This window comes from Coturnix japonica, chromosome 19 (genome assembly GCF_001577835.2).
Source record: "Coturnix japonica isolate 7356 chromosome 19, Coturnix japonica 2.1, whole genome shotgun sequence".
NCBI classification, from domain to species: Eukaryota; Metazoa; Chordata; class Aves; order Galliformes; family Phasianidae; genus Coturnix; species Coturnix japonica.
Genome location: NC_029534.1, coordinates 7,864,461 through 8,135,153, shown reverse-complemented (window position 1 = coordinate 8,135,153; position 270,693 = coordinate 7,864,461). Strand labels below are relative to the sequence as shown.

Sequence of the window (270,693 nt, the reverse complement as noted above, 5' to 3'; positions counted from 1 at the left end):
GGCTGGGTTGTGGCTGCCGATCAGAGCCGGGCAGGTGCGTGTGCTGCTGCCATCAGAACCGGCAGTGGCGTGTGTGCATTGAAATTTGTCTGCCGATCGGTATGGATGCGACTCGTGGGCACGCTGCTGTCTTTGTGCTCCATCATGAGCCGGGGACAGTGCAGTGTGCTCTTTGTGACGGTGTCTTCACCTTGTTTGCAAAGGGAGCAGCAGGCAGAGATTGCCACAGCTTGCACAGTGTTTGTGTCCTGGACACAGACTGCTGACAGGCACCCTGATCCCTCCGAGGAGGGGCTAGTGGCCCACTGCCTTGTTGCCAGTGAAGTCGGACACAGAAGGCAGCGGTGTCAGGTTTTGGCTAAAGCTATTGAAATAAACCCTCCAGCTCAAAGGAGATCAATATTTGAAGCACCAAAGGCCTCACTGGCAGCTTGTCAGCAGCCTGAGGGCTGCACCTGTTTCACAGGGACATTTACATACATATTTCTGATCAGCAGTGCACGCGTGTAACCTTACTTTGCTGTGCTCTCAAGTTGCTCAGTGAATGGGAATGATGTGTGGTAGGAGTTTCACTACTGCTCTGCATTGCTAGCAGCACCAGGGCAGCTCCAGGCTGTCCTGCAGCTCCTGTGCAGTGCTGCAGGGATGGAGAAGTGTACGTTGGGATGTCACAGCCCTGGAGCAGTGCTGGGGGTTTCTGTGCCTCCCTGGGCTATACTGCTCCTTGCTCAGCCTGTGCCATCATGGCTTTTCCCAAAGCATTTCTGTATTGCTGTAAGGAGGTCCCAGCTTGAAGTGGCTGTGGCTGTGCTGTTCTTGCAGCTCTGTGCAGTGCCTGGAGCAGCACCCAGTGAGCTCCTTGGGCAGCATTGGAGCTGTTTGTTGGAGGCCGTGTCTGGGTGCCGGTGCCCCTGGCGCCATGGAACTTGGGTAAATAAATGTAATTGGTGCCATGTTCACATGATTAGGGCCGGAGACCCGGATCAAGTTTAATGAGGTTTATTTTGCTAGTTGGGCCACATAGATTGCTTTTAATTTGTCGGGTGTTCTAAAAACATACAGGAACACATGTACATAAGGGTGAGTTTTTGGAGCTTGAGTAAAGTAACAGCAGCAGTGTGAGGTCAGTGTGAATCCAGTTGGGTTGGGATTTGGCAGCACCAAACAGAGCTGCTTAACCCTGTCTGGGATGGCTGCAGCCCCTCAGCCACTGTGTTTGCCCTGGCTGCTGCATGTGGCAGAGCGTGGGCAGCAAAAGCAGCACCTGGGGTGGCCATGCAGAGCGAGGGGTTGGTGTGGGCTTTGGACACGGCGTGACCTTGGCTTTGGTCCTAAGGCCTCTGGAAGTGCAGACGGTGCCCTGCTGGCTTGCTAAGGGCTGTGGGTGGGAGACACAGGGGAGCCCAGTTAATGACTGTCTTTTGGTTTGTCTTTCAGAAGAAGATGAGAAGCACGAGAAGCTCCGCCTGGAGCGTGAGCAGGAGCAGCGCAAGGCCAGTGTGCCGCGGGCCAACCATGCCGTCCCTCCGGAGGAGCCACGGGCTGAGCTGCTGGTGCCCATCTCGCCGCCCGCCCCGGCCCCTCAGCCACCCCCGCCGCTGGCGGCCCCCATCTCCGTCATCCCCATCCCGGTGGTTACCAGCCCTCCGCAGCCCACCGCCCAGGCCGCCCTGTCCCCTCCGCTGGCTCAGCGCCACCCGCCCCTCGTGAGCACTCCCGGCATCGCCAAGGAGCCGTCCTCTGTGGCCCCGGTCATCCAGCGGCCGCCGGGTGCGCTGCTGCCGGACGGGAAGGCGGGCACGCCGCCAGCGGGCAGCCCGAAGCAGCTGCAGCACTACACGGCGCCCGTCCTGGCCATCTCGCAGCACCACGTTGTCCCGCAGCCCATCCAGCCCCAGCCCGTGCCGCACCCGGCACCGCCGCTCGGTGCCCTGAAGCTGGCGCCGGCAGAGGACGTGAAACCCAGCGAGCAGAAGAAGAGGCCGGGAGGGTGAGTGAGTTCAGTTCCTGAATGCTGCATCAACCCTGAGCAGCTGCTGCTCGGTTGAGTTTCGGATCAGAAATGATCCGATAAAATTATCAGATCGGTGGATGTTTGGACATCTGGGTTGCTTTGTTTTTTGATGGCAGGATTTCTCAGCTTGATGCTTTTCATTTTTTGCCCCTGACCACAGAATACAGATTTGTTTTTCCATGTCAGAGCAGCGTTAGGAAGCAAGTCCCACACTGGCTGTCTGACCCCAGGCAGCACCTGGTGTTATGTCTGGGCAGAAGATCCCTGTGTACAGTGTTCAGGGGGATCATGCAGCAGGTCTGGGGCCTGGAAGCAGCATTGAGTTATGGGCAGTTCTGTCTCCCAGGACAGGGCTCCCTGTGGGTGCTGTTCACTGTTAGCACTAAGGTCATCCAGAGCATCTGGGGCCAGAGGGGATGCACAGCTGCTGAATATGTCCCTGCCTGGGACGGGCCTCTTGGCTGGACCAATTCTGGTCAGTGTTTGTCTCGTTGTTATGGACTTGGGTTGGCCGATGCTCCTTAGGGGATCCAGAGTACAGTATCCCAGTACATAGCCTGGTGTTATTTCTTGTGCTGTTTCTTATGGACTGCAAGAACAAGAGGTTCCCTTTGCCTTTGCAGCAGCCTCTCACCTGTTACCATGCTCCTGCATTACTCCTTTCTGCAGGACAGCTGATAGGGCTCTGCTCAGTCCTTCATCCACGTTACCACTCCCTTGACCATTCCATCACTTCCTGCACTGATGGATGTTTCTGTGAGTCCCAGAATGACTGTGCCCACCCATGGGGTCTCAGGGTGCCATGCACCATTGATGGGAGCCTGCAGCAAGGTAGCAAAGCAGAGGTGCTGGGGCCATGTGCTGCTGGTGCTACTTACTGGCTCACAGTACTGCTCTGTGCCTCCATACCGCAGCTGGTGGCAGTGGGAGCCGTGTTGGGCTCCAAGGCGCTGTGTGGGAGCAGCACAGAGCATTGGGTCCCCTGCTGCCCTGAGCAGTGCTGAGCTCAGGAGGTGGACGATGCTGTGGGCAAGGACAGGGTTTGTGGTGTCCTCGGGGGCACAGAGATCCCAGTGTGCATAGAGGGAACTCTGGAAGATAAGTGGAAATTGTGTAGATAAGAGTTTGTGACGGTGAAAACCTTTGCAAAGAGCTGATACAATTCCTCATAGGTAGACTGTGATCCTGGGAGCTCACTCTGCCGCAGATAGGTGTGTAGGTGTGTGGGCTTTTCCTGGCTGCCAGGTGGGCCCAGAGTAGGTTTTGGTGGCACAGGGTCCAGGGTGCATTGCTTGTGTTCAGTGGGTGTAAGAACAGAAGGGATGCTTTTTCCAGCATGTGAATGTTTGGTGGGAAAAGGCTGTCAGATATTTATTTTTAAACGCCTGAATGTTTATTAAATATTTACCCATCTCCTTCAGTGCTCGCCTCACTGTTGGTGTGTTGTCGACCACTTCACACTCGGTATGGAAGGTATTCAGTGCCTGTTGCTTTATCGCCATTGTAGCTGAAAACTTACGGTTGCGAGAATTCATTTGGCTTTTCCTAAAAGTTTTCCTGTGGTCTGTGAGGTGGGGAGACAACCCAGATCCCCCCAGCAGAGCCTGACCCTGGCTTTCCCGTGAGCAATGGCTGCAGGATTCCTGGATTACTTCACTCCATATTTATGTTGGGCTGTGTTATTTCAGGCACAGCAGAAATGAAAGAGGTTTGAAGTATGTCTGCCAAGTCCTGTAAACTTTAATTTGCGACTGCATAAATCTCACCCCGCTGGAGTGTAGGCGTGGATCAGAAATGGGTCAGAACCTGGGCTGCCAGATGTGAATACACCATGCACACCCGGTGTCCCCTCCTCGTGCTGGGAGCAGCCCTGTGCTGCTTACGTGGTCACATCATGCTATTAGTACTTGGATCCAGCGTGCAGTGCGTGGGTAATGCTCATCCCATCACTAGTGTGTGTGAAATAGGGATTTTACCTCAATACAGTGTAGGGAGAAATATACGTGCAAGTAGTTCCAAACCAGCGATACCTCAACAATGCTGTTCTCTCATATTTACCTCTGTGTCCCAGACACACGCACACACTGCTGAAAGTACAGGCTGAATGGCAATAGTTTTAAACCTGACACTGAGTTTATCTTTGTTCTGTTTGGGTTACAGGGTTGGGACCAGGGAAGTACATAATAAATTGGAGAAAAACAGGTGCGTAGAAAGCCAGGGTTTTGCTTTTTTTTTCCTTTTTTTCCCGATTTTAATTCTGTTTCGCAGTTTGGTTTTTGTTTTTTTTGGCCTGTAGTCTGTCAATATTTGTTTGCCTTGGGCTTGTTTTTTGTTTTTTAACAAATGACTTGGACAAAATTCTTAGTTCCATTTAACGAACCTTGCAATATTGCTTTGCTTTCTTATGGCTCGATTCTGCATCTCTTGCTTCCTGGTACGTTTTATTTATCTGCATAATTGCATTGCAATAACCTTGCAAAGCCCTGATCCTGCAAAGTAAATCCCCACGTGCATAACGGTGTAACTTATTAAAGTAACGAAGAGCAGAGCCCAGCATGCACTGAGAGTACGGAGTGGAGGTTCCTGATCTGACACTTGTAGCCCAAGTAGCCAAATCAGAAACACAGTGAAACCAAGAGTGCAGGGAGGTGTGATGTGTCATTTACACAATTTCCTACCAAGGTAGGGCTGGAATCGGAGCCGTATAATCAGTCTGCCTGCTGGAGTGGTATGGTTTGGTTTGAAGTTTGCAGGTAGTCCCAGTGACTGCTATGCACATGTGCAAGTGCTTTGCTGGATTAAGGCTCAAACTAAGCTTCAGCCCTCTGTTAAATTGATTTCTGGTGTGTGCTGACACAAGCTGACAAACCACCTGTGTTTTCTTTAGACGTGCACATTTGAAAGAATGCTTTGAGACATTAAAACGCAACATCCCCAACGTAGACGACAAGAAGACCTCAAACCTCAGCGTCCTAAGGAGTGCCTTGCGATACATCCAGGTACGGTGGCGGTCGGGTCCCTGCTAGTGGCCGTTGCACAGCACTGTGCCTGCTGGAACAGGGAGCAGTGCTGGCTTTGCTCAAACCAAGTACAACTTCTGCTCTGGATTGAAAAGGGAAAGAGGAACCCACCCTCGTCAGTCCCGTTTGGATATCGTCACTTCTGAGCTTCACATTTCCAGGCCTTCTAGATCGTCTAGGAGAGCTGGCCTCTTGCAGCCTCCTTACCCTAGATATTCCTTAGGTTGCTGTAAGCCATCTGTACCAGTGATGGTGATCAACTTCAGGTGGCTTTCACTGTAGTGCAAATAAGCCACATGGTCTGAAAAAGGGACCTGCTGCCTAAATAAAGGCATGATATAGGACTGCTTTTTGGACTAAGGGGAATTTTCATCCATATGTTTTGGGAGGTCTTTGTTTGCTTAACCAAGATGTGTAGGCCTTGAATTTCTCAACTTTTTGATGAGAAGATGCGTAGGTCATTTATGTTGAGGTAGGGAAGGCTGGAATTTAGGGTTGCAACGTGAAGCTCCAGGTTGATGGGGTACCAAGGAAGAGTCTGGAAAAAAAATAAAGATCAGATTGTATTGTGGTGATTGCAGGTTGAGTGAAATAAGCATCACTGTTTGCTTGTTGTTGTCATACCTGGCACTGTCAGCAGTTTTGTCAACTGAGTTGCAAATTGAGTTGTTCTCATGCTGAGGTGTTTTGCACACCTGATATTTGTAAGTGGTGGTTAATTGTAACACAAAAGTGGTCCTTAAGAAGTGTCCTCTGTGGTGGTGATATCAAAAGCATGTAGCACAAGTAAAATCTGTATAGAAAATGGAAGCCAAATTCATAACGCTGTCTTGCAAGTGAAGAGAGCCAATAGACCTCATATGTTTTGGCTGAGATAAAGAGCGCTGAGCTTTTCACGTGTTGTCAATTTCGCTCTGTTTCTTTCTGTATTTCTGTGCCTCTCAAGTACTGCGTTATTCTTCTGTTCAGAGGAACTGGACGTTCCTTGCCAGCACTGTGTGCTCTTACCTTTCAGAATTAGATCAGTTCAGCTCTCCTGTGTGGCCTTGACCAGTGACATCCCTTGCAGAGCCTTTAGTTGGGACCTGGAAACCAGACAAACTGTAACAGTGCCCAGCTACTAGGGAGGGGCAAGTGAAAAAGACACATGTTGCTTCAAAAGGTCACTTGTGGCTAAAAGGCATCAGAAGTTGAAGCATTTAATTGGGCTTCAGACTGGTGTCAGTATGGAGCTGGGTTTCCATTAGCATTGGTGGGGATGCAGTGATCACATCACCTGCTGGTGCACCAGGAGCTGAGTCCAGAGTCCCAGTGTCCTGAGCAGCACTGCTTGCTATGAATGCTGCTGTGAGTGCTGGTTTGTCTGCCAGCGTGCTGCTCTCTGAGAGTTTGTATTCTGTGCTTCTGGAGGGCAGCTTGCAATTCTCTGTGAGGATGTCAGTGGGGATGGCCAGCTCTTTCTCCCCTCACTAGACCAGTTGTGAAATGCACTGGCCCGTTTGGAAATGCATTGAGTTGGAGGCTGCACGAGCAGGCAGCTCTGGGTGGGTGGGATCTGGGGCCATGTGAACGTGCTGCAGCCATGATGGGACCAGCTGCAGAACCGGGTCAGGGCCGCACAGGGGAGGTGGGCGGCGGAGCGCAGCAGTGGTGGCGAAGGTCACGGTGACCCCATCCAGCCCTGCACAGCCTCCTTCCTGCCGGAGCTCCATGGCCGCATCCACGGCCACGTGCGCAGTGAGCACGTGGCACAGCTGAGGCCTGGCTGGCTGCCCGCAGTGCCTCTGGGCATGGCACGGCCTGCACTGCTGTCAGGGCCGTGCTGGCGGCCGCCCCGTGCAGGCTGGGGCAGAGTGCCCAGAGCCGTGCTCCCCTCGGCAGGGTTCTGCTGAGGGCAACAGATGTGAGTGCTGTGACTGTTGGCCTGAAAGAATCAAATTGCTGAATTTCCTGATTTGAAAAGAAATATATGGCGTTTGTTTTGTTTTGAATTTGGCTTGGATTTAGCTCCATTCTATTTCACCAAAATAACGTGCACAGAGTTCAGGCTGTAGATGGGTCCAGGATGAGCCCCTTGCAGGTGCTGCCTGCAGTGTGTTGGTGGAGCTCATCCTGGTCAGCAGGTGGGAGCACGGGGCTGTTCAAAGGGCTGCCTGCACCTCAGTGTGCTCCAGCTCTCTGCTTGCTGGGTGCCTCTGCCTTGCAAAGACAATGAGGGAGTACAGAAGAGCTCTAAAATGTAACACTCCTTCTTTCAGCACGGCAAAGTAGTTTCTTATGAAAAGAAAAAACAAAACAACAACCAAGCGAGACTTGCATGGGAGAAGTGCAATGCACAGCCCCAAGGTGCTGCTGGGCTGATGCTCTGCCACAAGGGACATGGCAGCAGTGGTTGCTGCAGCTGCTCTGCCTGCAAAATCCTTTTTCCCTCTTCCAGCTGGAACTTCTCACAAATGAGCTGCTTGTCTCCTTGGCTGGATTTGAATATTTGTATCTGCATCAAATCAGATAAGTCACAAAGTTGAATTCCAAACTTCCCGTGGAGCTGTCATTCTAATTTATCCTTAGAGTCGGGCCTGTGCTCTAAGAAAGTAAATAAATAATCTCTGCAATTAAGCGCATTGTTGCACAAAGGAAATCAGGCTGAATGCAGCTGGAAGTTGAAGTTAATAATCCTTTTAAATGGCGATTTGGCTCCAGGCAGTGGAGTGAGGGAATCATCCCCTGTGCGTTTCAGTGCCGTGTGCTTCAGTCCCTGCATGTGTTGCCACCCACTGCCCTCCCTGCAGAACTCAGTGGCAGCCCTGCAGGATGCTGGCAGCAACCTGGGTGTCTCCTTCTACACAGAGAAATGCAGTGGGAGGGAAATGTGGGGATCTGCCTGGGGAAGGTGTGCCTGAGTGCCCCGGGGCTGGGCAGCCCTGGTACAGGGCAGGGTGGGTCTGGCACCAACCCAGGCAGCAGAAGCTGTGCCGCAGTGCTGGGGAAGGTGCTGCTGGTGCTGAGCAGTGGAACACGGGGCAGTGGGCTGCAGACAGTTCATGGCGAGAACTCCGCACAGCTGGGTGTTTTGATTTAATTCCCTTTGAAGGGTTCCTTGCCCCCTAGGAAATGTTGTAATCATCTTAGTTGGAAGCTAATTGAAGCCCTTAAGCAAGACTGTTTTCTCTTCTGTGTTCTCAGACTGTGCCTGTCGCTATGGTACACTTTCCAGTTTCAGGGGTTATTTCCCATTGCATATTTGGTGTGACACCACATCCAGCCCATTAGCTCACCGGGTGACACCAGGACAGCCAAAACAAGCAGCTCACAATGCATGGAGCTGCAGCTGACGGACCAGGGTTGCTGCAGGCCCTGGCTGGCAGAGTTTCTCACTAAGAGCAGAGCCAAGTGCTGATCGAACATTAACATGCTTAGAAAATACTGGTCAGAACTGCCCAGACCCTGTGAGGGACAAAGAGCAGGATCCTTTGAAGTCTGCAGAGTGGGACACGCTGTGATCCATGCTGCTGTGCACTGCTCAGTACAGTGTTTGGAAAGGTATTGGGGGGAGGAAGGTGCTGTGATAACTGCACACGGCTTGAGTTGTGCCAGAGGAGCATTTGTTGTGCATAAGAAATGCTCACAAGTTCGTACAGCTCACCTGGCAGTTGTATTTGCTGCTTGTGGGATTAGGCATAGAAAATAGCTATGAAATGAATTGGGGATTTATATAATGTCCGCTGTGTCGTCTGTTGCCAGGAATAGAGGCAGGAGGGGTATGGTTTTTCCTACCTCATGAGCTGGAGTTTACATTCGATGGTTGGACTAAATGATCTTGTAGGTCCTTTCCAACCTTGTGATTCAATGATTCTATGATTCCATACTCTGCACCCACTGACCGAACAGTGCTGCAGCAAAGCCACTAACACCATCAGGGACCTCAGCTCGTGGTGTGTGCCTCAGTCTTCCCTGTAATCACCAGGAATTTTGGTAGCAAAATAGTCCAGTGTTTTCTGTTTATGTGCACTTAAAAAGATGTGTAAATGAGTGGCACTGTCACACAGGTGCTGTGTGACCAGGTGGCAGCCCCTTGCTGTCTTGAGGTGCAGACCCGCCAGCCAAAGGAGGTACCAAAACCCAGCTTCACAGTGGACATCTGTCCTTGTCCAACTGCTGGGAGTAAAGTACTATAGCAGCTGTGTGTGCTGTTAGAGAGGTGAAGCCTTCCTCAGGAGCTGAGTTCAGGCTAAAAGAAATGAAGTGGTAGTGCACTGGGCTCAAGGTAATCGACATCTCTTTGGATTCCCAAATAAATTGCTGCATTGCTCACATTGAGGGAATGGTGCCCAATTTCCTCTTCTGATTACAAAGGCAGGCTTCCTCATCATATCCCCGCCGTGTCCTTAGCTGTCTGCTGGCAGGGCGCCGTTCCACTTTGTCAGGTGTAACTGCTTTGGGCTGGAGTTAAAACAAGGGCAGATAGCTGAATGTGCCAAGGGAAGGAGGTATTTGGCCAGCTCAGACCAGTGGGCATGGGTGTGAAATAGGGATAAAGTGATTATCCCAGGCAGGAAAATGGCTTCTGTCCATTGTTAAACAAAACCCAGTAATACACTGATGCAGGGAGGTGCCATGCCACAGGCAGAACTGATGTATCCGGTGCTAGAGTGTGGTCTCTACTCCTGTATGAAAACCAGAGCTCATCTGCACACAGTGCAGGCTGGAGTACTGATCAAAATTCATAAAGCCAAACTGCAGTGTTGAATCTCATTAAGTTCCTCACCTTGAAAATATGATCGTAACTGGTGGTTCTGGTTGAAGTAACAAAAAACAACCAACCAACAAGTGGCAGCAACCAGCAGAGAGATGTATCTGTGAATCCGGACGGAAAGAGCCTGAGTCAGTCTGCAGTATCAGTGCCTCCCTCATGTGAGCAGTGCTCACATGCAGCAGAGCTCCTTTATGTTGTTTGCCTGACCCGATCAATTGATTCTATCTTGTCTAATTAGCTTGAATTTCATTGCAATAGTGTCTTCCAGCAACAGTCACACCACAGGGGTATGGTATGATCTGTACATTTCAGAAAGAGGTGAGAGATATGATCTTAAAAACTGATGCTTAGTAAAATACAGCAGGTTGGAGCCTGCATTAAAATGTGAAAGGTAAGAATTAGGGCACGGGGCTGCTGTGCCACGGGAGTCAGTGGGTGTCACACCTGCACAGGGAGCACAGGTCCAGTTCCTGTTACTTGTGGAGCTGTGGGAGTGTTGATTTGGCCCAGTGGTATCGTGTTGGGTCCTAGCACTGTGGGGGCTGCAGGCCTGGGGAGCACCTTGTGAAGCATTCCAGGTTGTAAGACTAAAAACGGGGCCGGGAAGGGATGGTGTGTGTGCTCACGGGGGCAGTGGTGTGATGTCAGTAGGGTGGGAGCAGAGGAAGCACACATGGTGTGGCGAGAGCAGCAGCATCACAGCCTGATGGCAGGGCTTTGTTTGATGTGCAGTGCTGTACAACTCACCTGCCTTCAAAATAAGGCCCAAACCCTCAAATAAAGCCACAGAAAGTCCACAAACAAAGTAACTGTTGGCTTTGTCTGTGATTCTGCTTTTTATGGAGGCAGCTGGCAGCTCTGTGGCTTGTGGATGGAGAGCATGAGTTCCCATTGTTGTTACAGGTGGTGAGGTATGTGCTGATCCTCCCCAAATTGTTGTGAAGTAGTTGGTGACCCAATAAAATTACACACCAGTGATTAGAACAAAATGGTAATTAGTGTGCTCGGTCCATGTTGTGCAGTGCCATGAAGTCACATGGGCAGCAGCTGTCTTACCAGACATTGTCAACTGTGAAACAGCAAATGAGGGGGATTTCAAAACCATAACACAGCAGCCGGAAATTGGTATCAGCCCAATCTCCTCTTGCCATGTTGGTGTCACAGCACTGTGATAGAAATGCTGATAAAAGTTATGCTGGAGAATGTGGAAATCAGGGCACAGTTTTACAGCAGTCAGTTTGCAGTGTGGTGTGCAGTGTTGGGGTGGGCTGCTGTTCTGCTGCACCAAGGTTTTCTGGGGCTTTTCCAGCCAGGAGGATGAGAAACAGTGAGGAGTGCAGGAGCACGGGGGGTGCCTGGCCCAGGGCCATTCTCACAGCCCCAAACACTCGTATGAAAGCAGTTTTCCATTTGCACACATGGATTTGGCTTGTAGCCTTATGCAGGCACAGGCAGTTGTTTGCATGAACCCCTGGGCTCTGTGTGCTGCCCTGAGCCCTCCTCCTGCTCCCTCTGTGGTGCCAAGGGCAGGAGGTGGACAGAAATCTGCCAGTGACCCAGATCTGATCTGCAGGCTGGAGGTGGAGCTGCCTGGACACCGCAGTGGGGAAACTGGGAGGGAGGAGTGGTGTGGGGGAGCGGGGCAGAGCACCAGGGCTGTTCTGAGCCCTGAAGGTTTGGGCTGGAAGCGTCTTGCCTTGCATTTGCCTCAGGACACATGCAGCCCCTGCTTTGTCTCACAGCATCTTGGTGGGATGCCTCCAAGAAAATACCAGAGCCCTGCAGCAAGTAGTTGCAGTGCTCGCATGTCCCCACGCTGATCCCTTCCCATCCCTAAGGAACGTGGCTGTGCTGCAGTGTGGCTGCGTGCTGCCTCCCAGAGCTGCCAGCTGTGTGTCCATGCACAGGCTCAGACAGGCTTAGAGTCCCCAGTGCAGTGAGTTTGTCATCAGTAACAATCGCTACCTGCAATGCAGTGCTGTTTGTTTTAGCTTGCAGGTTATCGTTAGAGTTATACCACAGATACATTTGCCTCAAGAGCCAAATTAAAGCAGTTTGTTTTGGATAGTCTTCTAAATAACTGTCATCACAGCATTTCGAGGTATTTTGGGAATCCGTATCTATTATTATTATTGAAAATGTCTTGTAATTCCTGAATTACAGAAATGATTAAAAAAAAATACAAAACCCACAACCAGATGTAACGCCTCGTCATTGCAAACAATACTCCAGTGTTTTTTTTAATGCTGGATTTCTCTTAGCTGTGAAAGTTCTGTCCAGGAGCAGGGTACTGGTGGAGGCCAGTACAGTCCTAGTGGTTGGTGCTGGGAGCAGCCCTGCCTCTGCTTGGGCTCTGTCTGTGCTCTGTGTTCTAGCTCTGAATTTATTCTTTATCTTCCTGATTCGGATCCTCCCTGCCTTCTGCCCCAGTAACTCTCTGTGCTTCCTTCTGAGCTATGCTTATAGGAGCTGGATCCTTCAGGCCTGTTGATAGCCTTGTTTCAAGTACAGTTGTGTTCCAGAGGTTGTGGCCCAATGTGTTTTTTATCAGGAGTCCTAAGTGCTAACAATGTGCAAACTCTGCGTCTTCTCATTCCTCATGATTCTCTGCTCCAGACAGATTTCTGGTTCTGTGAAGTGTTTCTGTGTGGATATTTCTCTGTTCTGTGAACTGGAGAGAGCAGAGCAGGGTGCACAGAACTGCCATGGGCAGCCGACCCCTTGCCAGCACAGTTCTTGTCCTTTGCAGACAAGCCAAGGCAGCTCTTGCTGCAAACAGCGTGCTCATTTCCTGAAATCACAGTGCTCACTGCATGCATGTGAGGGTGAAATCACATCCTAGAATATAACCGCTCGTTGGCTGCCTTCCTTGTCTGGGGTTAAACAAATGGAAAAGCTGGGCCACGAGCTGCTGGCAAATGGCCCATCAGGTCCTGCAGTCTGGGGACAGAGCGCACTGTGCTGCAGGCTGCTGCATCTGGCAGGAGGTGTCTGCAGGGCAGGGCTGTGTGTGGGGCTGGGCTGGGGCTGGGAGTGGAGCAGCATGCAGTGCTCATCTCCCAAGTCTGATTCTGGTCTCAGCGCTTGTGGGAAGCATTAGTTTTGAGATCTTAGGAGGCTGAAAATAATGCAAAACCAGAGGTAAGCAGCCTGAAATTCTGCAGCTCATTCCTCTCCTCCCTCCACAAGCAGGCTTCCTTGTAGGGTGCAGGCAGACAGTGGCTCTTGATAGCCATGAATGCAGATGTTATTTTTTGCATGAACTGAGGTGTCACACGAGTGCTGTGTCTGTCAGTGCTTTCAGTGGTGCTGGATTGCTGCTGCAGCTGCAGACCATACGTTCCTTAGGAGCGATGCTGTGTGCAGCCCAGAGCAGGTGGATCCGCGTGGTAATGGCCCGGAGCTCTGTGTGGAGCACAACACAGTGCCACCAGTCCTGGAGCGTTGGGACCATAGCGCTGTGTCGTACAGGTGAAGCCATGGAGCACACTGCAGCCTGCAAGGCCACAGCTGTAAGAGCCAGCCAGTGCTGCAGCTGCCATAGAAACAGAGGATTTTGTTCCCATGGCAACCAGCTGGGGCTTTCCCAAGAGCAGAGTGAGAGCTCTTGGAGAAGGAGCAGGATGGTGCCCTGCTGTGGGGCCTGGTCCTGCTCGGTGCTGCTCCCCACACTGGGGCTGTGGTGCTCTGCAGCTCCATGTGTGGCTCTGGCTGTGCTGCTGCTGTTGCTGCCTGTGCATACAGGGATGGGTGCTGGTGTTCAGGTGTGTTTGGGCTCTGCTCTGTCGCTGCAGGCTGTGCTTTGTTGGCCAAGGAGTCACTTTGGTGCTGTGTTTTAAAGAAGCTGCTTTTTGCACCCAAAGAGCTTCATAGAAGACATGGCAGGATTAAAGCAGGAATATCTGGGGTTGATATGATGAGTGCAGAGCCCTAAAGGCCCACAGGTGAGCGCAGCACAGAGGTGTGTGGCAACAGGGCAGTCCTTGTGAGAAAGATCCTTCCCGTAGGTCTGAGCTCCATTCATTGCATACAGCAGTCAGTGTCATGGGGCAGCCCATGCTGACCAACACTTGGCAGTGTCATGTGTGGGTGCTGCACTGGGGCAGCATCGCAGGGAGCTCCCACAGCCATGAGCTCGAGATCCGCTCCAGTGGCTGCAGAGAGCGAAGGAATCTGGTTCAGAATTACAAATCACTTCCATGATTGCTCATTGATGGGGAATTTTTAATCAGTGGATGCAGTGTAGTAGAGCACAACAGCTGAAATATGCTTTTGGAAAAGCTCATAATTGAAAGTGAGTTTTTAAATTGCTAATGTAATGCCTATAAGGGGAGCTTTTTAATAAGGCCTCTTAAACCTCGCTGATTCCTGCACAGGGTTAGCATTATTCCTGAGGCAGGCATAGAGAAAGTAGTGGGAGCATTATTCTCGATCTTGACATAAGAATAAGCAATTTAATTACAGCCAGCTATAAAATGGAAAATTCTTTACAGTGACAAATGACCACTGCGGTGGGGTGACAACAGCACTTTGGTTCTGGTTTGTTTACCAAGTGGCGGCAGCGGGATGCATACGAGGACCACGAAACGGCTCCAAATTGGGGAGAAGAGTGGGCACAAAGCGCATTGCAGCTCATACTGTGGCTCTTGGCTTCCTCTGCGATTGTGTTGGGCTTACTGTAGTAATCCGTGTGGGAAAGGGCTGCTCTGGAGCTGAGAGCTACGTGCAATGGAGGAAAATCCCATTCCATGCGTAGCAAAGGCAAATACAGCTTCCAGGCAGGCACGTCTCCCTGGGGCTGCTCTGTGCTGTGTGTGGAGCCCTGCTGGCGTGCACAGCTGAGTCACTCATGGGCACAGCCGTCACTTTCAGAATTGTCCTTCCCTTCTGGGAAATGGAAATGAAAGAGATACTCACGCCTGCAGCAGAGTGTTCCTGCATGCCCTGCGTGGACTCTGCTCCGGATTTCAGGCAGGAGCTAAACTGCACAAACTGTTGGGAGTGAAATCATCAGCTCCTTTTTAGCAGAGCTGGCAGCTTTGTGCAGAACATCCCTACAGCAAACCCCAGCCTGTGCTGCAGGATGCAGCCCTGCTGCAGGGGCACAGCCCTAGCAGAGGCAGGGCTCAGGAGTAAGGGTTGGAGCCCACAGGGTGGGCATCCTGTATCACAGCAGCTTCGTCCCTGTCGTGGTGGTGAGGCTTCATCAGAACCCTCAGCACAGCCACTGCTGCTGCTCCCAGTGGGAGCAGTGGCTCAGATGGCAGCTGTAGACCCTCAGCCGTCCCAGATGCAGGTGCCTCTGCTTTGTGGCATTCCAGACCTGCAGAGACAGGTGGTTGGCCACTTGGATGAATTTCTTTATTGAAGTTTTGTTCCTAATTTTGTTTGATGTAGTTCTGGTGGTCTCCTCTGCACATTCCACCTGTAGGTTCCAATTCTGTTGGCAGATCCCAAAGACAGTATGATTGCTGCTTATTTTAAAGATAAATGTAACTACTGTGACAGTGGGTTGGTTTGGGGTTTTTTTTGCATAGAGTTGTTCTGTTGTGATACGACTGCTGTTGTAAGAAATTCTTGTGCTTTGCATTGTAACAGCCCTTGGAACAAGTGTGAGGGTCTGGCTTCAGCCATGAGTATGTCCAGGAGCCTTTATCACCACATACACGTGTGGAACAATCACTTCCTATAAGTGTCAGATTTCTGTCTCTTCCTGACTTATGTGCTGACCAACTTGAGCTTACAGAAATGCACTGTCATCACATGTAGACCTTTTTGAGTTTGTGTCCCAGAAGCTTGTCATTTGTTCCTAACTGCTGTTAGTTGGTTTAGTAAAAGATGCTATCTGTTCCTCTGCACTTTGTCTTTGAAGTACTTCAATTTGTCTGTGGTTTTGTCATCCCACATAAGAGCCGAGTTTTCTGCACTGCGCTTCTTTCTCATTGCAAGGATGTGGGGGATTCTCACCTTTCTCAAGCACTGGGCCAGCAGTTAGCTGCTCTGCAGGAGCACTGATCTGTGTACGTGCTTGCTTTCCTTAAGCACTCTTGGAAATAGATGTATGTGGTAGAAGCACATTCTCTCACCTGGCGATGAGGAGAAAGCTGCACCCATTGTGCTTCCTTCACACCTCTCCAGCAGTCTGCAGTAAGCCTTAATTCCCTTTACATTTCATGAGACAGGTGAGGTCAGGCTGATGTTCAGAACTGGTGCTAATCGCTGTCACTGTCGGCTGATGGTGAAGTTCTGCAGTTTTCCCGAGGTGTTCTGCACTGCTCCCCCTGGAGCTGAAGTGACTCACACCTGACCTGGTTAATCATTTCAGTTTTGAAGACTCAATAGTTTTCCTTCAGAAAGCAGAAAGCAGTTGGCCAAGGCAACTCTATAGGTTTTCATGACCAGCTCCTTTTCTTCCTGTGTGAACTTGGAAGTGATAACTATACCTGAACCCAGCATAACTAATAATAAAAGAAAACCGGCAACGAATGTGGCAATGACCAGGTTAGAATAGATTACATTTGGGTTTTTTTTCCTCCTTAGATTGTTTTTCTTTCCTTTGTTCTGCCTTTAGACTTTAAAGAGAAAGGAAAAAGAATATGAGCATGAGATGGAGCGGCTGGCGAGGGAAAAGATCGCTACCCAGCAGCGGCTGGCAGAACTGAAGAACGAGCTGAGCCAATGGATGGACATCATGGAGATCGACAGAATTGTTCGACAGACAGTTCAGCCAGAGGATGACCAGGCATCTACCTCCACAGCGTCAGGTACCCGCCATTTCTCTCTTCTTGTAACCATCATTGTGCACCATTGTAGTAGAGATGGCTGGTGGGGATATTCATTTAGACCATCACAGTTGCTTTGCATTCAGAATTAAGTAAAAGGATTTCAAGGATTTGTAGTTGGTGATGGTGGCCTAATAATATACTTGTGCAAAGTGCACTGGAAATCATGTATCAACCATGTTACATAAACACAAGGTGCAGTTTTGCACATTCGTTCTGGTGGTATCTTGCATGAAGCTCCTTGCTTTCAGAATGTAGTTTCCCTCCTGCACAGCTACACAGCCCTGCTCATGAAAACTGGTTGGTGTGTAAGTGTCCTAATGTATTTGTGCATGGAGGTAAGAAGGTGTTCAGCCACACAGAGAAGAAGGAATTGGTGCAGGAGTGTACATCTCGTACACTGCACAAGAAAGATTCACAGTGAAGATAAGCAATGCTAATGAAAATCAAGCATGCTATTGCAGTGAGAAGTTTTTGTGAGGTAGGAGGTACCAGTGACCTGCAGCAGGAAGAACAGGCAGTCATGGATGGACAGCACTGTACTTTCCAGAGATCAGAAGGCTGTAGCAGTTCCCAACTATTTGCAGCAGTTCCTTATAATAGCAGTGGCATTTGCTTGTGGTGCTCCAGGCAGATGGCACAGCAGGAACCCAGAAAGGGAAAACCTGAGCTTTCTGGTTCATTCAGATTCCTGTACTGGGCTCATCACCTTTGAACGTGCTCCAGACCATCTCCAAGCATAAGCTGGTGGAAGCTGAGAGTTGAGAGCCTTTGTAAATTGAGGCATCAAGCTGTTCACTTCTCCAGCTGCCTCTGCTGAAAATGATCTCTTCAAGCTACTACTGACCATGGGGCTTGCAAAAGGGAAGTGTCTTTCTTAGTTTTTTCTTCCTTCTGAGTTTTTTAATCTCTACTGTGTGCCTAGCGTTAGAGCAGGCAGAGCAGAGTGCCCTGCTGATGATCCTAATCTCCTTAAGGTCAGCATTGCCTCATTAATTTGTAGGCTCAATGGAGACTTTTTTTTCCAGAGCCAGACCAGTAAACTTGCTGCCACAGTTCTTCATCACTGTTTCCTTCCTGCTCTGGGAGCAGGAGTAGTTCCAGCTGACAGAACAACTTACCAGGAAAAGAAATCCTTCTCTCTGTGCAGAGGGTGCTTCTCAGTCCAGCTTCTGTCTGTCTGCCTCAGTTCAAGTTGCTTCTGTTGCCTGCCAAGTGGGATCTCCCAGTTTTTTGCGAGCACTTTGAGCTGAGCTGAATGGAGCCTGCTGTGCTGTGCTGTGCTGCTCTCACTCAGCTCAGTGACTCCTCCTGCTGTCCTCTCTGCTGCTTGTGCTGCCTTGCGGGAGTGGTCAGGTAGCCCAGGTTTTTTGTGTTTTTTTGTTTTTTTTTTTTAATGGGAGTTTCTTCATTTCATTCTTTTTCCAGAGGGTGAAGACAACATGGATGAAGACATGGAAGATGACAGGCCTGTAAACTCATTACCAAAACTAGCCCAGCGCCAGCACCCAGAGCTCCTGAAAGCCGTCCCTTCAAACACTGCTTCCCATCACCTGGCGGTTTTGCCTCAGCACCTGTCTATCCAGCAGAAACAACCCCCAGCCCACGCACAGCCTTCCATCCAGACACAAGCACTGGTTCAGCCGCAGGCGATTGTCCCAGCACAGACTCACATCGTGGCGGCTTCGACAGTGCAATCGACTGTTATTGCCCACACGGCCACTACCCACGCTTCGGTCATTCAGACTGTCAACCACGTCATTCAGGGTCCACAGACCAAGCACATTGCTCACATTGCACCTTCCACGTCCAGCCCTGTGCAACTTACCACTGCTGCTCAGCCTATCGGCCACATCACTGTGCACCCAGCCACCATCAACCACATGGCCCACCTCGGTCAGCAGCTGCCCATCTACCCTCAGCCCATGGCCGTCAGCCAGCCCGTGGTGAGCCACATCGCTCACACGATCTCTCACCAGCAAGTGAATGGAACCACAAGTCTTGGCCAGCAAGCGGTGATGGCCAAACCGGCCGTAGGAACCCAAGTTGTCCATCACCCGCAGTTAGTTGGACAGACAGTCCTAAACCCAGTAACTATGGTAACCATGCCATCATTCCCAGTGAGCACACTGAAGCTGGCCTAGAGAGAATCGTCCGAAGGTGAAGTCTTTGTTGGGAACCTTTCCTAAACTCCATACATTCCAACCACGCCTGACTCCACGGGAGGGAGGCGCAGAGCGGCAGGGCAGGGGGTGGGCCAGTCTGACCACCCAGCAGCCAGCCTGGCTATGGCCAGAGGGGGCCTCTCTGCGCTCGAGTTTTGTTAATCTGAGAAAACTTCAAAGACAGTTGTTCATGGTGATTTTTTTTCCTTTTATGTGTAATTGGTGAAATATGGTTATGATGTTCTTCAGACTTTAATTTTCCCCTTTTATGTGTTGCTTCTTTGTAGAATAAATCTGCTGATCTCTTTATTGAGATGTTGCGTAGAATGGGAAAAACAAAATCATAAAAGTCTATATTTATATATATGTGTGTATGTGTGTGTATATATATGTATATACATATATATATAAATATAACATTTGAAGAAGGCCTTTTGTAAGGGTGATTATTTTGCAGGATTATTAGTCAAAATTCAGTTTCGGAGGAAGAAGACACAGTGTCCTCTCTAAACAAGAAACTCAAAGTTAGATGGTTTGGTGGACCAGGGTACACATACAGTGACAAAAAAAAAGCAAATTGAACGTTTGAGGTATTTCCCATCAGTATATTACATTTCAAAAAACCATCTAAAATCACTGTGACTTGTTATGGCATTTTAAGGAAGTTCTCTGTCCTGTTTAATAAAAGGAAAAAGAATACACAACCGGACTTCATTTGTTGCAGTTTTATAAATGACTTGGTTTTTATAGCTATGTCAGAAAGGAAAAAAAGAGGAGTATTGTTTTTTGTTATTTTAATGGATGACAGTGTTCTGTTTGGATGCTTTGGGGGGGGTTTATTGTTTGGTTTGGTTTTGCTGATGCAATAATTGATTTTGCAGAACTGTTTCAGGATCCCTCGTGCCAGTCCCACGCCTTAGATTTTTCTGGGTTGTTTTTTGTTCTTGCAAAAGCAGATACTTTGTGCTGGCGACTTACAGTGCTTTTATGTGGCCTGATAACAGTGGAACTTGGGGCAAGAAGACCAATAGAAATCAAGTTGATCTGCTGCATGGTTTGCTTTTCTTTGTTAGTTTGTTCCTGAACAGACCACGTTTTAGTGTGGAAGTCACAGGATTAGAGAAGTGATAAACGTGCATGTGTTATCTTCCAAAGTGCAAGCAGTTTTTATACCTTATCTTTTTTGGGGAAAAAAATGTAGTCTTTTGTAGGAGAACAGTGTGAGCACTGATGGTGCTCACCTGATGGTATGTCTTACAGACTGCAGTGGGACACGCACCAAAGCAACTCCACATCTTAAGTAACAATCTTGTTCCATCTCTTCTGGTAGTGAAGTCAGATCTTGTTGCAGTTAATGACAAACTCCCACTGAATCACGAGGTGGGAGGTACTGACTGTGTGCTGGTCCCTGCTGGGGAGTTGGCTTTGGATGTGTTTTATTGCTGTCTGCATATTCTGCTCTGAGCAACATTTAGTCTATAGCACTACTGGTAAAGATCTTTATGTTCCTTGCACCATTTTGCATGTAGTACTACTCTTAATGATCTCTTCTCCATCTTCCTCTTTCTAAAAACAAAAGCCCTGCAGTCCTCAATGCAGGTACAATCCCCACTGTAGCCAGTGGACGTTCTTGAGGCAGCATGAGGGGACGCTCCCTGCCAGCATCCAACCCGCGTTGGAAATGACACCCATTCAGAGGAGGAGATAAGACAGGCTTCAGCAGCATGAGACTGCTTCAGTGTGCCAGCCAGCCAACTGTTCTGTGCTGAGATCTTCCATAGGAAAACTTGGTCTGTAGTGCCCAGCACGCCTGTAGGCTCCAGCAGGACTTTGGCCTGGCTGTGGGTGCTGTACCTGGTGGCAGGGGTATGATGAAAAAATCTTGTCAGTTCTGTACTGCCCGTGCTATCGCTGAAACTGCTGGAGGCAGCTGGCATTACTACGTACAGAAATAAGTGTGGTTGTGCCTTCTGAGTAGATGTGGCTGAGAATTGCATCAAATCTGTATTTATTAAGCCCTGAGTTGCTCAGTAGTTAATACTGTTGGTTTTTTGTTTGTTTTCTTGCATCCTCAAGTCAAGGAAGCTCTTCTCTGTGCTGTTAGCACAGTTCCTACGGCAGAAGGACTGAATCTTTATGATTTCCTTATCTCAATCATGTTTCAATAGGTTGTTCTTTCTCGCTTCCAGAGCACCATTAATGCTGCATGGAAATGAGTCACCATGTCTTTCCTGTCTGCCTTGTACATTCAGGTGCTTGGCCAAGAGAGCCGTGTTCTGTGTGTTGGTTGGACCTTCCGCTGGTATTTCTAGAGGTGGTCGTTAGATACCGGACAGTCTCTTCACAGAGAATACTGGAAAATGAACACTTGTAACAGGGTTGTCTCCTTTCTTGGGCATGGCTTTGTCTTCTGCAGCTGTTTGGAGGAGGAGGAAGCAGCCTCTGCCATTCTTTGCAGTTCCAACTCTCAGAGCCATGCAAAGCAACAGAATGGAGGTAGGAAGCTTCATTGCTGGCCAACAGTGGCTGAGCTTTTGAAGGAGGAAAAGCCCAGATTGGGAACTCAGCAGCGCGTGGCTGCTGTGAGCACAACAGCAAAGGAGAACCAGGAGAAGCCTCTTCAGTGCCTGGAGGTGGATCCCATTCTGCAGGTGTTGGCAGGGAGGCACAGGAGCAGCACGCACAGGAGAATTCCTGCTCTTGTTACATGCAGTTCTGCATGACGGCTTACTTCTTGTATTGAAAACCTTCACTCCCACCTTAATTCCATCGGCTTCTTGTTGCAGGGAGCTGATGTGCTCACTGGCAGTGGCACAGCCATACTAAATTGTGTAGATTGAGAGAAGGGTTCCTGTTCTCTTTGATTCGGACAGATGAGCTTTCTGGTGGGTTATGAACGGCCTTTACCCCGTGGTCCCGCTGCCTTCCTCCCTCCCCCCGCCGTGCCGTGTCCCTTTGCTCTGCTCTGCTGCGCTCTCTCCTTTTCCCGCACCAAGTCTCTCTCTCGTGCTGATGTCGCGGCCGGCGCTGCTCTTCTTTGCCTTCTCCGTGGCTGCGAGAAGCCTTCCTTTGTTTTGCTCTGTTTTAAAGCTGGCCAACTTCTGTTCTGTGGGGACACGACGAGGCGCAGCCCTTCCCCCACGGCTGCCATTTCTGCTCAGAAACTGCAGATTTGTGCTGATGCTCTTAGAAATGTTCGGTACTGTATAACAAGGGGCACTTTAGAAATGTCTCTCCTCCTTTGATATATGTGTTTTCCCTATGGAGAAAGCGATATACAAATAAATATATGTGTACACTTGGGGATTCAGAAGATCTCATTTGTCCCCTCCCCCCAACCCCCCCTTGCCCCACAAAAAAAAAAAAGAAAAAAGAAAAAAAAAAAAACCATAAGAAAACAAAACAAAACAAAAAAACCCAAACAATAAATACGAAGTTTACAAGAAATCTCTTCTGTTGTTGAATAATCTTAGTTACTGGTAACCGTGCCACGTTAAATAGAGAACGGGGGTTTCTCCCGAACAGCTCTGAATCTCCGGCCGTCCCCGCACGCCGCGTTGCTCTCCCGTTATCTCCCGTTGCTGCCGGCCCCGGGCGGTGCGGGGAGCGTCGCGTTCTGCACACGGAGCGCGCGGGGCCGGGACCGCAACAGCATCGGTTCGGTTCTAACCGAGAGCAGCGCTCTGGGTACGGGAACGACGGGGAGAGGACGTGAGACGGGCCGACAGCCGTGAGCTCGGACAGACGTGCGTCAGAGTGAACGGCCGCGTTACGAGGCGTGGAGCGGGTCCGGCTGCGGGAAGAGCCGGGTTGTGTGCGGGAGGGGGCGGGGCGGAGCGGCGGGAGGGCGGCGTGGAGCCGCGCGGGTCGGACCCGCAGCGCAGCGCTGAGCGCAGCCCGAGGGAACGTGTCTGATCGGGCGGGATCGGCGCGTACGGCGCGGAGCGGCAAAGTACCGCCCGGAGGAACCGCAGCCGCTGAGCGGGACGGGCTGAGCGGGACGGGATGTGCGGGACGGGATGTGCGGGACGGGATGTGCGCGGCGGGGACGCGCGGTGGCTGCGCTGCCGTTTCCCCTCCCGTGAGCGGCGGTTCTGCTGACCCCGTAAGTTGGGAAAACTGTGCAGCTGCGTCCCCCAACGTGCGAGCGTTTGGAAACCGGCTGCAGGACTCTGGTTTATTCTCTTTTCGTTGCACATCTCGGTTAGGAGCAGCTCTTCCACGTTGAGGGAAACCCGCTGTGTAACCAGCCGAGGCGTCTTCCCGATACATGGAGCCTGAAGGCGATAATCCCGCACCTGAGTGACCGCAGCGCAGCTCGGACGCAGCTCCGCAGGACGCGATGTTCGGGGCCAACGGCGGCGCTGCCGGCAGCCCGTCCCGCAGGGCGCCGCTTGCAGGAGGCGTTACAGGTTCTTTGCAGTTTAGTTGCAGAGCGCTGCGTGCTGTCAGTGCCGGAGGCCGCTGTCCGCGCCACCCATAGGACGCCGTTTCGCCCCGTCGGGGCACCGCGTGGTTCTGCTGTAGAACAGAACGAGCCCGTTTGTTTGACCCGTTCCTTGATGCTCAGAGCGCAGATGAGTCCTGCAGGAGCAAGGCGCTGCTGGCCGCGCTCTGTTGGCTGCGCAGTGCCAGCCGCTCCCCTGTTCTGTGTTCTGTCCCTGCGTTCTGTGTTTCCTGCTCTGTCGGCTCTGTCCGTGCGGGGCGAGCAGTCAGAGCCGCCATCAGTCACGCAGCTCTCTGCACTTTGGTAGGGAAAGCTGAACCGATGCCTGCAGACACACATTGAGTCAGATCCAATGGAGAGTCTCTTCATGGAGTAAGAAGTGCAGTGTTAATGGAATGCACCGACACTCATTTGCTTCAGGCTGAGGACAGGCCTCGGCGTTTTGCCAGCTGGGGACGGCAGCAAAGCACGGAGCACTCCCGGCCCCACTGCCAGCACTCCGTGCTGACGGAATCCCTGCTCTGTCGTGGCTCATCCTCAGCCTTTGGCCGTTTACCTCCAGCCCTGCCGAGTTCTTTGCATTACAGACGTTGCAGTGTCGATACCGGCTGTAAGTGCAGAATCACATCCAACGCTCCTCACTGATTCAGAGTCCCACAATCCTCTTTTCGCTGCACTGCACCTCAGGAAAGCCAGAAAAGGGTCAGCAGCCACAGCGGGCAAATGTGCCTGTGCTTATGGCGAGGACCATCACTGCTCCATCAGTGTATTGAGACAGGAAATACTGAAAAGCTGTAAAGACTTTTGTACATTTGGGTACATCTGCTGTGTGAAAAAACGAACTTTGTAATATTGTATTTTTACTATTCAGCTGTGTTACATGAATGCTGTAGAATCTGGGTATCCAACATGAATGATATCCATGTAATGAGCACTTGCCTGAAATAAAACAAAAAATGAAATAAATGGGCTGCAGTCTGACCCAGGATCTGTGCTTCATCCTCGCACTTTCCACGCAGATGTTGCCCTTCCTTTGGCACTGTCTGGTCACACAGACTGTTTCTCTCTGATCTTTCTCTCCAAACGTGCTGTTGTCATCAGCTCCTGAGCCGCCCCCAGACTGAGCCCAGGTCTATTGAATGGGGAAGGTTGGCCAACAATGCCATCAGTGCTGTGACTGCGTGTGCCAAGTGAGGCTTTGGCGGCCGGGGATGGTGCCATGCACCATTGGTGGGACTGGGGGTGCTCCTGGGCATGCTCTGGGAGGGGGGATCTGCAGCATCCATGCCTGTGAAATGAGGAACTGGAAATGCAGCCTGGATAAATGTGCTTCACCTAACTCAGATCTGAATGCTCTCTTCTGCAGATCACAAAGTTGAATGTCTGAGGTTTTGAGAAAAGCCTCCTGGGTCCCTTGCGTTTGGAAATTGGTAATCACAGCCTGAACCTCTGATTAATCAGCTGAGGTGAGTGTTGGGTCAGCTGTGGGAGCACAGGTGAAGGTAATTCAGCTGTGCTCCTGGAAGGGGTGGAGCTTGACTCCACCTCCTCTAGACCTCATTTAAGGGCTTACCACCACTAAGGTGACTTCTCTTTGAGATTGCTCCTCAGTGGAGATTGCTGCAGCATTTCCCAATGAAGGCATCCCTATTGGTGAGTTTTTCCTCATAAATAACTTTCTGAATATCTGTTACCGTCTTTGTATCATTCCACCTTACAAACATGAACTGAGCCAGGTCACAGCACAGTGCTCCAGCAGGGGGTTAGGTGTGCTTTGTCCCCAGCTGGGACTGGGCTGCTAAAACAAACTCAGTTGTGTAATTGCTGCAGCTGTGCCTTCAGCTTTCCCTGCTCTTTTAGGAGTCGGTGGAGAAGGGCTTCATTCTACAAATCAGGCTGTGGCTGAAGGATGGAGGACTGCAGGGGCACATCAGAACTGGTGCTTTTTTCCCTTTCCTTTTCGTGCACCTGAGTGAGTTGCTGTGCTGTGGCCATGTCCGTGGCTTAGCCCTGAACAGCTGGAGAGTGCTGGAGCCAACATCAGGCCTCAGTGCACAGCTGCCAGTGTGGTTAGTGCATCCAAGCCTCTGTGTTTGTATCTGGGAAGGTATTCAGAGGTGCTTTGCTCTTTGTATCTCCAGGTTGATATAGAGGCACAGCCTCATTCCCTGCAGAGCTACCCCTTGTTTTTAGTAGACTATAAGGAATGTGCAGCCCTGCTTGCCCATTTCTGAAGCTTTTAATTATACCCAAATTGATTTCTGAACTGCTCATAATGGTCTTTAGCTCAAACATCATCGTGCTGTTTTTCAGCCTGCCTCATAGACCCAGGAGGTGCCAACACTGAGTTTGATAATTAGGTGCTATTGGATAGTCTTATGGGTATGGAAATGGCCTATCCGCTCTCTTGTCTACATACTTTATGTGCAGGATCTCAGATCATCTCAGTGCTTAGAACTGGTTCTCTGGTCAGACCTGACAGTAGATACAACTAAAACATTCTGAAAAGGGAAACAATGGCTTTTTGGGCTGCAAAATGAAATACAATGGGATTTGCATGGAGCCTATGGGAAGGAAGTGAAGCTGAGGGAGCCCAGCTGTGCCAGGCAGCTCATCCAAAGGTGGCTGTGGTGTTACATGGCCTTTGGGAGCTGAAGGAAGTTTTGCTGTTTTATCACTTTGGGATTTTTGCTTGTGTCTTAATTTTGCTTCTGAAACTGTACAGCATTTCTAGACAGGGTAGAGCTTCTGAAGGCGGAAGGCAGACCTGGGGCTGACTTAATAGGCTGCTGTGAGATGTGACAGTGAACTGTGAGGGCCCAAGTTGCTGTTTGGCAAAGTGAGTGGTAGACTGGAGACAGCACACGAAACCTAACTGAGCTGCTTGGGCTGAGGCTGGGTTACAGGAAAGGGAGCAGAAAGCAGGGGAGATGATTTGCTTTTTATGTGGTTTTTTTCCTGCTGGCAGTGGGCAGCAGTGAGAATTTCAGTGTGGTGAAACTTCACTGGGATGCTGCGTGTTGTGAAATGAATTCCTGCTGCTGTGGGGACTCTGCAGCTTTGGGGGACGGCTGAGTCAGAATATTCAGCTCAGAAGCTTCTGAGAGCTTGTGGGAAAGAAGAGTGCATGGGGTGCGGGAGGGGGATGCTGGTACTAAAGAAGGCCGCGCTGAAAAGAAAGCAAAAAAAACCAAGATGAAGGTGAAGGGCACAAGCACTGGAAGATCATTTAAGCCAACGTGTCCCCAGATACATTTCATAAAGAGCTTATGCTCTTGAATAAGGATAAATACATGATTAACAGCTCCAACAATCGCGAGTGATGGCTGAGGGGCTGCTGCACACACTGCAGCACAGAGGGGTGTTGGTACTTCTGGATTCTGACAGTCATGGATTGGGAAAACTCTCCTTTGCTCCTCGGGAACCTCCAGCAGAAACACAGATGAGGGCTGCCTGAACGCGTGGAAGAGCGATCTCTGCAAAACCTGATGGCAGCAGATGAGCAGCAAGGCAGCAAGGTTGGGGAGAGGGAGTCACTGCTCCAGGACAGGAACTGCAGGAGGAGTCTGCTGGAGGCTTTGGAGGACAAACAGGGAGTGATGGAGGAGGATCTATCCTGGAAGCTCAGCTGTGCTGTTAGTTTTTTTTTTAATGTTAGCTGCAGCACGATCAGGCCCTACACTGTAGGCTGGAACTTGTATTTTTTAGCACCTGTCATAGGCCTTACTTCTATCCACACTCCCCCAGGGCTGTGCTGGTGCAGGCTCAGCGTGTGCTGGGCTCTGTGTGTAGCTGACATCTGTGCTGGAGGTCACATCAGGACCATGATCAGTCTGCTCAGCAGTGACCTATTTACTTCAGAAATAGTGCTCAGTGCAAAGCCTTTCTGTATTCATCGTAGAAACATTAATTATGCACCCCCCCCCCCTCTTTCCAGACAGCCTCACAGCTCCTGCTCTGTCTCTGAAGGTACCTTCAGGGCTGAGAATTGTTTCCGAAGATCTCCATAGATTGCCTTCACAGTAAGTATTTATTTATATGTTACACTGAAATGGAACTGAGCAATAAAGAGAATAGTTTGCTCTTGACAAAAATAAGTTAATACACAATATTCATAAAATACTATTAGACGGAACATTATAGCAAATACAACAAATTTTGCAGAGTATTTTTTTAAATAGATTTGTATAGTACATTCCCGACAAAGAAAAATAGTGCAGTTTTATTTCTTACATCACCTCCTCAGGCTCTGTATATTGGAGAGCTGTTTTGCTCATAGTTTTTGTTAATACTTCACTCTTCAGACAACAGGCAGACACAAACTGAAGCGCTTTCAGGCCTTCCAGCAGCCATGCTCTGCCCTATGGTTAGTGTGGTGTGCAGCTGTAAGCGATGGTGAGGTCAGAGTGTGCACAGGCTGCAGTACAACTTCTTGGCTTCTCATCCTGAGCACATCCTAACCATTGGACGTGTGGTGGGTGAGGAGTACAGCATATCAATCACAGCCTCCCTCCTCCTGTCATTCCCACTGTTACTATTTTAGCACTGTTAGCACAGTGAGGGGGGTTTCCTTCTAACCCTCCTCCTCCTCTGCACCTTTTTTCAGAGTTCTGTAGGCTCATCCGTTCTCATTCCTGCACTGTGACTGTGGCACTATGGAGCGTGCAGAGCTGCAGGTTTGTTCTGCTGCAGTGAGGGGGGACCCACACGGCGCTGCCTGCACAGCTGGTGTCACAGTCTGGCTCAGCACCTGAGTGACACCCATGAGCAGGAAAATGAGGGTAGGGACAAACTGGTGTTGTTGCTTTACCCTCCCATCTAACATTCAGAGACTGCTTTAGCAGCTCAGTTATTGAATAAAAAAAGCATGCTGCTTTTTATTATTATTTTTTAATACCTCCTTCTGGAATACTTCTTGTTGTTTTTATTTTACTTCAATCATAGAGAACTAAGCACAGATGACACTTGTAGAATCAAATCTTGCTCTTGCTTGTGCAAGTCATGCTCAGCTCATTAGGACCCAAAGGCGTTACGCATCTATTGCAAAAGCAAGAGAAGCTGCTCACTACCTGTGTGGTACCAGGAGGGAGCTACCAGCCAGCACTGAAGGCTTTGGACAGAGTAATTTGGTTCCCTCTGCCTGCTTTGCTACAATCTGATTTTAGAAGCTCATCTGAGTTGACAGCTGCTTTTGGGAGGCTCAATGGAAACAAAGCTTTGTAACCCAGCCTGCTCTGCATGGTTTTGAAAAGAAAAATACTTCAAACTTTATCGCTGAGGTTCAGTAGCAAAGGGAGGAGTCCTTGAAATGCAGACACCCAGTCACTGAGTTTTCTGGGAGTGCAGGTCACACCAATCCTGAAATCTACAGTTAATCCCATTAGTAAAAAGCTGCTCCCTTCCTCTCGCTAGCTGACACAAAGATACACTTAAAAACAACACATGCTGGGAAAGCAGTAGGAATATAGGTGATAAATTTTATATAGTGTGATGAAGTGCTGGGATAGCAACAGACAGCTCTATCGCTGAGCCCCAGCTAACTATAAGTCACTTTTGCTCTCTACAGAAGATGGGTTAAAATAGATGTTTCTGAAAGCATGCAGCCAAGCACAAAAGGAAGAGGCACAGAACTGTCATGGTGTGTGCAAGGACGGCTCTACAAACCAGCACAACATGACAGCAAAATGGATCCTGTGCAACAATTTAAACTGCTTAATCGGGCAAGTACCAAGACTTGCTTGAGTTAATAAATGCCTGGTTTGTGTTTGCAGGATCCTGACGGAAGTCCTCCCAGAAGGCTGTGCAGTGTCTGCTCTGTAAGTAGGATCTGAACTTTATGGGACTCTGCACAGATGCAAAGAGCGTGGGATTTGCAAACATGAGTAAGGAAACTGTTTCTATATGCTTAAACTGTGTTAACCTGAACTATCTTAGGCAGATTTGTCATCTGGGAGTACTTGCCAAGTAAATTTGCAAAGTAAAACAAGGGCAAGTTTGTGGCATATGTAGGCCATGAACACTCAACAGCATGAGCTAGGCAGCAACGGCTAACCAGTGACTCTAGCCAGCATTGCCAGATCTTCACTGCTCATCTAAACCATGTTACTTACTGTAAGGCTATTCTCCCAGGTGTTAATCTTATTTTACTTGCTAAATATTCTGAATGTAAGTATGAATGTTTTAGCAACAGCATCTACATGTGCATTTCTCTTCCATGTTCAAGACTGTGAACTGAGCCCACAAAAGTTCAATGCTTGCCCCACTTCAGTATTGGATCAGGCCTTACCTCCTGAAAAATTCTGGCAGAGCACAAAATGTGCCAGTAAAGTCAGAATATAAATGTTCTAATATGTCAAATACCCCCTTTTTAAATCTCAGTTATGTAAGCAGACAGTCTTCTAGAGAGAGAGGGAAATAAAAGAATGCAAAAAGTTTCTGTTCTGAAATACAAAGTTGAGTGTAACAAGGACTATCAAACACAAACCCTATTTGGTGAAGGAAAAGTTCATTTTTAAAAGTATTACAAATCTGGTTATTTATTACATTACATGGAAGATGCAATTAAAACACCATTTTGAAGTTACAGTGCAAGAAATGCTCCATCCAGTAGCTCACAGCACAGCCCATGACGGTCTGCTCGTTATCACTTATTTTCAATCAATGTCTGCACTTTGTAGACAAGGTCTCTTGCTATCCTCAGTATTTCCTGGGCATTGTGATGTTCTGCCATTTCTAAAAGACACAGACAAGCATTTTTAACTGTCCACAGCAGGAACATTTCTTTTCTAGCATTGATATTGTTGTCATGTTAGCACTCATTAATTAGCGTAACATAACACCAGAACAAAAGTATTGGCAGTGGTCTAGGTTTTTAAAATTAAAGACAAGTAAGTGAATGAATCCCTTTGTGCCACAGGTCCTGGCATTAGGATCTGATCCTTCAGGTGTTAGTTCTCATGCTGCAAAAAAATCACAGTTCACGGAACAGGAATGGGAGGTCACTACCAACCCATGCCTAGGAGCAGCCCTCCTGGACTCTAAAAGCCATAAAGCTGCAGGACCAGAACAAATTTGATGAAAAGATGTCCCTCCAGGAAAGGACTTCTGCAGGACCCTCTGCAAGTGATAACACATTTAAGAACAGCTTCTTTTACCTGGAGCAATGTGGCTAAGTAGTTCCCCATGCAGAGGTCCCTACTAAAAGTAAAATCAGGAAGTGATAGCAGCTCCTGATAGATCATAATACATGTGATTTTTGTTGCTCAGTTTGTTTTTAGGAAAACTGAGGCGCTGCTGTTTGTGGGGCAGGTCGGATCTTCAGCAAGTACGTGAAAATCTGAGCTCTTCACACACATGGAAAGCAATGTGACTGAAGAGGTGAGAGATTCTCAGCTTAAAATGAACAGGGACAGCAAGGACAGTGAACAACTGCAGATGGTTTGTCAGAGGAAGGGAGAAGCAGCAGACCGTGGATAGTTGCTGTTTATTGCAACATCTTTCTTGAAATACGTCTCTTACCATTAAAAAACTTGATGATATCAGTGAAGTCCATGTTGTTATCACGGATAATCTCTCGGTAAACTTCCACAAGTGCTAAGGCAATGAAAAGGACAAAATGTTCTGAAGAGATGTGCTTTGCTGCCCAAATTACTTCCCACACTGTAAATACATCCTCGTACAACAATTCTGAATGGGAATAAACATTACAAGAGCATCTGATTATTCAAATTGACCATTTCTCCCCACCCCCCACTGTGATGTCTTTCAGGCCTTATAAAGAAAATAAATGTACATGATGATGACTCCTTTTCCCTCTCCCTTTCTCCTCCAGCCAGTTCCTTTATTAGTGCAAGTATGGCAAGTGAAAATTAAAAAAGAGCACAGATGTAGTGGTGTGACTTAATCCCCAAAAGTACCCATGTGATAGCACAGGTGGGCCCATTTGCTGTTGTTAGGGCTCCATGACAGGTTGTGAATCTGAATGCATAGCAGAGGTCCTTCTAGTACACAAAGTACATCACTCAGCAGAGTTCAAGAGCTACTGAGCTGCCCCTCGTAAAAACATTTTGCTACAGCCAGACATAGGTCTGTCCAGTTTTGCACAACTCCATAGGCATAAAACATTATTACCTCTTTTAAAGTCAAGCAGGAACCAGCGATAGCAGAAGTAAAAGTGAGTGTAATCCCCGTTCTGATGCATCAGTTCAAAAAGCTCCGAGTCTAGAATCTAACATGTAAAACATCAGATGTTGGTATCTTGTCTGAAAGTAGCCAAGTCCAGAGGTGTTAGAGGCTGGTGAAATTTTGTGCTGCTCTCTATCACCTGATTCTATAGTTATTCTGAGCAGCTACCTTGCACAAATCTGCCTTTCATTATGCACTTGTAAAACGCCAGTGGTATAGCTGCCCAAACTTGCCAACTGTCTGATAGATGTCTTAAATGCGTAGAACAAATTTAGTCATTTCTCACAGATGCTGTCCTAAGGGTTGCTGGATAATGAGGATGGCATCCTCTTGCTTGTCTTGCTTCTGCTGCTCAACAAAAATGTTGCAGCTGTGTTTGTTTGCTGCTTGTGTTTTCCATCCTGACCCTTTATTAACTGGATCTCTGCATTCACTTTATAAATATATATATATATATATATATATATATTTAGATTACCACTTACAAAACCAAATAATGGCTTATCCAGATAATTCTTGCAACTATAAAACATTCAGTAAGCATATTGTGTAAACACAAATACAGCTATGGCCTATAAATCTGTAATACTTTTTTTGCTTTTCACAAATAGCAGCATTTGCTTTTGGAAGAGGAATGTAGGAATGGATATTGATGTAACTCTCTGACTTTATCTGGAGCTGGACTGCACCACAGAGGTGAGCCGTTCCATGGTGTAGCTGGTGTAACGGAGACAGAAATTTGAGGAGTTTGTTCTGTCAAGTTAACCTGAACTGACCTGCTGTAATACATACTCTTTATCGTGACAGCAACTGCTGCCCCCTAAGAAGCAGGAAATCAGTTTGGGGGTGCACAAGCATCTTCCCCAGCTCTGAAGTACCAGATGGCTAGGAACCCATCAGTGGAGGTCCTGCCCTTCACAATGGCATCATGGCAGTTCTCAGCCTCTGAAACAATCTCAACTTCATTTAAATAGGATTCAGAAAGACTCACTTGGATTAGAGACCGCATGTTGGCAAAGTGAGTGTCCATAGCACCTCCATTGGGGAAGTTTTGGCTCATCCTCTTCATCAGGTGGCTGAAGCAGCTGTAAGCCAGTTGATCTGCAGATACAATACATATAATGCAGAACACTTAATTGTTGCAAGTCTTCTGACTTCCTTGATCCAAAGTAATGCACAGCGCAAAAAAGAAAAAAAGGCTTTCCCCTTGCTGCTCCCTAGCCCCATCGTCAGTACTTAGATGAAATGGAAGAAAGTAGCTGAATCTGGACCACTTTTCTTAGTTATGCTTCAAAACAACACAGCTTGAGGTTAAGTAGGAACACAGCTGCTTTGAAAATCTACTAAAATTTAATCTGTAAATTGGTCATTAAGCAGGGAATCCCTGATATACTCATGACTGTCATTTCAGAAACAACCTCACCTATTGAAAATGCAGGTAAGAGCATTAGGTATGTTCTTCCTAATAAGCTAGCCTAACTTAAAACATACAGCCTCTAAAACAGCAATTACAAGGTCTCCCAAAAGATACCAATACGTTTCAAAAGAAAACCTTTCCTACCATTGTCAAGTATAACCATCAAAGGAGCCAGGAGGTCACACATGCCTTGGACATAACCAACTTCTAGGTGCTCCCAAACATAACTGTAGAAAGAAGAAAGCACAAGAGATAATAGGATTTTAAAAAATCCTCTTGCTATGCCTTCACCTCAAGACTTTATCTTGCATGTAAGATCCAACTCCTTTTGAAATTGTGATGTTCGACAAAAACAATGTTAAGGTTTAGTGATTTTCTGACAATTCAGTTTTTCCAACTCATTAATACAAAATGACAGTACTTCTGTCTCTTGTAACATGGACTCTCACAGTAGGCTCTTTGCTATGAAAAACTAGAGGAATCTCATCAGGGGAGGAAGGGTAGAGAGATGGGCCTAAAAGCAAAGCAGCGACAATGATCTGAAGAGAAACAAACTAATTTACTAAATAAGATATTGGAATGCAAGATAGCACAACATAATACAATATAATTGGAACTGAAGCTAATAAATCAAATATAATGAGAGAGTATCCAAAAGCTGAAGGCCTTACTCTAATGCTGAGGCGAGACAATCTGGGGAGCTCACATACTGCAGAGATCAAAACGGGGAGGGAAAGTGTTTTGTGGATGGCATTTATCTTTCCCCCTGAATGAAAGAATGGAGACACAAATAACAAAGTCCTCTGGGGTATGTAGTATGTAGCTGTTCTTCTCTTCTGAGAACCAAGTACCCAGAACTGGGGCACGAACTCTTAACTCCCACTGCACTACATGATGTTATGATGTGGAACACCAATAACCAAAAATCATAAAACAGTGACATCTATTTTTGTGTTGTTTGGTTTTTTTGTATTCTAAGTGGATTCTGTGCTAAGTGGAATCTTTATCTTTTCCAGGTGTTAAAGTCTATGACACATTCTGCCTTAAGCACGTTCAGTTGAACAGCCTTCCTGACAATTTGCATGCCCATTAGTGAAACTGGTTTTCTATTCATTCCAGCTGGTCTTAGTGGTCAAACACTTTGATACAGTTTGATCTGAAGATCTTCATCTTGTCTATTCCAGTGGATATCCCTCAACACTGCATCCGTTCATCTTCATAGAACCCCGGTACAGCATGGATATATTATCAGCATGAGTAGGAAACCAAAGTACATTGAGGGAACAGTCCAAAGTGGCTGATGGGCTCTGGGGTCTGCCTCTTAAGGTAGAAACAAGATTTCTCAAGTCTGCATTTCCAACTTAAGCCATCTGTTGCACCTATACTTTCTAACTTACCATTCCTCCTTCTTTCAAGTTCTTTTAATTTTATGGTTTATGACAGACATGTGAGAAGTAATTCAGTTTACAAGCTGTCCTACCTGCACATAACATTGCGGAGTTTTTCCAGATTATCAGCAGTAAAATACCAGTAATTCCGGTCACATCTCTGGACATCTTTATCAATTCTGTGCAAATTTAAGGCAACGGCATCCAGTAATTCTATCTATAAGAGAAAAGTTTAAGTTAGATCTGCTGTTCAGTCAGATGCAGGCTGTTATATCACTTTTAGACAGATTTAGAGACCGATGATAAGCAGGGAACGTGGAGCTGTAGCAGAATTCATGTCTTTTTTCTCCAACTTGACTCCAACTGATGACTGCCTTAGTGGCACTATGGAGGAGAACATCCCTCAGCAGTGGCGATAGACCGAGCTTAGAACAGTCCCAGGTACAGATTCACTCTAAGAATCAACAAACCAAAAAAAGTAAAATGGTACTTTGGATTTTAGAGAGCACTGAACTAACTACTCAATTACCATAAAGAACTAAAAATCTGAAATACAGTGCACATAAGTTCACTGATAAGTGGCCCAAGCCTGTGCTCTTTACAAAGAGTTATGTTCAACAGCTCCAAGAATAAAACAGAAACAAAACCTCAACTACTAATCTGTCAGTGATGCCAATAGAGATGGTGGAGTCTTTAGCAAAGCTCCTCAGTTATCCTCCCGCCACCTGCAGTTCTAGTTTGAGACAATATTAAATCCTATCTGAAATCCAATATAAGTGCTTGCCATAAAAAGGGAGGTGATGGCATGTAAGTTGTGACTTACTGTGTAAGATGCAGCACAGACAGAAGCAACATCCATTAAATAATCCACCTGGGAACACAGCTGCTCTTCTGCTACTGAGTCCTGAGGCTGTAGTACAGCTGACTTGGCTTTCTGCATAGGTGCTATTTCTGGATCAGTCTTTTCCATGTCACTGCTGGCCTCTTCCTCAGCCCCATCTTCAAAAGAGACGCTCTGCCCATCATCAATACTGGACAAGATGCCTGAGGCCACAGAGTAGTTCCGTGAGGATGGCAACCCAGAGTCAGGGGAGTCAAACTCTACAGACTGCTGCTCTACAGCAGCTACTGCTGCTGGTGTGTCAGCAGATACCACAGTGAAAGTAGGGTCTTCTTGACATTTTGAGTCTTGTTCTGCTGAATCTGTTTCATCTACAGATATAAAGACCTTAAGGCGGATGAGGAAAGGGGAAAAAGTTTCAGGTAAAGCAGAAGAGAAGAGAGAAGTGAACATTAACATAGCAAATGACTCTCCAACCACAATGGTGAAATAACTTCATTACTCTTGGGAACAAGATAAAAAATTAATAGAGCTTCCACACATGCAAGAGTTCTGAACTCTTCAGTCTTTATACTGAAACTGTAAGTCTAAAAATAATATCAATTTATGATCTTGCGTCTGTCTCCTAAAATGATGTCTCCCCTTTCACAATCTTCAATTAGAAAACCTTTGTAAAGCAGTAAAGCCTCGCTACTTGCAACACCAACTCTAAAAGCTTGTGGCCATTCTAAGTTATCATTGAAGGGGACCAACATATCTTGGGCCTCAGCTGCAATGCAAATACCTTACCTCACAGCCTATTCTCTCTTGCCTTAGTGAAATCACTTATCAGGTCACTATTTCAACATATAAGTATCAGTTAACTATTTCAGGTCTACGTAAGTAGCAAATGCCCAGAGATGCTTTTGGCACAGGCACACATGCTCTCCTTTCCAACAATATGACTATAATTAAAAACCCCTTTCTTGGTTATTCTCCAAGGTGTAAACTCAAGTCTGCCTTTTCTACTGTTTAGCATCTTTACCTAAATTGACCAAGATGCCCTCTCCCAAAATAAAATTACACTCAACTTCTCAATCAGGTACAGGACAGAATCAAAAATATGCTTCAATAGCAGCAGTCTTCTGCTCTTAAGCTGAATTTGAAAAATTCACAACAAATAAGACCCACAAATAAGAGATCTAGAAGGCTATTCCACAACTGAGAGAAGAACCTGTAGTAGGTGAACCTTAACGCCCCTTAGAAAGGGTCTGCTTAAGAACAGCTGTAGATTACCCAAAATACAAACCTGCTCTTTGCTGTATCGTGGAGAAGCTACTGCTTTAAGTTCCATATAGGATTTAAGCAGCTCCAGAATGATAATCTGTGAGCTGTGCACATTAGCTCCCACCACACACACACACACTGCAACATACAAGTTCTGGGAAGGGACACTTACATCATTGCTGATGGTGGAGTCCCTGTGAATCAGCCGTTGGACATGGCTGTCAATGCTGCTGCCTGAAGAAAACTTGGCCAGTGTGGCAGAATGTGATTCCTTCTCTCGCTGCTTTACAATGACCTCACAAGCCTTCCACTCAGCCATAACCTTCTCATATCGGAGAGCAATCTCTTCATCCACCTGTGGACAGACAGACTGATAGATACTGAAATGCTGGTCCTCCTGGAAAGATGGCATTAAAAACAAACAGAAGCAAGAAAGGGAGAACTAATGCAAATGTAATATCTCAAACAGCTTTAAAGGGTCCTGAATCCTTCTTGATAGAGCAGAAATCACTTGAAAATGCAATGACAGGAACAGTAAGTTGTTACAAAGGAAAAACAGCTGGATATTTACTGAAGGCAATAAACTACCACTGAAAATGCCAGAAAAGATTAATATAAGTACCCATATCTGCTATCAACAGCACTTCAGTATTCAGGGAAGAGCTAAAGATGTCACTGACTTCCATGTGAAACCTCACACACAAGTCAGATGCAATCTGATGGAGAAATAGCTGGCTTTAGTTGGATTATTCCCAACAACTCTGTTTCCCTTTTTTCTTTTTCTTTTTTTCCCCTCATCTGTTCCACCTCTAACACAGCTCTTGCAATGAATTCCAGGTCACAGGTTTGTTGACATCGGCTTGCACAGAATTACATGCTGGAACAGAGTCCTGAATAGTAGAGATCCCTGACCATATAGCATAGTACAGTGCACATAGTCAGACCCAACCACTCTGGTTCCCATAGTAATAAAACTTTTCTTTGCCACTGCTGGCTTCTGCTGAAAAACAAAGGCAGAATCCCCCTTGAGCAATTTAAGGGACACATAGTAATTTCGCTATTCTGTCGCTTGTCAAGAGCTGAAGAGAAACCACTGTTGTGAGTTGGCTCCAGGCTCTACTGGTTGCAGTGGCTACCAGACCATTCATGCCAAGAGCTGCAGGCTTCTTGTCACCTGAGGTAGCTGCACAGTCACACGTCACAAAATACAACTGTTAGTGGAAGGCTGGAAGACAGCCACGCTTCGGAGTCTCTTGGATGCCAATGGACTGCAAAAATACCATCAGGAGGCAAAGGTGATCAATCACCCATGATGATTTCAGTTAAGGATGTGAAAAGATTCCCAAATGTGCTGACTGTTCCCTTCTTTTTCATTTAATAGACTCTTAGATTCAACTGTATGCTTTATTTAGCATCCAACAGTACACTTCTTTGAGGAGTCAGTTATTGCTATTACTTATTACTAATGTTGAATAGATCACAGGAATTTCAGATAAGGTTTGAAGCACCCCTGTACTAGTATGGAACAAATTCAGGGGAAATAGCTGCCTATAGGAACCTGTATTCTGCAGTTCAATTATTTATGCCTTGCAACATGTCTTTCTACATTTACGGTAATTCCTTTTTTCAAACTGACTCAGGTATTTAGCTCTTCTTGTCAAATCTCTCATGTTCTAGCTGTATTAATGCATATGCTCTATGAAGCTGGAGCTAAAATCCACGAACTGTGGTTTGATTCCCATCTGGTCAATTCAGACAGCTCCAACTGAAGTCCAAGCAGACAAACACAGTACCTTGTAGACAGAGCAGTTATTTCAAATTAACCTGTCACTCATGTTTTCAGTAGCATTTTGCCTTCAGAATATTAAACAGTAATAAAAGCTAACATTGTAGTTATTTAGAAAACAAAACTTGTTATTCTAATCCCCAGAAATTTGTACTTACCTGGTCCATTTCTTTTTTGGCCATGCCAAATTTATAGTGACCTAACAAGAATGGCCATACTTCCTTTCGAATGTCATGCTGTACTCCACCATAATAAACTTTTCTTAGCAGTTCCAGCTCCTTGTAATTCTGCAGCAGTTAGTAGAAAAAGAATACATCTTAATTTTCTTTAGGCGTCCTCATATATGGTCATTTCCAACTACAGAGACAGCGAAACACAGCCATGTCTAATAAATCCAGTCTAATAAAGTTGCCGTGTCTCTTACGAAAACAATCTAATTTTAATAGATTAGAGTAATCATGAGATGAGTGTGCCCCAGTGGCGCAGTGGTTAAGGACACCGCCTTGCAACACTGGGGCCCGGAGTTCGAATCCCCCCTGTGGCGCAAGTGGTAGAAGTGCCGCTCTGCTAAACAGAGGCTCGAATCCCGGGGGCTGGACTCGATGATCTCTAAGGTCCCTTCCAACCCACACGATACTATGATACTATGATGAGATCAATTGCTTAAGATTTCATCACTATCTGCCGTCATCAGAGAAGCAAAAGATAAAAGAGGAAAAAAATGACTGCCTTTCATGAAAAGTCATCCTGGGAAGACCAGGAGGCACCTTTAATACTTCCTGCACACAATTCTAAGGGATACCATGCTCACCACATCAGCACATTTGAGCTAGTTTAATCATCATAAAGGTATTCTGTGACTTACTTTTCTGTCCTTCTGGTACTTGCTCCAGACCTCTTTGGTCAGGCCTCCTGCAGCACTGGATGGCTTGTCGGGTGGGATGATTGTGTGGTTCACTAGGGCAGACAAATGCGTTCGCACTGTTGATAAATGACGGCAGTAGGCAAGCCCTGTGTTTGGGGAGGAGGTAAACTTTTACAAACCAATCTATGTAGTATCAGCTGCCTCTTCAGGATCGAACTGTGACATTTTAAATTTGCCACTAATATTCCTTCCTGAAATAAATTTGCATTTGTACTGTATAAAACTGAAGAACTGCAATGAAGCCAAAGACTAAATCAGTCTTACACAGACAAGTAAAACCCAAATAGTATTTATTATACAGCAACATAAAGTTACGTTCTGTCTTCACTAAGCGTCACTTCTCCCATTGCTACATTAAGCTTACAAATAATTGAGTTACAAAGCTACAGTGGTTGTGTCACAACCGATGCAGTGTCCTGAGCTGATCTGACTCAATAAATTTGTGTCTTGACTCCTTTTTAAAACACGTATTACATGTTTTCTAGGTAAGCATATGAGACTCACAAGGTCTGGATCTAAGATGCTTTACTTACATCCATAAAAGGCTCTGGAAATGATTTGTCTCTTCATGCTTTCACACAGCATCTTTAATGGAGTCCTGTGGAGACACATGATGGTAACATGATAGGTCACAGGGTCACAAATCATTGTGATCTTTATGTTGATCTCCATGATCTTCACATAGGGATTCTTTCATTGCAGTAAGATTTATTTAGCTAAGGAACAACATCTAGAAATAAAACTTTAAAAAGCATATTCTCACTAGAATTTTGGCTCCAAACAGATGATTCTGTTGCCTTTAGCTACAACTGCTTTGGTGCATTGTACAGGTCTTTGTCCAACTAGATGAGTTGTTGCCCTTTGTTACAGTTGCTAATTACTTATTAAAGACCATATTTCTAGAGTTGAATTACATAAAACCACACACACACACACAAAAAAAAAAAACACATTGCAATTTTTCTATCAAAATATGAGTCTAACTTACTAGATTAGTTTCAATAAACCAAGTTTCTTGCTATATAACTCCTTCTTTTTGGGTCAGAAATTATTTGAAAGCTGTTAAACTGCTACCCGTCATCTCTGTTGCAGAAATCAATAAAACAATGCTGCTTTTAACTGTGGCACGAGTTTTTCCAGTTGAACTCCCTGCACAGTTTGCTTACCTGTCATGGATGCAACTGCAACAGCTGGGTATATCGTAGGGAGAGCTGCCTGTTGAACAGGAGATGCACGAGGAGCCTTGGCTACAGTGCTCTAGCTGCCATGAAAGCAAGTTTGCCCCAAAGCCTTGCATTTCTATCATTTCACTGGTGTCTAGGGTAAAAAAAAAAAAAGAAACAAAACAGCAGGCCATCATCTCTTACTCATCTTTCTGCCTTCTGTGTATCCTGACGGCTTCATGCTTTACCTCTCAGCAGGCTTTGAACCTTGATTCCAAAAAGGGGAGAGCATCATCTTAGTTACTTCAGAAATACTGCTCTCACTTTAACCTAAAACCAGCTGCATGCTGTGCATGTTCACTCAAGGCCAGCCCCTTCACAATTGCCCCTTTTTTGCCCATGCACACATCCCAGTACATATTTCAAGAGAGCAGAAGCGGGTGCTGCATTAACAACTAAAACTGGTTCCTGTGAAATGCTAATGTTATTTATAGCTAGAAGAGATCATCTAGCCTGATCTTCTGTTTAATTCAGGTCTCATAATTTCATTTTGCAGTTCCTCAAATCAGCCATGCAACTGCTAGTCCAGCTAGAGTGGAAGTTTAAACATAAAAAGAAATAAAAACTGATTGATTCGGGTACTTTCAGAAGATGCTTCTTTCCCCCCTATTTAGAACCAGATCCTATAGTATCCAGCACAGAAGGATAGTTCAAGCCCTACCAAAATCAATAATGTGTTTGTAAAAGTAGGACACTCTGCAGGAAAATATACAATGGTACACTGCAGCTTCTTGAGTCATCACCAAATCCATCTGCTTTCTAAACCAGCTTCAGTGAGGCAACACACACCAAAAAAATCACCAGTTGCCTTTATAAAACTTGGCTTCTGCTCTTCACCTTTTCCAGTGGGCATTTGAGCTTGTGGTTTTCTTGTTTTATGACAAATAAATAAATAACTGGCCTTTCAGCTCACCCGTGATTAAAATTAAGGCAAATGCCATAATACTGTATGCCACTGAATTAACATTTGTAAGCAAAATCCAGTCCCCTGGGCCGTGCTTTTCAGACATACATTTGTTGGGTGGTAGGGGCAAATCCAAACCATCTCATGCATTTTACATCAAGGTAGCAGAAAGCATTTTAGTACTGCCTGTTAAAAAGTGGGCATAGGTGAGGAAGAAATGGGAGTAAAACCATTTGTTAACAGAAAAAGCACAGGCTCATGCGGAAGCAGTCACGTATAATTTCACTTCACAAAACAAAGTGTGATGAAAAAATGCTCTTCACCTTAATTCTTCAGGAAGGAGCTGAATGACCTAGTATTTATTGCAGCTTCTCATTTGGTTCAAATGAAAATGATTGGGCAAACATTTTTAGATCATTTTTTGCATCCCCTCTACACACAAAAATAATAAGTGGGTTTTTCCAGCTTTAATTTGTAGATATATGTATTTTAGAGAACAAAGAAAAGAACCCCACAGAACCTAAAGATTCAGATGAAAGGTACCAGAATTAATGAAGAATTAGAGTGAACAGCATCTTTTACTTAACTGTAGTGGTGTTATCTGTAACTTCAGCTACATGCAAAAGTTGAGCATGTTGCAAAATGTAAAAGCAAATGGCCAGCAAACCTGCTACAACAGCGTTGTCATTATTTAAAAGGGATCTTGCTGGACAGACAACAGTCATTCCAGTCTATTTCAGCAAGAATCACTACTCAAATAGCAGACACAATCCTACTACACCCTTACCTTTAAGACTAAAAACAAAAAAAAACCAGTTATCTGACAGTCATTTGAGTAGGATGACTTAAAATTGCCATGGACTGACTAATTACTAAATTGTGCTTCTTATGTTTTAGGTCACAGCATTAGCCTCTTATCATTGTACATGGCAGCATCAGACCTTCCTTTCTGTTATCACTCGCATCCAGAAGTGATCAATTAAGATACAGGGGAACTTTCCAAAACAGCGTCTTTCTTCAAGGAAAGCAAAATATATTGGAGTTTCTTCCCATCCATACCTCCCAAGAAATCTCTGTCAACTTGGGCTGGGCTTTATTGGCTGCTAAGGGTTATTCTCTTGGGATACACATACATCCTGACCTACCAGGAGAATCTCACTGCATACAGATTCATATCCTATCTAAACAAAACTTACACTGTACAGATGCAAGCAGTTACAGTCTCCTAAAGGTGGTTGCACCAGACCAGGGCAATCATTTAGAACTAAACTCACTGCTATTTAACACTGTGTTTGTGAGGACATCAGGAAAAAAAAACCAAAATGAACGAAACCCCAACACATGCTAACAATGAATTAAAAATACAGAAAAGAACCAAATTTGCAAATAGTTGCTCTCCTTCCTACTTCTGCATTTACCCAACTTCTAACAGCTACTTTATAGCCCGGTAACAGAGAACTTTCTGTTCTTGCTGGTAAATTCCACTGAACAGCAAAAGGTAGCAGCTTTTGTTTTTTATTATAACAGGAGCATGCTGGATTTGGCACACGTACTCATGAGGTACCGAGGCCAGAAGTCTGGTGGCATTGAAGCTGTGCAGTCACTGGTAAGCCTAGAGAAGGGAAAAGACTTCACATGAACTAGTGGACTGGCCTGGATGACATCTGAACAATTGCTCTTTGAACAATTACAAGCGTTAGAATTGTAGCTGTGTGGGAGGCCTTTGGCCTTGGGAATGGATTTTATACACTATTCAGCCTCCTCTTTTGAGGAAGCAAGGGCTTTTTAAGTCTCCAGAACCACAGTACTACAGTACACAGTACTACATCCTGGATGCTTGTTAATGCCTACACTTCTTGTGAATGTCAACTTAATATGTCTTATGAACAGCTTTAGGAAAAGAATGAGATGACAAAGTTTTAGAGGGAAGAATCTTCCAGCTCATCACCTGAAACCACCTAGTCTACAAATGGAAGAAATGAATCAAAGCACCCAACCACAAAAAAGCATCCATCTCCAATCTTCTCTGCAAGCTTCTACTACCTTGCAGAGTTATGCATGCTCATACCATCCTGGGGCTCACACTGTAACTCCCTACACTTCTGTTCTCCATATTCTGTCTGCAAAGGCACTCTCTGAGCCTTTTCTGACTTGGCTCAGCACAAGCCACACTATTGTAATGGTGTCTCTGATCCTCTGTATGAGGCTGCCCTACCCAGTTTTTTATGCTTTATATGAAAAATGATCCCTCCTCCCATGAGAACACGCTCTAGCACCCAGCCATTATGAAGGCAGGGCAGAAAGCCTCTGGAAAGAGAGAAGATCAGTTTGTTCAGGAGCACAAATGCTCATATCAGAGGGAAGATGCTGCTGTTTCCACTTCCCGTAGGTTCTGCACACATTCCCAGCCTCTCTGCAGAGACAACTTAATCTCTGGATCTCAAGGCACGAGTGAAATGTTTTGCCCGGTAATAATGCCAACACTGTTGTATGCATCAGTGGAACGAGCTGCAATAGAGCTCTGGGACACAGAGGGAGGAGGATAAAAACCTTTCATCCTATTAGGAGCTGTGAGGTTCCGAGAGCAGATCATTGATAGCATTGCGTGTAGCTTATCTTCCTCCTCCTCATCATCGTCAACAGAGGCAGAGCGGCTGGCAGCTAAGTGGTGGTAGTTAATAGTTACTGCTCAAAGAAAATAGTGAAAGAGGAGCATAAGAAGAGAGAACTCAATTCTGTGGGAAAGCTCAAAAGGTCATGTTCAGCAAAGACAAAGGGTTTGGAATCCTGCCCTCTTCTTGAGGGCACAAGCTCCTGTGTGAGTGGGTATGAAAAATGAAGTTCTTACAGAAAAATAGCATGCTCCACCAAACACAGGCTAGCTTCTCATTGTGCATAGGCTGTTCCCAGGGCACGTATGTCAAATCATGGCAGTGGAGGAAGGTCCCAGTGCCAGCCTGCAGTAGGCAAGCATGCTCTTTAGCAAAACTCCATGGGAATTCAAAGCTCCAGCCAGCTCCCCTCCACCATACCACATCCATGCTATAGACTCCTCTTTTCCACTCTGATACCCATGCCAGAACCATCTGGGCAAGACACAGTCTGCTCCCAGTTCTGTCTGGCACTACAAACACACAGGGTACAGGCCTACTTCCAAGGAAGCCCATGGCAGAAACTAGCTCTGCCCTGCACTCAATAGGCAGGTCTGTGCTAAAAGTGCCCACAGAATCTGCAGTCCCCTCGATTCAGGCAAATGGAGAAGATGCTTTTGCTAGTGTATGAGCACACAAACTTACCTGTGTCAAAGTCAGAGGCCCTAATAAACAATGACTAACATTGTGGTTCAGTCCCATGGGGTGAGGAGGGTTCACTGTTGAGATTTCTGCTTTCTTAGCTGCAGTTAAGTCCCAATAAATCCAAATTCCCTGTAAATGTTAGGGTTTTGTCTTCCTGGGAAATTCTTGGGTTTTTTGGTTTGTTTAGGTTTTTTTGTTTTTTTTTTTAAGAGGAGTGAAAGCTGTTAGAGAACTAGCTCAAATGCCTTCTTGCACGTAAGGAATTCATATTCGCTGATGACATGAGGTGGTTTGGTGCTTGGAAATTCGTTGTTTCCTCAGAAGGGCATTTATTTATCCACTGCTGAATTCTTGCTTCCAAGCCAGGTAAACTCAACCCAGGGAATTCTTTGGGGTATTTTAAGATGATTTTATGGTGTTTTTGCTTCATTTTGTTTTTTGTTTTTTTTCCTAATAGAAACATTATGAGCAAGCAGTATGACCAATTAAAATATCCTCATTTCAGGACCAAAAATACTCCTGGATAGTAAAAAAATATTTTGGTCTCAGTTTGCAAGCCCAGGGGAGTATTTTGAAAACTTTCTCTGCAAAACACAGAGTAAATGTAACATTTCCTACCTCTACTCCGTTTCCTTGAAGATAACAACTTTGTTAAGGAGACCTACAGTTAGCTGTATCTGTAGATCACAGTTATCAGTCAAAGTTTGTGGTAGATTTTCCCATTACCACTCCCTGTCTCCTAAANGGTTTTTTTAGATGTGTTTTGTTGTTTTTTGTTTTTAAACAAAGCACAACAAAAGCACTTACTGTTATCGTGCTTGTGTCCTGGATAGATAATTCTGAACACGTAGTCTGTAGAAGTGTCTTCAGCTGACATTTCCTCTAAGTCCACTGATTTGTTGCTGTTCCGTTTTCGAAGCTTTGGAAATACCTTACCCTAGAGAAAATAATGATCATTCAACTACCAAATACTAACAGAGTACAACAAAGTAAATACTTTGGATTTTTGGCATCTTAAGTCTTAAAAATAAGCTTTCTACGATGGGAGAAAACAACACTAGAATGATAGACAGAAGGTTGCTTTATGAGTACTAAATGCAGCTTCTCTCTGTGCTTAAAACACAACCTCTTCTTGCAACCCACAGAAGGTGGGCACCAGCTTTTTCAGTAATCCAGATCCCTGACAGCAAGTATTTCCCAGACCATTGGAGACTCAGTCCCTATAACCTGCAACTAATCTATCTGACCTACTGTATTTTAGTAAGACAAAAGACTCCAGTTCAACGCTCAGTGTGGCAATGATGGTATAAATAAACTTTAAGGACAATCTTAATGAAAGTCAAACTGGACTAAATGGAGTTTTTTTGTTTTCCATTTTGATTTTCGTGTGCTTTAAAATAATGCCTGGACTCTGCAGGGCAGGGTGCTGTTGCACACAAACTGCAAGATCAGCCCTAACACAAACAGGTCATCAGAAAAGGCAGTACCTTGCCCTGTTGGGACCAAAGTGGTGGTTCCAGCTGACCACGAGGCAGAAGACCATTTTCCAGACAGGAAAGAAATGCAAGGAGGTGACCTCCCTGGGGAAAGTGCAGTGGAGGCTTCTGAGTTCCATCCTGACTCACCAAGACTAATGTCCATCTGCTTTCTCCTGCAAAGGAGGACAAGGGGAACCCATACTGTTACATCATAATGTCTACTTGTTGCTCTTACCTTCTAAGTAAGTTTTATTTGTGACCACCTCTAAGTAGATAAACTTCTAAGTCACAGTATAACATAGGTGACCCCAGTCCTTTCACCCTAAAGAAGCTCAGGATACAACAAACTGTGATGGGTCTCATGCAGAAACATTAAAGTGATTCTGAACATTAATAAAATAAATAATAAAGGACTAAGTAAGTATTTGGTGTATGGCATAAGCTGACAAAGTACACATAATTTAGAATGAAAACCAGCCTAATGTATATAACAAGAAGCTTTTTTTCTTGTGAGAATTAGCAATTCATATTCACTGTTATCAACTCTTCTCTATTCCATTGTCACTACAGACTTAGCACAAATAATGAAACCTGCTCTGGGTATTCTTTTATGCATAATAATCTGAATTTTGAGTACAATTTTCAAAAGCACGTAAGTGAATTAGATTCTTTATTTCATTTTCAAAATATAATGAATGAGGAACATAACTCAACAGAGTGCTTTTGAAACTTTTACCTCTGGTATTTCTCCCTCTATGGCATCTAGAGGCACCTGGTAAAGGGGAGATGTCTCAAGAGCAGGTGGTGTTCCATAGCATGGCTGTGCAAGTTCCAGTCTGGTAGGTAGGTGCTGTGGCAGGACCACCAAGTGTCTGTCATCTTACGCAAACAACAAAAATCATGTTGTGTACACACCTGGAACCTGTTGCTGAAACAGCCTTCTCAATGAACAAAAGCAAAGGATGTCATATTTCATGTCTGTCATCTGATTCCCTCTTATCTATGAATCTACTGCAAAGCAGTGAGGCATCTTATCAGCCACTGAGATCCTGGGCAGGCACAAAACGTTCTGGAAACGGTAATTCAAGTGAGGAAAACAGACTGGAACAAGTCCTCTAGATAGGACTCCAGGTTTTAACACCCATAAGCCTGGGCTGGTATGGTGTAACTGGTTGTGTTAATGGCACACAGGGAAAGTGATCATTCAAGTGGCTTTCCCACTCACGTATTTTAAAGCATACATTTTACTTTAAAATATGTATGCATTTTAAAGTATACATGTCTTTTAAAGTAGGCTCCTAGTTCTAAAGGTCCTTTAGTCCAACCACAATTCAAATCTGAGTAAAAAATAAATAAATTCTATATGTTCATTCTTTGCTCTGTGATTTTGACCTAAAGCTCATGGTAAGGAAAACAATGGGAGAGATGTTTTCTTCAGACCCCCCTCTTTCTAAAACAAGCAGGATAGGGTAGTCAGAACTCAATGGGCAAATGGTGGCTGTGTTACAAGCTCTACATTTCCACAAAGGTTGACAATCCCACTAACAGAAGTTGTTTTTTCCCCCCCCTCTCGTCTTGTAATGGTCCATGGATTGAGGCTTATGAGGCTCATGCTTACAGAACCAACACGTCTATGTTTAATAACTGCTGCTGACAGGTTCCCAGAAGTACTGATCTGCACAGATGACTCAGAAAAAAACAAAGGACACAGAAAGAACAACAAAGAAAACAAGTGACAACTGGAGCGTTGTTAGGCAGGAAAGATCTTACCAGGTTTTCAGTCAAGACATCTGAAGAAGAAAAATGGTCTGTCTCCTTTTGCATTAAATCCCTAACAGGCACCATATAAAATGGTAGCAGTATCAGCAGCATTAATATTAATCTGGCAGACAGAGGCTTTGGGGGTACCCCTCATGAGGAGAAGTTTTATGCTTACGTTGTTGATGGCAGTGAATACAGACGATCTGGCTGAGTGGCACTATTAATGCGTAGTCCCAGTAAATGCTAATAGGAAAGGAAAAAGTGCAAGACAATTTTTTTTTTTTTCTACATTTAGGAGGGCCTGCAGCTCCAAGCATGCAATAACAAGACTTTGCTAAGTTAAAAACTGCTGCTAAATCTGACTAATTGAGGTAAATCAATAGTCAAGTTAAAAAAACCAAAGTACTAGTACTCCATAGTAGGTACATCTGACACCAATCTGTTCAGTAGGGCCTTTTTTGCACCCCTTTCCCATTCCCACCTCCCCAGGTCAGAACAATGTTCTGGTTAACATTAAAATGCACAGGGCACAGACTTTATGGTGGGATTGTAGCTGGGTTTCAGGACAGCAAGTTCACTTACGTCTTGCACACATTATTGCTGAGGCTCAAGCTTACAGATTAAACACTAGAAACAGCTCTGAACCTTTCTGAGAACAAGCCCTACAATTTAGTATCAAAAGCAATGGTAGTGGACTTCAGCGAAGCTCTATTAAAAATATACATTATTTTAAAAAGAAAAGAAAAAAAAAATGGGGTGGATCAAGCATTAAAGAGCACTGTTCTGAGGCTGAAGGAAGCATCCCCTGAGGAGACATACCTACCTGATTCAAGACTTCACCTATCTTTTCACAGAAGTGGAATGCCATAATAGAAGAATAACTCATGAACAAGAATGACATTACAGATCTCTCTTTTGAGGCTGACAGTAGCCATTTGCTTGTCAAGTGATTTCTAACTCTCTGAAGGAAGAACTGTAATGATGGAAGGTAGAAAATACCTGGAGAAGCAGGCTTTGTTTTCCACCTAAAAAGGCCTTATATCTAACTTACTTTGTTTGGTATACCCCATTTGTGATGTCTATTATTTCTGTATCGCTCAGTAATCCAGGGAACTCTAGAATAAATAATCTGGAATCGACCAGTGATTACTGCTGTTGTTGTTTAACAACCACGCTAAGTGATTTTTTTGAAGTTCATTTGACAATCAGTCAGTTAATCTCAAGTTTTACCACATATAAAGTGACACATATTTATAAGTAACACTCAGAGATCCCCTGCAGGGTCCCTATTCATTCCAATAGATTTAGATTTAGTATTTAGACTCCACTAAGGGCTTGTATGTGACTGAGGGCCTCATCTGCACCTCTGTTTCTTTTCTGTTTTGTCATTTTAAGACAAACTGCACTATAGAACATTCAAACAGAACCTGAGCTGCCTGACACCTCAACAAGTACATTGTTCCGAAGCCCTTCAATTATATCAGTTTTGTTACACTTATGCCATTATTGCCAATTTGCAAGGAAATAAACACCACAAATGCTTCCAATCTTCTTCTGAATGCAGTGACTACCTTTTCTCCAGCTCTGAATCTCCAAGAGTTCCATTCATTAGCTGATTTGGAGTCCATTTTAATGTCAAACTGTCTGCTGACTGGTGAAGCGAGAGATATCCAGGAATTGCCTCCAAATCATCCTTCTGTTTGCAGAAATAAACAGAAAAAGGTGAGTGTACACACAATTTTTTTTCTTTTCCTCCTCTTGTTTGTGCATTTGGTCACGTTCTGTACATGCCAGCCTATTTTCATTTGGCCTAATTACACTTCAACATCCAAATCCTCCACAACTCTGTCATCCACACATTTAAATCTTGAGTGCAACAAACATGAATGAATGCAAGTAATAAGATTTAACACAACACAGTGATGGAGCACTGAAGTATCCTCGCTGGAAGCAAGAAGACACTGAACTAAGAACTATCAACCTTGTTCTCAATAGATATTATGTTATGATACTTGTATTTTGTCAGTGATAACGAAGCCAATTTCACAAATTCAGTAACAAGGATCATACCAAATCACATATAAAAACAGCAGAGAAAGATGGGCAATTTGGCATCACTGCATAAATATCCCTTGTTTCTCTAATAGTCAGATGGCAGAAGTTTCTCTATCAGTTCAGTTCCCTTCAGCACTACAAAATGCCTTCCTTGCAGACAAGACACAAACCTAGGCTTCCACAAACGTACAGCTCATTCTATTTTTCCTTCCATTAAGAAATGAGGATCACAGAGATCTAGACTTCACATCTGGGCTTGCTGCACTCGATAGGTTATTGTGACAATCAATACTCCAAAATATCTTTAAAGCTTTCTAAGTTTCAAGTCTGAATTCACTTATAAAAAGATGAAAACCACCATTCACCAAATCCTTACAAGATGCTTATTTAATGCAACTTACTCTCCAAATCAACTATGATAATTGTTTTGTTCTTTAATTGCCTTGCAACGTCCCCCAGGATAACCTCCATAACTTCTCCAGGGACTGAGGTTAAACCAAGAGGTCTGTAGTTTTCCAGGTCCTCCTCTCACACCCTCTTTGTAGATCAGTATAACACTGGCTAGCTTCCAGTCAGCAGGAACGTTCCCTGACTCCCATGACTTTTGGTAAATTGTTGAGATGGGTCCAGCTATAACATCTGCTAATTACCTCTGTAGTTCAAAGTGAATCCCATCAGGTCCCTTGATCTTAGAAAACTGGTCCCTTAAAATTTCTGTGACCACAGATGGAAAGTCACTGCTCCCCAGCTTCTAAAGTCACAGATATGCTGCAGCTGTGTGTATGGGCCCAAAACTCAGTGTACTTACTGGCTGGACTAAGACATTGTTTTTCCCATATAGGAGATGCGTTCTGGAATTCTGGTGCAAAGACTCCACATATTCTCTTGCTGAAGCAGCAAAGCGATCTTCTGATGTGCTCCCACTCGAATGTCGTTTCCGGATCTACCATGTACGCACAAACAGAAACAGTCAAGGCAGATCACGCAGAATAGGAATGGCTCTACCGACAGCTCCATTCAAACCAGCTTCTGTACTGGAATTTCTGGAGCCAAGAAACCTTGCAGAAGTTATGCAGGCTCTTCGTCATCCCTGGCCAAGACAGCTCACTTCTTGTGAACTATCTGGTCAAATAATGCACATTAAGGGCCATGTAATTTAGCCCTGGATCTCAAACTTTTCTTAATAGTGTATCTGGGCCCAAACGGACTTTTAGTCTGTGATAAAGGCTGCATTACTGAACGAAAAAAAAGAAACAGTGTTTTAAATTCAGATTTCTTCCTTCTGAGATATTTTTATTGTCAACTTGTGCCTTGTAACTTTGAAATAGCTGCAGAGAAAATACCTACTCCTAGTGCTGGGCGCTTTGAAGGCGAATCTTGGCGGCCATGGACTCCATGAATCCGATGTCGCTGAACAAGCTCATCTGCTGAAGGGTCTGTCCAGAAGTGGTCGGCTGTCTTCAGCTTGGTGTACTCCAGTGCACATGGTCCAACTAAGAAAGGAGCCCAGGAGACAAACATGAGTCTATCTGCAAACCTACTAAATCGTATACTGCTGGCCAAGTACTGAAAGTAGGATTTGCTTCTCAAAACAGATGAATTATTAATGATTGCTTAACGATTCTACAGGGATCAGCCAGCCAACTATATAGACAATATGTATAACAACATATCATACATAGGGAAAACCACACGGCGAGCTGCAAGAGCTCCAGAAGGCTCTTGGAATCCATCTATGATAGCTTTTGTTCAGCTATTGACAGACGACCAAGTCAGCGTTGCTCGGACCTGCTGCTCACCAACGCTGTAAAGGAGATCATCAAAGGCTCAAGGTGGAGATGCCTGGGCTCCAAGCGACCAGCCCTGGTGAGTTTGTGAATCTCAAAGCGATGTGGCCTGGCAAAAGACAGGACCAGGAATGCTGAACTTTAGAAGAGCTGACTTTCAAGCTTCTCAATGGAATGCTGGCCAAGATCCCCTGGATGCGACTGCTCCTCAAAGATAAGGACGTTGAGGAGAGCTGGCACTGATGCAAGGATGCCCTCCTGCAAGCACGAAGAGGTCTTCCATTCCCCTGATAGAAAGTGGCAGTAAGAGTAGAAAACCGGCAGGCTCAGCAAGGACATGCTAAGAGAACTCAGGGGAAGAAAAGGGTGACAACCTGGTAAACAATGCGTGTCACCAGGAAAGAATACCAGGGATGCCGTCGCGAACTTGGCAGACGATCGGATCAGGAAAGCCAAGGCGCAGGCGAACTGACACTTAGGCGAGGGACGCTGAAAAAACAATAAGAAACCTTTACCAGTACATTGCCAAAGAGACAGGCAAAATGGCGTACCTACTCTGTAAATTTAAAAGGAGAAAATGGCTTTCAAACAGATGAAGAGAAATCTGTAGTGCTAAATGAGTTCTGCACCTCGTCTTCACTGGTGGCCAGGATCTAGTCTTTTCACGTCCTAATCTGCACCCCCCATACCTCTCATGTGGGGACCAAGGAGGTAAATCCCTCCCCCGAAGGTAGAGCAAGTCTTGAAGAGTGCCTCCTTAAGACTGAATAGTAATTAAGTTAGGTGGCCAGATGCGTGCATCCAAGCTGTACTTAAAGGAGCTGGCTGAGGTGTTGCGAGCTCGCTCCTCAATCCATCTTGAGAAGTTTCGAGGGACTTCAGGGTGAGGTCCGATGAACTGGAGAAGGTTCACTTCACTCCATTTACAAGAAGGGAAGCAGGACGACCCTGGGTAACTACAGCGTGAGTCTCACCATCTGTGCCGGAAAGATTATGGAACCAAGATCCTACACTGGACAACAATCTGATCTGCAAAAGAACAAAGCTAGTGATCGAACAAGCAACAGCATGGGCTTCACCAGGGAATGTCAATGCTTAACTAATCTTTGGCCTCTAAATGATGGAGTGACGGTGTTGGGATGAAGGGAAGGATAAGGCGACCGATTTCATTGTACCTGGACCTAGCAAAATGCCTAATGACAATGCGTACCCCATCAACATTCCATCATCTCAAATTGAGGAGGTGATTTGATTGGCATGGACAACATAGATGGATAAGCAATTGAGGTTGAAAGCCGTAGACAGAGGGTGGTCAACTGGCCTCTATTCCAAGGTTGAGGCCGTAACGACGCGGATGTCCCCAAGGTTCTGTCTTGGACTCGGTGCTCTTTAACAACTCTTTATTAATTGAACATCGATGAGGGAATTTAGTGCACCCTCCAGCAAGTTTTCTGATGACACCAAGCTGAGTGGATGCAGTCCATACGGTGAGGAAAACGGATGCCATCAGAGAACCTTGAAAACAGGCTGGAAAGCGCTTGGTGAAACCTTAACGGTTCAAACACGGCAAAGTGCAAGTTTTTGCACTTGAGGCCGAAGAACTCCAGGCACTGGGCAGGCTGGAGGAGTTTGTCCTGAGAGCAGTCTCGGCAGAAAAAGACCAGGCTCCTGAATCAGATGAGAAATAACATAAGCCAGCAGATGCGCTCTGCCAACCGAAAGCCAAATGATCCTTGGGCTCCATCAGAGAGATGGGGAGGTCAAAGCCAGGATATGGAGGTGATACGTCTCTCTACTCTGCTCTTGTGAGGCCCCAATTCTGGGATATTGGTGATCCAGGTGGGAGCCTCACTACAAAAAAATATGAGATTTGAAAGTCCAGAGGAGGGCCACAAAGATGATCCAGGGGCGTTGAGCACTCCCTATGAGGACAGGCGAGGGAGTTGGTTGTCAGCCTGGAGAAGAGAAGGCGGGTGACCTCATTCGCAGCTTTCATACCCTGAAGGGGAACTTACCCCAGAAAGGATAAACTTTCGAAAAGGGCTGACTAATAGCAGGAAAGGAAATGGTTTAAGTTGCAAAGAGAGGAAGATGTTAGTGGCTTTAGGTTGAAAGTTCTTACTAGAAGTAGTGGATTCAGTGTCCTGGAATCAGGCGCCGCAGTGAGGTTGGTATGCCTTGTTGCCGTCCTTATGAGTATTCATAGGCCATGGTTTGGAACCGGGGGCCTTGCAATCCTATTACTAGTAAGTAATGTTGTGGTGCCTCGCTAGGTCAGGGTGGAACAACAATGAATTCCTTGAGGTCCCTTCCAACCCGGGTAATTCTGTGATTCTGTGATTCTGTGATATCAGGTCCTGTTATCTACGGCTGCATAAAGATATTCCTTTAGTACACAATACCCTGCCACAGAAGCATTTACAGTTCCAATCTGCTCGCAAGCATTCTGTAAAAAGCCATTTCCATTCTGTCCTCTGATCTAACCAATAATTAACAGTACTAGTCTCTACTGTTCTTGAATGCAACAAACACTATCTCCTCTAATGCTCTACTATAGTTACTCATACCACGTGCTAGAGATAAAAATCACCCCTTGTACAAATTTTAATATAAAATGGCTTAAGAAGCAATTTATTTTCTTTAGGATAAGAAGTAACTTTGCAAGAACTCACCTAGAAGGGAAGCAAGTATTGGGCCACAAACGGGATCTGCTAGTAAAGCTTCTTTTTCATAATATTTACTAGAAATAAAAGATTAGAGCCCAGTTAAAAACACCAGCTGTTTACTATGCCAGTAGTGTTACTTAACTGACTTCCAAACTATCATGTTATTGCTTATCAGAAAGTAAGCCAAAGAAAGCAAGATAGATAACAACACAGTTCTAATGCAAAACAAATTTCAACAACAGAATTTAGCTGTGATTATCAAATGCACATTCTCACACAATGGGCAAATAAGCAAACCATCTACCTAAACCACCAGAAATGAGAGCAAAGGAATCCAAAACTCATCCCTTCATGAACTAGACAGGTAGAGGAAAAGCAGTTGCTAATTGCTGATGAATGTATCTCTTCTAAAAGCTCTAATACACCTTGATTAGCTCAGGATACCCAAAGAAGAATTGTTACATGAGGCTTTCAAGTATGTAGACAGCTTTTATTACATGGCAAGTCCTAAACTCGGGTGCTCTGGGACATGGTTTAGTGATGGAACTTACTTAGTAGGTCAGCATGATGGTTGGACTTGGTGATCCTGAAGGGTTTTTCAATCTACATTATTCTCTAACCATTCTTTAAATAAGTTAAAATATATTCCAATAAAGTTATAAAGAAATTAATTTGACCTATTTTAGACATTTGCTTTAGTATTAATTTCCTAAACACAATCAGTAACATTGACTAGATCTCCATGAAGCGTAAAGGAAATATACAACAATCAGTTCAATAAATGTACCCTCCAAACTTTTATATTTAATAACATTACCACCACCTCTACTTTTGATCATATTCTTCCATTCATCAGCTGTATAATTTCAAGTAAGTGACTTCCTCTCAATATAAACATTCTGCCTTATCTATTTTTAACACTGAGCTTGAGAGGAAGGATCTTGCCTTTTGCTAGATGTGTTTACCCAGTATATTGATTTGAGGCTTTAGACACTAATGCAATATGGAGACAAATAACAATTCTCTGCAAGCAATACTGCCAGTTTTCCACAGAGACCAGGAGATACACACATCCTCAAAACATATTGTTCATCTGCAAGGAATGTTCTTGAAACACTTTCAGGAACAATGAACTACTACAAATAGTGACTGAAAGTATTCCCACCACATCTGCGAAACTAACTTTAAAACACACAGCCCAAAAATCCAAACACCCAAATTTCCCAAAATGTCATTATCCTCTGCTGTCTCTCCCACTAGATGGGGCTCAAACTCTAAATCGTCTTCCTCAAGACCAGAAGAGCAGAAGGAGTTAAACATGGAGTGCTGTGACACATGTTTGTCATAAAAATGCATAAGAACAAACGTTGTTTTATTCACTCTAAGTGAAGTTCTCAAAAATCACATTTAAGGACATGTCCCTAACTCATCGGCATGGACGAAGAAGTCAGTAAGGTGAATATCCACAACACATGAAACAACTGTGATCAAATTCTCTTTCTCATGTATGGTGAATCATGCGGAAGTTAAAAATAAATAAATAAATAAAAATTCTTGGATATATTCAAATATCAGCAGATACGCTGATACAGAGGATACAAAATACTTTCAACAAATATCCACACTTTTGATTCTTATTTTACCTGCAGTTATCAACAATATACTGCACAATCTTGTCAAGCACTTTCTCAATCAATGCTGTCCGAACCCATATATGTTTGATGGCCTGAGGAGTCAGTACAGGAGTTTTGCTTGTGGTTGATCCTTGCCTCTTGAGGGGTTCCTGCACATTTGGCTGATTTTTCCTGCAAAACGACATAAGAAAAGTTGCCAAAGTTCACAGTCTCCTCACTGGAATCCGTCCAGCGACAAGTTTACACAGAGAGCTGCTGGAAAACACAGCATATCTGTATACTAGCTATGTCAGTACTTACCACCTTTGGTTTCTGGTTTTTAGTCAGGGATTTTTTGAAAATCATGGTTGTATTGAGTGATTTAGAACACTTCAGTTCTGGACTGAAATCAGACACTAAGCAATCCCTAAAAATATCCCCAAACAAGCCTGTATTAGGTATACTGGGTGAGGCAGACCACAAGCAAAAATATCTTTTGCTTTTGGTGCTTTAGAAAAATCCCAACATCTGAGCTCCTCCAGAACTTCCACATGCTATAAAGGCTGAAATGAACAAGCAGCAACTCTATAGCAGACCGTAGCCATCAAAAGAATGAAAACATAACAAAATGCCAAGGGAAATATAAAATAAGTTGCAGTTGATTAACAGAATTTAGCTTCTTAAATAAATCTTCATACTTATTTAAGAAAACTACATAGAGGATGGCAAAATAAAAAATAGACACTAGTCTCCCAGCTTCTACCATCAAACTCAAGCTAGCCCTGATCCCAAAAGGGCACAAAGCTGTTTCAGCACAAAATATTCCAACTGAGATCAGAGGCATGGAGCAGGGTTCGAGATAAGCAGAGGCAGAGCTGTTTTACAGAGCTCCTGCCGCACCACTGTCAGGCAATCCTTGGACACAGGCCCATCTTTTTATTCTCTGTGAAGCGCCATGTACAGCTACAGCACCAGCTGTGCTAGAGCCTTGGCAGGGAGATCCTCCCTCTTACTTCCTACAGAAAGACAGCAAGATAACTAAAAGATAAACAGCATCAAACTGAGAAATCAGAACTAAAGCAAATGAGCACCCAAAGCCAGCTAGTAGCTTGCTTACAGCCATTATTCCCTGCTTCTTCCTGTAGTATTAGCCAGTGCTGCAGAAGGGCCAGTGAAGAAATGGGGTGCTTAATGCTGTGTTTTAGTGAGTGACAGGATGGTGAGCTGGTTACACAAAGCAGATTTACTTCCAAAGTGTAGCTGTAAACAACAGTGAAGGGACTGGTCAACAAAGTGGTCTCTGAGCCATTCCTTTCTGTGGAGTTAGTTTCTGCCCAACAAATAGATCTGACCCCAACCGAAAGAGGGGGAGTGGCACACTGTGCCTCAGGCATGCTGTGGGGATGGTGTTTTGATGCATGAACACAATGATACTGCTCTTTGGAGATCCCAATGTGCTACACTTTCTGTCATAACACTGGTAGAAATGCAATTTTGAAGACAATTCCCAGCAGAACACATCTTCTGTCCTTCTGCTGTTAGCTTGACGAAACTAAACATTTGTCTTATTTGACGCTCAAGATTCAAGCCTTTTGCAAATTTGGCCAAGAAAAAGCCCTCCGTGTCTACCAAGTGATCTCAGCATCCTCTTCAGAAAAACTGTGTGAATTTTGCTAGTAAACAGACATCATCCTCACCTGCTCTCCACCTGCTGCTGCAGCTCCTGCACTTTCTTGCATATGTCTCCTGCAATTGCATATGTCTTGCCAACTTTGGTGAACAGCGCAGCTACCTTGTCGGTCCGCAGGAAGCCAGCAGCCCTGCGTTTCAGCATGTGCAGGAGACACGCTTCCACAACACCTGCAAGAAAGGGAAGGAGATACATTCATGGGTACTCCTGTCCTTCAGCATTCTCTTTGGTCGGTGCTATCTGCTAACACCTACTGGTCAGGTGTGGAGACATGAGAACCGAGAGCTGCAGAAAGACAGACAAACTAGATCTCAAAATCAGACAATGCAAGTTATGTACATAATCTGCAACAATAAGCACCTCATAAGTTACTGACAGTGAAAGAATTCCAGATTCTACTGAAAATGAAGCCAAATGCAAATACTCCCATCAAATCCTCACAGCAGAAACATTCATTTCAGCCTTCAAAGAAACCGAACCAGGTCTCACTTAAACTGCTGCAGAAAAAGATAAAATTGCATATTAAACAAAATGTAAAACAAAACAACCAAAACAAACAAAAAACAAACAAACAAAAAAACCCCAAACAAATAAAAAGCTTTCCCTGTCTATGAGCTTTTAAAACGTCATTGCAAATGAGTTGTCCAGTCAACATCATCCATAAGAAGGCATGAGGAATAGACCAATTCATTCACAGGGAAGGAAAAAAACCAACAAAATGACATCTGCAAGTGCAGATGTCCCTCAAGTGCACCCTCACTGAAACCCACAGAGGCATGCCAGCCCTTATGCAAGAGTCTGTGTTCCACACCTGAGCAATTCTCCTGTCTTCAATGCCAGAAGGCTGTTCTGTGGTAAACCACAGTTAAAATGGCCACATTAAATTTGTGTTATGAGTAATAAGCAGTATTCCATCTGCTCTGCTATACATCACATCTCTCTCAAGATCTGGCAGCTAATTTGGACAGAAGGCAGCATTCTGTTGCACTCTGAACCCAGTCCTTACAGGTGCTGAGTATTTCCTGAAGACTCACAGTACTTAATGGTCTCCAATCCCATACTAACTGAAAGCCTGTGTCTGAAAAAGACTGTCCTCACTGCTGAGCCCCTGAAACCTACCCCAATTCCCAGGCAAGACTTAACAGCACACGGGCACATCTCCTGCTAGCTAAAGCTAGCCTAGGAGGTGTTGCAGCACTTGAAGGATCACAGGATGTGTCTGTATTAAGTAGTGATATGATGCCCCCTTAATAACCAGCACTGCTGTCCTATTTCTTTGCTTTGCAAGACTGAACAACTACCTGCTGAATGAATTAAAAAAAAATAAAAATAAATGGAGAGAGAGAAGCATTTTTGAGGTTTCATAACTTCACATTTTGAGTCTTAACACTCCAGTAAAAAAGAAATGTCTAATTGGCTTCCCACTAACACATCTCTATTACAGAAATTACCCTCGTGTGTGTTCTGAAAATACAGCCATTTGCTTTTTAAGTGTGGAAAACAGCACTAGTAAAGCAAATGGGAAATATGTTATGGGATAACAATGATTTTGCTTTCAACTGTGAAGGCAGATATGTCCTTAGGCTAAGCAATATTGGATAAAATCTGACAAAAGGTAAACTTTCCATGAAACTCCCTAATTTCCCAGTGGAAAAGCCAGCAGAATTAAATATTGATGGCTTAGACTGCTCATTTGGCTTTAGAATTTTCATCTTTTTTTTTTTTTTTTCTTTTTTTTTTTTATATAAATCAGGATACAAGTAACTTGATTTAGCAAAATCAAATCTTCTAACTATACACCCTGAATTTATTCTCTGTAAAACAGAAACCATCGTACTCTCTTACACCTCCATCTTAGCCCTTCCTAAATTTAATTAAACTGAAAATTCTTCAGAATAAATTTCACATATTCCCTCGTTGCACCACCTACATGGGAAAGACTCAACAGAATCTTCAGTTTCATCTGCAAGTGAAACAAGAGACATGCACTACCTCAGTAGTGTCTAATCTGAAATACATCACATAAATATTGCTGCTAAACATGTCACAACCATAGGACTGTGGTGCACTGTGCTGTGACCAGCTTCAACAGCTAGACAACAAAAACACAGGAAGCCCCATGCACATGCAGCCACCCTCCAGTGAGTGGGTAACCCAGGAGATGCGCAAGCCCATGGCAAGCAGTGCAGCTGGTGTAAATGAAATAGCATGCCTCATGTACTTAATGATAATGAAGGACTTGTTGGTTTTTTTCTTTTGTTTCGTTGCTGGACTTGTGGGGGTAGATGTAACTGTGAGCAAGTCACCAAAGAGCTTATCTGACTCTGGTAGACCTTATCACTGTGAAACTCTGGAAGACCAGAGTGTGAGACAAGAGCAAGCAGGGTCTGTTTGCTTCTAAGGATGGACAGGAGGTTCCACTGATATGCATTGTTAATCCTGTTATTCTTAAGAAACCTTTCATCCCCTATCACATTTGTCTGGGAGAAGCTGGGACCAATTAACTGATTAGAAAAACTGTTAGAGAAACAGGAATGTCTTGTTTGTACGTAAATGGTATAAAAGATGCATGCTGACCACAATAGACAGACTACCCTGATGCTACAAGGAACTAAGAGAGCTCTCTAACTCGACTGAGCACCAACAGGACTCTCAATAAATAAAAGCATTCAGACATTCACAGTATTTAACTGATATCTTCAGTATCAATGCTTGTGCTATTCAAATCCACACCTCCTTTATCCCCAGGACAAATAGACAAAGTTACTATTGAGCTAGAAAGTACACAAAGGAAATACTGCCCCATCTATGCTTCTTCCAAACCACTGCAATACAAATAAAACCTCACTAAACGGTACAAGGTATTTGTATGCTTTAACAACCATTATCTGTCGGAAAAAAATGGTGACTCACCTGCTGTGATCCCTCCGTTCGTTATCACCCTCCAGTTTCACTTCAAACTGCACCAACAAACTGTTCTTTGGAAGAACAGAATGTTATACATTTTTTAAGAAGTGGTTACTACTTCCTCTGTTTCACTAAGGTCTCGCTGCATCAAGCACAGTATAAGCACATAATGGGACAGAGATCACATCCCAAAGAATGGAACACCAATAACTTCTCCATAGTCAGGGCTGCAGCTTGCCCTGAGCTACTGTGCAATAACTGCCCTAGCACTGCTTACTGCTGCCTGCAGGAGGGCTGAGGCTGAATCCAGAGGAGCTCTAGTCTAAGAGAAGCAACAACCAAATACTCATTGAGAAGAAGACTGCCTCAGAAGTCAACCACAGCCTTGCTTTTCCACCCATATCATGCACAAAAGCCAGAAAGAAAGGCCAGGAGACACAGACACATCCCTGCCTGACCTCTCCGCATTCAGCTCATACTGGCAAACATCTGCTGCAATCAAAGGACATCTGTAGGTGGCAGAGGCAATGCCTGTTTGCCTGCAGTCTTACAAGTGGGAGCCCAGTGCTGATGACATCTCTGCAAGCACGGCTGTTTCTACTCAAAGGAAGAGAGAGCATCTGTGCATCTGATAGCGAAGTGGGAGCGGGGGCGAGCACCATTTGGTTGCACACAGGGTTGTGCAAGGCCAGGCAGAGTGGCATAGGAACAACAGTGACGGTAACGGGATGCTCTTCACAGCACAGCCCAAGATCCTGTCTCACAGCCATCACAGAACCCTAACTCAGCTGCTGTTTTGCTCTGCCTTTCAATTAGAAATAAAGAAAATGAAAAAAAAGAAAGGCAGTTTTCCAGATGCTTAAAGCAATGCAGTAATAATTGATACCAGACCTTAAATGAAGCAACCTGCCTTTAAAAATAACTGCAAAGAAGTGCACTGCTGTTGCTTAGGAAACAGGCTCTCTTCCCACTGTCACTGTATTTTTTGTTGTTGTTTCTTTAGAACAATAAAATATTGATGAAGCAAATTTAGTGAAAAGCATAGCAGGCACAGCTTTAATTACTAATAAATGCTGCACCTGCCATGGAGGGCAGTTTCCACAGTGACTGTCCCTGAAGCTCCAGTATTTAATTATTCCACTGTGACATTTCTCATCACGAGGTCCTGGCATAACATCAGTACCCAACTGACGGTAATACACACAGAGCAGTTCTTTGCAAGGGGAGACATGCTGGAGTTATCTCCTGGATTCCCACACAGTATGTGTACCACAGGATGAGAGATTAATGCATCTCATTCGGTTATATGTGAAAAGTACCCTAAGGTCTGGGTTTAGGTTTCAGTTCTAGCCACAACATGTGCCACCTTCACATCACTTCCTTAGCCTCCACCACCAAACTGAGGCCAGCAGTATTTCCTTTCTTCAGCTTTTCTAGCAGAGTTCCCTTATACAGAAGAGCATTACTCCACAACAGCCAATTGACTTTAAATTCACACCTGACTTAATGTGAATTAAGTTTCAAACACACAGTGGCTTATATCCAGCTAAATTAAGCAACATTTGAGGGAGGGAGTACATCTTTCAACAGACACGTTCCTACTCCAACACATGGGATAGGACAGATGTCACCTCCTCATCGCAGCCCTCCAACACAGCATTTTTCTCAAGAGCTTCACAGAACATTAGTTAAAGAGGTCAGCAGCCTGGAAAATGCATAGAGGTCTTTTTGCTTACTACAAACCCAGAGGCAGGCACTCAACTCACTGCACCTCCTCAGAATCACCTACAGACACATTCTCCTGTACACACACACATAACCAACCTCAGGCAGAAAGGAATCTTCAGCACAAACTGATAAACGTGTGAAAGAATCATCTCAAGCTGCAGGATCTTTTTAAAGACAAGAAAGGACATCAACAGTGAAGCTCAAATGTCTTTGCGGAGGGAAATACGAAGTATTTGAGGACCTGCTTCTGCCAGAAAGCAAACTGCAGTCTGGAAAGTAAAAACAGATTACCTCATCCTACAAGTAAGGTGCATATTTTTGATCTGCAGGAATGCTGATCAAACATCTGAAGAAAAGGGATCCTCCATATCTTGTGGTTTTGAAATCCAAGGCAGATATCTTTTTTGGAAGAGAAGTCCTTGGCTATGCTGGTTACTGAGTTCAATATATGAAGGCAACATGATGAACTCTTCACTCAATGTTATTTGTACAAAGTAAATGCAGCTTTACCAACAGATCCACAGATGTGCCCAAAAACAAACAGACATCACACAACTACCTTAATTACATCTCTTTAGCTCCACTTAGCGCACCCTGTACACACATACATTTGCTTCTATTTGTATTTTACATGCACACAGGTAAAAACTATGCTAATATGCTATGCTAAGAAAGCCTGAGCTTCATACTGTCACTACAGCTGTAACAGATAGAGGAAGAAGAGAAACACAGATTCTCATTATGGGCACACTGGAGGAGCAGCACTGTGCTTGGAAGAAAAGTTATACACCAAGTTGCAGCACGCCACATCATTGAGAAATGCATGGAGAGCAGATGAGATACATGCAGGTACCTGCACTCTCACCAAGAAGTAAATGACTGTGGAGGATGTATCCAAGTATGTCTCTCTGTCTAAAGAGTGCTGCTTTGGGCATTTTATACAAGAGGGGAAAACAGAACATCAAGTTTGTGCTTAGGTCTCAATCTCCATTTAACATCCTGTCTTCAAACACCAAGGATAACAGACTGTTCAGACAGGACAAATCCACAGAGGCTCATGGGGCAGTAACAAAGATAAGAAGGAAAGAGTTGTGCTACAGTCAAACTCCCACTCCCACCTCCCTCACTTGATCTTCAACACGTCATCCATCAAACCCAAATCTGTAGCAATCACTGCAACTGAGATCGAAGAATTCCCTTAGTTACCAAAAAAAAAAAAACAAAAAAACCAAAAAACCAAACCAAACCAAACAAACAAAAAACCCACCAAAAATAAAAAAAATAAGTGGGCCATATGGAACTAACATTTTCCTCAGTCGTTTGCTGCTGTGATTTAAATATGATAATATGGGTTATGAATTACATAAGGATACCTGCAATCACTTATTTTCAGGGTTGCAATAATTTTCAAGGTTAAGCACATAAAACCCTGGAATTAAAGAGCTCATAGGTTACCTAGTAACCTCCTTGGCTGCTGGTAATGTTACTTCAATACTGGTAATTATTGCATTTCCTCCCTGGAAGCACTGCAAAAAGCAGCAGCTAGCTGGAACTCAACACCTAAGGCTGTGCAGTTTAATAGTTAAGTTGACCAAAACACTAACTACTTGCATTTTGCTCTACTACACAAACAGAACACAGACATCACTTTCACAGCAAGTCCCCTCAGAAGGCGGTGAGGGAATAAAAAGGTATCTAAATGGAGCATCCTCAGTTCTAAAGATAGGTCTGGCTGGGATGCATCAGAGATGGAAGGTGGTGATGACCGCACCTCTGTAAAATCTTGACCATTAAGCTTCCAAGGACCCTTCAGAAAATGGAAGTGTTTCCATTAAACACTGTTAACGGTGAATCAAAATAACTGAGGTTTCTCTAAATAATAGGATGCAATCTAATTTGATAGCCCAGAGCAAACATAACGTGTTTAGCTGAGTGCTCTAAAAAGCATGAGAAACTGTATCTCACTTCTCAAGCTAAAAGCACGTGCAGTTCAAAATCTGATTTCACAGCACAGCTAATATTCACTCTTTTATTTCCCCTCCCTATAACACTCTGCTCATTACTCCAAAGTGGTCAACTTGGGGGCACAATCAAAAAGCTTTTAAATTTGTGTGAAAAAATATTTGCCTCCCCTCAATAATGATAATCTCTCTTAGGGCTAATGTGTTTATGAAATGAGGTGGAATCTCTGTAAACTACTTTGAAGGCATTACTCATCACTGAAAACGTTCCATTTGTTTCCAAATAGGAATAGGAACACAGAGTCACTTTTTTTCCTTTTTTTTCTATTTCTTTATTTTTTAAAACAACAGACCAGTATTTACATAGATTACTAACTGTGTTTTTAACTGTGCATCTTAAAAACAAACGAGAGTTTCACACATTGCCACCTTTGAAGATTTTTACTGCACGTCCATGGATATTTGATACTCTTCTGATAGCTTTACCTACTTTAAGAATGCCACTGGACAAGAATCTCTGGATATGAAATATATTTTCTATTCCTCAGTTGATTTTATTTTCCTGTCATGAGCTTTAATCTAGTCTTGTAATTTAGAGCCATGAAGGAAAATATTTCGGACTCAGATTTTTCATTGCTTGGGGCTGGCAGTCCTGGCTTTTGGTGACTGATAACTGCTCATACTTCAAGTCCTGAATGAGAAAAAACAGAAGACAGGCTCCAACATCACAACAGTCATTGGTTCCTAATTACATATTCTCTTTCAAACACAATTAACTTTGTACAAAATGGGATAACAAGTCATCATAAACCAAACAAAGAAAACAATCCCACAACTAGCCTCATTTTTGTTGCTATTCCCTTTTGTACGATAGCAGCCTAGGTTCCTAACTATACGTTACCTGTCCCTGCAGCTGCCCAGATATCTGGTCTTGAGTCACCAGCCACATGTTCAAATGCTTCCTGGTATTCCACTGACAATTCTGGCAAGCAGAAAATACACTGCTAACTTCACTGAGGAAAATATTGTCTGGCCAAAATTTATTTCCAGATGGAGTATTTATCAATTTACCTTTAAAAACAAAGCACATTTGCTACATTTAATTACTATTATTCTAAGGCACCAAGTGTGCACCATGTTCACAGAGTACTTTAAGTGCCTTTTCCAGTAGAAGGCTCCCCCCACATACATTGTTTTCTTTTCCTCCTCCAATGAATAATGCACACAAATGTAGCACAGTGTTTGAGCAATCAAGGCAGTTATTACAGCTCTGCAAATGCAGTATGCAAGCAAAACATGAAGTGTATTAAACAAACACCACAATGATAATGGAGCAGAGAACAGGGCAATAAATCTCCCTTTACTGATTAGCCAAGTAGGGGATGTAGCTGTAATGTTTCTATCTGTCACCCCCACCTCATTTCTGGGCTGTCCTGCACAGGTAGACATGGCATTTCCCCAGAGCAGCCACACCATGACAGATGTGGACACAGCATAGAAGACCTCATGGAGAAAACCAGTCCTGAGAATCCACAACATAAGCTACATACCCTTGACAAGAGCAAGAACAACATTCAGGTAAGCTTGTTTTTGGATCTGTTCATGAACAAGGCATCATAAGTTGATTTAAACAGATTTTAATTTCTTTGCTATCAGCATCACATTAGCGTCAGACCCAAAGATGGGCAACCACACATAATAAGACTTGAAGCAGAGGAAATGCGGTGTGTTGAACCAGAAAGACCTGCTTGCTGATTACTGGTAAAAACACGTCAGATAACTATAAGAAAAACTTCCTTTTTCTTCCCTTTTTCCTCAGAAGAATAAAATCTGGGAAGGACAGGTATTTCTGGTGAGAACATCAACACCCCAGAACCTGCAGGGGAGCTTGCTGGTAGGCAGGATGCAGTGAAGACTGCACTCACTGAACACACAAAGCATGGTCCGTTTGTAACATGATGTCAGCTACTGTTACTAAGGCAACGGCACAAGATAACCTGGGCTGAAAACATCCACATCCAGCTCCTAACAGAAATGCCTGTCCACTAAAGATGCAAAGATTTAAACACAACCTGTATTGGTTCATATATTTTCTGATTAACACCACAATATGGGTGAAATCCAGCCTAGAGCAACCCACTGTCCTTGTTAATGAATAGAGAGTAAACTGGGGAAATGGGGAGATGGGAAGCGCAAGTACTGCTTTGTTCTCTTACACAGGGCAGTCACCAACCGCTTGAGCAAAATATGAATAGCACAGCAAAAGACAAGAACTTCCACAGCAACTTTCTTCAAAGGGAGCAGGCTCCTCCCTGCAAGAACCCATTCCTACCCTCCTAGTTCTGAAGTTTGGTTTAGTCTCATGCACAGGCTTGTGCACAATTTCTAATCAAATATTTCAGCCCCAGATCACTAAAAAGAAAAAGGGCTGACAACAGTTCGACAGAACAGCACTTCACTATTCCATCTGTAAGCAGGCTCCACTTTGTTCCATCACTGACACAATGTTATCTAGATCAACCTATGTCCATTACTGGGGGCAGTAGGACTGTGGGCCCCCCGGCCCCAAAAATGGGAAGGGAAAAGGGAAAGGGGTAGGGAGATGGGAACTGGGCTCAAGGAAACAAACAGAGCAGCGGCAACGATCTAAGGAGGAAAACTTATTTTACTAGCTATGATATCGGAATGCAGGATAACACAATATAATACAATCTAATTGAAATTGAGGCTAATAAATCAAGTAAAATAAGAGTTTTCCAAAGACCAAGAAGCCTACTCTGAAATTGAAGGTGCACAGCTTGGAAGCACACCCACACCCACTGCCAGGCACTGAGAGAGAGATCCAGCGTCACTTCTGTGATGTATTTTCTCCTTTGACCGTGAGGTCCTCTGAGACGTGCAGTTCTTCTCTGCACTCCACATGATGTCATGATGTGGAATACCAATAGCAGAAAGTACAAAACCATGACAAGCACCTGCAAAAATATAAAAAATCTCTATATATGCTGTAAATCACACGTGGTGGTGTGGTTACTCAGCAGCTCAACTGGTTTCCCCCTGCCAAAATACAAGTGGTTGCCGTAACAGTGGTACATCTCATGTAGCTGAGCAATAAACTGCCCACTTAGCTCACTCTGCAGCTGCACTGCCACTGACACAGACTGAGCCCCAGTCTCCACATGTACTAAAGAAGGTCTGGAAATGAAAATCTGTGCAAGGTCATCTGTTCCCCAGATGACCCTACCAGACTAGAGCACATCTGCTGCAGAAGGATTAAAGGATTTCTTCTCCTTACAACTCCCTGTGTACTGTAACAAGCATGCATTTAAGATCATGGGAAAAGCAGCAGATACTACTTAAGACCCAGAGGTACATTAGCCATTTAGCATCTAAGAGAGATGGGAAATTTTCAGTTTCCAGTGCAAGCAGGCACCAAAAAAATCAACCAGCATGAATTTAACAGACTCTTGTTTAGCTCAGCCTCGCATAGAGTAAAATGATTCACAAGAATTCTATATTTATAACGAAGACTCACTGAAAATGACTCATATACTGAGCCAATCTAATTTTAAACAGAAGGGAAAAACTTGAAAGCACACGAAACAGAAATTGGAGAGGGCAAAGAACTGCACACACAAGAGAACCCCAGCCAGGAGCAGTTAATCTGCTGCCAAATCTGCTGGAAACAGTTGATGTGATAGTGGAAGTTTCAGCTTCACCTACATCTGTTTCAGAGATAGTTAAGCCCTGCGTTCCAAGCAGCAACCTTTCTGCAGGTTACAACATTTCCTTACGATAGGTAAGATTGCTGGGTAGTACAGATTGTTATCAGTTCTTCAGACCCTGCCAAATTCACAGAACAAACCCAAACAGAGTCACAGCAGGAGGAAGAGATAATTACTAGGAAGATTTTACAGTATTCCTAATTTTGGACAACAGCTGCTTTCCCATCAGCCCTTACATCAACAATGCAGCTTAAAGACAGAGAACATCCACTTTGAGCAATCCAGATTCAACAGGCAGTCTGCAGCAAGGACACAATGAAAGTTTCTTCATTTGCTCCAGTCTCAAAACCATTCCCTCAAAACCATTTTCTCTTTCCTCTATGTAAGTGCATGGCAGAGCAAAGGAGAATATTAAACATAATGACAACCTAAATGCAGAACTCACTGCAGGTTACTATTCTCAGAATTTTGTGAACACATGCCAATAGTTGTTTCTCTGAACAGCCTTATATTTATCACACTTATCTTCAAAAGTCAATTCCACTCTTCTTAACCTCTCTGTTTAGATGCTGACTGTTCTCCAGTCATTCTCAAGCACTGCTCTGAATTTGAAGCGTAACAAGAAAGCAGACAAGAATTCACAGTCCAGCTTGCCTTTACAACTGTATACAGCTTTAATTCTCACTAATACCTTGCTGTGATATTTTCCATGCACCAAAGTCTGACGAATAGTACTAAATTCTTATTGGCCCCAGTAATGATGGCTGGATCGCAGAATCAGTATTCAAGAGTTCCTTTTCAAGCATGTGAATGAAGAGGCTATGCTTCCATAGGAGTTTCTGGTGCAAACTCTTGGGAGCTGCCCCCTACTGAGGGTCCCACAAGCGGCCCATCTTTATTCACCAGTTCACACAGGGTCTGCTTCACTCCACATCACGATACACACATCAGTCTGCAGCAGCCAAACTTCATAATTTATTCAGACTTCAGTTTTTCCAGAAAGAGTTCTGAAACATCAGCTGTCTTTGATGTACTTTGTGGTATTACCTCCAAAGGAGTTTTATTTTCTTGTTAACTCCTGCTAACACAAGTTCCAAAATACATGATTGTATTTAAAAATATCTGAGAATGCCCACAGTGTCAAAGCCTGGATCCTCAATCTCTCAAATGCACCACTGATGTAAAGCGGCATTTAGTTCACAGCAGAGAGCAGAGAATTGCTGTGAAGATCTATAATGTGCCAGGTGTTGTTACACTGGTTAGAAAAGTCACTGAGATTTCTATTGCACTTTCCCTTCTTCTAAAAAAAATAGCAACAGCTTTTTCAGTGACTTTTTGGGCTGAATTCTGTCAGCTTCATTCAAAATGAGATATTATATTCTACAAATACATTGATAGAATTTACAGAACGAAGTGTTTTAACCTGGAAGATAGCTGCCAGACTTCAATCCATGACTCGAAACTTCAACTTTTGCCAGTTATTCTCTGGGTTGTAGCTTAACAGTCACACATACGTACTTATAAACTATTAATGCCTCCTAGAACATCACCTTGTTTTGGCTTGGTATTTTTTTTGACAATGATATTTTAATAAGTTACTTTATTATTCATAATGTACCAATGGATGTAGCAAATACAAAGAAACGGTAGCATGAGCCTGCACTCCATGTTTTTCTAATATCGAAATCCCAGAATTTACCTCTTACAGCAGAATAAATAAAAGCAGAGTATGCAACACTAATTTTTTGGTGTGCCATTTACCACATAAGGCGATGATATGACTGCTGTCTTCATGTACAAATTTCCTGGTGACTGCTTCTTCCATAATCTGCTTCACCTAAAAGAAAGAAGTAAAAAGAAGTGATTTTAAAATCCCAACACAAACAAGTACAGCACTTGGGAGTTTCAGCTTGTTTCAACCTTTGCGTGGCATTTCCCCATTGCTAGAAGATGAATCACTCATGAAAGTTACTCTGTGCTTAGAGGAAATGGTAAAAGGATGCAAGAAGGCAAAGGAAGAATGAAACAGAACACCTTTTTATAAGATGGGGTAAACCACAGGGAGAACACAGACAAGTCTATCTGCAGAGGGCCTCTCTAAAAGGCTGAATTTTTTCAGAGCACTCAGAGTGCCCTCTGGAGAACTTCTTCAGCAGAAGTTAACAGTCAGCTAGCAAGCTTTTTATATGGAGCATCCCTTCTGTGTATATTACTTCTGCTCACTGTACAGAGATCATGTATTCCTACATGTTTTTTTCCCCCCCACGAGACATTCTGCTCCTTTTCAAACACAAGGAACCCCTGAGCTACACAGGCATGAATCCTAAGCAAGGTTTACAGTGACCTTTCTCCTATTCTGCTGGGAAGAGAACCCAACATCAGACAGGCTGCAAACAGCTCACCAGGAGTGACCGGAACATTTTGCAACCTTACATAAATGCTCCCTGACATTTTATCTCCGTGTGAGTGGGTTAGGGCAGGAAATAAAGGGTTGTTTTAAAAGAAAACTATCAGTTTTATCCATGTCAGTCTGGAGAACCAGAAGTAAAACCAATAAGCACAGACATACTTTGCTACATATGCTAGAAGCACTTGCTCAAGTTGAAAGGAATTGGTAAGTCAGAGTACCACTGGAAACAGTCACACTTCTTATTGCTTGAACTTACATCTGTAAAGCAAACATTTCAATAGATGGACACTGTTAATAATGGGGGGTTTAAATGCCACAATAATTACAAGAGATGTTTCCAAAGCTCTACTGTGCCAGACACTAAATAAAAACAATAGAGAACCATAGAGGAGACAGCACTTTCAGTTTGAGCTTCTACACAAATTTCAACTAAACTTATATTTATCACACTTCTTAAGATTTGAAATTAAGTTCCTCTACAGTTTCAAGCTTGAAGTGTTGAGCTCCGGAGGGAATTCATTACAGATTACTGACTTTCAAAAATTAAGGAAGAAAACACACGTCTTCCAAGTGGGCCCCTGAAGAGCTGCTGCAGTTACCCTTAATTCAGCTTCTAACTCCTTCCTCCCCCAGTGGCTTCCTTAGCCTGATGAATCTCATTTGCCTCAGCCAACTCATTCATCACATACTCACTCCCTTCTGGCCATGGAGCACTTGCTTCTCCAGATACAAATCTACAATTGCTTTTGGTCTCTCCCACTGTGAGTTGTAATTACAGGGTTAGAACACTGACTGAATAAATGCCGCATCACAAACATTAAAAAAATAAAAATAAAAAATGGAAAACAACAAAAAACACAACCTCAGAAGCAACTTCTACAGCAGCCCTGGAGTCCATCAAGTAGTGAATTATCTAGCAGGTAATCATGTGTCCCCATAGACAGCTCTATCAACATACTCAGCACACCACCCGTGTATCAGCTCAGTCTGAACTGCATGTTAGTGCAAGTGGCATAGCAATGGCCACCAGTAACCTGCCACAGGGGCTGCATTTTCATGTCTAGGAGACCTCAGCTCTTCTTAGCAGTGCTGCACTGAACTCTCATTAAGCGGCACCTGGTACCTGAGATAACCAGTTTAAAGCTAGCTGGGTTACTGCTCCTTTGTAGTGCTGAGAGGTCCAAAGGTTGTAATTGTTCCCTCCTAGTGCCTGAGCTCAAAGGAGCTACAGATGCACTGCTTGGGCAGTATCCGGGCTCTGTATTTGAGGTAGCAGCTGCCTACAAAGGTGTTCTCTTCAGTTTGAGGGGATTATTCCTCAGGTGAGACTATCTGCAGAGCCATCACACATGCCTTCCTCCAACTGACCGCCTGAGGCTCATACCCACTCCCACGTCCCCTGACCAGGGAAAACAGCTGTACAAAGCCCCAGCCTCAATGCTCAATGTATGGGCATTTTAACACGTGACATCCTCTTTAGAGCCCAACCATATTTAAGCTATTAAATGAATGGCCTAATTTGCTGCAGGGGAAATGTACCTGAGTGCCACTAGCACTAAGGTAGCTAGGAGAAGGAGCACCAGGGAGCAGCTCCAGGATAAGTCATGCATGTGTGACTGAAGTTTATAGATTTGAATTTAGGCACCATTAAGTCCTTAAGACTGCAGCTAAGATTTCAGTCCCAGCTCCCCAGAGAACAGTAACTGGAATCCTGCCTCTGACTATGGGCAGGAAGATGAGTAGTTTAATAGGAGTTAGAACTCAGGAGCTTGGAGGCAGTTCCTGCTGTCACACACTTCCCAGGCACCCCTGCACATTAGTGTTAATTAACACTAACATTAACATAAGCTCCGTAGCTGATGTAGACCCAACTCTGTATCCTCAGGAAGAAAAAAATAATTAAACTGTAGCCACAATTAGAAAGAACAGCACTATGAATGCAATAAATCAACACCGCTTTTGTGCAGCAGTGCCATGTGGTCAGCCCACTGTTGGCTTTCAAATCTAGGAACCCCAGCTAAGCAGTATAGACCAACTGAACAATAAGGTCTGTTCCCAGCTGCCACCAAATGCAGAGCAAATTTCTGCTCTTTGCAAATTTTCAGGAAGCTACTGCATGTTAAAACACATTTTCAGGGCCCTGTCAGTATATGTGAAGATTCAAAAGCTGGAATGCACTGTTCTTTCAGTCCCACGTCATTGCTCAATGCCACAGTTCAGGGATGCCTTAGGCAAGAAGTTCAGTCAAACTGTTTCTGATCAAGTGGAACAGAAGCTCTCTGCCCTTCCCTCCAATTCTGCATCATTCTCTTTGTACGGAATTATGCTGTTATGGCTCTATTGTCTGTTCTGGGAATGCACTTGTCAATGAAGCTTTCTGAGCCTACAAAGGCATCCACCTTATCAAGTGCAACTTATTCTCGTTAAAATAAACACGAGCATCCCATCCTCCCACCTTCGTTCATCCACCTGCATAGGTGAGAAATCTCTTGGAACTGTTGGTCTGTTGTGAATTGCTGCAAGGGAGGAGGCAGCAGCAGGAACATGGAGAGAAAACCCCTCAGGTGGCTCCCTGGGACAGAGGTTCACCCCAGGTGCCACAGGCTCCTTCCATCCTACACCTCCTCTGTAAGGTCAGTGCTTACGCAGTCAGTCAGCCTTCTACTCTTGCCAGATGGCACAAACACACAGAAAAGCGGTAAGTACATCAACTTCTATTTCAGTTCCTCCATTCATGAACCACAAGTGGCAACAAAGCAAGAGAACTGCAGAAAGCTTTACTTTAACAGACCGCAGTGACAGTCTCCAAAGACATTCCGTTCACATGCACCAAGTTTACCAACCATAAGAATGGAAAAGATACCCAAGCAAAAATCCTGGCATCTGAGGAGCAAAGCACATCGTGATGGTAGCTCTGCCCACACACTAAGGCAGAGCAAGCTCCTTCAACAGACACTGAGTTATAATGGGTTACTCTGACTCTCAGCCAGTGCTTTCAGAGGCAGTCAAACACCAAACCTGACTTATTGAGAAATGTTTTTGTTTTTTTTTTCTTTCAGTTTCTGTTATATCGTTACAATTTTTGTTCATTTTTGCTTTTTTTGCACTGTGCATCATGATGGGATGCTGGAGATGCACCATCAGGACAGTAAGTGTCAGAGGGAAAGAACAGTGCTTGTACAGCACTGGAATAACCAGGAACACATTTCACACCCATCACATTTTTTCCCCAAGGAAGAAAATTTCATCTCTCACATCATTACATCTTTGCCTTCTTCAGCTTCTGCATCTACCACTCATTTATTGATTGCTTCTGCTGCACTGACGTTTGTTATGCTGGAAGAACAGGGTGGTGTAAATGAAAGTAGTTAACCAATCTCTGCTTAAAAATCATTGTGTTTTAGTTGTAAGATGAGCAATTGCATTTCTAAAGTGCTCTGAAATTTTTTTTATGGGGGAACTGCTAAGGTGGTTGTTATTCTGTTTGTTTCACAGCTAGAAAGAGTATTTACATCCATAAAGGGCAAAACACTCTCATTTGAGAAGGTACAACGAAACAGCTCAAGAAATCTTGTTTTATGAGCCTACTTGTCACAACAGATTTTCCTGCAGAGAGAGGTGTTTGAAACGTGAACTTATAAGCAGCCTCAGCACGAATCCCAGCAGAGTGTAATTTCGAAAACACATTACACATCCTCCTTCCTATCAGAGTCAGCAAAATACATTCGTTACCAGCAGGGAATGAAAAGTCCATTTGAGCACCGCAAAAAGCATCAAGTTCTCCCAAAGGAACAATGCCAAAGTTTTTGCTGTGGGGGAAGAGAATAGACAATAAAAAAACCTGCTTTGCACCAAGTGACTTCAGAGGCTGCCCCTTTATATTCTGCAGACTCACTGAATCCTAATAGGATTGGTGTAAACACCATACAGGAAAAAAATAACATTACCCCAAACTCCATTAGACACTGAGCTAACATGAAAATAATGCAACAGGATGAACAGCCCGGCTTCAAAGGACTAAAGAACAGAACAAGAGCTTTGAGAATACACACAGGATAGTTGAACTTTCAAACAGTATAGAAGCAAGACAAGCTGTGTGGAAAAAACTGAGGTTGAAATAAAGGGGTTGTGTTCAATTCCTGCCTGTGTTACTGACTGCCTGAAGAGTCTCCACCTCAGCACCTCCCGACACCACTTCCCTCACCCAGCACAGAGCTGACGATGGGTTCCCCAACACGTCTGTGCAGTGCACAGCTCTTGCCTCACACACAGCTTTGCTCAAGCCAGCTACATCATGAAAATCCTTTTCCCTTTCATGTAGTAGGACAATACAGCGTTGAGAAAACACATCTCAGATTTATTTATCTATGTAAATGTTAACCCATGAGAGCAAGCGCACTCAATCCAGTATCAAAGCCCGTACTGCTCTGTCTGAGGCCCCAGCTTACGGTGCAGTTCCTTAACGAAGCAGCACACCTGTAGCTGCACCGACCCACCACGTCCCAGCTCCCCAGCACACACCGCGTGCGTGAGCAGGTAGGGGAGGGCGATCAGCTGTTAGAAAAACTTGCTCCTGCTGTGAGGAATAATCATTACATCCTCACTTCGCTCTTATGTAAGAACAGCCGCACGCAGCTGTGACAGCCGGAACGCCACACGAACGCCCGGCGCAGCCTCGGCTGTTACCAATGCCACCAATGCCACCAGCGCTGCTCGGGGACAGCGGACCCAGGGACGAAACTCAGCCCGGTCGGACCGTGGGTATCGCAAAGCGCCTCAGCCCGGCTCCCCGCTCCTACCGCCCCGCGGGCACAGCCGCCATCCCGCCCGCAGCGCTGTCACGGCGGCGCCCCGAGCTCCGCTTCTCCCCGGAGCGCCCAGAGAGGCCACGGGGCGCAGCGACTCGGCACCAACAGCACCGGGAGCGTCAGAGAGCAGCACAATTCTGCACTTCTCGTTCAGTACCTCCCGAAGGGAAATCAGGTTTTAACCCAGTCCGCCCAAAGCTTCATTTTATTTACTCGGGGTGGAACTATCGGCCCCGCCGCAAAAGAGATTAAACGCGTTTGTCACGCGGAACGCCCCGGGTGCCGTTACCGGACCGAAGCCGCCCCACAAGGCACAGCCGCGACCCGGCCCCACGCAGCAACGGGTTCCGCGGGGACGACTCCCGCCCTCACCTCCTTCTTCACGTTCCGTAGCAGCTTCTCCTTCGCGGCGTCCGCCGAGCAGCTCATGGCGGAGCGGGGTGCGGGGCCGCCCGCCGCGCCGAGCCCCGCGCTCAGAGCCGTCCTGCGGCTCCGCTGCGGGAGCGCCCGCGGGGCGAAGGCGCGGCACCGCCCGGCCCGGCACGGAGGGGCTGCTGCGCACCGCGCGGCTCCGCGGCCATCTTCCGCGGCTCCCGCTGACGTCAGGCGGCTCGGCCCGCCCGCGGGCGGCGACACCGGGAGCCGGGGCGGAACCGCACCTGCCCGCTGCTGCCGCTCGCGGTGCCGGGGAGCTCGAGCCGGCAGCTCCGCTTCGCAGCGGCTGCGCCGACAGACGGGCGGGCCGAGCTGCGGCCGCCGCGCTGCGCTGAGGGGGCTCCGGGGGCCGCGCGCTCGCGCTGTTCCCTCAGCATCCCGCGGTGCCGCCCCGCTGTGATACCGACACGGCGCGGGCAGTGCGGCACTCGGGGGAGCTGCAGCAGCGCACCTGGTGAGAAGGGAAGGGGCTGAAGCACCAGGTCAGTTACACGCGTTTAAACCGCCTCTTGCTAGGGCTTATTTCTTTATATTCCTTTATTAACTGTAGAAGAGCGAACAGCACGCTCGGTTTGTGCGATTCTCAGGTAGTTTCGTGTTTAGTCTTGGCCAAAGGGCAGCACTTTGCAAAAACATGTGGAAATGTCAGGTGTTTTTTTGTTTTGTTTTTTTTTTTTGCAGTTAATTCATCAGCCCACCCCCACAGCAGACACCACTACAGCAGCGGTCAGTCTCACCCTGAAGGCTGCGGGCACGGGAAGCAAGGACTGTCACTACATTAACCACGGGTCTGTGCTCAGACAGGTGGGAAAACCAAATAGGACAGACAGCAGACACTGCCCCCAGAGCCTTCTCTTCAGTTACAGCCTGGATATGTTCTTGATCTCCATAAGAGGAGCTGTGTTACTTCTGTGGTAGCAGAAGTTGCATGTGGCCCTAAACGTCAGAGCAGTATGCTCTGTGATTCCTTTTAGGAAGCTATTTCCATGAACACAAAAAACAACACTGCTACAACTAAAGGAAAATTCCAGAGAAAGAACCAGCTGCCTGCAACACACTCAGCACACTATAAAACAAGAGCCTGTAGGGCTTGGGTGAAAGGTGGGGGGGGACACATCCATAATGCAAACAGACCCTGAGCCACTATTTCTGTATCATGGGACCCCTTACCACTGGGAGAGGATCACAACTACAACATAGAACAGCAGTACTGAGACACTGAGGCAAAAAATTCTGATGCTGGAGGAAAACAAGGGCAATGTAAAATATAACGCTTTATTAAAAACCAGTGTTCCATTTACCTCGCTGATAACAGAGAAAACACCTTATTCAATAATTAATATGGTTATTATTTTATTCATAAGACTGACCTTTAAAAGTTAGAGAAAAACAAAATTAAGCCCGGTGCTACAAGAAAATGGCTTGATTGCAGAACATCAGTTTAAACAATCACATTTACTATCCTCCAGATACAAAATGTAGAAATCCAAAGTGCTCTATTGTTATGAAACTAAGCTTCAACATCCCTCTGAAGTAGGGGAGAGTCTTACCCCCTTTTATTACAGATGAGAAAAAATTCACGTACAGTAAAACTGACTTAGTGTCTGTCACTAAGTTTGTGGCAAAGCTGAAGACAGAGGTCACGTTCCCTCATCTCTTAACAGGACTTCAGTTGCCCTAACAGAATGCACAATGTGAAATCTGGCCATAAAGATTTAACATCAAAGATTGTCACAGGTCATAATCTAAATTACACTTCATCAGGATTTGAGAGTGAATTCTGTCTGAAAACTTAAAATACAAAGCTTAAAAGCATTGCCTGCTTCAGGCCAAAGGCAGCAGAACACCACAGTATCAGTCTCAAGCTTGGGTCAGCTTTTTTTTTTTTTTCCTTAATTTTTAAACCAAAAATTGCAGAGATGTGAAGTCACTGGAATGTTATAACAGGATAGATGTCTCCTGTTCCAAAAACTAAATGTCAAAGTGAAGGTTAAGCATTTAGTTTTGCCTTGGCATTTATCAAGCAGTTGGAGGCTGCTTTCCTGCAGAGCTCACTCTTCTGACATTGCCTAATTAACACCAATATTGAAGAACTACTTAACATAAGACATTCACTCAAGGCACCAAGGCTCCTCATCTGCCGAAAAGCTGAGGTGGTTTTTCAGTATGTTAGGACCCCATTAGAGAATCAGTAACACTTTATTACATTGCTTGTGTATAAATGTCAGTTAATGTTTTTCATCATTCTTTCAGTCTACTAATATAATGTTAGAATGCGCAAAAGTTCACTTAAATTCAGAAGTGAAGAAAGTAAGGTTATGAATGAGGCCAAGAGGTACTTCCTCCTCCTAATGGCTACTTTAAATTCAGTCACATCAGTAAACACATCCAATGTTGATATTCTATGTAGGAAGCCATTGCTCTTAATTAGCAGAGACAAATGCATATAATTAGAAATCTGTATAATCTTAGTGGGGATGATAATGGGATTCTTAAAGCCAGCAGAGAATATTCTTAGGAAGCACAGCTGTTTGCTCTAAAAGGGGTCAGCGTACTGCAAACAAGTGAATGCTGCATCACCCTTTCCAGTGCTGCTTTTTTCCATTATACCAGGTTGTCCAAGTATGTTCTAGTATGTATGTCAAAACTTATATTGCTTACCTAGGTAAAGCAAATTACGATGAGAATATAAAGTACATATTACGTCAAAGCTGCAGTGTTAAAAATTATCAGAGCTTAGCAGTCAGACTGTACTATCAATATGTCATGATTTTGGTGGAAAGAACATTCAGTTAACATTCCACACTGGAACAGTTTCAGATAAGCAGGACTCTTCTAAGAGAAAATAAATTAGTTTGTACCCCTTGCACAAGAAATAAAAAAGTTTAATCTCTGAACTGTGTAAATGATGGCAGAATTCATGTCTGCATTTACAATTCCTGAGCTTTCATGTAAATTATGCAATTACACAACCAGTCAGGAAAGAAACAACCCAGGGCATTCCAGATTTTATCAGAAACTGGAGCACAGCAGCTGTATCTTGGATGGGAGTCTCTAAAAGTACTATTGTTTAATGCTGTGCAGACATCCCAGCACACACCTAACCGTGAATTTCCTGGTGTTTTCCAATTCTTGATCTGTCCACCAGTGGAGGGAACTATAGGACTGTTAGTGAAATCCAACCACAGCTTTTCACCTAAGATCTTCTCAGCCACATCCTGAAAGCCTTATCAGGACAAACACCAAGACCATAGTTTTGTCTGTTTAAATGACAGTTTTAAAACCAACTGTTGCTATGGGATACAAGGAAAAGAAAGCTAACTAAATCAATGCACAAGCTTTTTTTCCCCTCCTTTCCCCTCCAGCTTCTTACAGCATAGTAGGAAGTCCACAACTTGGATCAGTCCTCTTAAGGAATACTGTGAGCACAGATGTGAACCACTAATTGAAGTATCTGAACCAGCACACTGATCATTCTCTTCCTCATTCTCATTCTACACCTCATTCTCTTTCTTCTCTTCCACACCTTTTCCCCAAACCTGACCCCTCCTCAGAGAAATGATGTGCAAAGATGTCATTTTTCTGCTTATAACTTCTTTGAACAGTTGTGCAAAGTGACCTGTGTCACTTACTTAGTCTGCTAACATTCACTATGACAGTATGAAAAAAAAAATCATTTGCCAAGAAATACAAATGCCATGCATATGAATTTTAAATGGCAGAATTATTTGTTACACAATGGAAAAACAAAAAAAGTACAAGATTCAACTGAAACTACCAAGTACAGCAAAAAGACCATATTGCTGTGGGTTTCAAAGCACCCACCATGATTAAATTTAAATAGTATCAGTGAAGAAAAATCAACTAAAAAACAAACAAAATCCACATCACGCTTTATCACAATTAAAACCAAAATTTGTAGTCAAAACTAATCTCAGCAGCTGTATTTTTCCTGGCACAATAGAAAAATCAGCTGGGAAACAACTAGAAGAAAGCAATATAAAAAGAGAAGTTGTTAGAGTTTTAAAGAGGCCTTTCAGAAAAAGGCAGGTGCATTACTGTGGCAGTTACTTCCTGAATGTGAGGAGAAAGAAGTAAGTGCCTTTCACATGGAGGCCCAGTGAGGCAATAAACTTCCCACATTTTGCAGCCATGTGTCTTCTTACAAAGCCTTAACAGTTACATTTTCAAAACCCTAATTGTATGGAAATCACTGTTTTGTTCCTTCCCCCCCCTTTGTTTTGTTTTTAAATCATCTTATATCTTAATTTTAGTTAAGACTTCATGAATTTGATTTTGCATTAATTTGCTTTACAACTTATATGTAATTTCGGCACTGGTTAATGGAGTTCAAGGCTAACCATAATGGAATCTGAGCCTTCCACCTTCACATAACATATAGGGAAATAAAAGCAGTGGTGGAGCGTGCTAAGCCACTGACACATGTACAAATGTGTCAATAAGCAACCTTGAGTAATAACCATTTGTAACAGTGGTAAAATTTGAATCTGCAACCTATCTTTGAAACATACAATCAAACAGTTAAAAAGAAATTAGCAACTTTCCATACTAAACATCGAAGTTTTTCTAGAGACCCAATGTGCAAAACAGCTGGGACTCCAATCTTCTGGAGAATTCTCTAAAATTAGCACTCAATCAAGCACTCATAATATGGAATAAAGCTGATATTTCAGCTTACCATCTCTTCCCCCTGACCATAGCCTTCTGCATGCCAGAGCAAAGTTTTTATGATTATTCTTCTCTCTACTTCAACTTCTATGCACTAGATGTGATTCAGAACACAAAACTTTAACTAACTCTCCAGTATATTATTATCTAGCATTACAACTGTGTATCAATATTGTCTGCACTTCCCCAGCCACTGCATTATTTTCCCGTTGCCAGATAAATTGCACATCAAATAACACTTTTGGGCCACAGGGGGAAACTAATATAAATGTAATATGTAATTGTTTACATGAACAGTATCACGCTATCAAAGCCCTGAACAATGCCAACCCTGCCACAATCTGTTCTTGGAGTTTTCTTATTTGAAAAACTTCCCTCCTTCACCATGTATATTTTTCTAGCTCCCATAACAAGTCATTCTGTATTATTTAAATTTTCAGATATTTCTTATTTTTCATAGGGGGAGATTTTTTGATGATTTGACTTCTCAGAAGGAGCATGCCTTAGAATTAATGAATTTTAAATACAAGTATACTGGAACACAAATTGCTGTATGTGCATAAAGGCAAAATATTTGTAAGAAATCACATATGCAGTGCATCAGACTAGCGGATAGCTAACTGTCTCCTCCAGGGGTTATCAGCTGTAGTGTTTGGTAGAAGTAGTCATGTTTGAGTTCTTTCTTCAGTATCTTGATTCAAAAACTGGAAGTTCCATTACACCAAACCCTAAAAAGGACAGGTAACTGAAAATAATATTTTCAAATCACTCCATCTCATTCAGGAAAAGCAGTACTTCCCACAAGAAGTAAGATATATAGCACGTCATTAGATATAAAAGAGCAACCACAAATGGTCAGAATCAGTGTTTTGGAATCCTTTTCTCATGTCTCATGAAAAAGGGGCCAGTCTGTGTTTGAAGCACGTGGTGCAAAACAAACATCTTAGTTCTTAAAGCCCTTGGCCTTTAGTGTTGCTTTGTGTGCATAAATGCCCATCTGCTTCTCTAGGGAGACAAGAAGCCAAAAGAAAATCAGTCCAGAGTCCAACTGATCCCTCCCTACTTCCTGATCTCCCTCAAAGAATATTGATACAAGCCTTGAAACCAACCCTTCTCTCATCAACTGACTAGTGGCCAAGCTGACGGTCGTCATAGGTGCTGTATCTCTTCACATGGATTCGACGCACTCGGTCACGAAGTTCAAAACCATCATCATCCTCACTATGAGAGGCCTGGCTTCTGCTCCTGCTGGTTGCTTCCAGCAGAGAGTTATCAGGAACTCGCGGTGTTTCGTACAGTAAGACGTTTAGAGTTTCCTCATAAATACGTGCCTCGGGGAATTCAACCTACAAAGAACAGCAGATGTCATTTTCCTGATCTAAACAGGGTAACCTGACTGGAACATCAGCCCAGAAATAACAGACACAACCATTTAGTCAAATTACATATGATGACTACATCAGTGCAGCAGAAACAAAGTTGGTAAGTCTAAGTAACTGCAATGAAATAAACTTAGGTAGGTATAATAAAATCCTCGCTTAACTAGAGAAGAGTTTATAGGCATTTACGTGGTTTTGGGACACAAATTCCATCCACTTTACAGATTAGTGCTAAAAAGACCATGCTGTCAGAATTACCATTTGGAGTCCTTCAGTATTCTCTGAATTCTACATGCCCTCTTTGACCAAATACCAGATAATGCAGCAGCCCTCTAAGCAGTGAGCCACCCAAGTAACATGGAGGTCACTGACCATCAATTCCAGTCAATATTTATGACTCCCAGTATCAAAATCTCCCTAAGAAACGACACTGCTTTCCCCAAGCAATTTGGTTTATCCACATCTTTCCACTATGCATTATCCAACTGATTTATTACAAACTGTAATAGACAAGTGGGTAAAACTCCTGTACCTTGGTTTGCTTCTTCTCTGTGGCATACACTATAGAGGTACAACAGACTTCAGCAATCTTCCGTCCCTGCCCGTAGAAAGACCAGCAGCAGATTTCATCCCCTATAACATCCTTAATGAAAAGAACTCTGCCATTGAATCGGAGAGAGAGTTTGTCAAACAGCTCTATGTTCTTCAGTAAGTTGTCATCTGAATTGCTGTAACAACAACAAGATTTTATTTTTCACTGGCTATCTCTACAGAGTTTCATGCCTATTCCACCACAGTTTTAAGCATTGATCTAACTGCAGAATATAAGTAGTGACTCATTGCCATATGCTGCCAAGAAAAGAGAGGATAATAGCCAACTACAGATACAAATAAGGTGCTCTGATTTTCATGAACAAACACACCAGCCTTCAGAAGTCACATAATTAATAATGACAGCATAATTTCCCAAATAATTACGTTAACTATCTGCAATTATCTCCTGACTTATGCTCAAGACAATTAAATCATATGCTAACTGCAGTTCTGTGTATTGGTAATAGGTGAATGGTTGGACTGGATGGTCTTTTAGGTCTTTTCCAACCTTGTTGATTCTATGATTCTGTTTAGCTCAGTAACAGCCAAGTCTGAGTAGTCCATGTAGACACAATGTAGACAAAGGGTAGCTAAAAATGACTGTGTTCTGCATGTAAGACTAGCCATCCCTCATACCAATTTCTAGAGTGGATACATTATTTAGTAAATTGTGTTTTACTGAAAGGAAGAACAATTTAGGAACTTGATTAGCTTTCCAAGCAAGTTCTAGATGTTCTGGAGAAAGGAATAAGTATCATGAAACTTTAAAATCAAGTAGAACCATCAGAAAGTTAGTCTTAAAATTTAAGATATTACTTAAATTAGAACATAATGACAAACAAACATCCAGTTTGAACAAATTAAAGAAACAGGTTAAAAGTATTATTCTTCTGATATTAGCTTGAATGCTGCTCTATCTAAAGCTTGTATTCTGTGCACCTTTTGATCTCATTTTATAGGTGGCTAGGAAATTGTGTGCAGATATGCGGAAGATGGCAAGCATATTATTGACACAACAACAAAGCTAACCTTACCAGCTTTAACAAAGTTCCTTTCTCACTGCATCCAAAAGCTAAAGGTTTGCACTTTGCTGCCATGAACCTACCCAGAGGAATGAAATTATATTTCTGTGTGCAGTACCCTAATTTTTGGAAGTAGTCCCAGAAGGCTACGAATACTTGCGATTCAAGACACTGCTGCTAATGACAGCTGACTAGGCTGTACATAAAATGCTTTGTCCAAGATGTCCTGTTCAGATCTAAATCAAATAAGCATGATGTGCAACCCAACAAAATCTCCAGCTCTTAAGATATCATGTGATGAAAGCAATTTGGGATTCAGCCAGTAACAAATCCCAGGCTTTATCAAGTGCAGAGCTACAAAAAGAATTTAGAAGTCTTCATCCATTTCTGATACATGACCACAATGACTGTGTAACTAAGAAAACTCCTTTCATAATGTTGATTAGGAATAACAGAAGGAGATAACCTTTGGTTGTTAGCAGCCAGCACTGAATTTTAAATAAAGATTCCTCATTTAAACACCATCAAGGCATGAAGATTTATGTGCAAGGAATAATTAGAATCCTACAGCTAGTTGCGATACCAGCAGCTCCTGGTATCTAGGATTCTGTTGCTCTCATTGCTAGCATGTTTACATTTCCAGAGCCATGATGACTAATATGCTATTCTGCACTTGCTTTAACATTTCTGCCATAAACTAGAGGATAACACCAGGAGGAGTGCAGAATGACTGGCAGATACAAAATGCTAAAAAACAGGCTGCTCTTCAGCACTCCCTCAGGTAGCATTTCCTGACTACCTGAAATTTCATGATTGTTAGAATTCATCTCTCTGACACACAGTCAGTTTGCCTAGAGAAAAAACCTTCCAAGATTGCATGTTAGACTGAAAGGCTGAAACCAAGGACTTTGCATAGCATCAAGGATTACTCAGATCACTACAGTGACCAGCTTGGGAAAATCCAGAGCCATTCTGATAGCATCACAATAAATGGATACTGATAGTTAAACCATAAAACTAAAGCATAAAACTAAAAGCCAGTGAATTCTTGCACTGGCCCTATCTGGGTTGTTCCTGAGCAGAACAGATGCTTTGCTTTCCTTTGTAGCCAAATAATTAACTCATCTGGAGTCACTGAAAGAGATGGAACATCAAGAATTTCAGGGTAAACAGAGTGCAAAACTTAGAAGGGAGGAATCATGGCTGCATTGGCTTTGCCCTGAAAAGCAAACACCCTGTTAATAGTTTGCATTCTATACTATTTCAGCCAGTAGCCTCATCATTTGTATTTCTCGTCCCTTATTTCTGTTCATCTTTCTCAGGCACACACCTCCAGCACAACGTTTCAGATAAGTTTCTCACATCCTCAAAATGTCATTTGGATTCATATAAACCAAAAATAACTTTACTCAAATCCACATAACAACACTCTTGTAAGCTCAATAATAAAATACAAGGTAGGCTGTACCACACCTTCCTTCACCCCCAAAGTTAAACTTTCCCAGTGGAAGAAATACTTGGTGACATACCTGGTGTAAGAATATTTGTTGTTGCTTCTGTTATACAGCAGCTTAACAACAGGCTAACGGGAGGAAAAAAAAAAAAGGTTAAGCTTTGTCTTAGAATATGTTTAGCAAAAATTCAGTGAATTGATAGAGAAAAGCAGTTACTTTCATTGACGATTCTATCAGTCTTTCTTCTTCTTTAGGAGATGTGATAATAGGGATGTTACAGACAGGTTCATACAAGTCTTTCTTGTCCTGTTTTGAGGAAAAAAAAGGAAAAGAAATAGAAATAAACCTCAAGAGACATAAATGCTAAAGCTAACATCTGCTGCTGCTTGCTCTTCCAAACCCTCCAGCCATGTTTCCAAACCCTGTGATGCAAAGGAAAAGCTCTGTGTTGCTATAGTAACCACAGAGCATTACTTTGATCTGCAACCCAGAAATACAGTGGAGAGATTTCTTATTCCCAGAAGGCAGGAATAATTGAAATACTGGGATGCAGGTGAACGTCCTTCTTAGCTATAGCAAAGACTCTGAGCTCAAGTCATATCTGCTTTAAGTGGGTTTATTATTGTCCTTTTTTGAAGAAAAGGATAGTATGAGTTTTAATCAAATCAAAAGACTGCAGTATAGAAGAATATCAGTCATGATGAACTGAACATTCGGCAAGAACAGTACGTCACCAAAACGGACTTTAGTCCCTTGTGATACAAAAGCAGCAATCAAGAATGTGTGGTACAGTCTGTGAAACCAGATTCCTCGTGTAGCAAATTAAGGAGAGCTCAATAGCTGGTAAGAAAGCCTTGGAACATTTTGTTTCTAGAAGACATGTTTTGAATTCCAAACCAGAAGGAAAATTATCAGTGTACCTTTACATCTTATTCAGAGGATATAAGAAGCATATTGAACCTACTGCATGAGGTATTTATTAAGTATTTAGTTTTGTCCTACAAGAAATATTATTAACCATGTATAAAATATTTGGGCTAGCCTTATTAAAAAGCTTACCAAACAAACTGATTTAAATCAGCTGAACTCAAACTCATAGGAACTGGGTGAGTTAATAATGCTAACTCAGATTTACATATTTGCAACATATAGTAATGAAATGATAGAGAAGTCCTTGAAGTAAACAGCGCTTAATCTTGGAAATCTTAAACTTGGAAAAAGTTATTACACTGTCAAGGATTTTCAGAGCTCAGGCATAAGAAGTCTGGAAGGCCACACTGTGACAGCACATAGGTCTGAAAACATATCCAGGGAGATCATACACCAGATATTTTCTCTATCCAAAGCACTGCAGAGTGCGTATGGAACAAGGAAAACCAAGGGTTTGATAAACGGACTGGTCAAGAACTTAATTAGCTGCTGTTGAATTTTTGCTATGTTACTTTGGCTACTTCCATTTCTTACCTGCAGAGCTGCTTGGCACATGTCAACTAAGCCCTGAATGAGATAATACTTGGCTTCTGCCATCAACTCTTTGATCTCCTGTCTGTGTTTTGGAAGTGCAATTGTGTCATCTCGGAGATAGTTTAAAATGGTTCCAAAGTGCTTCCCACAACGGTCTATAAGGATCCATCCTGAAAAATAATCACCATAACATTTCAGTGAGCTTAACGCTAGGAGGCAAAAAAACCCAACAAACCTCCCCAGTGAGTCAGCTGCTGCCTGAAACTACAAGACATTCTTCTGATTCCATTCAGGGGAAGACTTCACTGACTTTCAACAAATTGGTATTTGTTACAGAACAGAAACTAACAGCGGAACCTCTCCCTTGGCACCTTGTCTGTATTCTCACTACTTTCCAGCACCTCAGAAGAGAAGCCATGAGCTTCCTATCACTTGACATTTAAAAAACTGCAGCAAGAACTTGACTGCACCGTATCTATTGATCAGCCATTGTACCAAAGTTATTTTCTGTGCTTCATCCTTTTTGTATTTTGTTCCAATTAAAGGCATAAACCTTTCTAATTACTACAGGAAGTCACCAGTGCACATCTATTTAATTGACAAATCCAGTGAGGGAAAAATGCTGCTCCAGTATCCAAACAGGAGGAAGGAACAGGACAAGGATGGATCAGGAAGACGAGGAACGGGGGGATCCAGCACAGGAAACAGCAGTAGACAGTTTTTGTGATGCTGAAACTTCCCTGCAGTCACATTCACTGGGAAACAGGATGTCTGACTTGCTGGCAAACAATAGCAAAGGACACACACAGACAGAGGGCTTAATAAAGTGCCCAATCATTGTTCATGAAGTGGAAGGCAGACCAAAAAAAAAAAAAAACCAAAAAAAAAAACCCAAAGTTCTTTATATTTTAGGATCTAGACATATAAGGTAACATAGGAAAGAGGGTTAAACCACTGCCAGATTCTCCAGCTAAAGCTGCCTGAAGACAAATCTCATCCTCCATTCTGGTAGATTGGGGCTCTTACACAGAACTGCTGGGCCAAACAGATTCAGCCTTACGTGACACTCAACAAGATTCAGCCTATCTGAAAATCTTCAACACAGCAATCAAGGCTGTGTTGAGTTTTAAAGCTGAAAACTGACTCTCCCCTCCCTAAAGACATTTTGATTAATGCACTGTAGATATGACAGCCCACATACTGTCCAGTCTTCATAAAAACATCAACGATCTGCCTACCACCTGTGACTGCAGGAAAGAGAACCAGCCCTTCTGCTTGTTAATTTTAATAACAAAAGGACAATTTATATAAAGCACAGGTAGAGCCAATGGGATCTGGCAGCCTGATGTTCCTGGCTCCTTTTGGAATACAGCTTTCTCCACACCCTTCATTGAGCATAGCTTTAATATGCATTAAAAACAAACAAAAAAATACTCCAATAGTTGTTTTACAAGATTCTCAACAACAAAAGACATTTACTTACCTTCCTTATCTGTGAGAACTTCCATTCTGCCACTGAACATGGCCTTCAACATCGTGTCATGCCTGGTCAGGACTTGCACTGTAGTGTAATACAAGGAGCCCCCGACATTTAGTCGCACGTACTTGTTACCGAGGCTGCCGACTTTGAAGCTGCAGGTTTTAGGCTTGGGGCCCACAGCTGGACACAGGGTGGTGGTTAGACACGTGTCCCCCGACATCTCCTTCTGTAGGTAGATGACGACCCTGCAGAGTGTGGGTTTGATGGATTCCGCCGTGATTGGCAACGAGTCACGAGTCACTGGGCGAAGATGGGAAGGCAAAAATGGTCATAGCCACCAGACTCTTGGAATGGAAATGTTTAAGATCAACACAGAAGCCTAGAATTTACACAAAGAAACAAAGCCATGAAGCCCACAACGAAGAGACAAATTCAGTACATTCTTAAGGACACACCTACAAATGTGCTGACAAAACAAAATGCAGGTGTATTTTCAAACAACTTACACAGCAATACAGAAGCTGTTTAACATCACAGTCATATTACGACTTCATTACTGTTAGTGAGGCAAGCTGAACTCCTCTGGGCTTCCTGTTATTCAGTCTTCAGCCAGCATTACAATCAACACACAACACTGCAGCCCAAGGTTAAGTGCTAGATGGGATTCAGATCCCGTTCAACTTCCCGAAATAACTTTTCTGCCTGCAGGAGGGAAACAAATGGAAGAGCTTTGTCCAATTCTTTCATCTGGCGATTACATAAAAAATATTTTAACGTGATATTCTTATAGCAGCTCCAACTTCTTCAAACGACTTGATACTGCAGTGCTGGAACATTACATTCTATTTCCTCGAAACTCCTTTTATTCTACTTCTTTTCCCCCCTTCACTCCTAGAAAAACCAACAGTCGATGTCATGTAGTTTCTATTATTATTGTTTCAGGATGGGTACGCCTAAAAAATGTCTGGTCTTTGGAGTATTTGTCTCAGTTAAAAGCCAGCACAATATTGCTCAGAGGAGCAATTCCCCACCAGTAACCCAGCAACAGCAACTAGCAGCTGCTTATTACAGTTGTGTTCTGTAAGAAGTTAATTGCACAAATAAAGCAGCTCCAGAGAAATCCATGTTGCCAGCAACAAAGTTACTTTTTGTCAACTCTAGGTTATATTGTCATACACCGAAGTAAACCAGAAGCAGCAGCAGCAGCGCACTGTCCTACACCTACAACCTCCAGAGAAAACAGCACCATGGCTCAGGGCTGCAGGTTTGCCCTCGGTGTCCCATCCTGCTTCAGACCACAGGAGCCCTTCCTCCAAAATAAAAGCGTGTTTTTAAGGACAGCCAGAGTCCGTAACGAGCTCTGGGTGTGCACGAAGCTTTCCAGTCTCAGCAGCGGCATCTCTGAACACGTGCACTAGTGAAGGTTTCTGTAGTTGCCGCACCTCCGGCACGTCGCTACGTTTCTGACCAAGAAGGACGAAGCAAAAAAACAACCAAAAAGCAAAATGAGAACCCGCTGCACAGCGTGTCCGGGGAGACAAAACGTCACTGAGGTCCCTGATCATCGATCACGTAGGAGGCTCCTGCGATAAACACAGACTGAACCTTTAATTACCCACATTAACACACGCATAAATGTTGCCCCGTTTCCCTTCCGGCCGGAGCGCAGCACAACAACGGCACCGCCGTCAGGAAGCGGCCCCTGTTCAGCACGGCCACGAAAAGGAGCGGGACTAACGGCGCGAGGGGAGAAAACGAGAAGAGACAAAGGAAAAAAGACGCACAAAGCAGAGAAAGCAACAGGACAAAGCGACAACTGCGCCCCGAGCTGAACCGGCGGGGCCCGGACACGCGCTCCGCCCCGCCCCGCTCTTCCCCTGCCCCGTACCGGCTGCGCGGGCCGCTCCGGCCTGTCCGGGCAGCGCCGACCGGGTGTCGCGGGGCCGTCGGGCGGCGCGTCCGTGGCCTCCGCAACGTCCCCGGCCCGAACGCGGCGGCCACACCGAAGTTCCGCGTCCGCAGCCCCGCCCGCGCGGCCCCACGTCACCGAACCGCCCGGCCCTACAGTCCGCTCACCGCCCGGCCCTACAGTCCGCTCACCGCCCGTGGCCGCCGTCCCCCCCGCTGCAGCCCGTCACTTCCTGCGCGCTGCGCCGCACCCTGCAGCGCTTCCTGTGGCTCCGTGTATCCGAGCGGTGCCGGGATGGCGCAGGAGGCGCTGGGCGCGGCGGGGCTGCACTTCGACGAGCTCAACAAGCTGCGCGTCCTCGACCCCGACGTGGCGCAGCAAACGGCGCAGCTCCGCGAGGAGTGCAAGGCCTTCGTGGACAGTGAGTGCGGGGCGGGGCGGGGGGCGCCGCTTCACTCCGCGCAGCGCTGACAGCCACGAACGCGGGACCGTTTTTCTTTCAGAAATAGCGCAATTCCAGAGCACGGTGGGCGGCCTGATCGAGCTCATGGACCAGTTGGCCAGAGCTGTCGAGAGCGAGAAGATGAAGGTACGGTCCGTTGGGGCTGTCCTTGTAGTCACACCTCCTGGCAGGACGCAGCTCATGGTGGGCTCTGAGGACAGGGCTGTCCAACGATTCACGCAGTAAAAACCTCTGTAACTACCTCAGAAACGTGCACTAATACACGTCACCAAGCGCTCTTTATCTTCTCACTTTATTATGGGGTTGGAGATGAATTTTCAGCACAGCTGTGATTACTTTTCCCTTGTTTGTTCTGTGGGAGAAACTCCTGAGCCTCCTGTTGGTAGCAGCCACCAGGGGGTCAGTTTATTTCACACTGTTAGGAATATCCCAGGTTGGAAGGAAGCCTCAGATGCCTCAACCCGCCCAGCCCCTACAGGGACTGTGTTTGCTCCACAGCCCATCCAGCAGGACGATGCCCCCTTTGCTCTTAGCACGGCTGAAAGACTTTCATCGCGACCTGCTGGTAGTGAAAGGGGTTAAAACTCCTTGTACAGATCCATCACAAACGTCTGTTTTGACAGGCCATCGGTGCACGGAATCTGCTGAAGTCTATAGCAAAGCAAAGGGAAGCACAGGAACAGCAGCTGCGGGCTTTAATAGCTGAGAAAAAGATGCAGCTGGAAAGGTGAGCTTCCTATTAAGTGTTTTTGGGGCATGGACGTAATAGTTGGGAAAGAAAGCTGTGTAGATGTGAGAGAAACAGCCACGTACTGAGAAGGATCATTTCTAATGGCTTTGTGGCTATCCGGATAGAGGTGATGTGAGATCATACAACTGTGGAAATTAATAAAACAGTAAGAGTGGCAGGCAGGTGACTTCTAAAGGCTTTTTAGAACTGTCAAGTCTAATTCATGTGACTGTTGCCTTAAAAAGGACACACACGAAGCCCTGAGCTTCGCTCTCAGACTGGTGAGCACTGCACTAAAATATCAGCTGGTAACCTATTTTCTTTGTCTTTCAGATATCGAATAGAATATGAGAGTCTGTGTAAAATTGAAGCGGATCAGAATGAATTCATTGACCAATTTATTTTTCAGAAATAGAAGACTTTAAGATAAAGACCAGCTTGGAAACACGAGCATTCCAGACTCTTTGACTATTTCAGAAATATGCAATTTTTCACTGTGTGCAAATAAATAAGGATGGTTTGTGCAAATAAAAGTGTTTTTTAATGCAGTGTGAGTTACACTACAAGTGGCAATAAGGAGGGCTTTCTAACAGCTGTAAGACTGTTCTGTCCTTTGATTTTTATAAAGGTTTTATACAGTCAGTAGTTCAGATTCAATCTGTAGTTGAATTAATACTGCTGTTCCTCTGTTAATGTCTCTCTCCCTTTTTGAAATGTACAGCTCTTTCAATGAAATCAGGCAATAAACTTTTGTTTGTCACCTACTTGGACATACCAGAATTAGCTTCTTCTGCTTTGTTACTGGGGAGCTCGTAAGTTTGTGACTCCCTGGATCGTCATCATGAAGGACTTCCCTCATATAGCCATTTTAACACTCCTAGCAGCATAACGTGCAAAAGAGAGAAGCAGTGGTTGGTAACTCCTGCCTGGGAATTCCTAAACTGGTCAGAAAAATTGGTGATTAACAGAACGGGGCAGTTGCACACAAAGAGGAACAGAGAATTAAGATTAAACTGTGTTTGAAGTAACATTGCAGTGGAATACTGCAATTTAACCGTAGGACTTCAGACTGATGAGACAAACAACCCTCAGCGTGTAGTGGCACCAGGAACGCATACAGACCATAGATATGAGCATGGCATTTAAAAACTGAATGTCTGTGACCTAAAATCAAGGCTCTTGTTCAAACAGCAATAGATGCATTTTACACCTGTCTTTAGGCAACCACATAAGAAAACGCTGCCCTTTTCAAAGCTTGTGGGAGGTTTAAGTTACACACCAGTAACGTCCTGAAATAATAAAGCAGTGACTGAAGAAGCCTGCTAGAATTTTACACAAGTCTTCACTGCTCAGTGGCCCAGAATTTCACACAAGTCTTCACATTGTATTCTTACAGATCAAACAGGAAAAAAGGCTACCAGCAGTTGGTTTTATTTTCGATGATTTCCAAGTATAACACAAAGTGTTTTTCTTTATCTAAGCTCTCACAGATTATGTTGGTTTTAGTTCTTCCTTTCAGAAATGAAATGCCATTTGGATGCAGTTATTTATTTCCACGTTAGAAGTTATTTCATGGAAAAGTTTACAAATCCCTGTTTGCAGCTACTGAAGTACTTGAAGAAATCCAGGAGGAGCTGCCAGACAATAAGCATACAGAAGTACAGATGTGGACACATTTATCACTGACCAGGCATTAGCAAGTGATCAGAACTGGAGCAGAGGAAAATAAGGTGAAATTTTAGACGGAAGGAAGAGGAAGGTGAGGATTGTTACATCATCTGAAATGCTTCTAAAGTAGCTGAGAAAAGGAGTTTTGATTTTTGTATGTAATCAGTGAAGGATTGTGCAGAATGTGCTACTGGAACACACTGCAACCTGAAGGCATCTTGGAGAAAGGAAAGTGTAAGGAAAAGCGTGGGCTGCAGCTTCCAGCCTCCATCACCTGGTTATGCATGAAATGGTTGGAAGTTCATTTTCCAAGTACCACACAAAACTGATGATGGGAAGGGAGCTGCTGGGCCCCCTAAAGCTACAAATACCCAGCTGCCACCTGGAACCACCAATACAGGCTTCTGCCAAACCTATTTCTGATGGAAGAGCTGTGAACAAAAGCCAATTCAAACTTTCCTTGCAGGAATCTGACACTTTGGTAATAGGTGTCGCAGCTGACATCGCTGCTTAGTGTTCGTCCCAGAGAACTGGGGTCTGGATCGAAACCAATGGGAAAGTTGTGCTCACATCTTTTACAGCAGACTATTTCCTTTTCCTTTTCTCCACCTGGTTGTACTGGGGGCTGTACAGCATGGTAAAAAGAATCAGAAGTGGTATCAGCAGGTACGGTGCATAGATGGATAACAGGATGAGGCGCTCACGCAGTGTCTGAGGACCCAGATGCTCTGATGTTGAGAAATCGTGGAACAGGATGTGAGCCAGGATAGCAAACAACGTTGTAGCTACATGGGTGGAGTAGATAATTGCAGGAGTCCTTATCCACTTGCAGCCACCTGCGTAGAAGCAGCAAAGAAGCAATATTAAGGCATTTGGAATCAAACTGAATTTGGATAATCACTTGTGGATTAACAAAACATCAGCTGTGCGTCTATCACAGCGTGAGCCATAAAGCATCACAGGCCACAGAAATGAAGTACTTATAGCAACCCATGGAATAATCCAACTGTGTGGAAACTTGGAATGATGGTGCAACTGTTAAGGGCTTAAAAGAAGTTCACAGCTTAACCCAGAGCTTCACTGATGCTGGAGCTGACCACATGTCAGCTGCTGATGCTGCTTACACAATAGGGAGCTACGAGATGTGGGTTAGTGGTTTTCTGTATGGTAAAGGGAAGATGGTTGGACCAGATGATCTTGTAGGTCCTTTCCAACCTTGTGACTCTATGATTCTACAAGTGATGGCAGTTGGTCTGTGAGTCACCGTTTTAATTCCCACCAGGCCTCACTCTGCGCTGTGTTCACAGGCAAACCTGCCATGAAAGCAGCACTGTGTGTGCTGTGTCTCCTCATTGCTTAGGACTGACAGATGAACCACCCTGCACAGAACATGCCATACAGAAATGCTGCACGGGACACATTCTCACATGTTTATACCGACCTTTTAAGAAGGCATATGCTGCGACGGGAAAGAACGGCAGCTGTAAGGCAGCTTCACAGTAAATGAACGCCTTGAACCACGCCGGGGGTTGGAGCATCATGGGGTCCCGGAAGGTGGTGGCGTACCAGGTCAGCAGCTCCGTCAGCTGCAGGGGAAGAACGAAAACACACGGTAACACACCGAGTATCACCCGCAAAGGGGACAACGCGCGACCCTCCTGCACTGCTTGGATGGAGCCGTTATTGCAGCGGGACAAGCTCCATTCCTCAGCAGCAAGATGGGAGGATTTCAGCTTAGTGAGTTACAATGAGTTTCCATGACAGAAATGTAAATTCCAGCGCGGCTTTCAGTTGGACTTTGAACAGAGATACGTGTTAAGATTTGCAAGTTAACTATTAATTAAAAATGGCTGCTCTAATGGGACGGCTCTGCAGATGGCAGAAAACGCTCATCAGATGTAAAGCCCAGTTCCAAGCCACGGATCGCAGCCTGGCGGCCAGAGCCAACGTCTTCTATTCATCTGCTCCTCTCACCGTTCCGTGGTGCCACCCGTCCTCCAGGCTTTCATTCATTGCGCGGCCAACCCGACACGCGCAGCGATCGGTCCCGCACACCACGCTCCATCCGCCGCTCCCCGCCCCCGCCGGGCGCAGAGCAACCACGCGGCCGACAGCCCCATCTGCCTTAAGGCCCCAAGAACGCCCGGAGCCGGTCACAGAGCGATCAGCGGCGTTTCGATAAGAGCCGTCCCGGCAAACCCGCCGCGCCCTCCCGCCATCGCCCCGCTCCGTACGGACACCCCAACCGCGGGCTCGGCGACACCCGGCGGCACCCGGCCGGCCCTCACTTGCTGCGGGTACAGCCCGGCGGGCAGCAGCGGCTGCAGGTCGATCAGCAGCGTGATGGGGATGTGCGAGATGAAATACAGCGCGAACGCGGCCTCCAGGCAGCGCAGCGCCCGCGCCATCGCGACCGGCTCCTGTAGCTCCGCCCCCTCGTTCCGCCCCGCGGAGCCGCGCGGTCCCTGCGCGAATCTCGGCGACGTGGAGCCACGTGTGCGCCAGACAGAAAGGAAGGACGTGCCCGAGAGCAGGTGTTATAAACTCTCTTTACTTGCATTGTTTCAGACAGCATTGAATCACGATTGTAACAACTGAATCTTAAATAAAAGTAGGAGATGAGACAGGAAATGAAGATAACGCGCTGCTTTTTCAAATGTCACATTTAATGTTTTCACCACTGTACTTCAAATCTACATTTTACAAAGTGACCAGCAAGTGTGCCACATAACTGACCAACCTCTGAGATTTTACCTTTCATACCAGTGTCTTCTCGGGCTCTCGTAATTACACACGTTTCTCATGCGAGTGAATTGAAATGCTTCATTCAGCTGGTTCTACGCTCAGGAGCCTCACAAAAAACAAAGATATTGCACCATCTTTGTTCGGTAATTCAACGTTTGTCTCTTTCACAGCAAATAATTACTTCATTGAAGTTAAAACTTCCAAACATAACTTACGGATGGTTTCCAATCCCAGCTCAGATCACCCTTGTTGAAAATACTCTGCTAAATACAGATAACTTACAATAACTTTAACAGTTAATTGTCCATAACAAACACCACGGTTGTTGGTTTTTTTTCCTCCAGACCAATGCTCAGATTTTAAGACCACCCTTTAATATTTCTTTGTACAGGTGAAAAACAGTCCTCGATTTTCTAAGTCTCGTTTTAAATACAAAAGTTGGAAGGGACATTCAAGTTTCAAGTCTCCACACTGAACTTAAAAAAAACAAACAAAAAAAATCATGTGGAGGTAAACAAACCCAGTTGTACGCTCCAGGAGGTAGAGGCCTTCAATTTGTGTTCATATATACATATGCACAGAATTCAGTGTTCCAACAGAAAAAAGAATTCGCCAAAAAGTAATAAAAGTTATTTACTACGGTGACATTTCAAGACTTCCACAGCTCTGCCTAAAGACACCAACACAATTAACCAAACTCCCTATGTGCTTTTTTTGTCCTTTTTCTTTTTTTTTCTTCTCTCTCGACTGTCCAGTGCAGGAAAAAGTTCTCACAAAATTTCACAGACCTAAAATGTGCAAGCTAGATTCTCTCTATACAGCAATGATGTCAGGGATCTCTGAAATTAGCCCATCATGGAAGTATTTACACACATAGAAGATGCATGCTGGGGGGATTTTATGTAAGAAAGAGCAGAAAAAACTTCTAATAAAAATAGATTAAATATATATATATATTTATACTGGGTAAGGAAACAGAAGTTTAGTCTCTCCTAGTCACAAACTCATTCTCTCTACTCACAACATCTGATTTTAGAACAGCACACATCACCATCACGGCTCTAGTGAAAGCTATTTATAGGGTCGGATCATCAGGTGCGGTGCCACCAATGGTCACCGGCACCCAACGTGACTTCATGATTGGTCGCAGTCAAGTTTTTCAGTATTCCTTAGTTTTAGAAAACCCAAAATCTTCAGGAATGGCTCAATATCAAAATGTCTGTCTTTGTATACAATCTCACTTATTAAAAAAAAAATCCTCCCCAAATTTGGTTCAATTCTGTTTGTTCCGAGCTGAGCCATCACAGCTGCACTAATTCATAAAACACGTGCAACTCTGGGTAAAATATTTTCTCCTAAAAGCACAACCACTTTACAAGATTAAAAGTCTAGTACATTTCTAAATATTATTCATATTGTACAAGTAGTGGTTGTTAATTTAAAACTTCATTAGTAAAATTACAGTACAAGCATGATTAACCTCCAGAATTGCAAATCCCAGACTCCAGTGGAAAGCTACATTACATCTTCAGTAGTACATTATCTTCCACTTCACTCCCAAACCAGTGGAGATGGCGGCATCTCAGAGGGTTGAGCAACTGTGGAACTAGAAGGGAAGAGACACAGAAAATCAGCGTTCCTTTGCAAAAGCTAATGGACAGCAAAGTTAATGCTTGATTAGAAAACAAATGTTTCAGGTACACAAACATTTCAGCACCTGCCCCCTCTACAGCACAAGAAAACAAAGCCTTGAGGCCAACAGGTACCACTAGCAGCATCACGTGCTGAACCATATTGTCTGAGTGGTTCCGTCCTCAACAACCATCATTTTGCAGTGCATTTTTGCAATCAGAATTTAACCCACCAACCTTTCAATTCTAATTTCAACATTTTTTTTTTAAATACAAAATTACTACTTGAAACTTTTACACATTTTACTTAAACTCTAAACTCTAAGTGTTTATATTCTACGTGCACATAAAACCCATCTCCATAAGTTCCCACTCATACACCTGAGGGGTTTTCTCAGCAGTTATCTATGGAGCTTCACCACCCACAGAGACTCTAAACAAAAACCACTGGATGTGTGAATTCTGTACTACTAACAAACATGAATTAATACCAGATGTGATTACATACAGTTACCTAATAAAGCTCTTAAAAGCAGCAGACTGAGGGTTGATGCAGAGAGGTACTCTGTTTCCTTTCTGCTGTTCCAAAATGAACTGGTGAATTATTTCTGTACATAAGAGAAAAATAAAACACAACACACCATGGGATTAACATTTGTGCTGCAGTGATATCTGTGCTACTGTCAGCAAGTTTAAAGACGGCATTTACAACAACAGATAACAGAGAAGACAGTAGAGCGATATGCAGCACTGAAAAGTGATGGACAAAGACAAAGGGAATGGAAAGAACAATGGTTTAAAAAGGAAACAATTCTTTGAGAACTCTGAGGAGCTCCCAGTGTGAAATGCAGAATTCCAGGTTCAGGGTATGTCCAAAACAGGTCACATAATTACAGCAAAACGGTATCTTTTCCCCCGAGTGACTGAATTGCTTGTTAAAAACTGGAGGTGATGCATTTCTTCTCCCTGCCCTCTTTGTGTCTTATTTGAGCTGCCACCAAATAGAAACAGAATCCCCACTAATATCTCTCATACCATATTGTTCTCTTAAAATGAATGCTTTCCTGCCTGGATCCGATTTCTAGAGAGAAATCATGTTTCTTATGGCTTATCTGTTATCATGGAATGACTTCAGATCTCCCACGCCATAAAGCTTGGCTGGCCCCTGGCAACCACCTGCACCAGTGGCTCCCTGTTCCAGGCACGTGGAAACCCTGAGCACAGCCCTGCATTACTGCCAGAGCAGCACCACCAGCAGAGCTGATGGCAGCAGCTGCTGCTGCACAGACACCAGGCACGGCCACTTCAAGTAACAGCACAGTGCCACAGCCAAGAGGAAATGCAGCAGAACTGAGACCACCTCACTTCTGTAATTATTGATGGTGCTGATCCTTCTGCAGGACAACCATCAAGAGAACCCCTCACACCTGGAAACAAAATGGCAGCCGCACCGCTAAAGGATGCGGCAGGAAGACACAGGCACACAGTAAGGCTGATTATGACTCACCTTTAACCTGCCGAACAGAACTGAGGTTCTTCTCAAAAGTGTCATCAAATTTGGGATTAGTGATGGGTTCAAAATCACTGGTATAAACTCTTCCAGTGGATGTGGAAAAACAGCATTTACACATACAGGTGTGGTATCGCAACCGCCCTTCATCAAGGTATGGGTGAGCTAAGGCATCCTTAGCAGATATTCTTTTGGACTGAAATGTTGCATTTGAAGAAAAACAAACAAACGGAGTCAGGATATTTCCAGAGTTCCTGATACAGCCCAACACACCTACACACACCCACCCACTCATCCATCTCAACTGATTGTTCTACAAAACCCCAAATCCTATTACATGCTTTGGCTTTGCAGACATGCTGCCGCTAGGGGGAAGATTTCACTTACAAAAGCACCACCACCAGGATGACGCTGACCCGCCTGCACTGTGGCCTATAGCAGAACTACCACGAATGCGACTTCTACAAATTTGTTCTACAAAAATCACTTTTTCCCAATAAGCTTCAGGTGTTCTTCACAATAAACCAAAATAAACACCAGGAATTTAAACATGAGCAAACACAGTACTTTTTAAATCCAGGTTCTGCACAACGATTTCCTGTGTCCTTAAGTACATATTTAAAGTAAAACACAAATTCCAGCATTACTTGAGGACAGAATAATGGCACATGGCATCCAGAGTTCTTAGAAATCCCTTACATGCCGCGCTTCAGAAAGTGAGTGGTGAAGGAAGAACAGGGCATAAGGTGCTCACCTTATAAATAAATAGGGGTTTTAATTACAGCCTATTTTCACAGTGTGTGACTTTTCGTCCCTACCCCAATTGTCCTATGGAGTCATCCCATCTAAAAGGAGACTCTTACCCAGATACACACATTATCTGTGCCTGCAGAAGGAATTTCTTGTGCCTTCCAAGGCCACAAACACCCACACATCTTTAATTAGAACTGCATCAAAGTATCTGATGTTCTGCTACCTACACCTAGCTAGGAAAAGACAGCGTGATTCACAAACACCCTCATCCCTCTGACTCTATCACAGCTTTCTGCAAAGGGCCAGCAGATCTTAATTGTGAAATCCTCGTTCCAGGAAGAAATTAATTGGCCAACTGTAAGATGATACTTTTATGTCTCTTACGGAACCAAAAGTTCTAAAATGCAACCTAGAAAATTGGTTCAAGCAGTTCCTTACTCACAATGTTCTTAAACAAAAGGTATTGGATGTATTTGAAATCATACTTACTGGATCAAAGACCAACATTCTGCAAAGGAGATGAACTGCCTCATGAGTAGCTTGACTAGAAAGTGTGTACAGGACAGGAAGGGATGGCTGTAAGGGAACAAGAAAGAAAAGCACAGATCATTTTTCTGTCAGATCTACCAGCCAGAAAATCCTGCTGCAGCGTGCAACTGCCTTCCAGTTACTAAAGACAAACTTCTTGCTAAGGAGACACTGCTTCATGCTTCCCAACAAGACTGTAATCACTAACTCAGCAATTGTAACTGAAATCTAATTGAGCCTTTTTTTCCTTGGTTGAGACATCATCCCTGGGTGCATCAGTATTCCCAGCCCAATATCTGATGGTGAAAGGCCTCTGCTCTGATTGCAGCACAAACCAGTACGGTACAAGGTCTTCCTTCTCACTCTAATTAATTCCTAGAGCTGCCCAACATCAGCAATTATTCCCCAGCTGGAAAACCAACAAATTTAATTCTTGGCAAACTATGGATATCACTGATGCTGTAGAAGATTTACACCATTTCCTAAGATCATTTTAAAGAAAAAAGCCAACAAGTTTTGCAACGCTTTAATGACACAGTCATAAAATCAAGGCTGAATCACAAGTCATCTATGCACAGTGCTACCCTTAACCAGTACATTGCAGGCATTTACCAGGAAAGTTGCTATCACTTGCACTTCACTTCCAAGACATTTGGCAGAGCACTGACAGAACCCAGAGCTCCCAGCCCCCACATACTCCCTGCATGAGTCCATATTTTGTCCAGCAGTTCTGAAGGCTCTGGTGGGTTCTGCAACTTCCACCTTCTATAAAAGAACCTTCTGCTTCCTGCTTGCATGTTTATTTTCTAGGGGATGCATTTATATTTTCTCCATAGACACTCCATGAAGCAGTGCTGCTCAGAGGTAACAGTAGACACAGACTGCAGCTTACAGTTTAGCTCCTATAGATAGATTGGTGTATTGGCCATATCAGAAATACTTTATAGCATTTCACCTGCTTGCTTTTTGGCATTCCCATAATTCAATAGATAAAACAATGGTTTCAGTGGCTTGTAGAGAACAACTTCAGCACTGGGATTACAAAACATAAAATAAAACAAAAAAATTTCCTCTTCCCTTTTTAATTCCTAATAAAGCATTTAGGTTTAACAAACAGAACAAATCAATACTGGAGTTCTTGCCTGCCCTACCAAAGGCACAAGTACTGCACTGCAGGAATGCCAAGCAATTATCAAACCATCAGAATTTAAAAACAACATATTCCATAAAGCACCTGGATGCAGTTGTGCACTGCATTTGTACACTGCATTACACAGCTGTACACAAAGTGCATTGAAACAACTGAAATGTTGGGAGCACAAGACAAGAAGCTTAAAATATGCAATTCTTAGTGTGTGCTAATGAACACAATTAGACTTCATTTGTTTGAGAACTGGGAGAGAAAGTCTTAAGGAAATCCTCCTATTATTAACATTAAAAGAAAGAGCGCGTACCACAATGTAGGGAATCAAGGCTGCCTAGGAGGTACAACTCGCACGTTAATAATACAGCACAAGATATATTCAGTGCTCATTTCTATGGTAACTACCATTGTGGTGAGTTGACATTTGAGAAATTACTTCTATATGGAGAAAATAAATATGCAAACTCTACTGGAAAGACCTGATGTATTAACATGTACTGGTTACTCATCTTGTTCATTTTTTACTATCTAACAATCACAAAATTGGCTACACTGGGCGGGCATAATGCTTTACCACTGTTAGGGATTCCTGCTTAGGCATTTCTTTGCATCCGTACTTTACATTAGCTAATTTTGTTTTCCAGGTGGCATAATGGTATCATCTCATCTCATCTCTTTTCCCTGGTTTGGATTTTTATTAACTTTTACACCAGTTATGTTGAACATTGCACCTCAGCTTTCTGTGTCATCTTAAACCTTTCACAAACAGCTCAGGTCATTGCACGGCTGTCTGAGGGGACCTCTGCTGAGGATCTGCTTGACCATTCTGCTTACTGATCCTGATAATGGGCAGTTTCCTCTTCTAACACTCTCTATCCTGTCTGTAAAGTTGTCCCTCTGGGGCTTTCTGAACTGTATTGCCAATTTAATTTGTCTCTTCCCAACATTATCGCTTAAATTAACAACTTCATTCAGAATAGCTATCAAAACATCATCTCCTCAAAAACAGGAGCGATGTTCACCTGTATCGGCAATTCAAACAATATAAATGGGATTCATCAGAGATGCACTTGACAACAGAGAAAACATCTCATTTGCACAGGAGATTGAATAACTGCACTATTAACCAGAACCACCGTCAGTGAACTTAGTAACTCAGTTCACAAGCAGAGACAACTTTGAAATTAGATATCAAACAAAGTATTTATGAATGTCCGTGCTCCAGCCTGAGAATTCAACTGAGATGTGAAACACAGGAATGAGACAGCAGTAGTATCTACACAGAGGAAATGCTATGCCACGAAGGCCAAGTGCAGCCTGTACCTGTTTGTGAGGACCCCTGAGTATGTGTGCCTTGGCGCCTTCGCACGCTGTCCTCATTGCCTCCAGTGAGGGCGTTCCCAGCAGGTCTGTGATCAGATCCAGCTGCAGGTACAGAACATACACAATTGGGATTTCAGGTATATATTAATATGTTTCACTATGATAGCAGATTCTGGAGCTAAACTAACACGTGAACCAGTGCTTTCACTGTATTTTTGCAGAAGCGAATGTATATGTTCCTATTGTGAATGAAAACAAAAACATCCTGTAGGAGTCAAAGTTAAAAAGCAAACAACCAATAAATCCTGCCAGTAGAGAGCTCAGCTCCTTGGTTCCAAGGGTTCCCTCATGACCACCATCCACTCATGCTAACAAGCAATTGCCCAGCCCCCCTCTGAGACTAAACCCATTAAAGCCATTACCATCATTACACAGGCATGAAAATCACTCATTGACTGCTGGCATCAAAGTGAGAAATGTGATTACTGTCTGTACACCAAACGTGTTGCTACACTTGGTGGCTTCTCTCCATCTCAGCTCCACTCCCAGGCAGAAGCACTGCTCTGTGAGGCACCACCAGGTCCATCAGCCCCACAACTCAAATACAATACTGTTATACACTGATGGGAACGTTACTTTCTCTTATTCATAGTCAGAAAAATATTGATCCCATTTACATCACTTTAAAATGCCACAGTAAACGTTGGTACTGCAGCAGATTAAAGGGAATAAAAAAAAAAATCACAAATTTCAAAAGCTAATGACAATTATTACTACTTTTAACAACATCTGGAAACCATCGCTTCAGTGTTACAAAGAGTTTGGTTTCCTGCCCATGAGTAAACTAAGCAAAACAAAAGGAAGTTCAAGATTCAAAATGCATCGGTATAACTAACTCCATCAAACTGTTTTAGAGGGAAGTTTAATGATACCTGCTGAATGGGACTCTGTGCCTGAAACAATATTCTTCGCCCGAGCAGTTCTGCAAAGATGCAGCCTACAGACCAGATGTCAATAGCATTGCTGTAGTGGCGGCTGCCCATCAGGATTTCTGGAGCTCGATAATACTGAGTGACAACTTCCTGAGTCATGTGACGAGATTCATCTAATTCTTCCACCCTGGCCAATCCAAAATCACAAATCTAAATTGAGAAGGTAAATAAAAAAATTAAAATAACCAAAACACTTAATGCGCTTCAAATAGGCAGCCTGGTGGTAACGGAGCATGTCATTCCAAGCCAGCATTTAAATGAATCGGATAATCCATAACTGCACAAGCCAAGGGAAGAGGGAATAGGTAGAAGTTGTTACTTTGTTCCGTATCCATTTAAACTTCCCACCATTTTATTTGAAATCTCAGTATATTTTTAGTTGGCTTTGCAGGACTCAGTCTGAAAGCACACACACAAAAACAAGCACTCGAAGTAAACCCTGGGTTCAGAATATCCCAAGCTAGATCTCATTTGTTCATGGGATGCCTCCAAAACGTTGCAGATTCAGCCTTGTCGCACCCCAGTTCGGGGGATTTTTAAAAGTTTCCTTAACCAGAAGGGTTAAGAAAGCAGACTGACTTTTCCACAATTGGATCGCACAGCAAATCAGTGTATAGAAATCTGTCTTGGTATTCAGCATTGCTATACAGCACACCTGCATAATTCCACAGGCCTAAGAAGTCCCTGTGAGCACATGCACCGCCTCAGAGTGCCTGAGCCCTGGCTGCCAGCACAGCAGCAATTCTGACCCATGAGTCAGAAGGAGAACACAGATGTCTATGTGGGCACAGAAGGAACAATGTCCCAACATGGAACACCTTCGTTTCATTGATAATTTTTAAAGAATCTGTGCGACATTTTTCCCCCCCGTTTAAATTGACTTTACAGGAAAACTGAATATGAAATGCTTTCGCAACAAAACACATCTGATTTGTGATGAGCAGCACATACAGACAGACATGTTCAATAAATTTAAGGAGCACCTTAAGAACACAGTTGCTGTTCACGAGTAGGTTCCCTGGTTTAATGTCTCGATGTAAAATGCCAGCAGAATGTAGATATTTCAGACCTGAAATATTAAAAGAAATTCAAGTCAGTATCCGTTCTTTCCTTTTAAATAGAAGTCCAATGCTGACAGCATCCTCCAGGGCAGTCCTGAAACTCAGTCAAAGACTGCACACAGAGTCATTTCCACACTGCTCTACCTTCCAGTCTCCACAGGCTCTACCAATAGCCCAATTCTGGGTACCATTTAGATTCCTCTGCTCTGCTTCTTACAGATTTGCTATTTATTTACTACTAGATAAAGCTGACAGTTTACTGCAGTGAAACCATCCCAGTAAAACTAATGGAAAAGCAACTGGACTAACACTGATCAAAATAATTTAATTTCTTTAGATAGAACTTTCCAAACAGATTAAAACCCCAAAGAATCAGGCCTAAAATCACTGCTGTAGTGATTTGCTTTGGCTAAACCTCACAGTCAATTTAAATCAGAGTTCCGCACAATGCAGTGAGTGGGCACAGCCTGTGTCAGCCTGGCTCCGTGCAGGGGCCATTCTGTGCCTGGGTTCACCAAATACCAGAGGAGCTCTGGGACACCAACATCTCCCCCACGTTCAGCCTCTCAAAGGCCACTGAGAAATCTCTTGCAGCAAATTGTGCTTTCTCGTCTTTACCCACGTATGTAATAGAAGGCAGCAAGGCTGCGTATTCTTATAACTAATTAAATCCTTGCTATTCATTATATTGTGCCTTGGCAATAAATATTAAGAAACAGTGAAAGAAGAATTACAGCAGCGCACAGCTTTCATTAATTTTACGAGGAAAAAGAAAATTACCTCTTAAAATCTGGTAAAGAAAAACTTTGACGTGATCTGAGCTGAGTGGCTGAGGAGAGACGATAATCTTATGGAGGTCACTCTGCATCAGTTCAGTGACGACGTATCTTCAGGTCATTAGTTAAGGCAAAAGCAGAAATTGCAGCACGTGATCTCCTGAAACATCCACTCTAACTGCTGGGAGCTTATAGAGCACAGCTCGACAGTAACAACACAGCTGTCCCAGGACAGAGGTCAAGTCCCCACACTTACCACAACAAAAGCGAGAAATGAGTTGGGAGAGAGGATTATTCAGCAAAATACCATCTGCATTAAGGCAGTTGTTACTCAATTATTCCAAATTAAGTTAGAACTCAAAGAAAATAAGATTCTCAACATAATTAATGAGGCACTGAAATCTGTGAATTTTTCCTCGTGATCTGCAAGCCCCAAATTACAGGTAACAGAGCAGTGTTGTCAGAGGGGACACACATCAACACAACAAGTGCAGATCTGTGACCATCTGTCATCAGAAGCGTCTCACAGGTTGCTATGTGCCCTCTAACGCAGACTTCCCAAGCACACACAGTTCCCCAAACCTTCCCCACCTCTGCTGCTGTCCCTGGTCAAGCAGCACAACATACAGATCCCAGCCAAAAAACCTCTTCTGAGTTATAACATGAGAAGAGAAACTAAAGGAACAAAACCTCCTGCTACCTGAAGGAAAGGCAAACAGCAGAGAGCAAACAGAACCCAGCAGCAATGTATTCATGGATGCACAGAACACAAACAGCCACATCCACTGACAATTAACTACAGGAGACAACAGGTGCAGCTGAAGATACAAAGAGACCCAAAACAGCCTGGTTACCCTGAGGCAAGGCGTTACAAGAAGAGCATCATGCTTATTCAGAAGGCACTGAAAGTACTAAAAATAAAGTTTCAGTAAATGGAGGAATGCAGAAGACAGCAGCAGCACGTCTGAACTCACACACTCAGCATCAGGGTTGGTTTCCTGAACACATTCCTGTAACAAAACACGCACTGAAGCTTAAAGCAAAATTACACATCCCATGTCTGAGGTGGAACTGAACCTGCAGTACTGAAAAGGCCTATGTAAGCTGTAACACAAATAAGCTTGATGAGAAATATTACGCCTTTAAAAAGTTTCCTTCAGCAGCCACATTTGAAACAACAACAAAAAAAGGAAAAACCAATATCAGTGCATTCATGGCTGAAGAAGGTAAAATGCTGCCACCACACGTCAATGGAATTTCTGCTTCTCAGCAGCACATGGAACATCTCACACCGTGCTGCACTTGGTTCTGCAAGAGAGGCAGAAGCAAAGCTGAGTGTGCTGGGCCTGTGTCCCAGGAGTGCATTACAGCCTGCAGGGTTACCTGCCCTGCAGCAGCTCCGGCACCTCCCAGCACAGCAGGGCTCTGTGTAAGGCCCTGACCTCCTGCAGGGAGCGACAGGCGCTAACTAGGTCAGCCAAGAGAGCTCTGGTCTGGTTAAAGCCTCACCATTATCTGCAGAAGCCCACCAGCTGGGCAGCGCTGCATAACCCACTGTTACAGAGTGAGTCTGAAATACAACAGCACAGCCTGACTTTGGGCCAGACATTCACCTCTGGGTACCACTGTAGACAAGTCAGCTCCAGTACAAACCTACCTGATCTTGCCTTTATCAGCAATTAATCAGCACAGATTAAGCTGCACTCACAGCAACATCAGAAGAACATAAATGTGCTCTCATCTCCACCTAAAGGATGTTTTTCCATCTGCTGCTCTGCAAATCCTATCTGATCTTAATAAAATAATTCAGTAAAACTGTTCATTTGCCATCATCACCATGCAAAAAATCATTTCAGAAAATAACTGTTGCCAACTTTGACCAAAACCATCCCAAATTACAATTCCCTTCATTAAAAATATCATAGCAATCCTTCGTTATGAAAAATCCCAACCCTGTAGCTCCATAACTTCTTGTCCTCTATTTTTTCTTCCCCTTTCACAAATGCTCTCTTAATACCAGTTTTTTCATTTATTTATTTTTAACCTAATGGCCGCAATACATTTTTGCATTTCATTTTTTAATGTAAAATATTTTTAAAAAAATCTGAAAGTATTACTCTGCACTTTATTACGATAAGATTTCTGTTTTGCTACACCACAAATCCTCCTAAATCTCAATCCCGAGCATAATGTCTCCCAGATGTCTCAACTAGTTGCCATGCCAACTAAAGCAGCTTAAATTAAATGAGGGCCTGAAATGGCACCTGCACCACTCCAGGTCTGCTGCGCATTAAATAAAGCTCTCTTGACAGGGCTCAGAGGTGCCATTAAGTTGAACGGCAGCTATCTGATTATTGTCTCTAGATAATTTAATGAGGGTCTCTAAACATCAGCGAAAGCAGCACTGGCTGATGTTCCTGCATTTTGCAAACAGCTGGTGCACAAGTGGGTCAGTGACTTCAGCCTGCCCAGCTGCAATACATATTAAACAAAACAAACCACAAAACCCTGCAGGGTTGCGGTCAGCGATCCCAACGAATGCCCGCAGTTTCCTCTTTGGAGTCGGCCCACGCCGTGTGCTGGTGGAGAGGCGGTCACTTGAGCTGTAACAGTGAGCTGAGCACCACCACCAGATAAAAATTGCTACTGACAGACGTAATTAGTTAAGTAGCTGCATAAAATTAGAACTACAAACGTACCAATTTGCTTCAGACTAATTGCCAAGGGAAATGTGCAGCACAGAAAAACTTCACTTGCTCTGACAGGGAGACTTGCTGAGCTGGTACATTTTACAAGCAAATTTTAGAAACGAACTAAGTATTGTGATGCAATATTCCCACAGTGACTCAGAACTTTCCTCCCTACAGCTCCATGCCTCAAAACTCAGCGCTACAGATATTTCTCTCCAGGAAGAAGCAGCTCTTTGTGGCTGAGCCGTGGGGCAGGCAGGTGCTGTGTGTGCAGGGCAGGAGGGAGGGGTGCAAGTGCATCCTACAGGCATGGCCAGCCATGGATGTCACCATAAGGGCTCCCTGCCCACATCTCTGATTTAGTAGCACCGTATTTTGTATCATACAATAAAACTGCTTTAATTTCAATACTTGCATCTACTATTTGAAAAACAAAGCTTGAATGCTGTGAAAGCTCTGTTCTGGGAAAGACAAACTTAATCTGGCATTTCGCTCCTGCACAACTGTCTATGGGTTTGCTGTGACATCTTCCTGGCTGTACACTGCCATCAGCCAGATAAGGCCATACAGGCTCCTCTGGTGTCAGCAAAAACTGCCCCTGAAATCTCTTCCCTACACAGTGGGATGGCAAACCATTCCTAAGGGCCTGCAGGGTAAAGAAATAAACACTACTTCAGCATTAGATCCAAAATTCCCTTAGTTATTTAATTGCTTGGCCTCAAGGTTACCTGAATTTAATATTTGGATGGGAAATATGTTTGTCAGATGTTTGTAATACTGAATACTTCTTGCAGATCCCAGTTCTGAAATGTAACAGTGCTTATGGGCACATGTGGCAAAGTTAACAAATATTTCCATGAGTAGAAAAAGAGCACAACAGTGCAAGGGGCTGTGTGAATTAATCAGCAGATAGAGCTGTGCGAATTAATCAGATCTGTGGATAGGGAACAAATTAATATTGATAATTTATTCTACAAATAGCTTTTGAATGGATTGAAAAGATGCAGTGCCAAATATCAGCGCACACAGCAGAGAGCTCCTCCTCAAAGTTAATAGCGTAGAATTTTCTTCCACGGCATCATTTCAGCTTTTACAAAAATCAGACTGCAAACTTTACATTAGAAATTAAGATAATGCATTGAGCGCTCACAAAAGGTTCAAAATTAGAAGGAGAAAAGGCAAAAAACACCAGTCTGTTCTTAGTGACTCACTGACAGCCAGACACACACCGCTGACTTGAAAGGTAACTGCTAACAATACATGATATTCAACTTTAAAACCTCCCTTGTGCTCTCCCATGAGGACACAACCTTCTTAATAGAAATAATTTCCCACTGATGCATACCAGGAAAAAAAAAATAAAATCACTATAATACTGGTATACTTAGATACAGTAAATTAAATTCCATGATTCCATGAGTAGCTCATTCTCTTATTAAATGAAAAGCACATGGAACAGATAGCTCTGTGTTTAAAGAACAGGCTGCTTTTTCAAGAGCTCCATAGTTTTAGCTGGGAATGCTGTACAGCTTGCAGGGCTCACATCCAGGTAAGTTTTTGCTGTAAGAAGGAACTCTGAACAAACATTACCCGGCAGAGATCGATTTGCATCAGTTAAACCACTCCTGTATCAGTTTGTATTGGGCCCAGGCATACTCTTGGTTAACTGAAAACAAACTGTTGGGGCTAGGGGATATGTTTGCACCCAGACAGAGCTGGATCCTGGAGTTACCTTTTCAGTTGCAGACAATATTATCCAACTAGGTATTGCAAGTGCTGCAATAAAGGTACTCAGCAGTCAAGTTCTAATAAGGTGAAATTCAACCCTCCTTCAAAAGCCCCTTGTGTGACACTGGCACACAGCTCATTCAAGCAGACATCTGTGACTTTTTCAGACAGAATTTACTACTTTGAGGACACAACCATTTCCCCATTACCTTTATATGATGTCAGTGAAGCTGTTTGGTTTGCATTCTGCTCTGCCCAGAACACAAACTGTTATCAGCTGCAAAAGGGAACCCACAGCCTTCTGCAGAACATCCTGAGCCTCTTAGTCCCTTAAGTCCTGCTCAGTTTGTTGGGAGTGTTGGCCCATAGGAATGTGCTGTGCCTGCAGCAGCCTGGCCACAGAAGGACATGAAGCAGCAGCTCATGGTATACTGTCTGCTGTTCTGGTGGGGCCACACTGCCCTGAGGAACAGCTTTTGCCCCCTGATGGTCAGAAAACAGTTCTGTCCCCTCTTACTAGATAGATGGGAAGGAGATGCTACACACCTTTTCTAACCTTAAAATCTTTCCTGGCCAACACACAATACTGACAGAATATTGTCTTCTCAACTGCTTCTAACATTCCCCTTAATGGAAAAAGTGTTCCAAAAGTTATTACAGCACCAACTTAAGACAGTTCTCAGCTAAAAGGAAACATCTATGTATTTCCACTTGCAGATTTCAGTATTATGGTCAATTAAAGATTTTGTAAATCTGACTGATAGGCTGCAGAACAAAAAGAGCTGTATGGCAGTTCGACCGAGTTACCATGTTCAGTCCTCACACTGAAATGCACTTTAGCCACAACATCAGTGGTTACACTGTTCTCCTTTATAACTGACACACTTGGACACTGACAACCCAGCACAGAACCACACAGCAGCCTGGCTGTGCATCCCCACAAAACACTGCTCAGAACAACTTAAGGACTTCTAACTTCCTTTGTGGTTAACCAGTTTTGTTTTCCATATGAAACTTGGCAGAAGCTGAGCTTATCCCACTTAAAGATTCTTGGCTGTACAATTACACAGAAGGAATAATCCTTAACCTAGATTTGATCTAAAACTCACTTGTTATCAAAGGGGTGCACTGAACTATTGCAAATGACTAAAATCCAGTTTGTGAAGACTCAGATGTTGTTCAGATGAAGGAAATTTTAAAGCAAAATTCTAAGAGCTTTATTTAACGCTTATGTGACAAAGACTGCGAACAGCATGGCAAAATTCTCAGCCAACAAATACTTTCATCAGCCAATAAATCATGTCATACTTTGGTTACAACCACTGGGTTCAAAATAATTTTCCTGAAGACTTTTCTTCACCAGAGATTTTAAGGCACTACAAAAAGATCAAATCACACCTTACAAAGGTCATTTATCTCAAATAAAGAATGACAATTTTCAGGGTTTCTTTTTAAATTATTCTAAAGGGCCATAAGTAAAAAAAACAAAGACCCATCAGTAACTGAGAAAATAACCCTCCCAAGTCTGACCATCACCATAAGCCGATACACTCAGCCCCACTGAGGACTGACACCAATACACCAAAGCTGCTTGTTGGATAAGTAGGACACGTGATGGACACCCATAGGATTGTGCAGTCGTTTTTAAATGCAACTGCTTGCATGCATCCTGCTAACAGAGAAGTTTTCAGGTCTCAGTTACAGTGGTACAAAACTTACAACTTCAGAAAATAAACCTAAATCCTCAATCAGAACACTTCATACACTCCTGAATGCACACACATATGTTTTGAGATGGAAGGCGACTGTGGGTATCCTGCCTGATTTACAATGAGATCTGTGTAACAGTTTCAGCTTTGGGAGGAAGTTATTATGTGAGCAAACTGGGTTTTGGATTATAAATTTAAAAGACAGTGCAACCAAAGCTGTAAAAAGAACAGCAGAACAGTGAGATGACACAGACCTGAGCAGGCTACAGTGCAAGTGCTCCATCTCAACAGGTCAGCACAGTTTAACTGTCAGTGCTTCACTTGTGGCATTTTCCATAGGAAAAACACAGGCCTATCCAGCTTATCTCAGTGTGGCACATCCCTCAATATGCTCACTTGGTAACAGAAATGCCAATGTGTTAGCATATTTGGTTACCTACTCTCAAACATTGCTTTCACTTGTGAAAGTCTACAAAGGTTATTATTTTACTAGTAACTTACGTAAAAATATCTGAACAGTTTATAAAGCTGTGAATAACCTTCAGACTCCTGAGGGAATAGAACTAAATGATCCATTCAGTGCTGTTTATCATGGTTACATTTCACCAGTTAAAAACTTCCTCCAAACTGATCTTAGCATGACAAATTTTTAAATCAGCTTGCAGAAGAGAGCAGCCAATGGGATTAACGAGGCAGAAAAACCTTGCTACAGTTCTGGGTCTGCAGCTGGTAAATCAAACAAAACAAAATGACATACCTGTGTCAAGTTATGATGAATGAAAGAAATGTAAATTTTAATATGGTTACCTGTAGACAGCATGTACCTTTGTATCAGTGACATATCCAGCACAACACTCTGAAATCTGTCATCGTGATCAAGATAGGAGCTGAACAAAGAGAGCCACCACCCAGCCAGGCTGCTGCAGCATCCCCAAAAAGTAACAATTTGAAAGCAGGTGACAGTCGCTGGTGCTTTCTGAGAGCACCAGGAAGCATTTGAAGGCACTAATAACTGACAGGATGATAACTGCTATATATAGCTTTCAAAGAAACATTTTGGAGGATTCACCATCAGTAGCAGCAATACATGCTGGTCCGTATTGCAGTGCACTGCGATACAGCCTTACACATTCTTAGTTTCACATTACACTGCTCAACATCAGCACTAACAGTAACAACAGCTTCATGAAAGTACAGCTTCCCTTCTTCACATCTAACTGTTCGTATACAGACTCGGGGTTTTTGTAGTTCTGTTTCACAGGTCCCACCAGCTGCTTGGAGCTTCTAAGCTAATGAAAATTACACCTACCTCAATTAAGAAGCTCTATTTTATTTTTAGGATACATTTCTTCAAAATAGTCGATGTGTGGAGGCTGGAGTATGTCAAGGGCAGAGAGTACCTAGGAAACACCACACAAGATCAAGACTGACCCCAGTCAGACAAAACAAATCCCTTTCACAAAGACAGTCAGACTGCAACTTTCTTTTAGAACTGAGTTTTACATTATCTTCTACAGACAGACCAATATTCTAGCTCACTAAATTTGTGCATTTAAGAGCCCCAGGTCAGATATCATACACTCAGGGTCTCTTTTTTCATTCAAGAACAAAATTTCACCTATTCAGGTACTGGTTTGAGAGCATAAATTTATCTACCCATTGTATTTTATAGATCTAAAAAAATAAGTGATGACAAAGTAAGTAATTCTAACACAATAGTAAGCGAAAGTACACTTTATAGCCATTTCTCCTCAATGGTGCAATGATATAATGCTTCCACGTAGGAATTAAAAAAGCAAAGCTGTTTATACCCTGAGTCAGAAGGGCAGACAGTTACCCAAGTTTTCTGAGCAGGGCAAAGAGGCAGAAAAGCAGCAGTACAGAATTTACATCTATCCTCACATAATCTTCTAGATCATTTCCCAAGCACATAGTTTGGGAGAAGCTTCAGTGGCTATCAAGGATGAGATGTGACTGCTTACAGAGATAACTTTATTTCAATCCTCAATAAAATCCCCCCCAAAGACAAGATTCTGGTGGGAAGAAGTTTAAGACTGTTCAAAAGTTCAAAAGAAATTGTGCCCCAGAGCCCCTCCTCCCTGCGGACGGCAGCAGTGCACAGAACTCTGCAGTCCGGCACTCACACACACTGGTCCCTTTCCTTTGCATCCCTGCTGATAATTATCTTAATTCAGTTTTGTGCCACAAAGCGTTTCTTGGAACGCGATAATCCCAGACCAAAAAAAAAAAAAAAAAAAAAGAAATTTTACAAGGAGGAAAAGCACTGAAATCTAGTTCTGAAACATACAAACTTCCTGATCCAGTTACACTGGAAGTGCTCACTGCTGCTCACCAATGAGAAGTTACCACACCACAGCTGCATTTGTGGAAGCTTCGGTGAGTACATTGTTATTCAGTGCACAAAGAACCATATGGGTCAATTCAAATAATTTCGGAATGATTTAACTTCACCCAACTGATCTCACTGAAAGCAGACTCAGGAGTGCTTGCACAGACACTCTGCTGCAGAACTGAGAGCAACACACTCAACAAAGGGGAACGGAAGATGCAGTAAGAAACAGTGAAAGCAAAAGCAAGTCCAGCTGGCATCACTTTGTGCTGACTGAAATTCACCCAAAGCCCAAAATAAGATCAGTCCAAAGGGCGCTGCCTGTCTATCTGTAACCATTTTGGAAGGGAAAAGTATGAACGCCTTTAGACTCCAGGCGATCAAGTATTCAAATTTTACAGTGTTTGCTACACTAACATGTGAGTTTCCAGGAAATCTAATAAATGGAAAATTACAGAACTTTTAAAGCATTTTAAATACTCTATAACTTAAAAGGAAAAAGAATCATTCACATGGAGTGAGCATCATTTTATCATCAGGCTTTTTTTCAAAGTTAGTTTGAAATACTTAAAAATTACTTACATTGTCATGCTTAAAAAAACACAACATCTTCAACTCCCGGAAGACCCTTTTACAAGAGACCAGATTTTGGAAGACGTTGGGCATCTTTTTGAGTGCAACTCTCTTTCCATCTCGCGGATCTGTTACTGACCTGCAGAACATCACATTACCATTAGTCCATGGTTTATTTAAGAGTTATCATTCTCAACTTAGATGCTGAGTCAAAACAATGCAAATACATCACACAGGGACAAAAACATTAAGCAAAGGGTGCCATACGCTGTGCTCCAAAGCCTGCATAAAATGTAGCATGATCACTGTTTGCTTACAGTACACACACGGGTGGGTTCAGCAGCTTTTAAGTGGCTCAACACACATCCATGCACACACTGCTGGCCACTGGCATACACTCAAACCAGCACCTCAGCTGAGGAGTAGATGTGACCACAAACATCTTCACAACCCAAGAAAGACTTTACTACAAGTAAAATGCTACATAGATCTGTTTTTCCCCAAAGAGGACACACATTGTAACAATCCCACTCGGACAGCACCATGTCAAATAAAAGGCCATCACTCCATCTATCACCGAATCATTCTGCATCAGCAGAAGTAACAGCATATGGCATCTAAGTTCCTACAAATGTAAAATGGGAATGACACCAGGCTTTCTCTCAAAGTGCTTATGTGACACAAGTATAGTAGTACAGAAATTATAAGGTGCCTTGCAGATGGTGAGCATTTTAATTTAAAGTAATTAGATTCTGAAAATAGAGTTTTATAATGAGAACCACAAAACTAGAGCAAGGAGATTCTGGCACCTCAATTCCCAATCACCATTTTGAAGGTGGGGTTTCTCAGAACTCCCTGTAAAACAAGGTTTCTGGATCTTCAGGCGTGATGAAGCCTTTGCTTTTGTCTGCATACTTTCATTGGGGTGGTCAAAATAACTTTCTTCTGTAGAAACGCACTTAAGAGTCTACAGTCAGCCATACTGACTGATGAAACTGTTCCAGTTTAAGGCAGAATACACCAATGCCTGAGATCCAGCAAGCTGATCCACTGCCACGTTTCCATCAGCTGTAACAAATGAACGCAGCAGAAAAGCGCTGTCTTTAAGGATCGACCCAACACGTCACCAGAGCCTGCATGCTCCGTCAGCAACTCATCTGCATGTTTATTCCACTGAAGAAAACTAAGTTGCTTCTGAAATCCAACCTGCCAGTGGGCAGAATGAAACCGATCTGCTGGAAGAGGAATAAATATCAAAACAAGTTTCCACTTGCTTGCAGGCTCAGTTCTAGTTGAGCAAAGGGGAATGCTCTGCTTGGTGCCATAGGATTTGGATCCCTCTTCCCCTCCCCAGGACAGGCAGCACAGCTCCACAGCAGCAGCACAGCTCTGGAGGCCGCACATGGGGACCCCTCGGGGCTGTGTTTAATAGCAAACCTCCAAACCACATCCCTCCTCTGAACGTGCTGCCTGCCTTCCTCCTTGGAGTTCGAAGTGAAAACATTACTGAAGTACTTGACCAGAATGCTGTAACACTCTCAGGTAGAGGAATAATACACCTGGCTTCAAAGCCGCACTGTATCTTGTTCGTGGCTTAAGGTAAAACTTACAAAGTAGCATTTGACGTTATTATTCATGCAAAGACCAGTCATGCTCGGAGCTGGTAACAATATAACTAATGAATGTGAATGGCAGCACAGTAATTTCACGCCATGTTGAGTTTGTTCTCCCTTAACTCAGGGCAGCAGCTGCTTTCGCTCAGCACAAACAGTCCCAGAGAACAGAGATAAGCGCTGCAGCCCCTTCAGAGGAATGCTGCTACTTTGGTGAAACGCTGCAGGGCCGAGCCCATTGGTAGCACTGGGTCTGCTTTCTTCCTGCCATCACACCACCCTCTTCCAGACATCTGCCCCAATGGCCAGCTTCTGTTCAAACCAAACCTCACATGAGTTAATTACACATTAAGTAGATGGCACTCTAAATGCATATACTGTAAAAATCAGATGTTCATTAAGTAACAAATCAATTTACATAGTCCTATCTCTTGAAATGAAATTTAAAGAAAAAACAAAAACAAAACAACAACAAAACAAAACAACCCAAACCTCTAGAGCGTTCCTTCTATTAGTCTACAGCCAAAGCTATCACAAAGCTATCACTGCCCCACATGTGCTCTGCACAGTGCCATGCCTGTACAGCCACTGGAAGACCTCCAAAAGTTTCCTTTTAATTAAACCAGAGCCTAAAAGTCACTCCCAATCCTAATATTAAAACATCAGATTTCAGTCTGAGAATGGCAAACCAAATCATCTTCAGGCAGCATCTGAAGTTCGCTGCATTATTTTAAAAGAACAGGACTTCTCTCACTGAGGATTCCCTAAGGAAGCCATAAGAACTGCCTGAATCAGTCAGATCTTCTCACCCAAATCCGCTGTGCTGTATCTGGATGTGACGGCCTGAGGCACCGCAGCGTTCTGCCTCAGCAGCCACGGGGCCAGTGGAACCCACACAGCAGCCACCTCTTACAGGCTGAGAAGGGACTTCTGGGTGTGAATGTTCACCACCTCCACCCAGAGAGTCTGCAACTGCTCTGTAAAGTCAGGAGGTGGTTGTAGCTGCCTGAATTAAAGTCCCTGTAAATCAATTTTAATTACACATGAACAACGATACAAACTGCTAAGCATTTTTCCCTGATGGTATTAAGCCAATACTTTGTCTAAGTTTTCTCCTAAATCCTTTATAAAAAATAATAAAAGCAATGTTTCACAATCAAAATGATTACCTTAGAAAGATTACTGAGGTAAGGAGGACAGCTGCTGAATGCCTGGGAGTCCTGACAACTACCACAAATTTACTGGTACTCCCTTCTCAAGGTCCAAAACCTATCTAAAAGCCAGGAAGTGTTAAACAGACTGCAGAACTGCTGAACTTCATCACAGCTGTGTAAGCATGGATAGCACGGCTGCTGCCCCCTGATTTGTCATTGAACACTTTCATACTGCAAAAATTGGTGTACACAAATAGACTTTCCTAATGGCCCTGTTGTAGGCTGTGATAAGAGCTGAACCAGGTTGCTGCTGCAGGTGAACTCAAGGTGCTTTTATCTGTTAGTCATGACAACCTGCAATGCCCTGCTCTGAAAGCAGCTCCTCAGCCCTTCCCCTCTGCATTGCAGTGCTCTTCTCCCCACGCCCCTGCTGGGTGCCCTGCGCTGCTCCCAGCAAAAACTGACAAAGTGATGGAGATCAGTGGTACCAGGACAGTACTCCAAAACAGGAAAGAAGAAAGAAGCCTGTCTGAAAAACTGCTATTTACAACCAACAACGATGCTGAAAACATGGCTTGGTGCTTGTATACTTTGATACTAGTAAAATAATTATTTATAGCAAGAACGTATCAGGTCAGATATGCCCAAGAGGAACAAAAAAAGCATGAAAGTCTCCCAGGAGCCAATTGAGAGAACAACCAGAAAGGCAACTTTGCTTACTGTGGCTCTCAGAACCCATTTTAAATCCCTCGTCTGCTATGTTAGGATATTGCTCCCTGAGTGAATCCAGCAGCAAAGTGACCAGCAGGCAGGAACCTGTCCATCACTCAGCACAGTCAATGGGGCACTCCTGCAAGGGACTACGAAGTTTGCAAGTGCTTTGCTTATGAAATGTCAATTGTAGCTGAGGATGGAGATGAAAGACCATGACTTAATCCAAAAATAACCAAGTGCTATAGAAGCGTGGGGCAAAAATTAAGGTCATAAATAAAATTGGGAGGGGGAGAAAAACAACCAAGGAAGTTCTAGTTTAGCCTTAGTTGTGCCTTTAAGAACTCTGGCTGCAGATGTTACTGTGAACACCCAGCCACACTGGTCTTTTTTTTATTATTATTCAGTGCAAAACATGTCAAAAGCTACTGGTAATGCCATTAAATAGAGCCCAACATTTTGCTTCCAAGGCAGTCCAAGTCCTTCTGCAGCACCATGAGCTGCAGGGCAGGAAGCTGCAAGGGCTGCCAAACCACACAGCTGGGAAAGCAAAGCAGCTTCTTGTGAGATGTGCTCCCTTTGTTACCTCTCCAGTCTCCCAGCACATAACGCTCCCCAGTGAGAATATTTATATTAATTTCCACTTCAACTAATCAGCTTCATGGTTCAGTCACCTAAAAAATGGTGAGCAGCTACACCAGCTGCTTGTCACCTGTCCCCTACTAATACAGGTAATACCAAGAGAAGTACAGCCAAAATACCACAGCAAGTTGTTCCCTTCTTGTTTGCTCCGTGTATTTGAAAACACACAGTTATGCTTAACAGCTGGTTTCCTCCAGATCAGCAGTCTGATCTGTTCTCCCTTGCCATGCTTATAAACAGGACTAAGAATATCCTGCCAGCCAAAAAGAGGGAAAGGAAACACCAAGAAGTGGTAAAAAGATTTTGGTTCAGGTAAAGATAAAAATACCAAGGAATGCAAAAGTATCTGCCTTATTTCTGGAAACATCCAGATAAAATCCACGGTCCCTCTAAATATATATTTACCTTAGATATGCAACCTGGCATATTTCATGTAACAAAACAGCTGATTGCAAACTTTTGCCAAGAAAACATCAATAGTTTTGCTGAGTTAGGCAAAATAAGGTCTTATCAAACAGAACACACAGCCTAAGAACTGCAATACAGATACACTCCATTCTGATACAGTTCGCAGACCCACTGCAATATGTAACTTCTGAATGCTCAACATCAACTACACGTGCATCTATATTAAAAAAAAAAACACAACACCTTCTAATTGAGGTTCAAACAAATCTCTGACAGAAGAATTTTGGCTGTTGTCATAAAGTTATCAAATACACATCTGGACACCTGATGTTTCTCTTCAAATATCACTATTTATTTCAGACATCAAATTTCTGCAAAATCTCTCATCATGTTGAGAGCTGATCTTCCTACACTTGAACACATGTTACATGTGCTCTGGACTTAGGGCTGCACCTCACTTAGCTCTCATGTATCTGTCCTGCATTTGCTCACAAGCCTGAGACGGGGTACAGAGCACACAGCACGCAATGAAGTCATGCAAGGCCTCCCTGGCCCCTTGGTGTGACAGCAGAGCTGTTGGGCACTGCGAGCACTTTGCAGCACAGCAGGACTGAGGGCCTGGAAGAAGCACGCCTGGTGCAGGGCTCTTCTAACCGTAACAATACTTTTTTGGCTGACTACAAACAACAAACATATACTATGTCTTACTGTACTGAATTACTGCATTAAAATATAGAAGTCTGATATGAAATGTACTAAGAAACAAAGATAATTTACACAAACTAGCTTTTCTTCACAGCAAAGGCTAATCACTACAGAAGTAATACATTCTTATTAGCACTGGAGCTGCAGAACGGATTAATGACACCATCCAGCTTTCAAAACATTGCTTATCAAACTGAATTCTCACAGGCATTTCACCTTCCAATTCTCTCTGTAAGTCTTTAGCAACTCCCTACCGTGCTCATGGCAAATGTTCAAGGCAGACATTATGCCAATGGTAACTTTTCCTCTCTGAATCCAGGTCAATGCATACGCACTGTTCCAGAGTTTCAACTGGCAGAAAAACAAGTTTGTGACTACTCCATAGCAATTATTACACCAAATAAGATAATGAAAGAATGTTCTCAGAGGGTGGTGTGGGAAAATGCTGATTTTGTTCTAAGAGGGAATCAAACCTTCCCTTCTGTTTACAGGGAATACCTATGAAGGCACACCAGGATTGAATGCCATTACTCCCAAGTTTTCTCTATTAATCCAAAACTTCCTTCCTTCCTTTGGAGTTGCCCAACTCCTTCAATCATGAATAGTTTTTCAGAAACCTCTATGCTAAGAAACATAAAAAACATGGTCCCACGAGCATTTCAGCTGCTCACCTGTGAATATTTGATACAGCACTTTTGAACAAACAATGCAGCATGTATTCAAAGGCACATGATACCTGAGGTGCTGCTTTTGGAGTACACAGCATTACAACAAATCCATGATGTTACAAAGCAGTTCTATTCTCAGGTACTGAGGTTAAGAGTCCTGCTTTAGTCTGGAGAATGCTTACAGGCATTTTGTACACTTTGATAAGACTCCCAAAACATCTGAAAGTGAAACAAAAAGAACACTTCAGAAATGCTCACAAAACCAAAGATTCCCAGAACTAGTTAGAGGGCAGGGAGAGGGTGTGTGGCTAATCACCTCACCTGCGTGCGAAATGTTTCATTGGGTACACAAAGCTCACTGGATCCAATGGCCCATTCCCATATATACATCTGGTCTCTGGGTAGAATTACTGACAGATAATAAACCCACGCATTTGGAAGTGGTGGAGTTTTTTTTGTTGTTTGTTTGTTTTGTTTTGTTTTTTTGTTTTTGACAGTTCCTAGTGGCAGTGAAATCATTAAAACACTAAAGCTGGAATTAATTTAGCCAAACTTTGGAAAGCAGACGTGGCTGCTAATGTGAAGCTCAAGTGTACCTCCCTGACCTGCCTCACTGCACTGCATGCAGACAGCACAAAAACAGAGCTGGGACAAACAGATGACAGACTGCTTTGTCACTACCACAGACAGCCTGGGCAGGTGCCAAACATGGTCTGTGGCCAGACAGTCACACAGACTCTGCACAGTCAGTAGGAGAAGGATAGGTGGGACTATTCTTTATGGAGGGCCTGTTTTGGGTAACAAATGAAATGCTCCAGACATGCCTTCCCCTAACAGTCACCTGCAGAGGGAGGTAGGAGACCCAGCTTAAAATGGAGGCTCATCTGCAGATAAGCAAGGTTTGCTGACTTGAGAACTCTCATTTCTAAATTCTGCTTGAGTCTCCCCCTTCCCAGTGTGCCAAGCCTGAATTCAAAGTCAGCACTACGAGTTCCTGTCCTATTAGTGGAGTGACTTAGGCTTTCCCTGCAAGGAGAAATGGGAGTGGTGGCTAATTGCACAGCACCATTAGAAGAGAGGGTTTATTTTTGTTGGATTTTCACAACAGGAGAAGCTTAGCATACACACTCACGCAATTAGCATGGCATTATAATGTGCTTTACCCTCTGGCTGTACATTCATTGTTTAAGAGATGCAAAAGCTGATAGATTGTGGTTTAAAGGAAATATTCATAATCATTTTAATTATTCTGTTTAAAAGAAAAGCCACACACAGATAAGAGAAAGAGGAAAACATTACGGTTGTGGCGCCTTCACTTTCCTGCACCAACCACAGCTCTGAGGAAAGCTTTATAACACTTCCAGCACGAGGCCCATTGTCACTAAGGAAGAGTGAATAGATGGAAATTTACTCATCAGTCACAGTATCATCAGGGATGAAGAATCTCAAGTCAGAAGTACACAGAACCAGAGCACATCTGTCCACTGGGGTGACAAAGGTCACAGGCCAGAGGTGAAGTCCTCCTGCAGGAAGCAGAGACAAATGTCTGGGAACAAAGCGAGTTCCTACCATCCTACCAGCATGCTACGGTAGCTGTCTGCTCAGGGCGCATGAGACAGGCACATGTAAGACAAACACTGCCATGAAGCGTGCCCATGTATTTTCACCAGTTCATGGACAAAGTGGCCACAAAAATCTGCTTATGCTTCTGATGCAAATTGCTGCCTTCCAAGAGCTGCCAGCAGCCACACTTCTAAAATTGTTTGAAACAGAACACTGAGCACAAGTCAGTGCTGATAGCAGCGCATGGGCATAGAAAACAGACAAGGTTGCATTGTTAAAAGACTTATTACCAAAAAGAACAGCTGTTATTTTTGGAAATATTTAAGAAATTGATGTGCTGATTTTCAGGTCACAATTGCTGTGCAGCAGTCTCCAGTTGGCAACACTTCAAAGATGCAGTAATGAAATATTAACAGTCATTCTTTATTTTAAGAGATATGATTCAAAAGCAAACTGAAAAAGATAGTTGAGATGATACCATTGAACAAACCTTTGTGTATGCTCACATTTACTTCTGAGGTACAAACAAACAAGACCAGTTGCTGTGTGAGCAATAAGGGCCCACGCAGACACAGTGCAGTAACAACCAGAGGTAAGAGATCTACTCAGGATATAAAGACAGAGCCTCCCTCCAGCAGACATGACACCTGTTGCCCTCTCCCAGGCACATAACTGCAACATAAAGCAGCAGCTTGCTTTACTGTCTTTTGCTAACAGCGAACACTGTCAATGAGAACCTCATTTGAGACGTAAGACTCATTCAAGGAAAAAAAAAAGGATGAACACAAGCTAAGAGACCTAATGGATAACTTTAATATGAGTCCAAAAAAACTCCTAGACTTAACTTTCTCCAAAAGGTATTTCATGTGAAAGGGTTAAGCAACTTGTTCTTCATATCACACTTCAAAGGTGTTCTTTACTCCCATCTTGATCAGCTGCCAAATGCAGACCTCTCCAGAGCTCCTTTTTCAACAGTAGATGTCCTAAAAAGCCTTTTAACGCTGTGTTCTAATCACACCCTCAAGCATGTGTGCCATTATCACTTATTCTTTAAAAATCAGAGCTAAAAGCAAAACTGATTACTGCAAGAAATCTGTCTCCTTGAAGAAAAATTGATTTGGAGTACCTTACTTAAAAGAAAAGAATAGAAAATTAAAGGGATACTGTTATGGTTAATATATTTTAAAATGTTTAATTTGTCTTCCTTCATGGAAGCTTAAAACTGAAACTGCTTTTCAAATCAAACTTGTTTCTCCACTTACAGTACATTTTCTGACTGTGCTTAAGACCTCTTTTATTTACTTTCCAGCTATATGAACCACTGCACAGAACATTCATTCTGTGCCACCTTCTGATTCCATACAAGCAAGTCTTCTTTTCAGTCAATGCCACAGCTCTGTAAGGTCTGCAATTCTGACAAACATGATAAACATGCACATCTCTATGCACTTTTGTTCCATTTTAAATATACACCATCACTACAGGCACTACTACATTCCTGCCAGCCAACCAAAGAAAATCCAAACGTGAAACCTTCTCCGTGTCCAACAAACCAATATGCCTTGGTGTAGTTCCTAGAATATTTTTGTACCACCATAGGAAAGTAGGTTAATAAAACTACTGGCCATATCCTCTAGATAGATATCTAGTTTCCAGCAGTAGTCATGTACAGTGTCTTAAATTTCACTACAAGCTGCTGCTGCTACCCGATGATTAAACTCCTCTTTGCTCATTACTCCAAGCAGACTGAGCATAATCACTGAGAACCAGTACCATACCTCATTATTTCACTGCTTCATCTCCCAGGTTAAACCCATGGCATTTCAGCCACTCCATCATTTCACTACTATCACACTTGGCTGTTAGCCAGCGTATGAAAAACCAGCAGAGTATTCAAAGTAACACCTGCAACAAGGATTGGAAACAGCACTTCGCTCCAAAGTAACCACAGTCTGTGTTCCAGGCTGCAACCAGGGGAAACAGCTGTCTCCGTTGGACTGCTAAGCTTCAGGACTCCCACACATTAGTTGTTTGCAAAAGGTAAATCTTATTTACTGACCTTTCAAGTTTCAGTTTTTTCTCCTGTCCATTATTACAATACAGAATATTTGTTATAATAATGCAGAATCCCACATTAGAACACAATATTTATTACTTGCCATTCTCCCTTCCCACTCCTCTTGCCAGAAATTGTTTTAGACAACAGCATTCACATTTATCTGTTTTGCATGGCATTGGACACCACAACCATAGGACTTCACATTCAAGTATAACTAAAATGTTAAATTCACCCAGAATTGCAGTTCCTGACACCAACGTTTAACAACTGATGAAGTAAGCACATACCGACACGTACTTCTTCCTCTGCTGAATAAACCAAAAGCAAGAGCTGAGAAATAAAAAGAACAGTGCTGTCTATTTTGTTAGAAACAGCAGCTAACAAAAGCTCTTTTCGTGTTACCTCTTTCAGTGACAATGCAGTTTCTTTTCATAATGGCAACTCAAACTGAAGATAATTCTTTATATATTTTGACAGTAGCGGTAAAGAGCACAACTACATTAGTGGTAGCTTCCTTGTTTCTGTACAAAAGGCAACTGGGCATCAGTTCTTCTGAAGTTTCCTCTGTACGTTTTAAGTACTGGTAATCTGCTGTTTTTATTTCCCCCTCCCTCTCCCACGCAAAGACTTCTATGTGACCAGAACTGCACATTCACTCTTTAAGTTACTGTAGGGGCAGAAGAGATGTATCAAAACACAAGGGAAAAATAAGGTTATTGCCAGCACAGCCTGAGAGCATGGAAATGCTTTAGAGTTGTGGATATTTTTCAAATACAGAAGATTCTTTTTTTCCCCCCCTTTATTTTAAAGAGACATATTACCAAAGACTTAAGATAAACCTACAGCCTTTCAACTACTTAAAACTATTATGAGAATGTCAAGGAAACGGCATTTCTTTCTACTCAACAAAACCCAAAGCCCCACACCACAAAAAACACCCTGAACTGCTACAAACCCAACTAATTTCCCTCCTACACAGCAGTAATTTCAGTTTCATAATTTTATGTGAAGAAACACCAAAGTCAGACCTACAGGCCCTTGTCTAACCTACTCGCTTCAAAGCTGCATTTAGATTTAAATGATCTCCATGAACTGACCTGAAAACCCTAATACGGGTTTCTCTATTCTGAGTCAGCCAAAAGCCTCGTGATAACACAAATCACCACCGTGGGTGTAATTCCAGCCTTCTCAGGACTTTCTAAAATAAAATATAGAGCCCTGGGAAAAAAGAAAAGAAAAACATGAAAATTCAAAGGGGAGTTATGTTATGGGCTCTAAAACAGCTTTAACCCAGAGTTTAAAGAGCAGTTCCAGATGAAGCAAGAACTAATACACAGAAGGATTCCCATCACACGATGCTATGACGGGTGATAAAATCTTCTTGGGATCAATTGTGGGAGTGGTAAAGTTATCTACATTTAACGTCCAAATTACCAAATGTATCTACTCTTAATTTTAGACAAGTCTTCAGATGAGTAAACAGTAGCAGAGAAATGGCAATGTGACATGCCTGAGACAGATCAGAGAAAGCCACAAGTAGGTCAGGGCTGGTCCCGATTCTGTCAACATTCACCTACTTTCCACCTCCTTCAGAAAACAAAACGCAAAGCTGGTCTCATTTACCTCTCCTCTTCTCCACACTGGCAACAGGAAAGGTGCAATTCAGGTTCTGGGCTCAGGAGGGTTTGTCATTGCCTCACAAGTGCAGTGCAGGTCCTTAATCCTCACTTTTCAAATAACATCAATGAGCAAACCTGAAGCCCACCAGAAAAGCACCTGATACCTCACCTATCTTTAATAACTTACAAGAATACTTCCAGCTTTGGACTAAAATCTGCTTTTAGTGAAGCTGTTTGTTAAACAGCACTCTGACTTTATCACTGGAATTAAATCAGGTGACCCACAGCAAACTATTCCATGAGGACCTGCGCTGCCCTGCATGCCAGCTGCTGGCACAGAGCTGCTCCAGAGAACACACACTGACACATGGGCAGCAGTCCGGACCTGCAGGAGCAGACAGACACTTCTGCCTTGCTCCATCAAAACATAAATAGTGACTGATAGCAGCTTCACAATTCAAACCTGAACATCATTCTGTCAGGACACAGTCTCACGGTCTTTTGTTCCAATTCATAATCTGAATATTCACTTCTGAAGCAGCACTAAATACAGGACTAATGACTCTGGACATTGTCATACAAATGCTAGCTCAGGCACAGCAATGGGCTGCCACAAACGCAACTGTGAAGCCACATCCTTAACCAAAAGCAGCTCTCAAAACTGAGTCTTTCAACTCACATATTTACTATGCTTGTCAAAAAAGATGAGACACTATCATAGAAAAAAAAAAAAAGAGAAAATGTCAAGACAGTCACAGTTAATTCATTAGGCCAATTCAGAACAGTGCAAGGAATAAGGGATGAGGAAAAAGCAGAGTTCTCCCAATCTTTTTAAAGGCTTAAATTAACAGCAATTATTACATAGAACTCCTGCTCCCAACAATAAACATTAAGGTAGGTGCTGAGAATTACTGACTCCATTTATTTCAGAGCAGGTTACTTTTACAAATACAACCCTGAGTGCCAAACACTTTTTTCTACTTATATACCCAAAAACTCCAGATCAACATCAAGGTCTGCTTCTAGCTTTTTGAAGGCTCACAGCGAAGATATGGGAGATCCAGAAACACTGTGAGATTCAGAATACTCTCTTACTGGTCTTACCTACAAGTGCCAGCCAAGGAATTAGGAGACTATGAAAGGTGGATTGCAGGCAGTCTGGGAATAACCATGATATTCTGTCCACACTAATGTAAAAGCTCATCTGCAAGACAACCTCCCTCCAGATCAGAGGCATGCAGTGAGCAAATGAAACAATCAGAAAGATGAACATAATGGAAGGGTGCTACAAGAGGTGTAATGACAAAAGGACCAACAAAATAGAAAGATGTTATAAGGAAAAGAAAAAAGGACTGTTCACCCATCCTCAAAGACCTAGACTCACAGAGGAAAACTCCACCAAAAAGGGATCTCCAGAAAGAGAACCATTCTCAATGGCAGTCAGCCCTTAAATGAGGTCTAAGAGTAGCCAGGCTCCACCCTCTCTGGTCACACAGCTGAACTGCCTCCACTGTGCTCCCAGGGCTGCCCAGTCCTGTCCCCAGGTGCTCTATCAGTGTCTCAGGCTGTGACTCAGCAGTTACCATACAGTAAGCCAACAGGAATTTACAGAAACACCCTAAGTTACAGTCATACTGGAAAATCCTTTTAACGGTGCTTTTGTTCTGCTTACTGCATAATCTCTAGGGAGTTAAACTCTCATTTAGTGCTCACACAGCCTCACACATAGGTGGGAATGCAGCCACTGAGGCACCTGTGCAGCCTGGCCAGCCTCAGCTGCTCAGGTGAACCTGAATGATGAGCAGAGAAAACAGACCAGGGCACACCTCCTTCTGCTTTTCTTGAAGCTGTAACAAACCTTAACGTATTCATTAGTAACCAAAACAGTTAAAAGAAACATAAAATGGATTTCAGTGTAACAGACTACTGACTAAGGGCCTGTTGTTCTCCTTCCTTCCTGACCTCAACTAGCTTGTCTTTCCTTGGGGAGCTCAACAAATGCCACTGCACATCCCAGAAGTTACTTCATGTGACAATGAGAACCCATTCCTGAAAGCTGCTATTACTTTTATGGGATAAGTGTAATTTATTCATAGACAGGTATTCTCCAATGGTTGCAAGAATTTATGTTAAATAATAAAATGCATTAACTGAAATATTAAAAATTCCTATACGCACTTCCATGAGAGAAGGGATGGGCAGCAGCTTCTCAGAAAATAAATGAATGTAGGATTTAAACCAAAATTACTACTTGACTACCAACCATTCAACACTGTGCTCTGTGTCTCTCCCACCATTAAGCAAAGGTTCAATTTTGACACTGCACCGAGCCAACAAAATGGAGGAGCAGTGAGAACACGGCCTGGTGCTTCCTGAGCAACAAAGCAAAATCACACACCAGAGCCCACGGATTCATTCCCCCATACCTTTTAGTCTTCCATAAAACCTCCGGCAACTGTTCTTGAATGTGATGCTTGGAATTAACGTTTCTGTAATTGCCCACAAATACCAACATATGGTGCTCTACAAAAACCAAAGAAGTAACAGAAGATAATTTATCAAAGTACACATGCTACAAAACAGTCCTGCCATCACATTCTGGTGTCAGAAACATCATAAGCAGTGTAAGAATTCCACTCACACATGGATGTTTCCAAGCCTTGATGAAAAAGAATCACATCAGGAAATTAAAAGAAGATATTGCTAGGACACACTAGTTCTGCTACAGCCCTCGTGATTAAAGCTCAAGTTCTTGCTAAGCGCTCCCAGACAGGGTACATGGCCATGTTCCAAAGCCATGGAAGTTAGCTAATACCAAGGTTAACACAAGACTGCCTTTATTTATCCATCAATCTCATGTACCAAGAGAGAACCAACACAATTTTAAACGCTATAATGAAGTTCAGGTCGTTCTAACACGCTCTGACTGAAGCAACATGAAGGGATGGAAGTGAGCTAGAACAAAGGAAGAACACGCATCCTCAGAACAGGTTAATGATATTACCTTTTAGAAAAGCCTGGCCTACTGGTACAACACCAATTTTACAGCCTCTCCATCACTAGATGGCAGATAATTGCCATGGTTTGTACCATCTTTAGCTACCCATTCCATCTTCCACTACTTGCATTCACTTTTTCCTTGTTACAGCTTATTACTGTTAAATACTGTTATCAATAAATAAATGCATTAACCACATAAGCCTCCATCCTTCACATACATACTTCAACTGCCTGTCATAAGCCACTCTCATTTAAGCATCTACTACCTCACTCAGGGGTCTACTTTACAAAATTGGACGTAATAGTCAGTTTGACTCACAACAAAGCAAAATTTCCAGCCCTACTACGTGACGTACTCCAGATTACAATGCCAGGATTTTGTCTACACCAAATGCACTGAAAAACAGAACAGCAGAGGATTTCTGTGTCGGTCTAGTGTTAGAGGCAGCCTGGATGAGGCCTGTCACCAGGGGCAATGCCACAGCTGTGGGGCTGCACCGTGCCACCCCACTGCCCCCAGCAGCCACACACAGCACACACTGCTACTTGCTGCTATTTACCACCTCTTGGATCACGTGCTGGGAGCACTGACGCATCGGCCCACATACAAACACGAGAGGAATTTGTGTCTTCTGCCTCAGTGATAGGGACGAGTTAAACTCTCCCTTTAAAAGATGCAAAAACACATGGTGGGGAGAGGAAAAAGAACATCTGAAATTAAATGTCTTCTGAGAAACCAACATGAGGCTGTAGGCCCAGTTACAAGCTGCTCTGCTGTAACATCTGCAGAACTGAGGGTGATGAGTGCTCCCCATCCTGGCCATGCTCAAGTGACCTGCACACCACCGACCTTGGCATAAACTACAATGAGCTGATTTATTCAAAATAGTCCTCACCCAACACTGAGAAAAAAATATTATCCACATTCCTTCCTTCTTGCATAATCTTATGACACAGTAACGAACAATCCAGTAGATTACATGGAGAGAACACCACTTAGCCCCCAGTGCCGGATTTAAGCACAAGCAGTTGCTATACGCATTTTATTTCCTTCTGCACATTTGGGGAACTGCCATTTACATGTTAACTGAATCCTTTTCATGTAATTTGAAAACAACCCCAACAACTTAAACATAGCAGCTTTGCAAAGTGTCTCATAATACAACTGAGTGTCACCGTTCCACTCTATTTTTTCATAAACTGAGCCAGAATTCAACATAAATAAAGCAACCCTTCGAAAAACACTGACACAATCACCTGCAGATGCTTAAGCTGTGACGTCAGGTGTGAAACACAGCACATGGCTGCTCTGCTCACTGCTAGGGTCGCCTTTTGCCTCAGGCATCTCCATGGCATCCTCCAAGACTTGGTCTCTTTCATGGGAAATTGCTGCCTATCTGCATCAGATGCCCCAGCCACCTGAAAAGCTTGCTGCAGAGTGCCCGTAGCAGCTGTGCCTTTTACTTTTATTACTATTTCTAAACATTTTATTTAATCATTTTAACTGTTGCTCCATTACTAAAAGCAAATTGTACTAACCTGAAAACCAACAGGCCATGCGCAGATGTCTTCTACATTCACAAATAACCCACATTAAGCTCCCAATTGGTATCACTGCCACACTTCAGCCAGCTGCAATAGCAGCAAGTGAAGGCTCTTCCCATTTGTCTGCTGCTTACTGAGCTCTCTGTTGCACGTGGTGGGCCAGGCTGACTCCTGCCATAGGCTCTCATCCAACTGCTGGTGGATGTTCTGTTCCACCCACAAGAGAGCCCACTTCCACTCACTGTTCTGTTATTCTCAGCTTCGTTCACAGCGAAAATTCTAGGGTTAATTTCAGACAGCTTTTCCAGTTCTTCTGATCAATGATAATAAAAAAGTAATTTCAGATTAATACAAAACAGCAAGTGAAATGGTTTAAAGCAAAACAGTGCCCATCTAAATGCTAATGCTAAAATCAGATACTCTTCCTATTCACAAACGCTCCTCTAAAGGTGAGTTTTCAGGGACAGGAGAAAGACCCTAATGCAAACAGCTTTAGCTTAGAAAAAGACATCTCACACCCACAAATCCAAAAAGGTTTCACAAAGCAGATTTTACTAATTGAACTTTCTCTAAACTTTTCACGTACCAGACTGGACTTTTGCATTCCCATTTGCATTAACCATGCAAAACATCCCTTGGGTTCACTCAGAGGTGAACTTATCCTGCAGTTATTCATATGGGTTTTGAAGCTGTAACTTCCTTTATTTCCTAATACATGTTCCAGCAATTTGTCCAAAATAAACAACCTGCACTGCATCCCTGCTCTGCATGAGTCGGTCCTTTGCAGTACTGCTGGGGGTGGGGGGTCACCTGCTTATCCCACAGCCATCTCTCCTGCTGCTCCGACCAGCACCAGTGCGGGGATAAAATTCTTAACATTGCTTTAGGGTCTACACAACAATCAATTCTATGCAATACTCCTTTCAGTGTTTAACTTAGCACTAGCTACAGGGATTTCAGGCCATTGAAGGCTGGGAACTAAGTATAAATTTAGGCTAAATTCTTTCTGTTTTGACAAAGTTGTGGCAGCCCGCGCACAGCATCCTATCCCAAAGTCAGCCAAACCATCACAGCACTACACGGCTATCAAACATTCTGAATAAAAACTATCAGAAACAAATACATTGAAAACCACACAGCAACATAAAGTTGCATAAATCATGCCTTTAAAAATAATTTCAAAAGAACGTGCAGCCTTTTTATATGTGCCATTTGTGACATGTTTCCCACAGAAACGCCTCTTACCACAGTTTTTATAGTAATAACACTGGTTGCCTGGTTCCATCCTCTCTGACGAACTACACCTTTCTGAACTCCATGGCACACAGAAGGCAGACACGACCCGCACACAGCTGGCAGAGTCCCATCCCAACCAACACAGTGCTAAGTTCCACTCCCGACGCCTCCACAGCCGCTGCTGCCCTCAGCTCTGGGAATTTCACACCAGAACGGCACCGTTCCTCAGCCCCTCGCTCCCCAGACAGACTCACTGCCCTCTTGTTATTACTATCATTATTTTTACGAACCCCAGCAGATGGCAGCAGCACGTCTCCCCAGCAGAACAGGGAGCGCTTCTGCAAAGGACAGCTCCTCATCCCCAAAGCACTCACAAGACTTCCAAATATCTGACGCACGCTTTGAAACACGGGGCACAGAGTTTTTGCTGAAACTAAAATCTGGATTATTTTTTTTCCCAGCACGTTAAGAATGTGCTGACAGGGACTCGGTGAAGGACAAAGCGTCCCGCTGGCAGCAGGACAGGCGTGTGGCGTGGGCAGCACCCGGGGAGCAGCAGGAGCTGCTTCCTAACTGCGGGACAAGCTGCAGCTCCTTGTCAACACGACACATCTCAGGGGTACAATGAAGGACTCCTTCAGGTACGTCAGCCACCTGCAGAGCAGCATTTCTCACCAACACACATATGAGCTCTTTGGTTATTTGTCAGTGCCAACCGATGCTCAGAAAGATACGGATATGTAATAGAACCCTCACTCACAATTACCTTGGGCTTTGTGTTACTGAATTTTTCACATTACACTTGTACCAAAGGATGCGTTTTTCATGCCTAACTTGAACTGTAAATACCCAAATTGATGTTCATGTTCCATTATCCCACACAGTCAGAACTGAGCTAGACAGGCACTCCCGTTTGGAATGAAACCCAAAATTCAGCTTTCCTCTGCTTACATGGCCTGTCAGCTCAGTACAGCCCCACCCGCCAAAGTTAACGTGAAACACCAAACACTGTAAAGAGACCGCAGAGTTCAGCTACATGTGAGCAAAGAGGAACTGAATTCCACCCATCACGTTCTCAATCTGCACACACTTACATCTCTACCACAGCAGCTTCTGCTTTTATTTCATGCAATGCCCTCTCCGTAAAGGCTGCCGCTCTCAGGTAAGAGCTGCAGCTCTGCAGGCTCCGTCCAATGGCCATGTGGAAGCAGAGGAGCCTGGCGCCACCCAGGACAGACCCTCATCCTACACTTCTCTTCCCTCCGCGTTCTCAGTACTGAATATGCAAATGTAACCTTTTATTCCACCGAATTTATGAACATGCATCACTCTTTCTACCTTTTTTTTTCTTTTTTTCAGATAAAACTGGGCAAAATAAAGACCGGAAAATTACACACAGGTAAACAAAGTGTTTGAGCCAACCACTAACCGGGTCTGATCTTACATAAAGCTCCAAATTTAAGCAAGCCAGCAACAACTGAGATAAAAAACCACACTTTATCAAGAAATAAATACAGGAACAGATGAAAATAATCTTTAGACATGTTTTTAAAGTTTCCTCTGCAGTTCTCACTCTTTCCTGGACTTTTTTAACACTTCTGCACAGCAGGACTGGAGCAGTGCTGCCCAGCACTTCACTCCTGCAATAAGGGACACAGACCAGTCGCAGCACTCAGCTACGCCTCTCCTACACAGCTCTCCCAGCCAACAGGGTGTGTGACAAACACGGGCCTGCTCTAAGGGCAGGGCTAATAGATACCGAGCTGGGCTGTCCCTGCTCTGCCCTGCAGCCCCCAGCACGGCCCTCAGCCCCGCTGTTCTCGATGACACCACAGCACCCACAGACAAGCGGGAGCTGCACCACTGACCTGCTGCAAACTTGGTGCCGGCGAGACAGGAAGTGTGTGGCGACATGACAACAAAACCCCGACATCCCTTCCGCTCCCAGAGGGCCACAGAGCACGGGGAGCCTGGCAGCAGCTCATCCAAAAACCAACCAAAAAGCACGCTAGCTTTGCTCCTGTGATCCTGAAGAGCAGTTATGACATGCATGAAGCGGTCACAAAACATATTAGAAGAGATTATGACCCACTGAGAAAAGCCTCTGACATAGCAGCTGAGGGAGTCATGGTATTGCAGCACAGTACAGTAGCACAGAAAATCCCATTTGCATTTACGAGATGAGAGCAAAGTTCAGGCGCTGTGTTTCAGGCAGCCTCCCAGGCACAGCTCCCAGCAGGTGACGGGGGCAGGAAGACATTTTCAGACACCTTCAATTTCTAGCTCTGAAGTCAGGTTAGAAAATATCTTCTCATGTTTGTGAACCTGAAATTTCAGCAGGTGCGGCTCAGCCACACGGCACATACGTGCTAACAAAACGTGCAGGAGCCGCACAAACACGCTGCTTTTGTCCTAATCGAGACCGATGGTGCGGCCTCATAACAAGGGGTTGTTCTTCACTGCTTCACACCTCGCTCTGCCAAGAGAAACAAGAGAACCCAACTTCCTAAGAAAAGAAAAGAGCCAGAAAAGAGCTGGTAGTGAGCAGTTTTCTTCTATTCTGGATCAAATGAGAAAAACCAAGAATGAATTATGATTTGGTAGAAAAGAATGCAAACTTGGTTCATCTTTTTCTCTACTCACCAGACAACACCAAAGGCTCCGTATCCAATAGGTCTGTCCGGCTCAATATCCAGTTGCTGCTGTGGATGTTGTGAGTGCTGATGATGGTGCGCTTTGACCGCAGCTGCGGCTGCAGCTTGTACCTGAGCTGGGGCGGCCGCCGCTGGTCCAGGGGCCTGGCCTGGTGCCGGCGATGGGAAATATGGCTGCTGCTGCCCGGGGTTCAACATTGCCGCCGCCGCTGCCGCCGCCGCCGCGGCCGCAGCTGCTGAGGAAGCGTGCTGCTGCACGGGATGGACCGCGGGCGTGGAGCTGGGGTGCAGGTGGTGCTGAGGGTGGTGGTGGTGATGGAGGTGAGGAGGAGGGAGGTGAGGGAGGTGGTGGTGATGGTGGTGGTGGTGACCTGCCGCTGCCGCAGACGTACCGCCATTGTAAGCCGCCATCATTTTTGCGTTGGCTGTTGCGCCACAAAGAGACATTCAAAAAAATGCCCCTCGACTGGCAAACGACTGGGTCAAGCTGTCATTTGGCCATCAAAAAATGAGATCTGCTACACTTTAAAGGAAGTCGTGTTCCATCATACGCGGCCCACCTGCGAGAACATCGAGCTCAACGGGCCTGATCTCTTGGCGAAGCCACACGCCGTGGAGACTCTTCATGTGCACGAGCCCAAGCGCCGACCCACCGCCCACGGCGCTCACTGGGGCTCCATCCTGGGCAGGGCCGCGGCGGTCCGGGCTCTCCACACTTGGATTTCGAGGAAAGGGGCGCTCAGTGCCCCGTGCCCGGAGGATGCGGGGCCGCCGCCCGGGGACGCCCTGCGCGGGCCGAGCCTACCCCTGCCATGCCCACATCCCCTCGGAGCGCCCCGCGCCTCCTACATCGCTCCCTCCGCTCGCACACCTGCTCCCTCCGCCACAGCCAACAACTCGGGGAGTTCGCAACTTTTCCTCGCAGGCCCTGAAACATACACAGCACCCGGAGAGAGTGAGGGGGGCGCGGGCGGCGGGGCGAGCCGACGGGACCGGCGGAGGGAGGGGGCCGGGTGGAGGTTCGGGGAGGAGGGGAGGGTGGGCTGCGGGCACGGCGGGAGCAGGGGGCGGGTGACAAAATGGATGACAGGGGCGGGAGCGGGCCGCGGGCGCGGCGCGCTGACAAGCGGAGCGGCGGCGGCGGCGCCGGAGGGGCGCGGCGGGGCGGGGAAGGAGCGGGGCCGGGTGGGGGAGGGGGGGTCTCCGTGCTGTGCGTGCGGCGGGCAGGGGTGGGGGCGGCGGCTCTCAGGCCCCCGCCGCGCGGCGTCGCTCCGCCCCCCGGCCGCCGCCTCGGCCGCCCGACCCTCCGCCGCCGCCGCCGCCACTCACCTCCTCGCGGAGCCCCAGCGCGGAGCGCACAGCGGGCACGCGCACCCGGCCTGCCCTCCCCCCGCCGGCCCCCCCCGCCCCCATGCGGGGCGCGCGCCCGACACCCGCCCGCAGCCAATCGGACCCGGCCCACCAGGCTCCGCGAGAGCCGCCCCCACCCAATCACCGAGCGGGACCCAGCTCGGCCGGCCCATAGGACTCGGCCGCCGCAGAGACTCCCTGACTCAGTCCCGCCCCCTTGACCCCCGCCGCCCAATCACCGCGCGCCTCCGAGCCCAGAGCCAGCGAGACCCCGCGAGATTCCCTCACCTCACACAACCCTCACCTCGGGCGGCCCCGCCTCCTTCACCTTTCTTGCCAATCACGCGGCGCCGCTCCGGCCTCCCGGCCAATCGCGTCTCTCCCCGGGTCGATTCCCGCCCCCGAGACCCGCTTTTTGCCCAATCGAGGCGGCCCTATCCGATCCGATTAGCCAATGAAGGGAAACGAAAGCCCGAAAAGGGGTTACTGGGCCAATGGTGCTCGGAGCCCGGCCGGGGCCTGATTGGCAGCTCTCCTCGCGAGTCAGGGGCGGCGGCGGCCGCTTCTCCTCGAATCGCTGCGCGAGGCGCCGCGTGACGGCCGAAGAAACGTTCGGTGCGCCCGTCCGCATCGGGCAGGCGGCCAATGGGAGGCGGGAACGGGGTGACGAGCGGCGGGAGGAGCCAATGGCGCTGCCGGGGCGGGGTGAGGTGAGGACGCGGAGGTCGCTGTGGCGGGCAGCGGGTGAGCGGCCGGCTGAGTGCTGGGAGCTGCGCGTGCGCGCCCTTGGAGCGCTCTGAGGCGGCGGCCTTCGGGCTTCGCGGGGCGCGAGCGGAGCGCTGCGCTGAGGTGATCCCCGCCTGTCTCCGCTCCCGGCAGGTGACGGCCGCCGTCCCGCCTCCAAAGGAACTCGCTGAGCTCAGCGGGAACGCGGGCGTGCGTTCTAAACCTGGATCGGCCTCGAGGCGGTGCCGGGCGGCGTTGCCTCAGGTACAGCCAGCCGAGGCAGGCGGAGCGAGGAGCACGGCGGGAGCGCGCCGAGCCGAGCCGAGTTGAGCTGAGCTGAACTGAGCTGAGCAGCCCCGCCCGGTGCGTTGTGCTTTGCAGGCGCTGTGCGCATCGAGCCGGCCGCGCAGGATGGGCCGTGTGTTCAGTCTGCGGTCGCTGCTCTGAGCGGACGCGGAGCTGCTCCTCCTCAGAGCGTCCTGTCCTGAAACAGCCCGTCAGGGGTTGAGGCTCCTTGATAACTGCTGCTTTTCTCAGTTGTTCCGGGTATCGCTCTGCTCTGGGACTGCTATGTAGTGTTGCTGTCACGTTAGGTATTAGAACACTTCACTTACAGTTAATTTGGGAAAAAAACACCATGAAAGGGTTCGTTTACAACTGCTTTATGATCACAGGTGGGGGAAATTCCAGGTGAAACTCATGCGCTCGTACCGTATCTTTAAGTTACTTTGAAAGGCTCCTTCAAGAAGTAATACACGGGATATTAAGACGTAAAGCCCCAGGAAAACTTGTCAGAATGGTTCGTGTGGTTCGTATACGGTTCGTTCAACGAGCTGCAGTTCTGGCGTGAATGGCAGCCGCTCTCTAAGGATTGAGGGGGAATTAACCGGCCGTACCAGCTGCCCGCAGTGCGGACTGACTGACCGCCGCCTCCGGGCGGTGCGTGCGGCGGGTGGGCAGGGCTGTGTCTCAACGAGAATGTTCCGTCCTGCATAAGGACTTGCCCCTACACCTGCAATTCCTGACTTCTATAGGCTGGTGAATCCAACCCATGCTGGATTTTCAGTTGGATGTCAGCAAATGGATGTCATGCACATGAAATACTTAAAAGCTGGTGTTGGGCACTGCTTTGTACATGAGTTTTTATAAGAGCAAAAGTAGTGAGCTGGATTGCACGCCTGGCACTGTTAGCGATTCTTCTGGCACATAGAAATTCTTCTTTTTCAATGGGTTAATACAAGCTGTATTTTCCTTTTTCCATGTGTGTGAAGTGTAACTGAAATGTGGGATGTACTTTCTTTTTGTTCAACTACTTGCCACAACTACATTGTTCTTTTTGTTTGCCCTTTGAGATTGAAACAGTTCTTCTCAGTGAGGTAGAATACTGGTGAGACAGCAGCTGAAATGATGCACTTACGAGTCCTTACGGAGTCAAGTCAGATGTCAGTGTTGAAAGACTCACCCTTATGGTGTATCATCCTTCTTTGCTGTGTTTATAAACCCTTTTATTGGTATTCTTGGCCTCCGCTTTACTGTAGAAGGCAGGTGGGAACGAGACTGGAGCTGGCTTATGCTGAAATATATTTAAGGAAATGTGGAATTTGCAGATGTACTAAGTGCTCAGTTTCTTACAGACCTCTTGTTTCCTCAGTACAGTCCTGAAATAGAAACCTCTTACCTGAAATAGTGTTGCATGTTGTTGTATAAATCGCACTTCTTTAGAGCACAGCTGCAGAATGAATACATGTTGTGCTGATGCAAGTTGGTGCTTCCTTGTTACTGCATGTCTGTGTACAAGAAATGTGAAGTCTGCTGAGAGGAGCTTGCTGCAGTTGGTACACAGCTGTGAGTGCTTTGCAAGGAGTCCAGTGAGTGTGAGCTGGCAAGATCCAGTAGCAGTTACTTGAACTGGGCAGGTAGAAGCGCTGCTCTCGATCCTGCCAGAACGCAGTTTGATGGCAACTAATTTGTCATCCCCAGTGATGCATGGAGATACGTGATTGGTGACTGCTGCTGATGAAACATGACAGATCAATTCTAATTTTTTACTGGTGAAGACAGTTATTCATGGGGACATGCATCTGTCTCTTGCTATTTTATTCACAGTAAGAGGACTATAAAGAAGATGCAAGTCTGCTTTTTGAATATCAAACACTGAATGGTAATGTATCTGAATTTGTTAGACATCTAGCTAAGCCTGTTTAAACTGCATGTAAAAGTAAATACTGTAGTCTGGAAGCACAGAGGACAGCCTTGTCTCTTTCTGAAAACCTACTGTATCAAGTTCAGTATTTCCTTTTGACTCTTGGGAGATTTACTCTCCCCTTGAATTTGCCACTTGCCTTGCAGAGGTATAATCTTTTTGACAGCACTCTGCATAAGACTAAGTGGTAGAAGACAATGTGTAATCATCCCTGTTCTATTTCTTTGATGTTCCTCAACAGTGTGTTAACCTCAACATTCTCTGTGAAAGATGGCATTGCTCTGAATAAAATGCTATAATCCACATTCAGACGTAGGTTTTGGAAGGTTTTTTTTGTGTGCCATGGGTACTGGCTATGAAGGTAGGCCTTTAAATGATAGAAAGGTACTTCTTGATTTCATGGCCCAGTATTGTACATAAACATCCTTCAGCATGTGTGTGCAGTTTTTTTCTTGTGACAATTCAATGCAGAAAAGTAATATTGAAGAGAACAAAGCATAATTAAATGCTTGCATAGATTTCCGTGATGCACAAAAGGGGTTCTCTGAGCTGCGCTATTGATGATTTATTGTGTGGGTGTTTGGCAAACCCACTCGTACCTCAGTGTACAACTGTGCAGTTGCATTCCTCAGCATTCTGCAGCACTGTTAATATTTTATTCATAAATCCTACTACTGAAACCATAAAGCATCATCAACAGTGTTAGTGCCTGGGAATTTAATGGGTTTTGGCTAGTCATATTTTGCTGTAAACTAATTATGGTTCTAACATACAAAGGGATAATTAATATATGCAAGGCATTTATAGCTTTAGAATTTGTTGTCTATTAGTCTCTTCCTTTGAAAAATAATTCTCCAAAATTTTCATCTTTAAAGAGTTTTATAAAAGGTTTTATAAAGCAGAAAACAAGTCATTAATAAGGCACAGCGGGGAAAAGAATATTTTGTTGTGACTTTGGTTAGGTTTGCCAGTTTGCCTTACTTTATGAAGTCCTTGCCTTTATCTAGAAGATAACAAAGTACTACTTGCGTTGTCAGATGGGGAACAAATTCCTGGTCTAGGTAACACATAATAATTAAGAGGCTGGGGAGAAAATAATCAAGTAATCAAAACAAGTGGATGACCTAACATAGGTTAGTCAGTCAGAAAGGCGTGTTGATCAAAATGAGCATCACCTTCATCTTCAAAGCAGCAGTGGCCGATCAGCCCCATTCATGGCTCTTGCAGCTTAGTTCTTGCTGTGGTCATATTGCAGTGACAGCTTTGTTCCAGGTTTGTACAGTATGCAGTATATACAAGTATGGTAGTCACGACTTAGTGCTGGGGCTTGAATTCCTCCCAAAGACTGCCAGCTCCAAAGCACTGAACTCTATGCCCTCAAGTGTTTTCTGGCCAGAACTATTTTTGTTTCATTTTTCTGTAGGAGTAACTGAATCCTTTGCTCAGTCACAGAGCTTAAACTGGATCTTGGCTTTAACTGGAAGTGCTCAGGTGCTTAAAGTCAGTATATAATAATTTGCAATTTAAAGATGCAGCTCTGATTGTTTATTGTCTTTTCTATCTCATTTCCCTTCTTGCTGCTGAACACCAGTTGTAGGTGGAAGAGGAGTGATCTTTAATCCTCATATTTTTTTATTATTTTTTTTTTTTGGAGAAATTGACAGTTCTACAGTTCTGTTCTCTTTTCTTTTGCACCAGAAATGACCCTGCTGCTCTTTGTCACCAATGTTTCCTTTTATCACTCTCCTGGCAGCTGCTCTTGCTCCATTTTGATGTCAGAACAACAAATGAACTCCCTCTGAAGCTAATGTCATGCCAGCAGATTTTGAAGCAGTAAGAAAATCATCTCTGTCTCTGAAGACAGAATTGGAGACCTTTGTGAATGAGCTGTGTTCTTAAAATAGCTTCTCAGCATGTTATCCCCAGAAGGTGAAGAAGTTAAAACATCATGACATACCACTTGTATTTATGTGAGCAGGATCCCTAAATAGTGGAGTGAGGAGAGAAGAAGGTTTCTTCGTTATCCTCCAAATTGAAGTTGTTATGGTAAGTATAGTGTCTAAGCTCTTTGTTTCTGTCTGCAATATCTTTTGGAGGGGGGGAGTAGAGGAGGAAGAGGCTAAGACACCAGTAATTAAAATAAATTGAATTATTTAGGTTGTAGGTTTAATCAGCAAAGAGAATAACACTGCTGTGGTGGTGGTTTTAGGAATGCCATCTTTCAGAGCCCTGGCTAGCTTTTGTTCTGTCACTGATTCCAGTGACAAAAAATTGAACGAACCAGTTGAATTGATCCAAATTGATGATATGCCTCTTGCAAAGCACTTTGTTCACCACATCGTGGCTAACAGGTATGACTGTTTCTCTTCCCTCCCTCACTGGAGCACAGTATGTGCTAGAATTTGTTTTGTCGTAATAACTGTGTTTTGACCCAATTCTCTGCCGATCAGATTCAGTGAAGTCTTGGGTAGGAGATAAGACCTTTAGGCTGTTAAGTTCTTGCAGATGATGCATCAGTACCAGTTAGTTTTACTTACTTTAACTTTGTAGTGATAACACAAAGTCCAACCTGTATTGTTTCTTTGTTTTTTTCTTTTTTTCCCTCTCATTTCAAGTCTGGATAACTTCTTAGAGCTTGTTCATATCATGACTAATCTTTTCTAGCATATTAGCTCATAGATCAATTCTTCACTATGTCAGAATGCCTTCAGTGTTGTAATAGACCACGTTCACTCAATGTCAAAAAAGAAAAATGCTTTATGTTTTACTCATAAACAGTAATTTCTAAATTGAGGTCTTTGCAGCAGGCACACCTATCCATTACAGCAGGGCAATTTTGAGAATGCGTCTTAAACACTGTTTTTCACTAAGGTACAGAGAAGTGATTATTGCCTGTGGTCTTGCCAGTTTTACTACATTTCTTTGTCATACGCAGTCAATATGGGAATACATAAAAGGCCCAAACATCTGGATACTAATAGGAAACAACAAACTTGCAGCCTTGTTCATGGCAGCATCTCACTTAAGCACTGTCTTCAGAGTTTGACTCCCGTAAATTGGATAATGTAATGCTAATTAAACTTGTTTGCATAGGTGATGTTGTAATTGGTGCAACTTGAAGCCTATGCTTTTATTTGGTCATTACAGGTATGGAAAAAAAATTTCGGGTTGATTCCAAACTTGCCTATATATATATATATATGACCGTATACTCTGGCCCACGATGTTAAGTTAAAATGGACTGTGTGAAGCCAAATCCTTAGTTCATAAAATCAAAGGACTTATACAGCATCAGAACTTTCACATGTCCCTCATGCAAACTTTTCCGAATCATTCTGTTAGGTAAGTTGATGGTTAGGTTCCTGTGCTGTAGTATCAGAGCACTTGGATGCTATCATTGACAGCTCTGCTCACTAAATGCCTTCACACACTGAACTTCTGCCCTTGTCCGAAGCCTTGGCTGCAGGTTTGCTATGTACATTTGTGAGACACTTATTTCTGGGTTTTTCTGTGTCTACTGTATGTGAAGAGGACAAGAACTAAGCATTCATCAGTTAGTTGTATTTTATATCCTAGAGCCACAGCACTGGCTTCACTCACATCCCTGATGCCTTTCCAACTCCTCAACATTGTTGATTAGGTTTAAGTAAACAGAAAAAAGTGAAGTGCTGCAAGGTCCCAGGAAGGCCTGTGGATCAGGCTTCACTTAGTCTCTCCCTTACACAGAGAAAGGTGATTTAGTATTAGTATGTGTTTATTTTTGTTGTTGTTTGTTTTTATTAGCACCAATTTTTCTGCATGTGCTGCAGCACTGTTACAGGCTTCTGCCAGCCATTGGCCATATAAGCTGATGGAGCTTTTCATAGTTTCATTCCAAGTAGAGCCACAGGATGTTGTGAATTGCTTGGGGTTTATACCCACTTGCAGAAGTAAATGACAGTGTAACACGTCATCTCGAAATATCTGAAAGCAGCCATCTTCAACATATTGAGTTTCTTCCCACTGTTGCTTGAGACAAAATAAATTTCATATAATTAGTAGTGAAGGAAAATTATAAGGACAGAATAATGCAGGAAGCCCATTAAAATGTAAATACTGGAATAACCCAGTGATTGAGCTTTGGTTCTGTCCTCACCCCCTCACTCATCTTAGGAGCTGCTTTGTATTAAAAGTAACATGTCTGCAGGATGATGCTCCAACATCTGAAACAAAATGAATTGCTTGTTTTTCTTTCTGCGTTCTCCCAACATCTGCATAAACAGATCTCTTGTATGTTAATAACTTCTACTGTTGGTTGCTCATATGCAGGAAAAAAAATGCATCCAAGTGTATGGAGAGCAATCTTTGCTTGGGTGGGAAATGTTTTACTGTGGAATTCTGTCTTGCCATTCATTTTCATTAGGTATTAGTGAAATATCTAATGAAACGTATATTAAGTGACTGTTCACCATGAAAAAAAACTCTTGAAGTTTATGGGCTTGTCTGTCTCCTGAAATGTTAGTGTCATCTTACACCACGGAAACCATGCGAATCACTTGCCTCATTTCCCACTCCAGGAGTGTTTGCAGGCAAATAATCACTTTTTAAAAAGTGTTCCATATGAAAAATGCTCTGGTTTTGTTGGGACTTTGAATTTTGACTTCATAGGCTGATCCAAGAAATTAATTATAGGTGTATGTTGCTGACTGCTTGCTTTTTCATTCACTCTAGCTGTGGTTATTCTGCTAAGCTGCTATTTCTTTGTTTTCTGTTTTAGACACTGCTCAAGTCACTGGTTGTTGTGTTGTTTTTTTTTAATGTAATGTGGGTATGAATGTGACCTGAAGTATCACTTGTCAGTATTTGTACTAGAAAATTACAGCAGCACGAAAGTTCATCATAAGCAATTAGAAAATACTGCAGATTTAAGGATACTTAGAAATCTTCTCCGATCTTTAATTATCATGTGGTTAATTCTTTCTTCCAGTCTAGAAACTAAATTGTAATTGGGAAAGTGCATGCTTAAATCATTCATATCCTGGAAAATACCTGAGCTTAATTTAAAGCATGTACAGAAGTTACATTGGTTCAGTGACTCAGAACTGTTTGAATCTCGTGCAGTGTCAGACTGACTACATAAACAAGAGTTGTAATGTAAATGCTGCAGTAAATAAGATAAATATGGGTCACTGGTTTTCTGTGAATTTATCACTGATTTTGACTTCTACAGGCACTTTCTGGTATAAAAATGTAATTTTTTTTTTTTTTAAAGGCAACATTCAACTAATTTTATTATGTACTGACATATATTAAGTTACATGAAAGAATCCATATTATAGTAATCCTGCATATACATGGGAAATGAGTACTGAGTGTGCATGGCAGATGGTTTCAAAGGAAATCCTCGAGAGCTGGGATTAAAAAGCAATTTTCAGCAAGTTTAAAATGGGTCTCCATATTTGGGTCACAGATATTAACTCTTTCATCTCAAACGAGAAAGAAGTCTTGTAGGGCCATTATGGAAGTGTTTCTCTCAACTAAAGCTGACCAGTATGTGGTGCCTAAGAAAGAAATGAAGACGTTGATTCTGCTCGTAGTCTGGCTGTTCTGGCCACTGTGGGAAGTGGAGCTGCAGTGTGCGGAGACAGCCATGTGCTGCAAGTTAATGGGCCTGGTTGTTTGGCTAAGGATCATTGGTAAACTGATTGAAAACAATGTATTTGTGGCTTCCTCCGTTTTTGACTGCCCACCCACACAGGTTTAAACAAAGTCAAATGCTGCAGAATAAAATGCTCATGAGGAGTATTTTTATTGTTCAGAAGTTGGAACTTTCAAGGACAGCTGAGGTATAAAGCTTAAGGTACCTAAATGCTATTTTGTCTCAGGTTTCTGAGCTCTCTTCCTGCCACTGCCAACTTGCATTGATTTTATTGGTCTTTAGATCAGAATTCTGCATTTTTTTACGTCACAGTCACACATGTAATCCTCTCCCTTTCTCCTACCCATCACTTTTCGTTGAAAATTTCTGGTGTGTTGCTTTTGGTGTGTTTATTTAAAAAAAACCAAAAACAAACAAACAAAAAAAAAACAACAACAAAAAAAAAAACCCTGTTTCCATGCAACAAATTTATGCTAATTATATTATGATTTTATGGAATTGCAGTATGGTATTCTATTTTTTGTTTGGTCTGATGATAAATAAGTAACTGAACAGCTATGCAGGAATGTCCTATTCAGTTCCTAAATACCAATGAACGTGGGCTGTGAGTTTTGCTTGAAGTATGTGTGCTAATAAATGACAAGCAAGCCCATGTGCTCTCCAACGTTGTTTTAGGAGGACATTTTATTTACTTTTAAAATTAAGCTCTAACCTTGGTTATATTCTATTGTAAACAGTACCATGCAAACATTGTTCCAGGCTACAGCTCTTCACATTAGCGTTTGAATCTCCAGGAATATTATCAATATCATGCATAAAAATGAGTGCAGTTTGACTTTGGTTTCTGAGATGCAGAGAAACCATGAGTCTGTAGCTGGTATAAATAGCAGAACAAGTTGGGGATTATTGGCTTTAGCCAACTTACACCAGCTAGTAAACATGTTAGGAATGTAATTCACACCTCAGTGCTCCTTTATACACTTCTCACAGTGTGAAGGGGAGTTATCTGACATGGGCTTAAATTCTTTTAAAGACTCCTATATTTCTGAGGCAGAAATTCAAGTTGAGCTCTGAGTAATGTTTATCACTAACTAATGATATGCAGGAACTGCTATTAGTTTGTGTTCTCAAAACCAAATAGGGTGTACTTTGAATAGATTTGCTCAGCTTTCTCAACAGAGGTGTCTGATGTTCTGCTAAGTGAATTATAGAATTAATTGCTGGTTTAAATTTCAGACCATGGAGAAGTTAATTGGGTTGCTCTTTGGCTATTATATTAGCTGCATGTTACCAGCAAAGGACAATATACTTGTGAAAGGGCATCATAAATGTCCTACTGGGATAACTAACTGCAGATATATCTGCGATCTGTTAATTAATGCTGCTAAATAATAGGTGTTTTCTTCAGGACTGATCAGATATATCAGAGGTCTTATCTGCTCTTTAGGAAATACAATTCAAGTGGATAAAAGCAATACTATGAAGTACTTGCCAGTGTTCAGCTCTTTCACCGAAACCAGGAAACTTCAGTTGTCTCGTGATTGTTTTTTAACTGAATTTGAATCTACTCTCCAGCATTTCCTATGAGAAATTTCTGTGTACATCTTGATGTGGCAAGACTTAGTTTCATGCAACCTTACCAGGTGCTTTTTATTTTAGTATAATCAGTGTTTCAGATGATTATTCCTGCAGAAAATAAATCTTAGACTTTTTTTTATAAGTTGCCCCCAGACTACAGGGAGGCAATAGGTAAAGGAGCAGACAGATTGAGAGAAGACTGTGTGAGCTGGTACAACTGGTTACTTCACCCCCAGTTCTTTGAGACCCTTGCAAAGACTGGAGTTTTTTGATGCCTCATGACTTGAGATGAGGACTGAGCATAAAGATATTTGTATTATAGGCTGTAGATGCAGAGTATCTCTTGTGGTCGTAAATCAAGTACAGGTTTTAATGCTTTTAGTCTTGGAACCAGCATTTCTGCTTTGTACCTGAATTCAGTATTCCAAGCTGTTGTCAGCCACTGTGGCCAAGTTATGATATTAATTGAAATGTTTTTTTTTGTTGTTGTTTTGTTTTCCCAAAGGCCAAAAGTCACTTTGATCAAAATTCTGTAAACGCAGCTCAGAATTTTGACTTAAGTTTTTCAAAACCTGTCCTTCAAAGGAAGGCGTGTAGATTGATGCAGGTTCTGCTGCTGCTGGTATCTTCCAGGACTTTGCTTTCAAGTTGCTTTTTGCATCTTTGAAGTAGCACATGATTTGAGCTGTTTGTCTTTAGATCCATGTTAGAATCCCTTCTCTTTACTTCAACAAACTTGCATCAACTTCTAAATAAAGGAATTAATGTTGATTTTAGAGAACTAGTCTACTTGGTTCACTTTGCTCACTGTGCAATCAAGTATTTGATAAAGCAAGATTTTCTCATACAGGGTTCATGTTCATCCATGATGGAAGCTGATGCAGTTAATCAGAATTTATAAAGGTTCATGGGGGGAGGAGGTGGGAGGGAGTCCTGAATCCTCCTGTTAGGGCTAAATGTGAGTCACTGAACTTACAGGGAGGTGCATCTCTAAAGCAATATGGCAAGCTGTTAAAATGTTTAAAAATAGTATGAAAGGGAAAATTCTCTGATGCTGTTTGAATATTCTACAGTATCTTTGTTGTGAATTGCTTGTTTTCAATTAAAATAGTAACTGTCAGGGAAGATAACCCTAGTTCTTTGCAACCTTCTGGAAGCAGTTCCTAACAGCAGAGGTTGGTCATGCAATGGGGTATTGGGTAACTTGTTCCTGTGCCCCTTCCTTCAGAATGGTACTTGAGCATTTTGAGAGGGGACTGCAGCGCTGTGGGAATGGAAGGCCAGATAACCCTGTACTAGCTCTTCAGTTTTACTCAGAAATGCTGGAGTACTGCAGTATTGATGAATGCACTTTCCAAAGCAGTGTTGTGCTGTTACAAATATGTAGTTCTCTGTGAAATTGTTTTTGCTGTTTTTTTCAATGTTCCAAGTACTGGAGACTATAGTTCTTAAATGAGTTATATTATTTCTTATGTGCAGAAACTCTTAATGGGAAACAACAAAAGTTTGGTTCCACTGAGTGCTTTGCAATTACTCTGTGTTCCTTTTGTAGTCTATACTTACTAAAAATGTTTTGAGTAGATTACTGAAAGCAGTTATTCATCTCAAGACTGTGAATTCATTTTTAATGTTACTAGTTAGGTGAAAGTGAAATCTTACGGGCTGATAAATGTGAAATTTGTGTTGTAGATAGACTTCTCTGCTCTTCTTATTAGTGGTACTTTAAGTAGTGAGTTGGGGAAAACCAAATGATGGAAATTGATTCTTCTCTGCAGGTCTTGCTTACTGTTGGACTTCGGCAGACCTAATCTGTGAAGATAATTAAGGTTCTTTTACTCTGAATGCTGTAAGTGATTTGTTTTTTCCTTTGGTTTTATGGAAATCACTAGGAGTCCATTTGCCCCATGTAGGGGAAAAAGGTGAAAATGAAGTTGATGCAGATTAGTTATGACTGTACATGTTTGCAGGAATTATTTCCAGACCACATTTCATGGTTAGGAATATTCCTCTTTCCCCTCTAGCTGGGCTGACAAATGAAGTAGCAGAATTGTAATTTCAAATTGTCAGTGAAGATACCAAAGCAAACAATATTTTGATAGGTTCATCAGGATTACAGATGGATTAGTAATTTGAGTGTGGTGCAGGGAATGTGCTGTTTCTGTGTGTATTCTGTTTGTCTGAGAGTGAACACCTGAAGAATTGGTATAGTGTCTTAGCCAGAAAATTATTGTTGGGATTTCAGAGGGGTGATAAAACTTGAGTGGAAAAAGAATTATGCGGGGTGATGGCCCTACCTGTTATTTGAGTTTTGGGTGATATGGTAACATAACAGGAGACGTTTTAAATGTTTTTGTTTCAAGATTCTTGCAGTAGCAGACTTGCCTGCTTTAAATCCTCCAGATGTGGAAGAATAGCTTCTGGAGCATCTGGGAAATGACCCATGTAGTAATGGGAATCCAGGAATTGTCTGGTGGATTACTGCAGGGAGACTGGAAACAATGTCATGTTTTTGACTTTGTTTCAGCATTGCTTTAGTATTCTTTAACACAGTTACTATACTTATACCAAAGAAAACATGCAAAGTTCTCACACCCTATTCTCCCCCATCCCAAAAATCTGTAAGAATTTACTGACTTGTAGAACAGAGAGGTTGGAACTAATTACATGGCCAACATCTGCTCTGGGCTTAGTTATTAAGAGAATTATTAACATGGATGCTAAACTCTTTTCTGACAAGAGAGCCTTTCCTATGCACTTCTTCAAGGATGAAGGTAGTCTTTTTGTTTTTGGTTTATTAAGGATGTTTCCTTGATCAGTTTGTCAGTGTGTTGTTGGAAAGGAAAATAATTTTGCTTTTTTAATATCAAAATTTAGTTAATGGCTCATCGGGCTATTTGTTACCAGCTGCGTCGGAGTTCATGGTAATGTATTACTTCAGTTCCAATGGCAGACACATCACATATGGATTGCCATTTTGATGGCTTTGAATGGTAATCTGACCCATAAAAACTGAAGCATAATATGCAAACTGATTTTTCTGGCCCGCCTTGTTCTTGATGCCATCTGTGTTGGGATGGAGATGAGCCTGCTCAAAACATGGCTTGCCAGTTTTAAGCAGAGTCGTAGTGCCAGTCACAGATGGATTTAAAAGAATAGCTTCATGTAAACAAGGAAAGAAGGGAGATCCTCCTGGAAGCAGGAAGCATCACTTTAAAGCATATTGTGTCTGTTAAATCCAGTGGCCTGTGGAACACCTATCAGACTTTTCTGTGAGTTCTTCACAGGGACAAGAGTAACTTCAAGTGTCCTTCTAAAAAAAAAAAATAATCCTTAGCTTCCAAATGTTGCTTTTCAACCAGTGTTGCCTTCTATTGCCGTCAAGTATCCATACAACAAAATCAATTACAGTATATTATTTTGTAAGATTTGCATTCTTAGTTAGTTGTGTGAATCCTGCTGAAGTCATTGCATTTGGTGTGCTGAGCTGCCATTTCTGAGTTCTTGTCCTTGACAATTAACAAAGATCTATTTGGCAGGTGAAGGTGAGTACTTGTCTTTCTGCAGTATCTATACACAAAATCTAAGGTGTTAAGCTCCCAGTTTTCACTGTAGTCGATGAGGTCTGTCTTCTGCTCATTTTGAGAGCCTGAGCTTTGAGGTTTAATTTAGTGACCTTGTCATAGGTGAAACCACAAGAGTATCTTGGTACTATTTATAATGCAAAAATACATGAAATGATTTTCACTGGTTACGAATGTAGTCTACAGAAATCTCCTTTTTTATCCTTTTTAAAATAGATTACACTGTTTGAGCTCCCATACCCTTTCACAGCAGGGAAGCATGTAAGAGAAGGCACTCATCAGTGATGCCATGTTCTTGACATTTGAACATCCCTCCAGTCCTCTTTAGGTCTTTTATTTCCAGGCTAAATAAACACCAATTTCAGTGATGTTTTATCTACTCCCTTTAATTACTGCTGCAGAGAGAAAGTTTCTGCCGGTGCAAATGTGTTATTTTGTCATGTCACATCAAATTGCATCAGCCTTATATTTAGGAACAGAAAGGGAGGGAGGCAGAGACAGGATGTGGCTACAAATTGAACTAAAAATTGAACTGAAGGGTTTTCTTCAATACAGGCTGAAAATAGACAATTGAGGCAGCAATGCTTTTTCAAGCAAAAATCCATGAAAGGGAAAATCAAGTCTGTGACGGCAGAAGTGAAAAGCAGGCTGAGGGTGTGAGAAGAGAGAGTTCTAGCTGGAGCTGTGGGCTGGTGTAACGGACAAGCTGATGAACTCATTTATGCTGACAACCCCTTACACTGACTGGCTGGTGCAAAGTAGGTTTAGAATGTTAGACCACATACAGTTATTCTACTTCCTTCTGTGCAAGCTAAACATTTCTAGCCCTTTTTCTTTCCTGTTTGTTGCAGGGCATGCCATTTCCTTTGTAATTTTTTCTCCTTCAGAGATAATTTGGTAGAAGTTAATCAATGCTTATTTTTACCAGCCAAAATTTTAACTAGTGACTTTAAAGTAGTTTTTAGTGCTACAGTTAGTGTTTGCCTCTAGAAATTCCAGTAGAAGAATGAAGCCCTCCAAATACAGCCCTGACACTGGTACAATACAGATATTCTGGGTTATGCTGGGTGGAAATTCTTTTATAAAAGTAATGTGAACTGAGGGTTATTGGAAGTAGTTAACAGAAACAAGCTCTCAGTTCACATTACTTTTATTGTTTTTCCTTCCTGAGGAGCTTTGGACCGGATCTTTGGTAATTATTCTTCTACCTTTACCCTACCTCTACTGTATCTCTGTAGTTCTGCTAACAGATAAGAAAACTGATGGACATGGAATATTTCATTCCTAGTCTAGCAACAGGACAAAATAAAAGGAAGCCTCTACTGATGAAATAAGTGGAACAGGATTTTGGTCACTGTACGATGGGTATCAAGCCAGTATCAACGGGGCAAGCTGTTAACAAAAATGCCAAATTAAAATTAAATTGTGATAAATAGTGGAAAACTTACTGTAACTATTCAAGTTAATACAGTGCTTTTTCCCAAATAGTTTTTATATTCTTGAAGCAAGTAATTCTGGTTCTTGAGAAAATACAGTAGCATATTCCCCATGGAAAATGTTTTGCCCTCTCAGAACTGGACAGAAAATGATATATTAAAATAAAAAACATAAGTTATATGTGTGATACAACATGCTTGGAAATGATGAGACTGATTGGAAGCTGGCAATTAAATTCTGAAAAATCATCTGTTTGAGAAGCGTCAAATCTCTGCGTGTGGATGTGGTCTGTATCTGTAGTGGTGGCACTTCTCAAATTAGGAAAAATAATATTCATTTCTTACAGGTATGCACTTGGATTCTCTTCTTGGAAGCAATTGGTGAATTCCAGAGGTAGTATTTTTATTCTTGTCACTGAGGGTAATGAAGATGCATCAGAAGTGTAGCAGCTTGTTTATTTACAACATGGACAGATGTAAAAACAAAGTGGTATTTAGCACTGAAGGTAAACAGGCTGAGGTACCCCACTCTTCATAACTATTACCCCCCGTAGAATCACCAAGGTTGGAATCAACCCAAAAGAGCATCCAGTCCAACCATTCACCTGTTACCAACAGCTCCCATTAAACCATGTCCCTCAACACAACATCCAGTCTTTCCTTGAACACCCCCAGGATCGGTGACTCCACCACTTCCCTGTGCAGTCCATTCCAGTGCCTGACCACCATTTCTGAGAAGTAATACTTCCCAATGACCAGCTTGAATCTCCCCTGCCATAGCTTGAAACCATTCCCTCTGGTCCTATCACTAATGACACAAGAGGCCAACCCCCAGCTCACTACAACCTCCCTTCAGGAAGTTATAGAGAGCAATAAGGTCTCCCCAAGTCTCCTCCAGGCTGAACATTCCCAGCTCCTTCAGCTGCTCCTCATAAGGCTGAAGGACCCCTCACCAGCTTCATAGCCCTCCTCCAAACACGTTCCAGGGCCTTGATGTCTTTCTTGTAGTGAGGGGCCCAAAACTGGACACAGTACTCAAGGTGTGGCCTCACCAGTGCTGAGTACAGGGGGCCAATCACCTCTCTGCTCCTGCTGGCGACACTGTTTCTGATGCAAGCCAGGATGCCATTGGCCTTCTTGGCCACCTGGGCACACTGTCGGCTCATGTTCAGCCGAGCATCAATCAATACCCCCAGGTCCATTTCCTCTACACAGTCTTCCAGCCACTCTGCCCCAAGCCTGTAGCATCGCCTGGGGTTGTTGTAGCTGAAGTGCAGGACCTGGCATTTGGTCTTGCTGATCCTCATCCCATTGGCTTCAGCCCAGCTCTCTGGCCTGTCCAGATCCCTCTGTAGGGCCTCGCTACCCCCAGGCAGATCCACACTCCCTGCCAATTTGGTGTCCTCTGTGAACTTACTGAGCGTGCACTCAATGCCCTTATTTAGGTCATCAATAAAGATATTGAAGAGGGCACGCCCCAGCACCGATCCCCTGGGGAACACCACTCGTGACCGGTTGCCAGCTGGATTTAACTCCACCACCACAATAATCACCACCATAACTGTTATCTCCCAAACTGTATGATATCAAAGTGATGCTGTATTATGATCTCTTAATTTTTAAATTCTTTACAACTGGAAAACAACACCTATGGTGCTACATCCATATACACAGTGAAGCCTGATGAAGGCAAGGTTTGCACTGGGCTTTCTGTACAAAACTGTGGCGCATGGGTGTGTGGTAGTCTGTGCTCACAGTGATGGGTTCACAACTGGGAAAAGGAGCACGCTGCTGATATGACTTACAGTGTGAGGAATAAGTGGCTTATGGCTTAGACTTGGTTGCAGTATTTGGTGTTCTGCAGTATGTGACATTTATGTTTGGTAAATGCACCCCTTCTCCAGCCATCCTTAGGTGGGCTGGGAATGCTTCCTCCAGTAGTAAGCGGAAGAGGAGAGCATCCTCTACAGATTCTAGTAATACTTAAGGAATTTTATTGAATGAATGCTTTGCTGTTCATTTTCAGGTTCATGTACTTCCCAGCACTTAAGACAATCATATCAAATTTTTCTTCCTCATGATTTTTTCTTAAGTTCATGAGAAAACTAAAAATGTCCCAGTAAATTGTATCTTCTTAGTAATGAATGCAGTACAACTGTACTTGTTTTCAAAGCAAATCACAGAAAAATACAGGAACAAAGATAGCTGTTTTATAGTTGGTACATTTATTTTGAACTGAGTAAGTCTGGAAAATACTTGATTAAAACTGCAGATAAAATGAAGAGTCCACAAACTTTTTCCAGATTGTTCATAAAAAAATCCACCCAACTGACAACACTGCATCAAGAAAATGTTTTTAATTGAAGTCTTTAGTTAAAGGAAAAGCATTGTGGCTCTCAAACATATTATTAAATCTGTATTGTTTAGTTAATAGGATGGGAGAAGACACTTGCAGAGTGCTGCGTCAGATTTATCAGGGCATGTTTTAATTCTAGCTCACTTGCTGGATTTTACAGCTATTTGTCTGGTATTGGGATAATTTGGAGGGCTGAGTAAAGCCAGATGACTGTAATGAACTCATTTTGTCTTTAGCTCATTCTGGAAAGAATAAAAATGCTATTTATAGGGTATTGTGTATTGTTAGGACTTCTGTTCTTCCTGTTTTTCCAACTTTCTCTGGGCCATTGTCTTAGTGCCATCAGCAATAATTACATCAAATTAATTCAGCATAATTGAGTTAATTATTAGCTCTGAAGGTTAGCACCATGACTTCCATTGAACCAAAGCTTTTATCCCTGTTTAACCGAGGTTTTGTGAAATATAAGCAAATCTGAATCATGGGTGAAACCTAAGGCTTCCCATAAAGTGCTGATCCTGTTCTGAAGAAGTACCCTGCTGCATTCATTTGTTTGTGGGTGATGATGCCCTGTCTGTGAGGTGAATGCTTTGGAATTGTGTCAGTCCCCAAATACTTAAGGAAAAAATAAAATAAAATTGAATTGCCTGAGGGCTGTTCAGTCAAAATTCAGATAGGTGGAATGATTACTGGTAGAGATTTAGATTCATAGAGGATATTGAACCTGGTTTAGCTGATGCGTATAAAAGCACTAGAAACAATTGTCACACAGCCCCTTCTGAAGCCAGATACTGATTTCCTTGAATGAGGAGCTTCCTTCAGAATTTCTCTTTCCATTTCAATACCTTGTAACTTCCTAAAATAAAGCCCTTATGTATAGAGATGAATAGTCCACCAGGGAATAGGGAATGTGTAGGTCTTTTGTAGAAACCATAGAATCATTTCAGTTGGAAGGGACCCTTAAAGGTCATCTAGTCCAACCCCCCTGAAATGAGCAGGGTCATCTACTAGACCAGGTTGCTCAGAGTCTGGTCCAGCCTGACTTGGAAAAGCATCTACCAAAGCATGGAGATTGTGCAAATCTTGTGCTACCTTTGTGAGGAGCTCTTTTGTGGAATCCTTCTGCAGCCAGCAGTTTAAGAATGAGCCCTTGGCTCAGAATGCCAGCCAGTTGCTGGACTGTACTTTTCCTTTGCAACAAGCAAATACAGACTTTTCCTTGTTTTTCTTAGACGTTTCTCTTTGGGGTAGACTAGGCCATGGAGAATTCCAGTGAAGCTTCTGGAAGAACTTGAAATATGGCTTTAAGAACTCACAGATACTCCTAAGATACAGAAGGGCAATCTGGCCACATGATTGACTGCTGGTATGCTAACAATCCCTGATTAGTGAACTGTACAAGTTAAAATCCTCCTAAAGAGGCTAAACACTCCTAGACTTGAATGTTGTGTAATACTGCTACTTAAAAGCATTTCTCCCATCAGAAGGCATGTGTTTTGCTCACAGTGCAGTAGGCCAGAAAGTTATTGTACTACCTGTCATACAGTAATTGGGAGAAGCACTGTTGCTAGTCTGGAGCACTTCAAAATGCATTATTTACAAGAAAGGGAGGAATGAACATGCAGCTTTAATTCTAATGGCAACGAGGTACAACTAACTGCGTATTGGGCATGATCTCAAACAGAAGTACTTACAAACTTGATCAGTAAGAACTGCGTTCATGTTATTGAACTTGTACTGAGCAGTTTACAGCTGGGAGGATAAAGTTCTTATAAGACTGTGGCTTTCAGAATTTTCCTTGTGAGCTGGAAGGAGTGACTGGGAAAAAAAAATAGATTGAATTGCACCTATACGAGGGAGACTTTTGTCTGTGCCCCTATTGTTGACTGAATTTGGTGTTTGGTGAGCATTATGCAAAGCAGATTTGTTCGATTAGTCTAAGCATGCTCATTAATTATCCAAAACTGGATAATCTGGCCTGAATGTAGGAAGCGCACTGTCTCACTGGTGTTAGATGCTAAGCCTCCATCTTTCTTTTGCTGTGTTTAGTGTATTGCATGTCTCTGCTTCGTGATAGCAAATGACACTGTAAGGTAAAAGTCTTGTCCTGCAGCTTTGTTTGCTTGATTCATGTGAGCAGTCTTCTGACCTGTATTCTGAACTGTGTAATATTTAGGTGCATCAAAGCACAGCTTTTGAGTGGAACCAGTTTATCCAACAAATTACCTCCTTCTCTACCCTTGTTGTCCTTATATACAACTCTGATGCAAAGACTGTTGAAGCTTGTGCATTTAAATGTTTGCTGGAAAGTAACTTCTGGTGGTGTTCAATAGCTCTGGGCCTAATACTGAGGCTGACAAACTGCCTGAAGCCCGTCTGACTGACGGCTATTCCTTGTCAACAGGCAGATCTTTGGATTTTGTTGTTTGGCCAGTTTGTAATTTCCTGTATGCTGATACTCTATAATGCTACCTTCACAGCACAGGCCTGTGTTGTTATTTAACTGTCATTTGACATTGCTTGGTGCATGCAGCAGAGAAGCAAAGCACAGAGCAGAGGAGAACAGAAATAGAGGTGAACAAGAATGTCTAGCTATCATCATTCATGCAATAAGACATTAGAAATTGTATTCAGAAAGGACAGAATCCACAATAATGACAGGCCACAACCCGTCAGAAATCATCATGTCAAACCAGCAGATCTTAATAAAAGCTCAGTATGTTGGAGAGATGTGTTTATTACAATGTGATTTCAGCATTGTGCATGCTCACCCATATACAAGAAAGGGTGTATCTACAGGGCAGGTCATTGCCCAGGGCTGCAAAGCGTTCAGTAGCTGTGAGTGAATGTGACTTGTAGGGACAGATGTTTACTGGTTTGCCTAAGGCAGCAGAACCCATAGAGCTGGCCTTGAACACAGTGCACTGTTCATTCTTCTGTGACCTCCTAGGAAATAAAGAAAACCTATTACAGTGCAGTACACAGAGAAGAAGGCGCTTATTTCACTGAAACAGGACAAGTCTGCTACTCTGCTGCAGGAAGCTGTAAATATATTTAACAATTTTGTCCAAAATCTGAGGCTGTTCCCACATTCCATGCGGGAAGCTGTGAAATGTGAAAAGGAGGGCTAATGTAACCATATACAAAGATAAAAGAGTAGGGATTCTACTGAGGAGCAGCAGTTCATTCTGCTGTCGTCCTGGGTTGATAACAGATCTTGAACCAAGATGTTTTGTGGCTAAAGAGGTTTCCAGAGGCCTCCAATTTTATTCTTATTTTGGCAGCTTGATTATTACTTCTCTGCATAGAAAATGTTACCATCTCATTTTGCAGAAATGCCGCTTCTGGAATTTATATTCAAACTAATACAAGTAGGCCCAGGAAAGGCGTAGTAGATCAGGTTACACAGCTGAGCTATGAATCTTTAATAGTAAGTTTATTATTATTATTATTTTGAGTCTATTATTGGTTTATTGGGCATTTATTTATCTTTTTTGTTTTCAAGGAGAACAAATAATTTTGGAATGTTAGTTAACTGTGGAAGCTATTCCAACAGAAACACTGAAATCTCAAGCTACCTGAAGTTATATATAGTATTTTTTGAAGGGGAAGGAACATCTCCAAATATTTCTGTGCTATTTTATGAATACTTGCATAGCTGTGAATATTCTGAAGCACCTTCCTAATAAGAACTGCACTAAGGCTGCTCAACAGATACTTTACATTATTTTTACTTTTTTTAGGAGGTTTGATTGCTCAATCCTAATTTGCAGAATACACCATATGTTGCTCAACAAACTTTGACTGAGTCCAAACAGCCTACTGACACCCAGGGAGACAGTATGGTTTTCTTGAATATGCATTGCGATGAGCTCATAAGAGAATATGGAGCAAGAACTTCAAGCACTGGTACCAGCTTTTGGGTCCATGTGTACCTTCAGTGGTACAGCCAGGTGTGAGAAATAGTATCCAATGGTTCTCTGTTTCCATTAGTTGTTCTCTCTGACTTCTGTTTTTTGTGCTTGGATTTGTGTGAGCTGGTAGCAGTCAGCAAGAATGTGTTCCCCATCAAAGATCATGAGATGGGTCAGCGGGTTGGATGGTCAAAGTATAGGGGTGGCTGTGGGAACCCCCATGGTCCTGGTGAACAGTGTTCAACACTGGGGACCCTTGCTGCTATGTTGGCATGGGGAAGGCTCTGAGTTGTCAGGGCAGTGTTCCAGACGAGCTTTGTGTCAACTAGGTGACCAAATTAAGTGAGTGTCTCAGCTCCTCATTGGAGTCTCTGAAGCCCAGCTTTGGTGGCTATTTAACTAGTCTGGAGGAAGTGAGATTCGGGCTTTTGAGCCATAGGGATCTTTTTTTAAAACACCGTAGCAAGAGAAGGAAAAAAAAAAAACAACCAAAACAACAAACCATCAAAGAGCAGTGGCACAGTGTTGTATCAGTGTCACAGGTCCAGGTATATGCAGTCAATTTACAGGCTCGCTAGTACAGAGTGCGAGATTAATTGGCTTTGGCCAGCTTTTGCTTTGCTATCTGAGTATCATTATCAGGAATGTAAATGATGATGCTATGCAGAGAAATACCACAATAGTCTCAGTGTCTCCTCTTATACTTGTTTCTTTTTAAACAGAGCTTTTTCTAAATGCAAGTCTGATTTCAGCCTTCTGATTAGGACATTATACAGTCATCCATTCCAGAAAAGCATAATTAGTGTATAATTTTATTTTTGACTCAACAGTTCTTGGTTTAGATAGTCTGTTGCACTATGCATTAAATGTAAGTTATCAGAAGGAAATTTATATTATTAGTCATAGTTATAGCTAGATTCTGTGAGGTTGAGGTGTTGTTTTTTTTCTTGGCAGATAAAAATGGTAACATTTGTGGGATGTTTTTAGAACAAAGGCAGTAGTGCAGATTCTTACTATACCTCATTGTCCTTTGTGTGTGTATGCAAAATGGGCCAATTGCCTTGAGTTACAATGCAAACTCTCTAATACAGCGTGGTGTTCAAGTACGAAGTTAAATATTGGAAAGAGGAAAGTCTACACTACTTCATTATGCCAAGAAACTGTAGAAACTCATTAGGTTATTCTGATTAAATATCTATTCTGCCAAACAGCCATTAGGTTTTCTGTATCCTGTAGTAGACATAGTGAAGTGCAGTAAGAAAGATGACGGTTGCTTTTGGGAAGTGATGTCAGCTTTTAGCAAAATTGGGAATTTTTGTAAGAAGAATAAAGAGTTTTCTGCTCAGTGGAAGGTAGCTAATGCAAGTTGTGCTGTCATAACGGTTGAGGGAAATTTTCTCCCTTCTGCTGTAAGCATGGAGACTTTCTCAAATTAAAGTCTTTCCAGTGGCTGGTGGTTGTGAATTCAGGAAGCTGTATAGTCCCTTCTCAGCACTCTCTTCCAGCCCTGCTGGTGACAGTGTTCAGTCCCAAGAAAAGCAAGAACAAATCAGCTCTTCTTTGCTGTACTTCTACTATTTTTGCCGCTGGTGGGTATTATGTGTCCTTCTTCCCATCTCAGTTTTTATGACCAATACAAGTTTAAAGAAGATTAAGAGAATGTCAAGGGCAGGCAAGTCTTTTTATAATAAACAATTAACACATTTTAAAGTTTTGTTTTGCTCTGGGAGAGGCCTGCTGCTATGATTTGTGAAAACTGCTGAAAATGAAGAAATACAAGACCTTTAACTGCCCCTGTCATATCCTGCTGTTCATGTGAATGTTTTCTGTCACCGTAGTTGATTATCTTTACCAGCACTGTAAAAACCTATGAATGAGATGCCCAGTGTCACCAAACAAAACTGAGACCCGCTCTGGATTAAGTTATTTCATTATATTTCTGTTTTCATGGCAGGTTATAGACTTGGAATCATCCTACCTGATTTGGGCTTGTAAATGTAGGATCTGTGTTATAACCCTTGTTTTGCTACCCCTGCATTCAATGGAGAGAAGATTAGGGAACAATTGAGTCTTGTTTATTACCTGAGCTTCATTTTGTAGTTTCTTTATCTTTCTGCTGGTTGGAGGGGTGGCATAGGGATCTCTTACTGTGCTTTAAGAGTATCATCACCCTTTTTCTCAAATGCCGGTGTGGAATGAATCTAAACCAAAAATACACGTGGAACTGACATTTGGCATATAGGTTTCATTGTGAGGAGAGAAACCGTTTTCGCAAAAGATTGGAAGTGAATGAGAGATGAACCACATTCTGGGGATGTTCAGATCAGTGTTGTAAGTTGAATGTTCCTGTGCAAATCCATAATTTTCAAATGTGATGAGCTGGCAGATTGATTATTCAGGCTGGAACCATTTTGAAGTCAGCTCTTAGTCTGTGTTTCTGAATTTTTGTAACATCTTTTTGCCCAGTATTTAAGTCCTGTAGTGAGTGAGGGTGAATGACTTCTAATAAACAAATATAAGTGAACGGAACTGGAATCAAACACGCATAATGGAAAGACTGCAGTAGTACGGAAGAACCATCTTCTTGTCCTCATGGCGGAAGAATGGTTTTCTGATTGTTCTCGAAACCCAATGGAAGCCATATTTTGGCTGTGAATAATTCCCTGGAGGTATTATTGGGAAGTCTTACCTCATCTCCCTTACTTTACTAATAGAACATATCAAATATTCAAAACCAGACATACCCTAGGAAGCTCAGAGTGCACTGAACAACTGATGTTTTAGATAAAGGATGGGGCTGTTCAGTGGTGGGTGAAGTTTTCCAACCTCAGTGAGCTGCCAGGGCCAGTACAGTTTTGTCTTTGTAAATTCTCAGTTCTGAGAGAATAACTGGCAGAAGGGAAAGTGTATGAGGATGGGAACCAGATAAAGTTTTCATACCCACTAGACATTGTGATTTCACACTCAGCTGTGGTGTGAAGTGTTTGAAAGTTAACTCCAGTCAGCAGCTACTACATCAACTTCTGACTTACCTGTAAATAATTAAAGAAACAAAACTTGCTGCATCTTGTCCATGGAATCTTTCCTCAATATTGTTACACTATTTGAGTAGAACACTATTTTTACTCAGTGTACACATTGAGTGAAAATGGTTATCCTAGAATTCAGTAATAATAATCAAATGAAAATTAACCTGTTACGTTTGATCCACTTTTTGTTTCTGATGTGTATTAGGCTTCTTGGCACTGCATGCAAAACCACTGGACAGCCAGTTACCTTATTTGATACTGGCATTGCCCATCCATCCATCCTAGGAACATTCCTTAACTACTTTCTAAGATCCCCTGAACATCAGTTCTTTCCCTAGGACTTTCCCTAGGATTATGTAAGGAAGTGACCAACCTAAATTAGTTTTAATAGTTTTTACTTCATCACTTCATGAGATAGTACTTAACAGTTACCCACATAAAACTCGTCTTTTTCTCTCGAAGGCTAGAAAAAGGTTTTCCTCGTGAAGTGTCATCATAGCTCTTCTTAGGGACTTCCATGGCACCTCTTGTTAGCTGTGACCCTTTATTTTCTAAGGGCCTGTAGAAACGCTATTGTGAAACTTGCCTGCTGAGAGCAGCTAAGCAGCTGGTGAGCTATATTGTGTGCTCTATTAGTCTGCACAAAAACATGTTTGGATTGCTGTCACCTCCTCCCTGTTCCCATCCCACCTGTTTGGCTCATCTACCTCATCTTGTGACTTGTCATTAGTCTGCCTGGTAAATAGTTTGTGGCAGAAACTTTTTCATGAGATAAGTGTGTAGAGATATACACAGAAAGAGGAACTACCTGCCATAATTGAGGCTGAGCTCTTGGCTGAAGATTATGGGCACAATTCCAATGCAGACAATAATGCTAATATTGCAAGGCTTTTTCTCACACATCTTCTGCAGACAAAGAGCTCTACTCCAGGAACATTTTACAGGATGTTATGTGTTTGAATCCAGCTACCTGCTATTGAATCTCTATAGTATAAATTTCACCCAGTCTAGAAACTTTTTACTATGGCTTAAACTTTAAAGAGTATTGCTGTAAATCAGCAGAGCTCTTGTTCCTATTGTAGGGAGATGCTCATTTGTATCTACTTGACTCCACCACAGGCTCTTCAGTTTTGCTGACAAAAGAGATCACAGTAATAGAGATCCTGTAATGATGGGCATTTCGTAGATAGTCAGTGAACAGCTTTTTGCCCCCACCAGATCTACTAGTAACTGCAAGTGTTCCTATTGCAGGTGCTTAGAAAGATCACTTTCAAATGTTCCAGCATTATTGTCCTGGGGATTTATTCTGTCATGCTTCAAAATTCTTGAGAGATACTAAATTCTGTAGCATATGGGAACAAATTTGTATCACATTCAACAGAAAATTTCTACTATTCTAGTCACTTTTTACCATCTTATAGATTATTTTTTTTTAATATAAATGTAATTGTCTGTGCATGGGGTTTTATTTTAAGCTGACAAACCCTTTCCTCCTGTAGTTATAATACATCATTCATTTGGAGGAGCTTTTTGTTAATGCCAGGAGCTATATCTGCTTGGCAACTGAAAGGATATAAGGAACTCTAAGGTATGACCCTTTCAAATCCGTGAGAAAGTTAATGTGAATTCTTAATGAATATTTTATGAAATCTGAAGGGATTGCAGCACTGTGTCTGACTGAAGAGTGCAATGATCCTGCAGCAAATGTTTGAAGGTACTAGGAACTTTATTCTCTGTTTCTGTCAAGAATATCAAAGAAATTAAAGTTGTATGAATGATGAAATACAAACCTTCATAACATGCCCCATCCTAATGGGGAGTCACTAAGATAATTCTTCCAGTTTTTAGTATGTTTGTGACAGGACCTACATGGTTTGTATTATACTGTGAGGTCAGCTCTGAGCTGACTGAAAGCAACCGCTTTATTTTGTCCTACACAAAGTTCTGAGCTGTTGCACATACTGTGGTATTTCTTAAAGGGTTGTTGTTGTGAAATACGTTTGCATCCAGAGTACTTAGAAATGGTACAGCTTGTGGTTAAATTGCAGCCTTTACTATTTTCTGTGCATTTTGCAAACTGTTGGAGAAGTATTGCAGCCTATTAGAAATAATCAATATGATCCTTAGCAGCCCATGAATAGGATAGTTACTGTGGTGTTATACTCAGAAATTGGCCAAAGACGTTACTTAAGAGAAGGAAAAACATAAATAGATCCAAATGATGTATTGTAAGGGTGCTAAAGTACTGTCATACACCTACTTCATTATTCAGATACTTTTGTATTATCTTTATTCTTAAAAGAGTAATGATGTAGAAGTGCTATTTTCCAAATGTTAAGTTAGTTCTCTACAGATGGTCACCATCTGTTAAATGATGAGTCCTTCACCATATTTGAGTAGCACTTTATATAGCTTGGATGGACGTATTGGTGCAATACATACATGTAGTTACTGAGGTGACACTTGATTTGTTTGTTTTTCTTTTGCTGTTCCAAAAAAAATAACAGAGAATTTCAGAGCTCTCAGTATTTTTTGCTTATTTTCTGTATTTTGAGTTGAAGTTTGACATTCACCAGTCAGTCCACAACATACTCTTGAGAGAGTTGCAATGCTAGGAAATATTTTTAAATTACAATGTAACTCATAGCAATTATAAAGGCCCCTATTCTGCAATGTCACTATGTGGATGAGCTCTTACAGGTACTCATAGGAAACAGCAAGCTTTTATGAGCCTCAGGATCATCATGGCTTAACAAGCAAACAGTTCTCTAACAGATTTCTTGGAGCTGTTGGTACTTCTTCATTTACTGTTGTTGCATTTTCTGTTGTTTGTTTGGGGGTGGGGCGAGGATTGTTATTGCTGGGGTTTTTATACTTGGAAAAAACAAGCATAGTATTACAATATAGTTTAGTGTTACAATCTCTGCATATTTGTCTGTAAACTAAGCAAGTTCTGATCCATTTCTTATTGTTTTCTTCTGAAGATTTTTTTCAAGTTATGTTGTGAAGTTTTAATTTATACGTCTTGCTTTTGTTGTTGTAAAATTGCCTTATGCTTTTATTACTGTGTTTTTGATAAAATTCAGTGAGTATCCTCATTTGTCTTCTTGATTTTTTTCCGCAGCTGAAAAGCTTGAAAATGGCTCCACTACCCAATGCTGAATTAGTTCAGAACTCTCTGCAGTTATATCGTTATTTGCTCCGATGCTGTAAGCAGCTTCCTGAAGAGAATATTCGTCAGCATTACAAACATGCAATCAGGCAGGTGAGAAATGTAATTCTTTTCTGTTATAAAATTTGCAGTAGGGTTTTCTTGTTGTTTCCTTCTACAATTTGGGCCAATTTCTTACAATTCCTGGAACTTTAAAAAAAGAAAAAATTCTTCTGTAGGCTTGAAACCTCTGTGGATTCAGAGGATTATACAGGGGTTCTGTGAAGGAGCATGTGATCTTGTTTGCTTTCCTTTGCTTTCTTGTGAGTTCTTGTGTTAGTCAAGACAGTGAACAACAGTTGTTTATTTACCTAGCCATGTCCTTTTGGTGAAACTTGCTAGTTCCCTATCTCGGTTTGTTTTCCACAACAGGTGCTCATATGGAGAATGTGTAATGCCTTTGATCATACCTGTTGTCCTGTGCCTCTTGTTCTGCTGTAACAGAGAACTTCAACGAAGCTTCACTATGCAGTGTTTGTTTTATGTTTTACTTAAGTGTTGCTGAATTTACTAGGATGTTACATGCTTATTAAACCAGAGCATGTACTTTCATGCATTTCTACATTAAGGTACCTTGACTGTTGTTCCAAAAAGTTCTCATAGCCTGCCATAATCTTTTTGGTATTTTTTTGATGATGATGTGTGAAAGGAGAAAAATATTTTATATGGAAAATGTTTGATAAGCCTTGTTATGGAAATAGTGTAGGCAGGTGCTGTGATGCATATTTTTACCTTTTCAAATCAAAAAGTTTGTTGGCATTAAATTTTCTTCAGGGTTTCAAAGTATTCCTTATTTAAAGAACAGTTGCATTGAGTTGGCTAGTCAGTGTAATGCTTGGATCAATTGTTGCAGAGTTTCAAAGTTCATGCTGATGAAGATGATCCTGAGAGAATACGGCAAATTATTAAAAGAGCCATTGAGGATGCTGACTGGATCATGAACAAAGTAAGTGCATCAGATTGTCTAATCTTTTCTCTGAATCGGTTCAAAACGAAGAAAACTTTGCAAAGTGAATTATGAACAGCAAACTGTTGTACTATTTGGGACACTGAAGTATCCAAGAGAAAGGAAATAACCTGTCTGCTAGGTTTATGATTGTAGTGGTTCCTGTTTAAAAATTTGTTAACGTAAAATTAAGTGTATTGTTTAGATGCATTGGTGTTTTAAGTTAGTCTACGTGTAACTTGCTTCCATTAAGAATTAAATTTCCACAGTAGTGACTAATATTAATCTATCACAGAGGAAAGATGTGAAATTTTTGCAAGTCACAGTTTGCAGATACTCACTGGCTGCATTCCTAGCAAAAATCTATCCTCTCTTAGTCATTTCAATTTGCAGGATGTTTTTTTCCTCAAGCCTTGTCTATGGCTGTGCAGGTCAGGGTTAGACAACACAGTGGAAAAATTGCAGTAATCCATTTACTCGTAGTTATCACCCAGTGGAAATGCATCTTTATTATCAGTGTAGCAAAAAATATCACTCAAACTGTCAGTTCTGCAAGGTCCACATCAGTGTATGCTAGCTGAAAAACTGTGAAATAACAAACCGGATGCTTAAAGAATGTACGCTGTATGCCAGTAGACAGCTGAGAATACTTGTACTTCCTGGGATTTAAATGTCTGGTGAGCATGACATGTTAACATGGACTAATGAAACAAGTCAAAAATTCCGCTTGCTCTAAGTATCTGTAATTTAATCTACTAAATAACTGTGAAGTCCTTATCTCTGCCAGTACAAGCAATCCAAATAAAAACTGTTACAGGAGCAGGCACAGATTAGTCATAGATTACAAAATTACAGCAATAGCAAAATCCCAGCAGTTACACTCTAGTACATAACAGTCTGTGCATTATTCAGATTTTGTTTGCAATACGACTATGAAAAGCATTATTCAGATTCCACAGCTGAGTGGAAGATCAGATTCACAGTGTTCATGAAAAAGCAAATGTCTCCATTATCTTATATTGTAGATGGTGCGCCCATCACATCTCTGTTGAACTGAAAGGAAACTGAGACAATTTTGTCTAGATGAGTAGACTTGTAAATCTTTGACAGTAAGAATCACTGCTTTTAGTTATGTATTTTTCTCCACTAATAACTTTTTTTTTTTCTCCTCAGTATAAAAAGCAGAAGTAGAAGAAGGATGAAGTCAAGAATGTCATTGGTAAACATCCTTAGATGATGTCAGTCAAATAAGTCCAGTACTATAGTATAGTTTTTGCTTGCAATTTTACCTTACCTAATGCAAATACAGTAATATTTCTGACGCCACTTGAGATAATAGATAACTGACACAGCATAGATTCAAAGCATTAGAATGTGTAATTACAAACCTTAGCTTAAAGCCAAACTTCCCCAAGATTTGCATAGTCCAGAACATTTCTCAGGAAAATGAAGTGAGCCTGAAAAGGTAATGTAGTACAAGTAATTAATAAATAATAAATATTGCTCTATTAATTGTTCACATCTTGTGAGTTATTCCCACGTGAAAAAACTTAACCACTATCTGAGCAGAAAGGTCTGTACCGAGAGCCCGCAAATTTGGGAACTGCCCATTTAGGATGAGGACAAATTTCCCTTCACCTGTGTCATGGTTTTGTAATTTATCCCATTCCCCTTTTCCCCCTCCTTTCCGGGCCCGGGGGGGGGGGGGGGGGGGGGGTGCCCTACAGGGTGGCTTCCCCTGTCACAGGCATTGGTAAATCTTAGTAACTCGTGACAACTTGATTGTAGTAACCCGTGACAACTTGATTGTGCATTAAATTACACTTAGATCTGGATTCTCGGTATAACACTACTTGATACACTTGGTCTGTAAATTGTTTTTTACCAGAAGAACATTGCTACTAAACTGTAGTATTACGGTTAGGCTTATGTTTAGGTGTGACATACGTATCTAGTAGCAGAGATAAAGGTATAGGTTACTGAGTGGAGAACTTTGCCATGAGGACTTTAAGCCCATCTGAAGCTTGAACTACAATATCCCATTGATAGCTAGATTGATTAGTCTCACTTCTTGTCCCTTCATACGGGCATCTTTGTTCTACTTGATAGGTTTACACTTAAACCAATGTTTGTGTTTTCTTTTTTTAATACAGATGCATGTCCCTCTGACCCTAATTTCTAAACTCTTCAGGAAAGACTCCATTCAGCTGAGTTCTATACACTCAATGGCATTATCACTGAAATGTGCAACTTAGTACAGGTATAAAGGCTTTCGCATCTTTTTGAATTGTGTAATAAACACCCTTTAAAAATGGTAGTCTATGTTCTTTTTAAAAAGACAATTTCGTTGCCCAAATAAATTTTCATTGGTAAAAACTCAAAAAAAAAAAAAACCTCAAAAAAAACCCCACAAAAACCACAAAAAAACACTAGATATATTAATGAAATTTAGGGATGCAAAGGTTTCCTTTCACAGTATCGTATCGTCTTTTTAGCTGTACTTGAAACTTTTTGCCTCCAGATGGCAGCGTGTGCTGCTGTAAATGCAGGAAGTCCTGAGTATTTGAGGGTTAGATTTGTTTGTTTTTACTGTTTCCAAATTGCTGAGCTTATTCACCTGCAGAAATAAAACTCAAGTGCTAAATGTGGTCTGTTCTGGGCTCCAGATTTTATTTTTTCATTCAGCCATGAAAGAAACAATCCTAGTTCCAAGTGATCAAACAGAATTTCAGGCAAGTAGAAGAAATCAAGGCCATAATGTGCAAGTTTATACCATAAGGTATTAACATTTTTTGTTCATATCTACTCATTTTATACCATACTCATCAGGCATTTCTTTGCTTTGTTATTCTGTCTTCTGCCATCTTCATTGTCTTCTCTGGCCTTTCATCTTCCACTTCATCTTATACGTCTTCTATTTTTGTAGCTTCTCTTTTATATGTACTTTAATTCTGATCTCTCTCATCTTGTCCCTTGGCCTCAATTCTTTCTCCTTCCCAGATACTTTTCTGATATTTGTAGGTACATCAGAAGATACTCAGGTATTAAATAGAAGGCATTCTTCTGCTTAATTTCAAGTAATAATGAAGCTAGCAGAATGGATGCAGGTTTTTTCTACCTATGGGGAAAACTACTTAAATACATTTTTGGAAAGTGCAGCTGTTTGTCATTCCAGTGTAGTTTGATGCAAGGTAGAACACAATATTTCAGCCCTGACATTTGACAAGGAGTATATAGTATGAAAACAAACACAAATAGAAAAGCTCAAACAGGTTTGAAGATAGACATAGGAATGTGTTATCTTTAATCAAGAGCAAAAAAAAAACAGCTGACCAGTATAGAGGTGCAGTGGCAGCTTTATTTCAGTATAATATCAAAAGCATCGAGACTCAGTAGCAGTAGCAATGTATTGAAACATACTGCTTTCCCAAAATTTAGGTGTCATTTGCTCAGTAACCCTCCATTGCTTTGTTTCATACTACATAAAGTTGGATGTGTTTTGCTCTGTTAATAATTTGGTTTATATATATAAATAATAATAATAATTAATAATCAACTCTTAAATAATTTATATTATTCTTACATACATAGTGTTTAATTTGTGAACCACTCAACAGGGAGTTCACCAAGGAGCTGTAAGATGTAACCGTGGCATCTGTGCAGTTCCAAAAGTTTGAGGTGCCAGATGAGATCTGGGAATATCAGACCAGAGGTACGAGAGTTGTAATTGTTATAGCAGACCTGGAACTGTAAATTTTGGAAACTGGTAGAATATGTACTACCTTGTATGGTGTAGAGAGAGAACATGGTTAAGGCAGGAGCCAGAATTTGTTTTCAAAATTAGAAACCTGTGATGTGAAGATAAGTTTATTTACACTGCTAGGGAGCAGGTAATATTTTTATAGTGGGAGAGATAATGCAAACAACTATTTATTTCCTTGTAATAGTGAAAGTGACCCCTAAGACAGAAGTGTTTCTCTAATGACTGGACATGCAGGTGTATAGCTGAGGCTTTCCTGCTTTCAAGACATAAAACATTCTCTTCTTCAGTAGCATAATTTGAGGTGAAATACATTGTTTTACTCAAAATATAGATGAGAATTTGAACTCAGAAACAAAATCTGAGCAGAGATCAATACTTCAGACCAAAATTGTTATCCAGAAAAGTTTCTTATCAGAAGTCACTAGACTGTGGAAGTGCCCTAAACTGTACCTTTCACTCCCTGTTTGACCTGAGAGTTTGTACAGTAAATTGAATTTTCTTCAGCTCTGTGCCTTTCTGCTTTCTGCAGCCCTGCCTGTTTCCTGAGATATCCCCTTTTTCCACCAGTCTCTTAATGCAGTGTTAATGTGCTGTGCTAAAGATTCTTTCAATTGCTGTGAGCAGACCCATTGTGGGAAAGTCTTGTACAGTCATATACATCCCTTGATTTCTACTGCTCGTGTGGGGGAACTTAATTGTTAAGTCTCAGCCAGGGTCCTCTGCTGGTGATTGCAAAGAAAATATCAGCACCAAATAGATTCATACATTTGTGTTTTTGTATTCAGCCATGTAGAATTTTTGAAAATAGAGATGTTGGGTGTAAGTTAATATATTGCATCAACAATTCAATGAGAAGTTAGAGCAGTTTTTGTTGTTGACTTTGCAAATAAGGCCAAGCCTTTTCTGGTTATTGGTTCCTTATTTCAGTAAAAAGAAACCCAAACCTATTTCTGTACTTCTATATCATGCCATTTCTGGTAAGTAATGGACTGTTGATAGGTATATGCAGTAACTGAACTTCAAAGCCCCATGTTTCTCTGGGCCCAGCAAAGTAAACATTGAGTTACCAATGCTGCTTTCATCAGTTTTCATTGTATTTACAAATTAACAGCTACTTTCTGGAAACAGTTTTGCAGCTGGTTACTATCAGATCTTAAGTCAATAACTTCTAAGTATTTCTTTCTGCTGGGGGGTGGGTGGCCTTGTCTGTACATAGCCTTTGAACAGTTAACTCTGACAGTTATGCTACTGACAGGGTTTCATAGGAGGATTGTGCAAAGCAAATATTAGAACAAAGAAAAAGACGATTATGAGATTTCTGTTTGATACATTGGGTAAATTACTTTTAATTTTTGAAGTATGGAGAAGGAGCTTGTTTGGCTCACATTTCAGATATGGAAATTGATAAACAAATTCTTAGTAATTAGTTCCAGGTTATAGACTTACAATATTGAGTCTAAGGATAGAACCAAATTTGATGCTTCCCTTTCTCTCTCTCAGAAATATTGGTTGAAAACTTATGGAAAACATCTGTACAACATAAATATGGAAATGACATATCTCCAAAGACTGTAACAACTGATAATTTACTAGTGAGTTAGTTGAAACATTTTGTTTAGTCAGTAAATTCTTGCTCTTAACCCCAGGGATATGTTTTGAAGGATCTGCTTTTGATTACCAGCCTCAGAGCCTCATGCAGAAGCTTTCTGTTTAGTCTTTCCTTTTTTCAGTTTGTTGACGTTGGATTTTGGTACTTACATAGATTGTGAATGTGTGATCTGTCTAAAGTACAGGAAAATATTCAACACTTTCCATACTTAAAAAGATGTATGTCTTTCTGATCTTATTTTTGTGCCAGATACTGATCTTGGTTCATTCTTGTCACTGAGAGTTATTTGAGTCTTCTGTGTACTGAATAAATACTTCCATTTCAAGACAGGTTCTCTGTAACACCATTTGTCAATAGCTGAATATTCTTTAAATCATTCTTTGTAGTCTAGCACTTTGTGAACTTTTTCATGTGATTTGTTATGTCACGGGCATTGCTTTTTGTGTAGTGACACGTGAGCTTAAGAATTTGATGCTACATAAAGACATCTCTTCTGGGGCATTTGGCTTATTTTCAGGTGTCATAAAGCAATGCTGTTTACTGCTGTACAATAGAGAGCAAGCATACACACTGTTTCTGAGAAAAATAATATTCACAATGATGTTTCTTAAGGGAAACATTTCCTTATTTGTAGGTAGCTTTCAACTTGATGTTACAAAGAGTGCCTTCATATAAAATTCTGATAAGGCGCAAACTGAACAAATAGCACTGTGCCTCTGAGTCTTAAATGCTCAGTATCATAACATTCATCATTAGTGTCCTTGACCTTAAGCTGCAAGAACTAGTCTTTAAGGCTAGATGCTTCACAAGGTAGGATCCTTTGGTGTTATCCAAAATAGCATATGTTTATTTGAAAAGTCTTGTTGTCACAACTGCATTCTAAGGGAACTGAATAACTCATGAAGGTGGCTTTAAAATTTGTTTGCTGCTTGCTTGGCCAGTTGCTTTGCTCTGGTCTTTCCTACTGCTCAGGGACTGGGTATTTTTTTCTTGAATGTAACTCAGCTGGCACATCTTTCAACTTCTGTATTATTTGATTTTATTTATCTTATACTTCTGTTAAGCCAGGTTTTATGAAATAGTGTTAACTGAAATACACGCCAGACATCAAGTATTCCTTTCAGCTTGTGATTAATCAAAGCAGATATTAAGGGAAAAATAAGTCTGTTCTTTGAAGAATGTTTTCTGTTTTCCTCATAGCTGTTTGCTGATATTTAAAATAATTTTGAATGGTTCAGAAATAGAAGGAGATGTCTGTCGAAACTAAGAATGTGGCAATATTTGTATTTATCATTAATTGAAGAGATCTCTGGCACTGTACACTTAGAGAGAAACCTTGTGTACTTAAGTAACCTCTGGAGTATGTGAATTCTGGACTGACTGTTTATTGTCCTGATGTGGGAACTGGGAAGACTAAGAGGTTAATTTCTTATCCTGTTGCTATCAACCTGGATTTTCCCAGGCTAATTGTATTCTGCATTACTCCATTTAGAAAAGGATTAACGTGAATTTTAAATCAATTACTTCTGAGCAAACTTTATTTGCATGTCTAACAACTTCATATAAAGTACTCTTTCCTCTGCCACCCCATAGCCCTGAAGCATTTCATTACATTTGTGCTTTCTTCCGCTGGCATTAAACTTTAACTATTTAAAAACTAGAATACTCCGTGTCCTTATATTATTATAGCTTTTTTTTTTTTTTTTTTTCCAGAATTTTTCATATCCTTCCATCTTTCTTGAAAGAAGTTTTTAAAATGTTCTTCTTTATATTTCTTGCTGTTCTGCAAAACACATTCTAAAGGTGAATATTAAAGAGTTACAACATTACCAATAAATTCTCGCAACTGATTGATATCTATTCTGTATTAGGTAATATCACACAGGAGTCTTACTTTCATTTTCTTGGTGGTCATTTCGTTGACAGAAAGTCAGCTGGTATGAAACAAGGAACAAGGAAAACAGTTATGTTTCAGAATATCAAACATGGAGGGCCATAAAAATAATCCTGGAATAGAGAGCAAATCCCTGCCCTTTATAAATCATTCATTATCCTCAGTTACTTCATAAGCAAAAAATAAGGTTTTACAACTTACATAATACAAAGGATTTATACACTATGAATGACAGCATAAGAAATAATATGAATGAAAATCCAGGACAGAACAGGAACAGAAAATCCAAGGACAGAACCATAAACTCATCTAACAGTGACACTTTGATAAAAATGGATTGTATAACAAACGGAACCCTTTACAGCTGACTGTATTGTACTGAGAGCAGCCCAGCAGAGGGGGTCCTGGTGGACCTGGAAGAAGCTGGATATGAGCTGGCAGTGCTTGCTTGCAGCCCAGAAGGCCAATTGTATTTTAGGCTGCATTAAAAAAGAGGTGGCCAGCAGGGAGAGGGAGGCAATTGTCCCCCTCTGCTCGGCACTTGTGACGCCCCATATGAAGTACTGCATACAGGCCTGGGGCCTCCAATACAGGAAGGATGTGGAGCTCTTGGAGCGGGTCCAGAGGTGGGCCACTAGGATGATCAGAAGGCTGAAGCACCTCTCCTATGAGGAAAGGTTGAGGGATCTGGGCTTGTTTAGCTTAGAGAAGGCTCTGGGGAGACCTCATTGCAGTCTTCCAGTACTTGAAGGGAGCATTTAAACAGGAGGGGGAACGCCTGTTTACGAGGGTGGATAGTGATAGGACAAGGGGGAATGTTTTTAAACTAAGACAGGGGAGGTTTAGATTAGAGATTAGGAGAAAGTTTTTCACCCAGAGGGTGGTGATGCACTGGAACAGGTTGCCCATGGAGGTCGTGGATGCCCCATCCCTGGAGGCATTCAAGGCCAGGCTGGATGTGGCTCTGGCAGCCTGGTCTGGTGGTTGGTGGCCATGCATATAGCAGGGGGGTTGAAACAAGATGGTCGTTATGGTCTTTTTCAACCTAGGCTATGCTATGATTCTATGATGATTCTGTGTGTGTGATTTTTTTCACTTACTACTTAGCAATTTTTTTCTTATTTATGTCTCATAGAGGTCACAGGTCATAATGGTATAACTTTCATCTGTAGAAGTCTGTAACACTCTTAAAAACCTTGTGTTCATAGAGAATTCTTGTTAAAAGAAACACTGAGATAAATCTTGTCATTATGTATTAGTCTATAATCATGGAATTGCTTGAGGTGAAAAAAGCTACCGTACATGAGCTTTCACTTAATTCCTTATCAACAACTATCAGACATGATACGGGTGAAAAGTGAGGGTATGTCATCATGTACTTTGGAAGTCATCTTAACTGATATGGTCACTACATCAAAACAAAACATTCTTAACTCTGAGGGTTTCTTTCTTTTCGATGAAAAGTGAGAGGAGGAAATAATATTGAAGTTTTCATCTTATGCTGGTTACGGGGCTGTTCTGAACTGTTCTATCTTAATGGTCTGTGTTGTAAAGTTGCAGAAAATTCCCCTTTACAGTCCCTCCTGCCAAGTCTCAGAGGACCGAGCTAAAGCTAGTCATTTGTAAACACAAGATGAGGTAAGAACATGCTAAAAGTATTAATTCTCTCACTCAGGAATATTTCTAGTCTTGTGAACAGCTCCTTCTGCTTTGGTGGCTATGGTCCAAATAGCCTTTACTGCAATGGCTATATGAAACATTTAGACTGTGTTAGATGTATTTTTATATCCTATTGTTTTGTGAATAGGGACAAAAATTGTAACACGTAATAAGAGCACCTGCTATTAATTTGTAACCTTCCTACATGTTTTTATTAGTATTATTTGTTACATATTAAACCCAATGGCTTAGCCCAATTCGTTGTTCAGTCTGTAACTTTTTAGAATTGGACCTTACTGTATATCAGCACAGATTCTTCCACAAGCTTGTTTTTTTAAAGTGACTTCTCTAACTCAAAAGTCGGTGTTCTCTCTTCTGAATTCAGCTTCAACTGTGGTCTTCCCTGTCAGTGCATTCAAGAGTTGTGTGAATAAGCAGTGTATTTGTTTGCCCCAAAAACGAAACTAAATAGACAACCCCAAGCTGGAACTGTTAAAGAAGGTGGGATGGGAAAAGCAGCACAATTGGAGTACCTGCATCTTTTGTGCTACTGTACTTGGTTCGGTTTGGGCCCCACTACAAGAAAGAGGTTGCTAAATGAGTGAATTCAGTGGAGGGATACTAAGATGGGACTGAGGGATGTACCTCATGAGAAGAAGCTGAAGGGACTGGGTTTGTACTGCCTGGGGATGAGAAGACCCAGGGGACTTGGTAGCATCTTCCAGCACCTCTGAGGAAATGGAGCCCTGCTCTTCACAGCGGTGTGTAGCAGGAGGAATGAAGAGCAGTGAGCAGAAACTGAAATAGGAAGATTAGACTGGTTATAAGGTACAACTTTTTCCCTGAGAGGACATGGTTGGATTAGCTGATCTTCGTCTTCTTTTCCATCAGCAATGCTTCTGTGACAGCCTGACAATGGTGTAGGTTGTGTGGCAATGTTTTCCAGTCTTGTTCCTTGGAAGTTTTTGAGACCAGCCTGGATTGAGCCCCGAATTTCCTTCTCTGACCTTGCTGCTTTGGGTAGGAGGATAGACTAGACGAGATGCTGAGGTGCCTTTCAATCTGAATTTTCCTATAATCCTACCTAAATTCCTGTTGCTGTTAAGAATTGCGTGGAGGTTATATCACAGTCCATGATAGATTGGAAAATATATATATATATATAAATTCTGTTAAATATAAGTCTGTCAAACTAAACTTATCCAAAAGAGTCTGCCTGGTTAGAAAAAAGAGTGTACATTACACTGCAGAAGCAGTCTGTGAACATGGACTGTCAGAAACTGAAAGCTGAGGCTGTACATTGCTGATCTTAGGCGCCTCTTCCAGATTTGAGATTTCCCCAAACATTACTTTGTTTCAGAAGGCTAATCCATGGGCTTAGAGATAGCCCAAAACCACAACCAGGGTGGATACAAATGGTAGGTAATTAATGTGGTCAGGAGAATGAGATTTAGCTTTTCTAGATGTGGGAAATGTTCCCGTGGTGTTTTCCTTCCTGATCTACCCATACTTTTAATCTCTTTTCTTATCAAACAGATAAGCAGGCAGAGACAGTATCAACACAGAAAAATTAGGCAGTTTTTGAGAAATTTCCTGCTGAAATTTTAGAAACCCAGTACTGGGAGAAAAATACCACAGGCTGGGTGGAAGTATGATTTGATAGAAAGATACGGTGATCCAACCTCCATGATAACACAAAATTATAACCCTAATGTTTAATAGAGTGGCTAAATCAATCTCCAAAACCATGTCGTTCTGTTTGACTTCACAGTAGAGTTCTGAGTAGGTTTGGTGAAAGTGCACTGTTTTCATTATATTTCTAATGTGTTCCTATGAGAAATAATATGGTGGCTGACTGCATTTCCCTCCACATTCTGAAGGGAATATGCTATGAGATATCATTAAAATATATACTTTTTTTTTTTTTTTTTTTTTTTTTTTAATATATATCTTAACATCTATGGATAAAAATGAGCACAGAATTGCAGAATGTAGTCATGGTACATAAAGGTAGACCCTGTTATTTCCTGGGCTGAATTTTAGCTTGACTTCCATTTTGTTTTATGTATTTTTAACTTTTTGAGGTGTTTGTTCTTAGTTTTGGCGCAAATACTTAAAGATTTCATTTATGAAAAATGGTATTTAAGTCTCTTAAATGGTCTTGACAAGAAGTTCTGTATCCTTCCAGGATCAGTCAGCGGTCTGTTACTTCAGACCATGCTATCAGTAAATAAGAGCTTATTTGCTATTCTGTGGCACACTGTTAGTTCTTGAGGAAAAAGATATATTTTTGCGTGTGGTGGATGTAATGTCATTTCTTTACAGCTATGACAAACACCAGTTGCAGTAGCAGAGGTGAGAAACTTAGTTCTGTGCATTTTCTTTACCCATATGCCAGCTTTCCTTTATGTTCCTGAGAGTAAAGTGTTCAATAGGCTAAATAGAATGAAATTATGTCATGGAATGTATGGCGCAGAGCCCAGCAGACAGCCACATACAGACTACCAGTCAACTGCCAGGTGTTGTTTTAATTTTTTGCTTTAGATCTGCTAGTAAGTGGTCTTTACTGCTGCAATTATGAGTCAGTCAGTACTTTTTGGAAGACACATCAGCTTGAGACAACGTGCACTCAGGCACAGAGAAGCGTGATCATTGGTTGTCTGATTGCTTTCGCCCTCGTTTACTTCCTTGTTATGTCCACACCCAGGATTTTTTTTTTAAACAGCCAATTAAGGGATTTTATGATATTTCTACACTTCTAAACATGACCTGACTCTTACAATTTGTAGGCAGGAAGGGATGGGTTTACTGGCATCGTTTTTTAGCTTTCATTTTCGCTCTGGTGTTAACATCATGAAATTTTCCACTTTGCACCATCACTGTTTGTCTAGACTGGGAGATGGCAAATGAAACCGTACTTTTTTCACCCTAAAACAGCTTTTTAATATACCTCAAATGTGAATAAAGAGTCCAGACAATAGATTTGGGATCCTTCTTGTGTGAAGTGTCTAGACCTGAGTCTGTGATTCCAGCTTTAATAGAAAGTTCTTATCCTCACTTTATATTGTACGTTTTAAAATAATGAAGAAGCTAGTGCAAAAGATGCTACAGTTAATGGTGAATTTGTTAACATTCTTTGAAATCGTGGATGATCCTTAATGATACAGTGAGCAGACAAAATACTAAATGGTAGAAGTGGTTTTACTGTCTTTTTGAGGGTGTGTTCTAACCAAATGAATTCTCTCTGGGAAATCCAGACAGGTGAAACAGAAGATGGTTGTTGGTAGTGAATATGAGGAAATGTTTTGGGGCACCTTTTGAGCAGCAGTGTTACTGCTTGTGTGTTTCTTTGTCAGAAGCTATTACTGCAAGGAGGCTTCCAATGAAAACGGCACATCTACAGAGACTGCAAAGCACAGAGGCAGAAAAGAATAGGTGAGGAGCTCTGTTACAAAGATCTTCATGTTAAGACAGTGTCTGAAAATTGGCTACCATGGACCTTTTCTTTTTCTTTCTTTTTCTTTTCTTTTTTTTTTTTTTTTTGTGGTTGAGGGTGGGATGTCATAAAGAAAGTGTTCTAAGAATTGACTTTTACATTTTTTCACCTTCTAAATTAAATGCAGCAAGTCAGTTGGTTTGAAGTCTTATGTTTTGATAAAAAAATATGCTCTTTTTCTATGTCTCCACTATACATTTGAAGAAGAGTGTGAGGAAGTAGGAATTTCTAGTCTATGCTCTTTTGTAATTCTCTGTGTGGACATACACTCGTCACTGTTTCCATCTCCATCCTGTAGTGAGAGGACATTTTCATCATATTTCACTCAGAAGAGCTTTAAGGCCAGTGACACTCTAGCATACCCAAGTGAGATTAGCAAACAGTGAGAAATAAGACCAACAGAAGAGATGGGACTTCTGTAAGCTTTTGAGGAGTTTTCATCATACAGCTCTTGGTTTCTTCACAGTCCGTGTGTCACAGGCTTTTTCTTCAATTTCTGGTACATTTGGTATGTGGTGTAGGAGTTTGGGAAGAGGTTTTATTTATTTATGTATTGACAGGAAACATTTTTTAATCAAAAGCCTGAAATTGCTAGCAGGTGGGCCTGTAGGCACTTTCCCAGAGTGACCTGTCACCCAATCAATGGCACAAATCCTCCCAGTTATTATTTACATGTTTTATTTACATTTATTTACCTCTGACCTGGTGAGGAAGCACTTTATTGTGGCTCAGTGTCAGGTTGTACCAGAGATGGGATACTGCACATAGAGAAACTACTTCTCATAGAAGATCTATTTTAAGCACGTAACACATAGTGAGGTGTTGCCAGGGAGTTGATGTATTTTCTGTAGTCAAGTGACAGCAAGCTGGAAAACTTGAATATCTAATAAGAAAAAGGAACTTCAGCATAGAAAAGAAACAGAAATTGAATTGTTGAAATGTTCCTAATGAGTCAAATGATTTAAATCATTTGTACCACAAAGGAATATGATGAGCATTTTATTGAAGAGCATGAGTCCATTTCCATAATAGTCTTTCCTGATCTGACTTCCCTTTAACTGATCACCTTAATCTTTGGTTTCTCATCTCAAGTAAGTAGACAGGGTTCTTTTGCTGAAAGTTTTTCTCCTTGTACTGACTTGCACTTTTCTGGTGGTTCAAAAATACCTCCATTACAGCTGACCCTGCTAACAGGGTAGTCTAGATGGAGTGGCTTCCATGTGGGGTCCTTTGCAATTCTTTTTTAATACTTCTGTGTTATTGGCACATTGAGAACCAGATTTTTTTGTTCAACCAGTGAGGTTAATCAAAAGGATTAAAGCAGGAGGCAGAGTACATTTCCTCAGGAGAAGGAAATGCATAAAGAATGAAGCCATCAGTTTGTAAATGGAAATGGAGTACCTCATCCCTGTCATAGGTTTGCCAACCATATCTTGGGCAGCATCGGGAAAAACATGATGAGCAGGTTGAGGAAGATGATTCTGCCCCTCTGCTCTGCTCTTGTGAGACGCTAGCTGGAGTATTGCATCCAGTTCTAGAGCCCCCAACACAAGAAGGATGTGGAACTGTTAGAGCAGGTCCAGAGGAGGGCCATGAAGATGGTCAGTGGGATGGAGCATCTTCACTACAAGGACAGGCTGAGAGCGCTGGGGCTTTTCAGCCTGGAAAAGAGAGGGCTCCAAAGAGAACTTATAGTGGCTTACCAACCTGAAGAGGGACTAAAGGGGGAAGGCCAGATAGGTACTTTTTATAAGGGCAGGGCAGGTAATCCTTAAAAAGGACAAGGGGAAATGGTTATAAACTGGAAGAGGGTAGATTTAGAGTAGATATCAGAAATAATTTTTTACTGTGAGGGTGGTGAGACACTGGAACAAGTTGTCCAGAGAGGCTGCAGATGCTCCCTCCCTGAGAGCACTCAAGGCGAGGCTGCGGGCCACATGGGGCTGCGAGCAACTTGGGCTGGAGGGAGGTGTCCCTGCCTATAACAGGGGGTTGGAATGAGTTGATCTTAAATGTCCCAAACCTTTCTATGATTCTGTAGATGAAACATTTAAAGTCTTAGATCTTCGGAGATGACAAGTGTTTGGAGATAGGGGCAGTGTTACATTTTTAGTTTGTGATGTTGTATGGAATGTTTTTGAAAGAGCCTGGGTATGTCTCAACTAGATAAGATAAACAAGAGAAATTAGAAGAAAACCTTAATAAAGTAAGCTCGTTATCATCAGCTTTGCCTGAGTGTAGTAGCACCTTTTAGGACTTATATTTGTCTGATCACAAAGGAGCAGCCATACAAATATAGCTTGTTATTTAAGTTTTTTAAAGAATGCAGTATCTTGAGTTAATATTGCAATCAAAAAAATGTGATTTGATTTTGAATGAAATTGCAGAAAGTCTGTTGTTGAAGCTACAGACCACAGTTTTGTTTCTGCTTGCAGAAACAAGACAAAGTTTAACTCAGAATTACTGCATGCTTAGAATGCTATTGAATAGGTCAAACATTTTGCTCTGAAAGGGCAGCTCTTTCATCAAAGTTAATACAAGAACAGGTACTTCTTGCATTTTGTTGTGGCAGAGGCAGAAGTGACAATAAAACGAAATCTGTGGAATTGGTTTTCTGATGAAGGAACATTGCAGACTCCATGGAATGGTTGTGGAAGGAGGGCACAGTGAGCTTGTTTTGCTGATCTCTGGCTCCACCTAAGAAATGTGTGGTGAGATCTTTGTTGTTGATTTTGGTGAGTAAAAGAACAGGTCCTTTTTGAAAAACTGATGATTAAACAGTTCAGTGAATGGCTAAATCTACTGCCAGTCCTATAAACAGGCCTCACGAGGAAAGATATTTCTCCTCTTCTGGTAATACTAAATATGACTTTTTTTTTTTTTTTTTTTTTTTACCAAATTCCTACGTAGTCTGTCTTTATTTTCAGCAGTGTCCAATCCAGGAGAAGTAGGGAGGGTGTATAATAAAATCTTAGAAACTAAATTCATTTAAATATCTACTAAGGTGCATCCTTTTTTCAGCACTATGCTGAGATTCTCTATGCTCTGTAGAAAAGAGGTAAGATTTAATAAAAAATGAAAGATTCCAAACAATTTTTAAATCCCAACAATACAGCAAATACTCCAGATTAGCATAACCTCGCTCTTATCATTTCTGGACTTTTCTTCCACTTAGGACACTTTTAGTTTGACCATTGAGAGACACGGTTATTTAAAAAAAAAAAAAAAAAAAAAGTGAACATTCATGAGCAGTGAATGCAAAGAACACAAGTGTGATGCAATCAAGCAGATGAATGCTCAAACTGTAGAAAACTCGGGTCTCTGTTTGAAGAGATTCTTCTCTTGCAGCCATGAATGTGATATAAATACAGGTGTATTCATGCATGAACCCGTGTATACGTAACCTCATCTATTAGTGTCTTACACAAGCATTTGAATATTCACTTCTAAATAGCAAACTGAGACATAGAGGAAAAAATGCCTTGCCCAAGCTTGCCCAGTAGAAAAGTGGCAAATGAAAAGAGAACCCATTTCCTTGTTTCTTGTATAGCCTTGTGCCAAATTTTTGCAGACCCTTGATCAGGACTTGGAAATCTTTCTGTCATCATCACTGTAGCTTGAAAACATCTGAAAAGTTTTATAACATAGTGTTATTCACTCATACATAATATTTATGAAGAAACAACTCAGGATTAAGTCCTTGAGACTTTGATACTGACATACCATAGCATTTCTGAGTCAGCAGGTCCCTAACAGCACTATGCTCTGTATGCCATTGTCAGCTCCCAGATTGCTTGTGCCTTTTAGAACCCAAGAGGAAACCCAACTCTGTACTGTATTTTTATCCACATTTTGTCTAAAATCAGCTTAGTAGTCCCACCTTCATCATCTGTCTGTCCTTCTGGTGTTTACATATACAACATTATGTGACTAGTTTATATTTTCAGGGAGTTGTAGTTTCCTTCCAAGTTAACATGTTGGTAGAGCACAAAAGGGCAAACCTCACAGACAGCAATGACTGCAATATGGAGACTTGTGGAGGAAAAAATCTACAAATGCTCTATTGAGAAGCCCCTTAAAGTTATACCAAAAATAAGGATCCAATATATTATTAAGTGTATATTCATGTTAAAATACCTGTCTTAAGTTAGAAGTATTTATTTAAATGCTTTACTGGTCAATTTCCAAAAGGTCTATGATTCTGTAAAATTACTCTAAATTCCTTATGAAAGTCACAGGCTTAGTGCTACAGCCCCTAGCTGAATGTATAGGAGAACAACCACCCATGGGTAAAATCAATATGAGTTTCTCCACGGTATATTTTTTCCATTTTAACATTGCCTGCAGAGTTCACTGAAAAACTGTTTCCTGTCTTATCCTGAATGTATGACTGAGGTCAGAACTGCAGCACACTGTGCGTGAGGGAAAGGATACTTGTAAGACTGAGGAATTAGTCACAGCTCTGTCACTGGTCAGTAAATATTATGTAATGCAGTGGCAGCACATGGGCTACGTGCCCTCCCATTCTCAGAGTGTAGGAATTTTAGGGATTCCCCCTTTGACTACTGTCCATTTGTAGTCTCAGTCTGCTGTTTTGCATACATAGCTCTGGGGTCTATAAAATGCCTTGGCCTCACAGGAGGGATACAGAGCAGGAGAGACTGCAAGAAAGCAACTTTCACAGAGAAGACCCTCTCCTAGCAGATTTGGAAACATCTCTCACAAAAACATGGTAAGAGCACTGTGTCTCATTGCTCTATTGCCTTTTCATTTGCTGCAGCTTGCAAAGTGAAATAATTGAAAAACAACCTTTTTTTTTTTTTTTTTTTTTTTTTTTTTTTTTTTTTTCCTTATTAGAAGCAAAGTATTGAAATCAGTCTCCTCTTTTATTTCCAGGCTATCCTGCTACTCTGAAAACTTCATCCCTCTTCCAGCTGACTTTAAAGGTTTGTGGGTGTAACGGGTAATACCATAAAGGTTCTTTCAGCAACTTTGTTATGAAAGCATAAAATACAAGCAAGTTATTATACTAATTACCAGTGAGTGGAAAATAGGAGCAACCATTTTATTGTCTTTCCTTCTCTCCCTCTTTTCTTTCTTTCTTTTCTCTCCTGTTTTCTCTGGTACGTGCTTTATCTTTCACTCTCTTTATTGCTCTCTTTATTTTTCTCTTTTTTTCTTATTTCTCTTTTTTCTTCTTCTTTTTTTAAAATCTTTTCTTTATTTTTCTTATTCTTTCTTCATTTTTCCGTGCTTTAAAATGATTCTCTGCAATATAATTTATACTAATGAACAGACGCACTGCAGCATTTTTTTATTGCAATACAGTGATCTAGATTTGTTTATATTTTGAAACTGTAGTATGCTTATTGCACGCTATGTATTTTACTTGAGTTAACAGAGGAGTTCTAACACCTTTCAGTTTCTGCACAGGTAGTTGCATTCATTTCTTTCCCTGTGTGATTTTACAGCACACAGCATCCTAGCAGCCTAAAATATGACTGTTACAAATCATGTACAAACTCTGTGGCTAATTCTGCTTTGTTCTTTTTTTTTCCTGATACACCTTCACTGGCACAAAAATCTCCCTTACAGTCAGAAATTGACAGAAAATCTGTGTTATAGTGAATAAAATTAAATTGCTTACATTCTTATATAACTGCTAAATTTTACATTCAAATATGTGCCATATGTATATATATCTTACAAAATACAGAATTCAGCGTCTTAGAATTCCATTTGGCTCATGCAACAGGATATATTGCAAAATGCTTTGATTTAATTTAATTTTTTTTTCCTGATATTAATCACTGTATGAATAACACAGCAAAATTTTACATCCTTTTCCTTTGTGAAGATACTGTGATAGGAATTAGTACAACATTTAATGACAACATTTAAAGAAAAACAAAGAACATTTCAAGATGTGTCTTTCAGAGAAGTTACGCATGGATGTGTTGGCTATTTTGGGCTTTTAACTAATAATAGAGTAAAAGATGGTTGTGGCACTACTAAAAATAACAGTTCTCCTCGTCAGTGTGTCATTGCTATAAGCATCAAGACAGTTTTTAAATGCTGAAAGTTAGTTAGATCAAAGTCGTTAATCTGCAGTTTCTGCATCCTATTAGAGGGAGTTACCTTCTTAGTCAAAAACTGACCTTGTGGTTTTTTTTCTCTCCTCGGAAGCGTTCCCACATCACACAAAGCAAGATTTCAGCACTGTGAAGTAAAAGCATAAATAAAGTGTACGAAATGCTGTGCCCATGGCAGTTTGCATTCAAACCTCGTGTTATTAAGAACCAGCCCTCTGAAGAGAAGGATATCAATAATAACGTGGAGAAAGATACAAAGGTCCACGGGTAAGATCTTTGTAATCGTTTCGTGGTTTTGCTTTTGTTTGAAAAGGAAGGATACAAAGTAACACGGGGCTGAGCTGTGTGCTTCCACTGCAGTAATTGTAACAAAAGAGCGGTTGTCCCTGGGGGCACTGGGTGGTGTTGATTTAGTAAGGTGGTGTTGGTTTACTGAGGTACATTTAAGCTTTTGTATACATCGCTGAGGAAATAAGTCATTGTAGTTTAACTGTCATGGTTCTAAATTTATCTGGTATGCTATAATGGTTACATGTTTGCTGGGCTTAGGAGGCATTTGTGTACTATAAAAACATAAAAGTAAAAACGAAGCGTGTTGCTTTCTATTGAATTGTCTTTTTCTCTTTTAAAGCTTTGTGAAAGATGATGCCAAATTACACAATCTAAGCAAGAAGCAGATACCGATGTCACCTATAATCACTGCAGCAGAGGTCAGTGATGGAGAGGGGTCTGTTTCTAGTTTCACTGATACAACAGTTCACACAGGTTGTGCTTACTGCTCAGAACCCTTTAGAGTTCTCATGCAAGGAGTAACTGTGGTTACAAGAGCTTAGGGGTGCTGTGAGATCTCTGGATGAAAGCTCTTCTCTGAATGAAAAGGTGGTTTGGTAAGTCTTGATGCCAGGTACCTGGCCCAGGAGGACTGGAGAGCCAAATTCCTTTATTCCTTTGAAAACCTAGTTTTGTCCTTTCTCTAATTTTGTCTGATTTCCCCCCAAGACTATGACTTTGAAATTACAGAGCTGTTTGTAGTGGCAGGTTCTGTTTGGTTGGTACAAAAATGTTTTTGTCTGTTTCATGTCAAACTGTAGATCAGGTCAATAGATTTGTACTCAAATGAATAAATACTCAAGTTGGAGATCTTTCAGTTTTTACCTTTAAACTGTAGTATTCACTAGTAAAATAAAAATAAAATCAAAACATTATGATATTTAATAGGTGTGAAGATAGTTTGTATTTTTATCTTTTCTATGGCCAGAAGCCCCCACAAAATGGTATCAAAGCTTCAAGCCAGATATCAAGATGTCCTAGACATGTAAAAGTAAGGAACTTGGAAAATGGATCCAGCCTTCTTGACACATTACACCTGACAGCAAAGGAGGTAAGACAGAAACCTAAGCAGTAATTTTTCTTAACTTTCTGAAGATTTGTAGTGCAACATTGCTTTTTAAATTTTTATTATTTTCCAGGTTATCAATTGTCGGACCAAAGCTTGCCAAGGAGCACTCATGACCCCAAAGGGCCTGGTGAGAGGCACTAGAGATGGGCCAGTTCCTCCAGCAGAGCTTCTACCTCAGGCAATAGACTTTGTCAAGCAGTACTACAGTTCATTTAAAGAGTAAGCTAACTGTACCTTCAGTTTTTGAATAAAAATCCTCTATGTCCCTACCTGTCTTTAGGACTAGACTGCTTAATTTCTTCAGAGGTATTGGCAGTTACACAGCCTGCTTCCAAAAAAGAGGTGATTATTAGAAAATGTGAACAGAATCATTACTGCACTTCATATGCTGCTTCTGCAATCCTGGGTCTAGAGATTACTACTGTGGACTCTTTCAGTGCATTTCTCAGCCCCATCCCTTCAGAGTGCGTTGCATTGTAGTATAGAATTGTAGAATAATAGTAGAATAAGCAGGTTATTTGGGGCTCTTCCAAAGTGTGACTTTCAGTTTTCTTAACACTGGATGTTAATGGGATTATCTCCTACTTGGATTAGTTTCAGACATGTGGGTAATGCTTGTAGTTTGTGCTGTTCCAAGCATCTTTTCTCCATGTTCTTTTATTGTATGTTTTGCTTCTCAAGGCTTTGACCAGAGTGTGGAAGGACAGTTGATACCCCAGAGCTTCTCAACCTTGCTCTGTGCTGTTATCAACATAAGATGACTGAGCATGCTGAGAGCAATGCTCTTGCTTCAGAATTGGTTTGTTTTCACAAAAATAGAGATGGTGTAGAGAGATCTTGTTGCAGGAGAAGCTGGAAGAGCTGCTTAAGGTCCAAGAATTTGCAGTGACGAAGTTTTTGAGTGACAAGCTTTCAGTGACAATTCAGCATTTGCATATTTTACTATAAAATATTATTGGGCTCAGCCACATAACGACTTCTTCTTTAGAGACTTTGAACTCCTCTACAGAGTTTTATTCCAGCAGAATCTCTCAGAAAAACCCTGTTTTACATACAAACTGTGGTTATTTGTCAGCGTATTATATTTGCACGTCTCTGTGCCTGTGGTATTTGATCACACTGATTTGCACTGTCTTATGTGCTTGCCCTTGATCTTTCATCTTGTTGAAAATGTGAAAATTCTCAGACAGTGCAGGCTATTTTCATTCTGTCTGTAGACCAACACAACAATTTTTGTGTGTGCTGTGATAAATATTTCCTAATGTTTTGACTTCATTTTCTATTATCAACCTAGAAACATTTAGTTTCTTTAACGAAATAATTGCTCAGTGCTTCCTTTTTTTCAGTGTCAAAATCTTACCTTCTTTGCTCAGAAGACCTCTGTCCCTGTGAAAGTAATTGAACGTAGAGAGAACAGTCAGTGTATTCCCATGTTGGGCTGAAGCTGATCTGTTCTCTAAGTTCTATTTGATTGCGTTTTGACAGTTTTTACCAAACTAGTCTGGAAAATCCAAATTTAAACTGAAAATTTTCACAAAAAAAAAAACATGTCATCAATGAATACTTGCATTGGATGGTGACAGGACAGTGTTTCTAGTTCAGTTTCTATTGTGGTGGTTTCTTCATGAGGATAGTAAGCTGTCATTTGTACTGTCATTCAGAAGCCACGAAAAAGTCATTTGATCTGATCTCATTTAGAATCGTATGTATTTAGCTCATCATTTTACATGGAATACCTGCTGCTTTGGATAAAAATTTCAGACCCTAGGGTGTTGCAGTAAATACTAGCTACACTTTGGGGACAGAAGTGTGGTGCTACTGCAGATAGTCACACTCACACTTGGAACACAGGGAGTTGCTCATTTGTTGAGGTAATGAATGCTTTTATAAATGATCAAGTATGTCGACCCATTTCACACCCAGATAGTGTGGATGCTTGAGGACAGATTTCTCAGTGTATGTCAACACTATCTGAAGCAGTATAGCTAACAGTCCCCTCCTTGGAAATGGGCTCTACCTGCATAGTAGTAAATAAAGTCAGCAATGCAGATGGAGGTCTCTTGCAAAAGGATGCTTTGCCATTCAAAACTTTGTTTTCAGCAGTGTCTGAGCTCTTGACCCAGAACAAAATAGGCATCTGCAATTTAGATCAGCTGAAAGTAATGAAATTTTCATTGTTTCTTTCATGGCTGTTTCCTGTTCAACAGGTTAAAAATAGAAGAGCACCTGGCCCGACTAGAAACAGTGACCAAAGAGATAGAAACAACAGGAACCTACCATCTGACAAAGGATGAACTGATCTTTGCTGCTAAACAGGCCTGGAGGAATGCTCCAAGGTGTATTGGGAGAATCCAGTGGTCCAATCTACAGGTAAATTATGACTCTAAAAATTATGGGCTGAATTGGTACAGCATGCCAGTTGCTTCATCTGAGGGCTGTCCTTCCTGTACATATCATAAAATCAATATTTTCTTGTACTTCTCTGTTCCATAGTTGAAGGAAAACTTAAATGGGACTAGTTATAGTTAGGAACCAATTAAGTTATGGAAGCAGGTCCATCTCTTGGAGCATTGTTACATGTGACAATAACAGTAAAAATAAACCTTTCCTATTGGAGATAGAAGTGAATTGAGAAATTCTGATTTCCTATCCTTAACTGTGTTAGAAAAATAACATGCTTGTATTACTCTTTCAAAATATTTTTTTCTTTATCTTTCTGGGGAAACGTACAGGTATTTGATGCACGTGATTGTAAAACAGCCAAGGAAATGTTTGAATATATCTGTCGCCATATTCAGTATGCCACAAACAATGGAAATATAAGGTAGATCTCTTTTATTTCATTTGAATTTTAAATATCGAAAATTCCATCTAGATCTGGATTCAGAACTCCACAATAGACCTGATGTGGTCTATCTAAATATTTTGACAATTTGTCTTTGTTCTTAATTCTTCTGATACTTACATGTTCTTCTCACATGCACCATCAACCATTTTGGAAGTTTCTAACATTTGTCGCTAATATTGCAAAAAAGATTTCATAATTCCTGGGGAAATAAATGATTTGAAGACTTGGGAAGGTGGGTGGGAAGAATGAATTATATTATTCTTAATGATGTTTATTTTAAAAATATAAAATAATTGCTGCCAGTAACAATTTGTCTTAATAATCAGAATTTATTTGATGTACTACTGTGTTGTAATTGGGTTTGATCACTTCCCTGAGCAGATCAGCCATCACCATCTTCCCTCAGAGGACTGATGGGAAACATGATTTCCGTGTTTGGAACAGCCAGCTCATCCGATATGCTGGATATCAAATGCCAGATGGGTCTGTCATAGGAGACCCTGCAAGTGTGGAGTTCACGAAGGTATAGTTCCAAACACAGAGTCTTAACTGTTCTCCATCTTGTTTAACTCACCTGTGTTTCATTTATTTTTCTTGCCTTTTTTTTTAATGCAGTCTGGGAGGGAGCTATGTATTTCCTTCCCCACAGATTCTAGGTGCAGGCTGAAGCAATAATTTCTTGCTATCCAGTACAATACTACCCTCCATCTCAGAACAGAGAGAGCTAAAACTCCTCTTAAGTGAGAGACATAATCTGTACTTGAGTGGCATGTCATGGTCTTGTTTGAGTAGGAAAACAACCTTTAGCACTAAGAATTTACCTCAGAGGGTTAACAGAAGGGAGGACTTCAAAACTGAAATTCACTTTTTTTACTTACAGTTATGCATTGAGCTTGGCTGGAAGCCGAAATATGGCCGCTTTGATGTAGTTCCTCTCATTCTCCAAGCAAACGGCCAAGATCCAGAAATATTTGAATACCCGCCAGAGATTATCCTTGAAGTGCCAATGGAGCATCCAAAGTAAGCCATATTTTGCTAATCGCATTTTTGCCACTGCCTCACCTTGGCAGGTGCTCAGCCTGTTCTTGTGGCAGTCATTTTATGAGCTCTTTGTTAGTATGAAATTATGGTAAATTGTCCTGAAAGGCAAAATGCCTGTTAGAACAGTAAAATGAGATTTAAATTAACAGTGGTAGTTCTGTTGGGCATTTTTTTAATGTTGTCCATTTCAGTCAGATTCAGAATTAAAAACCAAAACAAACAAAACCAAAAGACAAACAAAAACAACATAGTTTCTTATGCCAGTGGAATACACATATAAAATATGGTTGCACTTGCAACAAAATGCTTATTGCTTTTTTTTTTTCCTCTTTGTTTTTTGCATCATATTTGCTTTAGCAGTGGGTTGCAGATTGCAGAACTCTTTCATACTGTTTCTCAGTTTCCTTAGCAGGCCATTCCCAGTTACCACATTGTATGTGAAAGCTTTGCTGCAAGCTTTTGCAGATTTCTTCATGGGTTGGCCTCCCTACAGACAGTGCTCTTTCACTTCCTGGGCTTCTCTGGTTGATGCCTAAGGGAGGAATGCATAAAGTAACAAATTAAATGTTTACTTAACAGATATGAGTGGTTTAAGGAGTTGGATCTGAAGTGGTATGCTCTGCCTGCTGTTGCCAACATGCTCCTTGAGGTGGGAGGCCTGGAATTTACTGCATGTCCTTTCAACGGCTGGTACATGGGAACAGAGATTGGAGTGCGGGACTTCTGTGATGTACAGCGGTACAATATCCTGAAGGTAATTTCCTGAGATGAAGGATTTTGTGACTTTGAGAAGAGAATGGATTTGAATGAGAACGGGTGAAATGTTTCTGAAAAAGAGATACTGCCAGCCTTTACCTGTAAAAAAAAACAACAACAACACAAAAAAAATATGTTGTCTTAAAGGCTGTTTTCCCCCAATTTTAACATGAGTACTGCTGATTCAGGTATTTTGGTCTCTGACTGCAAATATCTCAGAGATGTATCTGTTATTAGTTCCAGTCTGTTGCTGACAAGGCAATGGAGTCCTGGATGTTAGTTGCAGGTACTGGGCTCCTTGCCTCTGCAAATTAATAGTGATGACTTAGAACCAGATGCTACCATTCACTAACCATTTGGTCCAACAGAGCCTTTTTCCCTTCTCCGAACCAGAATAGCCTCATGATACCTCTAATACCAAATGTGTGCACCTGTCACTTTTCCCATCATAAGACTGACCTTTCTCCTTTCTCGAATATTTTTATCTGCATATTAACATGATGAGGTGGAGAAGTCATGACAGTAAACTTGCTTTTCCCTTTTTTCTCTCTTTTCCACTTATAGGAGGTTGGAAGAAGAATGGGACTGGAAACCAACAAACTTGCATCATTGTGGAAGGACCGAGCTGTTGTAGAGATTAACGTTGCTGTGCTTCATAGCTTCCAGGTAAGACAGTGAGTCTCATATCTGGAAACACATTGAATACTGTGTATTTCATTTCACTTACAACAACTTTATACAAATATAGTGCCAGTGGACTTATACCAGGAGGTTACCAATATAATTTCAATGGAGTTATTATCTGGGAAAGCAGAGGAATGTAAATGCTCTCTTGATGCCAGAAAAACAAGATACCTTGGATAGAGGGAAAAGGGAGAAAAAAAAGAAAAGGAAGTTAGAGGCAAGATTGTTCGTCTTTTTAGCCCAGATGTTTAAGTGTCAAAATCTGCATAAAGCCACAGAATTCATGGATTTCATTCACAATTACAGTCTCTTTAAGATATCATGACATTATATAAGGTGGGTAAAAGTGAAACATAGTTTTTGAGCATTTACTCTCAATGCTGGAAAGGTAAAATACTGATGTTAAAAATAAATAAAAGAGGACTTAATAAAAATTCTTAGCCAAAGGTCCACCTACATCTTCATTTTATAGTTGGTAGTAGAAAAAAATTCCAACACTGTATAAATTCCTTGGAATATTAAGCAAGCAAAAAGATTATTTTAACTATGGAATGGACTTACATATATATGTTTCTCTTTTTGCCATTATTCTAGAAACAAAATGTTACTATCATGGATCATCACTCAGCTGCTGAGTCCTTCATGAAATACATGCAGAATGAGTACCGTGTGCGAGGAGGCTGCCCAGCTGATTGGGTGTGGATTGTACCTCCTATGTCAGGGAGCATAACTCCTGTGTTCCACCAGGAGATGCTGAACTATGTCCTCACTCCCTTCTTTTACTACCAGGTACACATTGTCAAAAGAATAAAGATTCTAGCAGACAACTTCATCAGTGCAGACGATAATATGAGACACAGAAAAGTCTGAATGAAAAGCCCATTCTTCATACTGTTCTTAGTCTTGGTATATACAAATCAGAATTTACTGGATAAATTCATAAAAGAGTGGGCAATTTTTTCTTATAATGTGCTAGATAATTTTAGTTCTGTTGAATTCCTAGGCTACAAATAAAATGCGACTTAGTGCTGTAGGGACTGGTCAGTGTTTGTACATGCCGCAAATCATAAGTGTAGATCCTGTAAAATCTGTCCCTTTCAATTGTACTGTACGCAAGTTGTGTATTTGTTGTTTTGCTTATCTACCATTACTTATCTGAAACTTAGCTTTTTTTTAATTGAAGGTGGATGCATGGAAAACACACATTTGGCAAGATGAGACCCGTAGGCCAAAGAAAAGAGAAATAAAGTTGAGCATTTTGGCCAAGTAAGTTGTTCAAATAAACATCGTGATTTTGTCAAAATATTCTATTTTTCTGTTCTTCTCTTACACATTTTTTTAATAATTATTACAGTAGGGATGACCTGATTTATTTGAATTATAGACTTCATGTAAACATCTAGGTAATGCTTATATCTAATGTTATTATTCAGGGCTTTCTGTATTGTATTGCTTCTTAACAATCTTCCAAGGAAAAGCCATGCACAAAATGAGCCTTATCTAGGAAACTGCTTGTGCATCAGTTTGAATTTCTACACAGCTATATTCAAAATGATACATGTTGTGCTTTTTTTTCCCTCAGGGCTGTACTCTTTGCGTCATTACTTCTGCGAAAAACAATGGCAGCCAGGTCCAAGGTGACTGTGATCTATGCAACAGAGACTGGGAAATCAGAAACATTAGCCAACAATCTGTGCAGTTTGTTCAGCTGTGCCTTCGACACTAAGGTAAGGAAATATAGGTCACTTAAACTAAGCAGAAGATGAAGTTTGCCTAGTTTTATCAGGTTCTGCAAAGTTTTTCATTCTCTAAGCCTGTGTTTTGTATGTTCTCTAAATGTAAGTTCGACCTTAGATACTGACTTTTTTCATATAGAATAATGCCTTGTAAATTTGATCAACAGTCACCTGACAATCAGAGAGATCTAAACTAGCAGATTCTCATGAGCTTTGTATCTTCCAGATTCTGTGCATGGATGAGTACAACATCAGTGACTTGGAGAAAGAAACACTGCTTTTAGTGGTTACTAGCACTTTTGGAAATGGAGATTCTCCAAATAATGGAAAGGTACTATTTGACTCAGAAGCACATATGCAACTCAACTCAGAGACTGCTGAGATGAGCACTTCAGAGTTCTCTCTGGTGACCAGTGATAGGACCTGAGGGAACAGCTTGAAGCTGCCTCAGGAGAAGTTAAGACAGAAATAGGAGAGGGTTCTTTACCAAGTGGGTAATTGGGCACTGGGCTGGGCTACTTAGGGAAATCACCATGGCACCAAGATGCTGGAGTTCAAGACATGTTTATGCAACACTCTTAGACGTATGGTTTAATTTTTAAGTAGCCTTTTGTAGAGCCAGGAATTGGACTTGATTCTTTTGGGTCCCTTTGATCTCAGGGTATTCTGTGTTTCAAAGACAAGCTTTCATTTCTCATGTACATAAGGTATAGATCAGAGTCTCACTTCTCTTTTAAATCAAAGAATATTTTTCTAACATTAAATGTTTAATGAATTTTTCTACAGACACTGAAGAACTCCTTGCTCACCCTGAAATTGCTGAGAAAAAAAATTAGGTAAAAATAATTTGTTATTTTGTTTACATATGGTGAGTCCTTTTGTATTTCATTCGTCATAACATAGCAGTCTTATTTGTGTCTCCTGCAGATACGCTGTGTTTGGTTTGGGCTCCACCATGTATCCTGAGTTCTGTGCCTTTGCTCATGCCATTGACCGAAAACTGTCCCAAATGGGGGCTTTGCAGCTTGTTCCAGTGGGTGAAGGAGATGAACTCAATGGTCAAGAAGAAGCCTTTCACGCATGGGCAGTCACTGCATTCAAGGTGACTATATGAATAATCTAGATTATGTGTTAGTTCATTCATTCATTTCAATTATTTCAGTTTTTACTGGTATCCCAGAAAAATAGGGAATAATGAAAGAAAGCAGAGGTGGATTGTTATCTGAATTTTGAACTTGCCTTTCATCATCTTCTGCTTGTCTAAATTGTAGGAGAAACAGGATCCCTTTTGTGTGATTTCTTAGTATTCACATAAAGTTCCACAAATCCTTCTGGATAATGAAACACTCAGTATAAGTAATTATGGTAGCATCAGACCTCTTAATTTTGCTAAGTAGATCTTTTTTTTTAAGCTAGATTAGAAGTGGGAACTTGCCGAAATCCTATAGCATTACTGAATTCAACAGATTTAATAAATAACAGTCAGTGAAACTGAAATCTCCCCATAAACATAGCAACAGCAAATGAACAACAAACATATGACAGTGTAATTACTACTTTTTTCTAGACTGCCTGTGACATTTTTGACATCCGTGGGAAAAACAGTATTCGGTTACCTGAGATGTACTCATCAGATGACAGCTGGAATCCTAAGAAACATAGGATAGTACATGGCTCTCAAACCATGGACTTGACTAAAGGTATTGGAACTGACTTTTAGCTTCCTCTATCAATGTTACTTCATATAGGTCTGGATTGAAAGGTTGTCTGATGTTCTTAACAGTCATGCTACAGCACTAGGTGGTAGAATTCCTGTAATGGAATTACAGTGGTCAAAGAAAAAAAGATATCATTTTACACTAAATAAATCATTACATCTTCTAGTACAAAAACATCAGAATACCAGAGCTGATATACATTTTGACAGACCCAGAAGAATTAGAGTTGAGATGCTCTTAGTCAGAGAAGCCATACATAATGGACATAGAGGCTGACAGGAAGTATATGGTGTTCTAGAACAGGCGTGGTTCAGTTCTTTTCTCTATATTCTTGGAAGATCTGTTAAACAAACCTAACGACAGAATTTTTCATTAATCATGTCCCCTTTTCTCAACAGCACTGGCAGACATTCATGCAAAGGATATAATTCCAATGAAGCTGAAATTCAGGCAGAATCTTCAGAGTTTCAAATCCAGGTATGATGCCTCATTCCTTTGAATACTGTGGTACATTTTATTAAAACATTAAACAATTGAAATGCTTATAACTAAACATCTCTTCCCTGTGTTACTGAGAAATATATCCAAATTTTGTTTCATTCTTAGTAGAAGTAAATTATAATTACCAGACCACAACTATAGTTAGGGACGTCACTTCTGTTTTCATAGTTGCTTATTTCCGACTGGAGTCTCTGGCAGCAAAGGGAACTAAATAAATTGATGAATATGGCCCTTTGATATCTACTAAGTGTGGAAGGTCAGGTGTATGGTCCCTCTCCTTTGCTTTATCAGCTACCTGCCAGACAAACATTTACTTCATTTAGGGGGGAAAAAATGGCTCCTTAATAGAGGGGAAAATATAAAAGTTGAGGATAGAAAGAGATATAGTACAAGAAGATGCTATGGATTTTACTACAAAGCAAGCTGAGACAACATAAAAATACAAAAAGATAATATATGCACTGGCATGTGTCTGAGAAATAGCATTCATGAATGCCTCTTTAGCATCCTCTAGGAAATCCTTTTCATCCCTGTTCTAAATGCAGTCTTCTTACAGGATGTGCTCTGAGCAGCTGTAATGTGTGAGCTATTCAGTCTTCAGTAGGACTGCATTTCCTGTCATTGGCTGACTGCAGGCATACTTGTTCTATACTAAGCAGATCAGGCAGCACTTCAGCATCTTATTTGTTTTTATACAAGTCTTCACATCTCTATACTTTTTTTTTTTTTTTTTTTTTTTAAATCTTCATGAATTATTAAGCTGATCTGATAATTTGAGAATGAACAGTAAGCCCTTGCCAACTCTCACTTCACATTTGTATCTTTTCTGTGCAATTTAAGGGAAATCCTGTCAACGTAATCATGGTCTAACTGATCTCTTTTTTTCTATATCTAGTCGTGTTACCATTCTAGTTAAGCTTTCCTGTGAGACTAATCAGGAAGTGCGCTACCTGCCTGGAGAACATATTGGGATTTTCCCAGGCAACCAGCCAGAATTAGTCCATGGCCTCATTGCACGTGTTAAGGATGCCCCTCCAGCTGATCAGATTATCAGACTTGAAACCTGTACTGAAGGTAAGTCAGTTCCTTTCACATCTGATAACAGAGGATATTTGATAAGTTTTCCTAAATTCATAAGAATTCTTATAGGCTGAATTTTCTTGATGCTTTTAAGTATTCTTCTAATTATAGATTCTGTTTTTATATACTATGGGGGTTCATGGTAATTTCACCAGTATTATCTGATATTTTGGGCTGACACTATTTGTAACTCAGTTCCTAAATTGACTATTGACTGCAATGAAATCAGTCTACAGTTTCCTTATTGTGGTTACCTGTCAATATCGTAAAATGGATTTACATGTCATGGCCATTTTTTTTACATCTTAGTAGCTGCAGTCTGCGAAACCATGGGAATCTTAGGATGCAGAAAGATGATTTCCATCATTCTTTTCCCTTAAAACATAGTGTTTTGTTACCATGTGGTTCTCTGCATCAGATTCTCTACTCACAAAAAGCTTGAAAGCTCACATTAACCTGTAGTCCAGACCTGTATGCAACCTAATCAGAAGTCATATTTTAAAAGACACTGAGTTTTGCAAAGCACTACAGTTGTTAAATGCCTTGGGAATTGCCACATGATCTACTTCCCTTGTTTCCAGGTGGCTATTGGACAAGCGAGAAAAAGATTCCTGCTTGCACACTCTCCCAGGCCTTGACATACTTACTTGATATCACCACACCACCCTCCCAACAACTGCTAAAAAAACTCTCCCAGCTGGTAACAGCGGAAGCAGATAAACAGAGACTGGAAGTTTTATGTCATGTAAGTAATTAGGTCTGGAGTTACACTAAAAGTGCTACATAATGGATCCATCAATGCCCTTCTAAAGCAGAAGCTTTAGAAATGCTTGTAGTGATGGTGTTTGATTTCCATTCCTCTGTTACATATTCTGTGAGTGTGTAAAACCAAACACAGTGAGAGAAAGAAAGGGTGATCTTATGGTTTCACTTATGCGTGGGAATCAAGAGTTTTCTTCAGATCTGGTATTTCCTGTGTGGTTATGGGTGGGTCATTTTTCCTGCCTGTTTCTCTTGCTTGCCCTGTGGTGGTTTCTGATGAGATACCATTAAAAAATCTCAGAGTTTGCAGAGGGAGATGTTGCAGAGGAGCTGTTAAGTATTTTTGTCATAGAATTTGATACCAATAAAGTAGAAGCAAAGTCACTTCAAGTAACCAAACACTCGTAGGTGTAGCAACTGCTTTATTCTGCTGGGATCAGCAAACACTCAGCAAGTGCTCAACAGGACCTGAGCCTACACAGCTTTGTGGATACCCCATAGCCAGGGGGCTGAAAAGCAGAATCTACTTCAGTTTCTATATCCCCTCTGAGAGAACGTATATGTGAGAAAAATGATAGTGGGTATTTGTTTTCAGAAATTAAACAACTTTTTCAGGAAACCCCAGTATTAGTCTAGGGATGGTTTTGAGAATTCTCTGCTGATTTGCACTTTATTGCATATTTGATTTAATATAAAGTAGGAATCTTATTTTAAAAGTTACTTTTCAAACATCTTTGCTCTCCTGTTCTCAACATGGCCTGGTAACATTGTGATGGTGACTTTTGGCTTTTAGAGCACAGAAGAATACAATAAATGGAAGTTTTACAACAGCCTAAACATCCTGGAGGTCCTGGAAGAGTTTCCTTCTGCTGAAGTCTCAACAGCTTTCTTACTGACTCAGCTGCCACTTCTGAAACCTAGATACTACTCTGTCAGTTCCTCCTGTGACATGACGCCCGGAGAGATTCATCTGACAGTTGCTGTGGTAAACTACAGGACAAGAGGTAATGAACTGTTGTGTTGGGTTTTTTTTATTTATTTCTGTCTTAATTAATTGACATTTAGTCTGTGCTGTGGTTCAGAAAAATCTGTGCATGCTACATGGCATGAAACATATCTGTAAGAGAAAGCTTGTGTTGTGATACATGCAGAATAGTACATAGTACAGATGCTCATACTGTATCAGGATTTGTTAAAATACTGCATCACTGGTATATACTTGTTTTATAAAAGATGACTAGATCACTTATAGCCTTGTTTATAAGCATAATATTAAGTACAAACTATGTTTTTTTTAAAAACAAACACCTTTTGAATGCTTACAAATAAGTTTTCTTTCCTCTGATTAGATGGACAAGGGCCATTGCACCATGGAGTCTGCAGCACGTGGCTGAACAAAATAGCTCTCAATGAAACAGTCCCGTGCTTTGTGCGCAGGTGAGTGAATGCCATAGGAAGAAGCCAAGAAAAATCATGGAAAAGGAATCAATAGGCAAATACTTGCTGCATAATTCAGTGAAGCTTCTTTCCCTAGACATCTCCTGAGGTTAATTACCATGAAATTTTCAGGAAACTAATGGAAGTTTTATTGAATTCTAATGAAGGAAATTGTTCAATACTTTTAGAAGTCCATTCAGACACGTTTTCTTAGTTTCTCCCAAGTGTTAACACCATAAGTAGTGTGGTGCAGACAGATTGGGGAAAAGGAGGGGGCAAAGGGTAGAGGTGATCGCGTACTGTTTTCTACCATGTGTGTCAGCTGTAACTTGTGACCTCAGGTAAGGGCTGAAGCCAGTCATTATTTCTACAAAATCACTGATGGTTACTCTCCGGAATCACTGTGCACTTATCAGTGTTTATTTTGTAAAGAAAAAAATAGCAAGTCCGATTCGGTCTCTTTTCAGTAGTGCGTGGGGACAAGACTAGGGGTAATGGGATGAAACTACAGCATAGGAAGTTCTGCATGAAGGTGCGCAAGAACTTCTTTACGGTGAGGGTGATGGAGCACTGGGACAGGCTGCCCAGGGGGGTTGTGGAGTCTCCTTCTCTGGAGATATTCAAGACCTGCCTGGACGCCTACCTGTGCGACCTGGTGTAGGGAGCCTGCTTTGGCAGGGGGTTGGATTCGATGAGCTCTAGAGGTCCCTTCCAACCCCTACAATTCAGTGATTCTCTGATTCTGTGATTCTTCAGTCCTTCAAGATACATTTATCCTCACATAGAAAGGATAACGAGAAGATTCAAGGCAGTAGAGATGATCACTAGGTATCATACTGTCAGCCTTCTAGGAATACTTTTATTCTGAGTGTTATTTTACCTAATCAACATATTTTTGCATATTAGTGCTGATGGATTCCGACTCCCAGAGGAGCCAGCCAAGCCATGCATTCTTATTGGTCCAGGAACAGGAATTGCTCCATTCAGAAGTTTCTGGCAGCAGCGTCTCTATGACTTGGAAAAGAAAGGTACTTAGAGGGACTGCCACTTGGGGGAGGCCAAAACTCAGCCAGCCAGAAGACATCTGTAGTCCTCCAAAGAAAATCCCTTCAGGTGGATATTTTGTTTGGAGAACTATAAAACAGGTGGCGACACTTCTAAGCTTTATCTAAGTAACCCATGTAAAGATTTGTCATCACAAGACTGAATCAAACACTGCACTGAAACAGCCAATAATTCCATCCCACATGTGACCATTCTGGGAGTATCCTATGTGTGTAAGTACTACGTTGTTCTACATCTGCCCAGCTCTCACAAAGGGGCCACAATGCAGAGAGGAAATATTTTAGCCTGTCTCTATCATTCTGCTTGGGAAATGTACTTCAGTAGGTGATTACGTGTAGTACTTTGAAGTATCAGGCATATTCAGTCCTAATGCAGATTTCAAATTAGGAACTGTCACTCTTGCACACATACTCCTCAGAGTTTTAGCAAAGGACTAATTAGAAATAGTGGTTACATTGTCCAGCTAAGTTGATATGACAGGGCTCTCTCTGAAGGCTAAAATAACTGTCTGATCTCGGTTTCAGGGATCAAAGGTGGTGACATGATATTACTGTTTGGCTGCCGGCAGCCAGATATGGATCATATCTACAAAGAAGAAGTAGAAGAAATGAAGAGGAAAGGAGTTCTGAAAGAAGTTTTTACAGCTTACTCCAGGCAACCTGGTCAACCTAAAGTAAGGCTGGTTCTTTCGTTCTTTAAGAGTTGGACCCTTTATTAATTAATAGTTAATGTTTGGGCTCTGTTGAACAATTTTATTGAAAAACAAGACAAAGCAAAACAAAACTGTTAGCTTCAGTATACTGTGAACAAGTGACAAAAGGCCCCATTCCTCCAAAACGAAGGAGCCTCTCATTGTTCACTTCTGAATGAGCACCATATATGTAAAGATGTATTTTTAATCCTCACTGCCTTAGGTGTAGTAGACATACAATTAAGCCTTTGAGTGCAAAACATCCTTTGAAATTAGAAGCTGGAACATTTTTGGAAACCTTACATTTGGCAGGATATGATAAGCCAGTGAGTTAGAAATGAGCAGGCTCTCATCATTTGTCACCATTTCAGTACTGTTTTTAGCTGTCTTTCCTCTCTAAGCAAGTCAGGAATCTTTGGCAGTGGTAATTGGTTCTAAATAAAAGCCTCTTAATGTACTCTGGTTTAATCAGGGACAGCCTTCAAATCTGGGACTTGTAGAGAGAGCATTTAGGACATTTTTCCTCTCCTTTGCTGTCATGCAGCATGTGGAATAGTTAGGATGTATTGAACCTTCCTATGTAGGCCCAGACTGAATTTAGAAAAGCCAATAGACAAAGTAGCATTAAAGAGACCTTTTCTAATGATATTTTCTTTCTGTTTCTAAGGTCTATGTTCAAGATATTCTTCAAAATGAGTTGGAAACCAAAGTGTGTAATATCTTGCATAAAGAGGAAGGGCACCTGTTTGTCTGTGGAGATGTACGCATGGCCAGAGATGTTGCTCAGACTTTGAAGAGGATACTTGTAAAAAACCTGAACCACACAGAACAGCAGGCAGAAGAGTATTGCTTCCAGCTAAAGGTATCCTGTGATGTACAAGGCATTGTTTCCATTCAGACAGTGCTCCAACACGGGTTTCAAAGTCACAATCCAAATCCTACAGGCTGCAATTAGCTTCTTTTCAGCAGCATGCTAAAGAAATGTGCTTAACTGATCTGCTTAGTCTACTCACCATGATTTAAAATGGATGGTTGCTGTTTGGTTAGGTTGTATGAATGACATGTCATGCTCCTCACTTACATACTATCATTCTGCACAGTGTCCTTCTTTTGATTCCGGACATTAGCTTTGCAGTTTCTGGAGCGTCAAAAGTTTGACAATTTATTGTATCAAAATAGGAATGTGAGTTCAAGAAAGTAATGGAGCAGTCACTGACAACACAGTGTCTGAGTATGGTGGGCTTTGTAGGACTGTTCTGTTAGCAGAACTTGTCTGGAGTTTGCATGTCTGCAATTTGGTTCCTTTATTGGCAGCAAGAAAGTCCACCATCACAGAATCAGTCATATGAATGCTTACCTGAATGTCACAGAAAGATTCATCTCTTGGGTTTTTGTTCTTTGCTTTCTTTTTCAGAGCCAAAAGCGATACCACGAAGATATATTTGGGGCTGCGTTCCCACATGAAGTCAAAAGAATATAAGAGATTTGCACCCCATTGGTCCAGGCATGAACCAACAGACACTGAATGTGATATTTGCACATTTGTTGTTGTTTCAAAAATCAAGGGATCAAATGCTCTTCTTTATTCATGCTAAATGCTGCACATCTGATGGTAGGATTTGAGTTCTAAGCTCTAGCCTTAAGTAAGAAAAATATGAAATTTAACGTTTGTTCTTCTCAGACTTCTTTTAAGAGATTAATTTAATATTGAAGATGCCAATTATTTTTTTAATTCTATCTAGGTTAGTGTATATCTGTCATCTTTTGCAAATATAAAACATATAAAACCTAGTCACAAGGAAAATGTAGAGGGTTTTTTTGCTATTAGTGACATTTTTTAGTTTTTTGCTATTGCTGGAAGTGATTTTTTTGTTGGTTTTTTTTTTAATGGACTATTTATGTTTGAATTTATTTATATTATTGTTTTACTGTGCACATTATCTTCACTTCAAAGCAAGTAAGTAGATGGTTGTGACACTTGGAAACGTGCAGTAATTTGTTGTATCTCAAATGTGAAAAAATACAATGGCTTATGAGTGGAAATACCTGCTGCATGCACTTCAAATGTACGCATGTCAGGAGGCAGCAGTTCTGATTTCTGCTCTATATAGTTCAGGTACACCAACCTGAATTTTTGTTGTTACAGAGCCTGTAGCAATGAGGTTCAGAAAATTCAAAAGCACTTTGTACACTTGATATCTATGCTCTGACTTTACTTGATTTGTTTGTAATAAAAGATACCTTTATATTAAGACAAACCGATTGGTGTACTTCTTTTTCCTGTTATCTTAAGCCTGAAAAAGTGCAGGTGGGTAGGTAGATGTAGGTAACTGCTAAAACACAGCCTGAGCTGGTAACTGAGCACCTGGCGAGGGGGTGGCTGGCCCTGGAAGCACAGGTGCAAGCAATTCTCCTGAGCTTCCCACCCAACTGCAAGGGGTCCACCCCTCTCTGGGCTCATTAAGAGCAAACCTCTGACGGGAGAATATCTCCTGGGTGAAGGCTGCTTCTTGAGGTGTGTTTTATAACCAGAAGACCCTCATCACCAATTGGGTCTGTCAACTTCTTTCTGTATGTGATTATTGGTTTTTCTAATGATGCCTCGTATTGCAAAGAATCCATCAGAAGCTGTTGCTCTGCTTCTAAGGGCCGACATGAGGTGTTCTCCAACCAGCAGTCCCTCCTTAAGCAAGGAGTCTATGTGAGTTACGCAGCCTATCTAAGATGAGTTGCACACTCTTGTTCCTGCTGGAGAGGTGTGAATCTTGCCTTGTGGACTAAAGAATGCAAAATAACAATTGGAGCAATGTATATTGCCCTAGTTATATTTTAAGCTTGGCTCTCATCTCTTGTAGTTCTGTCACAACCTTTTTTTCTGAAATCAGCAGGAATTTACGATGATGTTTAAAAAGAGATTTTTCTTGTCATCCTTTGTCTTCAGGAGCTGGAATTCAGTGAAAGATTCAATGCTCAAAGTCAACAGTGTCATGTATATGCAGTGTGTTTCATGTGTACTTCAGGGCAGCTTTAAACATAAGATGAAAAATGCACTGTAGCTGAAAGACTGAGCAGTGATGGTGGAGAACAGGAAGTGTTGGACAGCAAGTAGAGAGGGTGAAGGACAGAGGAGATTCATAGCAAGTATGTGAGTGTTATTTCATTCTTCAGTAAATTCTTTGCTTCTGAAGTTTTGAGGTGGGATGGATGGAGAATGAGGTAACTTCCATCTCCATTAAGAAAGTTCTCAATAAGGCCAGGACTTTCTGAGCTCTGGACTTCAAATAAGTCCAACATAGGCAACAGGAGTTCTATGTTTTAAAGTGCTCGTGTTTGCTTTGCGCTTTCAGGAGGTGTATTACAGCATGATGCATTTGCCTTGTGTTTATCAAAATAGGTATATTTTCTTGCCAGAAGTGCTCGTAACATGGTCCCCTCTGGCTTTAGGGTTTAAAATGCAACGAGTGTTATATCACAGCAGTCCAGAGCTCTGTGTGGTCTCTGTGCTTGAGCTTGTCTTCACTGAGATGGGAATACTTGTGGACTTAGGAGAGGAGCAGGGAGGGAAGCTTCTGTTGTCATTCAGAGAAAAGAGATTGTTGGACTATTCCCTGGTGAAAGACGGATAAAAAACTTAAGAATTTTAACAAAGATATAAACAAATGTCATTGTAATAAAGATGCAGAAGTTGTACAGTGTGTTGCACAGATCCCAGGTTGAGGTGTGTTCTTAAGCTTTCAGCAGGAGATCGGTGATGATGCAAATGCCTCTAGGCTGGGTTAGCTGCTCTTCCTTGGGAGAAGGCATTACCTGGAGCTGGTGGGAGCTGTGCTGCAGGGCTGGGTTACAGCTGCTGGGATGTAATACAGCCATTCAACAGTGAGCTTCCCTTTGCAGCTGGTGGGATGTAACCTTCCTGTCTGAGGTTATTTAGGGTTGGGTTTTTTTTAGTTGTATTTAAATACATGACCTTGCCCTTCAAGTTTAATTGATAATTACATTCACTATTTCTTTTTCTTTATGAAAAGCAAGAAAGCTCAACTTATCTGAGGGTTTTTACTGTTTGCGTATGAAAGATCTAGATAAGATGGATGCAATGTAAGGCAGTACTGTGAAGTGCCCAGTCCTTTTCTCTTCAGGGCAGAACAAGGCTGCCGTTATTTTTGGCATAAAGCTGTTTGGCAGCAGCACAGTGACCCTGGGGTCAATGGATTAATTAACACACTGCTGGGTAGCGCTGGCTGGAGCTGGGGCACCCACAGGGAAGGACAGCGAGTTCTGGGGCAGGAGGCAGCTCACACTTGTGTGGCAGTGGATGGGCAGCCTTCTCCTTGCAGGTGTTGGTGTCAGATCAGTGCAGGCTGAGTCCTGTGGTGATGGGGGTGTGGGGGGACCCCACTGCTTTCCGGCAGCACAGGGGGGTGAATTCCTCCAAAAACAAACACTGTGGGGTGAGATGGGAGCTAATAAGATGAGCTTTCATCAAGCTAACAATGTTAAGATCCCTTTTGCTGAAGCTTGCTGTGTGATATCATAACTGAATGGGCAGCTCCGCTAGGAGGCAGCTCCTGAGCTCTGCTCAGAGTTCTGCTCTGCTCTGCCCCTCCTGTTTGCTGAGCAGTCCTGAGGTGCTGAGCTGGCTCAGCCTCGCTCCCAGTACAGTCTGATGCTCTGAGAAGTCAGTGTTGGAGCTCTTAAAGCCAGGTAACTTGGCCCATTGTAGTGAGTGGGAAAGCTTTCTGGTGTGCTGAGCAGCTGCAGTGATGTTGGGGCTGCAAGGAGACGGTGCAACCCAGAGCTGTGTAGTGGGATGGGTGGTTGATGAGAGGGCACTGGGTTCTCACTGCCATCGTGGTGCCATCTGATACCATTTGTGGTGAGAATCCCAGTGGTTATGGCAAGAAAGGAACTTGAACAGCATCTCTGTTCCATCTATTAAACAAGTTGAGGTTTGCGCTGTCCTGCAGCTGAAGGGCTTTTGCATTTGACTTCTAAGAGGAAAGAAAATGATCCTTGTCAGCTGGGCAGATGTCAGTAACAGCTCAAAGCAAACCTGCCACAGGTTGAGTCAGTGTAGGGAAAGGGGCTGATGGACAAGTGAGTGTGGGGTGGGAGGGGAAGGTCAGACCACAATTCTGTAACAGTTGCTTTATCCAGAGCAAAGATTTATTTGCTGATAAGACTGCTGTGTATCCCAGATTTCATTACCATAATGTGCACTTTATTCCCCCTTGCTGGTTGCATAAACTAATACAGAAACAGTTGTTAATACTAACAATCTTTAATTAATTTAATAGCAATTCTGGAAGACACTCTGATAGAAAATATTTTTAAAAAATTTTACTGTACAAAGTTTACAACACATTTGAAAAGAAAAACGTGTCAATTTTCACCATATTACAGACTGCATTTACATTCACTATTGACGTGTGGCTATTGTAGCAGCATTGTACAGCCAGCTTCACATTTACACCTTTACAACAGGACAGGCTTTCTGTGCTTCGTGCCTCTCACCAGCACAGGTGGCCATAAAGCAGTGTGACCCAATGGCTGCTGCTCAGCTGTGATGGGTGGAAGAGCCCAACTTCACTCACAGCTGTACTGCTCCACAGGTTCTGTTTGTTGTTCCATGTGCCTTACACAGCTGACTGCAACACATCACCCACGGACAGTAATCAGCCCTGCTCTCTGGTGTGCTGGGTTTTGCTTTTAAGAGCCATTTATGAGAGTTAAACACAAAACCAAGGAAGGCTGAGACTGAATCTCAGACTTTGTGGTTTCAAGGCAAGGTTTGAAAGTCTTCCTGCAGCAGGACAGCACTCCATCAGCCTGCAGTGCTCCTGGGTCAGCCCTTCTGCTTCCTGCACACTTTAGAGTGCAGCATGAAGGGACAGGTGGCCCTGCTGGCACAGGTGAAGCTGCCTTGCTGGGAAGCAGGGCTGGCACAGCATTCTGCCTGGAAACAGCCTTCACAGCCAGGGTTTGAACCTCATGTGAGGACAGTCACATGGGGAGAACAACATCTTTTGCTTTTTAATTTTGTTTTGTTGTAAGCTGGGTATCACCCAGTGCAGTTGTCTGTCCAACCAGCCATCCCATAGGAAGAGACTAAGGTTGTCCTGTCTCAGCATTGCTGTTGCACATTGCCACAGCAGCGCTACTGCTGACAGCCAGGTGAGCAATCACTTTGTTTCTTTCCCACACTGAAAGCTTTGGGTGTCCCAGGTAAGACCTGTTGTATGCACACAGACGGCAGGAGTAGCAGTGAGGAGCACGGTGTGGGTTAGCAGAGGGGCTGCTCACACCCTATGGCTGTGAAGCAATGTGTGCATCCAGCAGCAGCTCCTGCTCTCCCTAAGGCAAGGCACACTGCCACCCATGGGTTCATAATGTTAACGTTGCTATGAAGCACATCTCTCCTTGCTTTGTATTGCACTGTCAATACTTAAGCAGTACTGGTTGGAAAGCAACCCCTGCTGAAACCTGTGACACTGTTATTGTGAGAGCACGAATAGTAGCAAGGCTTGAAGAGAAGCAGGTGAGCAGGTGGTGGCTAAAAGGGCCGTGTGTGCTGAGGGGCCTATTTGCTTTACTGAGGTGGTGAGGCGGAGGCCAAGAGAACCATGTCTCCATGCTTGGCTACCACCAAACCAATTTTGTTTTATATCTGAGACATGTTTTAAAATCACCGCAGTGCAGTACAGGAGTGAGCTCTCTGTTCAACACAGCCTTGTTGTTTGTTTGTTTGTTTTCCTCCACTTGCTTTTTCTCTAAAGGTGCCTGTAACCCAAGTGCCTCCCACTTCGTGTGCCTCGTGGAGGACTTTGGAGCTCTTCCCTCTTTGATCCACATTTTAAAGACTTGAAACAGCAGCAAAAGATATAAAAGAGGCACGTAATGTACTGGTGTGACTGGAGGGATGAAATTTGATGATATCCAGTAACTCCTAATGATCTGCCTTAACAATGAAGCCGTGTGAGGACAGAAGGGCTCTTTAATGTTCACTGTGTAATTATAGTTGTTCTGCTGCTCTGGCTGACAGGTGAAGGCAGAGGAATAAGAATAGAGGTGTGAGGGAACATTTAATACAGCTTGCAGTTCATTTGCAATTGAGATACTGCCATAATCAACTGTGTCCTTATCAGTCTGTGTGTTACACGTGGTAGCACATGGTTTCGTTTTGATTTTTGGGGGCTGAGTTTTTTCTTGGTCTTAAATTTAACCTTTGAAACAGGTCTGAGCTGTTGGACTGAGTCAGGTTCTCTGGAACACAATGTGACTTTCCTTGCTGCAGGGGGTTTGTTGTTCTTAGTTTTCCTCAGAACTACATCTTAGTCCTGAATTACTTAAATTCTTGCAGACTTATCTGACTGTCCAGAGTAACACATGTGTGCACAGGGGGAGAGATGACTCTGAATCTCTTAACAAGCTCCGTGTATCAGAACAGTACGTAACACGTTGTTTAGGGATGGCTTTTTCCCTTGATTTTCTTCCCTCCCTGGAGCTCTATCCTGTAAAATACCTCTTCTACAAGTGAGATGTGGATCAGGGCAGTGAGAGGTGAGGTCTGGCAGTGCTGCTGGTTTGGGGGCAAAGCGGGTTGTGCCTGAAGCTTCCTGGGAGCTCGGCTTCTCCAGGGGCAGCTGGGGTGGCCTGAGCGGGGCTGGAAGCGGATGGACCCAGAGGTCCGTTCCCTCCTGAGCCAACCCGAGATGCTGTGGCACGGCAATGCAGCTTTTCCTGTGAGTTCTGTGTTGAAGTGCCTGGTTCTGTGTTTCAGTGGAGATAACGGTATGTTTGACAGCAAACTCTCCCATGAGAGGCAGATTTTTACTACTTTAACTTAATTCAAAGTAACCCAGAGCTTAGACCAACCCTGAGGAAACAAACCAGAGTGATCACAAACTGAGTTATCAGCTTGGATGAATCACAATGCAATAGATAAATTTTACCTTAACGAGAGAAAAACTTAATTTAAAACTCCCATCTCCTTGTAAGAGATACATAACCATTCTGAAACAAAGCGGTTCCACTCATCTTAGGGGAAAATGCACTGAAGGCAGAAGATCGTTCCTATTTAAGCCACAGACACAAAAAGGAACTAGGAAAAGGTTGGTTTCTCTTTGTGCTGGTTGAATGGCTGTAGTTAAAATGATTTGCTGTTTATTATGCTTTAAAAAACTATAGTTCACACAAAAGCATCATGTAAACATCCTTTAAAGAACTGCTGGTGCTTAGACAGAATTCACATTTTTGCCAACAACGAAGGACTGAACTGATGGTCGTGTGGCTCTCAGCTGTGGCTGCACCAGTTTCATTGCTTGGAAGATTCAGTGAAGATTTCTTTATAAGTAGGTAGATGTCACAAGACAACTACACACCATGCTACAGCTTTTGATTACTTGGTTCCAGGATTCCCAAGCCAAATCTCTCAAAACGCAGGACAACTTTGCTACTGTTAATGCTGAAAGAGTGGAGAAGGAAAAGGGAGGGGAGAAATTATTTATTTACTGTTGGTTTTTGTTGTGATTTTTTTTAGAAAGCTACAGTCTTATAAAAGAAAACTGGCTGGGTTCTGCTCTCATGCAGTGTGAGATCACCCAGCAGAGTTTAAAAATTAAGCAGCAGTCATTGGAAATTTAATCATGCAAACCTCATTAGTGAAAGCATGTGGCTCCAATTGGCAAAACAGGAGGTGTTTATAAGTACCTGACTTAAGGCGGGGAGGAGGCTGACAGACGTTTGGATTCCTTGAAATAGAAATGGAGGGGGAAAAAAATCACTTTTTTAAGGGGAAGGGGCATTCTGACAAGGTACATCAATTTCCTGCTCCTCTTTATAGTCTATAGCAAGTAAATAGAGATGTCTTTTCCTTCAGCTTTCATCTGTTAGTGGAGCTAGAGACGTTTTCACTTCAAAATGCCTTCCTACACGTACATGTGAGGAGGCAGCAGGGCAGGGAGCAGGAATACGTGAGGGCTTCAGCAGCCTCCAGTGCAGTGTGCAGGTTGTCTGCCTTTCTGAGAGAATGACGTGTAGGTGTATTTGGGTGTATTTGTCCCCACTGAACACAGGAAAAACCTCCCTGGGTCCTGCTGCAAATCTGCCTCTGTCCTGTCCCCCATGGAACAGATTTTTTTCAAAGAAGGAATAAAAAAATGACCTTTTGGAAAAAGGCACAGGGCTGAGGCACTGCCTGCGGTAATGCAGAGTTCCTACTGCAGAGTCAGGCATTTTGCTGAACCAGGGATGTAAACAAAAACAAATCACAGAACTTAAAACAATGGATTTACAAGGGAAGGAGAATGAGGAACTGAAGGGCTTCCCTGCTTCCCTCCTCTTCTGCACAGTGCTGTAGTTGATCTCAGTTTTGGATGCAGGTGGTGGTGGTGCATTCCCAGGTAGGCTATGGGACTGCAATCTGCCCTGAGCACAGCGAGGACTATCCTCCTTTCTATGCAGAAACTTCACCTGCCGTGTGCACCCCTGACAAAGGTGACCCTTGGTTCAATGCAGGGCTGGATCTGGCCCTGCAGGAGAACTGACCTGATATGGCCCTTAAGTCACATTGGTTTGCAATGCAAGTGATGTGTTCAGTTGTTGGTTATGCCAGTGGAAAATGTACCTGTTATCTTGAGTCAAAAGCCACAGCCCAGCACTAAGGATGACAGCCACCACTTCAGACAGCAGCAAGGAAACTTCCCCCTTCTGCCTCTTGTGCAGGCCACAAATGCCAGTGTCAGCTGAGCCCCAACCTGCTGCTGCCTGTGCCCCGTTGGTCAGGGCAGGGCACCAGCTGCTGACATGGCTCAGAAGTGAGAGGTGCCACGTTGTTAGACAGTAACTTCTTGCAGGCAGGAGTTGTTATTCAAGCTAACAGCCCACGCCAAGCAGAAAAAGGCAGAAAAGGAGAATTCGGATAAAATGTTGATTATGTCCATGTGTTAATTTCGTGGTTTGTTTCCATTTTTTTGAATGGAACGAGATTGTCCAAGTTGCTGGTTAGGATACAACACATGGAAGCATGCAAGGTGGAACCCGTTATTGCACCAGTAGCTACAACCTACAAGGAAATATGGGAGGGAGAAGAAAAAGACACCATGAGAGTTAGTTTTCAGTTATTGTAAAGCAAGCTCTTGAAAACTACCTATTATAAAGCTTACAGCAGTCAAGCGAGGGGTTAGTGCAGCATTTCTCTATGGAGCTGTCAGAGGGGATGTGGCTGCCTGCAGTAGGTTTTGCATCTGGTTGCTGGATGATACTGCTAAGAGTGCTTTCTAAGTGTGACCTGAATATAATGCAGCTTGCAGGAGACAAAAACCAACTGAGCTTCCTACACTTTCATTCCACTGAGCACAAAGTCAGCTGTCAGCACTGATAATTAATAGAGACACTTAAGTACCTCTCTATTGCATGCTTTGAGCAGAGAAATAGCATTGATGTATGCAAATTTACACTTGCAGTAGGAGGGGAGGATCTGTCTGCCCACAGAAAATATAATTTGGGTAGCTGTTGCATAAGGCACAGTTCCACAGGCTGATCAAGAATTCCCTATGGAAACACTAACCCAAAGTAATCGCTTGGCAGACTGCTCTGGAAACGAGCGCTCTTGTGAACCGGCTGCCCATTACTTCAAGTAATTTCCAGTGTGATGTTAGGGGACATGGCAGGATTCTCTGACAGTCTGCATGGGAATATTTAGGCAGCCTGGGCTCCCAGTCTGCACTGCAGTGTCTGACTAGGTGGACTGAAAGATACAAAATTGGCTGTGAGAGTCAATGATCCAACATAAGTGGATCTGACAGTATGGAGAAACGAGGGCATGGAAGTGTTGACACGGAGCCATCGGGTTGGAGGGCTCTACAGAAAAGGGCTTCTGTAGGAAAGGAAAAAATTAACAAAGGACGCTGCCATATCCTGTAAATCTCCTGACAATAGAACTGTTGTTGTTCATAAAACAACCTGAACTCATGATCCTCTGAGACAAAAGATGACTTGTTTAAAATACTAATCTGGGGCTGTTACCTTTCAAGTCCAAGAATAGGAGACCCTCACTGGTCATCGCACTCTGCAGCTTATCACACTCGACCAGATTCTGTACCTGCCCTTTGGTACTGACATTCTTCTCACTGCTCCAAGCACAGCAGCATCACTTGCTCTCTAACTCCCAATGTGCAGAAAAGACAGATTTAAATTTACAATGCTTTAGGTCTGAAGAGGAAGAAAAGCTGTTTCTCTCAATTTATGAATGATATATATTTTAGCTCAAGTTCTGTCGGTTTCTCTTTAGATGCTTATTTAGGAAAAACAACCTTAAAAATTCAAGGCAACTGAAATCCCCAGACTGAAACTGTAACATCTGCTGCAGCAAGGAGTGGGCAGGGCACAGAAAGACACCTTTCCTCCCACCTACAGTCACAGCCCAGTGCAAAGCTGAAACTGATGATGCAAAGAGCTGTCAAATCTAAGGATCTCCCTGTTTTTCATTGCATCTTTTTAAAATGAGTGATGTGGTATGAATATATACCTGTCCAACACATGGAAAAAATAGCAGACAGCTCTACTTATCAATGAGTGGACAGTAAGCATTCAACTGTTGTTGGTAATAGTTTCCTTTTGTATAAAGATGAGGCCATCTTTTAATGTTGTTGGACATTATAACAAGAGACAAAGGGTAAAATCTGCAAGCAAAGCCCCAGATAAAGCACACACACCAAGGCACAAAATGCCATGACAGTCACCAGACAATGAACAGAAGCAGTTTAGTGATGATAATGTATTACAGGAAGATCATGAAGAGTTATGGTAAGGAAGAGGTAGATTAAACATCAAAAAGGAAAATGAATAAGAAAATATTAGATGGTCAGTTAGAGAAAATATACCACAAAGAAAGTATGTGGTGATGGGCACAGTTCACAAGTGTCTGATCTCCCCATGACTTTGAGGCAAGTGAGACTGGGATCCCTTATTGTCTGAGTGATGGGTAATTTGTGACATAGGAGACAAAAGGTTTTAGGCACTACGACTTTATGCAAATCAATTCTGACCTGGATGTAGTTCTAAATTCTGGTCTCATCTATCGTTACAGATGTCATAGGATGTTCACTGAGGTATTTCTGATGGGTATGTCCCCATTTTAGCAGTTTACAGATGCTTGATCTTGTAATACTTTTCTTTCCTAGTTTCAATACAGATCCTAAATTGGAAAGCATCATGATCTTGGCTAGGGTTTGTGCTGCTACCTTTCATCCTTCCTTGATCCAAATCTTGTCGTGATTCCAGCTTATTCAGTCCAAAAGTAACAACTGTCCCAAGCTGTCAACTTACTGCTTTTGCCAAACAATTGAGAGATTCTGAACATTTTAGTGTGTGGTTTGGTTTTTTTTTCCTCCAGAGGTCAACTATATGAAGTGCTCCATTCCTTCATCTGTCTGTGCAAACTGGGCAGTCCTCCATACAGAGTAGGAGGGGTTTGTGTTATTTTCCTATGTGCACCTTGAGGAAGGTTGCTATGTTAAGACACTTCCATAAATTGATGGTTCAGTTTAAAGGGGAAGTGGCAGCACGTTTTTTGGTGGCTCCCTTCCTCATTCAGTAACAGCCATTAAAGGGGAAACTCTAATTGCTTTCAGATCAGTGTGGGCACTTTCCAGTAACGGTGGTAGATATTCCCTGAAACCAAACAGAGCTGGATTAATAATCTACAGAAGGAGGGAAGTGAATATGTTGAAGTGGGAAATTAACTGCCTGAAGTGCATGCACATTTCATTGCATAAGTTCCTAGTAACCAGAAAAGCAGAAGAGCACGCTGTTACATTAAAGATATGACAGACTCCAGGAAGACAAAATTAAGCACAGGAATGGTCAGTTAGCAAATTCTGAGCAGCACAAGTGATAACATCACAAGTGATAACATCACAGGTACTCACTCAGCAGACTTCCAGAAGTGCCCTGGGTGGGAGAGCCGACGATTCAGTTTTGGCAGTTTTTCAAGCATATCCATGAGGACAGTGAAGCTGGGTCTCTCACTGAGATCAAATGACCAACATGCTGAGAGAATTTCCTGCAAAGGATAATTAAGGCTCATTATTTCAACTTAGTTCACATGTCAACTGTACAAACTAAATGACTGACTGAGCACTGTGACTTGTGACAGCCCAGAAAGAGCTACTTTTTAAGCAGTTGTCTTGGACATTGTTAAAATCAGTGTCCTGAGTACCAGTGGATGTCACTTCTATATGACAACAATGGGAAGAGGACAGTGTCTCATTCTGATCTGTTCTCTCTCCCGTCCTTTATGTTTAGAATTATAATAAAGGTAAAATAAGCAGCTCCCACTTTTCCAGCAACCCTGAGAAACAGCTTTTTGGAAGGACTCCTGCAGCTGATGTACCTACATTGATTTCTTTCCCCAAACTAACTGTTGCAAGGATTTGTTTCACTCCTTCACCACTTCCAATCTGCCAGATGAGTGCCTCGGCAGGCTGGTTCTTGAAGGGCCATTCTCTAGCTTGGAGCTCATACCACACAGTCCTGCAATATAAACAAACAAATCAAAACTCTGACAAAATCCCAATTTCTTCAGAAAGCTCTGGAATGTAAATAAGGTTGTGCAGCAAATCCCTCCCAGCCCATTCACCCGCATCCTTGTCAAAACATCACACCCATGTCTTCTGTAGTAGGTGAGGGAAATGCAGCCTAGCTGAATCCTGAATCTGACAGAAGACAGGCAAGGCTCAGGTCTGCATCATATCTCATTTAGAAAGTTCCTGTGATACTCCTTAGGCCTTCTCCCCTTACCCAAAGGCATAGATATCTGCAGCTTTGGAGAAAGGCAGCTTGTCTTCATCTTTCCCAGGGGCCATCTCACGAACGATTTCAGGGGCCAGGTAGCATAACCAGTCATGAGGAAGCTTCAATTCATTCTCCCTCCTGAGTTCAAAGGAAAGAAGTCATATTGAAATGCAATATTAAGTAAACTAAGAAACAGCATATGGCCCGTATCTGTGGTTTGCCTAATGCTGTGACTTTTCTTACATGTTTTGGCTTGGCTAACATTCTCTTTCTAAATTTTGTGCCATATTAAAAAACATATGCAAGTGTTGGCCTGACTCTCCAGCTCATTCTTGGGCTTAAAATCGTTTTGTTCTGTGTTCCGAGACTCAAATCACATATTACTTTCTAGCTTTGTGCCGCTGGAAGTGCAGAAAGGCCTTTCAAGAAAAGAATTGTATTCCAGACTATACATAGGAAAAGACTCAATCTCCTCTCTTGCACCATGTAATGCATCAAAGTATGTCCCTGTTAGATCGTTTTTAATCACCCCAGAAATGGACCAAGCACTGAAACCTCCACCTACCTTCCTTCCTGAACCACACCCGAAATTCCAAATAGTCCAAAGTCAGTGATCACTACTTTCCCATTGTCATAAAAAACATTCTTGGATTTCAGATCCTTGTGTACAATCCCCTTCGCATGAAGATAGCCCATGCCCTGGAAAAAAAGTTTATGTGCAGAGATGTAAATGTTGTCATGTTTACAAGCCTCTAACTGGGCATGCTTCTCTTTCTAATACATGTTTATTTACTCCAACACAATACATTAAGTGGGGACACAACAGCTTCCTCCTCTGTACAGGAGGGTTGCTGGGAAGGTACTTCTAATTGAAGCAGTAAGTGATGGTGAACTTCACAACTCTGAATAAGTGTGTAGGTGTGTGAACAAGGAACAGCTGACACAAACTTGCTCGCTGAATTCCTAGGACACTTCTACCAGCAAAGAAAACAACAGCTTAAGAAATGCTACTTCAGTTGATCAATACTGAAAATAGCCATGGAAACTGCAAATCTGGAAGATCATGTCTACTTCAGAATGCTTTAATGTAGCTGTAGTTACCAATAAAAGAGACTGGGAAGGAAACGTGCCCTGCGTGCATTTCGTCATGGTTGCCTTTTATCAAAATTCTCCCTCCCCAACCCCATATAAGCAAAAGATCAATTTCTATCCCTACAGGTTTTCAGCTTACAGCCCACTGAATTAGCAGTTTTCCTTCCTCCATTTTCAATTTTTCCCTGCTGCAGCACCCTGTGGATGGCTGTTGAACTTACAGATCAGCTGTGCAGCCTCTCAGCACTTGCTGAGGAATTGCCCAGAAAGCAGATATCTCTGATAACACAACGTATGCTTACCTTAATGATCTCCTGTGCTATCTGCCTGGTTTTGTTAATATCCAGGGATATCTTGGGGTCCCTTACAAATGAATACAGTGTCCTTCCTTTGCAGAAGCTGTAAAAAAGAGGAACAAGAGTCCTAAAAAGTTTCTTTAAAACATTGGAGGAATGTAAAGACCAGTGGATGCTCAAAAGGTACTTTTATCATGTTGATGGAATCAGTCTTCTTCCCTCTGCTGAGCAATGCCATTTTCAGTAACACAAATGGCTCAGTTGACACCTGTGTGAGTGTACACAATTGCAGCTACTGATAACTGTCATTCAGTTATTGCTAAAGCGTAGTCAAGCAAACACTTATTTGTTTCCTCAGTGGCCCTGATCTCATTTTGCTCTTCAGACAAATAAGTCCAGTTTTCATAACCTGAGCACCAGCTTCTGCTGAGACTGCAGATTACTTTGTCCCGCTTCTAAAGAATTCAAGAGACTTTAAGAGATTAAAAAATAAGAATTAGATTGCCAATAAATAAACTCCCTAAGAAGAGACATCTCTAATATCAAAACTCCAAGCAACAGAGGCTGCTTTGATGTCTTCCACTTTCAGACTACAGAAATAAATATTACAAATTTATTTATAATACACACATATATCATGCATGTGCATTAAATATTTGTTATGGAAATATATAATTTACAAATATGTTTATAGAAATTTATTCTATATATATATATTCTATACAGAATACTGTATTATTATATCTATTCTATAAATAGATAAGCACATGCAGTATTACTAACAGAAGTTGTTATATCCTTACCTGGTAATGATTGCTAAATGAGGAGGGTTCATGCATGCTCCCATGAAAAGCACCACGTTCTCATGCCGGGTCTGTCTGTAATTCATCACTTCCTTTTTAAAGAGCTTGAGATGATCCTGATTGTTCCCATCTATCTCCAGCAGCCTTATGGCCACTTCCCCGTGCCATTTTCCCTTGTGAACCTTCCCCCATCGTCCTTGGCCAATGGGATCCCCCAGTTCGATCTGTTCAAAGGGAATGTCCCATTCCTGCAGGTAGACACTGGTCTGGCTGGGTTTGCGATAAATCATCCCTTGCAGGTGTGGCCTTCTGTTTGGCAAATCTTCCACTTCATCCTCATCATCTTCAGGTTCTGATTTATTACTCTCAGGTTCTTCCACCTGCTTACAGAAGGAGAACGGAAAAACATGCTGAGAGTCTGTTTTGAGAGGACTTGGGCAGGTTGATGAACCTATTTGATGACAGATCTAGAGATCCCTTCATAGGACAAAGTCATCCAAGAAAGCTACGAAAAGGCACACACCTCCTCTTGGGATGTGGCTCAAGAGCCACTTGAGAAACAGCTGCAGGCAACTGAGTGAGCCAAAGATTTGAGCTCACCTTCTCCCAATTAGAAACAGTTACTTTTTGTTACAAGTATTTCATTGCTTCAGCCTGGCAACAGAAACATCCAATTGTCAGTAGATCTGTGCAGCATAGACAGCCCAGTGGAACTGAAGGCACAGCAAGTCTACATTCACAGCTTCAGCCACAAGCTTCTGCTGCATTGCAACATGGCCTTTGGGATTACAAAAGAGATATAAAAGGGGAGACCATAAAACCTACCTCTGCTTCATGTTTAAGTCCATCTGTATTTGGCTGTTCTTTAGCACTAACAAGAGAAAACAGATTTGTAGTAAGAAATAAATGGGGTGCAGACAGTGAAAGCAGTATAGTCAATTAGATCAAAGTACAATCACTGCTCTAAGTCTAACAACTAAGGACTTTCTAAGATTACTTTGGCAAATAAGGGACAAAGATTTTGAAGTGATTCTTGGTGTTTAAGTGGTAGGAATTCATTGGCAGTGGTATGGCTGCATTATTACAATGTGTTCCAGTAACAGATACTCCTATTCCCAGTACTACAGAAACACCTGTACAGAGTATTGGTCAAGCAATTGTGAGTGCTGGGGTTGTAGGTTAAAACATCAGCACACCCTGCAATTCAGATCCCTACAAACATGTGAGCTTGCCATGCTCTTCCGTGCTGCTTCAATCACAAAACCTTCTACCTTTTATTCCTTTTCACCTTCCTGAGCTGGGAACATGCTCACAGAACCATAACTACATATTTGAAAACACGGTCCCACTTAAAATAAATATTTTCAGCTTTGCAAAACCAGAAATGCCAACATCGCTCTTGCTGATCGAAATTGTCCTGTAGAAGTTTTCAGATGATACATTCAACAGGCCATTGGTTTCAGTTATAACAGTGCCTTTGTGCTGACCTGAAGATTATCAGGTTAACACAACATGATTAAAACAAGCAGTTCTTACTTACTTGGTGTCTGCAGCAGTTTCTGGAGGCTGTGCTATTTGTGCAGGACTGGGAATTTCTGGGAAGTATGAAAATTATTACACATATTTTAGACTCAATTCCCTTATAGATCAGAATATTCAATATTGCAGTACCAGCTGTTTTACACACCTATATATCAACCCATTCCAGCTTTCTTAACATTCACTTATTTGTAATGTTTTGCAATGGCCGTCCTCATTTCTGAGCTGCTCACACCCTTTTAAATGGCCTTCAGCAATCAGAAATACTTGAATCCAGATGCAAGGATTAATAATTGTAGGTCACACATTCCAACCACACTTAGTATGATCAGTGTCACCAGTGCACAGGAAATTCAGTTTCGGTTGCAAATCCTTGCAAAATTTAGAGTGCAATACTCTGTACCTGGCATCCTACATCACCAGTTCTCTCTTTGGAAATAGATGGACAGTTTCTGAAGGTTAATGAAAAGTGACCAAGAAAAGAGCTTGCACATATGAATAATGTTGCACCATTTTCAATCCCATAGGCAAGAACATCAATTCATAAATATGATCTCAGCATTCCTGAACTGCCAGCATCCATTATTCCAAGCATATAATCCCAAAAGACAGCCTTAACAAAAGAACTCAGCCGTGAGTAGAATCGCACAGCAGAAATCTGGTGCTTTATCTGTTGTACTGGATATACTTCTTTTCAAAAGCAGAATTATCGCTCTTGGGTAAGCATGCAAAAATTTACAGTTACTTTCTGGCAGCAAAAGCTTAGTTAGTTGAATTAAAACAGTCAACTCACCTGGGAAGATAAACTGTTGTCTATGCTGAATATAGTAGGCAGCTTTTGTTTGGTTAAAAAAAAAAAAGACATAAAAAGAAAACAAAAAAAAAAACAACAAAACAAACAAACAAGTTAGAGGATCATCAGTAAGTGCCACATATGCATTCAATTAGTCCCAACTCACTGTTAGGAAGCAGATTAGTTGATTATCAGTCTGCTTGAGGGGTGAATTTCAGTACATGCATTTCTGGAAGACAGATGACACCTGTCACATGAATGCTGTGTTAATGCAAGCAGTCTGGTGGGAAAACCAGCCGTTCATATGTCAAGTGGAAGAAGCAGACTCAGAGAACCCAGGGATGCCAGCAGGCAGGCCCAGGAAAAGGCTGATCCTTCAATGCTCTCTCACACTGTCAGCGTTTCCAAGCTGCATGCAGAGAGGCTGAAGCTCAAGAGCTCTTTGCAAGTTGTTTTGTTTGTTTTAATTTCACTTAAATTGAATTACTTGTCCTCATACAAAGTAACTGCAGTAGAATCCCTGCACTAAACTTGCACTGCTTCTGCTCCTTTTAAGTAGGCTAAAACAGCAACTTTCACAGGCGAGAAATCTTTTGCAAAACAGTAGTATTTAAGGCCAGATGCAGCACCTGTTTAGCAGCATGTGACTTCATTTCCAGATAGAAGAAATTAAGTTTATTCTACTATGCAAGCCTTGTCTCTATCAGCTTTGTTAAGGACAGCATATTTGGGTCCTTAATCCAGGAAGTATGTAAATTCTTCACCATACACACCTGTCTACACTTTAAAAGCCAAGTGTTCATTGTTGGTTATCTTTTGGAAGGGACTAGTAGAACTAATTTATGTCAGTCTCCATTTTAATACTTTCTTTCTAGCAATGACCTTACGTTTCAAAGCCACCAGTGAGCAAACACAGCGGGCAGCACGAATTTCATGATACAGTAAGAAAAAGGAAACAAGCAACACCACTTTCTTCTAGTACTCATCAGAAAAGGAAAATAAATAAATAAATAAATAGAATAAAGTAGAAAGATCATATTGGGTAAAAAAGGAACCAGAACTCCTCAGTAATTTGTTTCCTGCAAAAGTATCTTGTTCCTTTGGCTTAAAACCTTCTAAGAACAGACTGTGTCCCCTTTATCAGATGACAGGAAAAACTTTCAAACCTTGAGTAAGACTCAACTATCTATTCAGAAACCTAAAACTACTTATGAAGTCTTGGTTAGCCCCAGCTTCCACAGATGCCTTTCTGATCTTGGCAGAGCCCTCCAGAAAAAGATGGGTTTACCTGGGAAGTTAAATCGTGCATCCCTCTGGCCCATAGGAGATAGGTTTGGGGGAGGTGTTGCACTGGGAGGGTTGGAAGACTGGAAAGGTGCTGGAGAAGATGGAGTGGAAGAGGTTGTAGAAGAGGGATTACTGCTGGAGTCCAGATGATTTATTGCTGGTGGGTGCTCCTGGAAAGCAAGAGAAGTCACTAATGAGTACATAATAAAAATATAGTTTCCATCAATGTTTAATAAAGTGAGGAAGGCTGTCCCCAGCCTCAAACACAACAAGATGTGTGTTTAACAATGTTTAACAGGGAAGAAAAGTCATTCTAAAGACTCTTTGCAAAATGAAAGCTGAAGTGCCATTCTTGTTCAGTAAGGTACTACTGTGACCTCTCCTTATTGTAGTTCCTCACTGACTTTGAGGCAGAAGATTCACATCAGTCACTAAGTACCTTTTTAGTGAGTGCTTTGGGAAGAGTTCCAAACTGTGGTTCTGTTGGTCTGTCTACTGGATTGTTGATATCAGAAGGGACAGACTCTGTTCTCCTTATTTTGGCAACTGAAAAACAGGTTGGATATGAGATGAAAAAATCCCTTTAATCAGACTTCTTATTCTTGTGATACCATCAGCTACATTGATGTGCTAAGAATCTGTAGTAAACTTACTGGGAAGGAATGATATTCTACAAGCAGGCGCCTCTTTAGTACACTTGTTGTGACATTTCAATCTGAAAGAGAAACATGAAATGCTAAATAGCACTTGTTCTTTCCCATAAAGAAGAAGCCTACCCTTAATTTATACTAGTTATGTGAATCTTAAGGAGAATTCTGAAAAGCTCTAAGCCCCAAAGCAAGCCCACGTGTTCATATGAAGAATCTCGTTATATGCATCATTAGGCTAATGCAAGTCAGATAGATACCCTAGCATCTGATTAATTTCTAATACAGTTGTCTTCACTTATGACTATCCTGAGACAGGGAACTGTGAAAATTTCAGCTCTCTGCACTGAAAATCCAGAAAGAATCAAAACCAAATCCTTGTTATATAGGCACTCAACTTCCAGTACAAGATTTGCCTGTGATAAGATAGGAATCCTATAGTAGTGAATTAAATTTGGTTCCTCCATACATCAGGCTCCTCAGCCTAAGCACTGCCATGCCAAAGCAACCCACTGCCAGTCTGACTGATAAAAGTCAAACGCCACTGTTAACAGCGCATCACAGCTTGAGATATTTGTTACTGACAGACTTGAATGAATAAACCCTAAAGTTCTTATGTAAAAGATCATCTCCGTGTGCTCACCTGCAGTACTTACACTTCACCCCGAACATCATACTCTTCTGACAAACTTGGCAAATCTGAGATAACCAAGACTTTGTAGAGAACCTAAGCAGAGAAACAAGGGGAAAAATATGTTAACTGGTACCTTAAGAAAACTACATCTGTAGCTACAGACAGGCTACACTCCTTTAGCATTTCCAGAAAAGGATAAGTGGTGTTATGGAAGACTTCTCACTTTTCTGATCAATAGCAACTGAAAGAAGCCTAGCACTGATTCTGCTGGACTCAGGCTGGGCTGAACACCTTCACAAAGCTGGGATCCAGTCTATAGTGCATGCAGTGCTGGTGGTAAGAGTATTAAGCCTTCTACTAAAAGGAGCTGATACGTTTGTTAGGCATTGGTACTAGCTGTCCCAGTTTCAGTTTGGATTTGGAAGGGGGAAATAACAAGGGAAGAAAAAGGAAATGCTTCTTCCATGAAGGGAGGAAGGATCAGCTTCCCTTTCATTTTTAGCAGTAGTGCCTTTATAAAAGGCACTGTTGCACATTTCTTTTACTTAGTCCTTCCACTCAGGACACAAGCCCCATACAAAACATTACTGCTGTTGGTCACTGAAGAATCACAAGTCAGTTAGCTTTGTAAAAAAGATCTCAGGAGCTGAACACATCAGAGATTAAAAACAGAAGGAGCCGAAATATACGTTCAAAGTTGAACCTGACAAATGAGGCACCCAACCCAACTTCAAGCTCATCTTTACCACTACAAACACACTAAATATGATGCTGTTCTGGTCTGACCCCTCTGTTTATTTCCTTTGTGGTTCCCACAGTATGTGTTGCTTACCTGTGTGTTACAGCTAAGCCAAAGTCTCTTCGTACCATTTGAGGGGATCCTTGGGAGTGTTCTGATGGAGAACAAAGAGCATCACTCACAAGCACACTTACCAGTTTAGACATAAATACTGTCATAGATAAAAACTAGTAGCCATGACTTCTCTAGGAGCACAGCTGAGATCTATTTGCCTTGCACAGTAAAACTACAGTACAGTAGTGTTTTTCATACAGAGGCAATGTAAACTAAGATTTGGTGTTAAAATCATCATTCTTCCTTCCTTGCATTATATTGTTATATGTTATGTTTATGGATTAAGTAAGCCCTAGGCCATTCTCATAATGTGCAAGTGGAAAGTTGCACAACAGCTTATTCCCAATTGGTTTTCCATCAAAACCATCACTCAGCTAGCCAATAAATGCAGAAAAGGAGAGCTGCACTCCAAGATCCCAGCACAGTGCTCCAGGGCTTATACCAAAAAACTTCCTGAAAGCTCCCAGATATTAAGACTGCAACATTTCCTGAATTAAATCTGTAGCCATTTTGCAAACTGGGAGAAAACTCAACCTGTAGGTACCAGCACGGCCTCAAGGCGGGATGCTGTCAATACTTATAAAAGCCACTCTCTCTCTTTGACCCTAGATGGCACCAAATTCTTTTTTTTTTTTTTTTCTTTTTTTTTTTTAAATCCTGATCTTTTCGAGGCATTTTTGGGCTTCAGCATCTCACAAAAGGCTGGACTGAGTAGCTGTTTTTCCAAAGAATATGGTTGAGCAAATGTGGACATCTAAACCACAACCGCATTAATCAGCATAACTTCTGACACAAGTTTATACATTTTCGAATTTCATGAGACATAAGAGAGCCTACAGTATAACAGTATATCTGCATAATATACAGTATATACAGAATATCTGCATAGAAGCACCAAATATCTTAATTCATTTTAACTTTCTCTTATGCCTTTTTAATTCATTACATAAATTCCACCACTCTCCAGAGAGAAATGCCCAGATTTTACAATTTTCTCTCCTTATACTTTTCCATTTATGAAAGAAATTTCTGGCATTTGTTCTAAAGGCTGCTTGAGAAGTGTATGGTCCTGATATACATTTTCACGCTTTGCAGAATGGTGAGAAACTTTCCTAGAGCTTCTAAGGTTATAAGTTCTGTGTCAAAGAGGCAGCTGTACATAGTCACATTCAATAGCATTAAAACACTAAATGTATCAGTGTATAAAAGCATAAGTCCTTGTCCTATAAACCTTTGAGCGTGTGAATATACTCATCAGCATCAGAGGAAGTATTACAGATTTAGCAATGTGCTGGAGCGTTTCTCAAAAGGTCACACACAACTGTCTAGTTTCATTGCAGGAACACTAGGCAGTGAATATCTGAAGCCACAATCTGAAGACAAATGGTTAGACCTATTTCTAGTACCAAGGGACAATATCAGCTCTCAGAAGTCAAAGACAAGAAGTTACACACAAACTCCTTGCTGTAGCCCTTAAACATCAGCATTCCTTTTTCCTGCTTTTGTCATCCAAAGAAATACCAGGTACAAAGACCCTGTAAGCATCCTGCAATTCTTCAGCTGGCAGAATGCAAGGCCTTATTGAGGGCTTCCACAGACTGGACGGAGGTGATCATACTGCAGGCTGTTGACAAGGACAGGTTCTTCTCTCGCAGTCAACGAAATAAAGACAATCCTGTAAAAATGTCTTACCGAACCTACAGAACAAGAAAAAAAAAAAAAAAAGCCTGGGTCAGTCAAAAATAAAGACTTAGCCTAAGACTACCTGTCTTCATATGGAGACATAGCTGTCACATAGATAGGCTTTCTTAAAGATCACACATTAGCAGCTAAAATACATCTTAAGATAAAATGTAAAAAGATACCAGACACCTGAACTGAGAGCAACATTTAAGGTCAAAAGAAAATTCAGGATACATAATCGACTATTAGATATTTGAGAAAAAACTGGTTGGGGCCTTTTCATAGCAGCAGTCATCCCAGCCTCCCAGGAAGGTGCCATTTCAAAGAAGGAGACTATTAGCAAGCCGGTTTTGTGGTTATCTTAGAATATCCCACTGATATTGATTGTCAGACTGCAGTGAAACCACAACCAGGCAACTGGCCACCAGCATCAGATTGAATGCCTGTTGGTATGCTCTTCAGTGCCCACAATGAAGGAAGTATCTTGCTTACTTTATTGGAGGAACATCATCTATCCTGTTTCCCAGCTGTGATTCATGGGACTTGCTCCTTGTGAGGGTTGGAAAATTAGGTAGCAGCTGAAAAACTTTCCGGCAAGGGGGAGGAGGAGTCCGTGGTGGCTTCAACTTGTGCCGTCTCTTGGCTTGAGGAGTGGTTGGGGGAGTGATGGTGATGCTATGAGGAGTCCTTGGTGTTAACCTTCCACTGTGTGCAGGGAAGGCAAAAGGGTCCAGGAGGTTTTCTGCATAGATAGAAGGTCCGTGACTTGAGGCAGGAGAATCTGAAGATGGGATTGTAGACACCGACACCGATCGAGCCTGCTGGCTGCTGCCCTTGGGAAGGTTCAGTGCACTGTGAGTCCACGTGGGCGCAGAGGAGCAGGGGGACTCAGTTGTGTTTGTAGAGCTGTTCTCTCGGCGTGCTTCAGGAAGATTCATCAGCACATCATCTTTTAACTCCCCACCTGTTCAGCAACCATAGCAATGTTAGGTTTAAAAAGAAAGCAAAACAAAAGTGCTGGCACAGGATATTGCATGACGCAGCTTTGGGCTATGAGGTGTTGTTGTTTGGTTTTTTTTGCCTTATTTGCATATAGCCAAGTAATTGCTTCTTCTCTCCTAAGATCCATCTACTGCATCAGCTAAGGTTAACCTTTAAAACAAGGAATGCATTAACTACCCTTTTTTCATATCTGTAGCTATGTATCTCAAGTTCTAAACTAAAATACACTTTAGAAGATCTTACGTTCTAAGATGGGTTGAATTTTAACAGATTAAATGGTAATCACAGACCTAGGATTTAAAAAAAAAATAAAATAATAACCTCTCAAAACACAGATTATTTTATTTTATTTTATTTTTTTCAAATGAAAAGAGAGGAACATAAATACAAGTGTATGTGAATTTGGGCTGGGTGCCATGCCTTCTGAACAATGGCTGGTATTGCTACACATGGATGGGAAATATTTGACAGTGCAGGACGAGAAAGATTAGAAAAAAGGAAACACGAGATTGAGCTGTTTGTTGGCTTTTCCATTAACTAATCTTTATGATTTGAGAATGGTATAAGCTGTCATAATACAGGAAACAACACCTTTCAGTGACAGATGGGTAATTGTTACAAAGAAAGATCTGATGCACAGGAATGCCAGTATGCTGTCTGATACAAACAGAACGTACAGTGCTTTGTGAAAGTAGCCCTGGGCAGGTGGCAGGGGAAGATTGTGAAACAACATTCTGGGAATCCTGAGGCTGTTCTTAAATAATTTAGTCAGATCCACTGGACCTGTATGTTCCTAATTAAACAGACAGTATCCTTCTTTCCATAATTTCAATTTAAATCAATGTTTTTTCTAGCTCTTACATCTGCTACTGGAATTTGGTTAATGGTTCTATCAATTTCCAGTCCGAAAAATAGCAGAAAGGAAGCAGCTTTAAAGAGAAGCAAGTCAAATGGGAGACTGCAAGCTATGCAGTGAGAAAGGGTAGTCAGAGCAATGTTCTGCTTTTCCAAAGAATTAAGCTGAAAACCGCTCAGGTTTCTGAACTACATCATACAAAACAGAATTACCTTCTCTCTGAATTAGCAATATACGAGGGGAGAGGAGGTTACATTTGTTAAGTCCAGGATACTAAACAATGGAACACTGTAGCATCAGACCCAACTCTGAACACAGAGGGAACAATCATACAGTCTGTTGAGTTGGGGAGTGTATTTCTACATACATTTATTTTCAGAGCTGAAAATGTTCTCAAAAACCAAATCTCATTCATAGCACTAATTACATTTGATTGTTCTAATTTCATGCAGATACAAGAGCCATAACCTGACATCAGCTATAGCATATAATCGAAGACCCAAAGGTTTCTGTAGACTGTCTCAAATGAAGGGAAGAAGGATGCGATCTGGCTGCTGAGAAACTAATTCCATAGAACAAAAAGCAGTCTCATACCTGATTCAGTCACCTTCCTTAAGCAGCTCAGTGCCCCATTGAGTCTGGAGCACTCCTCGTCTCTGGCGCCACATCTCTTCATTGTTTCTTTCACCTTTGATTCATTCATTTCAAGTAAGGCATCTAAGGTTAGCTCCTCTGGTATTCTCTGCAGGAGGAAAAAAAAACGCATATACTTTTTTTTTAAATATACCCATAATAAGACTGCCATCTTTGTTTCTGATGTAAAGTAGTGCCACTGTCTCACTGCCTGGTCTGACTCATGATTTCCTCATTTGGTAGTGTATCTCTCTTAGGGATCAGTAGTGATCACACAGCAGTAAATGCTCAGAATCTGCTCTCTGTTCTCTCTATGCCAAGAGATCCTCTGTATCACTAGCATGTCATTGTCCTTCTCCAGTATTTAAATTAGGATTAGAGTTGACTGAAATATTCTTCTCTCCTTCCCCTGTGGAAAGTTTTCACTCAGTATTTCTGAAAAGTTACTAATTGAAGTTATCTTTATCATTAAAACAAAGCAGGCCAAAAATCTGAAAAATATGGCAAATATTTTGCTTTTCACTGGAGAAATGAAAAGTTCAAACAGTGTGGAAAATAGCTTCTTTCATCAACAGAAAAAATGTTTTGACAAAGAGGTATTGATCTCCTCCTTAGGCAATTCTACCTTCATTAGAGGACCAGCCTTACTGATACCCTGCTTAGGAAGATATTTGTGTAGATTTCCTTGTGCCTTTTATAATACACCAAACCCCCAAAAGATAATCAAACAGACACAAAAGATATAGGATTCTGGATGGCACGAAATGATCGAATGCTCCATGACAAAGTTAAGCTGTATTGCTTCTCTCCTCCCTCATTCAAATGTTTCCAGCGTAAGTCTGCAGCAATTGTGGTTAATAAACAAAACCAGGATACTTAGTGCAGATACCCAGGAATTTCCCCCACTGTTTTGCCTAAACAAACCTCACTGCCGCCTGTTCTCACAATGAGATCACAAATTTCACAATATTTGGCCTCCTTCCTGAAGTTTCAGCTGCTGGAACCGTGCTACATAACAAAGTTTCAACCTCTATTTAAATGGGAAACTGAGCGTATCTGTTTGAAAACAAAAAGCTTTGAAATGTTGTGGACATTTCACACTGACCCTTCAAACCCTAAAAGGCTACAAATCAAATATGAGTGTTTTAAGATCACACCTCTCGCAATCCAGACCAGGGACAGAAGTTAGCCTGGGTCCTAAAATCAAGAGGTTAATCAAAACTGCTCCCATTGCTTTGATACAGGTAACTGCTCTCAAACATTCTGAAACAGTCACGTCGTGGTACTGAGAGCGCTCAGCTAATCACACCATACTTCCAAAATGATTAAGAGAGAAAGTTATTCTGCCCTAATTTAGGGCAATTTCAATGCTAAACATCTTAAGTTTGAACTAATCTCCCTAAAATCCACCACTCAAATATTCCAGCACAAAGCCAGCCCAGCTTTGATCACAAAACTCCCCAGCCAAACTGTACTAATTCCAACATTCAACCAAGTCTGTCTGACAGTGAGCTGTTTCCCAGCACCCTCTGGATTCCACTCCTCTGCACGCAGACAGCAGCTCACAGAAGCATCTTTGTTCAGTACTATCACAAGGCCGGCTGTGGTGCAAGATGTCAGTGATGGGAGCAGCACAAGCACGATGCATACCCGCAACATGGGAGCTCAGCGTGTCAGGGGGACAGAGTCATCCAGAAACATTCCAGCTCTGCCAGTTCCTGTACCCCCACGAATGCCTAAAGCAGGGTATAAAGCTTTGAACACCACCTACTTGCTAAGTAAGTAGGTGCCCCTACTTACTAAAGCAAGGATGCTACTGCTTCCATTAAAGCATAACGGAAAGCCAGTGCTTCTTGTGATACACACTTATCCCACTTCAGGCTTTTACACAGTCACAGAACAGGCAGGATTACAGCAATGTAATTCTTGAACTATCTGGAAACATTTCCTCACTACCACCACTCCCTGAGCTGAGATTACATAGCTGCTGCTTTAAGTAACGGCATCATGTAGCTCTCAGTATGAGCTACCAAGTCCCATTACCCAGTACCACCCCATTTCTCTATCCTTTGCAGGACACAAAAGTAACCAGTAACTTATTGGAGCTATTCATAAACCAATAAAAAAATTGGTCAAGAGACTAAGATTTCCTCAGGAAGCTGAACGTGTCCATCACAGACAACACCACCCCTCGCCCAGGCTTCAAGCAGTAGCGCAAGCAGATGAAATGCAGGGTCAGCCGGGACAGGGCGCGATGGATGGAGCAGGTGGGGATCAGATTCCCTCTGCTTCTGCTCTGTGGAGGTCCCAGATCGGAGAGGCACTGCTGATCTGCAGTGCTAACATTCAGGTTAACGATTGGCACAAGGTTGGCAGCTAATGATATTTGGGCTGGCAGAAATTCCAGTGAGCCACAATGCTTTGCAGCAGTAGGTGTGGCATCACATACCAAAAACAGTTCTCCTTGCTCAGCTTAGAGATTGCAGCAAAGCCTGTAAAGAAAATCCCAATCAAATGTAAATTTAAATATATATTTAAAATAAGTAGAAGCAAGAAGAAAGAAGGAAGTCAGTTTGTTCTGCAAGCCTTCTTCCCCCCAGGTACCCAAGATGCAATCAGGTTCTCTTCTATCTTTTCTCCTTTTACAAGGAGGGCAGAGTACAGCAGTTACCTAAGGCATGTGCCACAGCACCTCTGACATGAGCCTCGCTCGTACCCACACAGTTAGTCCTCAGTGGAGTAAGAAATGGTCTATTAGACAAAAAAAAAAAAAAAAAAAAAAAAAAAAAAAAAAAAAAAAAAAAAAAAAACAAGCATATACTGAATGTGTGTGATTCAAGTTGTATCAGCGAGGAATAGCTGCCTATTTTTACTTACCCCAAATTAGCTCTCCTGGTTGTGCTAGTATAGACAAGGCTTCAGTGGGGAATTCCAATTCCCTACTGCAGGAGGTACGAGGAATGGCATCTGGGCTCAGCTCTGCTCCTATGAGCACATGCTCACTGCTCCCAAGGGATGGTCCACAAACACAAAACTGTTCATCTCCACCAGTACAGATGGGCGGGGATGGCGGGGAGGGGTTGCCACAACGGTCTCTGAGCAGAGCTGAGTCCTGCACAGCAGCATCTAGAGCCCCAGGTCCTTCTCTCATTCCCACAGGAGCATAATCAACATTTACTGACACAGAGAACCAAGCCGACATCTTTGTCACACTGCAGCCCCACAGTTAAACCACAGGACTGCCTGTTCTTGCAAGGCTGGCACTGATGGTTGTTATTCATTTTAAAGACCAAACTGCTGCAACGAGGAATCCCCAGCTTTCACTTCATTTTTCAAACCATTTTAGAGAAAAACCTTAACACAATTTTTAAAAGATGACAAAGCACTCCAGGCTCTCTTTCTACAAGTGCTCAGCCATCTCTTCCTTTGTGGTACGCATTTGCTGCAGAGGGCTTGAACTCGTCACCCCAAGGCTGACCAGTTTCATTTCCGCCAGCAGCGCTGTGCTCTGTGCCTCAGTGCATGCAACACAAGGCACAGCACAGCACCACATGGAAGCCCTGTTTCACTGCTGGCTTTGCTCTTTATCCTAAGATAAAGTGTGCTTTCACCCAGGCACACCCCAGCAGTGCAAGCTCATCTCCTTCCTGGGCCAGCACACAAAGTCCAGTCTACTTTTTTGCTCACTAGTTTAATTTTAGAAAAACAGAATAGCAAGTTGTAGGAAAGTATAAGTACAGAAAAGGAGATTATATTTACACAGCCCCAATGACCTTCAGCTGGGGCAGCTCAGACTCTCTCAACCTGCTGCCACACGACAAAAGAAATAAGCCTTTGAAGAGGGGGAGGGAGGGGAAGTAAGAGGCTTTCTTTAAAGAACCACTCTTGTTGCACATACACAGTGGCTTAATATAAAACTGGCCAAACTGAGCCCCTAAGATCAGCCTTATATAATTTACCTGTGTTATCCTCCCAGCCAGTGTGACAGTGATAATGGTCACCAGTTCAAGATTGATCTTAAAACAGGCCAGCTGATGCTTTGGTTTAGCTGTTGAGCTGGGCAGAAGTGGGCTCCAGCCCCCCAATGGTGCAAGTGCAATTCTGGGCATTTGAGAAGCAGTTACTCCCATTTTTCAGCACTTGAGTGAGCAACAGGTGTTCAACAGACTCATCTTCATCTCATTCTTCACAGGTGCTGTGGCTTCAAAATAAACGCAGTTTATAGGCTGACATTAGGGCCCAGCTAAGTGCCACCTCCCTGGGCACACCTTTCCTTGACTACAGAATGACACAGCATGCTGCAAGATATTCACATACTACTGTAATAGTAAGGCCAAATTTATTAAAAGGAAAAAATATATAAAGAAATAGAAACTGCTGCTTTCAATCTTCCAGCACCTCAGAGCAGCACCAGCAAAGCTTATAGCCTTACTCATATACACTGTGCAGCAGAAATGATGTTAAAAAAAAATCCAACCCAGGAAGAGAACTTCTCTACAAAGCTCGCCTGCTTATCAGACAAACAGACTGTGCACTTCGTAGCATCCATGTTTAAAAGGGAGAAGTGCAAACCAGAACATCTCAGAAGCCATCCAAAGGTTTCTCTGAATTAGCCAGGGTGAAGAGTTCATGACAGCATAATATCTTTAATCTTATCTGGTGTCCAACTTAAATCCTTGAAACATGGCAAAAATGCTGATATCTCACACAGTGGATGAGGTATTTTTGGTAAAGATTCTTTAGTGCAGATAAGCCTACAGAGCTAATGCTGCTGGTACTTGGACAAATCAGCCTGACCTGCCCCTCAACCTCGTAGACATGGCTCTTCCTGTAAAGCCAGACAGTTGACAAGGCCCCAGGTGCCTCCTCTTAAATCAATACACTCTCTCACCAGCCATCCTCCCATCAAGCAGCAGATGTTAGAAGAGAAAGCTCATTACATAAGGTGCTTAAATTCCCACTGATAGCTCTAAGCAAAGCACATCAGGATGCTCTTAAGAACATTCTGTGCCTGATGGTTTTTCCCTCTCTGGTTTACTGGTGTTCAACAAAGAATTTACTGAAAAATTGTTCTGTTCTTAGATTTCTGTAGATTTTACAGGCATTCTGGAATGCCTCCCACGTTGAATTTCTAACTTGCGTTAAGTTGCATGTACAGGCTATGGTTTTGCTTAATAACTTCACATTTTAGCTCTCACGCAACCAGTGGGTGGAGACGAGCTGATAGACTCAGGGCAGTCCCACTCTGCTCTTTGTGAACAGAAACTGCAGCTTTTCTGTAGGAGGGCAGGTGTACAGCTGCAGCATCTCACTGCAGTCTGGAGGGGTGTGTGAGCCTCACTAACACCATGCCTTAAGTGATTCAGTGCTGTGAGGAGCACCTACCTGCCACGGCATTGCCAGTAAGCCCTGGTAGCAGCAGGGAATGGCTGCTTACGCTGGGGAGTGGCCCTCAGCTGGCACGTGGTGATGAAGTACAGGTGCACAAAGCCTGCATGACAGAGTTTATTTGCATGCACACAATTAGCAGATTCAGGATCTCAGCTGTCTAGCCATCGTGTCAGAGTTTCTGCTGCTGGAGCCATGAAATCCCAACTAGATATCCTTATATTATAGATATCCTATTATTGAGAAATCCCAAATAGATATCCTTATAGGATATGAGAGGACACACCTGCAGAAACCTGACAGGGTTAGGCAGATCTACCTCTGATATTCCCCCAGCTAAAGTAAAGATGGACACACAGAAATGCCACGCCTTTCCTCAAACAACTGATCAGCATGATCAACTGCAAACTAGAGCCCAGTCCAACCAGCAAAACCATGGGTCATGATCTAACAGTATCAATGCTGTACCAGGGCCTCATCCTGTACAGCCTCTCACAGGGACAGCAGGAGGATCTTAAGTTCATTCCTACTCAATGCTCTGCTGCTGTCTGCCAAGTGCTGCCCTGGTTTGCTCAGGAACCAATCTGCCCCTCCCTATGCAGGACAGTTATCTGTACTAAAAACAGCTTTCCAGACTTGATTGACTGGAACCCCTGCTACATAGTGAGCAGGGCTGGTTCAGACATGCTTTGAGAAATAAGGAGATGACTACATTTCTAATTTGCTTTTTAAGATGATGACAAGTTATATTCAGAAACAGAATATTGAAGTTTCTGGGAAGAACAAGAGAAAAGACAGAGAATTTTTTCTGTGCTAAAGAAAGTAAGTGAATAGAGATTTTTTAATCACTTTTATTTGGAAGACATGCTCCAAGCCCAGAACCCAGCCAATAGCTCTGCAAGAGACTCCTTCAATCAGCCTAGGAGCAAGGCTCACATCCTCTTTCCTTCACACTCCCCTCAATTCCCATCTCCAGCTCTCAAGGGGAGCATGACAATCCAGAACAGTATATTTTCCTAGGTACATTTTACAGAGCAACTTTCACTCGCTGGAAACAACTACATAACTTAAATGCATCTTTCTGCAGATTTCCTTGACCCACATTTTTTCATTCTCAGTTCAACTACCTTTTTTTCCCAGTTTCAGTTCACCATGTTTAGCTGTATATGCACCACTTTTGGTAGTAACCTAACACACGCAGTGCTAATCCACCTCCAGAACTCCTAGCCAAAAGCAAGGCATTTCCTAGAAAAAATGCTGTATTTAAAAAGAAATAAAGAAGTTACAGAACAATATTAGGCCAGCTCCAAAGCAGAACCTGCTCTATAGTAGCCACTGTTTCCTATGATACAAATCTGTCTGGCAACTGATTAGAGGCACAGTAACAAAGAAACAGAAATAGCATGAGTTAGGGCGGGGGGTTCCTTTTTTCCTTACCCCTCCAAACAGCGTATTCACAGACAGCAAACAGGATCACAAAGTCAACACTTGTATTTACCACCTACCTCCAAGTTTTCTAGGTCCACACAGAACAGCCCTTTCACTCTGCGCAGCATGACTGGCTGACTGTTATCCATGTTCACAGGAGCTTGAGCTGTCACCCAATGCCATAAACAGTGCATTGTTATTACTATAATCTCTTCCAGAACTAAAGGATTTTACAAGCAGACATTATTCTTGTTTTAAATATAGCTTTTCAAAGAAAGAAAGGAGCCCAACAACAAGACAGCAATTATAATACCCAGAGCTTTCAAGCTTCACAATGTCTAGAGTAAGTCACTGGGCAAAAATAGGCTTCAGTTTGGACTAGAGGAGTCAGCAGATATTCTAATTTAGAGCTGCTGCTCTATTTCTGATGGGAGAGCCAGGGAGCTTCTGTACTTCCCTGCATGGCAGCTTTATTTGGGAGAGAGCTGGGGGCAGGGGGAAAGGGAAGGAGGAGGAGGTGGAGAGGGTGAAAAAGAGCATTGTTTCTCTAACTGCTGAGCTAAAAAACTGCTTTGCAATTAGGCTGTTTTTCAAAGGTGTTGTGTCAGAGATTAGCACAACCTTGTGGTGCTCCCTCCAGCAACACCAGAAGTGCAAAGGAAACCAGAACCATTTTAAAAAGCAAAAATTCCTAAGAAAACAACAAACAACGCATGAACTCAGGCCTTTCTCCTGAAGCAAGTAGTGGGCCACAGGCAAACCCTTCACCCAAGCACACCTCCATTGTACCTTCAGACCTCAGAGGTGGCTGCAGCAGGACCCTGCTGCAGCTGGAGGCTTCTGAGAATCACAGAAGGGATAGTTCTCCAACTCTACAGGTAGTTGGCAACTTTTTCAGTCAGTTTCAAAGCCTAAAAGTCTCAGAAAAGAGAGAGCTACGTGCCTAACATGAAAAGATTATTACAACATATGTGAGGTTTTCTTTCTCCTTGTAGTGTTGAAATCCAGTATAAGTACTTCAGTTTTACAGACAAGCTATCAGGCTCTTAGGGATGTTCAGTGATTCCCCAGAGTAAACAAGTACACTAGCAGCAGAACCAGGTACAGGAACCGAGTACATTCCCGCTTTCATTTCCTGACATACTCAGCTATCTCTTTAAAGGCTCCCTTATGGCTGCTTCCCAGTCAAGTCACAGACTGTGCATAATGCTAAGGGCAGCCATTTTGTATTTCATAATAGCTGATCTATCAAAGCACTTTCTGTCAATGACTGCTATTTTCAAATGATTCAGCTGAAATGTTCACATGCATGACCCTAACCCTAACCAACAACAGGAATGATCCCATGACACCTCTAACATTTCTGAAAGACAACCCATCATGGACAGACATCTCTACTAAAAAATCACTGTAAAGACAAAAGGTATTGCAGTTCTCCTGCTCACCAAACCTAAATTCTCCAGGAACACTCAGCAGCTGCATGAAGTGGATGCAGAACTTTTAAAAAATAGCCACAAATTTGGAATCATGGAGCAATTTCAATAAATGTACCTCTTGTATTTCTGATCCAGGGAACAGAAGGAAAAACAGTTCATACCTTGGTGACTGACTGGGAGAAGGTAATAAGCACAAAGAAAAAGAATGAACAGCTGGAAAACATTCTCTTCCTGACTTGGATCAAAACCAAATTTGCTCACCTTTTTTAGTGACTACATGTACAGAAGGACAGTCTCCCTGAATTATCAGGATGTGGCAGATTTGAATTATCCACCTCTGTTCTCCCTGCTTCCTCCTCCTCTTCATCCCTTCCCCCAGTTTTGCAGGCACCACAGAGGATTTCAAAAAGAGCTACAAAGACATTCTTTTAGGCTCAAGCAATTCCAGTAACCCTAGAAACCAACAATAGTTGTGAGCCTGGCAGTTTGGCCACAGCAACAGGCTGCTTTTCTGTTCTCTCACTGTCTCTGCTGCACCTTCAGCTGCACGATCCACGCCCTCAGTGACCTGAAGGATAATATCCATTCTAAAGCATTACATTTAAAATAAACAGTAGTAAATAAAAGGTACAACTCTGTCTCCAACTCATCCTATTTCACCAGAACCTGTTCAGTTACGTCAGGACCAATCTGGAATAACTTTCATAGAAATCTGCTCCATTTTTCACTTAGTCCTTTTACAGGCAGATTCCTGATGAAGTCTAAGAAATTGTGGCTTGTGTAAGGATCAAAGGAAATCGAGTGGAAACGCTCATGTGGCCTGCAGGGCCAAAAAATGTGAAAAAAGAGTGGAAAAAGCCTTTCCTGCTTTGTTTAGCTGCCAGTAGAATGAACTCTACTTATACTGCCATTAATATTATGCAGAACAGAACTTTCCCCAGTACAAAACAGCATAGATAAGTCATGCACAGGCCAAACCCAATGAAACAATCTGAACCCTGAGGTTCTACTTATCACCTAAACACAGGCAGGATTTCAGACTCTTAAAAAAAAATGTGTCCAGACAGGAGCTGGGGGCGTTGGCTTGTCTGGTCATTGCTGATTCCAGCAAGAGTATCAGATTATTCTGTGCAATAAAAAGGTCTTCAGTGATTTGCATGTTAAGAATTAAATGATAAAAAATCTGTAAAGATCAGAAACATTCACGGTCTGTGAGCATGAACAGCTGATGCTGGCCACCACACAGAACACCAGAGGAGTTATTCATTTCATTCTTTTGCACTGATGCAATACTCTTTGGTATCAGTTTGGATCAGACCTCACTCACAGGAGAAGGCTTTTGTGTGAAATAAAAAAAAAAAAACAAACAATTATTTCTTTCTGAGTAAAGACTCCCACTCTGTCAAAATCCAGAGCACAGATTCACACCTGCCCAGAAAACTAACTCAAACCCAGCAGGCAGCTGAGAAAGTCACATGTGAGTGGGCGGGAAGGTTCTGTGATGATGGTTGCCTTCTTACCTGTACAACTTCTTTCCTCACATTGACAATGTCTAACCAGTCATTGAATCTCGGGTAGCTGTTGAGCTCTGCTGTCCTGTCATTCAGGGGCACACTCAGCTTGCACTGCCGTTGGCGGTGGATGTAGTCAATCAGTTTCACCTGTTGGAATCCAGAAAGCAAACCATTAAGTTCCCTGGGAAAAGCTGTTAACTTCACAGGCAATGCTTGCATAGCACCAAGTCAAAGGAGATGTCTGTGAGTGGGGCTCTTCTGTGATATAATGATGACCTACTCTTACAGGCATTCAGAAGCTCATACATGGAAGCATTTCTCTCACACTGAGTATCTTTATTCTTTAGAATTTCAGGAGAAGGTAGTGCAGAAGTTTGTCAGAGTTGTGTTATATATAAGTTTCCCAAAAGTATATCGCATATTCAGTGACTGATTTCAAGCAGGACCCCCTATTTCCTTGGTACAAAGACTCAGCAGAGCTTCTTTATCTTCTTGGTTCTGCGACACAGCTCTTTCTGTTTCCTGAACGAATTGCAGGGCAGGGCATTAACAAACACTAGCAAACTTAATGATATTGTCACAATTTGTATCAGTAGAACCTGGTAGGGTCACTTCCTGCAGGACGCAACACTAAATCCATATCTACAAAAGTCCTGGACAGCAGCTGGGCATCCTGACAAAACATGAAACGGCATCCCAGCCATTGGAAACAATTAACTACATTCAAATTAACAGCACTGCACAGGTAGATGCAATCTCATTCTGGATGCTGTGAGCACTGCTAGTGTCACGTGCCAGATTACCTGTCCTCTGACCCATTGCTCCCATATGTTTGTTACACTATCTTTCATCAGGCCTTCACTTGGAATAGAAAGAGAGTGAGGCAGGAATAACCAAAGCCCATTTCTACTACAAAATCAGCATTAAAAACATTATCTTCTTAAAAAAAATGAAAACTTAAGATTTATTCCATTCTATGGTTGCCCATCTCATGCTTAATGTGCTGCACAGAAACTGACATGTCAAGCACCAAATATAAAAATGACAAGAAGGAACATAATTTGTACTTTATGTCTGCTTATCAAAAACAAAATACTCTCAAAAGATTTCTCACTGTGTCACACATTCCCGTGGGGTAGACTTGGGCTTCAAAACCTTTTTTACAAAACAATGCCTCAAATCAAGTTAGCGGATCCATGATTTATAAACTAAGACATGTCCTTAGTCAATAAATTGTAGCATTTGGGGCAATATCAGACCATAAATGAAAAAACAAACACAAATTCTCTGACCACTAAAACCTCTCTTGAGCTTCTGCTCCAAATAATTTTAGTCTCTCTATCTGAAGAATGCTGTATGTTACTTGTATGTTATGCATGGGAAAGACAATTAGACCACTTACTCCTCCCCCTAGATAAAGGATATGCAAGAAACTGGAGGGAAAATGGATATTGTATTTGATCACAACTAAGTGATCGCTGTATGGAGTACAGTGCTTTTGGCATGCTCATCAGTCTGGGAGAGCTACTAATACTAGTAATTATCATCTGATAATTATCCTAGAAAAAAAAACATACATTCTTCCTTGGCAGTACTGGGAGCACAGGAGTAGATGCTATTGGATGCATGTTCTGATGACAGGCATATAAGATGTGGGAACATTTGTCATCCACCTGAAATCAGAGGAACCTTTTAACTCTTCACTTCTTAGCATGGCTTTGGAGCATAATACCTAGCAGAAATCACCTTGGAAATCTTTCTCAACCTCAGCACATATTTTTATAGAAAGGGGAGGATAACACTTCCATTTTGCCAACCTTTGCTTTCTGCAGTCAATCCCAGTGCTATAGAGCAGTGCAGGGCACGCTTTATAGGCAGCTGTGGCTGCATGCTGATGATGGGTTCATAGGCCCATGGTACTGTCCCCATGCCAGCTGGGGACAAGTCAGCTCTCACTCCTTCAGCATAGTGCCCTGTGCTGGTGTGACTGCAACTTCTGAATGCTGCTGCAGCTCGGTGTGCTTGTACTCATTCTCAAAGACTGGCTGTCAGCTATGCCCTCCTACACAGTAGCACCTTCATCTGTATGCAACCCTAAATTAAGATGCCTTTGGAATACGCATGCTCTGTTCCTCCAGAGTGAACCTAGTGCATACAGGGGCACATAAGGTATCTTGGCTGCTTTCTCTTTGTCATGAATTTTCATCTATCCAGTAAGGTCCTCCATTTGCAGCCAGGTCTGTAATGATCCTGGAGATGCCTTTCAGAGTATTTTCATGCTAGCTGCTTTTTTTTTTTTTTTTTTTTCCTGCTGTTCAGCATTCTTTTCCCCACCTCATGCCTTGGCTTTTTGTCATATAGAGTCTGACACGCTCCAGCCAGCTGGCCCACATTAGACATGGTGTGACTTTGAAAATCTTCCTAGTAATTAAAATAAGTCTGCACGTATTTGGAGTGGAGGTAATTCCCATGTTAGGGAAGGAGCTGGAAATCTTACATTCAAAGCAATTTTCCACAATTTAGATTGAATGTTGTCATGGATCCTACGTAGGATTTTTGCCCATCTGCCCCAAAACTCCTTTGTTAATGAGACCGACTCACATTCTCATCATTTGGGTTTAATTCCACTCAGGATGTTTGGTTCCGCTCTTACTGCCTCCAGACATAGTGTGTTTGCATCCTAATTTATTTCCTCAGAGAACATTAGAGCAGAAGAGATTAGAAAACAAGGAATTAGCTGTGGGTAAGGATAGGAACAGAACAACCAAAACCCTGACAGAAGGGATGGGAACTAGAAGTCCGGGTAACAAAGCACACAGAAGGAATGGAGGCAGTAGGAATGAAGAAATGGTTTGAAAAGAGAGGGAAGGGAAGGTCTGTTAGTGAGGGTCAGAAAGAAGAACTTGCATGAAGTTTGAGGACCACTCAAGAGCCTCCAATATGCCAAAAGTCATCCTACATAAATCAAAAATAGGGCAGCTTCCAGGCTGTGCAATTGACATGTCACGGAGAACAGAAGGATGACAGAAAACAACCAAGCATTCTCTTTTCTGGAGGCCATTCCAAGTAAGGTTCAGTGACTGTGCGCACTTTGATACACAAACAGCAACCACAAAATCCAGCCAAAGGCAAACTAGTCAGCCACATGTCAGTAAGCCATAGCATGCAGAACTCCCAGGGTGCTGCTTTATGTTACTGCTTCTCTCCCCAGGTCATCTCACCCCTTTGCCTCTCCCGGGTATTCCTCAAGGTTGCTGAGCACCTAGGGAAAGGCTGGTGATTTTAAAACTGGTATAGTCAGCATGAAATGCCAGCCAGTCAATGTAGCAGCTTGGCTCCTCTGTCCATAATGTTATTTTAGTGTAGCACCTCCCTTCAGGCAAGATCTATTTTCCTGGAAGAAGGATGAGGTATCAGCATAGTCTCTAAAGCCAGAGCACCACTTTTAGTTCAATGCAGAACTAATGACATGCAAATCCCTTCAAAGTAGCACATGACCCAGTATAAAGCAGGGAACTGCAAGCACTGACTCTGGTAAAGTATGGGGGAATCTGTTCCAAAAACCACAGTGGAAGGCAAGATGAACTTAACATCTATTTGGGGGAGCGGGGGGGGGGGATAAAAAAAGTCTATATGTATACATATATGGCCCCAGATTAGCTTATTACAATCTGCAAATAGAATGAGAACTGCATCCTGCTTTAAATAAGGATATTCCTGAAATGCAGTCACTTTTCTCACATCCCCCGCAAAAGCTTTTCTCACCCATGTCAGTGCAACACCAGAAGCACGGCATCAAAAATGGGACCTTGATTCCAGGCAGCTGAGCCCCCTTCCAGCTCCACCACCAGCACCTGCTGTGCAACTGTAAGCAAACTGAGTAACCAACTCTCTTTTGTCCCCCACACAGCTCTGCCTGCACGAATTCCCTGCAGCAGGCACTGCTTCCATGATTGTCACACAGCTTAAAGACTCAAATATTTTCATTTGAGAAGGTTCACGCTTCTAAAAGGACACCATGGGGAGGTACTCTGCATAGCACAGATTTCAACAAAACTTTTCTTCATCACTGGATATAGCAGAGATGTAACCTTCTAAAATGGAGAAATATTCTGACAGCACGGATCCGAGTATCTCAGATTGCCAAGTCTGGTTTTCCCATGATAACTCCTTCACATTTACTGATTTCCCCTCTTCCTATAAATAGTATATTTGCATTCTTTTCCCACCCTACATGCACCACGCTTCTCCCCTAGGATGGATTTCATTTTGTTATTTCCTGCCCAGACTTTTAACTCAAGAACAGTTAGGCTTTAATAGCTGAGCTGTTGCAAAACCCTTTTCTGAGAATATAATAAAACTTCTGGGTTCAGTGACGCACGTAAGAAACCCACAAACAACATGCAGGTCTCCAACCACAAACTAGACAGAGAGATAAAGCCAATAGTAAGCTATTCACTGCCTGCCTGCCAAACAGCACAGCCTACTCATCACAAGTGGCAAGTCCCACGACAGAAGCAGCAATACTCCAACTGCCTGAAACCCACAGACATGGGAAGGAAGAAGAACAGAGACAGGATATGGAGCAGCTGGAGCGAATCGCTGCATACAGGGCATGCTCCATTAGAGCCCTCCTCCTCCCTCTCTAGTGGAGTTGACGGCAAGAACATCCAGTTCTCTTTCTCCCTAAGAACTACACATGAAAAATTAGGTTTCACACATTTGGAAGTCAACTATCCCTCAGAGCTTTACTCGTCAACTGCATTTTGTTCATATTTAGAAAATGGCAGCCTACTTCAGAAGTCACTAAAAGACAAATGCATTATACCTGATGCAACTCGTACACAGAGAAAAAAAATCAGTCTGGTTTCAAAGCAGTTGATCCAAATAGCTCATTCTCATTGTTTGAATGCTCATATCTTTGAATGTCCTACAAATGCAGCAAGATTCATTACCTTCAATTTTAAAAAGGGAAACTGAGGCCTAGAATGGAAATTATACATTAAAGAACCTGGGGACAGTCAAAGGTACTCTGACAGGGACGCTACTATACCAAAGGAGCAGCCAAGACTGCTTCAGAATATCTGCAATTTGAGACTGTTGAGAAAATGTTTTTGTATTTTCACAAAACCTATCTTGTTTTCTTCGCTGACGCCTTCAACTTCTCTAGATGGCCTAAAATGTATGCAATAGGCAGCTGACATTAATCAACAAACAAAGCACACGTTAAACAGCAGTTCATGCTTCTCCTGTCCACTGAGATGAAATCTCACAGAGTCTGGCAGCACTTGGAAATAATTAATGTGAGTTTCCACCAATACTTCCACTCATTGCCTGGCAATTTAACAAGCCAGTGGCTTACCAGCTCTTACATGCAGCTAAGAGAAATGTATATCACCTACATTCCATAATCAGGAAGGAACTCCTCTACCAACCTGCTGAGAACAGGACCTAGAGGGCAGGGTGTGCTCGCTGAAGCATCAAACAGCAGCTTGTGCTGCAGTAGGACACTGCGTGTGTCCCTTGCACTGTGGGAGGGGCAGCATTTCTGCCTTGGGAACCACATCTTCTGATCTTGAAGCTTATCTACATGAGGACACTGGGAGATGAGTCATCTAAAGGCATCCAGTGAAAAGTGGATTCACTTTACACCTTTAGCTGACTCTTATGTTTTCCCCAGCGCCAGTGTATAGAAAAACCCTAATTTTGACCCCAAAAATCTGGAGCAACATGACTGCTAAAAGGATCCAAAAAAGTCAGAATCTGACTAGCCAAATTTATCTCTGAAGTCATGCTCAGAAACCATGTGAGAAACTGATTAAGATCTCAACAATCATTCAGAGACCAGCAGCCTGTGAGTGTACTTCAGGAGACTTTTTCAAAGTCATCTAAACTGAAGAAAGATGCCACTGAATTGACCCACGGAAATTTAAGAATTTTATTGAGAAAAGTATGCAGCAATATTACACAGAAATATGTTACACAGAAATAGCTGTGAGGTCTATCCCACAGACTGCACATGGAGCAAGGAGCCGAAGGATGGAGGATCACAAGACACAGCTTCTAGTATCAGCTCTGTGAGAATCTGCAAACACACAATGCAACCCATCCCCCAAGCACTCATAAGCCCCACTGTTCAGGCAACCACCCTTAACAGTTCTGGTTCAAAGCAATGGTTTGCAGAACTCTTCAACTAACAACAAACCAACTGTCTTTGCAATTCCTATACACTACCCAACCTACCACTGAGCTCAGTTTGCCTGAAGCAGCTGACTCATCTGAATGCCTCCTGGCTATCTAAATTGTTATCATCTGATCACAGTATCACCAAGCAGCATCTGAAGACTCTGAAATTCTCCTTTCCCCTCCGCATTCAGAGGAGTCATTTGTTGTGAGCATAAGGCAAAGATAGCTTATGGCAATGTGGACTGTTCTCTCTCTAGTATGAAGAGAACTGAGTCAGAACTGCTCCCTTTTGCTTGGCTTAACCACATCTGCCTGATTAAGAGGAGACAGCAGGTCTGTAGTCTTTTAACATGATGTGTTAATTTAGCAGGTAAAACTGATCTAAAGCTGTTCATTAAAAAATTTGTTCAATTGCATAGAAAACCATCTTTCCCATCTGATCTTTCATTAGGAACACTCAGCTGAAACAGAATTCAGGTGATGAGTCAAAATCTCACAAACTTCAAAGCTACCTGGAATCCAGTGTGGATTTCAAACAGCTTTCTTCAAGGCAAGCACAAGGGCGGTACAAGGACAAAACATATAACACAAAATAGAGAGATGTATCCTAAAAGTAATTCACTCAGTTTCTCATGCATATGATTTTGCCCTCAACAACAAAACTGAATACATTAAAGGATAATATGTTGACATGAGTCTTCACCAGAGGCCAAGTTCACAGATGAAACATTTCAAAATGGCTGGTAGCAGATTCATTTACTGGAGATATTTTCTGAGAAAAGGAACTCATATAAATGTCAGACTCCGACCCACAGTCAGCAGAATTTACATTGTGTACTTGAGCCCAGCTGCCTCATTCAGCAGGCAGGTGGCTGAGGGAGCAGCACTCTCGTACCAGACTGAGGGGCCCATCCTCCAGTTCTGGCTAGAACTCAATTCCTGGTATCTGTCTCCCATCCTCCCTTATTGATTACACAGGGGCAAAGGCACCAAGTATAGAAGTTCTTGCTACTCTAGACCACAAGCACGGTCTCCTTTGAAAATGACAACTTGGATAACAGTGCCACTGTTTTGAATGCCAAAACCAACTGCGCACACATGCAGGACCCCGGGCAGTATCACTATTTTAAAAATAAGAAGGGAGGAGGAAGAAGGACTAAACACAATTTGTACAAGTCAATTTCAAGGAGCAGTTTTAAAAACAGGTCAGTTTTTTCAGTCCTCTGATCTCACCACACCAGATCATGGCAGCAATGACTGCTACGGAGCTTCTGAAAAGCAGAGGAGATTGGAATGACAGGAAAGACAGAACAAGTGCTCTGAGAGACAGCAGCACTACAGCACACTGCACTGCATGTCACACCAAGCCACAGTGAGGAAGCTGCAGGCATCTGCATCAGATGAGGATCTGTGCATAAGGGTCTCCATGCCAGCCTTACTTGCAGCAGCTACAGCAGAGACATCTGAGGGCCTCCCACTTCTGCAGAGCCCAAATGTCTGTACTGGCTGAAGGACTTTTGGTTTGGGTTTGTTTGTTTTTTTTAAAAAAGGAAATAGTTTCTCAATGCATTGCTAAACAAACCCTGCAGAACAGGACCCAGTGCAAGCCAGCAAAAAAGTGTATGCACAAGGTACATTTTGGGGGGTGGAAATAAATTAATAAATTAGCAAATTAAAAAACAAAACAAGGAGAGGTAGAGGGAGAAATGTAACATCAGATGACTGCATTTTCCTTTGAACCTTCAGTCATGCCTGAGGCTGACACAATAGCCACTGCCCAAACACTACAGTATGTTATTTCTGCTTTGTTAGATGATGCAGACAGCATAATTTCTGGGTCACTTGGAGGCCACATCCCACCTTTTCCCTCTCCCCTCCTTTCTTTTTCACAAACCCAACAACCAAGAGCTGTAAACACCCAGCTGAGGCCTCCCAGCTTAGGGTGGGAGTGGGAAAATGACACTGCATAATCAAGCAGTTCCCTGTATCCGATAGCAAGATTCTCTTTTGAGATTTCATACAAGCCTAATGCAGCTGCAGGCACAGTCCTCTGCTTAAAGATCACAGTTTTCACACACAGTGCACACTAACAATGAAAGCTCTCCCCCTTCCTCTGTAACCCAAAGTCATGCAACTGCAGCAGAATGACTGAGAGAGCTCTGCAAGACTAAGAACTGCATTTACTGTTTGCTATGCACAACCCTGCTGCTGCCACATCAGATCTGCAGCTCAATCATCCCTCAGCTCAGACTTCTTTCCAGCATCCACCCAGCAACTTTAGTTCAGCCATGATTTACTAAGCCTAACTGTATTTCCGTATGGAACACAGGAAGAATAATCCTTCCCCTTGCAAAAGGACATCATTATTGCCAATCACCCTGAAGACCTGTTAAAGTTTCTCATCCACTCATGGACTTGGTGCATGTGCCACTTACCAGGCTTATGGTTTTATCTGCCACATAGAGAACTTCTGCCCAAAATCAGAACATCTCCTGTTCTCAGTCAAATCTGATTCCCTGATCCAGTCTCTCTTCACTTGCAGCCAAATCTCAACCAGCTCCAACAAACTGAGTGACAACCTGGAAGAATATCACTACCAGTTTTCTCCTCAACAGCTAAGGCTAGCAAAGTCTAGTTCAACACAATTTTGGCCCTTAACCAATGTCTTTAGCAATAAGATAACAAATGCCTGTCAAAAATGGACTAGGCAGAGCTAATGATGCCTTTGGCAAGACAGTAAAAAAGTTCTCCTGCATTCCCTTCCAGGACTTTTATACCTCAAAAGGCAGTGCCACAGCTGAAACACTGACCCTTGTCATAACAGCTCTGATAGAACTCTGGAGAACCTCAGCAAATGAAAGACTTCCATCTCCCTGCCTCAACAAAAGACCAGCCTTGAATAAACAGTTGGAACCTAGCTTCAGATCTTTGCTCTCCTTCCTATTTCCTGCATGCTCCTAAGTGAGCCACCACAACAGCAAGTTTAGAGCTTACATGTGTTGATACATGTAAAATTGATTCTGTAGTGAGGAAGGTGTAAGTTCCTAGCACAAATAAAGGAGAAGAATTTACAGCACAAAATTTTAAAGCCAGGCATTTCCTTCAGGAAGGTCAGGAAGGGAATGACTAATTCTAGGCTCCCATCATATTCTCACACTTCCATTTCCTCCTCATTTCAAGCCCCATCCTGCAAAGTACTAAGCACCCTCTGCTCTCATCAAAGACTGCAAGGGACCAAGGGATGGCAATTTGCATGGCTAGCCTGAATGCCCATGAAAGCCTGGGAGGTCTCTGAGGTGCTGCTCTCTTTTAGCAGTGCACTTATTACACACGATGCTGTCCCTAATCCCAAAGAATTTTTTCACATTTGACTTCTCCTTGTCAGCTGCCCACCCAACCACCAGTTTGTTTCCCAGCCACATTTGCTACACAGGCTGTACCTTTTGTCTCCTGATCAAGAAATATGTCATACAGTCTCATATATTTGTATATAATAAGCTTTATATATATATACTTTTATTTGATACAATTACATCCACAAGACCAGTTATACTAGTATAATTACACCAATACTAAAAAAAATCTAACTTTATTGGTTGAAGTTCAGAGTTGCACTGAGAACTTTTGTCACAGAGAACTGGACTGCATATCATTAGTCCTTTCTTGTAAAAGTGTTTACAATTTCTATATCTTTGACTTTTCATGCTCTACATTCTTCTTAGGAAACATTCTTCATAGTATTCCTTTGTCAGCCCCTCTGCATTACACGTGCTTAATTACATTTCTTTTGTCTTGAAATATCTCCTCTGATTATCCACAGCAACCCCAGGTTCAGGATTTCTGCTCAATCTCTTGCTCAGATGACTGCATCAGAGGAAGAACCCTGCTGAGTGACAGCAATGAGAAAAAGAGATAAAAACATGCCTACTTATGAGAAAATAAAAAGACATTGTTACAAGCCCCTATGCTATTCTGTAATGGAAATATCCATTCCTAAGGAGCACTGGCAAAGACAAAGGGATTCTATGTTGTATGTTTCTGCCTGTGAACTGACAATTCAGGGTGCTAGATACAAATTCATTCCTCGAGTTCAGAAATTGTTCACAGCAGCCAATCAACACTTCATAGTTACATAGAATCATTTCTGATGAAATGTTTGAGGGATCCAGCAATGCAAATAACAAGCAGCAGCCTGTTACTAGCTTTTCAGCTGTGATCTGATTCAAACAATAATGGAATTTTCACAGATCTCCCAGCACGCTGGATTAGGTCCTGCTTGTGTTGTCTGGTACCCAAACAATACTGTTGTCTGGCTTAGAAACAAAAGCATTGGGGAACTCAACACAATCAGTTTGGCTGCCCATCATGCACTTTTCTATGCTAGCACTTCTCCCTAACATGACAAAGAAAAAACTTCAGGCTTAGAAGAATAACCTGTTTCTAAATCACAACCCATTCAGAAATAAAATAAAATAAAATAAAATAAAATAAAATAAAATAAAATAAAATAAAATAAAATAAAATAGTATGTAAAAATAAATTATATTTAATTTACAACATATACTTTCTGAAGCATTCCCTACCACTTCACACCACCTCATATATTATCAGTTAAGAGATGTTTACATTATGCAATGAATCCAAATACAATACCATGCTGCTGATAGGCACTGGCCTTCCACAGTTTCCCCAGGAACATTCTTCTCAAACATCTAAGTGTTAATACAGGGGTTGGGGCTTCAGTGCTGCAGGTTGTTATTGTTCTGTTGGTTTTTTTTTTGTTGTTTGTTTTTGGGGGTTTTTTTTGGTTTTTTTTTTTTTTGGGTTTTTTTTTTTTTTTTTTGCATCTTCTAGTGTAAATGGAGGAGGGAGATGGCTGAGAAAACGACATCCTTTTTTTTAAAAATGTCAGCTATAGGAAATTGCTTAACTGGAATGTGGCAACTTGCCATGTTCTCTGAAAGTATCTTTTAAAACAGCAAACCAACTACCAAATTGCAGTTTGGGATTGTCAAAAAAAAACAAAACACACCAAAGCACAGCAAACCCCACACCCTGCTCAAAATATTTCGGACCTCTACAATGTCTCCTTATTTCAGAATTTAAGAAAAATGGCAGTAGTGATGTGCCATGCATTAGAGATCAGAGATGTTCCGTTTGTTCACCAGTTTTACAGGACGCTTCCTAAGCACTATATCTAACAGTAAGGCGCAGTCAAAGCAGGAAATACAAGAATGAAAAGTCTTTTGTAGAAATATAAGGCACCAAGCAGAAAGCTGATCACCACAGCTCAGCTCTGCCAAAGGTTTCTGAAACAATTCAAAAATAAAATGGACAGTAGGAATTTTCTTTTTCTTTCTTCCAGGGCTGGATATGCCATTAGTAAGTGGGAATCACACTGAGCTTGTTTGCCTGGTCAGCTTTCTTTCCTTCTCAGTAAACAAAGACATAAACCTATACAGCTTATCCTTCCAGTTCCCTCTTTTTCTGCAGTACCACGTGTCCTTAGGTTATCCATTCTGCCACCTCAGAACCAGCAACACCGCGGTTGCTGACTAACCTCTCTTCTCTTACAAGTGGGCAGACAACATAAAGGGACACTGAGCTCTTAGTCCAGGATGCCTACAGCAGACCTCCCTTCAGGCAAGTATCCCCAAAACAACCCTCATGAAACATGCCAAGTGTATCTACTAATTGTGCTACAGAACACCGAACACAGGAATTCCAGTTATGCCTGAGGTATCCTCAGCTCAAGAATGACCTCTCCTCAAAACACTCCTGATTTCCTAGTGGAGAAGTATTCATTTACGCTTCTAGTATATTCACCTAACTCAGCTGTCTGCAGAAGGCTTAATGTGTGAGATTTAATGCAGTTTAAGAAACTTACTTCTGTGCATTTGCAAACAAGGGAGAACAGCATTCTGGATGGCCAGTCACCCAAAAACATAGGAGACACCTTCCTGCAGTAGATTACAGATAGAAACTCCTCTCTAATTCCCCTGGACAATCCCTCTGAAGGAGTCTGTTGTAATGAGAATGAAGGACTACGTGAAGAAGTTTTAAAATTACTGAGGTGAGCTCCATGCAAAAACGTAACTGATTGACAGTGCTGTAAGACTGTTCTTCAGTTACTGGGTTTCTGTGACTGTGTTGTATGAGGTTTTCTACTGGACTGGGTTGCTTTGCTTCCTACTCTCCCTGCTATTCTGCAGGAAAATGAGCACAAGTGAGGCAACAGGAAGAGTAGGAGTTCCCTCTACAGAGACAAAGCAGGATGTGACCTCTGTTCCCTAAATAGGGTAGAAATGGTTGGAACTCAAGATCCCAGTTGGTGTTTTCCTTAAGCAAGGAAAGACTATATCAAGGACCAAAAGCATCACTGTTTATCATGAGTTAGAAACTGTGCATTTGATGATGCTGGGACAGTGTTTTGTAAGATAAACTTAATTAACATTAATAACTATAATGAAGTATTCTTGCTAAAGGACACTTTAAACACTGTAGTACTTGATGAAGCCTCAACTGCTAACCTTCGATTTTACCAAGTATTGGTGCTGCTCCTACCTGAGAGCATCCTGCAGCTTTGGTGCTCTGCTTTCATTGGGACAGGGAGTCTGGAACCTGTGTGACCTGTTTGTCCAGCTGACAGGCAGCCTTCACCCGCTCTGTGCTGCCCTACTAAACTTTGCCTTTGAATTTAACAACCTCTCCTGACACTGGTTTCCATGAGCTGCCTGACCCCTTGCCTTCCAGAGCAGTATACAGATTACCACCTGGAACAAAGGAATGAGTGTGACTTCTTGTAAGGTAGCTTCATCTCTGAGTGCAGATTCAGAGCCATACAAAGTCTTTTCAGTCTCAAATATAAAACTCCTGTATTAGCATGCAGATGACTAGAGTTGAAGGAGGCCTTTTTGTCTAAGTACATCAGCTCCCTTACTTCTTCAGTGTTTCTGTGCCGGTTACGGTTACAATTGACTTACTGTTGTCAAGGCTGTACAGAGGGCCAAGTCGGTACTCAATACTAGAAGTGAATACTTTGTGAACATCTAAGTTTAGCCTCTTATCTCCAGTCTAGGAGACCAGCTTCTATATATGCCAGCCTTCAAAGCCAGAGCCTTGTCTATCAGGGATTTCTGATAGTACGTCAGATTAAAAAGGAAAACAAAAAATTGGTTAAGATAACTAGCTGGGTTAGTGGTAGCTAGGATGACTGAACTCCAGAGTAGCTACACCCACATACCAGAACAGGGCTGTGACAGCAGGTTTAGTTGCTCTGCCATTAAAGTCAGAAATAGCCATATTTACCTGAGCCACTGAGTTCTGCCCTGAAGCCCAGCAAAGTAATTCTGCATATGTTTTATTCACATTTGCCCTAATTCAGGAGTTTGAACACATAATTGAGGCAAAGGTAAGAACTGTACAATACATCTCTAGAGACTAAAAAGGCAAACTTCCACCACTATTTTAGAGCTTGGTGGTCCTTCTATCTCCTTTTTACTGGAAGGGGCCCTACTTAGTCTACTACAGATGGCTGCTGAACTAGCTCCTCACAGCGCTTCAACTCTAGCTTGCTTTTCCTTTTAGCTGAAACACTTTTGTATGAAGCTAAGTAAAAGTGACCTAGAGTTTGTTTATGCTCTCAAAGGGTATATGTTTTGTGCTGGAAGCAAGTGCCTCTAACCAGACTGACTCCATACTACAATAATAACTGGAAATGAACTCTGGACCATCGGCTCCCAGCCGATCTGGGTTAGATCATGTTGCATAAATAATAGTCAACTCTGGGGGTGGGGAAAGGAGAAACTGCTGCACTTTCAGTAACATGGAGTAGCCTCCTTTCTGCTGCAAAGGCAGATACTCCCAGGAGCTGCACAAAGCCTCAGAGATTATATACATGGAACCAACAAACACAGCACTGGGAGAAGAGAGGAAAAAGCTTTAGGATTACACAGCAGCTGAAAGGAAGGATCAGACTATTAAACAAGGTACCATACAGTTTCACTTGAGTTTGAACATTGAGACTAGCAGACAGTCTGTCACAAGTTTGCTTCATATACCAGACCCAGCAGTGCTAAGGCTGCATTTGTCTCATAACCATGCCATCTATGATAGTCATTCCCACGTGAGAATTAGAGTGCAATGTGTACAGTGCAAGATAAGAGAAGTCCCTTCTTCTCCTATTTCCACCTTCATCCTACCTTCCAAATACTAAGGAACACCAGGACTACCAAACACTTTCTTTGAAAGTCTGCCCTACCTGCTTGTTGAAAGAGGTTAGAAAAACTGCAGAGTAGAAATGTTGTCATAAATAGGTGGACTGCCTGCAGTTCCTTTTAGCTTAGACGATGTTGGACTTGGCCATTCTAGAGAATGAAGAAGTAAATTAAAAGTCCTTGTCATGTGGTCTTGCAATCTTGTAACTGTTCTTTGTCCTTGTGTAGTGGGTGGGGAGAAGTTGCAGCTTCTGATCTCAAATTATCTGCCCTCTGAGCACAGCACACTTTCAGTACAGGTGATTAAAGGTTTTCATAGATTGGAAACCAGGAATGGCAGAAGAGCTGGAAAGAGAACTCCAATAATGCCTATATTGTCTGTTAAGCCTAGTTTCAAATATTATGCAAGATAACTACATCAAATTTTGCACTTGGTTATTCAACTGCAATCTAGACAACTATACTTGTGTGTAGGCAGGTATCCTCCTTTGCTGGGGCTTTCTCACAAAGCTGATCTGGAAACAGTCTGAAACAGTCCCTGATCACTCCAGAGAACTGATATGCTTGTGCGAAATTGCAGTAAGCTGGAGCTTAGTACATGTTGATCTACTGATGGGCTCTCCAGAAACCATTCAAGGGAGCTAGGAAATTTGGTACGATGAGTCAGAGCAATGCATGTAACACTGTTATTCATGTAGTTAATAACAGAACAACATTTATTTTTTGAGCTCTAATTTAACAAGTCCACATGATCATCCATCATCTGCTCATAAGGGGCTTGGATAGGACTTGACACCCATGAGTTTGTACTCACCCTTAACAATTCCTGGTACTGGCTTCCATCAGTAAGGCAGAGAAACAATCCTTCTGTCTTCTATAAATACCACACTTTCTCAGTTTGCTTTCCTATTTGAGTGCTGTTTCCTATTACCTTGCTCGTCAAAAAACACTTACTTTACATCAGACCAAGTCTGAAGACAGTACAAACAGACAGCACTACTGTTGAAATAGCAGGATCTTCAAGTGAGGGTCAAGGCCACGCTGTTTAAGGTATTCAGCCTTAAAAGGCACTTATAAAAGAACTGAATCAGCAGAGAGTAGAGCTAAATTCAGCTCTTAACTCTTGTTTTAAAGTGCTTCAACTCCACTGTTTTCAACACAGCCATATTCAGTATCTACTACTGTATATGAAACATGGGCTCACGTAACCTGACATTCATTTAATGCCAACTGGATAACTCCAGGGAAAACAAATGGGGTCCTAAGTTAAAGCCAGTTGTGCTCTTTGCTACAGGTATGTCACTTACGTGATAGCTTTAGCAGACCAAGTGTTTCATCAAGTGATATGGCTGTAAATAATTTACCAGCAACCCCATAACACTTGATTAAAACCTACTGAAAGATCTAATTGAATTGGCTCTGAAAGAACAGATAATGATATGACAACTGGGTGAAGAGCAGATGGCAAGTGGAAGCTGATCAGAACATGAGAAAACAATTTAGAAAAAAGGTACCTTTTCTGCATTGAGTTGTGATGATCTCTACTTGTCTGATGGTGGCTGTAATGGAAGTCATTTCTTCTTTCTGCCTTTGGGCATCTGAAGTGACAGCAAGATTACTGGCTGGCCTCATGAGTGGCATTTGGGCACTGTGGAGTATGTATCTCAGGCAACCAGGTTAGAACTGTTCACAGCATCTTTTACCGATGAGCAGCAGATTGGATATATCCCATTCTACAAATAGGTCAAACTTGGACAAGTCAGGCAGTAGACACATTATGGAGTTTCAAAAGAAAGGAATGCCCTGGCCTAAAAGTTATACTTATTTCTGGCTGGGGTAGATTGATATAGGCTGCCAAGTTGGGTCTCAGGCTCTGGGCACAGGGGATCTGAGCTGATTTTTTTTGAGTAGCAAAACAAAGTTACAGTAAACATGGGAATTGGGCTGAGTGCAGAAAGCTGAGTGGAAACTGCTCCAATAGAAGAGTTAATACTTTTTAAAAAGTTATCAGAACCCAGAAGAATAACTGTTGCTTGTACTACAGGATACAATAACCAAAATAAATCATCTCTTGATCCTCTTGATCATACAAGTTCATACCAGCTCTCAGTCACAAATGCGTGCATATAGCCCACTTGTCAGCACCTGGAAACAGGTTCGAGGTTGTACTGCCAACTACCTTCCCCAAGCCCTAGCAATGAAGATTAAAAAAACAACAATAAAAGAAAAACAACCAACCACAAAACCACCAGCTGGTCACTGCTCACCCTGCCTCTTTCTACCTACATCTCACTTGGCCTCAGATTTCAAGCTGTGAAGTCTCCCCACTGTTTCAGAACTTCCAAGAATCAGGACTGCCTGGTATCAGGACTTCAAGGATAAAGATGCTGAGGAAAAAACCTCATCATCTTTTTTCCCCAAATAAACAAGCCATTCTCACTAGTAAATTTCAAAATCCCTCATCCATTAGAATGGCTCTCCAATTTCCTCTGCCTCAAATTTTGAGGCCAAAGAAATCTTGGAGCCACAGCAAACTTCATTAAGCAGCTGGAGGTCAGGCTCAGCATTTAGAAGAACTCCAAAGAATTCTAGCAATGCAGAGACTTGCAGCGCTTGCTGATACTGTTCCCACAGCACAGGCACTTTGACAGGAAGCACTGTGCTGCTAACTCACCCTGAAAAATACAGTTTGAATGTGGAGATTATTCTTTGCAGTATAAAGGGGCCATGCCTCATATGTTAGAGACCTCACACCAAGCTCCTCTCCTCACCATGACAGGATGACAAAAAAGGCTGATCCAGCCTATTTATTATGCACAGAATCTGTGATGAATAGAGAGGCGGGGATCAGACTATGCATTTCATGGTATGCTTCCCCCTCCCCCTACACCTTGGTTTTACAGCTGCAGGCTCCAGCAAGACAGAACTGTGCAGAACTGCTGAGTCAGGATCTCATGTGGGGTCTCTGAGGTCTGCAATGCTGAAGCCAGGTGGCAAAGCTCTGACAAGGCAGAAAGTGAAGCATCTGGAAACCCATATCACATCGTGGACACTTCCAGTCTATCTGAATAAGGTCTGTCTGCCTGTGCCCCCACTCGCAGGGCAAGCCAGCATTCTTGTCATGCCTTATGCAGTTGTTAAAGTAAGTGACGTGAGGGGCTGCAAAAAACTCTGAAGCTGGACAGGTAACAGGCATTTTATTCTCCCCCCAGAGATCTTTACATTGGTGGTGTGCTAACCCTGAACTATTTGTGCAAGAACAGCTGCAGCAGCAGCTTCAGAGCTCTTACTGCATGATTCCTGCAGAACTAGATTTGCCATTACAAAGACACCTGGCCATCAGCACTGGTCCCTGCTTCCACTCCTGAAGTCTTCTTACCCTGTTCCAAATAGCTCTTAGTTGCTATGCTACATCACAAAGTCATCTGTCTCATCAACAATCAGTAATTTCTGTACACCATGTTAGGAAACAAATGCACCTTGTAGTTACCAAGTCTGCACACTTCTCAGTGTGTTTTGTAAGAATACCATGGAGATTTGCTAGAAGAATGTTATGGGAAGACTGGAGTACTTGCTCCTTCACTAAGAAGCACAAGAAGACAGTTGGATACAAAGCATAAGAGGCTGTAAGAAGCTCTCAAACACTACAGTGAACTTCAGCTAAGAGCAGTGCTGCATCACCACTGCATTGCTCTTGCCCATTTCTTGACAAAGGAATGAAGGAATAGATGCTACTACCTTCAATTTGAAGTTTTACACTGTGAGGCAGCCATTGACTTCAAAGCTCTTAGCTTCAGACCACAAACTAGTCATTATTGGCAAATAGGGCAATCTGAATAACACAGTAGGAAAAAAAAAGGGGGGGAGGGGGAAGAACACATCAGTGGAACTGTTGCATGTCTTGGCAGCAGGATGATGCTGTAGATTAAGTTTCCGTAAGAATGAAAACCTAAATACCACCAGCAACCTAGTGGAAGTATTAAGCCAAGTTAGCTGTGCCTTCAGTTGCAGACCGGCAGCTGGTACCAGATAAAGCCTGTTTGGTTAGATGCAAACAGGTAACTACGGCTACCTGCATGCATTGAACATCATTACAAAAACATCTTCCCAAGAAGTTAGGTAGTATTTCCTACAAATGCAGTCTCAGCAGAAACACAGCCACTATTCCAGTGCAGCCATTGAAGACTTGTGCTCACAGTGGCTCTCCTTTCCCACTCTCTCTGTAGACTCCCTCCAAGTCATCGTCCATGACTGCAGATGACCCAGGAATTCAGGTTGCCATGGCAGGCAGCCCGCAGAAGCTCTGCCTCATTATACCCATACAAACTGCCGCTGATAAAGCAATGGCTAAGTCAGGCCTGCAGCACTCAGCCAGTTTTAACACACATAGTATCCTTACGTAATACAAACAGGGTTGGCAAGCCCTTTGACATCCACTCTGGGGCTTCTTCCAGCTTTGTTGTGTAAGGAAAAGCTAAGTCTTTGGTGTTTGTGCTCACCTTGGTTTATCTCAGTGTCAGCTGTTTCCTTAAAAGAAAAGAAAACAGACAAGAATGTAGCTTCCAGAATTCACTAAAATTAGGAAAATAAACACTGCATCTGACCTGCACCTGCACTAAGAGTCTAATGCTACTCTAACTGGTGCTGGCCTGTGCGAGAGTTACATTACATGTTTTTGTATGAAGTGTTTTCCTTTGTGGAAAGTTTCAGTTTTAATCAGTGAGACAAAGGGCCCATAAACTGAAATGTTTTGCTTAGTTGATGAAGAAGTTTTTAAAAGGGAGACATCTGAAAGTCAGAAGTCTTCTGTGGAAAGCTCAGCCAAAAACAGTTTCTCTTTTCCCTGAAGCTCTAAGCAACAAAAACTTTCTAACTTCTGCTTATTTTGGTGGAGGTGCAACTATCTCCTAAAGCAGAGTTTAACCCTCTAGCTGTCTAACGAGGTAAAAAGAAAACAAAAACAAGAAACACTGCTCTGGAAGATGAAAACCTTTGATAGAAAATTCTCAGTGCTAAGGATTGATAAATTATTGAGCACTATAAGGTAGCATAAGGGATACTGTCACACATCTTCCACATCTTTCAGTAATTACTTACTGACCAATCCATTTACATCCCCTACCTAATAACTTGCAGTCGTTACACCTGATTGAAGTTCTCAATCTGGAAATAAATACTCATTATTTATTGTTTCTATCTTTGTCAGCATAACTAATAGCTAAAAGTACAGCCACACTGGAATCTGCAAGATTCTACAATAGCCTACGCACACAGCAGCAATGAGAAGCTCAGGACTTCCTTTCTAAAATTAGGTTGCTTCAAACAGAAGTGGAAGTTCTTTAAAAAAACGACAAACCCATGTTTTAGAAGCAAATAACAAGAGTAGGACTGGGCAGGAAACTGCTTGCCCAACACTTACAACTTCCTTGAAAAAGGCTTCCAAGCATTTTCCGGGATTCTGACCCACAGACCAGCAAAGTGCCCTGTCGACCACCTGGCTGCATTCTGAAAGCCATGCTCAATTAGTTCTTCTGGCAATGTCACATACCCGAGTGAGAGCCTGGATCTGCTGCATCCCAGCAAGATTCCTCAGTGCCATGCTAAGTACTGCTCTAAAGTAGATCTCACGGTTTCTGCTTTTAAAGCTGTTCCATTTGGGATAACTAAGAATCACAAAATAAACATCAGATCACAGAAACTCTCTAGACCCTCATCAAGGCATGATTCCTTATTCTACTGATTAAGTGTCCACAAGATGCACACAATGCAAATTAAACTTCCTCTCTACACAGAAAAGAAATGACAGACACCTGACCTCCGCTCACAAAACATTTCAAAGCAATGAACAGCATTCACCATTTTTATTCTTAGAGACTTGTTGCAACCGGACAGAGAACACCATGGGTCTGCATCTGATAATTGCACCAGATAATTTCAACAACTTCCCCAAGCAAAAGAAGAAGCACATGAAACTCCTTGTTTTCTCCTTTTAGGAAAATCACCGCTGAGGAGGCTGGAAGCTGTCTCTTTTTTCCTCTTATTCATTAGAAATGTATTTGAGTGAGACATCTAACTACATATTCTACACTATACTCTTGCTGCAACCCCTTCCCCAAATCACTTCTGACTGATCAAAAGCATTAGTAAATCAAACTACCAAATTCTCAGCCCATACGTAGGAGTGGGCATTTCTAATGAAAAGCTATTGCTTTTACCTGTCATTGTGGTTTCAGTTTGTAAGAAACAAGTGTTTCTTGTGTCTCCTGTGGCAGTACTGCAGGGCTACGACAACCCTCTGGGATCATCTGTAGATGGCATAGCAGCCTTGCTCAGGAGTTGCATCTTCAAAGGGATGTTCATCTCTTTTGGAACAGGTTTGCTTCCAGATTCAAAGATCCTGTTTCCTCGCTTATCAGCTGTGGCAGCTAAGCCATTGCTTTGCTGTAGCTGTCAGTCATGTGGGATTATTCCATGGGAATGGGAAATGAGCTAGGAGGAAAGTCTCTAAGAGATGTCTGAGTCAGTATCTCTGGGTGGTGTCACCTATACATCATTCTGTGCTGTCCCTTTCACCACAGCAGTAATCTAGCCAATACATTCTCCAATCCCCAAAACAGTGACAGATAGCCAAGAATTATTTCATTATAATTTCTCTTTTGGAAAGACAAAGCTCCCCTATTGGCTGAAAATAAGGACGGGAAACCTTAGTCTTAAAGAAAGTGAGTTTTATCCCACCAGCATCTGAAAGTTCACATGGTCTGTTGTGTCAATATATTTGTAAGTGTAGCTATTCCCCAAATAATTCTGCATGTTGCAAGACTTCTGTTAATTGTTCCTATTTATGAACAACAGGTGATAAATTTATGTACCACCATGCTGACTCATATCTGTAAATCTGTCACCCGTACGCAACCGTAACACTCACTGGGGTTTTTGTTGTGCAAAATGCAGTTACTAGCTGCTGTCTGAACTTGAGTAGCAGATCAAGTTCTGTTCAGGTGCTATCTATGCAAAACTGGTTACAGCCACAGGTTTAGCTAGATATAACTGGAGTTCAGGCTGGGCTACTTGCCTGATTGCATCAATTCTGAACAGCAATACACATCAAAATTTGTATGTGGAGAGCGAGGCTTGTCAAGCACAACAGCCTGTGGGTTCCTGTTAGTGTGTGCAGGCACGTACATACAGAGGTCCTAACTCCAGGCACCAGTGAACTTCACTGCAGTTTAGTTGCTGTAAGGACCACCAAGCTGGTTCTGCACAAAAAATGAGCAGAAATAATTCTGCTGTAACACAATCCAGCAGCCACACAATTTTGGAGACAAAAAAAAGGACTCCCTTCTTGCTTCCCATTTAGCACTCCATAGAATCCAGCCAAGGAGATAAGTACATACAAAGCTTAAAAAGTGAAGAGAAGGCCATTTTGCATCTTCATTGTGATGGCAACCTACACATGAGAGCTCATCCCAGGCATGTTAAAACATGGCTGATGACTTTTTATGTAAACACTGATATAAAATTAATTGTGGGAGATAAGCTAACTTCAATTACAATGTACAAATTCCGATCATATGCAGAGACACGCTGTTAGAAAGAACAGGTGATGTCTACAGACTTTGTAATAACATATGGTTCATTCTCCTTCCAAGTCAAAGATTCTCTGTTGAAACCTATCTTATACAAATAGATGCACAAATGTATGAAAAAAAAGAAAGCTTTCTGCTCACCTCTGAGAAAAAAACAAATGCACTGCATATCATATATGCAAAAAGTAAGATGAAGTAAGGGAAGAATGTCTCTTACATAAGACCTGCTGGAAAAGGAAGTCTTTTCAGCTGAGCGAGGCCTATAAACATGTGGCTACAGGTTGCAGTTTGGCCTGATAGATTCACTGCTCCCACTACTTAAAATTTAGAAACACACAATCTTCCTTTTCTTATGCATACCACACAACCAACTTCCAGTCTGCAGGTTTGGACAATTACAATTCCTCACCTTCCATTCCTCCCCTCATCTTCAGTGCATTTGTTTCTGCTTACAGATTGGTTGTTAAGAGATAAGCCTTTTCTAGTCAAATTACCAAGTGAATGAAGATCATGATAAAGCAAGTTCAGACATATTTAATCTACAGGTATCATTCAGCCAATTTGAAAGACTGATTTGAGGAGTCATAGACTTTTTTGTGACACAGCGCAGCTCTCTAATCTGGTATCACTTTTTCTGGAGATGCTGAAGAAAAGACATTCCTGAGGAAGAGGTCAAAGTGATCTCTTCAAAGTGATCTCTGCACACTGGGCCAAGGATGCCTCCATCAGAGACATGGGTAAGCCAGAAAGCATTAAAGCAGTTTTCTTAAAAGCAGGCAGATCTCAGCAATGCATGCTGCTGCCCCACCCCGACACTCCCACCAGTTTGCTTCCTTCCCAGAAGCACTCTAGTTAGCTCTTATGATGTAAGAATCGAAGTAGAAAGAAAATACAGCTTCACTCTAAATATAATCTAGGTCTCAGTTCAGCCTCATTCTGCGTCATCTTTGTTGCAATTAGCAGTGTTGGAGGATTCGTCCTGTTATCAACTTCCTGGTCAGAGAGACAGATCCAGAAAGTTATCACTTTTGTAAAACAAACAGGCAAATAAACAAATTAAAAACAAACAAAAAATAAACAAACAAACAAACAGTGACAATAATACACCTCTACCTTTGCAAAACCAGTTTAAGGGGTGATGCAAGAATTAGCACAAGGACAGAGTTAAAAACTCTGACAGTTGTTTCTCTGCAAAGATATCTGAGGGCAACGCTGGGTGCTTACTCCATGGCAAGAAATGATGTGCTCTCATTATTTTCCACTTTGGTTTTGTAGTCTACTTGAGAAATGAGTAACCCTGCGAGGACAGAACTGAAAGAAAGCCATACACCAAAGTGCTGGGTAAAAACACTCAAGCACTTACTCGGTAAAATATATATAAATTAAGAAAATACAAGATCTTGTGGTATCAGAGAATCTACTCTGCTAGTAACTAAACCAGTACAATCCACTTTGCACTACAGAGAAACTCCCTGCCCATCTAAGAAAAAGCCTTCATACATGTGAAATGGGCTCAGCTCATGGAAAATATCTAAACTCAACACATTATTTTTAAGTAATTCCCGCAGTCCTTTCTTTCCCCCTCTTCTTTCGATATTACAGAAAGCTCTGCCTGTGGTCTTTAGACTGAGTGCTTATTTTTTCCTGCTGGGGTTCCAGTTTGACATCCTTATCCACCAAGCACTTCAGTTTGAGACCTTGTGCACGAAGAGGAATGAGGAAGGACTTGATGCATTTCAGTAAATTGGGAGGGACATAAACATGCACACAACCGAACCTTTACTTATGTTGACACTTTGAAGTACACATGCATTATGAATCATGTGGTGTATATGACAGGCTGAGAAGACTCAGAGGAAAGTGGTGCAAACAGGATAGGTGGTCTTGGACAGTAGGTCTTGGATAAAAGTAACATACATTTAAATTTGTTTTTCACCAGTGCTTTAGTCTGCTAATTCAATCCATAGTGCTACTGCTTTCAGAACTTTACTCCAGGGCTGTGTTAACCTGGGAACCAGAAGTGGCAGTGAGCGTGCACTGCTGTCTGACCTGCACGACATAAGGTTTAAGACAGCCATGTTCAGCCAGCAGCACTTTCTGCCTGTGTGGTCAGAACATCTGTTGTTTATGGATACAGAACGTTGTACGCAAGGAGATATCCCTTCACCTGTCACGTTCAGACTTCTGACACCAAAACTAGACATTACGAAAGTTTTCAACATACACGAACTATGTATTGACTATATGAGAGAAGCTTCCTCTGCTTTTTGTTCTTTATCAATTTCACTTGTTGTTTTCAGTCATAACTGTTTTTTGACACAGTACATTGGACTGTCTTCAAAAGACACATATGCAACCTTGTATTTGGCCACAGGAGCCACTTCTTAACTTCTAGAGTTAAGTCTCCTCCCCTTCCCAAATTAATACTTCTGCTTCCAGTTTGTTCATTGTATTTATCTCATGGTTTTATCACATCCCTGTGGCTTTGCTGTACAGTTGACCAGTTATATACAAATATACATGAACATGAGACATGCAAGATCAAACCAAAGCACTGATGAGACTTGCAGGCCCAGCAACCATATCGCCAGTAGCCAATAGGCAGGATTCGCAAAGCCATTTAGTGGCTCCTCAAGGCCATGCAGAGAGCACAGCAGGCACTGGAGATCTCTGAACTTGCAGCTTCTCATTTCACTGCTACTGACCAGCAAGGAGCTGCTCACAGGCTGCACAGTAACCACAGGCTGCAGCCAGGCTATTGCAAATGCCAGCTCTGTGCATGTTGTGGAGCACGTCCCTGAACTGACTTGATCGGATAGGCAAATGCATATGAATACATATGCACACACTTCTGACACATTAACATGGCACAGTGCAACCAGCAGTTGAGCCACCTGTTTCTGGGGCAGCCCTGCAGCCCTCTGGGAGTCCCCATGGTGCACCACAAGAAATCACAACTTATGAGAACGAACACAGACCCTCAACTCTTACAGCCCAGTTTTGCGCTCAGCAGCAGCAGACAAACCTTCTTCAGACTGTGCAGAGTCAGTAAGTGGGAGACTCAGCCCCTGATGACATCATGTCTTCAGGCACAGGCAACTGAAGAGAGCAAAGGGCAGTGTCCGTGCCCATTCCCGTAGCTTCATGGGCTGGCAGGGATTCAGCACTTGGTTGAATTCCCAGAGAAATCACGTACTGGGGAGTATATCAGAGATTTTTCTGATGAGGGACAAATTTTATGATCACCAGCAAAAGTGGCACCCATTGGTTTAAGCAGATAATCGCTTAAGGAATGCAGACACATACTCAATAGTTATCACTAGCAACATTTTTTGTTGCTATCAGAACAAATTGAAGATGATAGCAGGCCTTTAGGCTCTATGATTAAAGGTTTTCTTGCAGAATGAGTCCACCAGCAAAGTACTGATGATCGTTTTCCAAACTGATGGTGATTTACATTGTTTGAGCACTGAAATGACAACAAGGTGGCCAGAAGTCTACAGAAGTACTGTGTTATAAAGAATAGCCTTTGAAGGCTATTTGGAGGTGGCAGGAAAAAAAAAGAACTACCAACTTTTTTTCTTTTTTTTTTGGGGGGGGGGGGGGGGGGGCAGGGAGGGCTGAGGAAGAGAGAAAAAAGAACAATAGATTTCAAAGAGAGGCCATACAGAGAGTTGGCACCTATTGTTTTTCCTAGCTTCATTTAAGTGAGGGATTTTCTAGTATATATGTTTGTTATAGATTCACAAGGATTTTCCTTCTTTGAGCCTGATGCTCCAGCTCTGCAGCCTCCAGTAATGGACTAGAGAAAAGGAGCACTGGCCTCTGCTTCTGACCAAGCAGGGGTCTGGGTGGAAACTGTGTGTTCTGCTTGGAGCGGCATTACCTGCACACAAGGCAAAGGGAAGCACTTCAGTATATAAGGTCAAACAAACGGAACAAGTCTGAATTTCCTTTCTAAACACTCATGCATACAGTCAGATCGTGTCGGAAAGCATCACAGAAGCACACGTTCTCTGCCTGAAGGATTCTGTATAACCTCTCTTAACGGCAGAGCATCTCTCCAACCTGAACTGCAATGCTGCCGCCAGCCACACCAACAGAGTGGAAAGAAGGATCGGATTAGCTCAGTGAAACCGAGCCAGGGATAGAGAGACAGGCCTGGAAGGACAGAGCAGGAGCCACCAGAAACAAACATGAGACCGGCGGGAATCATCTGCGCATCCAGCATCCTGGGACCAGGGATGCAGCGTCTCATCTCTGCCAGGCGGTCGGGAAGCACCTCGGGTCCCCGCCTCACCCCGCACCTGCCCCCTCCCCCCCCCAGGCGCCCATTCCGCGTCAGGCCGGCAGCCGGGCAGCAGCAGCGCGGAGGGGCGGGGGCACATCGCGGCCTGCCCGCGACTCCCGCACCTGTCTGGCCCCGGCGAGCCTTCCCCCGCCACGGGCACCGGCACCGCGCTCTGCCGGCGGGATGCCGCGATGCCAGCGGCCCGAGGGGACCGCGGCAGGACGGCGAGGCCCTGCAGCCTGCGTGGGAAAGTGGCCGACCCCCCTTCCTGCTTCCCTTCCGCGTCCCCCAGCACCCCTCTGCGCCCGCGGAGAGACGAAGGGGGTTCCCACCACCTCCCCACAGCCCGGGCACCGGTGAAGGAGCGCGGCGCCCGGCGCTGGAGGCAGGGCCCGGCCCCAGGACCGGCGCATCCCGGCGGCGGGGCTCCCCCGGCCCCGTACCTCCAGGGTGCGGATCTCCTGCTGGGTGAGGTCGTTGGACGCGGCGCACTTAGTGCGGAGCCCGCGCAGGTTGGACAGCGAGATGTCGATGAGGTCCTGGAGCAGCCCGCACTGCTGCAGCGTGCTCCGCACGGCCGGCAAGCCCCGCACGGCCGGCCCCGCCGCCTCGCCGCCCCGCTCCTTCCTCTCCAGCATGCCGGCGGCTCGCAGGGCAGCCGCTCTATCCATTCCTCGGCATCAGGGAGGCCGGGGAGGAGAGGCGACGGCGGGGGGAGCGGCGGGCAGGGAAAGAGGGAGGGAGAGAGGGCAGGCGGCGGCTCGCTCCGCCCCGCCTCGCCTCTCCTCTCCGGGCAGTTACCGCGCATTAGCATGCGGCACGACGAGCCGGCACCGCGGGTGCGGTCGCCCCGCGCAGATGGCGGCCACTCCGCGAGGGGGCGCGGGCGGTCGCTCCGCCTCAGCGCCTCAGCAGATCCCGCCTCAGCAATGCCCGCCTCAGCGCCCACCTCAGCATCCCTGAGCCCATCCCTGAGCCCACCTCAGCGTCCCTGTGTCGGCCTCAGCAGCTCCCGCATCAGCTTCTTGCTGCTTTCAGCGCACCTTACAATCCCTCAGGTCTCCGCAGGTACGTCAGGACTTGGACCTCACCCCGGATGAGCCTCACCATCGGCACACTGAGAGACAGGGAGAGGGGTGACACCGGACCTGGCCCAGTCTGCCCTGTGGGATGTGTGAGCTGGGGCTGATGGGTGCACTGTCCTGCTGAGGATCGGGTCCGGCCAAGTCCTCGCGTCTGCAGATACCAAATGCCAAAAGAACCAAAACGGAGCTTAGAAATAGCATACAAACAATATTATATGCTCTCAGCATCATCCCACAAAAGCCCCTTGGGTGATTCCAGGTGTGTCGGCCGTGGCCATGGCAAAGTTGGAGTCACTGGGGCTCTGCACTGTGGGGTGAGGAGTTGCAGAGTTCAGTGATGCTGTCATGGTTCTTTGCTGTTACATGGATACAAACCATGTGCTGGCCATAAGCAAGTCCCTTGCCAAGGCCATCGAGTGTTTTCCTAAAATAGGGTTTCCCAGATGTTCTATAAATCCATCAGATACATGTGTTCTTTGGCATAAGTGTTTGCATAGCAAAGGCACATGAGGTGGGAGTTATTAAAAACAACTTACAAGCACTTGAGTGTGATATGGGTTTATTCATATCATAAATAGGAGAAAACTTCATTATGGCCTTGTGAAACAACTGTGGGCTCATATTTCACAGTGGAAATTCTAGAAAAGTGGCACAGGCACAGGTAGCTGCACAGCAGGTGCATTGGCTGCAAGTTCTATCTGTTGGGCTCACCCGGAGCATCGCAGTAGCGTGGGACATAACCCTACAGAGCTGACCACCCAGCTGCCTGCACAATGAGGGCTGTTCATCTGACATGACAGATGCAGAAGGACAATGTAGTTGTGCTCTGCTGACAGGAGATAACTTCCTCCAACGGATCAGATTGACAGCAGGTTTAAAAAGCCAGAATGATATCTGAGCTATGTGTGGCAACAGCAGAGTTTTATGCAAAATAAAAAAAAGGGGGGGAGGATCTGTGGATATAGGACATGAGGCAGTGGAGCAGGGCAAATCAGCTGACACAGCTGGTTTTCTCATGATTAGATGGATACTAGTGTATATGTTACTTTGGCTGTATTTGCATCAAGCAGTGTGACGTACACTGCTTAGTAATTTTCTTAAGAAGGTATTAAGAAGGCCGAGTATTTGATTTCATTATTCTTCACATGCTGCAGGTTTCATACACAAAAAGGGCTTTGCTGGATTATGGTTTAATTAGTTTGCCATGTGATACATCCTGTGGTTTTGGAAAAGTCACTTGCTTTATTACCTCCATCATTCCAACTTAATGAAAAAGTCTTTACACCCCTCCTCTTGGGAGCACTGAAAGTTTAGCACTGAAAATTGTAGTTTATAGAAGTGTGACAGACTGAAGTCTTGAATTACAAGTGTCTGGATTTAGCAATGTTATTAACAGGAGTATTATTATCATAAACATTCTTTGTATACCTGCCTGAGAACATCCATTTACTAGTAGACAACAAACCAGGTTTATTGCATAAGAAAACAAACCAGGAAAATTATGGGCTATGCATGACAAGATATTTGGCATTCTTTCTGAATGTTTCTGTACTGTGTTGTGAGTGCTGGGCTCCTTAACCAGCTACCGTAAGTGGGCAGCATTCCAGTCCCAGTGTACAAGACTGCCCTCCAGGCCCGCATGGAAAAATATGCTGACTTAACACTCCTTACCATGAATTCCTGCCCCTGCTCAGCACTGCTGAGCACTTGCATGTTGGTGAGGCTGTCACCTTTGCAGAAATGGAGAATATCTGAGTGCTCTTCTGTGAAAGAGGGTTACACAAGCGAGTTGCTTTCTTCCAGGCTAGCTGCTTTGACTCCCACAGCAACACTGAGATGCTCACACTAATCCAGGGGAACCACTGTCTTATGCTGAGGTGAACCCCAGATCTGCCTTAGCAGAGGACCACAAACTGGGGTGTGCTCCAAGCTGCAGCCTGTATCATACAGCAGGAGTGCTGAGCAGATGTGATACTGAGATACCTGAGATACCAGGAGTGATGAAGTGTCTTCAGCTCACTGGAGAAAATGCAGATAATTGCTTTTTTTTTTTTTTTTTTTTTCCCCACCAAAGAAAGAAAAGCACTGATGTATTTCACATGCTGCTTTTATCAAGTCTCCTATTACCTCTTTAGGTACTGTGTCCCAATTACATTCTGCTATCACAACACTGAATTTAGATATTTAGATAATAAGACTGAATTACTCAATTTGATGTGTTTAACACAGATAATAGAAACCTGTTTTAAGAAAATTCAGTGTTAGGATTTGAAGAGCTGAAGTGTTAGGAGATTCAAATAAAAGAGGCCTTTATTATCGATGATTTTCCCCTTAGAGGCTTCCTCCTACACAGACAGTATGACTATTCCTTTCTCTTTGCAGCACAGCACAATAATACACAGTAGTTTCTGCGTGTTTCTCTGCTATGAAATTAAGAAACTTCAGTCCTATTTTTAGACATGCTGTAAATAGTCTTTTCAGAATATGCAGGAAAAGTGGAGATGGTAAGGTATGGTTCATGGGATAAATTCTAATCATTTTCCTCAGTTTAAACATCTCCATTGCCTACAGCTGAACCAAACCAACGCATATGAGTTTGATATTTACCTCTGCACCTTCAAGAAAATGCTTAAAGTAAGTTTACTTCTCCCACAGATTTGTTCCTGTTCAGCTGCCTGTTTGGTAAGCACAGTGCAATAATTTATAACTGAGGGCCAAATTAGATCAAGCAAAACAACCACTTCTTTCTATCTACATCTTTTTTTCCTTTTTTGACATCAATGGTCATCAGAAAAACCAGGAATTTATAGCAGTCCTCTGCCACTTAAAATGGCAAGGTCAAAAGTGATGGATGGAACAGTGAATCCACAGGTTTGACAGCAGTATTTACCAATGGGACTATGGATACAGGAAATAAAAAGATACAGGAAAATGAAATGTGCACTGAGAATAATGGAGGATGTGAAAATTAAACATTACTGCTATTCTTAAAAATCAATTGCACTGGTGGGAGAAAACCACTTGGGCAAGATAAGAGAAACAATTCTTGCTTCACAGATGGAGGACATGAGAATCTATCTGTGTAGCTGCAGTCATTGTTTTCTCTGGACAGGTCAGCAGCCGGGAACTTTGACATAGGACTGGAAGGAAGATCATCAAGATGTGTTCATCCGAAAAGACCTTGCCTCCTGGAGTCATGTGAGTAAGCAAGAACTGTGGCTGTTAGAATAAGTAAAAACTGTCTAGCTTTAAGGACTAAGAAGGCGTGAAATTACAAATGTTAGTAGTCCATAAAACAAATACAAAGACTTAATATTTATTTTTAGAAGCATCTCATATGTTTTGCAGGCTTTTCCATGTTGCAAAAGTACCGCCTTTTCTCTGCTATTTATCACCAGGCTCTTCTGTTTAGACTATAAACTGCTTGGGGCAGGAAGTGTCTTTTACCGTCTCCTTGCACAGCAATGCCTGAATCACAGCTAGAAGCCTCTAGGCTCTGCCATAATGTAAATACTAACTAATGATAGCAGGGAGGATTTAGCCCCCGCCCCACTTGGAGGCTTGCCAGTCTGCAGGGTTTGTTACAGCAGCACACTTGCCAGCAGTGAAAACTGACAAACTTTGTTGGTGAAAGATATTCATAGGTCTAACAAGGAGAGGAAACACTCGTCTCTAGAGACAGAGGCTTATGTATCTCCATGGATAAACAAACCAAAGATTGACTCATGCTGCCATAATCCCTTTGTGCAATTTATACATTGGCACTATATATGTGTGTGAAGCGAAAAGACAAATATTTGGTTAATAAAACAACACATGGATAATCAAAAATGATTAAGCAGCTTTACCTTGCAAAATGCTGGAGCAGGTAAGCTGCTGCTCTTCCCCTAGGACAGGCATACTGCAAGGAGAGCTTCCCTATGTTTGTTTTATCTGTGGCAGAATAACAAGCTTATTTGGTTAAATATTATGAGAGTAAAAATAAAAATAAGAAAGAAAGCAACCCCAACAACCCATAATATGGCAAAGGAGGAGGAACATACTGTGGTGCAAAAAACAGGCTCATGTTCTACAAGGCTTTGTCAAGTGTATTGCATAAGGAGATTACAGCCTTGAGTTGCAACCACAGCTAAAGGTTTTAATTGTTTTTGCCAACACCTCTGTCATTAGTGTGTTACTGAGCTGCGTCACAACAGCCCCTCTTACACCTTGTGAAAATGTTCCAAACCCCATGATATTTTTCAGAGTTGTTACTCCACATGACTTCATTTCCCCAAGCCATTTATTCTTATTTTAACTAAAGCAAAAGAAGTTTGACAGATTAATCATCTATTCACATTACACTCTGTGCTCGTGGATTTGTTTGATATCACATGGCTATAGAAGAGAATGGGTCCAGGTTCTGCTTGTACATACTCTAAGTAAGGCCTGTACTGCATTTCAGTGTTTTGGCAGTGTAGTTATGTTGATTAGCATAATGAATAAAAACTCTTCCCACCTCTGTATGCCAGCAAAACTCTGTGCCAGTTTTAATGGAAAAAAGAAAAAAACCAAAACAAAACACAAAAAATGCAGTTCTTTCCTGATGCAGCTTGTTCTTTGTGGAGAGATTTTACCATCAATTCTTGCACTGTTCTGTGGGAGGCCTTGCTTCCAGTTCTGCAATCCTGCTTTCACGTCTGCGTGTGCAATGCCCCAGAAGTGGGGTGACCACATACATTGCTCAAACAATTCATTATGTCTCTCATCACATTCCTAAAGGCTGTACTAGAATCAGCAGGGCTGGCTGGATAATCCACACCCCTTTCCATGGGAGGAGCAGGACCACAGAGACCACTGGCTCCCACATCCATGTTCTTCTCAAGACTCATCTGCACATCTGAGGCAGCCATGTCCTTCCACTGTCCACGGTGTGACCTTGAAGGAACTACTGCCATCTTCCACTTGTACAATACCCATGAAGTTTCTTTGCCTTAAGAATTCTTGTGCATGTGTCTTGTAGCTCTTAAGTAAAAATCTTTGGGAAGAGCCTTCGTAGATTAACATTTCTGCTTTAGAAGAGTTGCTAGAACTGTGTAGTAGGTAGACATGAATGAGCTGGAGGCTTTCTGAAACTCCAGATAGGAGAAAATAGCTCTTCTAGCATAAATTATATATATACATGTATAAATATTCTGGTAATTATCTATGACTACAGTACGTGTTACTTGCTGTAACCTGTAGTGCTGTCTATGTAGCTGAAGGTAAACCATCAGTTCAGCCAGTGTAAAACAGATTGGGTCAACTTGTATTAATAGAGGATGAGTCCAAATGCATCCAATTGGTATTGCCTATAGAATCCTTTCATAGGAGGTAGAATTCTGCAAGCACTACCTGCATATATTAATATTCCTCCTGGCCTTACCACATGCTCCTGCTCATTGACCTCTCAGAGGCCAGGTCTACGAAAAACCTGCAGTCTCAAGAAAGCTTACAACATTGTGAATATTTAAAAACTCAGACCTTTCTTCTGCAAAAAAATGGCTCAACTATCAGTCACATCATCACTACAGTGATAGTAATAGGAAGAAACTTATATTCACAAATCAATCATTATAGCTCTTGATGAATTGAGAATTAATCTGCAGAAAGAAAAGCAAACACACATTTTTCGTTCCTTCCTATTCAAAGCCCTTTGAAATCAGTGTCTTCCCTGTCAGTGAGTTTTGGATGAAGTTCTCATTCCGTCTTCCTTTTCACTGTCGCTACAATACCATGACAATTCAAGCTGTTTCTCTTTACTTCCTTCCTCTTAAAATTCATAAAATGTCTAATAATCAGCCATCTGGTGTCCAAGATGCCTTGAGTATTAGGGCATTTCCTTTATCCAGGGGAGGCTTTTGAGAAGAAAGATAAATGTGTTCATGACCTATCCCTGCTGTGTGCTGATTAGGGTCTGGCATTTTTTCTTTGTTTGTAAGGATTATTGTAATGCTAAGTTGTTTAGTAGAGAAAAATATTTACAGAGAAGAGTCCTAGTTTCTGCTGTAGCGGATTTTATGGCATTACTTGAATATTCTTGATTAGAATTATATGTAGCAGTATAATAGCTGTAATGTATGTTAAAGACCAAGTGGAATTTTGAAGGGAAAGGATGAAAAGATCTATAGAAAGTGTTGTGTCCTAAGCAACTACATTCTTTTTCTTTCTCAATTTAATTCTGTCTCACACTGGCACCCTATTTCTCAGAACTAACTAAAAAAATGTAACCCCTTCCTTTCCATACCTTCTGCACAGCAGACTGGTAGCCAGAGACTCAGCGCTGCAATATAAACTATGTATGGGGCTCTATTCAATTCAGTGATTGTCACTGTGGAGCAAGGGTTCTGTGCACCATGCTGTATCCAAATGGGTCAGCTCTCAAGGTAGATCATGGACTGAGATTTGAGTATTGAAGGTCACATAGGAACTATGAAAAAGTGTCCATTGGACCACTGCATGAAAAAAAAAAAAAAAAAAAAGGAAAGCAAGCCTAGGGAGTGGGGGTGGGTCAGACTGAAATGAAAATAAAAGCAGAATGAAGAAACTGTCGTCTAAAAACTAGAATCAAAACAACTTCCTGCTTTATTCCATGTTGATTTGTAAGCCAAATGCTTGATGTGAAGGAGTTTTATGTCTTAATTTGTGAGCCCTTAGGAGCTGCAAGTTATTTGTTGTCTTGACTGTCGTGGCATGAAGAGAAGCCAGCCAAGTGCTGTTCATATTCATGGAATGATACTCCATTCCCATTAGGGTGTAGACACTAAATATTTGTACTAGGATTCTTCACCTGGTGGAATGCTTATGTATAATAAACAGTTTTGGTCAAATGACAATTTGTGAAGAGAAGTGAAAAAACGCATCCCAAAAATCACTTTAGACTGTTTCTGTATACATACATTCTTAGTAAATAAACATATATATGTGTGTGTGTGTATATATGTATATATATACTTTTCTTTTGAAAGTCACCTTTAAGAGCATATACTAGTGAAATCCCTGTTAGAATTCCACATACAGTTCAGACTTTGGATTATATTAGTCATATGGTATTTAAGCTACTTAGTGCATCCACAGATTAACCAGCAAACAGCTGAGTTCAAGAGGTAGTAAGATAGCCTAAACTTTCTATACAACACTATGCAAAACTTCCTTTAAATAAAAACATCTGGCTTAGTGTAAAGACCCAAAACTACATGCATGTGCTTAACTTTTCAACCAGCAAACATCCCCACCTCAACTACTCACCTAGCACAGTGTACATGCAGATCCATATTTTTCTGATGATGCTACAGAGAATAGTGAAACATATATTCTGCATTCCACTTATACACAGTAAAACTCTTTATGAAGACCAGTAGGCATATTTTTTTACATGTAGTTTTGATTTAAGTTTCACATTTTAAAGCATACCATGGTATACTCTCCATTTTGGTTCTGTAGTTATCAAGTATGATTTTAACAAAGCAGCTCATACAAACAGAGGTAATTTAAAACCACTTAAAAAGCTGAATTTTGATCCCTAGCTTTTTTTGATGCCAAAAAGCCTTTGTACTGATTCTTTTACTAACCTAGGGGTCTCATGCATCCTCTTCTTGCAACAGACATGAGCCCTGTTAATCAGTTATACTCATGGCTTTTAAGTGCGTTGTGGTCTTGCTCCAGTGCATGAAACATTTTAGGAAGGCAGAGTGAGTAAGGTCTAGACAATCTGAAATCCTAGGCTGTAAAACTGAAAGGCGGTGTTACATGATAGCTCCTGTTATTGGCCCTGACTCAGCCAAAAAAAGGTACGCTTCTGTGTCTAGCTGAATCAGGGCACATAACAAAGTGACTGAAAAATCCAGCTCTGAAAAGACTTGAACTCCCCAGCTGCATTCTGCAGCTTTGCTCTGTGTGGTTGCACTGCAATCTCACTGCTGCAGTCCTGTTCTTCTGTCTGCTTCCAGGCAATGAAGAGTGTTGCCTGCTGATGCAGTTTATGCAGATACCTGGGATGGCTAGCAGAAAACTCTCTTCAGACAGTAAGTGCTAGAAAGCACAGCCCATCTCTCTACCCCATTTCTGTCAGTAATGCTAGTGGTAGGGCACAGCTGTCCCAGTTCTGAACAAATGCAAACTCTAATCTTGTTAATAACTTCTAGAGAGAGAATGTTCCTGGGTAGTGCTTGTCACTATTTGAATTCTGTCTCTCTGTTTTCTCCTACCTCTTCCTCCTCGGTCTGCATCATACTCATCAGCTTACACAGGAACAGTGTCTCTGGAAAAGGTTTGTCTTAGAATCAAGATAAGCAGAACATAAATGTTAGCAGGAACTGAGCCAAACTTGCGAAGATTCCAGCTCTCACCTCAGAGCATCAAATAGGAAACCATTTGCATTCATGGCAGATGAATACACAGGAAGGATCAAAATAAACCCCAGCCACTTTCTCTCATGTCCAAGCCTAGTTCTTCCTGATCCAGCAGCTCACAAGTTGATTTGCCTTTGTTCTCACTGCAAAACTGAAGAATTAATTCAACTGAGAAATAATCAGCTACTGCCTGCTTCTGCAGCTCATGAGGAAAAAGTCCCCATTGTTTTCTGATGGGGAATACCTCCTGATGAGGCCCCAGCACTGGTTCACAATAGAGGCAGAGATCCTAGTGCAGGAAAGTGTCTTTCTTCAAGACGTTACATAGGCACAGCATTGATTTAAAGTCCATATTTAAGTGCTATGGCAGTCATGTGACAGAAGCGCTTACTCTGAAGTCATGTTAGTACCTGATCTTAACTGCTACGGCACAGGCTTTGCCTAAGAACGCTTTAAGGTGCTAACTTGAAACCAAATGCGTATCAGTCCAGGGTAAAGTGTTTTGCTAAATGAGAGCTGAAGGGTTTTCCATCCTTATTGATTCTATGATTCTGTGATTCCATCACTCTGGATAGTCTTTCCATTACAGGAAGAAGGGCAGACGCCCAGTTTTTGACATTGGAATGATCCCTCTGCACCACAAACTATGGGTTATTTTCATTAAGACAAAAGAGCACTTAGTTATTTCTTATTGCACTGATCTTATCAGTTTGTTTGTAATTAGCTGTGTAGGTCTAGTTTAAAGCAGAGGGTAAACTCCCCTTAATTTTAGTTAGTTTATGATCAAGTTCAGAGCAGATGCAGTGAGGCTAAATGACCCGTTTGTCTGGGAAGGCAGGAATTCTAACTGCAGGTCCTAAAATGGGTGTCACTGTATTTTCTGAGCATAGTAATGGCAGAAATAATTCTCTGTGAAGGCAGAAATTTGTAAATTTGTAAGAAACAACAACAAAACTAAATAACACAAAAAGGAATTAAGAGAATTAAGAAAACAAAGATTTTCTGCATCTCTCATGTTGTAGATTCTAAGGTGGCTTGGATACAGTTATCAGAAGGAAAGGGACAATGAAGTTATAGTCTTAGTCTTAGCTTGATCATCATGGAGTTATTCAGAGAGTTAGATCTGTGTGTGCTTGGGAATAACTAGTTTATACAGCCCTTTCCTCTCTGGAATGCTCTCTCATCACTAACAGCAGCCTCCAGTGTTAGAGCACTGATAGTGGCCCCCCGGTGTCAGGAAATAATACTGACACATCCTCTTTGCAAAGTTATCTAAAAAAGCAGAGGGGAGTTCTTTTTCTGACTGCAGTAGAGTGACACCAGCCCTACAAAAGCCATCTGCATGCCAGCCCTTCCTTCCTTGCTTTTAATTTAAGTTCTTTTTATGGCCAATATATTTACAAACACTTCACTGGAGATTCTGAGTTGACAGCTTTTGCAGTTTCTGGTCGTTTGTATTATACTAATGCAAAAGGTTTGCAGTAGTCCTCATCCTATATAATTTACCAACAAAACTGGAGTAGCTCAGAGCATCACACTTTGCTATGAGGGGAAACTGGCAGAGCACAAAAAAGCAAATAGGTCAGCTACCCAGACTAAAGAACCAATGGATCAGCTTGGTATCTGACATCTCAGGTGATCATGTTTCCACCATTTAATGCAATTTCTGTTTATTTTTTGCTCAAATGAACTCTCCTGTTCCCTACTAG

At 42.5% G+C, this 270,693-nt stretch overlaps 10 protein-coding genes and 3 long non-coding RNA genes across 52 annotated transcripts in view; 7 read left to right on the top strand and 6 right to left on the bottom strand.

Moving 5' to 3' along the window:
* Positions 1–18,713, top strand: part of MNT (MAX network transcriptional repressor) — a 24,011-nt gene extending 5,298 nt beyond the window's left edge. Inside the window, exons 2-6 of the mRNA XM_015881067.2 lie at positions 1,438–1,990; positions 4,175–4,216; positions 4,902–5,013; positions 16,359–16,551; positions 17,998–18,713. Of these exons, the coding sequence (XP_015736553.1) occupies positions 1,438–1,990; positions 4,175–4,216; positions 4,902–5,013; positions 16,359–16,551; positions 17,998–18,713 (1,616 nt within the window). The remainder of the gene's footprint in view (positions 1–1,437; positions 1,991–4,174; positions 4,217–4,901; positions 5,014–16,358; positions 16,552–17,997) is intronic.
* A 798-nt stretch (positions 18,714–19,511) lies between these two features.
* On the bottom strand, positions 19,512–22,544 carry LOC116654257. Its single transcript, XR_004309343.1, has 2 exons — positions 22,176–22,544; positions 19,512–21,993 (listed from the first exon to the last, which is right to left on the bottom strand). It is a non-coding gene; the product is annotated as an uncharacterized LOC116654257 (long non-coding RNA).
* A 72-nt stretch (positions 22,545–22,616) lies between these two features.
* On the top strand, positions 22,617–24,162 carry LOC107322738. Its single transcript, XM_015881083.2, has 2 exons — positions 22,617–22,839; positions 22,943–24,162. The coding sequence occupies exons 1-2, from the start codon at positions 22,768–22,770 to the stop codon at positions 23,486–23,488; spliced, it is 618 nt and encodes a 205-aa protein (XP_015736569.1). The 5' UTR covers positions 22,617–22,767; the 3' UTR covers positions 23,489–24,162.
* Positions 24,163–27,190: 3,028 nt separating this feature from the next.
* Positions 27,191–75,534, bottom strand: SGSM2 (small G protein signaling modulator 2). 7 transcript variants are annotated; one of them, XM_032448499.1, is made up of 24 exons: positions 75,373–75,534; positions 69,544–69,619; positions 57,469–57,631; positions 55,802–55,963; positions 54,165–54,232; positions 51,053–51,198; positions 50,514–50,648; positions 49,222–49,346; positions 47,826–47,893; positions 45,899–46,062; positions 45,219–45,348; positions 43,666–43,800; positions 40,155–40,305; positions 39,522–39,586; positions 38,929–39,074; positions 38,222–38,350; positions 36,450–36,674; positions 34,994–35,398; positions 34,263–34,387; positions 32,927–33,009; positions 32,357–32,466; positions 31,312–31,408; positions 30,700–30,867; positions 27,191–29,913 (listed from the first exon to the last, which is right to left on the bottom strand). In XM_032448499.1, the coding sequence occupies exons 1-24, from the start codon at positions 75,427–75,429 to the stop codon at positions 29,825–29,827; spliced, it is 3,222 nt and encodes a 1,073-aa protein (XP_032304390.1). In that variant the 5' UTR covers positions 75,430–75,534; the 3' UTR covers positions 27,191–29,824. The 7 variants fall into 7 exon arrangements, with proteins under 7 accessions (XP_032304390.1, XP_032304392.1, XP_015736547.1 ...); XM_032448501.1 differs by having other exon boundaries at positions 30,700–30,774; XM_015881061.2 differs by having other exon boundaries at positions 36,450–36,647.
* A 127-nt stretch (positions 75,535–75,661) lies between these two features.
* LOC107322743 lies at positions 75,662–77,226 on the top strand. The gene is made up of 2 exons (XR_001559033.2): positions 75,662–75,917; positions 76,117–77,226. It is a non-coding gene; the product is annotated as an uncharacterized LOC107322743 (long non-coding RNA).
* TNFAIP1 (TNF alpha induced protein 1) lies at positions 76,692–89,728 on the bottom strand. 12 transcript variants are annotated; one of them, XM_015881073.1, is made up of 8 exons: positions 89,618–89,728; positions 88,024–88,219; positions 87,521–87,896; positions 86,038–86,207; positions 84,790–84,879; positions 84,649–84,701; positions 82,036–82,231; positions 76,692–81,470 (listed from the first exon to the last, which is right to left on the bottom strand). In XM_015881073.1, exons 3-8 carry the CDS (start codon positions 87,735–87,737, stop codon positions 81,252–81,254), a joined length of 945 nt encoding a protein of 314 aa, XP_015736559.1. In that variant the 5' UTR covers positions 87,738–87,896; positions 88,024–88,219; positions 89,618–89,728; the 3' UTR covers positions 76,692–81,251. The 12 variants fall into 12 exon arrangements, with proteins under 12 accessions (XP_015736559.1, XP_015736560.1, XP_015736558.1 ...); XM_015881074.1 differs by having other exon boundaries at positions 89,594–89,710; XM_015881072.1 differs by having other exon boundaries at positions 89,570–89,653.
* On the top strand, positions 81,469–83,643 carry LOC116654258. Its single transcript, XR_004309344.1, has 2 exons — positions 81,469–81,606; positions 83,057–83,643. It is a non-coding gene; the product is annotated as an uncharacterized LOC116654258 (long non-coding RNA).
* On the top strand, positions 89,690–91,399 carry IFT20 (intraflagellar transport 20). Of its 2 annotated transcripts, none has more exons than XM_015881101.2 (4): positions 89,690–89,847; positions 89,930–90,015; positions 90,513–90,616; positions 91,029–91,399. In XM_015881101.2, exons 1-4 carry the CDS (start codon positions 89,721–89,723, stop codon positions 91,042–91,044), a joined length of 333 nt encoding a protein of 110 aa, XP_015736587.1. In that variant the 5' UTR covers positions 89,690–89,720; the 3' UTR covers positions 91,045–91,399. The 2 variants fall into 2 exon arrangements, with proteins under 2 accessions (XP_015736587.1, XP_015736586.1); XM_015881100.2 differs by having other exon boundaries at positions 90,953–91,399.
* A 630-nt stretch (positions 91,400–92,029) lies between these two features.
* TMEM97 (transmembrane protein 97) lies at positions 92,030–94,741 on the bottom strand. The gene is made up of 3 exons (XM_015881098.2): positions 94,576–94,741; positions 93,729–93,873; positions 92,030–93,123 (listed from the first exon to the last, which is right to left on the bottom strand). Exons 1-3 carry the CDS (start codon positions 94,693–94,695, stop codon positions 92,873–92,875), a joined length of 516 nt encoding a protein of 171 aa, XP_015736584.1. The 5' UTR covers positions 94,696–94,741; the 3' UTR covers positions 92,030–92,872.
* A 76-nt stretch (positions 94,742–94,817) lies between these two features.
* On the bottom strand, positions 94,818–134,798 carry NLK (nemo like kinase). Of its 2 annotated transcripts, none has more exons than XM_015881068.2 (12): positions 134,707–134,798; positions 133,367–134,305; positions 113,810–113,939; positions 112,222–112,277; positions 104,755–104,861; positions 103,897–103,982; positions 102,854–103,063; positions 101,922–102,023; positions 99,416–99,502; positions 98,171–98,369; positions 97,178–97,271; positions 94,818–96,638 (listed from the first exon to the last, which is right to left on the bottom strand). In XM_015881068.2, the coding sequence occupies exons 2-12, from the start codon at positions 133,822–133,824 to the stop codon at positions 96,584–96,586; spliced, it is 1,584 nt and encodes a 527-aa protein (XP_015736554.1). In that variant the 5' UTR covers positions 133,825–134,305; positions 134,707–134,798; the 3' UTR covers positions 94,818–96,583. The 2 variants fall into 2 exon arrangements, with proteins under 2 accessions (XP_015736554.1, XP_015736555.1); XM_015881069.1 differs by having other exon boundaries at positions 96,528–96,638; positions 97,172–97,271.
* Positions 134,799–135,301: 503 nt separating this feature from the next.
* LYRM9 (LYR motif containing 9) lies at positions 135,302–170,380 on the top strand. 13 transcript variants are annotated; one of them, XM_015881094.1, is made up of 8 exons: positions 135,604–135,717; positions 139,410–139,702; positions 146,648–146,718; positions 150,237–150,283; positions 162,313–162,453; positions 163,253–163,345; positions 164,519–164,564; positions 165,499–165,570. In XM_015881094.1, the coding sequence occupies exons 5-7, from the start codon at positions 162,328–162,330 to the stop codon at positions 164,534–164,536; spliced, it is 237 nt and encodes a 78-aa protein (XP_015736580.1). In that variant the 5' UTR covers positions 135,604–135,717; positions 139,410–139,702; positions 146,648–146,718; positions 150,237–150,283; positions 162,313–162,327; the 3' UTR covers positions 164,537–164,564; positions 165,499–165,570. The 13 variants fall into 13 exon arrangements, 12 of the variants coding, with proteins under 12 accessions (XP_015736570.2, XP_015736579.1, XP_015736578.1 ...); XM_015881090.1 differs by lacking the exon at positions 150,237–150,283; XM_015881095.1 differs by lacking the exon at positions 139,410–139,702 and having other exon boundaries at positions 135,605–135,717.
* Positions 170,381–181,986: 11,606 nt separating this feature from the next.
* NOS2 (nitric oxide synthase 2) lies at positions 181,987–199,834 on the top strand. The gene is made up of 26 exons (XM_015881060.2): positions 181,987–182,125; positions 182,490–182,568; positions 183,117–183,239; positions 183,328–183,476; positions 185,465–185,627; positions 185,990–186,081; positions 186,487–186,628; positions 186,986–187,125; positions 187,726–187,900; positions 188,467–188,568; positions 189,181–189,375; positions 189,770–189,852; positions 190,169–190,313; positions 190,549–190,653; positions 191,109–191,158; positions 191,250–191,424; positions 191,890–192,022; positions 192,439–192,517; positions 193,437–193,615; positions 194,203–194,366; positions 195,177–195,387; positions 195,733–195,820; positions 196,727–196,848; positions 197,410–197,558; positions 198,244–198,438; positions 198,991–199,834. The coding sequence occupies exons 1-26, from the start codon at positions 182,019–182,021 to the stop codon at positions 199,054–199,056; spliced, it is 3,411 nt and encodes a 1,136-aa protein (XP_015736546.1). The 5' UTR covers positions 181,987–182,018; the 3' UTR covers positions 199,057–199,834.
* A 2,883-nt stretch (positions 199,835–202,717) lies between these two features.
* On the bottom strand, positions 202,718–261,051 carry KSR1 (kinase suppressor of ras 1). Of its 9 annotated transcripts, none has more exons than XM_015881179.2 (20): positions 259,974–261,049; positions 233,258–233,398; positions 223,447–223,594; positions 221,487–221,958; positions 221,004–221,008; positions 219,291–219,351; positions 218,468–218,551; positions 217,831–217,892; positions 217,617–217,723; positions 217,179–217,347; positions 215,891–215,932; positions 215,099–215,153; positions 214,384–214,429; positions 213,559–213,941; positions 212,762–212,858; positions 211,933–212,066; positions 211,374–211,505; positions 210,971–211,106; positions 210,503–210,636; positions 202,718–207,636 (listed from the first exon to the last, which is right to left on the bottom strand). In XM_015881179.2, exons 1-20 carry the CDS (start codon positions 260,199–260,201, stop codon positions 207,630–207,632), a joined length of 2,643 nt encoding a protein of 880 aa, XP_015736665.1. In that variant the 5' UTR covers positions 260,202–261,049; the 3' UTR covers positions 202,718–207,629. The 9 variants fall into 9 exon arrangements, with proteins under 9 accessions (XP_015736665.1, XP_015736660.1, XP_015736661.1 ...); XM_015881174.2 differs by having other exon boundaries at positions 202,718–206,037; XM_015881175.2 differs by having other exon boundaries at positions 202,718–206,037; positions 213,559–213,938; positions 259,974–260,880.
* Between the last annotated feature and the right edge of the window lie 9,642 nt (positions 261,052–270,693).

Excerpts from the sequence above, each read along its gene's own strand:
- SGSM2 (XM_032448499.1), bottom strand. The coding sequence starts at position 75,429 with ATGAGCTGCTCGGCGGACGCCGCGAAGGAGAAGCTGCTACGGAACGTG. Across the intron at positions 49,347-50,513 it reads ACAATGTCTTAGTCCAGCCA|AAGGATGATTTGGAGGCAAT; the intron begins GTAAGTACACTG and ends TTCTGCAAACAG. Across the intron at positions 45,349-45,898 it reads TTTGGTCCCAACAGGGCAAG|GGTAAGGTATTTCCAAAGCT; the intron begins GTACTGCCTTTT and ends TATTTTCTCTAG.
- LYRM9 (XM_015881084.2), top strand. The coding sequence starts at position 135,414 with ATGGCGCTGCCGGGGCGGGGTGAG. Across the intron at positions 135,438-162,312 it reads CGCTGCCGGGGCGGGGTGAG|CTGAAAAGCTTGAAAATGGC; the intron begins GTGAGGACGCGG and ends TTTTTTCCGCAG. Across the intron at positions 162,454-163,252 it reads ACAAACATGCAATCAGGCAG|AGTTTCAAAGTTCATGCTGA; the intron begins GTGAGAAATGTA and ends CAATTGTTGCAG.
- TMEM97 (XM_015881098.2), bottom strand. The coding sequence starts at position 94,695 with ATGGCGCGGGCGCTGCGCTGCCTGGAGGCCGCGTTCGCGCTGTATTTC. Across the intron at positions 93,874-94,575 it reads CCGGGCTGTACCCGCAGCAA|CTGACGGAGCTGCTGACCTG; the intron begins GTGAGGGCCGGC and ends CTTCCCCTGCAG. Across the intron at positions 93,124-93,728 it reads AGCATATGCCTTCTTAAAAG|GTGGCTGCAAGTGGATAAGG; the intron begins GTCGGTATAAAC and ends GCTTCTACGCAG.
- LOC107322738 (XM_015881083.2), top strand. The coding sequence starts at position 22,768 with ATGTGCGCGGCGGGGACGCGCGGTGGCTGCGCTGCCGTTTCCCCTCCC. Across the intron at positions 22,840-22,942 it reads GCGGCGGTTCTGCTGACCCC|GAGCAGCTCTTCCACGTTGA; the intron begins GTAAGTTGGGAA and ends CATCTCGGTTAG.
- NLK (XM_015881068.2), bottom strand. The coding sequence starts at position 133,824 with ATGTCTCTTTGTGGCGCAACAGCCAACGCAAAAATGATGGCGGCTTAC. Across the intron at positions 103,064-103,896 it reads ACAGCAACTGTGTTCTTAAG|ATTTGTGATTTTGGATTGGC; the intron begins GTGCTCCTTAAA and ends TTCTCAATTTAG. Across the intron at positions 97,272-98,170 it reads TTCTGTTCGGCAGGTTAAAG|AAATAATTCACCAGTTCATT; the intron begins GTGAGTCATAAT and ends TCTTATGTACAG.
- KSR1 (XM_015881172.2), bottom strand. The coding sequence starts at position 260,201 with ATGGATAGAGCGGCTGCCCTGCGAGCCGCCGGCATGCTGGAGAGGAAG. Across the intron at positions 211,107-211,373 it reads GCAGATATCTATGCCTTTGG|GACTGTGTGGTATGAGCTCC; the intron begins GTAAGGGGAGAA and ends TTTATATTGCAG. Across the intron at positions 210,246-210,502 it reads CACTTCTGGAAGTCTGCTGA|GGAATATCTACCACCGTTAC; the intron begins GTGAGTACCTGT and ends GTTTGGTTTCAG.
- TNFAIP1 (XM_015881073.1), bottom strand. The coding sequence starts at position 87,737 with ATGTCGGGGGACACGTGTCTAACCACCACCCTGTGTCCAGCTGTGGGC. Across the intron at positions 84,702-84,789 it reads TGATAGAATCGTCAATGAAA|CCTGTTGTTAAGCTGCTGTA; the intron begins GTAACTGCTTTT and ends TCCTCCCGTTAG. Across the intron at positions 81,471-82,035 it reads CAGAGAAGAAGCAAACCAAG|GTTGAATTCCCCGAGGCACG; the intron begins GTACAGGAGTTT and ends TGTTCTTTGTAG.
- NOS2 (XM_015881060.2), top strand. The coding sequence starts at position 182,019 with ATGCTGTGCCCATGGCAGTTTGCATTCAAACCTCGTGTTATTAAGAAC. Across the intron at positions 182,569-183,116 it reads CTATAATCACTGCAGCAGAG|AAGCCCCCACAAAATGGTAT; the intron begins GTCAGTGATGGA and ends TTCTATGGCCAG. Across the intron at positions 190,314-190,548 it reads GCTGTGCCTTCGACACTAAG|ATTCTGTGCATGGATGAGTA; the intron begins GTAAGGAAATAT and ends TGTATCTTCCAG.
- IFT20 (XM_015881100.2), top strand. The coding sequence starts at position 89,721 with ATGGCGCAGGAGGCGCTGGGCGCGGCGGGGCTGCACTTCGACGAGCTC. Across the intron at positions 90,016-90,512 it reads TCGAGAGCGAGAAGATGAAG|GCCATCGGTGCACGGAATCT; the intron begins GTACGGTCCGTT and ends CTGTTTTGACAG. Across the intron at positions 90,617-90,952 it reads AAAAAGATGCAGCTGGAAAG|ATATCGAATAGAATATGAGA; the intron begins GTGAGCTTCCTA and ends TTTGTCTTTCAG.